This window comes from Anastrepha obliqua, chromosome 1 (genome assembly GCF_027943255.1).
Source record: "Anastrepha obliqua isolate idAnaObli1 chromosome 1, idAnaObli1_1.0, whole genome shotgun sequence".
In the NCBI taxonomy this organism is placed as follows: Eukaryota; Metazoa; Arthropoda; class Insecta; order Diptera; family Tephritidae; genus Anastrepha; species Anastrepha obliqua.
In genome coordinates this window covers 178,378,035-178,598,791 of record NC_072892.1, presented here as the reverse complement: position 1 = coordinate 178,598,791, position 220,757 = coordinate 178,378,035, and the positions used below count along the sequence as shown (strand labels likewise).

At 36.7% G+C, this 220,757-nt stretch overlaps 3 protein-coding genes across 12 annotated transcripts; 2 read left to right on the top strand and 1 right to left on the bottom strand.

Annotated features, from left to right (window-relative positions):
• Positions 1–12,441: 12,441 nt before the first annotated feature.
• On the top strand, positions 12,442–98,644 carry LOC129242101 (shootin-1). 10 transcript variants are annotated; one of them, XM_054878698.1, is made up of 9 exons: positions 12,828–12,994; positions 13,346–13,906; positions 52,061–52,286; positions 54,335–54,521; positions 54,587–54,914; positions 54,979–55,091; positions 55,161–55,350; positions 61,765–62,188; positions 97,864–98,644. In XM_054878698.1, the coding sequence occupies exons 3-9, from the start codon at positions 52,100–52,102 to the stop codon at positions 98,025–98,027; spliced, it is 1,593 nt and encodes a 530-aa protein (XP_054734673.1). In that variant the 5' UTR covers positions 12,828–12,994; positions 13,346–13,906; positions 52,061–52,099; the 3' UTR covers positions 98,028–98,644. The 10 variants fall into 10 exon arrangements, with proteins under 10 accessions (XP_054734642.1, XP_054734673.1, XP_054734692.1 ...); XM_054878717.1 differs by lacking the exon at positions 61,765–62,188 and having other exon boundaries at positions 97,864–97,985; XM_054878712.1 differs by lacking the exons at positions 61,765–62,188; positions 97,864–98,644 and adding an exon at positions 58,919–59,144.
• A 12,949-nt stretch (positions 98,645–111,593) lies between these two features.
• Positions 111,594–208,364, bottom strand: LOC129242093 (dedicator of cytokinesis protein 1). Its single transcript, XM_054878655.1, has 23 exons — positions 207,424–208,364; positions 157,737–157,848; positions 144,981–145,137; positions 144,395–144,664; positions 139,617–140,561; positions 139,395–139,541; positions 139,112–139,310; positions 138,896–139,032; positions 138,661–138,812; positions 136,780–137,000; positions 136,577–136,706; positions 136,346–136,520; positions 129,328–129,441; positions 122,840–123,680; positions 121,720–122,768; positions 120,053–120,326; positions 119,877–119,989; positions 119,668–119,783; positions 119,504–119,590; positions 118,959–119,037; positions 118,704–118,871; positions 116,123–116,279; positions 111,594–112,288 (listed from the first exon to the last, which is right to left on the bottom strand). The coding sequence occupies exons 1-23, from the start codon at positions 207,476–207,478 to the stop codon at positions 111,981–111,983; spliced, it is 6,006 nt and encodes a 2,001-aa protein (XP_054734630.1). The 5' UTR covers positions 207,479–208,364; the 3' UTR covers positions 111,594–111,980.
• A 1,049-nt stretch (positions 208,365–209,413) lies between these two features.
• LOC129242086 (nuclear pore complex protein Nup98-Nup96) lies at positions 209,414–218,277 on the top strand. Its single transcript, XM_054878647.1, has 13 exons — positions 209,414–209,524; positions 209,724–210,032; positions 210,091–212,467; positions 212,530–212,684; positions 212,756–213,204; positions 213,276–213,384; positions 214,771–215,183; positions 215,248–215,512; positions 215,577–216,331; positions 216,411–216,670; positions 216,735–217,144; positions 217,208–217,335; positions 217,403–218,277. Exons 2-13 carry the CDS (start codon positions 209,753–209,755, stop codon positions 217,751–217,753), a joined length of 5,952 nt encoding a protein of 1,983 aa, XP_054734622.1. The 5' UTR covers positions 209,414–209,524; positions 209,724–209,752; the 3' UTR covers positions 217,754–218,277.
• The last annotated feature ends 2,480 nt before the right edge of the window (positions 218,278–220,757 follow it).

The following is a 220,757-nucleotide window of genomic DNA, read 5'->3' as shown; positions in this document are numbered from 1 at the left end:
TTTATGTTCTGCCCATATTATATCGCAAATCCTATCCGGATCCCTCAAATCTTCTACCATAGTCTGAGCTACTCGGATCTTATATTGCATAAAATTTTCTAAATATACCTTCTGGAGTAGTCCTAATTGAGCTTCTGGAATCTTAATACCATTGATTACGTTTGGTCTTAGTTTTTTCTTGAGGACGTCGATAAGCTCTGCTTCGCTAATTCCCTCTGACCCTAGGTAGTGTCGCGAGTAACCGGGATGGGGTTCCTCGAATATCTCCAACCTACCTCCAAATACAAGTTGGTTTCTGAATACGTTTATTGGCGCTTCCACGAACGGTATCAGATCCGAATTATCTTGCTCCGCACTGTGGACGGTGTTGCCTGTTGAATCGTCGTCGCTTATCGATGTAAGGGGATTCGCCTGAGTTTTTAAGCGGGAAAGAGCGTCTGCCACGACGTTTGATTTACCTGGTTTGTAAATTATTTCATAATTATATTCTTCGATCCTAGACTTCCATCGCTTTAGTTTTGCATTGTAGTTCCGGTTGCTGAGGGAAAACGTCAATGGTTGATGGTCGGTGAATATTCGTATCCTCTTAGCGCCATATAGGTAGTTCCGGAGATTGTCCAATGCCCAAACAATGGCGAGCATTTCCTTTTCGTTGGTCGCATATGCTTCTTCCGTAGTACTTAGGCTTCTTGATATAAATGCTATTGGTTTATCCTTGCCATCGTAATCTTGTGACAACACGGCACCAATAGCGAAGTCGGAGGCGTCAGTTGTCAGATTGAAGGGTTTGTCGAAGTTGGGGAAGGTTAGGACTTCCGATGTCGTCAGTATCTCCTTGAGATCAATGAATGCCTTTAGCGCTTCTGTGTCCAAGCTTATGGGTACCTTTTTGGATTGCGTTGCCTTTACCTGTGCGTGCTCTCCTCGTGTGAGGTTGGTAAGCGGTTTTGCAATTTTAGCGTAATCTCGGATGAATTTTCTATAATATGATGTTAAACCTAGGAAACTTTTAAGTTCCTTTAAGCTGGAAGGAGGAAGCATTTTTCTTATTGAATCTACTTTTTTTGGGTCTGGGAGTATTCCCTCGGAGGTCACAATATAACCTAGAAACTCTACGCTTGTTTTAAGGAATTGCGTTTTTTCTAGATTAACTCTGAGACCTGCGTTCAAAAGCCTGTGGAGAATGGTCTCGATGTCCCTTAAATGAGTATCCTGGTCTTTGCTGAAAATTATGATGTCGTCGATGTATACGAAACATGTACGACCTATGAATTCTTTGAGCACGTCGTCTATCATTCGTTGAAAGATAGAGGGTGCATTTTTGAGACCAAAAGGAAGCCGCAAAAATTCGTATTTTCCATTCATTGTGGAAAATGCCGTTTTTGCGATGTCGCTATCCTTCATTGGAATTTGGTGAAATCCCGAAGTGAGGTCAAGTGTTGTGAAATATTTAGCATTACCAAGACTCGCGATGGTGCCATTAATGTCAGGTATAGGATACGTGTCAGGGACAGTTACTGCGTTTAACCGCTTGAAATCTATGACCATTCGATATTTCTTTTCTCCATCAGACTGAGATTTTTTCGGCACAATCCATATGGGCGAATTGTATGGGCTTTTTGAAGGACGAATTATTCCTTCTGAAAGTAAATTCTGGATTTGCTTCTCAACTTCTTCGCGCATGTTTACAGGGTAGGGGTAACTTTTTGTGTAGATAGGGTTTCCGGTATTAGTTCTTATTTCGGCTTGGACATTGGTTTGGATTTCCATACTGCGGTCAACCGGACCAAACAAGGTTTCGTATTTATTTAATATTTGGTAGAGCTTATTTTTAGTAAGGTTAGTGATATTTGGATCCAGCGGGATGTTTGTTTCTATTTTATTAACTTGTTGCGCTATTTTTCGCTTAAGGGGCAATACTACATTTGGTTTCAGCATAAGGACGTTGAGTTCTCTATCTATTACCGCTTTGACTTCAGTCAACGTGTCGTCGCCTATGATCCCGTCGAACGATTTGAGTCCTGGGAGGACGAAAAATGTGGTGGGAGTGTCCTTGCCTACAAACTTAAAAAAATATCCACATACTTTTCTGTCTACTTTTATGTCGCCACCGGCAGAGGTTACTTTGAATGGCTTTTCCACTGGCACGGTGTTGCGTGCTACGCGTTCACTGATGTAATTTTTGTTTGCCCCCGTGTCGACTAGAAACTCTAACATACCCTGATCATGCGTAACATATTCTAAATATGGTACGCCAGACATGAGGCTCCTATGGTAAAATTTACCTGATCCTCCGTGAGTTGTTCTTTGTTTTCTGTATCCGGGATAACTTCTTTATCTACCGGTATCAGATGGAACAGCTTTTGTTGTTTACTAGCTGTTTGGTTCATGTGTCCCGTGGAACCTGCACCCCTATTTGCGCCGTCATATGGGGTAAATCTAGTGTTTCGCGACTGGGAAGATGGCTCGTAATTTGATTTTACTAACGCCGACGGAGTGCTCCGCCAATTTTGCGGTCTTGTTTGCCCTGAATTTGAGTAAGACGGTCTTGGTACTTTCCGGTTGCCGTCTTGCCACGTTCGATTGTTGTTCGGCTGGCGTGGATGTTGCTGGCCAGAATAGCCTTGGCCATTGTAATCCCGCCTGTTACGAGAGAAGGATGGGGTATCAATAATATTCCCGTCACCTCTATTTGCTAGAGATGGACGGTGAAATGTATTTCTGCGGTCCGCATTCCGCAACTTCAGGCAAGCAGAGTATGCCTCTGGTAAGGATTTGACATTTTGAACGAGGAGCAGGGCTGGTAGATCCCCGTTGAGACCTCTAATGAACACATCTAGGGCTCTTCGACGGTGCGCCTCTGTCAGCGCTTCAATTGTCTCCTTATGTGCGTACTTTTCTGGTTCTATCGTGTTTATCATTAGGGATAACTGTTTTTGGATTTGCGAATAGAAGTCGGATAACCTCTGCCGCCCTTGAGACATTAACGTCAGTTGCTGTTCCAACGTTTGTAAGTCTCTAGTGTCTGCGTAGTGCAGCGAAAGGGTTTCTTTAATTTTTGCCCAGTCTGAATCGTGGATGTTGTGCGCAAGTAGCGCAGAATCGGCCGCCCCCCTAATTTTTCCCCTAATATGTCTTAGGATGGCGGTATATATCGGCTTGTGCCGCACAATTTCGTAGTCTTTTATTACTAACTCTACACTATGCACCCAGGAACCATAGTGTTCCCGTGAACCATCGAATACTTGCAGCTCCTTGACACAGTCCGGAAGCTTGGCCACTTGAGTTAGTTCATCTTCCGTTCGAGGCGTAACTAGTGGCTCGACTGGTTGTGGCCTGGTGTCCGTGGACTGTCTCCGTACCTCCAGTACTTCCCTCTCTATTCGTTCCAGGTCCTGTGTAAGGCCTTGCAAGGAGTCATCTCTGTTCGTTGCTTCCACCCTATTGAGACGCTCCTCAAACTTCTTTACCTTACCAAGAATGGCATTCAGAGCGCCATTCATCTCTGTGAGGGACCTCGAAATCTCGTCGGCGTTCATTTTCTTGAAAAATAGAAATATATATAGATAGAATAGATTTGTAAACTTACACAAACCAATATTCCATTGGCTTCTTGAAAAAACGGCGGTACCAAATGTTTCCAAATTCAGAGTTCAGTCAATTTTTTTATTTTTTTTATTTTTTGATTTTTGGTATGCAAAATAAATCAATGCGATTAACTTTTCCTTTTTTTTCGAACTTGATTTCTTTTACACGAAATTTGCTGTTGAATTGGCAAATATGCACAAAAGCACGCACACACACAGCTAAGTATTGCACTTCACAAAGGATGTTTGACTGATTTTACAAGCACCAACTGGCATTCCAACAAAGCTTAATTTTTATCCAAAAAACGAAAATTCTATTCAAATTTCTTGTTTCAATTCGTTTGTGACAAACCACGTAAAATTTAGTTCAATTAGCACTTTATGTTACAGCAACTGCCTATGCCGATTTGTTGTTGACTTCGATTTTGACTCCGTTTTCGACTTTGCCATGGAAAATTTTATTATTATTATCGTTTATTTTTTTAAGTCACTTTACACCGACTGCTCGGGCGCCACTTAAGCCCTGACCGATAGGGGCTTTGAAAAAATTAAAGTTGCGGTGAACCAACTGTTCACCGATAACATAAAAAACGCGATTTTGGGTTTTCACAAATAAATTTTATTCCGCACTAGTTGCGGTTCTGACTCTAACTAAACTTTACAAATTATAATTCTTACCAACTAACTGCTTAACCTAAGCTAATTCGCCAACGTTGCAGTTCCCACCACTTGCTGGTATTTCGCAATCGTTGGGTTGCGCGTGTTGGCCAATATGCTGGCCTTGCAATTCCCAAGCATTGGATATTGCAATTGATCGCTTGCGCGTGTGTCGCGTCAGCGAAAGTTCTTGTGTGAACTTTAATTAGAGCAATGAACTCACGTGTAGTGCAATGTGATCACAGGGTGCGACGTTGGGAAGTGTAGTGGTGTATGGCAACATAACTTGTATGTATTGTTTTAATGTATAAATAAACTGTATGCCAATTTTGAAAAAAATATATCGACTTCTTCATTTTAAATAATTTTAATGAAAATCAGGGAAAATATGAAATAAAAGTCATCGTTCTTTATTACACTAAGTCATTTATAGGACATTAAATTCATTTTGAAAATATTATAAGTCAATTAGAGCTTTAAAAAAGAGGTTGTCTGCAAAGTCGGTTTACTGACGATAGTTTAACGTGATAACGTCATAAGAAAATACTGATTGAATGGTTGCATTTTTCAAAAGAAAATTTTAATTTTATTTGTTTGATAGATATTTTGTATGGATATAGAGAATGAGTTAACATTAACATAACATAATATACTTTAACATAACATAACATAACATAACATAACATAACATAACATAACATAACATAACACAGCATAACACAACACAACACAACACAACATAACATAACATAACATAACATTACATAACATAACATAACATAACATAACATAACATAACATAACATAACATAACATAACATAACATAACATAACATAACATAACATAACATAACATAACATAACATAACATAACATAACATAACATAACATAACATAACATAACATAACATAACATAACATAACATAACATAACATAACATAACATAACATAACATAACATAACATAACATAACATAACATAACATAACATAACATAACATAACATAACATAACATAACATAACATAACATAACATAACATAACATAACATAACATAACATAACATAACATAACATAACATAACATAACATAACATAACATAACATAACATAACATAACATAACATAACATAACATAACATAACATAACACAACATAACATAACATAACATAACATAACATAACATAACATAACATAACATAACATAACAAAACATAACATTACATAACATAACAAATTACCCCGTATTAAAGCACTTATCAACAGCTCTCATTTTATACCCATATTGTACATACACAACCAAAGGTTACCCGGGTCCACGTTTTGACCTATATCTCGAGACCCCAGTCACGGAGCGGCATGAAAAATACTCTGTACTAAAGCATTCACCAACAGCTTTCATTTGATACCCATATTGTACATACACGTCCGAAGGTTACCCGGGTCCACGTTTTGGCATATATTTCGAGACCCTAGTCATCAATAGGTATGAAAATTACCCCGTATTAAAGCACTTATCAACAGCTTTCATTTGATATCCATATTGTACAAACACATTCTAGGGTCCACGTTTTGGTCTCTATCTCGAGACCCTAGTCACGGAGCGGATGGAAATACTCTGAACTAAAGCATTCACCAACAGCTTCCATTTGATACCCATATTGTACATACACATCCGAAGGTTACCCGGGTCAACGTTTTGACCTATATCTCGAGACCCTAGCTACCAATAGGTATTCAAACTATACGGAAATCATCTTCAATACCTACTTAACAATGTGTGTAAGTTTGGTTTAATTCGGTGCAAAGACACGGCGGGTCCACGTTTTGGCATATATTTCCAGACCCTAGTCATCAATAGGTATGAAAATTACCCCGTATTAAAGCACTTATCAACAGCTTTCATTTGATACCCATATTGTACATACACATCCGAAGGTTACCCGGGTCCACGTTTTGACCTATATCTCGAGCCCTATTTCCAAAATAAAATATAATCCATGTTACTCGTGATGTAGCTTTCGAATGGTGAAAGAATTTTTAAAATCGGTCCAGTAGTTTTTGAGCCTATTCATTACAACCAAACAAACAAAGTTTTCCTCTTTATAATATTAGTATAGATATGGTGAATATTACCATACATTTTTTCCTTCAGATATAATAAAAAAATAATAATAATAACATTAAAACAACAGGTATTATTAACAAACTTGGTTTTATTTTAAATTCTTCAAGTAAATCAAATTAATAATAATCAATAAGAAGGCATATGCAAATACAAATACGTGAATTTATATATGTACATATGCGCATATACATACACATATACGCTCACATAAGTAGGGGAGAGCAAGATGTCGAACGTTGCCGTTCGTTTGCTTTGTCGTTCCTTCCGCGCTTTCGCTTGCAGTTCATTCAATGCAATGAGCAAGGTAACTACATATGAGCAAGGTAACACTAATATGAGCAAGGTAACACTAATGAGCAAGGTAACTACATATGAGCAAGGTAACACTAATATGAGCAAGGTAACTACATATGAGCAAGGTAACACTAATATGAGCAAGGTAACTACATATGAGCAAGGTAACACTAATATGAGCAAGGTAACTACATATGAGCAAGGTAACGACACATTTTGGTAACGGCAATGAGCAAGGTAACTACATATGAACAGTAATGAGCAAGGTAACTACATATGAGCAAGGTAACACTAATATGAGCAAGGTAACTACATATGAGCAAGGTAACGACACATTTTGGTAACGGCAATGAGCAAGGTAACTACATATGAACAGTAATGAGCAAGGTAACTACATATGAACAGTAATGAGCAAGGTAACGACACATTTTTTCGTGCGTGCAGCCTGTTAAATCGAATTATAAGACGTTATCACGTCAAAACAACATTTTCGCATGAAATTCATACAAAATTTCATATTGATAATAAAATTCCATTAATCAATACTCAGAAAATTGTAAATTAAAATGTCGCATAACATAAAAATATTTTTTAACTCGTTCAAACGAAATTCATTAAATATCTTGAAACAAGAAATATGTGACTTAGACCACTTTCATAATTATGGGCAGAATTATTTGTTTGCAAGGATTCATTAGAAAATATTTCCACATAGGACGCAGTAAGATTAGTTTTTATTTGAAAAATGTCAACTTGTTCTCAAATATTTGTATTATTTTCCTTAGATGTAATTCGAAAAAAAAACACACACACAAAACAGAAATATTGTCGGAATAAATTTTTTTTATTATAATCTGGTAGATAAATTTCATGGGATTTATTATTTGAATAAAATGTCCGGCATATATCCGCCGTGGCCACGAGGTACATTATTATTGATTGACTGTTTGAGCACTGCGACCTGAAGAGATGTATCTGCAGCCATGTAACCCACTCAAACAGTTTTAGGCTGTTAAAAAATACATAAAACTGATGTAGGCTTAATTTCTATCAGAGGGTTTGGATCTATGGCGCCATTACGAGGCACATAGTGCATTCGTTTGTACAATTTTTGACTACTTTTCCACTAAATCTGGTCGTATGACATCAGTGGGTGCCGAAATATTGCAAAAATCGTATGACAAGTTGCACCGCTTTGTTGGAACCGTCGTCAATGTTAAGGGGTCCCTGCAGTCTATAGCTCGAAAATTTAGGGTATTTTCAGGATTTTTTTTTTCACAATGAAAAAAATTAAAAACGTTATTTAAATTTTCTAGGTTTTTTATTTAACTTCTTCTACACACAAAAATGAAAAAAAATTTTTGAAGTGAAACTTCTTAGGCGTCAATGAACGAGTAAAATTTCAAGATCATGCAATGTTTGGGGCATTTTCGTTCCGCGAGAGAGAAAAAAGATATAACGTAAAGGAAAAGGAGAGAGAGAGCTGTCTATACCGTTTATATAATATATCTTAGATACACCTTAGGATATTTTTCCTTATGGTTGCTAATTCCTAGTGAGAAATAACACTGCCTACTTTTTGGCGCTTTTTTGTTGGTGCAAACTTGTAGGAAATATATTTTTGGTTCCTACTTTTTGGTATTATATTTCCTTGGTGCCTACTGTTTGGGGCGTTTTTTGGTCCAAATTTTTTTTGTGCCTACTTTTTGGCGCTTATTTCCGTTTCCTGGCTAGTGCTTGTGCGTACTATAAAGTGCTATCCATTCCGGCGTCGGATTTATTGGTATTGCCTTGCGGTAATTTGTGCCGTTGCTGCGGTCCTGGAATCGCTGTGTTTGTGCGGATGATAAACGCTCGGAATAGTGCGCGTTGTTGCCACGGTTTGTGTCCGGCGTTTACCTACACCGGCCGACCCTTCTCCGTTTTTTGTAAATTTTCTCTCTTTATATTCTCTGCAAATGTTGTGAATTTATTTAGATATATATTCTTTCTCTCTCGGGACTTTCTCTCTCTCTCATTGTCTGCCTTGAAAGTTTCACTTCTGTTGTGTGTACTACGCTAAACGCACTTTTTTTTTTAATAATGTAAAAAATGGCGCTGAAGTTAACCCTCCCATAAAACTTGGACCTGGACGGTGTTGTCCATTTGGCTCTTCTATTTATTTGAAACACAAAAACCAAAAAAAATATTAATCAGTATAACTGTAAACTAAACAAAATGGGGCGGTTTTGAATTTGACACTCTAAAAATCGGTTTTTTCAGTTTTGTAATAAAAAAAATCGAAATAATTTTACGAGAACGGTACGGGCGATAGCCATTGATATTATGAGCGACATACTGAAATTTCAGGCGATTCGGTTGCATTGTTTTTTTTTTTTTTTTGACAACAAAGTCGTTTCGAGATAAATGATTTTAAAGTTTTGAGTTTCTCTGCAAATGTTGTGAACTTATTTAGATATAAATTCTTTCTCTCTCGGGACTCTCCCTCTTTCTCTCTCTCTCGGGTCTCTCCCTCTTTCTTTGTCTGCCTTAATTGCAGCTTCGCCATTTATGTCTGGCCTTAGTTTTGTTCGTCGAGAGAGGACTTTACTCCTCAATTCCCTATTTAGTCCAAAGTAGCACTTGTTGACAAGAAAGATTCTACGTTATCGGTGTCAATGCTGGTTCCTAAGTATACGAAGTCCTTTACAACCTCGAAATTATAGCTGTCAACAGTGACGTGGTTGCCGATACGCGAGTGCGCCGACTGTTTGTTTGATGACAGGAGGTACTTCGTTTTGTCCTCGTTCACCACCAGACCCATTCGCTTTGCCTCTTTATCCAGTTTGGAGAAGGCAGAACTGACAGCGCTCCAACATCAGGTCACCCCGTTTGCTATCAAACGGCTCGGAGAGGTCCTTCCCAATTCTGACGGCGCTGCTGGTGTTGAGCAACGTCATCTTACATAGCCGTATTAGTTTTGCGGGGATACCAAATTCAGACATCGCGGCATACATTAAACTACTTGTCGCACTGTCGAATGCAGCTTTGAAGTTGACGAAAAGATGGTGTGTGTCGATTCTCCTTTCATGGGTCTTTTCCAAGATTTGGCGTATTGTAAATATTTGGTCGATGGTAGACTTTCCAGGTCTAAAGCCACACTGATAAGGTCCAATCAGTTGGTTGACGGTGGGCTTCAGCCTTTCACACAATACGCTCGCTAGAACCTTATAGGCGATATTTAAAAGACTAATCCCGCGGTAATTGGCACAAATTGCAGGATCGCCCTTCTTATGGATTGGGCAGAGCACACTTAAATTCCAATCGGCAGGCATGCTTTCATCCGACCATATTTTGCATAGGAGCTGATGCATGCACCTTACCAGCTCCTCGCCGCCATGTTTGAATAGCTCAGCCGGCAGTCCGTCGGCGCCAGCGGCTTTGTTGTTCTTTAGCCGTGCTATTGCTATTCTCACCTCGTCATGGTCGGGTAACGGAACGATAATTCCGTCGTCAGCGATTGGGGTATCGGGATCTTCACATTCTCTGTGACATGCGCAGCTGAAAAAATTTAGCACTGAAAAAATTTAGCTCTTTTTATTAGCTCCAATAATTTTTTTTTTGGCTCTTTTAGCCCTTATTTGACAAATTTAGCTCCAACAGCAAATTTTTTCTGGCAACACTGAATTTACTGCAAATTATTTAATTTCTCCAAAAGTTTACTAGTGATTTTTCATATTTAGTTTTTATCCATATTACATTTTAAATTTGGCAGACCGAAGTCAATGTTCAAATTGGAATTCAATAGCAAACAAGGGTGATTGTGCCATCTTCATGCATTTTAGCTCTTGAAGTCATTCAGAACCTCGAAAAATCAAATGGGTGGAGACCAATACCACTCACTTCGGAAATATATAGATTACCTGTGGTAGTACAGAGGTTTCGCTAACAAAATGTCGAACAAATGTAAATAAGCACAGTATAGTTTTATTGTTGTAAATTAAATTTATAAGCCAACAGTAAATTTGTATTCGTTTTTTAATAAAAACATGTAGCCTCGGTTTTGCCAATCTGGGTTTTATGGACTTAAGTGGCCTTGAGATAATTAAAAAGTTCACTCAAACGTGACTACACTGTATTTTATTCGAAGAATATATGAGAATTATTTATTTCCGATTGACTCTGGAAAACTGGCAATGAATAACAAAACAAATTTAAAAAAAAAAAAAAAATTATAAAAATTAAAAAAAAAAATTGCCTTTAATAATTCCACTATACCCTGTGAAAAAACAAATTAGCAAGTAAATATTATATATGTGTTCGCAATTTGCAGGATTATGAATATTCAATACATTGTGCCCCGTTAACACCACCCATTTTGAAATTACTTTCCTTGGTTTTTGTAACTTTTTTACGTGAACTCACCCCATTTCACCACTTGAGAGAACGTAAAAAATACCACAGCACGTATAATAAATTCTATACCTAACGTCAACAGAGAAGGTACTGAATTTATTTTTCGTGCTGTGGTATTTTTTACGTTCTCTCTAGTGGTGAAATGGCGTAAGTTTACAACTTCACCAGTTCATCAAGGATGACGAATATTTTCACCATGTCACCTCACACCCTTTTCAACTCCTAATTTTTCTACCATTCAACGTGTTGAATGTGCATTCATATTCGCAGCGCCATCTGTGAGGCTTTTAGCCCATATAAGAACCATATACAAATTTCTATTTTCTTTTCACCTTAATTTTCTTCCACAAGCGAAGCAAACATCAAGCCCTGTATTTGGAGCCATTGGCAATGAAGAACAGTGTTGCCTGCCCAAACTCAAATTTGTATTCGACAATAGTCAAAATTATTTGTTCATTTAAATGAAATAAAATGTTCGTAAAAATATAAATAGAGCGAAATTGCTTAATGCATTTAAGTTTAAATTTACAGCTCTAAGCCGTCTGCCAATTTACCCATGATTTTGCAACACAGACATTTTATTTTACCGAAGTACTCAGATTTTTGCAAATTGAACCGCAGCTTGTCGTAAACAATTTTTCTTTCAACGGGGTAAAACAACTTGTCACTCATTTTAATTAGCAGAACACAGGTATCAAAGCGTTTCAAGGTTGAAAGGATATGGAAGATGTGACAGATATCATGCCGCTAACCGGCTCGCAACGATTTCGATGGAATCAGCTGTTTTGCTGACGAAATAAGCGAAGTGGCAGTGGTGTGTTTACAACAGGTACGTACTAAGTTTGTGCTGAGAGTATACAAAAAAAATAATGAATGCAGCCATCGCTCATGGCACTTCGTTGTTGTCTGAACAACAACTGATTGTATTCGATTAACCTCACTTAACACGGGCAAATCCGCTAAACCTTAGAGGCCGCTCACAATTTGCTTGGATGGCTGTTAATCTATCTCCCTTAACAGCTATTACATTTTATGCTACATACACCGATTCTTAAATGCTTGAATACTGCTTAATACTTCTTGAATGTTAAAGCTACGTAACCGACATTTTAATAAATATGTATTATTTACTACCTTACTTTAATTAATTAATAATAAAATTAAATAATATATATAAGGAAACTTCCTTTTAATAATATTTGAATGAAAACCCCAATCCCACCAATACACCCTCTTTTTATTCTCAGCTTTCCGCACACAAAATTGACAAAACTTGGCAGCTTTTCTCGCCTCCTCAGTGTTTCTTGTTCTGTTGTTCTGGCAACACTCATCGATGGGATGCACTGCAATTTTTGCATTACACTTTGGTTCTTCTTCCATTCCACGTCGCTTCGTTGCGTGCGCGTTGATGTGATTTTCGTGTTATGTGAAAAAAGTATAAAATAGCTCATATTTTACAAATTTGTTTTGTAAAATCAACACAAAAGTAAGAAAACTTGTGCGAAAATCAAAATATTATTGTGTAGCGTGGAAAATTGCAAAAGTTCGGCTGCAAGTTGAAATTTTTCGTGGTTATTCGATACCGAGTGCTGCTTGGTGCATATCTAAAGAAGCAAAGAAGGAGGAAATGGGGCGCGGGCACTAAAATTTACGAGTATAGGCTGGTAAAAGTTGAAGCGACAGCCGGAGCTAAGTTTCGCTTAAAAAATATTTATTCCAACATGTTTGTTTCGTTTTAAATATCAAATTTGGAAAAAAAAATTATTTTCCTTATTTTTTGGGAAAAACAGTACATCAAAAATCACAAGACAACTTAAAAATTTTGCATTTTCTTGCCGTTTCTTCCTTCTTCCGCTTCGTTTCGTTTAGTTCAGATTAACTTTTTTTGGTTTTACTGTTCTCGATTACATACTCCTGTTTCATATTCCTTTTCGTGGGTGTTTTTCTCTAGTCTTTATTTCCTGCTATATAGTGGATTTTGTGTTTTGAGTTTTCAATTCGCGGCGGGTTGTTTGTCGTTATCGGGCTTAGCCGCTGTCGGTTTCGTTGCCGTTGTCGTTGTCGTCGTCGTTGCTACATTCACCATTGCATCGCCGTCGCCGCAGTTATTTGCAATTTCCAATTACATGGATAAAATTCGCTTTGTTGCGTTTATTTCGTTTAGCTTATTTAAATCGAACAATAGTGTAAAGTGATTGTGGAATATTCGCAGAATTCTGTGAAGATTTCGTGGAATTCCTTGAAGTGAAGTTATGTGAATTTCATATATTCTTTGTTTTTGCAGTAAAAAAAGAATTCAAAACAGAATAGAAAAACACAAAAAGGAACAGAAAAATCGTGTCCGTTACTTTTGCGAAATTGTCGCAAAGGCGACAAGGAAATTTGTCGTCCAAAGAAGTTCATCAATAAAACTTTTTTTGTAACATAAAAAAAGACAAATAACAAAGATCTAAACCAATTTTTTACATTAATACAATTGTAAAAAAAAAACAAAAAGAATTCAAAACTTGCAAAACTAATTAGTTATATTTTGCATTACAAACGCCAACCTTTAATATAAAAAAGGTGCTGAAAATTGAAACAATAGAAGTTCTCTAAAGGATTACCGCATTGCATTACGATTTGTGGCAAAATTGCGCTACCTATCGGCAAGAAGTGAAATTCTACCAGCGTAGACTAAGAAAACAAAGGTAAATTCTACACGCTAGTAACAGTTACAAGTCTTTGTGACCATTAACGCATTAGTCTACCATCGTCGGTCTGGAAAGACATATATGGTTTAAAAATTAAGTTCGATTCGCGCAAAATATTAAGCAGAGAAGACGCAGCAACAACAAAGGAAGCGGTAAGTCTGCATTCATAGTATAAGACATGGCTTTCGATATTGACAACACGTGTTTCAAAAAAATTAAAATTCCCAAATCCAAATGAACGCTATTCACTTTTTTCCTCTACCCATAACCAACCGTCCTGCAAATCTAAATCCAAATCCTTAAAATTCGGCCGCAATGCATACGAACACGTTCACTGACAACTGCATACACACACATATATGAGTATATGCATACATTCATTTGTACACACATAAACTGCGCGTATACGAACAAAGACCACTTGTAAATATATACATACATATGTGTGTGTACTAGGTGCATATGTACATATATATTTAAATTCAATACTGCTGTTGCAAATCTATTGTCTCAAGCTGCTTGTCCACTGTCTCAACGCATACACAATGCGATGGCCACGCTCATGTGGTGCTATGGCAGCGTTCATTTACAAAGCGTGCATTCCCGCACAAATGGCCAGTTGTATGTGCCTGAATGGAAATACCAATACTTCTACATACATATCCATATGCATGTGTACATATTCCTATAATCCTGCCAACCAGGCAATCATCCCCTGCCTTCAGTTATCCTCCCTGAACGTGTATCGGGTTGCGTGCGTGGCTTTGTGCTATTAACGTTGTTATTGATTTTGAGCTTTTCTACATTCTATCCTCTTTGTTTTGCTATTTATCCACGTCACTTTGTTTTGATTTTTAAATTTGCCAAAAACAGAGAGACAACAGAAAACTCATACGTTTTGTTATTTATAATCAGTGTCGATATGTATGCTTCTTTCGTAGTTGATAATAAATGTATGTATGCTAATGTGTTCATATGTAAATTACAAATATCCATACATACAAATTTATAGTAGTTTTAGCAAGGCTCCTGTTTGTTAGTTTTTGTAGTCTGTGTAAAGTAAGTTTGGTTTTATTTTGCAATCTGTAGTGTATTGAGTTAATTGAAAGTAGCTTATTTTGTTAGAAGTAGATGAGTTGAAGAATCTTTGACCTGAGATCTGAATACACTGTATATATCGATATCATCGATGTTCGTAAAAACTACTCCGAAACTATTTATGTGTATCGATTTTTATCGGTTTTATTGGTTGCAAAATACGTTCACATATGGAGTGATTAGCAATAAATCCACAAAAATTAATCTACTCTTCCGTTCACATGGGGCAGATGTAAAACTGACAATCAGCTGTTAAGACTGTTTTGACAGATTTTTTTTCATAGCAATTGGTTTGGTGGGATATTTTAGCGTTTTTGATTTGATTAACTATTATTAACGATAAGAAGAAAAGGCAAAGAGGAATTAATTTCAGTTAGTGGTTTAGTTGCGAAATTAGCTGCTCTTAATAGACAGTTGGAGGAAATCCGTAAGCGATGTCTACTGAGGTCGTAAAAAATGATGGCAGGAATACGCATGAGCTATTGGATATTGTATTTTCTTTCTTTCTTCAACTCCTATTAAAGTAAAGGGGTTAGGTGGGTTTCAGAGGTTGAAAAAAGAAGATTTTTACTATTTTTTTAGTATATAAAATCATATATTTTATTTAAACAATTCACTATATCTAAGATACATATATAAACAGTATTTTGTGAAATTTTCATTTAAAAATTTCGAAAACTCAGCCGTTGGTACCTCATCTTCCTTGACAACTCAAATAAAAAAATGCTCTTGCCGTGGACAGCATAACTTATTATTGGTTTATATAAAATCAAAAAACCAATCGGATTTCGTAAGTCCATGGATAAATCTAGTTGTACTAAGGAACAAAAGAAAATTAAATTTTGAATTTTTGACAGGCTTTGAACCAAAAAAACACATTTTTTAGTGAAATTTTCGACATACAAAAAAAAAATAGTTGCAATTAAAAAAAATCCTTCGTTCAATAACTAGATAATGTTATTTCAAAGATTTGTACAAAATTTGAACTAAATCGCTTCATAACTTTTCGAGATATCGTGTCCACCGACTCTAAAAATGGAGTTTTGAGATAAACACGTATACCTGCGAAGCGCTCAACTGACGTGGCCTAAGGGGCGGAACTTCTGAAGGGTCTATCTCTTAGAATTTTACTCGGATCGACTTAAAATTTTAGGAGAGTATTTTAAACATACTGTACTATTTAATGAGATTTTTTGAAATTTTCAAACCCACCTAACCCCTAAAGGACGTCTAAACTCGATATTAAATATATATATAGATATAATTGGCGCGTACACCCTTTTTGGGTGTTTGGCCGAGCTCCTCCTCCTATTTATGGTGTGCGTCTTGATGTTGTTCCACAAATGGAGTGACCTACAGTTTCAAGCCGACTCTGAACGGCAATATTTTTATGAGGAGCTTTTTCATGGCAGAAATACACTCGGAGGTTTGCCATTGCCTGCCGAGGGGCGACCTCTATTAAACAAATTTTTTTTCTTAATTTTGGTGTTTTTCACCGAGATTCGAACCGACGTTCTCTCTGTGAATTCCGAATGGTAGTCACGCACCAACCCATTCGGCTACGGCGGCCGCCTCGATATTACATTTTATAATAAGCAATAACAGGACAAAGCGGCTATGGTCTTTTTCTGTGATAGGAACACATAATTAATTATATCTGACCAAAGTTTTATTAGTATTGCAGCTGTGTTCGAAATAATAGCAGTACCATGTAAGCTCGATTTCAATCGAAGAAAAAAAAACAGTTAAGGTCATTTTTAGTTTTATTCTTTATTTTATTTAATTTGTTAATAATATTGATGTTTTCTTTAAATTATTGTAATAAAAATGTCTGAAATCAAATGTTTCAGCTGTGATAATTAATAGCAGTATTTAGTATTTACAACTATAGAAAATTAATTCATAACAATGTTACAATTAATGGCTGAGCCGGCCAGTCCATGACCTCTAACTCAACAAACCAATTTTTTGACAAGTTGCTGGTATGCTTAGGGTCGTTGTCTTGGCATTTCTATCTGGTCATTTCAGTGGCATCTTCCATTCTGCGTGTGGTAGCATAGTCGACTGCATTATTTGTACGTACAATTTGGCATCCATGTTCTCTTTGATCCAATCTAGTGGACCTGTGCCCTAGTAAGAGAAGCATATCCACACATTGATTTTGCCACCTCCATGTTTGATCGTTCGAGAAACATATCTGGGATCAAAAGAAGCATTTTCTGGCCTTCCTACATACTCTCGGCGTCTTCTCGAACCAAATAAAACAATATTTGTTTCATCGGACCATAAAATATTGTGCCATTTTTCGACTGGCCAGTGCAGGTGCGACGAACAAAACTAACACTCTACAAGACTCTCATCATGCCCGTCCTAACGTATGGCGCAGAAGCTTGGACGATGACAACATCCGATGAAGCGACGCTTGGAGTGTTCGAGAGAAAGATTCTGCGTAAGATTTTTGGACCTTTGCACGTTGGCAACGGCGAATATCGCAGACGATGGAACGATGAGCTGTATGAGCTTTACGACGACACAGACATAGCGCAGCGAATAAAGATCCAGCGGCTTCGTTGGCTGGGTCATGTCGTCCGAATGGATACAAACGCTCCGGCTTTGAAAGTATTCGATGCGGTACCAGCTAGTGGTAGCAGAGGAAGAGGAAGGCCTCCTCTGCGTTGGAAAGATCAGGTGGAGAAGGACTTGGCTTCACTTGGTGTGTCCAATTGGCGCCGGTTAGCACGAGAAAGAAACGACTGGCGCGCTTTGTTAATCTCGGCCAAAATCGCGTAAGCGGTTATCGCGCCAATTAAGAAGAAGAGAAGTGCAGGTGCTATTCGGCAAATTTAATTCTGGCTTGCACATGCCGGCATTGGAGTAAAGGTACCCTTCTTGGGTTTCTGCCGAAAAGTTTAGCTACGATCAAATTCTTTCTAATTGTTGCCGAGTTAACATTAAGGTTTAACTCATCCTTAACTTTTTTTTCAGGTATAAAAAGGGTTATCTCGAGCTAAAGCCAAAACTTTCCTTAACTCTGCCCGCGAAAGAGCTTCTATTCGACTTCTTGTTTCGGGATTTGGTGTCCATTTTTTGGCAATCGCTATCATTTTGGCTGAATATTCGAGCAAATCCTCGATAAACTTGTAAGGTTTGCCTTCTGCCAATAAATTTTCAATAAGTTCTCGATTTTCTTTCCAATAGTGTTTAGCTCATCCCCCCCTTGCTAGGCTGAAATATGCGAGATGAACTGGGATGATAGTTTCAGAAGATTGGTCAGAAATTTGGTGCTTCATACCACTCATTGGGTTGCCTTTTTTCGTAATCGTGTTATTAGCCGTCTTTGCAAAGTCAGTTTGGTGCTACGGAGCTACGGAACTTAGATCCTGTAAAAATTTTTTTGTGAGCTATGCAAAAATTGGGTTGAGGGAATGTGTTGATGCACGCCCAGCCATTTGAATGAATTAATTTTCTACAATCAAACGGAATTGCAAAAATAAACCAAAAATCATTGAAAATTCTCTATCTATTTTTTGTAGAATTTTAAAAAATACAGGTACATAAGTTATTCGTTGCATAGCCAGTCAGAAGAATGGATTTCAATACAGTAAACGCTTACAAAGTAAAACCGCTTTGTGCTGAATACATTTTCAATTAGAGTTGGGTTTTCTAGTTCATTTCAGAGATTTATTTCTTTTCTGTAACTTTTTTTTAATAACGACCAGGTTATTCGTTTTATTCACTAATTCTTTGTTTTTGTAAACAACTTTGTTCATTGCCATTTTTGAACAACAAAGAGGTGTACAAAATAAAGAAAAAGCCGTGTATAAATTTTATAATAAAAAGTTATTTGAGTGACATAAGGCAATTTGTTATTTTTGAGCGGAAGTTAAGATACATATTTATATTAACATGCGTATGCACATATTCATATATGTAACATTGACGTCTAACATTCCGCAGTGTACCGAAAAAGTTTGAAAAGTCTTTAGAAAGTCTCGAAAGGTCACTAAAAGTCCCAAAAAGTGCCTACAAAATCCAAACAAAATATTCAAATTCATAATATTTTTTCGTTTTAATAAATTAAATAGCAGTTTAGCCAGAAATAATTTAAGCTGTAGTGTCATAGCAACGCTCCTAGCCAATTTTTTGTTCGTTCCCACGGCTTTGTTCTTTCTACATATCCGGTCAATGACTATCCTTCCAGCAGCATTCCCCTTACATGAAAGGGGAATGTCCTTTCTGCTACAACAACAACAACAAAGTATTTGCTCATAGCAATAGCATATACAACAACACCTAAAAGAACGAAATTGAAAGACTTAATTCACTCAGCTGAAAGACCCAGTTAATTAAACAAGTTTAGAATGCGACGGCCCAACTGCAATTGTAATTCTCGAAATGTTTTAAATAAGAACATTTTTTTTATTCAAGTAGGAAAATATAGTCAGGAAAGCTTGATGGTTTGGATGGCCAGTAGGTCAACTGCAGTAAGTTGGAAATATCTCGTTAAATTCGTAATAGAAACAGGCGCCATGCGGTGGACTATTACAAAACGCATAACCTATGTATGAATCAGTCTGGTATCGCTATTGACCGAACCGGTGTATGCGTGACTGCAAGTCAACCAGGTAAACCTAACCTAACTTAAATTGCAGCGTAGAAAATGTTCCTATTTGTTTCCATGACGACCTTTCATGTATTAAGTTTTTGGAGATGTTCTTAATTAGTTTCGGATCATTTGTTTGACAAATTTGCACATTACCATTTTGTGGAAGTTGTATGTGAGGCGTAACAATTTCCACAATTATTTTAAATTTTAAGTACCTACCGCTCTCTACTTTTAAATTACATATCTTGACATATGTTTCAACAACAACAGTTGTGTGCTCAAATACATAATATCCTAGTGCAGGAATATTAGTGTGCACGGGTACATTAGTCTACTATATACATATTTATGAAAGTATCAACCAACTGTTGTGCCTGATTATGTGAGGATGGCATTGGCGTGCATTTTTCCATGCATATGTACGCATGTACGTACACATCTGCTGCATTCCATGCCACAATGACTAGTTTGTTATGCTGAAGCAGGTTGATGACCAACAACACAGCCAGCAGCTGAGCGAGTGGTCTGTTAAAATGTGCTACCTACAAACGTGCGTATATATGTATGTATTGTACATAGAAGATGCTGTAGGTGGCCATAAGACTCCCACTGAAATCAGGTTTTTGAATATTGAAATGAATATATACTACATATATACGAGTATGTATATATGCATACTCGTACATGCAGAGGCGCTCACAATAATAGCAGTGCGACATTTTGCAAAGTTTTGGCTAATATTTGTTTTTTAATTTTGTATATATTTTTTTCTTTTTGCTCTTTTTTTTATTTTTTATATATACATATATTTTAATATATATATATTTTTTTATTATCTATTATAGTTATTTATTTTTTTATTTTTTATTTACATATGGACATTTCCACAGAAATGTCAACCGAAGCCAAAAAATTCAAAGTCTATAAAATTATGTTGTTTTAACATATTTTTATAGGGAATCTATCAAATGTAACTATTGTAAACAAATTTTACATTTGTAGAAACCACATTTTGAAATATTCGAATGCAAAGTCGAACCAGTGCAAATGTTCCATTTTAAACATTTCTGTTGCATGTTTTGTTTTAATTAATGATCTTGATAAGATATATTATGCCGTGACATTTGCTTTTTTAAATCTCGGTTTATATGTAACGAATGTAAGAAAAATGTAAAAGGAACGATGCGATTGCCAATTACGGTAAATTTTTTCTTTGATTTACCGTATAACTCGATGTCGCGTGCGACATTGAAAAAGAACATTTGTTATCAGTGAGTCGAAGGTATTTGTACAATTTGCATCAAATATTAGTAGCAAATAGATATTTTTATTGCCAATTAAATAAACAAAACTTTGCTGGAAAATAATCAGCGCTTTGCTCTTTTTACTTATAAAAAGCGACATCGTAAGTGTAAAATGTACAGATTCACAATAAATTTTCGTTCGAAAATATCTTTATTAGTATATGTAAATACAAAATATAAAATTTTTGAATGTAGAGAGTAGAAAATGGAATGTCATATGCACGTCAAAGCCAAAACGCATCTTACGAATGTAGACAAACCTTGGCGAAAGCTGTTAAAAAAGTGGAGAAAGCGATGCCAAAAGACATGCACAGAAGGCTAAAAGTTCTTGAAGTCCTGGTAAAAAAATATAAGCAGTTTGAAGAAAAGAAAAACGTTAACCAATCCAGCAGAACCGTACGAGAAAGCCTAATTAATGCCATCAATGCTTTTTATCAGAATGATAATATTAGTGTGCAAGCTTCGGGAAAGAAAGATGCCATTATAATTGAAGGCAAATTAGTAGCTAAGCGTTTTATGTTAATGACTAGTAATGCCAGTTCTCACGGAAAGGGAGCCGTTGATGGAGTTGGAGCCGTCATTAAAAGAAAAGTGTGGCAAATAACAAAATCTAAAAACGTTGTTTTACCAGATGCACTATCGTTTTATCAATGTGCACAAAACAACACAAATGGAATTAAAATGTATTTTATGCCATCTGCTCAAATTCAAAATTTGTCTCTTCATATAAGTTGGAAGTTGCTTAAAGGAAAAGATAAGATAAATTATCAATTAAAACTAAACCAATACCTAAATAAGTTTAATGGAGGAGAAATTATGGATCTGAAGAAGCTTGCCGACGTAATAAAAATGTCAGTGCCACAGTCACCTGCCAGAAATATTAAAATCACTTTTAAAAAAGCATGGTTCAATTTCAAATGTTTTAAGGCTAGGGAGCTATCCTTCAAATATCTGAATGATTTTAGAAAATCTAACATTGAAGACGATAAGCAAAAATATCTAAAAGCAAATAAATTTTATAGAAACGCATGTGAAAAAGCAAAGAAAGAATATTACGAAAAAATTGAAAAACGAATCAACAAAACTGCAAATGCAAAAGAATGGTGGAGTTTAGCGAAGGATATAAGAGGAAAGTCATTTCAAGTTGGTACAAATATCACTGCGAACGATTTTAAATACTATTTTCAAAGCCTACTAAACCAACCGGAATTAACAAAAGACATTTATTACGCAGCTGCGCTATGTAAAGATGAATATCTCGATAAAGATATAACATTTATGGAAGTTGAAAAAACCATTGAAAATGCTAAAACCAATAAAGCGCCAGGAGAAGATAGAATACCTTATGAGCTGCTAAAGTTTGCTTCGCCAGAATTTAAGTTAGAGTTAACAAAGGTATACAACATAATTTTTGAGAGCGGAAGAATCGATGAAACTTTTGAAAGAACGATAATTTTCCCAATTTTTAAGAAGGGAGATGTAAATGCAGCCAGTAACTATCGGGGAATATCGTTTATGAATTCTATCGCAAAGGTGTTAATGGGATTGATAAACGCAAGACTTGCTAATTGGGTAGAAAAAAACAACGTGCTCACAGAATTCCAAGCCGGCTTTAGAAGAAACTATTCAACTGTAGATAACATTTATAATCTTGCGTCTATTGTACATCTAAAGTTTCATGAAAATCAAAAAGTTTACGCATATTTTGTTGATTTCAAGGCGGCGTTCGACAGGGTGCCGAGGAGACCGATGATTTATAAACTTCGACAGATGGGAATATCTAGCAAAATAACGAACCTCATAGAAAATATTTACGGCAATACTAGATCGGCGGTTTGGACGGGAAAAGAAGTATCCGACTATTTTGAAACCTGCACTGGTGTGAAACAAGGATGTCTGTTGTCGCCATTATTGTTCATTTTATATCTAAACGATTTGCACGACTATTTAGAAGGTGGTCTATTGGTTGAGGGCATGAATATACGTATTCTCCTTTATGCCGATGATATCGTTCTCCTAGCGGATAACCCTAAAGTCATGCAATCCATGATTAATAACCTGGAGAAATACTGCGCTGAATGGAATATGGAAGTAAACCAAAATAAATCGGAGATGATGGTGTTTAGAAGAGGTGGACGACTTTCCCAGGCTGAAAAATGGTGGTACCAAGGTAAAGAAATTAAATTGGTGGCCGAATATAAATATCTTGGTGTCATTCTCACACCCAAAATGGCATTCGGCAAGCACTTAGAAGCCAGAAATACTTCAGCAAAAGCTAGTATTAATTGCACATGGAACGATTTTTTAGCGAAGCCATTCATTTCATTAAAATCAAAATGGAAGCTGTTCCAAGCGGTATGCAGAGCGATACAAACCTACGCAGCGCAAGTTTGGGGATATGCCTTATTCGATGAGGTAAATAAACTTCAACGCTACTTTATTAAAAGAATCCTCAAACTACCCGAGTTCACTCCAAATTATGCAATAACATTAGAAACTAATATAGAAGATAGCCACATGTATTCTTTAGAATTACACATGAAGTATATCTGGAAAACTATTTACAAATATAATTGCAACAGACTCCCACACAAACTAACGCAAGGCATCTTAAATAAAAATGTATTTTGGCTTAAACATCTGAACGACATGGGAATGGAGTTCGGTCTGAAGTTTGAAGAAAACATCACTTCTATAGACTGGCAAGATCGCTGTGTGCAACTTCTTACCGAAATGAGAGTAAAAGATATCAACATGGCAAGGCAAAAAGCACAGTCAAGCGAGAAGCGAATTTATAAACATTTAGACTACTCAAAAGGGGAATCATATATTAAAGAAGATATGCGGCTAGCTGATATTACGACAATTTTCAAAGCAAGATGTGGTTTACTGAAGCTAAATGCAACTACGTATGGAAATGCTCAGAAAATATGCACCCTCTGCAATTTAAACGAGGAAGAAAATATGCAGCACTTCTTAGGAAGATGTCCGGTACTGAAGGAGATCAGAATAAAATACCTAAACGCAGCTAAGCTAAATGAAGCAGAAGTAATAGATATACTTAATGGCCACAATTGGAAAATACTAACTTGCTTTATATACTCAGCCTTACGCTATAGAAATTTTCTTATTGCAGAGTTCAATTTTTGATTAATTTTTGAGTTGTGACAGACAACATTGTTATTGCCACAAATTTATTATTTCTTTCTTTATGTATTTATATGTATATTTAAACGAATTATTGTAAAAATTATTGTAATGTAAGATGAAATATTTATAAATAAATAAAGAAGAATTACTACTATAAGTTGGACGAAAAATGGAAGGAAGTGAAAAATATTCCAGGTATATCCCAGTTGCATTCGTTTTGTTGCGATGGCCAACAATTAGAAGCAGCTAGGACTGCATATTCCATTAAAAGAACTTTATTTGACATTAGTAATACTATTCTCAGTTAAGTTAGTTTCTGTTCTTTGTTTTTACATAGTATATAAGATTAATATACTTATTTTTGTTTTTCTTTATTGAAGGTATTTTGTTAAGTTTATAATTTTGGTTGTGAAAATAAATATATTGAATATATTAAAAATCATTTATAATCATCTTTTGCATGTCTAATTACATAAAAAGTAAAAAAATAAACATAAAAAGTATGATGGAACAAAATGTCGCATGCGACATGTCGCGTGCGACAGTGACTAAAATTAAATAAAAAATTAACTACTTAATATTTTTGAATAAAATAAAAAGCATTATTAAGATACATCAATGCATAACATTTAAAAATTAGTCGCATTAATATATTTCTTCGGGTTTCGCTGAAAAAAGTGTTTGATTTTTTTGCTTTGAAAGGGACTTCTGTTTTTGTCGCATGCGAATGGCTTGATTTTTTGTAATCATCTTGAAAATGAACAATTTCCCAAAATCAACCTTAGCACCAATCATAGTGCTAATCAAGTGCTATAGCTTTCGCCTTTTGTCAAAATAAAATAATGTTTTGGTATATGTTTTTTTTTCACTTTGAATGCGTACGAATGTCGCATTCGACATTGGAGAAATGCCCATATATTGTTTTTGTGTTTTTTTTTTGTGTAATTTTTTTTTGTTTTTTTCTAAATATTTTTTTTGTTTTAATTTATTTTATTGTTTTTTTTAATTCATTTTACTCCTTTTTTTATATTTTTTTTTTTTTAATTTATTTTACTGTTTTATTTTATTTCTTTATTTATTTATTTATTTTTTGTTTTTTTTTTTTTAATTTTTATTATTATAATTATTTTTTTATTGTTTTTTTTTTTGATTAACTAAATGTTTACTAATATATTTCATGCAAGTGCCACTAATCCCTCCTCATAAATTTATTTACTAGAGCAAGAAGCACCAGTTGCAGCCGGACACGAATTTTGTTTAAATGAAATAAGTGTAATATACAGATGAAACAACTTAATATTAAATTGGAAATCCCTTATTTTCAATGATTGCATTGAATCGCTGTGACAAACGTTTCATAAGCGCTGTTCATTGCTCCTGGAGTATTGCGTTCCAGGCATTTTCTATTTGTGTCCACAAGTCCTTAAAATTTTACTGCTTTAATGAGCTGCGGCTGCCATACCCGAATGGGCTGGCATGAAATCCGAAACATCAAGTGATAGAAAACGGTCTAATGATCGAATAGCGTTCCCTCCTTGGCAGGCAATGTCAAACCTCCAAACACATTTCTGCCATGTAAAAGCTCCTCATAAAAAACAAGAACAATTTTAATAATCTTTTAGTTTGCTAACAAGAAAAACCATAGAGAAATGTTGTCCTGGTATTGAGTTTTAAATTCATTTTGTTTTTTTAACAAATTTTCATGTAAATTTCGAAATTTTGTTTTTTTAATTTTTAGTAAAATTTGATATATGTAGTTGTAGAACTTTGTTTGGTATACATTTATTCAATTTTAAAGTATTACGGTTGAGGCGAGCTTCACAACTGCATATAATATAAAATAAATGAGAAAAAAAAGGAAAAATGAAAAAAAAAATTATTGTCAAACTGGCGACTGTGAGCGCCACTGTACATACATGCATTATTTATGTATTGCACTAAATTTACAAATAGTTGTAGGAAGGTATTATTATGTATAGGCTTACATATGCTTGGCAACAACAACTATCAACCTGTCTTATTGAAAAAACACCTACCACCTTCCTGATGGCAACTTTGTAAGCAAGTTTTTCAATTCTCTGCTGGGAGGTTGGGCGAAAGACACTACCTTGTGCTACATTAGTGTGCTTTCGGTAGAAAATGGAATGCAGTTGGGCTTGTATGCCGCACGCAAATAAAGTGGAAAGCATAAAATCGAGCACATAAAAAATAAGTAGGCCAAACTCTGGAGTTTGTGTGCCGACATTGTTTGCGCAAATTAATATTATGGGCATTCTTCTACACTCCTCATAAATATGATGTACTTTTGTAAACAAAGACAAAGAAAAAGGCGAAAAGTTGTGACTAATGATGAGTGAGTTAGTTAATTGTTTTGGCCATTCAACTCGTGCGTTTTAACATACGGGAATTGTTTTTGTTTTTCTTTATTGAAATTTTTGTAGTGAAACAACATTCGCCTACTACTCAGCTAAGACGAACTTGATTCGTATAACTTTTGGTCATATGACCTTGACTAGCGTTCAATAATGAGCTATAATTTGTTTTAACTCGGCAGTAAATAAACTTCATATTCCTATAATTTCGATGTATTTAGATGAGTAACTGTAAAGACAATATCGTGCCGTTTGTTAGTTAGCCGCCTAACCAGTCAGCAAAAACACCTGTTGTGTGTCATCAACACTCAATAGCAACTGCGTCACCACAAATCGTGTAGTGATAATGAAAATGTTCCCTCTCATTCACTCTGGACAACGATTTGCCATTTTTAGCTGCAACGCCATATCATTAGCTCATTTTAATATTTCCTTTATACACCGTTGATAAGCATTTATGTATGTACGTAAGTAAATATGTATGTACGTATGAAGCAGCAAGTTTGAGAATTTATATGTGATGCAAAAAATTTGGAATTAAATTTAATTAAATCAGCAATAAATTTTCATACATTGGTCGATATGACATCATTTCAGAAGATTTTCACACAATTAATTTCAACAATTACATTTTTTTTCTCCACACATACGTACTTGTACAGTAGACCGTAACATCTTCAAAAAACAAAGCTCGCTCTACACACTCGTACGATGTCGTAGGTAAACGGACTGCTTGATGTCAGTGAACTTTGGAACCGAAAAAATTTTTTCCTGAGACAAAAATTCCTCGTTACTGGCGACTAAAATGACTAAAAATGCAAAAATGAAGCCTCCAAATTCGGCAATAAAATTTTTTTAAATACTTTTACTGGAATAATCGTAGGATGTATGCAAAAGTTTCTCGATTTTTGATGTGTTTTAATTTACTGGTATTAGGGTGGCACGATAGGGTGGTAGAAACCGAGATCTGTTAGCGAAGTACCAAAACGGGGTACTTGCGGCCAATGAAATTTAGATTATAAAAAATTGTCTCCTCGAGATAAAAACGTCGATATATCATACTTTAAAATCCGACTGTAAGTGCCGAAGATATGACTGCAAAGCCAAAACAAGGCCCCAACATTCGAGATTAAAATTTTTTTTTAAATACTTCCACAGGAATAACCGAAATACTTCCGTAGCAAAATTTAATAATTTTGTATACTCTTTAATTTGCTGGGGTGGTATAACTCGAGATATGTTAGGAAAGTACTAGAACGGGGTACTTGAGACTAATGAAATTTGTCTAAATTGACTAAATTCATATCTTTTGGTACAAATTTAGTTGGCTACGCCATAAAAAAATATTTTTGAGTTAAACCATTCTTAAACCCGTTTCGTTTGACATCCATATTCTAAAATTCAATTCAGTTTTGGCAACACCATTCAACGTTTTTATTTATTAATAATTCTTTTTTTTACATCTTTCATCTGATGTAAATCTTGGTATTTAACTCAATTGTGTCAATAGCTTCTACTTTTATATTGAGAATTATGTGGCACCGCTTTCAAAAATTATGTTTTGCTGGAAAGTTTTTTTAAATATCTTTGCTTTGTAATCCATGTGATTACATTTATTTCTCTTTTCTAATAAATTACCCTTTACTGAATTAGAAATAGATACGAACACCCGCTTAAAAATAGTGCATACTTCTACATTCGTCAGCATTTTCGACCAGTTTCTCTGAGCATCCAACTACTTTTTCCAACAACTTTTCTGTTGCTCTGACCGTCTGGATTCTTATTGTAGCAGTTCACTAAGCCCTGCCAGTGCGGTGTAGTCACCGATCATCATCGTCTAACTCATCTAACAGTAGGCCCAGGAAACGTGTTACTTCGACAGGGAGAGCGGTGTTAGGTGAGTGCGTTTAAGAAGGCATGTGGTTAGGTGGATAGTATCGAGCGGGGGACCTTCACATGTCTGACACATATTGAGTATGTCGGCGTCGATTCTGCATATGCAGGAGTTTAATCTACTACAATAGGCAGACCGTAGTTGAGCCATGGTTACGCGGGTCTCATGAGGCAGCTGAAGCTCTTCGTCTGCCATGGGTGGTGGTTGGATTCCGATAACGGCATTTGAGGGTCGGTAATTTAGGAAAGTGGTGAGAGTATCCGGATGTATGTCGTTTAATGTCTGTCTATATACAGTATGGTAGTTGCAGTTGTGTTTCGTCATGAATTTCGTCGGTGTAGTGGAAGTGATTTCTCTTGATTCGCCTGGGAGGTGGCTCTGGCTCTAGCAAACGTCTTTAGGAAATTTTCGATTATGGTGCTTGACTTACCCAATTTTTAAATACAAATAGCATTGAATTTTTCGATAGACTTTACAATTACACCAAAAAGATAAATTTAATTCTCAAACTAATTTTTGTGTTGTGGAAAAACTTTGTTTTTTATACCGGGTTTTGATTTACTGACATTGGTAATTAAAATACTCAAATGTAATTTATTTCAGAAAATAATGAATGAAAATCGTATTGCATGTGACTAACAAAGTACAGTTATTTACAGTCAATTTATAATACACACAATGAGGGGAAAAAATTATAATAAAGGCAGAACCAGTGTGCGGTTCTATTTTATCGCACACAACTGTACATACCTAGCATATACTTCTACTTATTTATGTATGTCTCATAATTTGTGTTTTTCTAAATTACCGAAGATTATTTAGGCTATAGTGGGTGGAATACTAAAAATCATCAACGAATAGCGATTTAAAAAGTGACAACTCAGATCGCTCTTCAATGTCTTGCTTTTTTGCGGAAAACAATTTCAAAGACTTTGGTACAACTAAACAATTTGTTTACTGACGTCAACAGCAACATTTCCAACCACATCTACATATAATACTTTATGATAAACTACTAGAAGATTTACTTATTCTTGGATGTAAAACCATGAATCGTTGAGTACCTGAAGGCAACCATCATCTCGTACATTTTTTGTTATATAATTCCAACCATTTCTTGGAATCGCGAAAATCGAACCATATACTATCGCATACTTATTTAGCTCCCTTAAAAGTTTATCGCGCTATTATTAGGAGCCTTCTATTCGCTACTTCTTTGCTCGCTATCTCTGGGCTTTGCTCACTTGACGATAAATTCGCATGTGAAAGCAACAACAAAGCGATTGTTTGATTCACCACTAGCGAGTATGGTTATACCCATGACGAAAACATTTCAAAGGTGAGCTCTTTAACAGACCGTTGTTCGGCCTTGATTGAATTTTACTGCTGATAACACTTTGTGTTTACGAACAAACTGAGATTGTGTTGGTGATGTACGAAAAAGTCAACCAATGACTGTTCGTTGCCGTCTGAACAACGAGTGATTGGACGAGTGTGTGAAATATGTGTGCAAATTTCAGCTGGCGATAAGATTGTGTTAGTGATATTCGACAAAAAAAAAAAACAACACAGTCTTCGCTCATGTCGCTTTGTTGCTATCCGAACAATGACTGAATGGACGAGTGTGTGAATACATGTGAAATGATCGTGTAGAATTCGGCTGCCGAATCCCCGAGTGACATTGTAACGAAGTTCCCTTCACAATTTTCTGTTTCTCCATAGTTAAATATCAAACCTAGTAATCTAGCATCCTTGAGTTATATCTCATAAAACTGGTATAATTCACTATAATACAAACTTGCTATTTTCCAGTGCTGCCAAGATATGCCAATTTATAGCAGTTGCTTCATCTATTCGTCACTTCCTAACGCTTGGGAATTGAAGAGGCCTATTATTATTGTCAGCCTAGTCAATAACTTCAAAAGCTCTGTTCTCTCAAGCAGCCACTGGAAGGCAATCTTAAGACTGCAACCAAATTTTTTGCACAGCCATTTGCGCGGTTGTGAGACTTGAGTTTGGAGTCACTGGCTTTTCATTCACTCGTTTATGAAGTTGGTTGCTAGGAATTGAATCGTGAGCAAATTTGTCGAAATTCGACTTATCTGTTAACTTTGGTGCAAAAAAATTATTGACTGACATATAACACATGGGCTGAAAAGTCCCGGGCCTAACAAATAAAACACGTTTAAAAAAAAAAATCAAATGTTTCACGTGTTCAAAATTAGCTTTATTCATCAACGTAATTTCCATCAAGAACAACGCAATCATTACACCGCCGCTCTAACATTTCAATACCACTTTTGTAGAACGATTTATCTTTTGCCTCAAAATAGTCCTCAGTTTCAGCGATAACCTCTTCATTCGAGTGAAATTTCTGACCGGAGAGCATTTTCTAGATCTGCGAACAGCCAGTAGTCGCTGGGAGCCAAGTCTGGCGATATTGATTTGATTGATTTGTGACACGGTGCGTTGTCTTGATGAAACAAAACAGTGACAAACGCGGCACCCACTTTGAACACAACATTCTCATAGTCAAATGCTCATTCAATATAAAGGCGACACGTTCTTTTGATATCTTTACGATGTTAACTAACTCACGCAACTTCTTTTTCGATCATTCAAAGCGATTTTGTGGATTTGTTTATGTTTTCTGGTGTTACCGCCTTATTTGGACGTCTACTGCGTTGTGCATCATCGGTGTCTCGACGATGACATTTGAAGTCAGCAAAGCATCGTTTTATGGTTGTTTCTGATGGAGCGGAGTCCCCATAACACTTTTCAAGCCATTGCTTCGCTCGAACGGTATTTTTTCCCAACAAGAAGCTGTGTACAATAAAAACACGAAATACTTTTTGAACCATTGTTTCGAAAATAACAAAAGTAGCGTCACTTTTAGCACAATAACTCACGAAGTAATGAATAGAATACCATGGATTTTTAACAGCTGACTTTTTAAGGTTAGTACTAACCGGAAAAGAGGTGAATGCATGAAAAAGATAGTGCCATCTATATGTCAGGCCCGAGACTTTTCAGCCCATTTGCTATACAGCTATGCCAAAACGTTAGATAAGCAAAATTTTGGCCAAATTCAATGGGTGGTTTTTAATGGATGATGAAAAACAAAATTATTGACAAAAAAAAAACATTTGTAAAGCAACTGAAGGTGTTCACGTCGTAAATTGCGGAGAGCCAAAAATATATTTAGCGGCCTCGCAATGCATTGTAAAAATCGTGTTACGAATTCCCACACAGCTAAAAAATAGTTGGTTGTGGCTTCAAGTCCTCTAAACTTAAGACACCGCCCAAACGACCAAATTGATTTGGGAAGCGATTTGCAGTTGTGACCCCAAAAGCCGCGTTTGTGTGACAGCAGGTATTACGACGTCAGAAATGTATTGCTATTCTAATATTTTTTGCACTTTCTCATAAACGGGGCAAAAGAGGTCCATATATTGAGTTAGATGTTCCACAAAAATGTAAATTTTATTCCATCACATATCTAATACGTTAGGCTCACACAGTTTTTTATGTTTTTACTATAAGAGTGTGCAAGAGGGTGAACACTTTGGCTCGCCTTAAAATAAAATTCTGACGTAAACTTTGAAATCGCCGATACACTTTTTTTCTTTTTTTTTCTTTGTTCTTTGTACCTGAGTCTATCCGTGGTCGGAGCCTTGTTACTTTGGAAATAGTTTGCTTTAGTCCTACAGTGTAGTGTATTCTAATAATTCCTAAATCCTTAATCCTAAACCCTAAACCTTTAATCTTTACATAACCTCAGTATTTTTTATTAAATCCACCTTGTTGTCCTCGTTATTTCATTTCTGCACGTTATACTCAATTTCTTAAAATACTTTTTAATCCTAAAATATTCTAGTTACCGTTAGTATGTATGTATTTCTAATCTAAACATATTTGCCTCGACTTGTTGTTCGTCTGCAGGAAAAAAATGTCTGCATATCTGTTCTGTTCTGTTCTGTTCTTTATTCAACAATACGAAGAAATTAAAAGTACCTAAGTTTAGTAAGAAATTAAATTAAACAGTGCCACGAAGTGGAACTAAAACAAATAAATTACAGAACTGAGATAATCCAACAAAAATATATATGTATATTTTGATCTGTATTATCTGCCGATGCGCACGAATATTATTTTTTAATTTTGTTGTTCATTCGCATGGCATGCGTAGGGTATCTAATACATTTAAATGCATTTTAGAACTCATTTCCTGCATGGTTAAACGTAATAATAGTCGATAAATTGCCGCGATCTTTATGCTTTCGTAGTTAGCACAGACACTGATCCAATTCAAATCCACCAAAACTAGCGATACCACCACCACTACCATCACCACCAACAAAAAAAGCAATAATAACAATAATAAATATTACAACCACTTAACCAGTTTCAATTCATAAGATTTTGCCACTAACATTGAATTGTATTTGTATTTGTTCTCTTTTATTACTGCTTGCCTTGCAATACAATCAATGCCTTCAATCAAATTATTCCGAAATATAATTTATGTCAATGCAACTCATTCAATGCAAACCAAAACCAAAACAAAAAATTGCAAATCCAAAAAAAAAATCAAAACAAAAAAACCCGAACTAAACCAAAAACAATAAAATAATCATAATAATTTTCACAAATCATCAATCAAACCGAAATATAACCAATTACATAAAAAACATTATCAATTCCCCATTGTGCTCGTCCCGTAACAACGGCATCAACTTGCGCCATCATTCCTTCGTTCGTTCGTTCGATCGTTCGCTTCGTCGACACACCATACGATTGCATTTGTTGTGTGCGTATCTGTGTATATGTGCGTAGGTCTTTGAAAGATCCTCCTATGTTCATTCAAACGGGAGGGGGTGGGAAGGGAATACGCCCAAATCAACAGCATCAGCAGCAACAACATCACCACCAGTCGCATCATCAGTCGCACCACCAGACACATCATCCACACGCCCAACCACAGCAACAGCAAACGCAAGTGTCGTCCGTACACCACGGTCATCCAGCGTCCCAGCAAACGCATTCCCACCACCCTCACCAACAGCATCAGCACTCCCATCAACAGCATCAACCACACCAGCAACAGGCACAGCAGCAGCAGCAGCAACAGCAGCAGCAACAACAGCAGCAACAGACTCAGCATCATCATCCGCCACCCCTAGCATATTATTCGTTTCAATTAAGTCAAGCACAGCCTCCGCCCCCCGCCCAACATCCACAAGCGCCCAATAATGCAGCAGTCACGGCATCACAAATGGCCCCTTCTCCCCCCACACAGGCCAATACAGCTGGCGCTACGTCGACTGTGTCCGCAACTCAATCGCACAGTCTGGTGGGGGGCGCTAGTGGAGGTATGTCCGGCGGCGGGAATAGCGCCAGCGCAACAAACATCGCTAGACAACATGCCGCAGCGGCAGCAGTGGCGGCAGCAGCTGCTGCGGCCAATAGCGGCGCCAATATGCAGCACTATACGACTGGAGCGGCGCTCATGCAACCGCCGGCGACGAGCACGGCATTCATGACCACCACCTATCTGCAGCAGTATCATCAGCAGTCGGCTGCAGTAATAGCCGCAGCAGCAGCGGCTGCACAGTATAACAACAATGCCGCAGCAGCTGCAGCGGCCAATAACCAAAGCGGAGCGGGCAGCACACAAACAGCCTCCACACTGTACCAACAACAGCAGCAACACCACGCAGCTCTTCATCATCCGCAGACATCGTTACATACACACTACTATCACACAGGCGCTGGCGCCGCACCAACGCCTCCACCACATTTACATCCCCATCATCATCCACAGCAGCATCAATTGCGCGGTGTTTTAACAGCGCCGCCGCACCAACGTCAGCCACAAACCACATATTTGGTGTCGGCAAATGCGATCTTTGCACTACCACCAGGCCCATTGACAGCAGCGCCGCGTACGTCATTGTTAGCCGCCGGTGCTCATCAGCAGGCAGGTAGTACAGGTGGTGGAATGCCGGTGACACCGCTGCTACAATCGGGTGCGCGCGCTGCCGCTGGCGGTCCAACAGCCTATATAACATCGCCGTTCTGCCAACCACCAATGCCGATGGGCGCACCTGGTCTAACACCACCCCAGCCATTGCTAGCGACTCCCTCTGCTTTGGCACAGCAGGCACTACAAACGTATGGGCATTTAACTGGTGCGGGCGCATCGAATTCATCATCGACGACTTCTTTGACAACACCCGTTGGCGGCGGCGTCGGCGGTGCGAGTGGTGGTAGTACAGGCAACACTGGTGGCACTGAAACAGTCAAGCCGCGTAAACACGCTATACCCATAATACATCCGATAACTCACGAGAACATACTGGACCCTAAACCACAAAAGAAGAGTACTGCAGTGGAGGTAAAGCCTTCGGGCACAGATAATGCGGCAGAAACACAGGAGAACATAGCAAGCGCCAAGGAGCCAACAGACAAATCCATCACAGTGTCCATAACTAAGACACAATCGTTCACATCGACCGTAGCCGTGACCACGAAGGAACAACACAGCAGTGAGAATGTATCCGTCACTGCGGGCGCGGCAAACGTGGCAATACAAAGTTCTTCGTCGAAGGAGAAAATCGATCAGCAAATGCAGACGGATGCGGTGCGGGATCGTAGCACATGCAGGCGTGTGAGCACATACGAGGGGCATACGACTGACTCCCCGCCACCTCTTTCCATCGTCTCTGGTAATGAAGACAATGAGAATTATCTTTATGAAAATTTGCAGGCTACACAAGGCAGTGACCTAAATGTGAATGTACTTTGTAATCGGATGGGCGAGTATTTGAATGAGGAAGAGCAGCAGCTGAGCGTGGGAGACGAGCAATCGGCATTGCATGCTACAACCAGCATACACAGTGCGACCGGCGATGACGGCGACGACAGCAATTACGATGAAGGTAAGAGTGAATGCGTTTGCATAAATTTATTTTCGCACTAAAATGCGTTCAGTGTGAAAAATAGTTAATTGCTATACTAAATATTTTATCACCTACTTTCAGAATCTACATCCCTAATGTTAGATGTTGCTGAAAACGAGCAAGAAAATTTCGAACTGGTAGGGCTATATGGTGTGGCGCAAGGTATGCAACAACATCCTTCTTCCGGCAGCGACGCGGACGACAAGTTCACACAAGATCGACACGAAGAATCTGATATCTCCGCTGTTACCTCAGTGACCACACTGAGTGGCGCCGAGGACGACAACAACAAATCAAGTATAATTCAATCGCTAGATCAGCGGTCCACAGCTACTGAAACTGTTTTTCCGGCGCAGTCAGGGCAGCGCGCGAAGTCCGCACAGATCCAAAGTAAGTATCAAAGTTCATGCCCAAAGGCACGAAAACAACTGTTTTGTGCGGTCCGATACTTTTTCTAACTAATTCATATTTTAACTTACAGACGCAGTGACAACAACCGCAACCGCCAGCACTGATACTTTATGCGCGGAAACATTTACAGCAACAACCGCAGGTGGCCAGACTAGTGCACCTACAACAACGCAAACGTCTGCAGGCGCGACAAAGACACAATTAAAGAGCAGTAAATCGAATACATCAATCAGTTTAGGTGCGACTCCGATAGACAGTGGCGTTGCACCCACAACAATGCAACATAGCGGCAAAACATCTACACAAAAAACTACTCCTAACACTTCGGGTGCCTCATCATCGGCCACATCGACACCCACACATCATACATACACACAGCCACAGCAAACACAGCGGCAGCAGTATCAGCAACAACAACAACCACAACAACAGCAAAGAAAATCTGGCGCTACTGCAGCGGCAATTCCGAGTGTTGCCAGTGCAGTTGGCAGTACAATGGCCGCATCGGGAGGTGGTGGCGTTGTCAGTTGTGGTCTGCCAACCTCGCAAGGCGGTGTAGCTGCAAATTCGAAAAAGGGTCGCAAAGCGTCAAAACGCGCTAAGGAAAGCCAGAAGAAGCTCAGTAAGCATAGCGACGTTAATAGCCAACGCTGCAATGCTGCGACGCTAAGCAGCAGCAACAATAATAACAATAGTATTAGTAATAATAGTGGCAGCATTAACAATAACAACAAAAGTATATTAAACAATGCCAATAATAATCTTAATAATAATTTAGCAACTAAAAATATGACAACTGTAACGGCAACAACAACCAACATCCTGACTGATATCAATAATGCAAATAGTTCTAGCGATAGTGGTAATTTAATAGAAACAATTACAACAGCGAATTTAAGACAACAACAACAACACCAACAGCAACAACCACATCAACAAGCACTGCAACAACGTAGCGGCAGTGTAACGAAAAGTGGGAGTTTGACACGCGGCATGCCAACGAAAACGAATACAAGAAGTAGGTGTTAGTTGTTTCTCTGCATCTTTGCATAGTAATACGCCAGTTGTACAGTAGTAGCCAAATTAAGGTGACGACGACCTTTGTGTGGTTAATTTTTTTTTCAGCTAGTTATAAGGAGTTAAATGAGCCAATTTTTTACCATCACACCACAGCCGCGAGGTGAAATTTGTTTGTTAGAAGGTCCCATGAGTACTTCGTTGGGCACCCGGGTCTGGGTTTTTTCGACTTTTGACGTGAATTCAACATATTTCTATTATAGCTGGCGACTTGAGCCTCCAGGTAGCTTCCTAAAATATAATTTTTTATCGATTTATGAATGTTAAAAGGTTACAAAAGGATCAACGAACAGGACGAAAAAGGCCAGACCGGATGCCCAATCAAAGGTTTAAAAAAAGGTGCTCAACGGAGGGCTAAGACCGCTTAGTTTAAAATTTAACACCAAAAAACGAAAAAAATACAGTGTTTGAAAAGTATCTAATAAGCAACTAAAACTGTAAATGACATTTTCACATTGCCTCATGTTTTTTGACGTAAGTTGCGATAGCACTTTAGGCGAGTCATTTTCATCAATAGTTGAGATTAGTTCTTGAGCTATGGCAAATAAATCCTTCGCTTAAAAACACAACAAACACAAAAAGAAATCAGAAAGCGTGAAACCGTATTATTTGGTGACCAATTCGCATTGTCGTGGCGGAAGTTCATGACATTTTCGCTTTGTTTCCTCAAAACTCGCCATATCGATAGCGGGTTTCTACAATTCCTTTGTGTTGTGTGTGCATTTAGTGCTGCATGACGGAACGCTGTAGTAGTTACCGCTACATTCAAATTCAGAAGGTATTAATAGAACGCCCACTACTATTTTTTTGTCAATAACGCAGTTTATTTTCATATTTAAAATAAAAGTTGCAAATTTCCGGTTTAAGTGCATTGGTTATATTTTCCATCGCTCTGATTTACTATTGCTCAGTTTTGTTGTTGTTGCATCAGCATAAGTATTTCATATAGAATTACGGAGAATGCTGCTGGAGTGACAGTTCTTGGCCGGATATAAATCCGGTCCGTTCTGGCAACGTCGAACCGACTGCTCAGTGTCATCTCGCATGGCATTCGTACTCCTTCTGAGGGCTTAGAGTAGAATACAAATGAAAATGCCATTAAGAAATTCTATAATCTTAATCTTTTATTGTGCCTTGACTTCACTTTAACGGAATTTATCAGAAATTTTGAATTAGAAGTAAAGCATAAACCCCAAAAAACCTGCCTAATACAATCAGATTAACTCTGTAAGAAAGCTTGTATTTTTTTTTTTTTTTTTTTTTTTTTTTTTTTTTTTTGAGTATGTTGGCAATAATTTTCTAGCCTCCACTGTGCAGAAGTATCAATTAGCTTGAGCAGCAAATATAATATTAACTTTTGATAAATTTATTTTTTATTTTTTAACAAATATTTCTTTATAATTTACCATTCAATCTATTGGCTCTATAAACTCTCTACATTAAGTCTCTTATTTTTTGACTTTAAATAAATTTTTTATCTTGAAAACTTTGCAGTTTTGAGCATTAATTATTAATAATATTACTAAAAATATAGTTTTTTTGAGAAGAATATTTTCATATTTAAGAATTACAAATGACGCTGTTACCGCCTAGAGCTAGAAACCGAAATATGCAAATCTACTGCTTAGAAAACGTTTTCGATTTTTGTAGAAAGTACCCAAAGACAAAGGACAACGCCACAACGGTTGTTAAAACGTTTTTTGTTTCTTACTTTATTTTTTGTTTTGTTTTTTAAATTTTTTGTAATTTTTGAGGTAGTTTTTTCGTTATTTTAAAATTTTTGTTATTCTTTTTAATTTTTTTTTTGTCATTTTATTTTAGTTTTTTTGTTATTTTTTATATATTTTTTTTTAATTTTTTTTATTTATTTTTCTTTTACATTTTTTCATTTATTTATTTTTTTTTTTATTTAAGTATTTTTTTATTTATTTATTTTCTTATTTATTTTTTTAAGTACTAATTTTTTTATATAAATTTTTTTCAAGTATTTAGTTTTTTTTATCTTTTTTTTCTTTTCATTTAAAAATATTTTTTTTATTTCTTTATTTTTTTAATATTGTTTTTTTAGTTTTTATTTGTTTTTTAACTTTTTATTTTTTTTTTCTAATTTTTATTTGTTTTTTTAATTTTTTTTTTTTAATTTTTATATAGTTTTTATTTATTTATATGTTCTGTTATTTTTTAACTCCTACCGTACTGACTCGCCGGAATAGAATCGTAGTTGCATAGCTGAACTATTTTTGTACTAATTTCACTATAACATTTTCCTTTTGTTACCGTCTTGCTCAAGGTGATTCCCTGACGGACATTCATCAAACGATCGATCCCGTTTCACCTGTCTTGACACCACCACAACAACAACAACAGCAACAGCAACCATCTAAACACTTAAAGACTCAGGAAATTGTAGCTCAATTCCTGCAGCCATCAGAACAGCAATTGCAATTTCTCAACAGTTCTTCGTCTGCATGTGAAGATGAGGAGGAAATGTGCGCACGCCTACAAATGCAGCTGCAACAAGATACAGCAGCAAACAACATGCAGGATATTAAATTTGGCGACTTTGCGGAAGGGAAAGATTGCGACGGAACTACATCGCCACCACCTATGGGGGCACAACAACAACAATTGGAACAAACTCGACAAGTCAAATCCAGCTCACCTGAAAAGGAAGCGGCGAATCCCAATAAGACAGATTCGTCGAAAGATGCTGTGGATTGCGTGCCAATCGCCAGCACGATAACGCTAACGAAAAACAGCAACGCGGGCAGTGCCCGTGCCGGTCAAAAATCGGCTAATGTGCAGAGCAGCGCCATAGTGCCACCCAAACCGCGCAAATACTCATTGGATGAGTTGAAGTCGCTTTCGAAGTCGAGCGAGGCACGCAAGCCGCCTATGGTATCTTGTCAACGTGGCGATTGCATTTCACAGCTGTTTGTATCGCGACAGCAGCATCATCACCTAACACATCATGCCCACAACATGTCCTCATTAGCGTTACATCAGCATTTGCAACAACAACAATACCAACACATGAACTTCAATGAATCCATGGAATTGGTGAGCGGCAAGCGTGGACGCAGCGGTCAGGCGAAGAAGCATCACGAGCATCAGACTGGTGGTGGTGCTATTAGTGGTGTGTTGAGCGTTGCGGCTACAGGTGTCGGCGGCTCGGTGGGTCCGGGTGGAATGGGCAACGTGGGTGGCATTATGAGCGCACAGCAGCAGCGTAAAGTTGACTTTATACGCGTGCAGTTGTCGCTGAAGGAAGAGATCAAGCTGTCGGAGTGTGAAAATGCTTGGCAACCGGAAACGTTGCGCAGCAAATCCAATAATGTTTCGCCGTCGGGCGCTAACGAGGACATCGACGCGATGCTGAAGAAGGTGCGCGGCGTTCTAAACAAGCTGACGCCCGACAATTTCGATGTGCTACTCAAGTCGATGACGAGCATCACGATGAACACACAGGAGAAAATGCAACAAGTAGGCATATTTTGTTGAACGAGTGGGTATTTTTTCGCAAGCATTTCGAGTAAAGAGATATGAACCAGCGATTGTTGCGATTCCCAGTTTTGCATAGGAGGAACAGTTCATATCTGGTTTATCAAAATGTGCGAATAAATCCTGAAAATCAAATTTCCCTTAATAGCTTCGAATTATTCGCGCTAAAAACTACAGTTAATCAAAGTTATTGAATCAAAATTCTTAGAGCCAATTTACACGATGACTTTTCGCCCTGGGTGGACTCGCGCTCAACGAACGAATGACCAAGGAAAATTGGTGCTCTAACTTCAAAAACACTCAAGGAAAGCCGCAAGCAAAAAGTCATCGTTTAAATGCACGAAGATTTTCGAAAACTTCTTTAAAAGAGAAGTTTAAGAAAACACTTGGTGAAAAGTTATTGTGTAAATTGACGCTTACACTCAGCATTTTATACTTTCTAATTAAAAAATTTCATTTCGAAATTGCGTATGTTCTATAACGATTTTCCCCATTTTATTTAGATATCCTTATTTTTAATCCCTTTTTTTAACCATTTTTTGCTTTCTGGAGCAAACAAATTATGCTTTTACTTACGCGTAACTTTTATAAAATTTGAGTCAAGTAGTTTTTCCTTCGAGCCTACGAAATTATTTATTCAATGCTGAACTTTGAATTGAATGAATTTTGTTTTCGCCTACACGGCGACTCACTTTTATCATTCAATAGAATAATAGTGTCACCCTTACTTTGCCCTTACACATTGCAAATTATTGATGCCATATTTATCAAACCCTCCCTCCCATCACAGGTGATGCTGCTAATTTTTGAAAAAACCGTGAGCGAACCGAATTTCGCCCCTACATATGCCAAATTCTGCAAAGTGCTCTTTCAAGAAATCAAGGCCGAGAGTAAGCAGCTTTTCTCAAGCTCGCTAATCAACCGCATCCAACATGAGTTCGAGACAAATGTGAACGATGCAAATGCAAAAAAATTAAAGTTGCAACCCATGGTCGATAGGTTGGAGAGTTGCATAGACTCGAAAGAACGCCTGGAACTGCAGGCTGAATTGGAAGATCAGGAATATCAGTTCCGACGTCGTGCTTGGGGCACAGTTCGCTTCATTGGCGAAATGTTCAAATTGCAATCGTTGACTAACGATCGAGTGTTCATGTGTATCGAATCTCTGCTGGAGCATGGCTCCGAGGAAAAGCTGGAGTATATGTGTAAGCTGCTGACCACAGTGGGGCACCTTCTGGAATCGCCAGATCACACAAGCAATGTACGAATGGATAAGATCTTTCGCAGAATACAGGATATCATTCATAAATCGCGTAGCAATAAACCAGCTGGCGGCCATTTCAAGATCAGCAGTCGTGTGCGTTTCATGATGCAGGATGTTATGGACTTACGCGCGCGCACCTGGGATCATCCACAGTCGCAACCACAACAACAGCAACAACAACAAATGCTGATGCAACAACAACAACAGCAGCAGCAATCAACGCAACGTCGCTCAGCGATGAGCTCGAAGCAGGACGACAAAATGCAGTCAGGCATGAGCTGCAACATGTACGAGAAGAACAATCGACTGGGCAACTACGGTGGTGGCGGCGGCGGCAATTCGGGCAATCAACGTCACTACTTTCAAAAATCTCAAAAGTCACAGCAATTTATGCAACAACACGAACAAAAACTGAATATCGATTTAAACAAGCTAAAATTCACTAACGATGAGGTAACCCAAAGCACAACCAAACTCGGCAGCTCCACGCTATACCTTTGGCGCACACCAGGAAGGCAGACTGTCGCAAACACAACCGTGGGCGGTAATCCGCCCGCATCACTGTTGACTTTGAACTCCAGTGGCATGAACGCAGCCAACAGCAGCGGCTTTAAGCGCCAGTCCTCTATGCTAAGCTCAGCAACAACAACAGCAATTCCGTCGGCACTGGCCAATAATCCTTTTCAAGTGCTCGATAGACAGGAGAAATCGAACGAGTCATATATGGGTGCGTCAACATCACCGCAAGAGCACAAAGACTCACAGTTCGCATTGGACGATAGCGATTTGCCCAACCTGAGTAAGAAGGAATGTCAAAAATTGCTTAATCAACTGATCGAGGAAGTACTCGACGGCGGCAGCAGCCGCAGCAGCAGCATGAGCAATAGCTGGCAGCATGAAACTGTTAACGAGTGGTGTAGTCTCAATTTGCGTCAACAAAAGTCCTTGCTTAAGTACCTTTTTAACGACTACCTGCACTTGGCCACAGTGAAGCGTGCACAGCGAAAGGCTTGCGCCGCCATATTTGTGCATTTGATGCGCGCCAAAGTTTGTGAGCCGCAAATGTTTGCACAAGTCTACACAGCACTGGCAGACGAACTGCCTGACCTGCAGGTTGACGTGCCCAATCTTTGGACATACATTTTTGAGTTTATTGGACCGCTCTTGCACGAGCAACTGTTGCATTTCAACGACATTTGGCTACCACAATGGGCTGACGACATACACTTTACGAAACGTTTTCTCCAAGCGCTCATCACCTACTTCACCAGCGAATTTGGCGCTACATACACGCGTGAACTGTGGAATAAAGAGTTCAAATTAGAACATGGCCAGCAATTCATGAACGATGCCGCACAATGGCGCGACTTTATCAACTCTAATGAATTTCAGTACATACACGATCGCAATTATAAACCACCGCTCACTGTGCATGCAACGTCGAGTCATCCCGCTGCCATAGCGGAGCAAATGGCACGCATTGAATATTTACTGAATGCTGCAAATGGCTGCGATCTAGCCATAGACTACATAAATACGAATGTGCACATAAACACGCATTTCATACGCAGCCTTACGAAATTTCTCTGCTGTGATTACGCAACTGTGATGCCGACGACAAGCGCGTCCAGTGCGACGCATTCAACGACGACGACTGATAAAAGTAGTAGACAATTAGACGCCGAACTATTTCGCCAGAAATGCATACCGCTACTGAGGCTTAGCCTAGACGGCGTGGAGGCGCATGAGTTGGCTTGTCTTGACGCTATCGTTGACGCCATGCAGCAATTCCATGACATTCCAACCGCCAATCAGCTCATCTGTAGCGTATTCGATTTGATCTACGATAGTGAGGTGATACCGAAAGAGTCCTTCGACAAGTGGTATCGGGCGGAGCAAGCAAATGTCTGTGTAATTGATAATAAAGAAGCAAAAAGCTTTCTGGAGACCAGTAATAGCGCGACGAGTCTAATGAAGGCGTCAGCAAAGAAGTCGTTGGCGTTAGCGCCGATGGCATCCTCTAGCAAAGCTGGCAGTGGCAGTGGGCGTATGAATGAAGAGTTGCACGCTTACATGGAAAAGCTGCTTTAGCGCCGTAGGCGCCAAGGCCGCACCGACAAATATAAGCAAAAACAACAGCAGTAGGGTAGCGGGTGTGGAGTTGGGGGCCATTGTAATGGCAGCGCGGCCAAGCAACAACGCACTTATGCTGTGTTACAATTTCAGTGAGATGAATAAAAGCGAGCAGAGGAGGAAGACGTAAATGGAATTACATACAAATAGTAAACTCAATTAAAGAATATACACAAAACCTGCATAGGAAACGTCGGATTAACTGTTATGCCCATGTTTTGCCGCCGCCTGTTTAGCACCGCCCCACACGACCACCCACACAACAATAATTAAAAAAAATGAGGAATGAAAAAAAGAATTAGTCTGTATATATGAAAAATGCATATTTTTAGCTGAGCGAACGAAAGGCACTAACAAATCAAAGCTAAACAAAACAAAACTAATAGGCAAACTACTAATTAAAAAGAAAAAGAAAAAACAACAAAAAAACACAAACATAACAAAAAGTCAGAAAACAAAAGCGAAACAAATTCAAAACTAACTGCTACATTAGAGTGTGTATGTGTGTATGCGTGTGTACATATTAGTAAGTAATGTAAGGCATTTAGCGAAGAACTTTTGAAAAAAGTTTAGTGGTGAACAACAGCCCACAATAATTTGGTCTCAAAAATCGTCACGTAAAGATTTTAATAGTTTGCTATTTTTTATTGAAAAATCTTGACAAAATTACATTTAATGCGCCAACATTTGTTTTTGGCTCTCTCTCTCTCTCTCTCTCTCTATCTATCTCTCCTATTTAATTTAAAGTGTTTTCCTATTTTCGGAATATCATACAAGTATTAAAAAACAAAAACAAAAACAAAAAATAAATAAAAACAAAAAATCGTTCAAACCTTAACGATGCAAGAGAGAAAAAACTGACGCTAACACTTATACATATATTTTATGTAGTACAATTAGAATATATGATGTAAATTTAAAATTTTAGTTTTAAATCTAAGCACCCACACCTGAATCTCTAACAGGAAAAGAAAGTGAGAAAGAGGTATGCAAAATACCCTCTTTTGCTTTTCACAAGCAGTAAGGCCAAGAAATGCGTACACAAAAACGCACACGGAATGCGTCGTCATTGCGCAGGTACGTCAATGCTGCTGCCTACCTCGCGTGCGCGCTTAACCGCTACTCGTCAAGTGCTCGCATTCTTGCGCGTAATTTCTGTGTGCAACCGGTCCTAATCATTCCTATTACTTATTATTGTTTTGTATATAAATGCTTAAGCAAAGGTCGAAACATCAATCACATTCACATTCACAATCCCACGCACATAACTTATTTATCACACTCATTGCCCTCCATCACCTTGCCATGCCTATTAACCTTTCCATGGGCCTCAACAGCCTACGTACATTTAGCCAAGCCATTCCATTGCCTCTCTGCAGCTAAGCACACATACAAACGCCGCTTTTTGTATACTTCATTTAATGCATTTTGGTCTCTTTGGTACCTTTACCCTTTGGGAATAGTAGTACGATTAATAAAATTTCACCAAATACCTGTTTACGCCACATGTATAAAATTGCACATTGCATTCGAGTAGTGCAGCAAATTTCGTAGTAGTATTAAGTATTGTTTTTTGTTAATTTTTTTTTAAGAAAATTTTTGTGTTAAAAACTTACCATCACATTAACCACATTAAACGGCTGTCTGAATTCTTTTATCGGTATTATAATTATTTCATTTATTCAAAAAAAAAAACAATTTTTTTTAACCAAATCACACACGCACACCACCTTTACTATACACACAACAACAAAATTGGCAATATTTCATGTAATTGTTGAATGAAGAACAGAACTACAACTACACAGAAAGGTTAAAAATCACAAAGCATTATTCAAAAAATTAATATCTCACTATCTCACTACAAGTGGAAGAAATCCATAAACCGCAATTCACGAGAAGCATACAGAAATTCCAAAGAATTGTTGTAACTTTTTTCTAACTGAAAATGTTGTGAAACGTTCGATGATAAAAAAGATTTAAATAAAATCAAATTAACAAAAACAAAAAAAAACAAAATTTAACTAATTGATACTATAGAGGAAATTCCAATGTGAAGAGTAAAGTATTTTAGAACAAAAATAAAAGAATAAAAAATTCCAAAAAGAAAAGAAAGAAAACAAAAATTATTTAAAGCAGAAAAACATGTACCCTGTGCGCTTTAAGCCGCCTTTATTTATTTTCTATGTACAACATAAGCATAAACATACTTATTAAAAGTTAAATTATTCTATATTCTATTCCTTTTTGTATAAAGGTTTTCGTAGCAATTAATAGTAAAGCCTCCATATTCAAGAGTAAGGCTTTCCACTAATTGTAGGACTCTACACGCGATAAACGTCAGACAAGTAACAAAACAAAAAAAGGAAAACTTAAATTTCGCAATTTTTTTCGTATAATTTTTAAGTAGCTCTCAATTTTAGATACCATTCGATCGCAATGAAAAGTAAAATAAAATGAATGCAATAATGCTAAATATTGATTACACACAGCCAGCCAGCAAATGTGTGGAATGAAAAAGAAAAAACTATATAACCATCTTACTGAAAAATCATTAAAAAGAATTCAGCTACATTTTGAGGCTAACGAAGTTATTTGAAATAGTTGAAGCCCCTAAAAATATACAATACATGTTTGTATGTATGGGGCCATCATTGTAAAATGATCTACGGAAACGAGATATTCGCAAAATATAAAGAAGTTAATTCATAAATTTGAAAGTGGCGTTTATTTGAAGTCGAGGTATACAAATTATTAAATAAAAATGAGTAAAAGCATATTTAACAAACAAAAATGAAATTTATGTTTTTCTCTTCTTATTATCTGCAAAAAAAAAACGAATTATTTTTTTTTTATTATAAATTTTGATTTTTGAAAGAGTGAAACAAATATTCTTACTTAGAAATTAGATTAGATTTGATTTATTTGAGGTGTGCACTTCGAGTTCATGGTCTTTTGTGTCCTCACTCATGAGACCCTTGAATTCGGGTAGAAAGAGCGAAATGTGCATTATTAATTTTTACAGCAAGCGCAAATTAGTGGCAACTTAAAATCAGCAATTTATGAACAACACCTTTTTCTTCTATCAAATGTAAATTTATAAGTTCGGTGTGGCCACTCGCAATCTCTGCAAGCCTTTCACCCAAAATAAAGTGACTTCCGCTAGTGAGAAACGAGAAGTTAAAATCTTTGCGCGTTATAGTCGCTCCCATATTCCACTGCTTATTTAAAAAAATCAATTTTTCTAGTTTTAATAGTAGAAAATTCAAAAATTATGTTTTTTTTTTAACGAGACTTGGATTAATGTTCAAATTTGAGGCCTGAAAGCCGTAACATAAATATAATTTTCAAGAGCGCCACTTTTTACTTAAAAATCTGAGTGAAAAGGCTACGTTACTTTAACGTTTTATTTTTGCTTTATTTAATTTTTTTTGTTGTATTCAATTTTTGTTTTTCACTAAAATTTTTTTTTTGTTTTTGTCTTACTGAATTTTTTTTTTTTTTTTGTCTTACTGAATTTTTTTTTTTGTCTTACTTAATTTTGTTTTTTACTTATTTTTCTAAATTCCTAAAATCTTTTTAACTTTTTTTTTGACAAAAGAGTAACATTTCACTTCCTTTAGGAATAACTTAACAAATATACTAAACACCGAAAATTTTGACGCAATACTTTTGCTATATTTGAAAAATAATTGTGAAAAAAAATTGAGCAAATCATTTAACAAATTTTTTTATTAAGGTTTTTTTTTCATTTACATATGTTTTTTACTATGGTCCATAGGCAGTGGGACACATTTTTTTTTTAATTATTATTTGTATTTCTTTATATATTTATTATTATCATTTTTTTCGAGGCCTGAAAACTGTAATATAATTATAATTTTCAAGAATGTTTTTTTTTTACTCAAATATCTGTGTCAGAAAGGCTACCACGTTTTAGCGTTTTGTAGAAATTCCACTTATTTTTTATTTTTTTTTTTTTGTACGAAGTAATTTCCTTCAGGAATTATTTCACAAGTATACTAAACACTGATCGAATCTTTAACTTTTATACCTAGCAGTTTTTTATATAAATGTTTTGAATCTAACAAGATTTTTCTCATTTGTTTATGGGCAGTGTTTTTCCCCCTTTTTTAAATATTACTTTCTGGTTATTTAATTATTATTATTATTATTTTTTTTTTTGGTTATTTAATTATTATAATTATTTTCTTTTACATTATTCTTATATTTTTTTCATAAGCCTTTGACTTTGTGAATATTTTTCCTCTCCAGCAACTGGTATTAGACGTGGCAAATCATACGAATACCTAATTAAAAAACATTTGGGAAGTTCATATTTATGCAAATAATTTGGTCTTAATAAGACAATTGCAAATTACCATGACAACACAACAACTAAATGCGTGTATTTACAGTCATAATTGGCAAAAACCATGATACCAAGTCATTTGCTCTAAATTGTGTATTGTCCTATACATTTATTAAAAGATTCAAAAACCAGCCCGATTTTTTTACGATTCAAAATTGTATGCACTACTGCTAATTCTCAAGATTTTCATTGTGAACAAATTTGAAATCCAGTAGTTTTCAAGTAATTTACCGTTAGTAATAAAGTCCAAATCGAGCGAGAAAGTTTAGTGTAGTGGAATATTTGACTGACTTATCACTTTTATATGGCGAGCAGTTCCCATTTGATTTCATTCCATGACAAAGTTAGTTTTTTAAATTACTTTATATGAAAATTTTTAATAATATTAAAAAACTGTATATTATTTATTAACGTTTGATTATTGCATTTTACTGAAATTTTTAATGAGCGCGTATTTTATATTATAAAAAATTAATAAAAGACACTTTTTCTTAATTGAGTGATAATTTTTTTTTTTTGTACGGATTACTTGATTTATGAAATAATCGTTTTTCTTTATATAATATATATGTATGTATATTTGTTTTTGTAATTTTATTTATTTATTATAAAATGGAAAATGTATTAGGTTTTGAGTACTGCAACTTTTAATGAACGCGTATTTTATAAAAAACTGATAAAAGACAATTTTTTTTTTTCATTGAGTGATGATTTTTTTTTTTGTGCGAAATACTCGATTTATGAAATAGTCGGTTTTCTCCATAAAATTTTTATTTTTCTTTTGTAATTTTATACCGGAAATTTTTAAAAAATTAAAAACAAATTAAAAATGTGTTAGGTTTTGATCATTGCATCTTACAGAAATTTTAAATGTACGCGTTTTTTATGAAAAACGGATAAAAGATTTTTTTTGTTTCTTTTTGATTAAGTGATGATTTTTTTGTTCGAATTACTTGATTTATAATAAATATGTTTTTGTAAGTTTATTCACATTTTTTCAAAAAAAAATTTTAAATGTTAAATGTATTAAGTTTTGATTGTTGCATCTTTATGAATTTTTTAACGAGCTCGTTTTTAACGAAAAACGTAAAAAAGATTGATTGAGTGATGATTTTTTTGTGGAGCGATTACTTGAACTATCTTGAAATTATCGTTTTTATCTATTTTTGTTTTTTTGTAATTTTATACATGTTTTGAAAAACGAAATTGTTTTTTTTTGTTTGAAAATATAAATTCAATTGTTTTTGTTTTGTGAAAAAATTTGTTTTTTTTTGTTTTTTGGAAAATTTAGATTTTTTTTTAATTAAAATTTTTGAAATTTCTTTCCTTTTTGAAAATATTTATTTCACTAAAAATTGAATTAATTTACGAATGTGCATTTTTTGATTCACAAAACGAAATCTTGTTCGCGCTTTTGTATTCATTGTTCCATCCTCTGCCCCATAATATTATGCCAGGTAAAATATGCCAATTTAAATTTAAAAAAAAGATATAATTTGAAATATATGTTAGCTACTTTTCTTCCACACAATATCGCCGATCAATGATTTTTGAGCCCTATTTCTACTAGACTTAGGTTTATTTGGAGGTTTGCACCTCAAAGGCTTTTGTGCCCTCTACAGAGGGCACCCTAATTTCTACTAAACTTCCCAGTGTTTTGTGATTGTTGGAAAACCTTTGTAGTAAAACATTTTTCAAAACCTTTACTGAATTAAATTTTTCAATTTTCATGATTGTTATTTTTATTATTAAGTTTATTTATTTATTAACTTTTTTTTACATCTAAGAACTTATAAAATCCAAAATATTGAATCTAAAAACAACGAAAATTAATTTTTTTTTTTTAATTTCAACATTAAATTTATTTCAAAGACCAGAAAGGACCAAAAAGGAGTCCAAATATTACTTCGTTAGTCTCAAAAACGGCAACCTGTCTCTTTGTTTATTTAATACAGTTTATTATAAATAAATGAAAGTCTTTCGTGTAAAACCAATAAAAGAAAGAGAATAATTAAAAAATTTAAAATAATGCAAGAATTGAAAAATTATAAATTTAATGAATAAAAATGTAAACCTAATCAATTACATATAAATACCAAGTATTCACGGAAACTAAGCAGAATGTGAAGTGGAGTAAGTGTTAGTAAGTCAGCATCATTATCTAGAAAACAGGCTAAACAGACAAAATGAAATAAGTAACAGATACGAAATACATACATACATATAATCTACATATATACGAATGTATGTGGGTACTGTGCGATCCAAAAAAAAATAAAAAAAAGCGCTAACCTACCAATAATAGAAATTATCTAACAAAAAAAAAAAAGAAAAACGAAAACATCATGCATTATATATAATCCATTCATGCATTCGATATGCTCGTATCAAATACACAACTCTAAATAAAATGAAATCAATAAGAGAATTGAAAAAGAAAAAGCAAAACGCAAATAGCAAACTGCAAACTGCAAGACAGCTTGAGATGCTTCGTTTCACCGAAGCTTGTTAGACGGCTTGTCTAAAGAAGCATTATGACTTTAAGTAAAAATAAAACAAATTAAAAAAATGAAGCGTACATACGACTGCATATTTCTTCTATGGATATGTAGGAGTAACCGTGCGCTCATAGTATAATGGATTAAACAAAACGAAAATATGTTGTCTTTTATTTTTGTAAAAATATTCGGCTGGGTGAAATATTCACGGCAAAGTGAAAGGCCTTTGAAAGTGAAGGCGTGGAAAGAAGGTAGATATTTCTATATACTCATAAGTACAAGGATCTTCAAGCTGGAGTTTCTTCTTAAAATTCAAATGAACTAGCCAGGAAAGGTACTACTCGTTAACTGCCTAGTTATAGAAGTACGATTGGGATACCTGTGGCCACGAGCAAACTAATAATCAAATATTGTACAAGATTATATAATAGGCCAATAGGTCATAGAGAGATGAAGCACATGGGTAACAGCTAGGCCGTAAATAAATAAGAAAAAGAGAAAGGAGCTGTTTAGCCTCTCAAGAGAGGATATCTCAAAGATCGTGGTTTGTATAATCGGTCATTGGCTATTTGGGAGGTATTCCTTGAGACTAGGAGTTTTCTCCCATGCATATTGTAGAAGTGGTAGAGATGAGGAAGAGGAAGAAACAATTTATTATAGCACTTCCTCTGCAATTGTCTAGCCATAGCTGAAATCAGAGCAGCTTTTCTAGGTAGATACTTTCTCAGTTCTCTTACGGAACTGTCCGGCGTGGGGATTGGACTTATCCTGCGCTTCATAAGAGCCGCAAACTAGTTTTATGAGGATACATAAAAGAGGTTCCGAATGTCGCACAGTGGTATTACAAGGGATCTGTAAGGTCTAAGTGAGTTGATTGTACAGACCGACTACCACCATAACCTTACCTAAATTCAAATTAGGCATTGCTTATTTATTGTCAAATGTAGGAACTCTTCTACTAGTAATAATACAATAATACCGACCCATTTGGTGAAATTTTCGTTGACATTTATTCATATAACCTCTATCTTTGAGATGACCCTACAGAAAATAATCCAAAGTTGTTGAATCGAGTGTTTTTCGTGACCGAATTTCTGCAGAATAAGGAGAAATTATTCTCCGCGAGAATTTCCTTTGCAATAAATTGATTGTTTCATTGCCTGTATGGCTTGTCTTGCCTTCTTGTTGAAACCACAAACCGTCAAATTGCATACCATCAGCCATAGGGCAAAACACGCTTTGTCAACACATCCGATAACGATTTACGAAGAAAAATAACCACCAAAAAGTAACAAAAGAGGGATGCACATATTGCCGTTGATTTTCCCGTACTCAAACACGGCTATTTTTGTTTGTGCTCATACAAATGGGAATGAGAAGATGATTTCTTCAGTAAAACCAACGTAGTGTATTTTACCTAATATATTTTTTGTTCGCCACAGCTGTCAAAACAAAACACTGCTAAAACTCTAGAAACTCCTGCTTGAAAAACTCTGTACAAATTTAGGTTTGCGGCAAAAATGGCGCGCGCTTTTTATTTTCTTTGAGCTAACGTCAATACAGCCATCATTTCTTAGGTGTTGGGGAAAATTACAAAACAACTAATAAATAATAATTTTTTAATTCAACATCTTTTCTCCATTTTTTTTTTGCTTAACAATCAGCATTTATTTGCCGTTACAATAACGTTACCCGGCTGAAAGATGGAACGACGTGGACGCATTCCTGTTGCACGCTTTCGCACTCAAGAAGGTAAAACCCGCAGTCGCAGTCGTGTGCGAGATCCTGACTATAATGAGCAAGACCCCGAAACTGATCTGTTTACTCTGCTGGAGGATAATATTGCACTGAAGGAGGAGAATAAAGCATTGAAAGTCGAAATTGAAAATGGTGAGTAAAAAATGCGAAGAAGTTAATTTTAAAATCATAAAATATTATATATGTAGGAAAATAAAAATGAGTGTAATATTAGGGCATGTTCAATAAGAAATGCCTTATAAGGTTGGAGATGGGCCAAGTAGTAGTCGAAAAGAACTCAATTTAGAAAATAAAAAAATCAAGCTAATATCTTCAAACCCAGCTGGCGGTTTTCTGGTGCATGTTGGAGCTGACGCTTAGTGTCTACAAATGTTATAAATTTCTCAGACTAGCGACTTAAATGAAGGGCTGAGGGTTTATGCCGACACCACGACTCGAAAACTGATAAGAGGTGTCATTATTTTTCTAATTACACGGGCCAATAAAATTAAGCAAACCTATTTTACCAAAAACCAGAGTATACTTTTCCAAAGGTTTTCGACGTGATGAATGAAAATGCAAATCGTGGGCCATAAATGTTCTGGTGGCTCAGGTTTCCGAGATACCACCTTGCTCAAAAATTTACCAGAATATATTTAAAAAATTCAATGTTTTTTCCTCAAAAGTGATATTATCGGCTTTAAAGGACTCCCCATCACCTACAACGCACTTATGCCAGCGATTGATCCAGCTCTTGAAGCAATTCTGGAACTCTATTTTCGAGCCTGGTCATCAGAGCCATCTTCGATTTTTTCATTACTTCTTTTCGGCTGTTAAAATGCTGAAGAGGTTCCCGTAGTGGTTTTTTGACTCGTTCAAATAGAAAAAATCGCAGCAAACCATGTCTGGTGAATTCGACGGCTGTTGGATGGTATTCGTTTCGTTCTTGGTCAAAATTCACCGATAATGATGGTGCGTTATCAAGGTGCAAAATCTACGAGATGTTTTCCTACAGATCCTCTTTTTTTGGCGAATTTGTGAACTGCTTCACGTAACGTCATTAACTATCTGACCTTCTGGCAAAGATTAAAAAAATCGTGATGTACAATAGAGTTGTAATCCATAAAGACGACGTAGTTCACAATGGTTCATTCGGAGCTCTCCACTCACTCGCCTGATGTCTGGATTGCATGTCGTGCTCATAAACCCACGTTTCGTCTTCAGTAATGATACGTTTGTTAAATGTTGAGTCGCCTGATGAATATTCAGCCTTGGAAATCCTGTCTTTGACGATAACAATGCTGCCCATTTGTTACATGAAATCCATGTGCTTAGGGACCAACTTTGCATCAATACGTCGCAAACTCAAATCATTAACTACAATGTCCTGAACGGATCCATAAGCAGCTTCTGCCAGCTCTCTGATGGCTAATTGATCAACTTTTTTCTTATTGATCCTTTCATCAGTTCTCGTCGACATGGCCTGCCACTACTTTCGTTATTCTCGATAGGCTCACGATCTCTTCTGAAGCGTTCATGCCACTCGCAAGCGGCTGTTTTCGTTAGAGTATCTTTTCCGAAACGCCGAAACAGTCTCCCAACATTTCTAAGGCTTTCCCAACATTGAATCCACTTTTAATGCAAAATTTTATACAAACTCGTTGTTGCAAATTCTAAATTATTTTTAAAATTGTAAATGTAAAACCAAATCGAAAACACGTGGTAGAGGTAGATTAACTCAAGATGGCATAACTTTTACAAATTCCAAACAATTACGATAAAATTTTGGTAGGAATGTTAATCACGGCACTCAAATGAATGACTTAAAGCGTCTCATGGTAGTTGTTTCGGGAACTTTTTGATCAGGTGATATTTTAATCTAAAAGAGCAAAAAACGCGATTTTGGACATTTTTTTCCCCTAAAATATACCAAATATATATATACATAAGTACTGTTATTTTCATTTCGAATACCATTAAATTTGCAGCTATTCCTTTTTTTGGCGGGAAAGAATTTATGGGGAATAATTTACGCTGTTACAACAACAGTGAAATATAATTTGCATAAATTGAATTTAAGTTTTCAAAAATCGGAAAAATTATTGTAAATAAAAAATAGTAATTAATAAGGACGATTAGAACGAGGCGAATTAGAGTGAGACGGGTTGTCATAAAAATATTAATACATATTTCTATTGCAGGCAAAAAAGCGCAAAATGAATTGGAGGAGAAGGAAACCAAAGTGCGTGAGGAATTAGATGCTTTAAAGAAACAACATCTCGTTAACGAGACACAAATCAAGGAGCTTACCGTTAAATTCAATAAATTAGGCAGCGAACGAAATGCTCTGGACAAATTACATAAAATGAAAATCGAGAAAATTACAAGGTGAGCTAACAAATAATTGTGCCACAACCTTTTTCCTAACATATTTTGCCTGCCATTCATTACAGCCTGGAGAATGAGTTACAGTCGCTGCAAGAAAACCAAAAGCTTCTTGCTTCCACAACACCACCACCGTCACCACCAGCAATTCTTAATGTTGCTGTGGCGCCCATTGCCTCGCCGAGTTTGAGCAGCAAACTACTAAAGATTATACCAACGCTGAGCAGTGGTGAAATGGAAAGTATTGTCGATGTGGAACCTACAGCAGCGCTGCCCATCACAAGCGATCTGGTCGAGCGTTTGGTTGACGAATTTCAAACATTGAAAAATTCTATGAATGCCGTGGAACTGCAGCTATATGAAGCGAATGAAAAAATAGCCGAGCTATTGGAGAATGTAGGTTTAGATTTGTAAAATGAAAGTAGAAAATAAAGTTGACTAAAAATTGGAATACTTGCAGCAACACCATTTGGAGGAAGAGAACGAAACGCTACGCACGGAAAATACCAATCTGACCAAAGTCGCCAAATTGTTGACGGAAAATATGAAGGAAAGCGTTGAGACAAGCAAAAAGTAAAGAAGTTTAATATCTTTTTTTCCAGTAATTCAAACTTATTGAAAACTTTTTATGTCAAAACACAGAATGGAAGCTGCGCTGATCAAATTAAAGCAACGCAACGATGAATTGAATGCGAAGACACGCGACATAACCGATGGGCAAACTGAGCCAAGTCCTTCACCAACCACTATCCAGGCCAACGAAGAGTTCGAACAAATAAAAGAGGAAGTCGAAAGTCAAAATCGCGATCATAATGAGCGCATTGTAGAAATGGTGAGTTGACGCTGCAAGATTTGCAAATAAGCTTAAGGATATTCTATTGGTATTCTATTAAAAATTGAATTGAAATTGTGTGCAATGAGTGTACAATTAGCGAAGCGGCACTTACGTTTATCACTTTTATGTGCACTGACTCCAGGTAATAAACGGACCGACTTTAGTTGCTTGAAACGTATAAAACGCATGATTCATTTTTCTAATTTTTCAATTGCACCAACAACAAGAAGCAAAAAAAAACATACGTTTTCAACAAAAAAATGCTGCAAAATAAAACGCAATCATCAGACAAAATACTAGGCAAATGAATAATTGCAATTCTAGAACTTGCCCCATTTTTATGAGATTGGCACGAAAAGGTTAGCAAAATTCATTTGAAATACGACTGGCAATACGTAGGTAAATTGTATTCTGACAAAAAACAAAGAAAAAACTGTTTGCAAAATTTCTAGTTTAGTTACTAAAAGCCCTTACACTGCTAATGACAGTCTACGCAAGTCTTATAAATACATTAGGTAGGCAGGTAGGTAGAAGTGGCAATCGGTCTTTAAACCAACTCCCTTAGATCGTTACCTATCCATTGTGATACCACAGTAGCTGCTTACCTGCTACTCCTCGTTAAACCATGTTGTTTTAAGTGCACACCCATTGATCTAGCTGGCCCTTATATCCTTAAGGTCATCAGTATCATTCAAGAACGGTGAGCTAAAGTATATAAACCTAGGGCAAGCCACGCAGGACAGTGACAAAACAGATGTCTGACATGCTCTTCCTCCTCCTGATTCATGCAGCTTCTGCAATAGTCGAACCGAGGTACGTTCAATCTTTGAGCATGTCGGCTTAGGAGACAGTCGCCTGTGAACAAAGCAGCTAACATAGAGACGTTTTTCCTTTGACCTTTGAGCGCCTTACGTCAGATTCTGGCCAAATTATTTTTTGATAGCAGTATAGTAAGGAGTAAGTAAGCAAGTTGAAGGGACGATCCTACTTATACCACGCAGTTTGTAGGTTGAGAAGGTTATACCTACAATCTCTCCAAGAGGGAGGCGAGTGATAGTGCCCTTTCGCGCTAATTTGTCTGTCTTACAATTCTCTTGTAAGTCACTATTCTCTGGCACCCGTATCAAACGGATGCGGAAATATTCCTCCATGTTTGGTATTTGCGCGCAACAATCTCACCAAGAGATTTCATCTCCGCTTGTCTATCAGCATAAATATAGATTTCTCAAAGATAGTCACATTTTTGCTTAACCACATGAATGGTAAGAATTTCAGCCAGAAATACGCTACAGTGATTACTTTGACTTCAGTAGACGCCAAAGCCAACTTTATCGTCAAGCTTTGAGTCATCAGTAAATAATCATAAGCAATTTTTTCGGACCGGCTATATTGTCAACCCACTCATTTCTGGTTGGAAGTCTATTACTAAATAACAAACTAAAATATGGTTCATCCAAACAGCAGTCAACAAGATTAGTTGGACCCAGGCCGAGTGTTATCGCCGAGTGCCCAACACCTAAATCGCACTATAGATTAGTTACAAGCCGAGTAGTAGCCGAGTATACTGTTTATCCAGCAAGTCTACCTCCCTTAGAAAAAAAGAGTATTCAGAGGGTGTGGTTCTAAGAGCGTTGAACTTTCTAAACTTTTTTCTAATTATATTAAAAGAAGTTCAATATTCATAGACCGAATAATGTGCATATGCGTAGCATTAAGCCCCCACTGAGTTCTCGCAAAAGGGTACTCAAGGAAAGTAAAGGATGAAGAAGGAATCGTAAGGGTTTGGTTATGCATTTTTGTTGTTTGGGTAGGCAATTTACCGACTTTGCAAGTACTAGCGGTTAGTCTATCTGAGTAGTCCTAACAAAATGTTTAGCTGATAAAACGGGAATATCTTAGATAACTGCTTGTTATGTGTATGCCGTCGAGAAATATTAACAGACAAAGAATGTACCCATTAGAAATGTTCACTTCGACAGGGCAATCAGCTTATCTTGTCAACACAACTTGAAACACTTTCATATTTTCCTATGTTTTATTCACCTAAAGCCACACACGGTTGAAAGGGTGCAAAAGGCTGCACCTAATGTGATTTTGCTACTCGGCTCTTAGTGAGTTTGATAGAATCCAAGAGTTCACAATACAGTACCTGTATTTAAGAATACCTTATTAGAGACGTGCCACTCGATAGAGCTCCAAATTTCGGGACTTTTGTCCCGTAAATGTTGAGATGACTGTAGAAGATGTTGGAGGAGAAAGGAGAGTAATTACATTTTAAGCTCTGCATTCGTCATGATTTTTAAGCTTCTTTTTTTAATGGTCGGATTATTCATACAATTGCGAAAAATTAGTGTTGATTGAAAAGTAATTAGCCTTATTTTTTTAAAGCAGTTTTATTTGTATTTTGGCTTATACAACCGATATTCTTCAAAATAGGACCCTTGAGCGTCAATACACCGCTGTTAGCGGTCCTTCCACTGCAGGAAACATTTTTCAAACTCATCCGCCGGAATCGCGTTCAATTCGGCTGTTACAGTTTTTTGGATCGCCTCGATGGAGTTGAAACGCCTTCCCTTCAGCTTTCTTTTCAGGCGCGGGAACAAGAAGAAGTCCGGCGGAGACAGGTCTGTGCTGTAGGGAGGGTGAGGAAGCACCGGAACCCCCATCTTGGCCAATGCAGAGATGCAGAGGAAGGCGGGGTGCGCCGGCGCATTGTCGTGATAAAGGGTCCAATTGTTGATGAGGTCGGGTCTTCGACGTCCTCCCGGCCTTCCTTGAAAGACTTGTGCCACCGTTTAACCTGGACACTGGACAGAGATTGGTCCCCGTAAGCCTCCTTGAGTAGCCCAATGGTTTAGGTACTCGTTTTGTTTAGCTTTACGCAAAATTTGATCGAGTAACGTTGCTCCAACGATCGCTGAATTTTCGCCACTGCAAAATCCTAACACACTTTTAAAACAGCTTTCACGCGCGGAGCGATGTTGACTGCACCGCTGTTGCCAGCGAACAACGATCATTTTCCCCCACCGCGCGGGAAGGCTCATTACTTTTCAATCAAACCCTGTATTTACATTGCAATAATTTTCATGTTGAAAACAAACTATAATGTTTTTTTTGGTTTTTGTTATTGGTCTAAATAAGAAGGTGGATAAGATATTCGTACTAAATTTGAAAAAATCTGCGTGCTTTGATACGTTTTATTACACTTTTCATTCAAGTGAAGTTAGTCCGATTATTTTTTTGAGCCATTGTACCCATCAGCTCCTCGTTGCCTAGCAAACCTAAAGTGCCGTATGGCTATTTGACATTATGAACCTTTTTTTAATTTGGTTCTATTTAAAATTATGTGGCATATAACGACCAGTATTTATCTAGCAAAAACAAATCGATCTTAGCGCATTAAATTTATTTGGACGTGGGCAATGCCTACAACGAATATTATTTATGCTGCCACTATAGTTACAACAATATAAAAAAAATATATATATATTTAATATATATAAAATAAATACACTTAAGTTATATATTTTCTAAAAAGTTAATTATAAATATCTGGTATATTTAGGGCTTAAAACGAGTTTCTGGCTTCTTTAGGCCTTTCCAAAATATGTTCAGAAGCTCTTAGGCAATAATGAATCTGGCACAAATACCAAATATATCACAAAACTACATGCATACATACATACATACCTATACCGGCGTACCAAGTTTGCTTTGGTGGAGGGGAAATTAAAATATCTTCGTCGCTTTGTTGTTGAAAAATGCACTTGCAACAAACGTAACTACTACAGAGTAAGACCAAATGAAGACGTTTACAAAGATATATACCTATATTCGTGACTGTATCTGCTGCATACGTACGAGTACATGAGTTGGGCCTTTTAAAAATTAATATTGCCATGCGGCTGTTTGTTATTTGCTTTCCTGCATGAAGAAATCTGGTTTCTGTTATGTGTGTCTTTTATGCTGTGCTCGATTATTGTCTCAGGGTGATTGTCTTAGGTGGGGGAAACATTGAATGAAGTGTATACCTATGAAACCGAAATTTACTCAGGTCCCGCCATTGATGCGACGAAAGGAATTTCTAAAAAGGAAACTGTCTTGGAAAGGAAAAAAGAAATCATGTCTTCTTCCAAAAACACCCGCAACTTTAAGTGAGATTACGCAAAGTAGTTTTCTTAAAGCAAGGCTGGGAAATTTATTTAAATCCATTCTCTTTGCAGCCGATACTGCATCCCGGAATGACTCGGGATTTTCGCAACCAAAGTCAGGCTTCTTCTTCTTAGTGTTGGCATTGATCCTAACCCTCCAACCTAAGTTTATTTCTGCCGCGGTTGCCAAAGACGGTACCACTAGAAGTCAACTTCGGTTAGATATAATCAGTGCAAAGAGTCAAGCACCACAATTGGAACCTCTACGACTTCACTTCTCTGGTGTAAGCAGGCTCTAGTCCATGGTAAGGTCACTTTCGAAGCCGACGAAGCACAGTAACAGGGTGGAAATCACTTTTGGTGATTGTGGTTCGTCGGACTCAAAGCGAAGCTATTTTAGTCGACAGTTCATATTGCATCCTTCGTCAGCCTACAAGGAGGTTGCACAAATCGCCTTTTGAATATAAGATGAGAAAAATATGTATGTATCTAAGAAAAAAAATATTTTCTAATAGCACAAAAACATGATTCAATTATAGAATCGAATAATGGTACAAAAATATATGTATTCTAATATTTTTTGTTTGTTTTTGGTTTACAAAATTCCGGTTTCATAAGTATTATCTGATAGTTAAAAATGATCTATAAATGTAGGCGGCTTTTGAAATTTTTGTATAATACAGAATTGCAAAAAAGTGTGAGCGAGAAACCGTTGAGTAAAAGTTTGGTTGGGCATGTTCTGATACTAACGCGAAATTAATACACGTTGCTTGTTTGGTGCCGCGCAATATACATATTACTCAAAGAGGACTTGTGATCGAATTCACACTGCGCGAGAAATCAAAGCATGTTTGTCTACTTTCTCGAACGTTGCTATATACATATATCATTTCTGTCAGAGATGTGCACGTTCCATAGCATTATATTAAAAAAAAAAAAATATTTGAATAAAATTTAAAAAAATTTTAAATAAATTAACACAAAAAACTAGCACACTCTAATAATTAAATAAGACAATTGGTCAGCCATGTTGGAGTATGAGGACTTTATTCGATCGCGAAGCTCTTTGAAATTATGGTAAGGGTCGGAATAAAGTGATTCGGAGCACGAACAAATCAAGGTATATCTGCGGACCATTTTAACAGTTTCGAATTAAACCGAAGTTAGTTTAAGCTTACTCTATCGGAAGAGTTATCATTTTTGCAAATGGCGTCGTACGTCAATCATATTTGACACGTGCCTAGGCCAGCTGTGGTATACAAAGAGATAAGAAATGGAGCGCCTAAAGGTCAAAATAAAGATTTTCCGCACTCCAACTAGTTTATTTTATTTAGTAAAAAAATGAATCAAAAACAACATTGGATGATCAATTTTGTGCCACCTTTTGTGAAGTATACGCGTACGAATCTAACTGGAAAATCTCATAAATTCTAAACCATAAATAGTAGCCCCTTGTAGCAAGTATACGATGCCCACTGCGATGAATAAATGTTCTAATAGCGACTACGCCTCGAAAAGCAATAAAAAACCTCCGAGTTTATTTTCTCCTTGAAAATCTTCCCATAAAAAGCCAAAACCCTCCGAGTTTATTTTCTCCTTGAAAATCTTTCCATAAAAAGCCATCTTTCGAATAACATAAAGACTTAGGTACAGCATAAATCTTCTATTGAAGTTTTTTTTTTGAAAAAGGAAAAAAAAAGTAAAAAACAAAAAACAGTAAAGAAATAAAAAAAAAAATAAATAAATACAATAAAAAAATAAAAAAATGCGGCGCCGATTGAAAAGCTTCGCCTGTTATGTTGGAATTTGCCTTAACTTGCTGCTTTTAGTATAGTTGAATGGCGAATTTGTTTCCGCTTGCCATAAAAATACTTTTCAATTAATACAAAAACATTTTCTAATCAAATAAATTAAGGCTATCCGCTGTTTCCATATTGTACGTCTTTTGAATAACATTTCTTAATCCTGTTACATTTGCTGTACTATCAGCATACTGACATCTATCTAACAATTTCCATATTTATTATCGCTTTTGTCTATTATGCTTATTAAATTTATTTATTATCTTCTCAACGCATCTGTTACCCTTATTTGTGCTCGTTTTATATTTTTCCTTGTTTTGTGGTTTTTAGTTTTTTGTTTTGTATAACTCAACTTTCTTTTACATTATATTGGCTGGCGTTTTCCATGCTGCTTATACATAACACATCTTTAACTATATACAATTTTTTTTTCTACTAATTTTCCGCCCCCTTCGTAGAAATCTCTTATGGAAGTGGCCATACAAAAAAATACTAACGATGAACTAAACACTTTTAAACTGAAAGTGGAAATTCTGGAAGAGGAATTACGCAAGGCGATTGCACGTGCCGAGCATGCCGAGATCGAATTACAAAAATACAAAAATAATGCTAACACATCGACAAACTGTTTAACAACATCCGCACAAACTGAACCATTAATAATAACACCGACAGCGACAGCACCGACACCACCACCGCCGCCTCCACCACCGCCACTTCCTCCACCACTACCAACTAAATTAATTTATAAGCAGTCGGACGATGTGCCTGGTGATGCAGCAACATTCAGCGATAGCATCATAGAGCACAATTTGCAAAAGGAAAGTAGAAGCGATAAAATTATCGGAACTGTTAAGCAACAAGTGCAAGGCGCAGCAACAGGTAGGTTTCTCGTGTGCATACCAACGCATGTATGCATGTATGTATATGTCTGTGTATGTCACTATGACCAACATCGTTCCGGCACTAGCAACTCGAAATAACACGTACATGCATTTGCTGGATATTTATGTTTGTGTATTTCACACATACTAGTAAACCTCATATACATATGTATGTGTGTACTATTAAATGCAAACCATGTTATATAGCATTAAACTCATCAACATTCACGCTCATTCTCTTAGCACATGCACCGTTGCTCATCCATACACCCATATCTATTTAAAGCCGTGGTTACCGTTTTATTTATGTAAAGCTGTTATGTTTTTATATGTATCAGTGGCCGATGTCAAACATAAAAGTTTGTGAGTAGGGGGTTACATTTTTTTGTAAAGAGTGGTAACTTACATTCAAAGCTAAATTGTGGAAACTGCAAACAGAAAATGTTAGGTTAACAGAAAATGTTATTTTTTGTTAACACAACATTTTATGTTAACAGAATATGTTATTTTAACAGAAAGTTTTGAGGTAACATAAAATGCTGTGTTAACAGAAAATGTTAAGTTAACATAAAATGTTGCGTTAACAGAAAATATTATGTTAACAGAATATGTTATGTTAACACAAAATTTTGAGTTAACATAAAATGTTGTGTTAACAGAAAATGATGCATTAACAGGAAATGTTATGTTAATAGGAAATGTTGTGTTAACAGAAAATATTATGCTAACATAAAATCTTACGTTAATATAAAAAGTTTTGTTAACAGAAAAAGTTAGGTTAACAGCAAATTTTATGTTAACAGAAAATTTTGTGTTAACAGAAAATGTTATGTTACCAGAAAATGTTGAAAATTTAGCGTTAACCGAAAATATTAAGTTATCATAATATGTTATGTTAACAGATATAGTTATAGTTAACTGAAAATTGTATCTTAACACAAAATTTGCCTCACGGAAAGTGTTGTATTCACAGAAAATGTTCATTACAACAGACAAATATCTGTTGACGGAACGTGCTTACAGTGCTACATTTACGTTAATTGAAAATTTGATGTTAATGGAAAATGTTGTGTTAACAAAAAATAATACATTAACAGAAAATGTAATATTTTTTAATGCTCTGTTAACGGAAAATTAACCCAACAGAACAAAAAATGTTAGGTTAACTAAAAATTTTATATTAACAGAAAATGTTCTAATCTGCTCCTCACATGACTTTCCTGCAAGTGGCCCCCCAATTTCTCTCTTATCTATACGAGATTATTTTTTCCCTATTTTCCACCTGATAACCCAAAATGCATACTTTAATGGAAATAGCTAATTTTTCGTTGCTGTCAACCACAGAGTTTTAAATACCTATTCGATTATTCATTTTATAGTCGAGCTAGCTACTATAGCTACTTAAAGCGATTTTGAAGATTTTACCTCAAAGATGTTAGGAACCCTCAAGTGCATAAAATAGATCAAATGAGAAGTTAAAAAATTGATTATGTGTTTTTATTATATTTGCTCGACACTAAACTATTTTGGGAACAAGTTTTATAATATAGTTATAAGTTTTATCGCTAAAAGTTTGCTACATAACTGTTATTAGATGAACAACATTTTTTTTTTTCGCCGATAAGAGGTAACCTGCTTGATAACCTTTATATAAAAGAAATAATCTCTTCGTAAGCAATAACAGTTATTACGTGAAAAATAAACATTGGAAAATAACTCTTATCGGCAATGGAAAAAAAATTTCTCATCTAATAACTGTTATGAAATGTCTGTTTCATTGAATTTCAGAATTCGCGCAACGCTTTCAATTTGTAAATTTGGGTTAACTGTTATATTTGGTCACTGATTGTGATTACTGTCATATTTGCTTGAATATTTCATCTAAGATAAGTCGTATACCGTGGATCATTGTATGCATTTGTATTGGTAAATGTTCATACTAGCACACGTATCTGTATGTAAATATTTATGTGCATATGTTGTGCATATAAAGGGTTTTCCAATAACAGGTGTTATTGGTGAATAGATTGCGCTATCGAAAGATTATTAACGATTTTTATGGCCGGAATTTAATGGTATTGATCTGGATAACGTTTATTTTCAACAAGACGGCGCTACGAAAGCAAGCAACGAAACCATTGATCTTTTACGGGAAAAGAGAGATAACACCGCGAAACGGTGATCACAATTGACCACCGAGATCTTGTGATTTAACACCTTGTGACTTTTTTCTTTGGGGCCACGTGAAAGAGAAGCTCTACGCCAACAGCCCAGGGTCGATTCAAGACCTCAAAGATGGAATTCGTGAGGCTATAGAGGGCGAAGGGCAGCCACTTTGCAATTCGGTTATGGAAAATCTCATGAAAAGCATATTGTCCTGTAAGCTTGGTCGTGGTGGTTATTTGCCTGATGTTATTTTCACTATTAATGGCATACCTTCCTCTTTATAATGAAATAAATATCCGATCATTTATATTAACAAATAGCATTTTTCTTTGAATATCAAAATAACACCTCTTATTAAAAACCCTTTATATTTATCATCTCCCTTGGCGGAGCTTCATAAGCGTCAGTAGAGTTTATGATTGTGCAATAATGGCGGCCAATGTTTTGTTGTCGCAACTAATTGATTTTTACATTGAAAACTCAACGCAACAAAAACCACTCACACACACAAAAACAAAGACGGGATAGAAACATCAATCGTTGCTTTACACATCACAGTACCACACTTTATATTGGCATAATTAAATTTTTACCCTTACATCATACAATACATGCCCACAAACATTCGCACATGCATGTATACATGAATATGTATATGTATATACATAAATATCATATATACATGGATATGTATGTAAAACCCGAGTGCAATGCATGTCTCTGATTACTCATACGACCCGGCCGTTACCTTTGGTGCTGTTGACTTTCGAGTTTCGTTAGAGCTCGAATCTAATTAGTGAAAGTTACCGGCAGATGTAATCAAAAACAAAACCCGAAAAGCAAAATCAGAATCAATGTTTAACCTTGTGCGTATATCGGAAACAATGCTGATGGTGTGAGCTTATGAGGCTGCTTGGTAGGGATAGACTTCCGGCAGCAAATAGTGTTTTTTGTTAGAACAAAATTTCAGATAACAGTTTTGCATTAGCTAGCACTAGTTTTTTATGACTATTTTGCACATTTGCACATGGGCAGGTAGTTTCAATTCAATTTATAGTTAGCTTTACTTGTCACTTGCTGCTTCTGGCGCAAAAAAAAACTATTCCTCTATGCGAATTGGGTTTCTTAAAATGCGTCACTGTGCCGTATATGTACGTGTTGCGGTTGCATTTTTGTGATTTTTTTCTTTTGTGTATAATGGATGTTTGAAAGTGATTTTTTTATTTTATGTTTTGTCCTACATGTATACATATTTACGTATGTATGATAACCGTAACAGCTTTTATATTTTTTATTAAGGTAAATGCTATTATCCTTTGTTATCGTGTCGCTGAATATGACTACAAAAATATTTTATTAAGTGCTCATTGGTCTTATGGGCGCAAATTTTCAACAAAATAAGTAATAGCTTGCCGTGGTTACGCTTGGGTAAACAACTTAAATAAATCAGGCAGAAACAATTTACCTCTTACAATTTGCTAGAGTGTATACCTTTTTTGTTTTGAGTATTACTCTTAAACTGTTAAGATTACATGCTTTAAACAAGCGACAGTCTCTTTCTACAATTTTTTCTTTAAACGAAGTCTCTTACAACTCCCAAATCTTAAATGGCAACAGTGACGTGAGTGCTGGCACTCGAGTGAGCCAACTATTTGTTTGATTAACCCACAATGATCAACAAAATCGGTATCTTAAATTAGCCAATATCTGTACAGTCGACGGCAAGGCAATTAAAACGTATACTACCGTACATACATACATATGGGAAATATTAGGTGTGCACAGAAAACTAAGAGCAGTCAATCAATACTACATACGATTTTTTTATTATTTGCTTCCTTAAAATATTACACCTGTCCCTAGACAATAAGTAATTTAATTTACAATGAGACGGAATGAGAGTAATATTGAAGGGATGATTCCCTGCCCTCAAGCTCATTTAGAAGAAATTCAATATACATAGTATTTAAAACAAGTGACAAATACGATTAGTTGACAATTAACTATATAGGCAAGGTCTGTTGGTGTTTGACGGTTAAGCCGAAGTTGGGTAGATTTCTATACGATTGAAGACAATAAATAGACTCCAAAGAAGTGACCGATGTTGCCAAAACTAAGACCCAAAAAGGTTTTAGATGGTGAGCGTGGCATGAACGAGCCTATGTTTCAAAAATCGAGTTTAGCTGCATATGCATCATGGCGTGTGCATCAAGAAATGCCAAAAATAATATTTTTGCTAGAATAAATATTTTTGCTTGACCAAATTAGTCCGTCTATATTTCATTCTGCACACAGAGCAATATTCAGTTCACTGCACTAAGAAATTTGTAAACAGGCATAACCCTTCAAAACCAGGTAAAACTGTTTTTAGTCCAAAAAGCGTTCGAAGTATTATCAATATTATATTAATATTAATTAGCAATAACTATTTAGGAAATTAGATAAGATATCGAGTATAAAAGATAGAGAGAGATAAGTTAAAATGGTTGGCCAAAGAGTGGGCACACTTGGTCGAAGAAATCAAATTCGAAGAAAAGAAATAGAACGAAAGGAGGATGAGGGCAAGGTGTGTGGGGTAATTGTGAATTACGAACGATGACTTAGTTACGATTGCGTTAACTGCTTCACGCTGGATGAAGCTCATCAGGTTGCAAATATCGAGCCCTGCTATATCAGCAGACGTAGCAAAGAAATGAGAGCCAATATGCCTGTTGAACCAAGGATTATTTTCCAAGGCAGCACAAAACTTAGGTAGTGGGGGTGCACAAATGTTGGCCAGAGAAGCGACAATTCCTGTTGTTTGCGACGAAATGACGAAAAAATCGTGTAGTCTGAGACGAACTGAGTATAAAACTAAAATCCTTAAGGAAACCAAAATTCTGCAGCTACAGACGAAACGACGCACAGTGCGGCCGATTCCCGAAAATCTGGCCAAAACTCAAAAAATTAAGTAATTGATTCAAAATTTCTTACTCGGGCGTTGTCGGGGTCGCTGATTACGAATTTGATCTTAAAATTTTGAAAATCCACCCCCTTCCACCCCTATTGGCCACCCCCTCACCTGAAATAGCGTATATTCAAGAACATAATCAAGATGCATGTTAATTTATATGTTTTCGGGGTCGCAAGGTAGCAAATGGTAGCAGCTGAATCTTGTTTTATTCAGTAACCATTACTTTTTTGAGTAACCTTTAATAGGTTTTAAAGCAGCATATGACGGCGTTGTATTACTATACAGTTTGAAAACTCAAATTTTATAAAAAAAATTGCAAAAAATGTATCTACGTATTGCTGCAGCTAAAAATTTTGTGTCGAGGTATTGATATGTACTAAAGATTTCTCGCATTTTACTAACCTTCCGAAGATGATTCCATTTGGTTTTGTTCAATTTACTCCATTACAAAATCTTTCAAATGTGTACAACTTTCACTATTCATCGACAGTAATACGATGCTCAAACGAAGGCCACGTTGCGACTGAAAATACAGAGGATACTTAGGGTACAGGACGTTTCTATGAACGGTTTTCACTACTCAAGGCATTACTGTAGCCAACCCAAAGACAAAAAAACTCTATCTAGAAACTTTTTTTTTCGACTTTTGGCCAGCTTTTTGGGAATCGGCCGCACTGTGCGACGACAAAAAATATAAGTTAATTTATTCACTTCAAATTACGATTTACAATTTTGACCAACCATTTATAGAAATGTTCCCCTTTATATACAAAAAATATTTCAATCCAAGCCTGCTTATTTCTATAGAAAGACAGAACCTACTTATTTCTACAGAAAATCAAAGCCTACTTATTTCACAGAAAAGCAAGTGCTGATAAACCTTAAAGTGTATAACTCACATTTGAGTATTTTAATATTTGTTGCGAATGCCATTAGGGTAACCCAACAATGCCTAAATCTTAGCCCCGCGGGAGCCGGTCAGCTAATTAGAAGGTGCTGAGATGATTCTACCACCACAAAGCTAACGCAAAAAGGACTCGAAGTAATGCCGAGTTTCGTAGCATACACACCACGCGGATAGTGGCCTGTAAGGGCACTCACGAAATTTGAGAACTGAGCTAGTGCCAGAAGATGCCTTGAACGCCTCCGATCCACACGTGGCCAAACAGATTTCGCGACTCTACATGTTTGTGTACTTGCCCAGCGTTCGCTGAGTTGACGCGAAGCCCAGCCAGACTTGGAATACACTGCACTGGTCCGGTAACCTAAAGTTGATAGAGGGAGGCAAGCAGATCTTTTGTACTCCAAGAGAATTTCCCTAGCCTCCATGCCAGCCATGGCATCTTCTGACTCCGTTATGAAGGTTAAGAGGCCATATTCCTAATGACCGTAGAATCTACTACAATTTTCTTGAATTTTGTTTTATTAAATTCATGGTGTCACAGGTGAGAGATTCATTCGGTGCAGATGTGAACGAGGTCGATTATAAGAAGTGAGCTAACCTGTAAGAAATCTCTAAGCGACATTAGTCAGCCGTTATACTTTAGTCCTACTAAAGTTATTATCAAAAAAAGTTTTGCTTGGCTGAGAGCTCTCAATACAACCCACTATTGGCCCTACACTCAGTTAGTAAAGACACTCATATTAGCCGCCTAGTCGTGGTCCAGTAATTTTTACTGTTTTAATAAGTCCTACATGAACTTCTGATAATTTGCATCTGTTATTTGTTCTGCAGATTTTGATATTAGAAGATCTTAGAATTGGTTCTTCTTTTTACTTCATAATGCAAGTTCCCTCATATTTTATCCAATTAATTGTAGCTCCGTTGCTTGAGCCTTGTTTGCGTCAGCTGTGTTTATAGAGTTAAACTAAGCCAAGCCCTAAGCACTCGGCAAGTTTGGTAAAATTTATGTCACCGACTTTGGTATTTAATACAATTTATTCAATCAAACATTGGTATTTACATCGCAAATATGCTTTCATCATAGCGTACATGAACACATAATTATTTATGTATATATTTATTATTTGCCAAGGCAGCAGTTTATGCAGACATTTCCGTTTGATTATAAATCACATGAATAACTTATATGTGCTTACACATAAGTACATACATACATTTATAAATATACATATAGATTAACATGACTACCCTCCAGTGAATACCTCAAACTTGGCAAACATTCTCGTTCATGAGCTAGTGATAGATGGAAGTAGTTAGACTAGTTCCAAAGGGGCCGTAATTAAACCAGTTTCAAGCTGACCAATTAGAGGTGTATTCGAAACAAATATTCTGGACTGTATAGTGTCTATTCGCCCCATTTTTAGTGAATTTTGTATTAGAGCCTCCTCAGCTGGGCAACAAGGGCGGATTTTTCCAAAGCTTCCGACAGAGCTTCTCACAAATTTTATCAAATTATTTCGCTCGGGTTTGACTCTGTTTTCCTAGCATGGTTGAAATCCTATTTATGTGGAAGGCGTTGTGTGGTCACAATTGATGGCGTATCCCCTGAAACATTCATTGCCTACTCTGGAGCGCCTCAGCGAAGTGTTTTAGGTCCGCTACTCTTTTTGTTATTCATCAACGACATTAGCAATTGCTTCTCATTTGCTAAATTTCTGTTGGACTTAAAAATGTTTTCATTTATAAATAACACAATTGACGTATGCAGGCTTCAAGCAGATATAGAAAAATTTATTAACTTTCTTTAAATATCAAAAAATGCTGTCATGGCACTTTTTCCAAAATCCCTATTTCCCCTTTTCATACTTCTTATAGCATATCTAATATTGTATTATACTTCAATCTGTGAAATTTGAGGATTTGGGTGTAATTTTTGGCAGTCGTCTTTCATGTAATAGCCACATTAATTTCATCTTATCAAAATCCTATTCTGTCTTTGGCTTTGTACGACGGAATAACTCAAAGTTTACGGACCCTTATACACTGAAATTGCTGTGTACTGTATTCGCGCGCTCTAGATCTGAATACGCCGGAGTTATTTGGCGGTCATGTTCCTAGTTTTTAATCGACAGTATCGAACGCTGGAAAAATGTGTCCCTGAAATTAAAATTAAAATTTTAGTTAAAAAAAAAATTAAATTAAAATCTTCTGATCCTATGCCATCTTACACATCACCTTTGCTATTGATCCACTTGAAGTCTTTAGAAAGTAAAATATCGATTCTTACTCTCTCGTATGTATTTAATGTTATTCAAGGCGACATTGATTGTCCATTTCTGCTTCAATGTATTAATTTTCTTATACCGCCCACAATTTTTCGTAACTTTCTAGATTTCTCAGTTTCTAAGAAAGAATTGTCTGTACTATTGAACTCTAGATTTAGTAGTCAGTCTGAAATTATGTTTTCTTAACTACCTGAAAATAAATAAATCATTTCCGAAAAAAAATGTTCAAAGTTGCCGCTCGCCCAAAATCCACAGACAGTCACCCGTTGTGGATGTATCGGCTTCTCCAAATATGACAATTCTGCAGCTGAGAGGAAAATGAGCTTCATCTGAAAAAAGTATTTTACGGCATCCAAAAGAGGGTTCGAAAAAGTAAAAAGTAAAATAATCTCGGACAAGTAATCAGTCCTCAAAGCCTTAAATAGGTGTACGTCGTTCAACTCAAAAGTCCTTACAAAGTTTAACAATACACTCAAGAAACTGGCGATTCTTAATCAGGTCTCCCTGATTTAGATACCTGGCCATGAGGGCCACGATAGGAACGAGAAGGCAGACTTTTATACCAAAAAAGGGGCGGAAGGGCCAACTCCATTTTTCGGCTTTAACCAAAACAATCTAAAATAGGAAACTAAAAAATCAAGGAATACTGGAACGGCACAAACGGCCTTAATCACTCCAAAAAGTTCCTCAACTTGAATACCAACAGGGTAAAATCTGCTCTAACCTTAAATAAAAAGGGCCTCAAATTACTCTGTGGATCACTAGCACTTACACCTTGCCTGCAATAAAGATTTCAATACAATAGAACAATCTAACACTAGTTTATGCAGGTTGAGTTGTGATAAAGAGGAGTCCATGTAACACCATGGAATACCAATTGTGAAGCATTAGTTCACAGGATACACAGAATCCTGGGCTCGTGCCTACTAGAGGATGAAGAGTTACAAATGCTCCCTCCTAAGGAGCTGGTTCGATTCCTCGCAATACTAAATAATTTAAATGAAGCATTTAGAGGCGCACAATTGATCAATCTGGTCGTTGTGCATAAAGATCTTAGTCCAATATACTAATAGGTCTATTAATTAGTTCGTGCGGTTTTACAACAGATGGCGTAACTTGATTATTATTCCATCGATCCACATTTCCAAACATTCATTGGAGAGCTACTGTCGTAAGGCACAAACGTCAGTATAAGTTTTTTATTTGAAGCGTAAACAACAATATTTTTACCACACTTGAAAATGTCGAATTTCGTGCCAAATAATGTGTTTTTGCGGGGAATTCTTCTTCATTATTTTAATATGAAGAAAAAAGCAGCCGAAAGTCATCGTATCTTGGTGGAAGTTTATGGTGAGCATGCTCTAGCTGAGCGAACGTGCCAGAAGTGGTTTGCACGCTTTAAAAGTGGTGATTTTGGCTTGGAAGACGAAGAACGCGAGGGTGCGCCGCCAAAGTTCATGGATACCGAATTGGAGGAATTGCTCGATCAAGATCCGGCTCAAACGCAAGAAGAGGTTGCAAAAACTTTGGGAGTTGATCAATCAACCATTTCCAAACGTTTAAAAGCCATGGGAATGATCCGAAAGGTAGGCCATTGGGTGCCGTATGAATTGAAGCCAAGAGACGTTGAACGCCGTTTTATGTCATGCGAACAACTGCTTCAACGGCACAAAAGAAAGGGTTTTTTGCATCGAATTGTGACTGGCGATGAAAAGTGGGTCCATTACGACAATCCAAAACGTCGGGCAACGTATGGATACCCTGGCCATGCTTCAACATCGACGTCGGCGCAGAATATTCATGGCCTGAAGGTTATGCTGTGTATCTGGTGGGACCAGCTGGGTGTTGTGTATTATGAGCTACTGAAACCGAATGAAACGATTACGGGGGATGTCTACCGACGACAATTGTTGCGTTTGAGCCGAGCACTGCGAGAAAAACGGCCGCAATACGCCGATAGACACGACAAAGTTATTTTGCAACATGACAATGCTCGGCCACATGTTGCACAAGTGGTCAAAACATACTTAGAAACGCTCAAATGGGATGTCCTACCCCACCCGCCGTATAGTCCAGACCTTGCGCTATCCGATTACTATCTCTTCCGATCGATGCAACATGGCCTGGCTGACCAGCACTTCCGTAATTACGATGAAGTCAAAAAATGGATCGATTCGTGGATTGCGGCAAAACCGACCGAATTTTTCACAAAGGGAATCCGTGAATTGCCAGAAAGATGGGAAAAAGTAGTAGTAAGCGATGGACAATACTTTGAATATTAAATTTGTAACCATTTTACGTCAATAAAGTTTCAAATTTCGAAAAAAAACCGCACGAACTAATTAATAGTCCTATTATTTTTTAACTTTTTTCCATTTTGTATAAGAATGCTTCAAGAGTTAAGAAGGCACGAATTGAGGATTACCTGAATATGAATATTGATAAAGTCAGTCATGTATAATAAAAGGTTTCCCAATAACAGGTGCTATAGGTGAATGGATTGCGCTATCGAAAGATAATTAACGATTTTTTATGGCCGGAATTGGATGGTTTTGATCTGGACAACGTTTATTTTCAACAAAACGGCGCTATGTGCCACACAAGCAACGGAACTATCTTCATTATCTCTCGAAGAGGTGATCAAAATTGGCCACCGAGATCTTGTGACTTCTTTCTTTGGGGCCACGTGAAAGAGAAGGTCTACGCCAACAGCCCAGGGTCGATTCAAGACCTCAAAGATGGAATTCGTGAGGCTATGGAGGACATAGGGCAGCCAGTTTGCAATTCGGTTATGGAAAATTTCATGAAAAGGATATTGTCCTATAAACGTGGTCGTGGTGGTAATTTGCCCGATGTTATTTTCCACTATTAACGGCATACCTTCCTCTTTATAATGAAATAAACATCCGATCATTTATCTTTGAATATCAAAATAAACCTCTTATTAAAAACCCCCCTAGTTTTTCGGTCCATTAGAAATAATTCATTAGCTGAGCAAATGCTGATGCAAAGCTTCACTACTTAGTTTTTTGAATATTACAATGCTGATGTATAGCCTGGCAACAAGCATTTCGTAGAGTACCGCCAGCTGCTAGCTTTGAGAAAAGATAAAAGGTAGTTAGTCTGCAAAGCGGTTGGTATTAAAGCAGTTCAGAACTGTTAGGTGTGACTACAGGGACATTAGAGGCAGATATGTGCGTGTGTGCGCATACAGATGCTGGCAAGTGGACACTATTTGCTTTGCTGGTCAAATATGCTGGTAAGGAATGAAAGTGCGTTAGCGATGTCGGCAGCAAGATCTAGAGATAGGTGCATATACATATTAACATTTGTTATATATACGCACACATTCACATGCACAGGCATATGTAGTAAAGCGACTTGCTACAAAGCATACCAAAGTCCATAAATGAAGCTTTGAATTCAACTGGTTAGTCGGTCGACATGCTGCAGAATTGCCATACATGCACGAGGCATATGGTTACTTGTAAGATGTAATTGTATACGTGCATATTGCATATTTGTGTAAGCAGCGCATACCTTTTGCGAGTATATTTACTTACAAAGAGAAAAAATATCGATCGTAAAGTAAATGATTATGAGGAAAATGTCTGCACATAACATGTCTGTGTGTATGTCTGCGATTGCTTCTAAATATATGAATGAGCGTGCGTCGGTTTGCACCTGCACTACTGACACACAAATAAACGAATTCATGCTTATGACTGTTGGCAGAATCGCTATCCCTTTCACTGATGCTAGCGTTGATGTTGATAGCTATGTTGATACCTATGCTGCTTTTATAATGTCGATAATGCCAATGATGGAAATGATGGTGTACGTGTCGATGTTTGCATTTGAAAAGCAACTACGGCACCGGCAATGACACACAAGGAAATGACGAGTCATTTCTTGGAAGCAACGTACTTAGATGCGTCTACACTGTCAGCTGATAGCGGAAATGCTATGTGCGAAATGATGCATTTGAAGGCTGGTAATGTTCATATCTAGTTAAGGTGCTCGGAGGATCTTGAACATTTTTTTAATTTAATATATATCATATATATAATTGGCTCGTACACCTTTTTTGGGTGTTTGGCCGAGCTCCTCCGCCTATTTGTGGTGTGCGTCTTGATGCTGTTCCATAAATGGAGGGACCAAACCGAGTCCGAACGGCAGATATTTTTTATGAGGAGCTTTTTCATGGCAGAAATACAATCGGAGACTTGCCATTACCTGCCGAGGGGCGACCGCTATTAGAAAAAACTGTTTCTTCATGTTTGGTTTTTTACCGAGACTCGAACCTACGTTCTCTCTGAATTCCGATGGTAGTCACGCACCAACCCCTTGAGCTATGGCGGACTACCAAAAAAAGTATGGCTACATGGATATGTGTCGGCACAAATTTCGGAGCAAGAAACAAGAAGCAGAATATACTTTTTCAAAGGTTTCGGTAGCGCTAGAGTCGAATTGACACTCAGAATAAATAACACTTAAAACTTCGTTGTAAAAACACTGTTAATTTTTGGTGAAACATATCGTTGATTTTCCAATGGCCGAAAAATATACCCGAAACATTGCTCTATTTCCACCGAAACTTTTTTTCAATATACGAATATCACGTCATACCACTTCTATATTAAAAGTGCAAATTCATCCCATATTAAAATAATTAAAAATATAATTATTATTAATTAAATTTTTATTTTTTATTCATCTGAAAAAATACTTTGTTTCATTCGTCTGCCTATTTCATATGCTTGCGCGTAAATTTCAGTTGATTATTCTTATGAGGCTGTTTCATTACCAAAAAGCTTAAGTTTCTTTTTTATTTGTGTAGTCATTAATTCTTTTTGAGTGGCTTCCTTTTTAACTTTTTATTCTGTTCAAAAATGTGAAAAATTTCAAATAAATTCTTCTGAATGGTCAAAATTATGTGCAATATTTATTTCGGAAGAGGCTTTGTCATGATAATTTTTTACTTCGATTTGTTCCTGATGAGAGTGAAACGTTCGTTTTGGCATTCTTCAACGTGATGCAGTTGCTTGATTGCACTTTGAGTTAAAAATAAACTGAAACAGTTAGTATTTTCGTCCAATTTAAACATAATTTTGAAGAAGGTTTTATTGTGTACGTGCAGAAGAAATTTGCACTAAAGTCAGCACTGTTTACTTAGAAAAGCTAAGCCGCTTCACGATCGGCTATCAGCGAATTTTTGGGAATCAGGCCGACAAAAACTGAGTGATGTACGAGAGAATGAAGGCAGCCAGTGCCCATATTTAACGAAATGTTAGATGACAACTGTTTGGAAGCGCGTGAGAATACGTGTGAAATGAGCGGGCCCAATTATGCTGTCAAGTCCTTTATGGCGTGGCAGCAAAAGTTACTCTCACAATTTTGATTCGGATATCCAAATCTTGTAATCTTTCATTATTGATTTCGATTCTCATTTGATGTATTTAAATTACAACAAAAGCAAAAATATCAGTGCGTTCATAGGAATTTGCACTGGTGTATGGTGTATTGACTCGGTGAATATAAATATTTGTCAAAAAAAAACTGCACACGGGCGTCTAGATGGTGCTGGGATTGTGATGTTTTCGAAAAAATGTAATTATAACCCTTTTTCATTTAAATTCGAAAAATACATTTATATACAGGTATACACCTGCGTTCCAAACAATAGGAACGCGACGAATTACTAAGTTTTAGTTTTTTATGTAATTAATATTAAAAACAATGTTAATGAAATTTAAATTAAATTTCAAAAATACATTTATATACAGGTATACACCTGCGTTAGAAATAATAGGAACCCGCCGAATTGCTAAGTTTTAAATTTTTTTCTTGTATTTAATATTTTATATTTTTATCAGAGCACAACAAAAACCATATAACTCACAGCTTCAAACTGTGTATAAAATTCACAAAAGTTTAACAAATCAAAAAAAAAATCATATTTCCAACTTTTTGGGTTAAAGCCCGATCAATATTAGTACAAAAAGTGTAAGTTGAAGTCGCTAAACCACTGCGTTGATTTTTTTGTTTTGTTTTTGTTTTTATTGAACACTATGCAGTTAGAAAAATAAAAATAAATACAAAAAATTAGTTAAAATTTTGTAACTTGTCGTGCTCCTATTGTTTTGAACTTGTTGCTTCATGTAAAGGAATACCTCAGCAGCAAACGGACCCGCCATTGAGATATTTCGAAAAGCTGCCGGCAACTTCTTCAAGGAAAAAAAAATAATTGCGGTCTTTCGAAATAAGTGAAGCCTAGATGCCAGTAGGGAATACTTTGTACCTTTTTTTATGTCGTCAAAGATAGATAGATTTACAATTTTACGCAATAGGAAAACGCTTTAAAACTATTGAAACTTATTATGAAAATTGTCGATTTTTAATAACAAATATTACAAATTTCCTGTTTTTTTTGAAAGAAGTGATGGTCCGCCGGCAGTTGTAGCCGAATGGGTTGGTGCGTGACTACCATTCGGAATTCACAGAGAGAACGTAGGCTCGAATCTCGGTGAAACACCAAAATTAAGAAAAACATTTTTCTAATATCAGTTGCCTCTCGGCTGGCAATGGCAAGCCTCCGAGTGTATTTCTGCCATGAAAAAGCTCCTCATAAAAATATCTGCCGTTCGGAGTCGGCTTGAAACTGTAAGTCCCTCCATTTGTGAAACAGCATCAAGACGCACGCCACAAATAGGAAGAGGAGCTCGGCCAAACACCCAAAAAGGGTGTACGCGCCAATTATATATATATATAATGGTCCAATGAGTCGGCAATTCAAAAGTTGTTAAAAAAATTTCAAGAAATTGGTTTTGTCGAGGATAGAAAAATTGCTGTCAGACCATACCAGGGTTTTTGAAAAGTAAACTCTATGTGAATAAACCAACAAAGTTTCCAGAGCTGAAACACAACATTCATATCGAGATTGCTTAACTCAATGCGATAATGTCGGAGTGAGTCCTTGGAAATTTTAATTCGTGTATTATTGCCTGCAGACGTTCTCATTGTGGGCATTTAAATGATCTAATTTTTCACATACCTATAATTGTTAAGAGTCGTATTTTGAATAAAGTTAGTGATTTCTGGAAAAAAATGAGAAAAGTATTTACATTTTTGCACGTTTTCCTTTGATCGACCCTTTGCAATCTTAAAGCACTAAATCGAGTATTTCGTGCTTAACATTAAAATCAAAAGGAGCAGAATAAAAATAAAGTGAACGATGGCAGAATCATCATTTGTAGTGGATTGGACTGTTTTGGCTTATTACAAATGAAGTTCTAGTAGTTTTACACATACCTTGGCTGCTCAGGTAGATTTCAAGAAAATGAAAAAGGGAAACCGAGTGCAGTACAATGGGCTTAAGGGGGAACGCCACTGTGGGGGGTCAAAAAATAGTCGATTTTTGGGAACTTTTTTTTGTAAGTAGGAATGATTATTCGAGGGTCGGGCAAAAAACAATTTATTATATATGTATTAAACTATGTTGATGTAAATTTTTATTAAAAAATATTGAAAATTGACAAATTTATGTAAATAAATGTAACGAGTTAAAAAAAATGACGTCATCTGGTGGCACCGATACTACAGCAATGAATAATCATCTGAAATCAAAAAACCAAAATACCACCAAATGGTGGTGATTTGAATTTAGATGTGTGGTTTTACCATTTTTTTTGATTTTCAACAGGCCCAAAAATATAGTTATTTTCATAATTTTGAAAATCGGCTACGTACAACGATAGCCAATGCGATAACAAAAAAGAAAATTAAAATCGGTTCATTAGTTTTCGAGAAATCGTTGCCATCGAATCGTAAACGCTACGGGGCCGAACCGACGGGCGCTCACTTAAGTGCACACAGAATCGAGAATAAAGCGAATTTCGCTTTAAAATTTTTTACCACATTTTCTTGAGTAGTTATACTAAAAATTTATGCAAACACAAAAAAATCGAATTTTTTGAATTTTCACTGTGGCGTTCCCCCTTAGGGTAGTAGTAGTCTGGTCAAATACTCATTTTTTATAGATATTTTTAAGGAATAAAAAAAAAAAAATGCGGTCATTTTGATTTTATAGTATGTTATTATTGACATCAAATAGTATACAAAAACAATTTTTTTTGTCATATTTGTTTGTAATAGTGTGGCACCAAAGTAAGCGTCGTAAAAAAAATGGATTTTGGTTCTTCAGGACATCTGATTGATCTAAAATTTTCATCAGTTATTCCACACATCATTTGTTCCGGCAGGTGTGACAATGGGAAAAACTTAAAAAAAATATCTATAAAAAGTTAGTATTTGACCAGACTACTTCCTTAATGTTGGCTGAGTGCAGTACTTGCTAGCTGTGCCAACAAAAACAGAAAGAAACCATGCATTTTATATTTCCTCATATGAAATGTTTATTCACTTACTTCGTTGCAAAATCTGTAAAAATCAGTAAAAATTTCACCTGAACTTAAACGCAATGATACAACTTTGTTCCTCCCTTAGTACTTTAAAAGGTGTAGGAAATTGGATTGGAGACTGCAAACATAAAATTTACATTCACACTCGTTCGGAATTCTTTTATATTGAAGACAATGCTCGACAACGTATCGAAGCAATTTTCAAAAATAACGGAGTTTTTGAGCGACTTGAAACTTACACTTAAAATAGTATATCCAGGAGTTTTCTACAGATTCTAAGGTGAATATTTTGATGACAATTTTTTGAAATTTGTTAATTTTTTGTGAGTTTTGTACTAAGTTTGGAACTTTTATTTATAAGGTTTTCATTATACAATAATTTATATATATGTATACTTTTTATGCTAAATTTTTTGTAATTATTTATATAATCGGTGCTTACAGTCCAATGGGTTATACTTTTGTAAAAAAATTAAGGATAAAATGTAGCAGGAAAAATATTTCGAATATTGTAAAAATATTGATAAAGCGACATAATTATGTGAGCGCAAGTGTATGCATGTATGACTGGTGTATAGTAAAAAAATTTTGAATTTTTTCAAAACCATTTTTTAGTGCAGGCTAATATTCCCTGCTTAAATAATTTACAACAATTTGAATGATGTGGTTTTTCGGCGGTATTTTATTCTCGTTCATTTATATATTTTCAATTATCTTTTCACAGCAACTTTCTATAATTTTATTTATAAATTAAACTAAATTGAGAGTGAGCCTCATCAGCTTATCAAAACCACTCAATTATTTGGCAATTTGCCAGCAATTAATTTTTCATTATCACTTGTTCACTTCATTAAAAAAATTACTTTCATAAAGCGCATAGCTAATAGCTGTCGGCATCACAGCATTGATTGCTTCTCTCACTTCCTCCTTGTCATGTGCGGAAATATAAACGCGCACACATACACACACATAGAAAGTGAATTATATATACACATACATATACGAGAGTATAGCCGTGCCGCAGCCGTCATGGCGACAACGGTAACGAAAGCACATACAACGACAATGGTTGCGCCATTTCCGGCACATAGACTCACTTCACATTGCATATATTTCATGTGTGTTGGTATGTACATTAGGGTGACAGAGTGGAAAAACGACTACTTAGGCGTGCCTTCTAAAAAGTAGAACTGCCTTTCCAAAACGAACTAAGGTTGAAATCGACTATGTAGACCTACTCCAAGAAGTTGTTTTCTTTGCTCAAATAAAATAATCAGAAAATCAGCCATTGAAGTTTCAAGCTTGTTTCGCCGTATTCTGTTATGATTCAGTTTGCTGTCGATAATCGTCAAAGCATTTATTATAGCCTCCTATGTGACAGCATAGAGCGGGATTCATTATCATCTCCAAGATGGCAGTGTTGAATGAATGCAAATATTCGAGTGATATTTATTTAATAAGGAGCGCTTCGGAGAAAATTGGTGCACGTTAATTATCTACCAATAGGCAAGAGTAGAAATTCCGACGACAATCAGTTCTACGTTACCGGAATTACCCTGATTTATATCCGGCCAAGGACTTCTCACTGCAGCACCATTCCCCTTACATATATGGGGCAGGCTTTTGCTGCTAACACAACAACAAGTAACGATTTATTTTCCATTACCATCGCTGGCTCGCTTAAAATATCGGATGTATTGGGGCTGCCACGTAGCTTTTAAGTGCCGAAAATCCCATGACATTTCTTCTGCATCCTGCTTTCCTGCCATCAGAGCCTAATTAACTCAGCTATACTGTCCGAACGAAAATGCTATGTTAACTGTTAACATGTTTACAGGATACCTTTCGGCGCAGCCAGAGACGCAAATATTCTAACAGACGATGTATACTTAAAAATTATCTGTTAACTCTTTTGCATAGAATTTATTTATTTTTTAATTGACGCTTACACCTTCTTTGGGTGTTTGGCCGAGCTCCTTCTCCTATTTGTGGTGTGCAGTTTGATGTTGGTCCACAAATGCAGGGACCTACAGTTTTAAGCCGACTCCGAACAGCAAATGATATTTTATGAGGAGCTTTTTCATGGCAGAAATCCACTCGGAGATTGCATTTCCTCGGCCATTGCCTGCCGAGGGGTGAACACTATTAGAAAAAAAACCTGGTTGGTCCGTGACTACCATTCGGAGGTGCGTACATTCGAATCTCTGTGCACGAAATACCAAAATGATAGATAAAGGTTTCACATTATTTGGGGCAAAAATAAAATTTTGATAAAAAAAAACCAAAAACTTCATCTCCTGACCCCCCTTCACATGAAAATACTGGCAGTTTCGTAGTGAATATATCCCAATGTAAACAAAATTTAGCTGTTTGGCTCAGCGCTATTTGGTGTGTCCAACTGACACCGGTTAGATTTGTCAAACTCAGCCGAAATCGCATAAGTGGTTATCGCGCCAATCAAGAAGAATAAGAAGGGCAGTCTTGTCTGCGGTTAAATTATTTGTAGAAATAGGCTATTAGTAATATCTGCACAAGAGATTTAAATCTGTTGCGACTTTTGGTGCACTACAGTGTATCTTACTAAGGGATTTCAATGCGGTGTGACTTATGCTTTCAAACATATGTTTCTTCCTCTTTCAATATTATGGCTCACTCAAAATTTCAGTTCTATGGGCGGTACCATGAGCTCTTGCCTACACTCACCTTTATATACCCTATCATTGAACCTGGTACTCGTCACATAACAATTCTGTAGATCGATTGCCACTCTACAACGGGGCTATTGGATAACTGGGAAGTCAAGATTGAATCCTGAGAGCCTCATTTTCACGTGTATTTTATATTGGAACAGGAAACAGGTATTACGGGACCACTTACAATTAGTCCAGATAGTTAATTAGTCCATGGACGCCCATGTAGTTCTACCGTTTCTCTTCACTCGGTTACCCTAATTTTCATACATACATACATATTTACACCCACATTCCCACACCACTTATACATAGTTGTATTTGTAAACGTTTTTTCATTTAGCTCATTTCGTTTAGTACCATTTGAATTTGATTTTCAATTATGGTTTCGTTTTGTATGTTGCTGCGATTCTTTGGTTTTTGGCGGGCTTCTGCCGTTACCGTTAAATGAGCGCTAGCAGTGAATTTATGTTGAAGTACGAGTGAATGCGGTAGAATGGGCAGAATGGCTGAGGATATGCTCATACTCCCAGTAACCGATGTGCGCAAATAAACAACTGGGAATTAATAAACACAAAACAAAAAATAGCTTAGCACATTGCTTTACACATTCGAGATTTGCCAGTTGATTTATACTGGACGCTGTGATATTTAGTTGACCGTTGTGGTGACCGCTTGGGAGGGAGTCCGCTAAAACAACGCATTCATGTTAGTTTCAATCACATACTACCGGTCAGTGCTGAACCGGCTACAACTTCAAGAAGTATAGAGAGCACATAATTTACGCACTATGGCGTATGAGTAACATTGCTAGTTATCACTGTCACTCAGTAGGTGTTACGTATACGCCGCGGCACTATTTCGTTATCATTTGGCAAGTTACGCACACTTTACACATACACATATATATTTGTATTTGGAATTTAAAACTTTCTCACTTTTGCACGCTTTCTTTAGGACTATTTTTTTAAAAGTTTTCGATAATGTACCACGACGAGAACCGCATACAGATTAAATAGATTTTTCGTAAGCGTTGTTGCATGCCCGTTGAACGCGCGCGAACAAATGAGCCGAAAATGTAAAATGTTGCCGCAACGATATGCTATTGCCTGCTACTTTTACTTCACGGTTATTGTTGTCGTTGCTGCTGTTTGGATTCTCCGTTGTTGCCGAGCTGGTGGCTGGCTGGCTGACTGGCTGGCAGAGTGGCTGTTGCTTCGTTACTTGACAATGCCAAACAAAATGTACTATATTCGTAGAACCTAGCAGCAGCAGCAATAACAGCAATAATAAAAATATCGACAACAATACCAACAATAAGAACAACAAACGTGTAGGTAAACATGCATGTACACATGTCAACGTAACGAAGTGAATCAACAGTACTTGTTACTTGCATGCGTATGTATGTGCGTATGTAAATATGTACAAGCAACAAACGCAACATGCAGGTTACTAGCAACAACGCCTACGAAGACTAAACAACACATGTACTTATATGTATGTATATTTCATAGCCGACATTGATGCCTGACGCGTGCCTCATTCGACTTCACTTCACTTCAGTCCACTCGACTCGCCCTCACTCGCCTTGCTGCTTTTCGTCTTTCATCTTCTACCTGCCACTCGCCAGCAGAACGTTTGTTTTTGTTTGTTGCTTTTGTGTACCCACACACTTCGGCTGCACATGGCAACTAACCTCCACTCTACTCTGTCTACCAAGGCAACTTCCTGTTGATTGCCACTCATCCACTTCGATGGCACAATTCCTGATTGTTCGTTTGCCTAGTCCGAAAACTGCTTGGCCATAACCAAGTTCTTTGGCCGGTGCACAGCTTGCTGCTTGCTGTCTACTGCTTCTTCTTTGTTGCCTGTTGATGTTGTTATTGTAGTTCGCAATAGCCAACGTCCATTGTTTGTTGCTGTTTTGTCGCCTCTATCGCTGGCAAAAGCAGCAGTAGCGTTAGTTTGAGTGACTGTTGTGGGCTTTGGGGAATGGGGAAATGACAGTGTTCGGTTACTTTGCCGCCACGGAAGCTGGCTTGATTGTGTTTATAAGTAAGTCGCTGGCTTATTTCACAACCAGCAGCCACTCACACTTGAGGCATCGTGCTTCTTTTTCTTCTGTCGTTTTTCATCTGTTTTTCGCCTCTTCCTCTGCTGGCTCTCTGTTGTTGATGCAGGCAATCAAGGACGTACCGCCCGTGTGTATATGTGCATAAATGTGTGTGCTGTCTGAACGAAAGTGTGACAATATCATATAGTCTATATCATGGCTAATAGAATACAGTCCTGCTGTTGTTGTTGTATTCACCCATTTACACTGTTGTCACGGTTAGTTGTAGCCGCGCGCCATCGTGTAATTCGAACCACCAGCTCCATAGCGCGGATGGTTGTGGTAGCAAGTAACGCAACTTACTTAGATTATGTAAGCAAGCCATGTTGGGTATTCGCTGAGTGCTGGAGATAGCATTTTTATGTATATACAATACTTACAAATTTATGCGAACGAGTCGGCAGTGGACTGTGATGGATGCGCTGATTTATTCTTTAGATTTAGAAAAATGTAAGAGTTTTGATAACACCCGTTATCTATGTAGTATGTTATGTATTAAATAATTTCAAGTAGGAGAATATCGTCAATGCAATTTATGAATTATGAACGAATTCCATTTATCGATTTCAAAAGAGGTGATCAATATTTAATTACACTGATGTCGGGTATCTGGTATTTAAGTCATTGAAGATTGCATCTTTGTGTTTTATTTTCACGGAAATCAATACAAGGGCAAAAGTAAGAGTTTCCGAAAAATCAATGCAAAAGTCGCCTCCTCAAAACTCTTTCAGGCAATTAAACGACTTACTACTTTCGTCAACTCGTGCAATTGTCAATTCTTTCTTAGAACGAAGTTAGCTGAAAATGTAGGATGAACAGAAAGTGAAGTGTTAACAGAAGATTTTGTTTTAACAGAAAATGTTATATTAGCTGAAAATGCTATGTTGAATAGAAAAGTGCTGTTAACTGAAAATGTGGTGTTAACAGTAAATTTAATGGCAACAGAAGGAAATGTTATGTTAACAGAAAATGCTATTTTGTTCGAAAATGTTATGATGACAGAAAATGTTGTAAGAAGAAAATATTATGTTAGCTGAAAATTTTACCTTAAACGGAAAACTGTTAACAATGAAGTTATGTTACAGAATATTTTGTTTTAACAGAAAGCGCTATATTAAATGGAAAAGTGGTGTTACCGGTAAAAGTAGTGTTGACAGGCAATTTAATGTTAACAGAACATGATATACTATATCATTAGGAAATGTTATGTTAACAGAAAGTGGCATGTCGTTAGGAAATCTTATGACAGAAAATTTTAAGTTAAATGGAGAAGTGTTAACAGTTAAGTTATGTTAACTGATAATGTGATATTAACACAACATTTTATTTTAACAGAAAATGTTGTAAGCAAAAAATGTTATGTTAAGAAAACAGTGGAATTGTAAAAAAGTGTTAACAGGAAAATTGATACTGACAAAAAATGTTATGTTAGCTGAAAATTTCAGAAAACTTAAATTGACAGAAAATGTATGTTAAAAATGTAAATTTTCTGTTAACATAACATTTTCTGTTCCGAAAATTTCAGAAAAATTTGAATTTTTGCTAACATTTTCTGTTAGCATAACATTTTCAGCTAACAGAAATTGAAAAATGGATCTGACAGAAAATGTAAATTTTCACAGAAAATGTGATATTAACAGAAAATTTACATTTTTAACATACATTTTCAGTCAACTTAAATTTTCAGAAATTTTTAGTTAACATACAATTTCCGTTAGGATCAATTTTTCTGTTAACACCTTTACCGTCAATTCCACTGTTTTTTAGCATAACATTTTTTGCTTACAACATTTTCTGTTAAAATAAAATGTGGTATTAACATCACATTATCAGTTAACATAACTTAACTGTTAACACTTTTCCATTTAACTTAATATTTTCTATCATAACATTTCCTAACATTTCTGAACTAATGTTGTGGTAACAGAAAATAATATTAATAGTAATATTATATATATTATATTAGATACAGTTGCCAGCTCTGCATTGTGTTGTCACTATACTCCACACCACTGCTTCAAAAAAACCAGGTGGTTTCGACAAATTGGGACTGCCACTGCTTCGCTGGGATATGATCGATCTATAACTACAGCCAGCCTACAACTGTTGATGTAATAGAGAAGATTGATGGAATTTAGGTTGGCGCATTTCCCCAGGCTGTCGAAGTAAGGAGCACCCAGTGACCTTAATCGTCAAGCTTCCAAACCTGGACATTTACAGAGAAAGTGCTCAACAGTCTTCTTGTCTGAAAGGTCTCCACGGCTTCTGCAATGGGGGTTAAATGGTAAACCTAGCTTTTCCGCGTATGTGCGGATCATCCAATGACGGTAAACACAGCTATGAGTTTGGAAATTGAATGGTGTGGAGTCCCCAAGACTTTCTAAGTCCTCTGTCTATTGTACTGGGACCAAAGGGTTTTCGAAATACCACATGAAGAAATGGAACTCCATCTTTTCTGTCCCTTCCTGATTAATAAGTTGTGCAATTGCCCTTTAACAGCAGTCAGTGCGATGTCGATGACCGGGTAGGAGGACTTTAAGATCAATTCAGTCCCCTTCCTGGCAAGCTTATCAGCAATTTCATTTCCCTCTATGTTCCTGTTTCCTCCACAGCTCCTTCTTAGGAAGTTTTGGATCTGCACCATGGTGTCAAAGCCTTGATCGCGGCCTGACTATGGGAAAAATGTTAATGCCTTTCGCTCCCACGTTCCCTAAACATTTTCAATACCGCAGGATGGCAAAGACTTCTGCCTGAAAAGCACTCGTAGTATTCGGTAGTTTTAAGGAAATAAATAAATTGGAAGAGAGGAAACCAGCTCTGACTCCCGATTCCATCTTCTAGCCATCAGTGGAGCCAGCTGCTTAAGAGCATGGCTTCTGTTTTGGGAATAGCTAGCCCTAACCTATACTCCAATATGTACACACCCCGATGTGTATTGCGAAGTGCCGCTGATTTTAGCGTACCACACTTTTACCGATGTGTTGATAACTTCATCCAAATTATTTTAGTATTTAGTTATTACCTAAATATTCATTTCACACTAGTGTTAGTAGGAGTCACTTACATATATTTCGAGTACAATGACATTACTTTTCCGAAGACCATAACACTAAGGTTGCTAATAGTAATGATCATTGTGACGATATTTGCAGTGCAGACATTGGCGGTGTGAAGCTATTTCCGTTGTCATGGTAAGTTGAACGGGTGGGCAAGGAATATTTTTCTCGTTTTTATTTTCATATTTCTTTTTTAGATATTTATTAAGTTTGTGATTCATCCATTTTCCCCGCCCACAAGCGTAGTTGTATTTTAACGTTTTACTTAGCGGGCTTCGTGTGCTTCTCAAAACAACAAACATGCTTTTGCTGCACATACCAACCTGCCTGCCAACTACGATAACAGAAGCAAACACAAAAAAAAAAACAAAATTTAATTGAGTGAGAGCGAATATCAAGCTAATGTTCGTGTATGTACGTTCTATTTCGTTAACGCTCTCGCGCTCTGAAACCATAACATTTTTACACATTCTTCCAGTTTCTTCAGCATTGTTGTTTTTTTTGCCAACGTCTGATGCCAACCCAGTTGATTTTGGTTATTTGATACCTTCTTTATTAAATTCTCTCAACCGCACTTGCTGAAGAGCTGAAGTGATGTGAAAGTATGGGAAAGTTGTGTGGTAAAATCCTTGAAAGTGGCAAATAAGTAAAGCTTACGGTCCGCTCTCGGATATGTTTTTTTTCGCGCTTGTCTTGCTTACGGATTATTGTATTGTCGCCTCAAATATCACCGAAGTAATATATTATTTTTGTTTCTTACTGTCTCATTTAAATTTGGTATTTCGCTTCGTTTGAGTTTATGCACGCGTACCATATTAAAGTGGCTGAAAATATTGAACGCACTACGAGTACATACATATGTACATATACACATATATTACATAAGCATATTGTCGAGGATTGATTGCTTTGTCATGCATTTTCAACTTGCTCATTCCACAGTTTTGCCGTCAAAATAATACGTTTTCTTCTCAGTTATTGAGTATTATTATTGTTTATTGCCTTTCGCATGTCATTTTCTCTCGGTATCCTCCCTCTTTTCCCCGTTACACACATGGCATATGCATATACTTGTTCGAGTCAGCCACACATGCTTATGTTAAGAGCCTCACAACCGTTCAGCGTGCTCGTATACCTGCACTTCCGTTCAACAAGTCGTATACGTAACATATTCGGTGTTGTCGTGACAGCTTCACCAACACCAGAGTGCTGCTGCTGTTGCTGTTTGCTATGCCGCACTATTGGCTGTGGTGTTCTACGGCTTTATTGTTATTGCTGTTATTTTTGTTGTTTTGCTTCCGTTGTCTTCTTACCCAACAGCAGACAGTTGCATGCTTGTCCTTCGCCATAAGTCCACGAGATTTATTTTAATTTTCTGAGATTTTTTCTGCTCACATTTCGCATTTGTTTGCTGCTATTTTCATTTTTACTGTAATTTTCTTTCATGTTCATCTTACTTATTTTCGCATATACTTTACATACACATTTTCAGTACTTTAAGCACTTCTTAAATTCGCAGTCTTCCAGAAAAATTGGGTTAGTGGTTGCGTTTCGATTTTAAATTAGGTGATGCTTTAGTGAGATATTTTATTATTTGTATGTATGTTTAAGTCTGCATATGATTACTGTTTGGATAAAAAAAAAAATAGCAATACCAGTTTCATAGGCTTAACCGTCTATTGGGTTTTACTGCCTAATGGGTAGAAAAATACAACTGGATGGAACTGTGTTTAGTCGAATGATATATCGTAATTTCTTTTATTATAAAAAAATTCGGAAAAAAATCATTTAAGGGTCACATTTATAAACAATATTTAGTATAAGTATTCACCAAATTTTCATCAAAATTTCAAACTTTTTACTCAGAAACTTTATATAAAATCGGGGTATACAGTTTAATAGCTCATTGAATTTCAATTTAATTAAGTGCAATTTTCAAGTGACTGTAAGACCGCGTTGAATTTTGGCAATTTTTTTTTTTTTCTGACGGAGTTGGGTATTTTTTCCATATAAACACAATGAAAGAAAATGTACAAGATTTATAAAACTCGAATAAATTTTCATCAGCATTACACAATTTTTAATCAGAATATTACAAAAAAAAATTAAGTACGCAATTTCGGAGTCCATTACATTTTAATACAACAAAGTGCAAGTTTGAAGTCGTTCCACAATTTTCTTAATTTTTGATAACTTTTTCTCCTGACAATGTTTCGCATTTTCTGGGTTATTCGTTATATATATTATCAAAAGTCAACTCTTGTTTTTAGCTACTTCAAATTTTGATTTTATTAATGGTCTATCGATAAGTTCGTGCGGTTTTACAACAGATGGCGTAACTTGATTATTATTCCATCGATCCACATTTCCAAACATTCATTGGAGAGCTACTGTCGTAAGGCACAAACGTCAGTATAAGTTTTTTATTTGAAGCGTAAACAACAATATTTTTACCACACTTGAAAATGTCGAATTTCGTGCCAAATAATGTGTTTTTGCGGGGAATTCTTCTTCATTATTTTAATATGAAGAAAAAAGCAGCTGAAAGTCATCGTATCTTGGTGGAAGTTTATGGTGAGCATGCTCTAGCTGAGCGAACGTGCCAGAAGTGGTTTGCACGCTTTAAAAGTGGTGATTTTGGCTTGGAAGACGAAGAACGCGAGGGTGCGCCGCCAAAGTTCATGGATACCGAATTGGAGGAATTGCTCGATCAAGATCCGGCTCAAACGCAAGAAGAGGTTGCAAAAACTTTGGGAGTTGATCAATCAACCATTTCCAAACGTTTAAAAGCCATGGGAATGATCCGAAAGGTAGGCCATTGGGTGCCGTATGAATTGAAGCCAAGAGACGTTGAACGCCGTTTTATGGCATGCGAACAACTGCTTCAACGGCACAAAAGAAAGGGTTTTTTGCATCGAATTGTGACTGGCGATGAAAAGTGGGTCCATTACGACAATCCAAAACGTCGGGCAACGTATGGATACCCTGGCCATGCTTCAACATCGACGTCGGCGCAGAATATTCATGGCCTGAAGGTTATGCTGTGTATCTGGTGGGACCAGCTGGGTGTTGTGTATTATGAGCTACTGAAACCGAATGAAACGATTACGGGGGATGTCTACCGACGACAATTGATGCGTTTGAGCCGAGCACTGCGAGAAAAACGGCCGCAATACGCCGATAGACACGACAAAGTTATTTTGCAACATGACAATGCTCGGCCACATGTTGCACAAGTGGTCAAAACATACTTAGAAACGCTCAAATGGGATGTCCTACCCCACCCGCCGTATAGTCCAGACCTTGCGCCATCCGATTACTATCTCTTCCGATCGATGCAACATGGCCTGGCTGACCAGCACTTCCGTAATTACGATGAAGTCAAGGAAATGGATCGATTCGTGGATTGCGGCAAAACCGACCGAATTTTTCACAAAGGGAATCCGTGAATTGCCAGAAAGATGGGAAAAAGTAGTAGTAAGCGATGGACAATACTTTGAATATTAAATTTGTAACCATTTTACGTCAATAAACTTTCAAATTTCGAAAAAAAAAACCGCACGAACTTAAACATAGTCCTATTATATTAAAATTTAATAAGTTCTCATTCAAATTGTTTAAAAAAATTTCAACACGTGTTTTTTTCTAATTTTACCACTCACCTTGTAATGATATTAACTTCAACAAATCAGCTTCACCCGCAATCAATAAGTATCGTATGTAGTATTCGCATGAAAACTACAATAATCGAATGTCTTTACGATGCATCACAGAGTATTGGATCCACAAACGCTCTTTGCGGCACTCCGTCCAAAGCTTTGTGCCTTTTAAATTCTGTAAATCAAAACTCTGTCTCACAAATAGCTGCTTATGATTATTCGAATGAGTATTTGCAAAAATCTTTTTGAAGCTGAAACGTATGATTAAGTACAATAGTATTCCTGAGCGAACTTCACGCTTCCATCGCTTTCACTTCTTTTTATTGAACGCCTTCTTTGCCAGCTGTTTTACTTACTTTGGCGTTTCTAGTGTTAATCTGCGCTTCCTAAAATCTAGTCGCATCTCTAATATGCAGTTTACCCTCGTATTGAGCAACAGTAATAATAATAAGGCTCTACAACGGCATTCCACTTTGTTTTTCTTTTTCCAAAATATTAATATAAGTATTGGGAAGGAGGACCAAGAAGACACTTTTTCCATAGATTCCGTCTAAATTTGTTCAGTAGAGTAAAATTTTAGCACTTCTCGAAATGAAATGGTAAACAAAATCATGAGATTCTTACATCTGAGCTATCGAATATGTTCAACAATTTTATGAGTATTACTTCGAGAATAGTTTTCTGGAATATATTAACCCTCTATCCCCTTCACATATGGGTACTTTTGTCTATTTCGTGAGGAAAAAGTAATACAGAACAAATTCATGATGTCTTCAAATATAGTAGAAAAATAAGTATCAACAATTTCAGGGCATATATACACGTATGTATACTTGAACGAACTTAACGGGTAATTAGAAATAAAATTTTTTTATAACATATCGAACTCAAAAATTGGTAGGAATTAAAGTTGTAACAGAGGATGTATTTGCTTCTTTTGGCTCTTGGAAATTTTATTCCGCCTACGTTAGCAATAGAAGAGTGAATATCCTTTTCTTTGTAGGGTTCATCGACTTGTGTTCACAATAACAGCAGCGCGACATATTGCAAAGTTTGGACTACTTATTTAATTTTTTTCATTTCTGTATAAAAATATAGTTCATACTACAATCAAATCTATGTAGGTTAGGTTAGATTGACCTGGCTGGCTGAAAGCCATCACATAGACCTATTGATCCTTAGTGTTACCAGATGGAGCTAGGGCCTTACGTTTCTTTGTAGTAGACATTTTGTAATACGACTGCGTCTTTTGCGAATCTAAGTAAACTCTGAAGCTCTATTCCCGAGAGGCATTCTAACTTCTCATATTGTAAAGCTCCTAAGCATTTTAATCTGGTTCTAGCTAATGCAGGGCAGGAACATAGAAGTTGTTCTAGGGTTTCCCTCTCTTCTAGTTAATTGCAAAATCTGCAGCTATCGTTGTTTATAATTCCTATCTTGTATGCGTGTGCCCCTAGCAAATTGTGGCCTGTCAGCATACCTACGATAATTCTGCTTTCTTTTCTAGACAGAGCTAGTGTGAATCGGACGTATTTATCTGCATTCTGTGCACACATAATTTTCGCGGTTTTGCAAGTGGCTAGATTATTCCACCTCCTGTCTATCCGTATTTTCATGTCCGCAGCGATGTCATTGTATACCTTATTTAAGGGTTTCAATATGTCGTTTTCTTGTTCGAATTGGAAATCTCATCTACAATTTCGTTTCCTGCAATGCCCTTATGTCTCTCAAAGTTGAAAACTGTTTTACACAGTTTAAAAAAAATCCAGAAAATAGCATCAAAATATCAAACTTTTTATTCAGAATATTTAGAAAAATTCCGATTTGTAGCCATTCAGCTTTAGTATAAAATTGTGCTAATTTAAAGTAGTTGTTGACGGTGTTATGCATTTTCTTCCTGATAATGAATGCTCGAAATTCTTTGTATGCGGAGAAGATGCATAAGACCGCCACCATAAAACACCCAGCGGTTTTCAAGCCACTTTAAACTTGCACTTACACTTTTTCTAAAACAATTTAAATTCGAATAATAGTTTGTTGAATTTTTGTCAAAATTTGTACAAAATTTAACATTTTGGGTTATATAATTTTTGTTGTATAAAATGGCTCAAAATTAATGACCATATCGAAAACTTATAATTTTTGCTAATAGCGTCGCACGTCAATCAAATTTGTTACTTGTGAACTAGACAGCTGCAGTATAGAATAAGGCAAGCACTGGAGCGGGTAAAGATCAAATTAAAGATTTCCATCACTCAAAATCAATGTTTCTTATTTAGTAAAAAAATTTATCAAAAACAAAATTGGATGATTAAATTTGCGCCACATTACAGTGTGAACAATAAAAAAAAAAATAAAGCCAAAAAATAAAAACAAAAAACATATATTAAAAAAACTGAAAATTAAAAATAAAAAATAAGAATAGAAAAATATAATAAATAAAAAAATAGAAAACAAATTAAATTTAATTAAATAGAAAAACATTTTGTAAAAAAAGAAAGTAAATAGTTAAAATTTTGCAATATGTCGCACTGCTATTATTGTAAACACATATTTACAATATAAATTTAGAAAATAACGTCGACTGATTTCTGAAAATACGCCCACTATTTGATAATGCCCAAATTCTTAAATTTTTCGTGGTATAAATATATAATTTTACACAAAGGGAATGAACTCTGCTAGACAAATAGACTCGAAAGTTATTAACCCTTAAATTAATTATCGATATATTTATGCGGGCATATGTGCCGAAATTTCGTAGAAAAAACTTTATTCCAAATTTTGTGACGTTATTCAGGTTTTTTATGTACTTTTTGTTTTTTGCTTTGCCTGAATGGGCCAAAAATACCTATGTGTAAAGTAGATAGTGGGTTACTATGTTATAAAAAAGAGATTGAGTAGTTCTTGTTACTCATGTGTGATTGAAGTCCACGGAAAAGGTGATAATCACAAGGTGCAATATCCGGAGAGTATGGTGGATGCGGCATTAGCTCCCATCCGAGCTCGTTCAGCTTGCCTAATGTTTGCCTTGCGGTATGAGGTCTTGCGCTGTGGTGGCGAAACAAAACTTTGCGTCGATTCACTAAAGACGGTCGGTTTTTTTAAGTGCCGCATTTAGGTTTAATAGCTGATGGGAATAATAATCAGCAGTTATCGTCTGGTTTGGTTCCAGAAGTTCATAATAAACAATACCGGCCATATTCCACCAAATAGACAGGATAATCTTCTGGGGTGAAGGCCATCTCTAGGCGTCGGTTCTGGTGTTTTATCTTTATCTAACCATTGGCGTTTGCGAACAGGATTATTGTAAAGTACCCATTTTTCATCACCAGTAACGATACGGTTAAACACATTTTCATTTTCAAGTCGTTGCAGCAGCTGAGAACACACATTCACTCTCTGCTGAAGTTTGGCGACGGAAAGTCTATGCAGAACCCATTTTCCCAGCTTTGAAACCTTTCCCAACTAAACCAGGTGCCTGTGAACTGTTCCATGCGATGAATTTAACCACTGAGCTATCATATCGACTGTCAAATTTGGCTCAGCTTCCACGAGTTCGAGCAAGGCGTCGGAGTTAAAGACTTCAGGACGGCAGGCGCGCGGGGCATGCTCTACGTCGCAGTTACCACTTCGGAATTTTGAAAACCACTTTTACGCAGTCCTTACACTCACGGTATCCTCCCCGTGAACAGTGTTTATTTCTGCAGCAGCAGCTGTTGCATTTTTACCACTTTTATAAAAAAATACAAAATACGCCTCTTATACGCGTTCGAAGATTCCATTTTATTTTTTAACAACACGTGCTTCTATCCGCGATTAAAATCACTTGTTGAATGCACAATATATCAAAGAAAATATAAATAGTTCCGTTATATTCCGCGAATATTTTTTGTATGCAAAAATCGTACAAAAGTGAAATTATGGGTAAAATATGCACGAAGCTATGGACTGGCGTGATAAATAGTGGGTTAATCTGTTATAAAAAAGTTATTAGCATTGTTCGCGCCCCTCTTTATAATTCATCGTCGCCGCCCCTGTACTTCCAATTGTCATTACAGCTATCAAATTTACCCCGTCGCATCCGTTTGAAACTACAGATGTTGACTACTGTGGTCCCTTATTCTTCTTCTTAATTGGCGCGATAACCGCTTACGCGATTTTGGCCGAGATTAACAAAGCGCGCCAGTCGTTTCTTTCTCGTGCTAACCGGCGCCAATTGGACACACCAAGTGAAGCCAAGTCCTTCTCCACCTGATCTTTCCAACGCAGAGGAGGCCTTCCTCTTCCTCTGCTACCACCAGCTGGTACCGCATCGAATACTTTCAAAGCCGGAGCGTTTGTATCCATTCGGACGACATGACCCAGCCAACGAAGCCTCTGGATCTTTATTCGCTGCGCTATGTCTGTGTCGTCGTAAAGCTCATACAGCTCATCGTTCCATCGTCTGCGATATTCGCCGTTGCCAACGTGCAAAGGTCCAAAAATCTTACGCAGAATCTTTCTCTCGAACACTCCAAGCGTCGCTTCATCGGATGTTGTCATCGTCCAAGCTTCTGTGCCATACGTTAGGACGGGCATGATGAGAGTCTTGTAGAGTGTTAGTTTCGTTCGTCGAGAGAGGACTTTACTGCTCAATTGCCTACTTAGTCCAAAGTAGCACTTGTTGGCAAGAGAGATTCTACGTTGGATTTCAAGGCTGACATTGTTATCGGTGTGAATGCTGGTTCCTAAATACACGAAGTCTTTTACAACCTCAAAATTATAACTGTCAACAGTGACGTGGGTGCCGATACGCGAGTGCGCCGACTGTTTGTTTGAAGACAGGAGGTACTTCGTTTTGTCCTCGTTCACCACCAAACCCATTCGCTTTGCCTCTTTATCCAGTTTGGAGAAGGCAGAACTAACAGCGCGGTTGTTAAGGCCGATGATGTCAATAACATCGGCATACGCCAGCAATTGTACGCTCTTATAAAAGATTGTGCCTGAGCGATTAAGTTCTGCGGCTCGTACGATGCTCTCCAACATCAGGTTAAAGAAGTCACACGACAGCGAGTCACCCTGTCTAAAACCTCGTTTGGTATCAAACGACTCGGAGAGGTCCTTCCCAATTCTGACGGCGCTGCTGGTGTTGAGCAACGTCATCTTACATAGCCGTATTAGTTTTGTGGGGATACCAAATTCAGACATAGCGGCATACAGGTAACTCCTTTCCGTACTGTCGAATGCAGCTTTGAAGTCGACGAAAAGATGGTGTGTGTCGATTCTCCTTTCATGGGTCTTTTCCAAGATTTGGCGTATTGTGAATATTTGGTCGATGGTAGACTTTCCAGGTCTGAAGCCACACTGATAAGGTCCAATCAGTTGGTTGACGGTGGGCTTCAGCCTTTCACACAATACGCTCGCTAGAACCTTATAGGCGATATTTAGAAGACTAATCCCGCGGTAATTGGCACAAATTGCAGGATCGCCCTTCTTATGGATTGGGCAGAGCACACTTAAATTCCAATCGGCAGGCATGCTTTCATCCGACCATATTCTGCATAGGAGCTGATGCATGCACCTTACCAGCTCCTCGCCGCCATGTTTGAATAGCTCAGCCAGCAGTCCGTCGGCGCCCGCGGCTTTGTTGTTCTTTAGCCGTGCTATTGCTATTCTCACCTCGTCATGGTCGGGTAACGGAACGACAATTCCGTCGTCAACGATTGGGGTATCGGGATCTTCACATTCTCTATGACATGCGCAGCTGTCACCGTTTAACAGGTTCGAGAAGTGTTCCCTCCATAATTTAAGATTGCTCTGTACGTCAGTCACAAGATCGCCGTCTTTGTTCTTACAGGACAACGCCCCGGTCTTAAAACCTTCTGTAAGCCGCCGAACTTTTTGGTAAAATTTTCGGGCGTTGTTCCTATTGGCCAGCATCTCAAGCTCCTCGCACTCACGTATTTCGGCCTCTCGTTTCTTCTGTCGGATAATACGTCTCTCTTCCTTCTTCAGCTCTCTGTAGCGATCCCACATGGCTCGCGGTGCGCCCGATCGCAGCGTGGCTCTATAGGCGGCATCTTTAGTGGGCCCTTATTAGTAACTCAAAAAATTAGAGGTCTGCTTTACTACAAAAGCTGTGCACTTAGAGATTGATCCTGACCTGTCGACCGTTGCATTCATCGCGACACTCGAGCGCTTCATAGCCAGACGTGGAAAGTGTCGCGTTATTGTCTCAGATAACGACAATTGGAAGTACAGGGACGGCGACGATGAATTAAAAAGAGGGGCGTGAAAAAGCATAAAATTGCTGAACAGATTTCATACCTAAATTTTAAAGATCTATGATTTTGTGTGCTCTTTCATCTCAAGTAGATTGATCCACCTTAAAAAAATTGTGGCATCAACCCGGCGCTGGACAGAAATGCAGGTATTAACCCTTCGCTCCCTTTTAGTGAAATTACATACCATTTTTCTCCCTTGGAAAACAAAAAACCAAAAATCATTTCATTGCGTATGCTTAGAATTATTACATACCCATTTCTATAAAATTACTTGTGTTACATATATCATATGCAAGTGGCGCAAAATGAATCACCCTATCGGAAGTTCTATGCTTTTTGCAAATGGTGTCGTACGTGAATCATATTTGAAACTTATTAGCTATTTTTCATAGCAACGCCTTGTGTTGAAAGTTACAGATTTTACTGCTTTTCGTGCTATTTTAATTTCTATTAAATAAAACTTCATATCTGTCATAATTTAATATCCGCTGCTTCCACTCTTCAGCTTCACATTCTCAATAATCAGTCGCTACACATGCTCATTGCGTAGCTTCCATAGAACGCGATGCATTTTGTGGATTTTAGCTGAACTTTACACAAAGAGCAAACATTCAAGCGTTTGAACGTCGTGCAAAAAAAAAACTCTTTGATGTCTACTTATTTAAAAAAAAAAATTCTTTGATATCCACTTATTTTTAAAGAAAAAAATGCTACTAACGAATCCGTATGCTTTAAATCGGTATTGCGTTTAACAAGTAGAATATGCAGCCATGAATATGAATTTTTATTTAGTAAAAAAAGGAAATTCAAAACCAAAATCGGATGATTAACTTTCCGCCACTTTGTATGTACATAGGCTTACTAGGCTGCATAGTCTGCTCAATTGAAGGGCGCTATATGCAGGTACATATGTAAATAATATTTTGCTACTCGTAGAATTGTGATCATGCCATCAAAGATATTTCATTATGTGATTAATTTCCTTTTTTTGTGTAAATAACCTAAATACTAAATATTACTTAATAGTCGCGTTCACATGTATTTATATATAATATAAGTATATAATATTTGCATCTGCTGTATATAGGAATTGTGCACCTTTGAAATTTATGTTTTCCCATTTAATAAATTCTTTTCAAAATTTCTCTCTACACCCAGGTCTTGACGCTCTAGTGAAGGAATTCAAATCCGGACGTGTCACCTTGCGTCGCAATCGCCGCAAAACGCGTACAAATGAAGCACTTCAGGAAATGTTCCAAGTCTTAGAGATAAGCCAGAAACAGAATCGTAATTCGAAAATCTGCATTAATATGCAATTTTGATGGGCTGCCAAGCGAATGCGACTCTGCATCGCATTTACGTATATTTGTATTTGTAGTAGTATTAGACACTTACATATATTTTTTATCTATTGACCATTTTTGCAACAACAATTTTCACACACATTTTATAAGCTTATAGATATGTATGTATGCACTTTTTGATAAGACTACGATTTCTAGATATAAATTTTTTGGATTTGTGCCTTTTGCTCATTTTATTTGCGCCTTTTTATATTTATCGTATACGAATACAACGAACGAATAAGCCATCGAAACTTACAATATATAAACTGAAATTCTCATTAAGTGAGAACACAGAATTTTAAAAATATTAATTCAACATTTTTTTAGGTTTATATTTCACGGCCTGTGAAAAAATTTATTATTTTCTAAGTACCAATGTATTTTAATTTTCCCTCTTTTTTGGCAAAATGTCTAGCGTTTTTTGTGCCTTTTGTTATTTCAAGATCAAATTTTATTGACACTCTGCTTGCTTGGGCAGTTTTTTACATTCTAATTTGTAATCTTACTTCTTGTTGAAAAATCAAAATTCTTAATGTCACTTCTTTTGAAATCTGTTGTGATGCTATGCTATTGTAATACCTAATAAATATTCACCTCGATTGAAAAAATATGTTTAAATCGTTTTGCTTGGATTATAACTTTAACTTGTTGGACTTGTGTATATCTAACGAAATTTTTTGATTACTTAAAAACATGACTTTGAGCACTCCCCGTGCATGTATTGGGAATGCTTATGCTGGCATTTCTATACAGTAACGTTTGGCAAGTCATCATGAATCGTTTGACGCCAGAACAGCGCTTCTAAAATGTGGAAATTTACTTTGAAAAACCAAAAAAATTGTTCGCATTAATATATATGTACACATCTAATGCGCATATACGCGTATGCATTGAATTTAACCTGAATCGTATTAAATTTGGACATAGATGCCATAGTGGTAGAAATTAAATTCCGTTGAATGGGTGATGGCAGGTGAAGTCCAAAATAAGCAAGGCTGGCGTCATAAAAATGTTTTTAAAGCCGCCATATTTTTAATGAGTTAGCGCGTTCGAAGTTATTAGGTGCGCAACTAAGTTCTCGCAGTTTTTTTGATGAAAATACATATACATGTATAATATAATAGAACTTTATTCTGAAAAAAGTGGTTGCAAGTGAATCATTGATAGTATTGCCCATCACTGGCTACTACTTTTTCCCATACTCTGGTACCGTCGCGGTAAAACTGTTAAGCTTTTGAGGCTATCCACGGATCAAGCCATTTTTTGATGTCTTCATATGAATGGAACTGCTGGTCAGCTAGACCATGTGCCACCGATCGGGACAGGTGATAATCGCAATATCGGATGGCGCAATATCTGGAGAATATGACGGGTGGGGTAGGATTTCCCATTTCAGTGTTTCCAGGTAGGTTTCAACGGGTTTGGCAACGTGAGACCGAGCGTTGTCATGCTATAGAATCACTTTTTCATGCCTCTCCGCGTATTGCGACCGCTTCTCGCGCAGTGCTCGGCTCATTGGCATCATTTGAAGTCGATACCGATCCCCAGTGATGGTTTCGCTTGGTTTTAACAGTTCATAATAAATGGCACCAACTTGGTCCCACCAAAAGCATAACATAACCTTCGCAGCGTGAATATTCGGCCGAGGCGACGCTGTAATGAATCCATTTTCATCACCCGTCACGATGCGATGAAGAAAACCCTTCCTTTTTTGCCACAACATATTTAGTCTTATCAGTGGTTATCTTAAAATCAGTGATTGGTCTGACACCAACGAAGCATTATAAACGGCGGCTATGCTGGCAATTTTCTTATGCTATAGTGGGCATACTTGGAAATATGTATGAGTAAAATTATTGAAAAAAAAAATTGTAGTTCTAAATGCAGTGCCTTTTGTGCGCAATTATTGCGCTCTACACAAACACACACATTAAGGATGATAGCAGTAAAAACGAGATGCGATTGCTGTAGAAACCATGATACTCGAATCCAGACGAACACTGACGACATTTTCAAATTTTTTAGATCAAGAAGAATGGAACGCATGAAACGTGCATGTTCCAAAAGCCGCAAACAACTGATTAATTAAGATTGCACGCGACGAAATTCCTGTGGGAAGACGACATCCGGGAAGAGCGCCGAAAAGATGAGCGCAAAGCTGGATATCAACTCCAATAGAAAATTAATATCAATTATCTATTTAAATATATAATTCAGTACTTCAGTATAGTGCATTATCTATATGGTAAATTATAAATATTTTTTAACTGAGAATAGTGGATATGGTTTTTGGCGTCAATTTAATTTATTTTGAAGTAAACTAGGAATCAGTGCTTGAAGTGGTATGAAGTACTTCAATTTTCCCATTTTTTTATTGCAGTTTGTTACAGAATCAACGACCTCTGATGTATAGTTAATAGGCCCGTCACAATGGGTCCGTTCCCTCCGTTACGGCAACGAATTTTGACGTGCCATAGGCCATGCCGGAATGCAAAAAACTTGGCAACTTTCCACTTTTACCGTACGCCAAGTGCGGCGAAAACGACAACTGTTTAACGAAGAACAATTTTGTATTGTGTTAATTTTGTGGTTTTTATTATATCGAATTAAATGCAGAAAAAAAAAATGGATTGAAAGAGTAGAGAAAAGGCTAGGTTTAACCAAGTTGTCCTGCAAAATGAATGTGCTCCTGATCCCGAAACTATGATCGCACCTATCGTCTACGACTACCATAAATTCTATGAGAGGATTAGGGGTAGTCAGAGGCCAGAAAAAATTATGACTTTCAATAATTTTTTGTTTGCTAGTCAATTGCTTTATTTTAGAAAAATAAAAACACAACAAAAACTTTAGCAAAAAAAAATAATAATTGTAAAAGTTATCGCTGTTTGTGTGGAGCCCGTTTCTGCAGAAGTCCCTTGCGGTGATCATCACAAGCCCTTGGAGATTCATCTAAAATCAATCGGACAAGAGAAATTACTTTTATTAATAGAAAATCTTGTGCCTGGGTGGCCGCCGTAGCCGAATGGGCTGGTGTGTGGCTACCATTCGGAATTCACAAAGAGAACGTAGGTTCGAATCTCGCTGAAACACCAAATTAAGAAAAACAATTTTTTAATAGCGGTCGCCCCTCGGCAGGCAATGGCGAACCTCCGAGTGTATTTCTGCCATGAAAAAGCTCCTCATAAAAAATATCTGTCGTTCGGAGTCGGCTTGAAACTGTAGGTCCCTCCATTTGTGGAACAACATCAAAACGCCCACCACAAATAGCAGGAGGGGCTCGGCCAAACACCCAAAAAGGGTGTATGCGCCAATTATATATATATATATATATATCATCTTGTATCTGATCGAAGCTTTTTTCTAATTAACAATATGGCGGCCTCAGGAAATATTTTCCAGGTTTTCGAGAAAAAAATCGACAATTAATTGTTAAAAAAAATCGAAATTTTTGAAAAAAGAAATCCTTCGATCAGGCACGATTTTTTTATGTTTTTCAAAAGCAGTGTACATTTTATTGAAATCTACCAAGCGGGTTTTAGGTTACAGTGATCAATCAATCAAAAATCAATGAATCAAAAAAAATCGAAATTTTTGAAAAAAAAAATCCCTCGATCAAGCACGAGTTTTTTATGTTTTTCAAAAGCAGTGTACATTTTATTGAAATCTACCAAGCGGGTTTTCAGTTACAGTGATCACCAGTTCAAAAAACATAGTTTTGAGAAAACCGCATTTAATGTTTTTGTGGCTTATCCGGAGCTCCCGAGCACCCTTTGTTAATTGTTAAACAACTCGAAAAGTATTTGTCGGATTCACTTCAAATTCTCACACAATATTTTTAAGATATTATACTTTAAGAAAATGTTAAAAAAAATCAAATATTTTGAAAATTCTGACTACGCCTAACCCCTTAACTTTCTTTCGTCTCAATAAGCATTAATTTTATAATATATTTTATAACCAACGAAAACCAGTTTATACACCACGAAATATGGTATTTTGCTTATATGCGGCAATACTTTCATTGTGGCACCATGGTACGTTTTACACGTCACGTCAGTCAAATGCGTTGCCTCGACGGACAGAAAGGACCCATTGTGACAGCCGTATAAGGCTCTGATTACGCCTGAAAGCATGTTTAAAAAATGAATATATAAATGTTTACTAAACTAACAAACAATTAAACTAGCCAAGTAAACTAAAATGAAAATAAATATTTTCTCTGCTGTTAGTTGTCACTTTTTGTGTTGGTTAGCAGCTAACCGGCATCTCTTCTTCGGACAAACTTTATTAGTTCTCCGCTAACTATACATTGAAAACTCGTCTACCATTTATGTTTTGATTAACCTCTTTTGGCACTAGGAAACTAAAATCTGTATAGCTGCGAATAATTTTCTTATATTTTTGCTATCCTCTCTAACTTTGTTTTTATCTTTCTGCCATTTCTTTTCCACTACTTCGGTGAAGCTCGCATAGAATGCTCTTTTTCGTTCGTCACTAAATGTCTACCGATCCTTTGACCATCAGTTCTCAATCACTTCATGAAGCACTCGGTTTAAGTACTTGAATTTGAAAGAGTTGTTTGCCCTTTCTAAAAGGATCATTAGGCTAAGATTTTTAGGTTTTAGGTGATTTAGATTTATATATACGTACACTACTGAAATAATGGTTATCAATTTTTGGAAGTCGGGATTAGTTTCTGCATCCCGGCGCTTTAATATATATAATAAACAAGGTGGAGAAATTACAAAAAATGTGGCCATCCACATCAAATCGTTGAGGCTCTCAGCGATTTTGAGGGTATCAACTAATTTGCTGACTAAACAGGGGATGTAACAGCGGTTTGTTTACGGAAAAGATCGGCCAATCGGTCTGAAAAACGACTGGCTGGAAATCTTATTGTATACAACTAACCTCACTTTTCACATTTCATTTGAATCTCTATCTGTCATATCCCCTATGACGTGAAAGCCAAAGTTACTCCCTTATTTTGATTTGTATGGGCAAGCATTACCATCCGCGTAAAATAAGTATAAGTAAAAATACATTTACTTAAAATATTTTAAAAATACAAAGAAAATCTCATTGAGCAATAAGGCACATTTGCATTCAAGAAGAAAATGTGCACCCACAACGAGCCACTATTTAGTTTTTAGGTAGTTAAGAGTATTGTTGAGTCTCATAAATATCAATTGTTTCTGTCACACTAAAGTTAACGCAACCAACTGGTCCTTGTTTACATTTGAGGTTACGTGACAACAGTTGACTGCCAGAGCTGCAAAATTTACCGGAATCCCCTATTGAGCCAATATGATTGTGGAGTTTTATTCAAATTTTATTTGCTTACAAAAATAGTCGCCTTCTTCATATCTCTTGCGTATTATATTTCCTCTTTAGATTAACCTAATCTAACTTTTCAAATATGCTTACCAAATCTGAGCACTCTGCTACTAGTTTTCTCACACATATCATCTGCAATTACGTCACTGGGAATTTACTCTCAAAATTCCATTTTCATCTGGATAATCTTGCATAAATTATTTTTCACAAAGAAATTGATCTCCAGTTTTAACGTTTCTGGCTTGCCGTTTTAGAATTTGTTGCTTCCAAATAATCGGAGTACTTATTTTGGTTTAACATAGAAAATATTTTATTATGCTAAAAATAAGTGAAAAGGTAATTTTCTGCACAAACATTCTAAAGGGTGGTGAAGTTTCAAGCGCCGGTGTTGATTTTGAACAAAATACAATTTTTTTAAGAAATTATTGTTATTTCTCTTTATTATGATAATATTGGTATGGCTCAATTACGTATAGAACAAGATATCGGCCAAATGGCCATCGCGGCCTCGGCGGCACACCTCCATCCAATGGTCCAAATTTTCGATGACGATGAGGCATAATTGAGGTTCTATGCCGTTAATAAGCTGAATCACCTCATCCTTTAGCTCTTGAATTGTTGCCGGCTTATCGACGTACATCTTTTCTTTCAAATAATCCCAAAGAAAGAAGTCCAACGGTGTCAAATCACATGATCTTGGCGGCCAATTGACATCGCCGCGACGTGAGATTATTCGGCCATCAAATTTTTCGCGCAAAAAAGCCATTGTTTCGTTAGCTGTGTGACAAGTGGCACCGTCCTGTTGAAACCACATATTGTCCACATCCATATCTTCCAATTTGGTAACTTCGCAGTAACTGCCTGACCGGCCTCATTTTGGAAAAAATACGTCCCAATGATGCCGCCGGCCCGTAAACCGCACCAAACAGTCACTCTTTGTGGGTGCATTGGTTTTTCGGCAATCACTCTTGGATTATCATTCGCCCAAATGCGGCAATTCTGCTTATTAACGAATCCACTGAGGTGAAAATGTGCCTCATCACTGAAGATGATTTTCTTCGAAAATTGGATGCTCGTTTCCGCATTGCTCGATTTTCTATCTTCCCATAGTTCAAATTGAGTTAGTCTGAAATTAAAAAATTTTAAATGAAATGCAGAAAAAAACTTTACATTTAGGTGTGGTTCACATTCAACATCGGCAACAGAACTTAATAAATGATTTCTCTTGCGGATGTATAAGTTAAAGCTCTGGCTGCGCCTAAAAATATGTTTCAAAAATGTTTATATTTATGTTTGCATAAGACAAAAAAGAAAATTGAAACTTGCTAAGAAAATTGAAATAAAAATAATTTATATTTATTATTTTCTCTGTTATTATGCAGCTGCACTTTTTGTTTTGTTTAGTAGCTAAACAGCAACTCGTCGACAGGCAAACTTTATGATCCCGTTATCTCACTAAGAAATAAAAACTGTATAGCTGCGAATATTTTTCTCATATTGTTACTACCCTACCTAACTTTGTTTTGGTCCCTCTGCTCTTCCTTTTCAACTACTTCGGTTAAGCTCGCATATACTGTTTTTTCGTTCAACACTGCCTTCACAGTGATTCTTTAATCGTCACTTCTCCATCACTTTGTGAAGCATTCAGTTTAAGTATTTCAATTTGAAAGCGTTAGTTGTACGCTGTTTAAAAGGGTCGTTAGATTTAAGCACTTTTCCTTAACATAAAAGTTATTTTTTGGAAGTCGGGAGAAGCATAGCTAAATCCTGACCTTTTAGTATACTGTTACAAAAAAATGATGCATCTTGAAACCAGGTGGCGAGTACACGTGGGAGAAACAACCGATAGGGTTGACTATCAATATTTACCGATAGTATTCGCATCCTCCATCGACAGCTCGATACTATCGACCAAATTTAAATCAACATATTAAGGCATTTAATGCATACTACTCATTTCTGCTTTGAGATGTACTGTATTTAAAAATCAGTATTTTTTGTAAAAAATCGACTTGTCGACTATTGTTGCCTTAAATTTGGTGTGTCTACGACTGGTAACTACCCCGGCATTGCTAAACATTCTGTCAACTTCTTGAGAAGGTAGAGAAGACACGGCATTAAAAGACCAAAGTGAAAGCTTTCTTGGAAAGTAGAGAAAGGCTTGTAGAGGCACGTAGGGAAAGGCTTCCTCTCACTCGGAGCGTCTACGAGAAATGTGTTTGCTCAGCTGAATGAGAGCCATGGTAGGAGCGGTCTATGTTTGCTCTCTGTTGTCTCAATGGCTTTACAATTTGGTTAATTGGTTAAAGTCTGCCACGAAAATATTCAGTCCGTGCACTGAAATTGGGAACACAAAAACTAAACGTAAATGCTTCAACAATACTCTTCACTTACTCTCCCCACAAAGCGTGCGCCATTCACAAGTGTCAGTGTTCAATGTCACATCTCCACACTTCATTTCGAGCGTACAGGTTTATCCACGATCAGGATCTAATTGTGTCAAAGGATTAATACTGGTTGCTCAATAAATTTTTCGGTGGTTCGATAAGAAATGGCGTTGCTGCCACTCGTACTAGCCAATCTGTGCTATATTGTGACACTCTTCATGTGAATCTTCAGTCTTCATTTCAATCTGTCAATTCATTCTTTGCTTACAAACCATTTTGTATCGACGTGCAACAGTATTTTCTACAATGGAAAAAATCAAGTATCGCGCAGTGATATAATTTTTATTTTTGGAAGGTTTAACCCTCCAATCGGCACCCGGAGCCCGTCTGGCCAGACTTTTTCGACTTTGGACGTAAATTTAACACATTTTTATTATAGCTAACGACTTGAGCTTCCAACTCTTCTCTCTTACAACACAACTGTACAAAACAAGTCTTTTTATGTACAATAAAATACTGCTCGTGCAAGAACTGAAACGGGTTGACCATCGTTTGCGTTGCATTTTTGCCGATTGGCAAAAGTAGTCAAGTCAAGTAGTTATTGGAAAAAGTAGTCAAAAATCGGACTGAACGGATGGACCATGTAACTCGTAGCTGCGGAAGACATATGTCGGATATTATATTCATCATTGAAAACGCCTTTGAGGAAAAAAAGGTGTGCTCTGCTGCCTTTCTGGATGTGTCTAAAGCCTTTGACGAAGTTTGCCACGGTGGGCTCCTCCACAAAATAAGTGCGCTTATACCAACACAATATTTTAAATATTATAAAATCGTACCTATCGAATCGTATTTTCCGAATAAAATACGAAGGCACATATTCTGCACTTAAGGAAATAAAAGCTGGTGCCTCACAGGACAGCGTGCTGGAGCCCATTTTCTATATCCTTTTCACATGTGATTTGCCTAATGGCACAAATTGCTCCACAGCAACCTTTGCTGGCGACACAGCCATCTTCTCTGTAGGAGAAACTCAAATTGACTCAATCGAAAAACTTCAAATTTATTTAAATAAAATCTCCGAGTGGACCACTAAATAGCGTATAAAACTAAATGAAACAAAATCGGTTCATTTAGACTTCACACAGAGGAGACTCAATACCTTAGGTATGACACTAGATACCAAGCTTAGATGGAATGCTCACGTTAAAGAGCTAGCTATGGGACTGCTCAAGCTCAACAAATGCAAAATCCATACAAAGGTTCCAAAATAAGGTACTACGATGCGCTGTTAATGCACATTAGTACATCCGCAACACCGATATCGAAAGCGACCTTGGCATCGAATCAGTTGCCACTTCGATCAACATAAAGCTAATGGCCCCTATTATGAGTTAGATTCGATCTTCGATATTCGTTGGTTGTCGAAGATCGAAAATCGAATGTCAATTTGGTATTATGAGCGGTGCAGCCCTGTCGAAATTTTCGTTGAATACCGAATTTAGAGTCGAATGCAATTTTGCTTTCGATTGTGTAGCGTATTGTGGGAAAATTGGTTAAAATGTAAGTTGTTTGCGATTATTTATTGTTTTATAGTAACCAAATAATAAGCATACACTAATTTTGTTAATTTTATGCAGTCGTGAGAACCAAACAGCAATTAGAAAGGCTGGTTCCATTAATGGAAGAGAATCCACAATTCGAAAAAGGGATTTGCACAAAAGTTCAAGCAGCAAAAAAATGGGAGAAGTTTACAACGGAGCTGAATTGCTTGGGAGCACCAGTTAGAACTGCAGCAAAATGGATTAAGGTTAATGTTATTGTTTTTTTTTTGTGATGTTTGTAGAAATACATTTTTATTGTCCCTTGGCAGGTATGGGCTGACGAATGACGAATATTTAAATAAAGAAAATTTATAACAAAAATAAAATAGAAACTATGGCTTAAAGGTTTTTATTTAACACTTTTAGTTTTTTCTATAATATTCTAAGAATTTCATTTCTTATGTTTTCTGCTTCTCCGTTATTTGACTCCACTTCAATATCTCCAGCATCATCGTTGAGGGTCTCATCGGATAACTTTTCATCCGGAAGTTGAACATTGTAAAGCAGGCAAATGTTGTGCAAAGCTACACACACATTAATAATTTGTGTTTTTTTTTTTTTTTGGAGAATAGTGGAAAGCTCTTGCCTGCAACAAACATCTAAATCGGTTTTTCAAGAGTCCAATTTTTCTCTCAATGATACTTCTCGCTTTAGCATGTTGTTTGTTGTATGTACTTTGTGGAGACCCTTCCTCAGAGTTTCTGAACGGCATCATTAAATATGGTTTTAGAGCGTATTCTCCAGCATCACCTGAGACAAATTATTACAAACGGAATTTCAATTGGTGTTTATTACATACCGAGGAGCCAAGTATAGCGACGGCCATTGAGATGTTGCTCTTCTAAATGCGCTTTCAATGGTGACATCTTGAAAGCCATAGAATCATGAGTAGCTCCTGGGTTTTTCACATTTACATACGTTATTTTCATTGTATAATCACAAACCTAAAATTTACATTGTTCGCATTTAGAATTTATGACTCATATTCACATAAATGCAAATGTTTACACACAATCCTAGCATTAATACTGTAGAATCCCTTCCTGTTGTAATACAAATGCTGAACTTCTTTCCTGGGACCGACAATTTTAATATGCGTGCCATCAACACAGCCAATTATTCCTGGAATCCGGTATTTGCTATAAAAATATGCTTTAGTTTGTTGCAGATCAGCCTCTGTACTACTAAATTGTATCCATCTTTGGCAAATATAATTTTCCAGGACATCTATTACTTCCCGTTGTACTCATTTTCACAAAAAATTTGACGTGATAACGTCTTATAATTCGACTTAGCCGGCTGCACGCACGTAAAAATGTGTCGTTATCTTGCTCAATCGTCGTTATCTTGCTCATACGTCGTTACCTTGCTTGAACTGCAAGCGAAAGCGCGGAACGAGCGACAAAGAGCACAATCGGCCCCCGTATTCGGTAACGTTCGACATCTGGCTCTCTCCTACTTGAGTTAGCATATATATACGCATATGTAGGTATATAAATTCACATATTTGTATTTGCATATGCCTTCTTGCTGTGTGCATGGTAATGAACCATTTCTCTGTTGAGAATAGGACGATGATAGGAAAAGTAGGAAATGAAAGAGGGTGTTTCGAGTGTAATGTGTCTTGAAAAAGGCAAATCGATGATGTTGCCTCTTAGTGTGGTTGACTTGTTAACGTCTGATGCACAATCGAAATTGAACATATCTTTCATGAATTTGATAAATGTTTCGTAATTCTTCACGTTTGTGTAAATGTAACTTGACCTATTCCATTGCAATTCCATTTACCTCCTCCTCTGTATCCATACAAAATATCTATCAAACAAATAAAATTAAAATTTTGTTTTAAAAATTGTAATCATTACATCAGTATTTTCTTATGACGTTGTCACGTTAAACTATCGTCAGTAAACCGACTTTACAGACCACCTCTTTTTTACTTTAAAAAATGTTGTTAACAAAGAATTTCAATACAATCGCTTTTTCTTCTATTTTGATTTGCTGTATCAGCTTATCTATTGTAAATGCGTCGAGCGATCGAAATTCACAATATTCTTATTCTTCAGCGAATGAGCACAATAATACCAAATCAAAATTCGTTCGATCAGCACTTTCGACTACATTCGAAGATCGAATGTTGCTCATAATAAGAACCTGAATTCGAATTCGCTTGAGATGTCATAAAAAATAATTAAAATTCGCTGTGAATGTTTTTGTCGAAAGAATTAGTTCCCTAGGCACAGCTCATTAAAAATCGTAAAAAAACACCTGATAGAAAACGGATATTACAGCACGTGCGTTTGTCCAGTGAGTGGAGTGGAGTGAGAGTTCGTTCATTAACGGGTCGTTTCGGTCGTGGAACGCGTGACACTACCCACCTTTTCCCATGCGCAACCGGCCACTTACCTTGCGCCTTACATATTTTCGTTAAAAATAATTTTCAATTGCGTGCTGTTTTTTTTATTGCATTTGTATTGCGTTTTATTTGAACTTAATAAATCTTTGGTGAACATATAAATTAAAAAAATGTACATTAAACAAAGATTAAGGCTTATGGAAATTTCCAATAAGTATACTTCAGTTGCCGTTATAAAAAATTGACAGTTAAACGAAACTAAATGGTAACTCTTCATCTCAATACATTTGAGTGGAGTGCGAATGATTACATATGTATAAAATATTTAATAGCGAATAATTAAGACAAATTAAAAATACATAGATACATATATGCAAGTGTGTGTGTACGTAGATAAGGCAACGAATGAACGAATCATTTGCAGTTCGGGGCAAAATAAAAATTATCATTTACTTAAACAAAAAAAAAAATTTAACAACGCCACCAGCGCTTGAGGCTTGAGGCAGCTTGATGTTGACATTTCTTTATAAAAATTGTAAATTTTATGCTATCATATATGTATTTATATGTGTGTGTGTGTGTGTAAAACAACACAATGTCATAAAAACGTACAAAGTTTGAATCGTATAAATATAATTCTTATGTAATAAAAGCTTACTTCCACTAGTTGGTACATATTTTGCTATGTATGTATTTGTATAAAAACGAAAAATGTCATAAAACAAAGCAATAAGCTTTAAGCATTAATTGAAAATTTGTAGGTTTGCAATTGTGCGTGCACTTTCACTTTCTAGTACGAGTAGTGACGTTCGTTTTCGTTGCATTTTTGGTTGTAAAATGCTTTAATTTTTATAAAATTTAAAAATAGGTGTAAATATATGCGCTCGTATAAATAGTGTAACTGTTGATTTTTAATGCAAAATTCTAATAAATCTGTGGCACTTCTCTCATAAGAAATAACAAATCAATCTGTGTTTTTACATACAAAAGTGCAGGTATTTTCGTTTTTTTACATTTACTTGGCGTGTTAACAAGTTTATTTTACTGTATTTATCTTTCTTTATTAAAAATTGAACTCTTTTTCAACTCCGCTTTTCTTCCTTTTTCATTTAAAAATTACAGTTAACTATTTTTTTCGTTCCACACGAATACTGAATTTATATATTGCGATAATTTCAGATTAAGTGGCTTCCTTTTTTATTTTATTATTATTATTATTTTTTTTTTTTTTGAAACCATGAATTGACTCGTGGAGGTCGTGGTCGTCTTACTATAAATATAGTAAATATTATTTAGTTACTATACATGTAAATACATATGCACGCCTGCACATACATACATATCTTCGTATACGGCAAAATGAATATCAATTCAGTTGTGTGACACTCAGTTCGCAATGAAGTGCCTGATTTGGCGTGAAATTAAGCTAATTAAAACAATAACTTAAACGTATGACATATATGTATATGTATATGTGTATGTATACCACATACACAGTACTGCACATGTATGCGTGCACTTAAGTTAGGAAGACAAATAGTTATTCTTAAATAAATAATTAGTTGCAACCGTTGTATGTGCGTAAGCGAGTTTACTTTATTAAAAGTTACAGTTCAGCTGACTTCTTACAACGAATACACGTCTAACAACAAATACATCAATAGAAATTTATCCTTACACTTAACGTCTAACACCTAATATCAACTATTGCATTAAACTACATACATAAATATTGCTGCTAACATCGTTACATGCTTTCGTTTCGTTAAAAAAAGACACTAAGAAAAACACAAAAAAAAAATGCACATGGCCAAGGCTTGCCAATACTCGTACACCTTTTACTTTTGGTGCTCCTTATTTTTATTATTAGTTTTTTTTTGTTTTTTGAACATGATTTCAGGCAGCTAAAAAGTGTTGCTCCTTTCCATTTTTCTTGATTGTTGTTTTTTTTTTTTTTGTTTGCTAATTATATTTTTTGGCACTTGTTTGTTCGTATTGCTGTGGTTACACACCAATTCCTTCAGTTCTGCGGTTCTGACGTTGACTTTTTGTGCACTTCTGTAGATTTGCGCTCTTCATCCAATTAACACCATTTACTTAGCTTAATGACCACACAATCACACATCCACTCCGCACACTTCAATATCAATTTTCAATATGGCTTCACTTTCACAGCGTTAATTACTTCTTTTCTACTCTTTCTTCATACTTCTCTGCTTAACTGTTTTCACTTATTTCCCTCCGTTTATGGAATGTGTTTGCTATTGCGTGAGGGTTTGGGTGGCGGCGTGGGTGGTCGTTTTTCGGTTAACATGAAATTTCTGGCCTCAACATATTCGTACGAGTTATTTGTAATACTGGTGTGTTGAGTGTGTTGTATGGTAGTTGTTGTTGTTGTTGTAGTAACTGTGCTGGGACTAACTGGAGTGAAAGCGAAATTATTTGGATTCCAGTCAATGTTGTACGTGAAACTGCTAAAATCGGTTGAGTCTCGTGTTTTGGCTGGTAGTGGCGGTGGTATAAGATCCTCCTCGGAGGTGGAATCTGTTGTATCTGAAAATGTAAAATTGTATGTATTTATTATTACTTTAAGGGGTTAGGGGTAGTCAGAATTTGCAAAAAATTGGATTTTTTTGTCTGCATTTTCTTAATGCCTTAAACGTCTTATCTTAAAAATATTGTGTGAAACTTTGAAGTGAATCGGACAAATATTTTTCGAGTAATTCAACAATTAACAAAGGGCGCTCGGGCGCTCCGGATAAGCCACAAAAACTTTAAATGCGTTTTTCTCATAACTATGTTTTCGAACTGGTGTTCACTGTAACTTAAAAACCACTACATACCTATGTAGATTTCAATAAAATCTATAGTGCTTTTGAAAAACATAAAAAACTCGTGCGTGATCGAAGAATTTTTTCAAAACTTTCGATTTTTTTTTTGCAGGTTTTTTCTCGAAAATCTGAAAAATATGTACATACATTGTTAATTTTGAAAAAAAGGATACTAAAACTAATTTCTTTTCTCCGATTGATTTTAGATGAATCTCCAAGGACTTGTGATAATCCCCACAAGAGACTTCTGGAGGAACGGGCTCCACACAAACAGCGACTGAAAATCATCATTTTTTCGGGCCTCTGATTACCCCTAACCTCTTAATATAACTATGTGCTTAAATAATGCTGTTAATAGAAAATACTGTTATGCGTATTTTCGGCACTCCCCGCTAGCGAGACAAAAACGACCCTTCTATTGAGTAGATAGAGGGTTAAAATGCTGTACAAAAATTATACTTATTTTTTTTCCATAGAACTTCTGAACATTATACATCTAAACTGTAAGGATCGCATAGTTTCCCATACCTACTTACCATAAGAATGTGCAAAAAGGTGAAAACTTTAACCCCTCCTTAAATAAAATTTGACCGACACACGTACATATATTTTTTGCTCTTTTTTAACATAATCCGTTGGCCGAAAGGAAGTAGGGCTTTGTTTTAGAAGATGACGACCAAAAGTGGCTAATTACGTTTGTATTACCCGTTTCAAGCTATTGATGAATTTCACCAGCTGTGTGATATTCAAACAAGCAATATTTGCTGGTGTAGCAAAAAAGTGACAGCTCAGATGTCTAAATCTTTGCCCGACGGGAGCAGGGCAGCTGAGAAGGTGCTGAGATGATTCCACCTCATCACCCCAGACAGCTTCTGCAAAAAGGACTTGAACCAATTAAAAGTCTCGCCAATTGGCACGGTAAGGATGCTTACGAAATTCGAGAGCAGAGGCTTTGTTAACGTTAGAAGTTCCCTAGAGTGCTCTCGATCTACCCGTGGTCAAAACTAACTCGCGACATTGCACGTTTGCGCACTAGCCAGGCGCTCGCTAAGTTGACGGGAGGCTCGCTTTGCGATGAAACTGCCTCCAGGGTCCCCTGTCTAACCAGCACACCAGCCCAGCAGTTTCCTTCTATGCCGCTGTGACCGAGAACCCAAATGAGTCTAATATCGAAGTATTTGGATGCAATCGAGCGAGAAGTCAGGGCCTTCCACGACTAATTTCGAATGCACATAAAACAAGCCCATTGCCCCAATTGCCACATTTATGTCATTTACAGTAATTACAGAAGTAAGCAACTTATGCACTGCTTCCCTAATTGCGGCTACCTCCGCTTGGAAAACACCACAGTTGTTAGGAAACCTAAATTTGAACTTGATGGAGACCTTCTCGCAGAATACACCCTCACCAACTCTTCGGCCTAATTTCGAGCCATCTGTAAACATGTTTGCCATGCACTGTCTCCAAATGTTGCACCACGCCCACTCCTTCCTTGAGGAAATATGAGTGGAACAAGGACCGCTCCACAGTGCGGCCGATTCCCAAAAAGCTGGCCAAGAGTCGAAAAAAAAAGTTTGTAGATAGAGTTTTTTTGTCTTTGGGTTGGCTACAGTAATGCCTTGAGTAGTGAAAACCGTTCATAGAAACGTCCTGTACCCTAAGTATCTTCTGTATTTTCAGTCGCAAAGTGGCCTTCGTTTGAGCATCGTATTACTGTCGATGAATAGTGAAAGTTGTACACATTTGAAAGATTTTGTAATGGAGTAAATTGAACAAAACCAAATGGAATCATCTTCGGAAGGTTAGTAAAATGCGAGAAATCTTTAATACATATCAATACCTCGACACAAAATTTTTAGCTGCAGCAATACGTAGATACATTTTTTGCAATTTTTTTTATAAAATTTGAGTTTTCAAACTGTATAGTTATACAACGCCGTCATATGCTGCTTTGAAACCTATTAAAGGTTACTCAAAAAAGTAGTGGTTACTGAATAAAACAAGATTCAGCTGCTACCACTTGCTACCTTGGCTTTTATGCTATTTTTTGTGCACAAGAAATAAATACGAAGAGAGAATGAGAGAAAACAGTGAAAGCCTTTACTTTCAAGAGGGGATCTGCTTGTATAAGTAACGTAGGTTTCTATACAAATTTTAAGATTAAATTCGTAATCAGCGATCCCGAAAACATATAAATTTACATGCATCTTGATTATGTTCTAAAATATACTCTATTTCACGTGAGGGGGTGGCCAATAGGGGTGGAAGGGGGTGGATTTTCAAAATTTTAAGATCAAATTCGTAATCAGCGACCCCGACAACCCCCGAGTAAGAAATTTTGAATCAATTACTTAATTTTTTGAGTTTTGGCCAGCTTTTCGGGAATCGGCCGCACTGTGCGCTCGGACCCAGCGAAGGTGTTCAATGACTCATCACCATGGGGAGGAACTCAAATATAGCATCAAAAACACGGGTATACGAGTGGTATAAGGCTTTTGCAGAGGGCCAAGAAGTCGTGGAAGATTAGCCCCGATCTGGTCGCCCGTCAACGTCTTCAACGGATGAAAACGTCGACAAAGTCAAGGAAATGGTGCTGGAAAACCATCATTTAAGTTTAAAGGAGCGACCTCGTGATCAATTCGCAACATTTTACACTATCAATTGGGCGTGTCTGCTCGACTCGTTCCAAGAGAGTTGAATTTCTTTCAAAAAAATTCTTCGGAAAAAGGTGGCTGAAGACATGCTTGAGTAAGTGAATTTGCACACAACGTTTATCCAGCGCATCATAACAGATGATGAGACGTGAGTATATGAGTTTCACATGCAAACCAGTCAATAGGTGGCTGAATGGAGCTATCCACATGAGCCGAAACCCAAAAAACCACGTCAAAGTCGGTCAAAAGTGGAAGTGATGCTACTCGTTTTCTTTGCTTATCATGGTGTTGTGCACTCGGAATTCCTTCCAAATGATTCTACGGTAAATAAGGAATATTAATTGGAAGTTATGCTGCATTTGAGAGAGAATTTGCGTAGGAAGCGGTCCAATTTGTGGAAAGAAAACTCATGGATCTCGCCGCTTTGAGTCGATTGAGGCCATTAAAAACAATTCGCTGAAGGAGCTGAAGAAGATCTCTTCCGGCGCGTTTAAAAGTTGTTTTGATGACTGGACTAATCGTTGGCGTATGTGTATTGCTTCGAATGGAGCCTTTTTTGAAGACAACAAAATTAATTTTGTTGATTAAACAATTATTTTGCGTTTTACTGAACAATTCCCGGTACCTTTTTGACAGAATGTATATATAATATTTAACAGTAGCGCTCAAAGAGTGAAAATATTAAAGAAAACCAAAGGAAATTAAGTGCAAAAATCTCTTACACTCTGATTTATTAAATTAAAAAAAAATTATTTATTGTCACATTTTAAGCTTGAGTCTATTGCCCAAAATTCAATTGATTTTATTCTATTCCATTTAAAATTTATGTAAATATTTTTTTTCTTCAGAACACATCCCCTGTCACTTTGCTGTCATACCATAATTCTAAAATTCATACTCACCAACAGAGTTCCGATTGCTGCTATCCGCACCTGACAATGAATGCGCGTCAGTACCGGAGAATCCTTTCATACCGGTAGTGGGTGTGGCAATGCTGGCAGGGCGTGACAAGCGACGTTCCTTTTCCTTCTCAGAGCGCAAAGGACGCTTTGTGGTTAACTTGAAACATAAAAAAGTAAGTAAATAAGATGTTAGAGATATGAAATCGCAATGAAAATATAATATTTTTAATACATCTTGTTCGGGAGCTTATCGCATAGTGCTAAGTAAAAGCAATAGCACGCCTAACAATAATCATCCTAAGCTCAGATAAATGTTATTCAGAGCAGCCTGAAAATATGAAGCGTTTGCTGAAGGTGGTGGAATAAGTTGTTCCTGCTTATCAAACCGGAAAAGTCAAAATGAAGACATAATTTTCCTTGAATATGATTAGTTCCACAGCTTTAAATATCAAATAAGTAATTATGCGGTAATACTTTTGAGGTTATTTTTACTCAGTAATATTTTTACTGACAGTTAAAAAAAATTACGATTTTTAGCGATGTACTGGTATCGATATATCAGCTAACTCAAGCGAGAGAAGTTTCAAAGTTAATTTAGATCTAAATTGCAGTGACTTGAAGATAATCAAAGTCAAGAATGTCCAAACGGACAGGCAAAGTGTTCAGCATTCAACAAAACTTGCTACATGCATTAAGAGAAACATACGAGTGTCGATTGAAAAATATGTGCAAAGTCACAGAGATGGCACTACTACTACTGGCGCATATCGAGGTTATGTTTAGTTAGTAGCATTTCTTGGAAGAACACACGCCAAGTTTCAGCCTGATCGGTATATTTCTTTGTGTTTAGCATTCGTTTGGTTGAGGAAGTCGAGTAATCTTCTTTTTTCATCACAACAACGCAGAGCAGCTCATGCCTCAGCATTTGTGGTCGCAAAATTAATGGAAATAGGGTTCTAAATCGTTTCACATCCCCACTATTCTCTAGGCTTGGCTCTCTCGGATCCCTCAGACTACTATTTGTTTCACAATTCGAAGAAATGGCTGACGGGAAACAGATTTCATTCAAACGAGGCGGTGATTGCAGAAACGAATGGCTGCTTTTCAGATTTGGACAAATCCTATTAGAAAGTGGGTAAAGATCAACAAATTAAAACAGCGTTGGATGAAGTGTATACGCCTAAAAAGAGACTATGTCGACAAATAAGAAAAAGTTGTACCCCAAACAATAAAGTAGTTTTTTATTTTTGCACAGACTTTTCAAACGACCTTCGTAATTATTTCAACTTAGTATACAGGGTTGTCAATATTCGATGGACCCATCTGGCAACCCTGTATCTTTTGACAGAGACGTCAGATCGCTTAATGACATACCGCGTTGGAAGCGTCAGTCCAAGCTGATTTTTACCATGGAACAGTACACGCTATGCGAGCTCTCCCAAATTGTTGAAATTTACATTCAACAAAAGAAGTCAATTGTAAAAACTCAACGTGCGTATAAAAAATTAAATAATGTTAAAAGTGCGCCTTCTAAGAACACCATTAAACGTTTGTACGAAAGGTTTTCGACTGGTGATGCTCTTTCTAATCCAAAGAGGCCAAATCAAAACCGACCAAGGCGATCGGATGAGAATATTGCTCTTGTACGGGCCAGTGTTGAGACGTCGCCAAGGACATCCCAAAATCGCCGTTCTCAGCAGTTGGGCATTGCTCCAACCACTTTACAACGAATTATCCGCATTGATTTGTATTCATTCCCGTATAAGATTCTATTGACGCAAAGATTGTTGCCTGTGGACAAGCCTCGTCGATTGGAATGGGCCCAAAAAACACATGGGTCCGTCGAATATGGGCAACCCTGTAGTGAAAATTATAGCAAATTGACATAGTGAAACGATTTTTAGGTCTGTGCTACTTAGTAGATCGTTATTCGACTCTCAGCGGTGAAATGCGAAAAAACTGGACCAATGACAAATCGTTGCTATCTGAACAACTACTGATTGCCCCGAGTGTGTGAATTCATGTGAAATAATCGTACAAAATTCAGCTGCCGTATCTCCGAAGTGACGTGGCAGCCAAAGGTCCCCTCACACTTTTCTTTTTCACCATAGCTAAATAGCAAACCTGGTATTCTATTAACCTTGACAAATTGATTCTAACACAACCATGTTAGTGAAAGGAGTTTGGCGACCACCTTAGCCGAATGGGTTGGTGCGCAACTACCAGGCGGGAGTGGGTAAGTTCGAATGTCCGTATATGAATATCAAATAATAGAAAACGTTTTTTCTAATACGGGTCGCACCTCAGTAGGCAATGGCAAACCTCAGAGTGTATTTCTGCCACGAAAAGCTCCTCATAAAACCTTTTTTCCATTCGGAGTCAGTTTAAAACTGTAGGTCCCTCCATTTGTGGAACAGCATCATGACGCACACCACAAATAGGAGGAGGAGCTGGGCCAAACACCTAACAGAAGTGTACGCGCCCATTATTTATCTTTTTTTCTGTTTGGCTTAAAAATATTCCATATAAAACGATTACAATATTATTCGATTTTCAACGATGCGATTTTTCGATAACTTACCTCTTGTGTCAACACTTTCGGATCCGGTGTCTTAGCTGTTAAGGAAGAATTGGAGGCGCTGGTTATTGATGTGATTGACTCCCGTTCAGGCGTTGCCGTTATTGTGGTTAGCGGTGGTGTGTACCACTGGCTATTGGCAACCGGTAGACTTAGCGTTTCACGATCCAACTAAGATACGAAAAATAAAATAAAAATTAAATAAAAACGAACTTCAAGCAATATAAACCACCAAGCGAGGCAACAAAATTCACAAACCTTTTTCATTGAGCGCCGTTTTGAGGGCGTTTTCTCTTTAGACTTGCTTTTTGTGCTGGGCGAATGGCCGAGGTTAGGTCTGTTGATGTTGTTGTGGTTGTTGTTGTCGAGGTACGAAATAGAAATAGAAACGAAAAGCGAACATTGCAAAAATAAGCGAAAACAAATAGAATAAAGAAAATAAAAAAAAGATGCTTAAAGTGCAAACTAAATTGGAATAAAACCAAATCAACAACAGAAGAGAGTAACGAACGCACAAATTTAAAATGGAAAAGGTTAAAATTTCGTATGCAAATTAAAATATACAAATTAGCTTAATTCAATCAGATTTTCAAACTAAAATCAAAATGCAGAGCATGAAAAATAATTGGGAAGGGAAATTTAATTGATTAGTAAACAGTTCATTCTTGAGAGAAAATTTGTAGTTATATTTTGTAATAAAATGTGTTGCGTGCTTGGTTGGATTAAATGTGCTGTGTGTTATTCAACGTTTTACTATTTTTTTGTCAGTTATTACAAGTCAATTATTTTCATTTCAATGTTACCTTGGATTGAAATTGAAACTTGCGAATGTTGATTTTATCGAACTGGTTTGTGGACGTGTCGAGGAAGTAGACTTCGACAGGCCGCTACTGCGTTTGGGAATATAACAAATACAGCGTGAATGCATGAATGGCAATGTACTGCTAAAGCAACTGCGTATACTTACTCTGAAGAGCCCATGCTCGTTTCCGATAAGCGATTATTGCCCTCGAACATGCCAGGCATGAATGAACCATTACGACGCATAATCACCGATTCGCGATCCAGCTTCAAGTCACAGGTCTGCAAGGAAAAGTTTGTTGAGTCATTTAGTATACACACACATACATACATAAGTAAATATTCAGTTTGAGGGCTGCTCGCATTCTCATTTACCTTCTTTCCATATTTGCATTCCACATTCGCCTGCATATCGGCAAAGCATTGCTCCATCCGTTCGTGGAAGAGTTTCAAGCTCTCTGGCGCCTTGTGCTTGTGCAGTGTGATAGCTACAGCGAAGTGAGTGAACAATTAAATTTAAAAACTTCTGTTTTGGAACTCAGGAAATATACCTATTTCGAGCAGTGGTATCTGCGAAGCGATTAGATCTTTTAATTCTTCCACTAGATGCTTCTCCTCCGGGTGCTCTTCGAAATAGTCGGATGTCAAGAAGGCATCTTCATATTTGTTGAAACCGCCCATCACTGCTGGATCGACAATGCCATTGATTTTCATGCTCAACGGATTTATGGCCAATGTTTCATCATTTCTGTGCTCAATAATCAGGTCGCGTATATCCTTATTGGTTTTCTTCATAGTTTCAATAGCCAAAGCAATTGGTGATATCTGATGGTTTAAGGTAGAAATAAAGAGGTTAGTGGTTTGCATTAAGTTCAGTTGGTATCAAAAGATGGTGGAATGTCATTCATGGCGAAAAGAATTCAGAAGGAGTGATCGTTAAGAGACCGTTAACCGGCGCTCAGCGAATTCGAAGGAACCAGCTGATTGCAGCTCATGAGAGCGATTTGTTTACAAAAAAACTGAGATTGTATTTGTGATATCCAAGAAAAAAAAAATCAACACAGTTTTCGGTCATATTTGACGAGTGTGTGAATATCATGGTGAAAAGATTTCTTGAGTTGTGCTCCTTAGCAGACCGTTAATCAGCTCTGAGCATATTTGACAGAATCAGCTGATAGGCTGACGTCACTTAGAATGTGTTTACAAAAAACTGAGATTCTATTGGTAGTATACGAAAAAAAATTATTCAATGACACTTTGTTGCCGTCTGAAAAACGAATCTCACAAGTGACGTGGCAGCCGAAGTTTTCCTCACAATTTTATTTTTCAACATAGTTAAAGAGCAAACCTTGTGCATCTATCATCTTGGACGTGTCAAATGAGCGGGTAAAATTCGACTGCCGAGTATCTGGTGGCGTGACAGCCGAAATTGCACGCACATTTTTTTTCACTAAATCAGATTGGACAAACCTGGTAATCTATTATCCTTGAATGTCACGTGTTCTTATAAAAGTGTAAAATAAGCATATTTGCGGAATGCGGAACTGCTAAAGTGACAGTTCTTGGCCGGATATAATCGGATTATTCTAGGATCGAAGGTGTCCTTGCTAATCTGTTTCTCGGAGCTTCAGACAATTCACTTAGGCGTATAGTTGTATACTTTTAGACGTTACATTTAGAAAGTCAGTTTTTCAGACCAAACCAAAGGCGCTGGTCCAATCTTGCAAATTTAAACACAGATATGAATCGATATGAAAAAAATAGGCACTGCAACAAAAGTTGGAACCTAAATCTTCTTCGCACGGGCCTGATAGGAAGCGATTTTTTTTATCTAATAGCGGTCGCCACGCGGTAGACAAGGCAAACCTCCAAACAAAGGGTATTTCTGCCATGCAAAAGCTCCTCATAAAATACCAACTGTCATTTGGAGTTGGCCTAAAACTGTTACTCCATTTGTGAAAAAACCATCAAGACACAAACTACAAATAGGAGGAGGAGGTCGGCCAAACACACAATAAAGGGTGTAAGAGTCAGTTACTTATATATGTATATAAATATATACAGCAAAGAGTGAATTACAACTACAAAACCAACACCCCTAAACTTTTTTGAGAAAACCTGCTGACAGCTATTAACCAGATATGAAACAGATTCGAACGAACTTCAACCGAAGCATTTGCATTTGCATTCGCACTTTCTCAGAATCTGGTGCACTTACTTTGAATTTCTTTGTGTCCGCAACAGGGAACCAACGCAGTATACCCGGAAGTGGAAAACTTGTCGTCATCACCGTTCTTTCGAGCCAGAGACTGCGCACATCGTCCGCTCCACAGCCATTGCTCTCGCGATAAGGTCGTGAAAATTGAAACTTCTGCACATTATTCGATGTGAAGTAGTTGACGATTTTGCTCGACACCATTTTTCCCTCGAATTTGATGAAATTCTCATTCATTATAGGCTCAACTTTGTTCACTTGTATAAATTGACCATCCGCCTGTGTGATATCCTCGCCGGGTGCCTCCAGCGTCTGCATGAGTTCAGCCTGTGGATGTTGCACCAAAATACGCGAACAAAAGTCACTCAAACGTTCATACTCCTCACCACGGAATATGAATGCTTTATTCTGTAGGAAACGCGGGAAGCCCAAACCATAGAAGCAGACACGGAAATACTCCGACGTATGGCGCAACTCGTTCAGTATTTTCTCAAAGAACTGAGCCATCTTTGCCAGCAATTTTGCCAATTTCAAATAATCGTAGATCTCATTCTCATATTCCTGAGCCAACACTTTGCACATATCGATGGCACACTCGTACATGTGCCCCCTGTCGAAGTAGTCGATGATTTCGTAATAGAGCGCCTCTTTGAGTTCGCGATGCGTGCGACACGCCATATGGCGATGCGAACGCAAAAGTGGCGACAATTCTGTGTCGTTCCACTGCAACAACTCGGTGTGCAATTTCAATGTGAAGGCAGCCTCAGTGTAGTTATTGAATTCCATATGCAGGTCGCACAGCTTGTAGACGTAGCGTATGTACATCTCCTTGCGATTGACCTGCGAGTAGAATTGCAGTAGTGAGAAAGTGCAAGCCATGCGATTCTCCTTGCTCTCATCCTGTATGATGCAGCGATACTCGAGCAAGCGCTCCATTAGCTTGGTCACCATGTTCACGAATTTGGTGCCCTCTATATTGAGTATATTGTGTGCCTGGCACTTTTCCATCATTATGCTCTGGAAGAGGTCCTTGTAGTCGGCGTCGCCTTTGCCTGGGAATCAAATAAGTGATAAATTAGAAATATATGCAAAACTCGCCTGCTATGAATAGCTTTGCACTTACCTGCGCCAATCAGTATATCCAACTTTTCGATCATTTCCGTTTCGAATTCGTTGAAGTTCGCCTTGTAATGCGAATTGTTGCGTTTCGTATCGCCATAGCTGTTGGGCAGCATTTTCGAACTGTAGTACTCGCACTGCATCATATCGAAGAAGATTGGAATGGTTGCTTTGCGCAATTCCACCTCAGGTATCATACTCATCTCGAGTATCGGCTCAACCAGTTGTGGCACGAATTTCGGTTTGTGTTCACCCAACTGGAACCACATCTTGCGTATCTCCTGCGCCGTATCCTTGCGTATGTCACGATAACGGGCGAATATGATTTGTCGTTTGTTGTCATTGAAGTCGTTCAACTGTAGCGGCGATTGTATGAGGAATGCAATGGAGCATTGGAAGAAATTCGACCACACTTGCTTTTCGAAGGGATCGAAAAAGTGATCGATGATGACAACGGAAATATGCTGCAATGAGCGCAATATCACCATATTCTGGTGCATTATCATGTCCATCCAATCACGTGAGAATACCGGTTTCTGATGCGGTGAGACGAGCTCCTCGAACACTAGCAATATTTCAATTATGAAATCTTGCAACTCAAAACGATTGTTCAGATGCCTCACAAAGATCTCATAGTGTGCGCCATCCATGCGCTGCAGTATGCCCAACATGATGGCCACCAAATTGCCAACTAGCTGGTTTTCGCGATCGAGTGCGTGAGAGGTCTTGATGATGGTGCGCAGAAGGATGAGCATTACATCGCGCACGTCGTTGTGTGTCTTGCCGATGTCTTTGCGAAACAACAAACGTAGAATGTTGTTCATAATGATGATGCACTCGTTGACCTGTTGTGAAATAGAAAAGTGGATGGAGCAAGATTAGCGTGGTGCAATCAATAATTAATGTGCAGAAATTTTGTTCGCCGGATAGCATCGCAAATGAAGCTTAATGGCGATCTAAAGTAATCAACTATGACCCGATTATTTTATTTGTTGCCTGAAGTTCCCTCTTCTTGGCTAAAAGTTATTTATCACAAAATAGTGCGAAATTTCCCAAAAGATGTGTAGACATATTTTTATTTTCATGTTTACTTGTGGTGTTAGTTAGCCAAAACGCCCCAAAAATACTTTTCCTGAAGATATTTGTTGCCGTTTTGATTTCTACTTGATAAAATTTGAGAGAGGCTAAAAATCTCCAGAATTGTGATCCTAACACACAAAATCCAAAGATTGAAAATATCCCCAAACTCAAAATACTCAAATTTAAATCATCAAGGTTTATGTGTATAAAAGTAAGTCAAAAAGTAATAGGTGTCTTCACACCAAGCTCGGTACTCGGTAGCTAGGTGTTCGGTAATTCTTCCCCGTGCATTTTGTTTGTGTAAAATTACTTTATTTTTGGTTTACCGATTACCGAACTATCTAGGTGGCAAGCTTGGTAATTTTTTTGGTAGTTGGTAAACTGCAATAAACGTAAAATGAACCATTTACCTATATTACGGCTTTGTTATAACTTAATTGTTATTAAAATAAAATTTAAATACAAATTTTTTGAGGTTTTTAATTATACAACTTCCAAGGAGAGAATTTTAAAAAATTTTACTTTTTTTTGTTTTTTTGGCAGATCACATCCATTATATCCAGTGTTTTTTTTAGCAGCATGACACTTATCGCTATCGAGAACTATGATTTGGCAAGTCTTCATGAAACGTTTAACGCCAGAACAACGCCTTCCCTTTCCAATTAGGCAGGATTGGATCGAGGGAAAATCTGAATCACCGAAGCTTGCACCTCTGTCTTCAGTGACGGTTCCAAGATGGAATCGGGAGTCGGAGCAGATGTTTTCTCTGAATCAGCCAATTTATCTATCTCCTTTTAACTGCCGAATACTGCTAGTGTTTTTCAAGCAGTAGTCTTCGCGATCCTGTAGGCATGCAAAATGCTTAGGGAACGCGAGAGCGACGGAGATTTTAACGCTTTTTCCCGATAGTCAAGCCGCAATCAAGGCTCTGAGGACGCCATGGTGCAAATCCAAACTAGTCAATTCCTGTAAGGAGGAGATCAAATCTCTTGGGTGTGCAGGTCATATTTCTCTGATTCGGGTTCCAGGACATAGGAACGTAAAGATAAATGAAATTGCTGATGAGCTTGTCAGAAAGGTGACTGAATTGGTCTCAGAGACCTTCTAACCGGTCATTGGCATCCTCCTGACTGTTGTTAAAGGAGAATTGCACAACTTATTTCTCAGGAAAGCGCAGAAAAGATGGAGCTCCATTTCTTCATATGCTATTTCGAAAACCCATTGGCCTCAGTACAATATACGGAGGATTCAAAAAGTCCTTTGGACTCTTCGTCATTCAATTTCCAAACACGTAACTGTGTCTACCGGTCACTAGACGATCGGCACACACGCGGAACAGCTAGGGTTACCATTAAAGCCCCATTGCAAAAGCTGTGGGAACCTTTCAGAGAAAAAGACTGTTGAGCACTTTCTCTGTCCAGGTTTGGAAGCTCGACGAATAAGGTCACTGGTGCTCCTCTCTTCGACAACCTGGGGCAGTGCGCCAACCTAAATCCTAGCAATCTTCTCCATTATATCAAAAGTTCTGGCTGGCTATAGATATCTGCCTGTTGGAGGCCTCATAACGGTATCAAAACGGCGCTTCAGTGCTACTTGAGGAGTGCCAGACTGGCGCTTCAACCATTTCACCTACCACAACGCCTCCAAATTGTGGAAATTTACTTAAGAAAAAATATGTTCGCGAAGTTCATAGAGCACTTCGTCCATTTTACGTGCGCTTTAAACTCTGGCGGCATCATCGGTTCTTATTTCTTTCGAAATGAGGAACGAGCTGGCGTTACGCTGAAGCGATCAAGTGGTATCGAGCCATTCTAACTGGCTTTTGTTTCCAAAAATTAATCAGCTAAACATCGACGACATTTGGTTCCAACAAGGCGGCGCCACTTGCCATACAGCGAGCTTAACACTCGATTTATTGGACTGATCGAATGGATCATGTAACTCGTAGCCGCAGCGAACATAGCAAGAATATTCAAAAAATAAATACCATTAAATATTTTATAAAAAATACGGCTCGCAGCACAGGCGACGGAGACCTCCGACTGGCCTATGCAACTTAAGCGAAGAAATTTATGAACTGCTTAAAGCTATTTCAGAAAGTTATACGTTAATTGAACACTTTTAACGGTGTTCGCGCAATTCATAGAGCAAAGTCTCGAAGAAGACGCCGAAATGTAGATTCTTCGTAAATATCAACCTGATGGCCTTTATCCATCAAGTAGGGGAAAATTTTACGCAAGGATCTTAACTTACGTGCTTCTAAAATATAGCTCGTGCAAGAATCGTTTGCGTCGCATTTTTGCTGACTGGGCTCCTTCAGATTTATTGGAATATCTCATCAAAAGTTAGACTGATCGAATGGACCATCGAACTTGTAGCCGCCGGGAGCACATGCCGGATATTATATTCAAAAAATAAATGCCATGCAATTATCTGCCAGATAATAGTCAAGTAAAATTCATTCCAACAATATTTCTGTTTTGTATTACCTTTTCAAGTTCTGGAGCTCACCAAAAACACCTGATATCACAAAAATATTTTTTTCGAGTCCGAATTCGCAAAATATATACAATGGTTTAATTTTAGCAATACTTAAATTTTATAACATTTCTACTTATAAATTAAATTACCCCACCGGGCATCGAAAATTGCTGCAAAATCCATTTATTTAGGAAAGTTAAAAAAAGACTGCTTAGAATCAAACTGTTCCATGTGGTTCCTACACGCCAGTTAAAAGTAGGATATCCAAAATATTTCTAAACTAAAGCTTAGAAATTAAAACATCATTCAAGGAAGTAGTCTGGTGAAATATTCATTTTTTATAGATATTTTTCAGGAATTTTTTTTAAGCAAATAAAATGGGATCGTTTTGATTTTATAGTATGTTATTATTGACATCAAATAGTATACAAAAACAACTTTTTTTTGACATATTTTTTTGTATTAGTGTGGCACCAAAGTAAGCGTCTGAAAAAAGGTATGTGTCAAAAGTCCGCCATTTTGTTATTTTTCAAAAAAAATTTCCCATTGTAGCAACTGCCAGAATGACAAGCCTACAGAATAATAATCTGTTTAACTTTTTCGTTTCAGATGTCCTGAAAAGCCAAAATTCTGTTGACAAGCCACCTATCTTTTTTTAAGACACTTACTTTGGTGCCACACTACTAAAAAGAATATGAAAAGAAAAAAAATTGTTTTTGTATACTATTCGATGCCAATAATAACATACTATAAAATCAAAACGATCGCATTTTATTTTCTTTAAAAAAAATTCCCAAAAAATATCTATCAAAAATTAGTATTTAACCAGACTATAGTACTACCTCAAATACAAAATTTTCAAATCGTGAGAGGCAACCAATTAAAGTGTAAAGTAACAAGGTACTGAGACTAAAACGAATATTTTTAATATTTTTAATTAAAATACAATAATTTAATTTCGAGGATGAACGACAGGACCGAGTTGGTTACAGTTCTCAGCAAATAAATATCACTATTATTAATATTAATCAAAAGAATTTAACATGTAATTCAAGACAGCTGAAAACTACTTTTTGATGCCGAAAATGGAAGCCTGTGATCTCCACAATATTTGGTTCCAACAAAACGACGCTACTTGCCACACAGCCCGTGAAACAATGGATTTACTGCGTCGCCGTTGCGGTGAGCAATTTACGACTTTTATTTGTGGGTTATGGAAAGTCTCAATACTTTGTGGATAAACCAGATTCGATTGAGGCATTGGAAGCCAATATTACTAAAGTTATTCACGAGATACCGATCGAAGTCCTCCAGCGAGTCATTCAAAATTGGAGCTTACGGATGGCCGAATTACGGCGCAGTTGGGATTATCTTTAAAAAATAACTTTCATGAATGGTTCTACATAAAAGTAATCACGATTGCTCAATCAATTTGAATTTCGTTGTTTTATTTTAATTTCAAATCGGATACCTCTAAACTGATCACTCTTTATTACACTCTTTACTATTATTACCTTTTTTTTTTTTGTAAATTTAATTTTAAAATTTTTTTAATTTCCTTTTTTTATTTTTTATTTTTTCTTTTATTTAGCTTTTATTTAGTAGCTTAATTACAAGTGTTTTTTTTTTGTTTTAACTTTTATTTTTTATTTTTTCTTATTTATTTATTATTTTTTTATTGTTTTTATATTATTTTTTATTTATTTTTTTCATTTTTTTTTAGTTTTTTCTTTCTGTTACTTGTTTTTTATACTTTATTTTATTTATATAATTATTATTTTTTATTTCCTTTTATTTTAACGTCCTTTTTTTTAAATTTCAAATTATTTTGTTATCTCGCTCAAAAAATTGAGACCACAGTAGCATAATCACTCTTTATTACATAGTGTATTTTGTTTTTATTTTTTTATTATTTTTTTATTATTATCATTTTTTTTAATTTTTATATATTTTTCTTAATTTTTATAATTTTTTTTTTAATTTTTTTCGTTTAGTTTTTTTATTTTTTTTTTCTTTATTTCTATTTGTGTTTTTCTAATTTAAACCGTTTTTAGAATTTATTTAAATTTATTTTATTATCTTTCCGGGAAAAAATGAACCACTACAGTGACTTAAGCCCCCATAATAAAAACTTCTGTTGGCTTCGGTACATCATACAGATTTATAAGGTGATTTTGCTCCAAAGCAAGATACTCAACTCAGGCGTTTTTTGCTCGTAGCCACACAATTATACTTACATCTAACTAAATTTAATAAAAGATAAGACGAGCGCTAATGAAAAGCAAAGCTGACAAAACAAATGTGAGGAAATATCGCACGAGTCTTATAAATATGTATAGTATACCATATAAGTATGTATGTATCTGTAGCTAATTGCACAAATAACTCATTACAAAATTAAATACTAAGAATGCGCTAAATATTGAAAAAGCGTTGGTATTGATTACTTTTTATTTACGCAAAAAGCAAACAGTTAAAAAAAGTGTAATTTAAAACAGAAAAAAAAGCTTAAATATTCTGCCCACGTCCCACATTTTACAAATACAAAATACTGTACTTTTATCTGTATGTGTGTTTGTGGTTGTGTTGTGAAGAGAAATGGAAGAACGCACTTACACATGTACATATAAATTTAAAGGTAACTGATGAGAAGTACTTACTGGAGTGATATTTTATGTATTACAAAAACAAAAAATAAAACCATAATGAACAAAGCCAAGGAGTCCACAGCGCACGCCGCCAAACCAAAATAAGTGAATCCACCCACCCGTTGCGCCTGTCGTGTGGTGCTGTGTGGCTGGCTTAAACTCCTATTGTGCGTAGGTATATAAATTTGTTTTTCTTTGGCTCTTAAGCGTATTTATGTGTTGGAGTTATTATAGTTGTTGTTTTTTTTTTTTTTTGTTTTTTCTTTTAATTTATTGTTTTTACCTTTTGTTTGGCAGTTGTTTCACGTGTGTGCAGATGTGATTTTAACTGTCCGAGGACTTTTGCTGCCTTCGAGAGATTCTTTTCTTGTTGCCATATATCAGATTTCGAGTCACCCTAGACAATTTGATACACAAAACAGTTTGCAGAAAGCGAATACACAAAAGTGTTTCAAATAGATTAACGAACGAGCACGTAAAGGTAAAACAAATACATATTTATGTGAAAAAAGGAGAAGAAATAGTAAGATGTGGTTGTGTGCATGTATGTATGTATGTATGTAAGTCAGTAGTTGGTAGAAGTGCACAATGTGCTGGTGTACAGGTGTGGCCATTAGTTACACACACCAATGCAGTTCTATTCGGTTGCAAAAGAAAAATTTTCAAGTTAAAGACAAAAATTGTGAAACCAAAACACAAAAAAAAAAAAAAAAATAAAAATAAGTAAGTATGCACCCAAAATTAAAATTAATTATGTATAGGTATGCGGTGAATCTTGTGAGCATTCAAATGAAAAGGTGAAAAAAACCGTTATATGTATTTTATTGCCGCTACATATGTATTTAGTTACATTATTGTGTAAAAATAAAACTAAAATTGTGTCTAGTTGCTAGAAAATCAACAACAAAATAAAAAAAAATCACATAAAATGTAGAATAAGGCAACTACACCCAAGTGGAATGAATTATTTTGATGTGTAATTGAGGATGCATATGAAAAGTGGTGAATTCGTTGATGATTTGGTGATTATGGGTGGTGACAATAGTGCAAATTTAGTTCACAGCATACACATATATGTACGTGTATGTATGTATGTATGTATTTATATATTACTGTAGAGTACACTGTACTGCGTGCACAAAGCTACACCAAACCACTCAGTTAACAATGAGAGACACACAAACAAAAAACATAAATATAGTACTTATACACCCCACAGACGTATGAGTTTAACACAAAATGAAAATTTTCAATTACACTGTGCAACCAAAAATTGTTATATATCTGGCATGAAAACTATCTAAAGCTGCGACTAGTGGTGCCGTACCGAGGCCATAGCAATCAGCTATTCTGATCAAACATATGAGCATCCCTTTTTTTCAATTTCAAACGTTTATTAACAAAAAGTGGTTACAAATTTAATCTTCAAAATAATAGCCATCTCTCAGGCAATTTGTGGATGCCGCGCCAAAAAAATTGGCCGTCTTTGGCCGCAAACCAATCATCGAGACATTTTTTGGCTTCTTCGTGAGAATTGAAGCGCTGCTCGGAAAGTGCGTGGCCCATCGATCCAAACAAAAGATAATCGGAAGGCACCAAGTCTGGTGAGTCAGTCGCATGCACCAGCGGTTCCCAATCGTAGGTCTCCACCAATTCCCGGGTCGCCCTTATTCAATATGGCGGTGCATTGTCATCAAGAAAAATTACTTTGTGACGCCGATCGGCACATTCTGGGCGTTTTCGGTGTATAGCGCTGCTCAAATTGGCCAATTGTCGTTGGTAGCGTGCACCGTCAACTGTTTCGCCTGGTTTTAATAGCTCGTACCAAATCATACCACGCTGATCCCAGAAAACACACAGCATTGCCTTGCGGCCGAAGCGATTTGGTTTGGCCGTTGTTTTTGCCTTGTGGTCGGGCGGACCATACGATCGTTTACACTTGGGATTGGAGAAATACACCCATTTTTCATCACCCGTAACGATTCGATGCAAAAAAGACTTTCTTTTGAACCGGGAGAGCAGCATTTCACAAGTGGTTTCACGATGTCCGCAAATCGTAGTTTGAAGGCACGAAATTCGAAATTTTTAAGAGCGACGAAGATGCATTGTTGTATGAAACGTAACAAAGAATGAACTGAATATTGTTGACAGACGAAAAGAAAAAGACATTTGGGAAGGTTTACAAATTTTCCTAGCGACATCTATGAACTAATAGCTGAAAGTCTCATTTCATAGGTATATACCTGGTATTATAGGTGCCGCATGTATCTATTGAATTTTGGTTTTTCCCCTAACCGTAAGCAGCTGACATTTGTTTTGATATTTGCGAAAAAAATTTGAATATTAGAAATGAACGACCAAAAGTAAGTTGACTTAGTGGAAAATTATCCGTGTTTTTATGACAAACTGCAAACGTTCTCATTAATTCTACTTCAGTATCAGCTGTTTATGGTTACGGCATGACGAATCGACAAATGTTGTAATATTGCGGCTATGGTTATGGTTACGGCAATGGCGTTATGGCTACGGCACCACTAATTGCAGCTTAAAATCTAATTCATGCGAGTCCCAAAGTTTCCCAAAGAGTTTTACAAGTTTAGCTCGAAAGACGGAGATATGAATTCGTGGGCAAACGATTTGCACAGTACTTATACTCGTACAAGTACAAGGTGGCGCAAAATGAATCATCCTATCGGGAAAAGCATACTTTTTGAAATTTTCGCATTAGCCGCAATATACAAGCAATGCAGCGCGTAAAGGCCAAAATAAAGATTTCAATTACTTCAAAAATATTTTTTTTTTATTTGGCAAAAAAAGTTATTCAAAAATAAAATTGATGATAAGTTTTGCGCCACCTTGTATATGCGAGCATTCACGAGCAGGTGATATGCCATTTTAATGGCACTTTAACAAAGAGTCTTTTAAAAGTGACGCCTGGACGTCAGTAGTAAATAATTCCTAGACGGTACCTTTTTTATGCCATCTTTGACATTCCTCAAGTAAAGATTTAGACATTTAGTAGACCATTTTGCACGATAGGAAAACGTGTTAAGTTAGGCTAACCTAGGTTGCTTGTCTAAGACAAAACACTCGGTGGCCCATTGTGATACCTGCATTTGAATTCCATCCTCGAACTAAATTGCTTAAAACACTTAAGACCTTTTTAGTCCCTCTAGTGAGACATTTTGCAAATTTTCCAGGTCCTCAAAGAAAGAACCGCCAAGATATTTGGCACGACTTCTTTGAAGCGCAAGACATTCACAGAGGAGGTGTTGTACAGACTCAATTTCTTCTTCATCTTCGCATTCATTATACTGGCTAAAATGCCAATAGTGTAGTTCTTTATAACATCTATAAGAACATTTTGTCCTTTTAAGATTCAGTATTGGTTTCCGCGATTACGCTCAAGTAATTAAAGTGTACAAGTAGAGAGACTAGTCGCAGACAGACGGGTACCCGTCACATCGTATTGGGTACCCGGACATAAGGGCATTGCAGGAAACGAAATTGTAGATGAGATTGCCAAAAGCGCTGTTTACATACAATTCGAACAAGAAAACGACATACTGAAACCTTTAAATACGATATACCAAGGCATCGCTGCGGACATGAAAACACGGATAGACAGGAGGTGGCATAATCTAGCCACTTATAAAACCGCGAAAATGATGTGTACACAAAATGCTGACAAATGCGCCAAATCGTACTAGCCCTGTCTAGAAAGGAAAGCAGAATTATCAGCCACAATTTGTTAGCGGCACACGCATACAAGATGGGAATTGCAAAAAATCATATACAATATGAGAGGATAGAATGTCTCTCGGGGTTAGAGCTTCAGAGCTTACTTAGATTCGCAAAAACAACACAGGCTTATCACAAGAAGCCTACTACAAGGAAACGTACGGGTCAAGCTCCATGTGATGGCTTTCAGCCAGCCAGGTCAACCTGACCTAACATAACCTATGATATTATGAAAATGATCGATCTTTAAGAATATAAAATAATAATAATAAGAATTTTTTTTTTTCAACCGCTTCGCATTTCAAATGAAAATAATTTTGTTATAAAATAACCACCGTGAATCTGTTGAAGGTGGCAGCAGTGGAAACAGAGATGAGCTTTTTTTTCGCCGTGTACATTTGGATGTCAGCAGGAAATTAAATTACGGAAGATATTATTTACATTCAAATTTATAATTTCAAAATTAAAATTTTGCAATGAATTTAAATTCAAAAGTCTTTTTTAACTAAATAAAATAATAAGAAAGTGCACGATTTGTTTTAACTTTGTTTTCGACTTTAATGTGAAATTCTAATATACAAAATGTCAAGGCGAATCTATTAAGGGTGATATCGGCGGTAAATCAGCTGATTTTTTTTCGTTTCTTTCGCCGTGTCCATGTGGCTGTCACCACAGAATGAAACAAGCGAATTTATTCTTTGTTTTCTACTTTGCCAATCTAAGCTTTGACAATCAAATAAACAAAACTTTGTTGTTGGTCTAGTGTCATCACCTTTAATGAAGGCGCCTTGACAAAATGTTGTTGTTGTATTAGTGGCATGACCTTGCATGAATTTGCCAATTTTTAAACACAAAATAAATACGTTGTACGTTATAAAAGCTAAGGCTTTATATAACACAAGAAAAATTTTTCATAAAATCAAAAACGGATTTCACTTCTGCTTGACCAAGTAATGCCGTCATCTTCCGTCTTATCAGATTCAAAGTAATATTCATCAGAACTGTTACTATCTAACGTTTCATTTCTGGATCGCTTAGCCATCGTGCGCAGGATAAAATATAAAATATATAAAAAGCCTGCTGGTTCATCTGGCAGTGAAATTCGTTCTGACTCTACCGTCATCTCACATCGTAAGTTTACATTATAAGGCAGATAAGACTTCTTCGCTAATGGACTCTCATGTCTTTGACTGAAAACGTGACTCTTTTACTATATCTACGGGTTTAACCAAAAGTGGTTTAAAAATCTCAGAGCTCTCTCCCAGGATAAACTGAGATTGCTCACCGGCATTCTCACAGGCCATTGCAGACTGCTTAGTCATCTACACATGATCGGGATATGGCCCACTGCCTCCTGTCATTTCTGCGACCAATCCCCGGAGACTCCGATACCTCTTCTACTTGAATGTAGCGCTATAGCGTGTCCAACTGCAGCCAGAAGAAAGACACATACGCTCAGACCAACCCAGCTCTATCTTACGTTTAATAAGGGAACTGGGTTTGAATGCGCTACTGTGATGAGTAGAGGGCACAAAAGACCATTAGGTCGAAGTGCAAACCTCCAATAAATCTATGTGTCTATCTGTGACTGAGAGGTTAGGTTAGGTTAGCCTGGTTGGCAATAAGCCACGCATAGACCTTTTGGTCCCTAGCGATACCAGATGGAGACCGACCTCTACGAATACCGAGAGTAGACATCATGTAGGATGTCAGCGCTTTTGGCGAATCTAAACAGAGCTGAGAGATCCGCTTTTGAGACGTCCTCCAGACCCTCAAACTGTGGAGCTCCCAGGCATTTTAAACGCGTTTTTAATAATGCCGGACAAACGCACAGAAGGTGTTCTAAAGTTTCCTCAACATCCTCTCTGCATTTCTTGCATTTGTCCGTGTTAGCAATCCCTATCTTGTACGCATGTGCAGCCAATAGATTGTGACCTGTTAGCATACCTATGATAGTTCTGCAGTCCTTTCGCGAGAGCGTAAGTACGAATTGAGTCAGTTTTTTGTCGTTAGTTCTACACATGACTTTTACTGTTTCGCATGTGGTCAGAATAGTCCACTTAGCTTCCACTCGCCTTTTCATGTGGTCGTCCATTTCATTGTATACTGTGTTTAGTGGTTTTCGTATGTCGTTCTCTTGCTCAAACCTTTTGCTATCTGATGTACTATTTCGTTCCCCATAATGCCTTTGTGGCCAGGTACCCAGTAGATATGCAGCCTACTGTTTGCGGCTAGCCTTTCTATGGCCTACCTGTTCCGTCGAACATTTTTGGACTTAATACAATAGGAGCTTATTGCTGCTTGACTGTCCACGTATATATTAATTGTTGAGTTCTTTCTTGTTCTAGTGTAGGCTAGCTCCTTATCCCTAGTTTTGAGCAGTAAATACTCGCCCCCACTCCGTCTAAAGTTTTAGAGCCGTCTGTATAGATGTGAAAAGTTCTATGGCCAGGTTTCTATGACTGAGAAGTGGTAGACAACTTTTCCGACGTAGTCATATGCACAACACTCTTTATAAACACAAAATGCTACAGAATTTGTAAGTAAACAAAGCCAAAACCTTGGCAATTTCAATTGCATGTAGAAACAAAAAAAAAACCCAATTTTATACAACCCTGGCCTATGGTGCATCAACTTAAGTAAACATTTTAGTGAAGTGTAGTTACAATATATAAAACATGTATGTATATAGCACAGCTGTGAAACAACCACTAGACATTTATGCGTTTCAAAAAACTCTATATATTTATATGTATTAAACAAATTATTTATAAAAACCCAAAAAATCGAAAATATAAGAAAACAAGATTTAAAAAATTAGTGCACTCTAAAATCATGCCAATCAAAAATGCATAAACTTGATATCGAAAAAACTGTTGCACAAAACAGGCACAGACACGGGCATAACACAAACAAAAAACATGCTAAACTTATTATACATTTCAATATACAAATTTCGACCACTATAGACTAAGAGCTATAAATACGAGTATAAAATATACAAATGCTTTGCTGGGCCTTGCCTTAAATGGCTGACATTTTTAAATAATTCAAAGTTTTTTTCACTTGCAAATCTACAACATTGCAGCGTCAAGTAAAAGTTGAACAAAAATACATTGAAGTGTATGTGGAACTGTTATTATTATGTACATATTTATGTAGTTTGTCGCTTCTTTGTAATGAACAAAATCAGTAATGCTTGAAGAGGTTTAGTCACAAATTAAGAGTTGTGGAAAATTAACTTGCAGAATTAATTTAATAATTTCAAAAATGAATTTTAATAATTATGAAAATTAATAATTCAGCAACAAAGGCCAAAATGCTGTAAATTGTTGGCTTAGATGAAACACACACACATGTACGCAAAGGTTAAAGTTGACGAGCAAAATGAAATGTGTAAAAAAGAACACTTGAGCGTGTCAATGTTATAATTTGCGTATGCGACTAGTAAATAATATTAATAAATTATTATAAAATATATTAAACACAAATGCAAAGAAAGTAACGTAACGCAAGTGATAATGAGGGAGCAAAAACGAATTATGTATGCATGTAAATACCTCTTCTTTGCTCTCAAGCCGATCCTTAATGTGATTGCAGAAGACGGGCAGCAGCACGGCACGGCAATCAGGCGATAGGAACAATTTGGAGTCCACAAAGTCCTTTATGCAACCCATTTTCGATTGTGTTAGGCGGCGTGGTGGAAATTGACGCAAGATATTCACAATCACATTGCTAAGTAAATGATATTAAAAAGCATAACATTTCGGCTCATCAAACTGCACACTAACCTTAGGCGCACTTCGTCGAAAACCGTCATTAAATCCGTGGCAATGATGTGCAAATTTTTTAGCAGCGCACCCTCAGATTTCAACAAATCGGTAGGGCAGGCAATCATTTTTATGAACATCTCCAGCAACTCTGTTGATTTACGAAGATAAAAAGTTTGGTTACTTGTTTGCTACATGAAATGAAATGAAAAAATAGCACTCACCTTGCAATTTATTAGCAAAATCATCGTAATCCGAGTTACCGTTGATTGCTGAGAAAAGCATGCGTGAGCGTATCACGAATTTCATTACGTAATGCAGATATCTGGTGGTCTTGTAAAGGCGCTTCACCTCCACGCGCTCCTCAATCTCAATGCCATCGGCGGACTTTTCTATCGGCTCGACAGCCTCTCTGATATTCCGTTGCAGTACATCAATTAATTTGCTGTAAGAGGTAAAGAAATTACAAAAAAATGTGATTGCCCAAAATTTAAGATATTAAAAACAATACTATGGTGCGGCAAAAGCGTTTCAAAGGGCGTTTTTTAAGAGCTTCAGAACTTTAAATGATAATACTAAAGATAAAAATTGTTGGACTGCATTTTTTTATTATAGTCTGGTTGTTGTTGTTGTTGTAGCAGGATAAACATTCCTCGTGCATATACGAGGAATGCTGCTGAAGTGACGGTCCTTGGCCGGATATAAATCCGGGTCGTTCTGGTTACGTAGAACCGACTGTCGGGGGATTGTTTAGGTTATGGTGGTAGTCGGTACGACCAACTCACTGAGACCTAGCAGGTCCGTGGTGATACCGCTGCGCGACACGGGAACCTCATTTATTTTTCTGTGTGGAACCATTTTGTGGCTCTTATGAAGCCACGCCCCACAGTTCCGTAAGAAAACTCAAAAAAATATTTACCGATATTTTAGCTAATGCTGGACAATTGCAAAGGAAGTGCTCAACTGTTTCTTCCCCTTCCTCATCTCTACCACTTCTACAATATTCATGGGAGAAAACTCATAGTCTCAAGGAATGCCTGCCAAATAGTCCGTGAAAGCCACGACCTTCGAGATATTTCCTCTTAAAGACTAAGTAGTTCCCTTGTCTTTTTGTTATTCATTTGCGCCCACAGTAGCCTAGCTCTTACGCATGTATCGTCATCTCTCCATGACCTATTGGCCTCTAAGAAAAAGTTATTCTTAATTATTGATTTGCCACTGACCATAGCTATCTCAATGGTACTTCTATCACTGATCAATACTTCACTCTATGAACTTCGCGAACAAATTTATTTATTAATTTTTTGCAAAGTAAATTTACACAATTCGGAAGCGTTGTTCTGGAGTTAAACGATTCTGATGGCTTGTCAAATCTAATGGCATAGACAGACGGTGGCGTTAATCGGGATTAACGACTTACTTCGGAATTATCTCAGGAATTAAATGCAACTAATTGATTGATTCAGCAGATTAGGGGAATTTTCGATGGAAAAATTACCGGAAAATGGCAGTTAATAAATATTTATTGTAAATGAAAAATAATGAAACTTTTAAAGAGAAGAACAATACAATTCTGGAATAATATGATGAGCACAACTAGAGGAAGTATTTTATATCATTTCCGTTTTAATTTTAAGTTTAAGACTGCGTTTTTCCAATTCTAGATGGCAAGCAGAAAAAACGTTCTACCTGCACTGAGAGGGAAGAGTAGATGCTCTATAATCAAATTTCATTAATTATTTTGATATTTCGGAGCAGTTTGAGAAAAAGTAATCTATGATTTTTATAATAAATACATTTTTTTAGTATTAGGGCAGCTAATATCCGTATTTGTCACCTGCGATCCATTTTTTACTGACAAAACTATGCAATAAACAAAATAGCTGTTCACTAATCCGTATAACAACTACCTATCACACAAAAATTTTAATGAGAATTAACTGCGCCGGTAATCCCGATTAACGCCGCCGTCTGCCTAGGCTATTACTGAACAAAAATGTCAACACAGTTTGACTTTCTCAACTGTCAAACCACAGTTCTCGATATCGATAGTTTTCATGCAACTAAAAAACATCCTTTAGAAAGAAAAAAAAAAATTTACTAACTCATAGGCCAGCGTCGCTGAGAAGCTCTCATTTATGTACACATCCAAAACGGTGAGAAAATGTTGATATTTCAGATCGGACACTGTCTCAATTAGGTGTATGATACTCATGAAAACCAGCTGATCGTAACGTGCAGGATCGTCATTTTCAACCTATGGGAATAAGCGGAGATTAAATTTAGCATACACACAAATATTGAAATAAAGCACGAGAGCGTAATTTGAATAAATATTACCAAAATGTTGAATAAGGCATCGAGTATGTCCTGCAAGAATTTTACCACCTCCTCGCCAGGCACGTTTGACAAAGCGTTCAAGGACTCCTCCAGTGTTTCCTTGTGAGCAGACCAATTGAGCAAACCAAGTAGGCTCACTGAAATTGAGAATTTACGTATTACATATTATATAATTGAACCAAACGAAATTTAGATGCAAGGGACCCATTTACTCACCACTTTGCGTCAATTTCGTGCTGCATAAGTTCACGCAAATAGTCACCTGATCCTTGGGCAACAGCGACAAACCGCCCAACGAAGGTTTGGTGCCTTGTAATTCACCATTCGTTGCTGGTAAGCCCATATAAATATTTGCATTGCTCTTGTCATACTTTTTGTGGTCGATTTTGTACACAGCCAGGTTGTGCTGTCCTTGCTAAAAACACGAAAAACAAAAACAAAAGCAAAACATAAATTAATGCACACACGGACATGCTTTGCGCAATGCGTTATGACTTGCCAGTATCGTTGTGCCGTTATCCTGCATTAATTTCACATAGGACAGCCCAAAGGGTTTCTCGGATTTGTCCTTTTGCTCGTTGGAGCTTCGATGTTTGAAAAGAAATTTCAAATGACACTGTTTGAATTCGTCGATCGGCACATGTATCTGTGTGAATCAAAAGTAGAGAATTTACATAAAAAAAAAAAACAAAAAAAAACTCTAAGCAAATTCGCATTGTACCTTAAAGGTCTCCAGCCACTTGGGCTTGTCATCGTGATAGTACACCACCGACTTGTATTCGTCAATGGGTGGATGTCCTGCGCCGATGCTCATCACGCCGGGCACCACCTGTCCCTGATCATTGCACACATACACCGTCACCTCGACATTCTTCTCCGAGGTCTTGGCAATGCGCGCAAACTCACCACCGCACACCGTCAGATACAGATCGTTGCGCACATCACCCGGCAATATAACCTCGGGAAACCCCATTTTGCGCGCCAGCGGCACATTTGTGTGCAGTAGTCGTGGAAAATCTTCTTTGATTTGTTTGATGTCACCTTGTAACACTTCAATGGTAACCGCCATTTTTGAATCGATCTTACCAATATCTTTATTGGCGATCAGCTTGCGCAGCGTGCCATCGAGCGTATCCTTCTCGCACAGCATAAATGGTAGATCCAAATTTCCGCGGAAATCCTCTGGTTTATGCAAAATCGGTGTGAGATCTTTGCATGCGACACCGAATGGACGCCGCATTATATATTCGGCGCTGTTGAATGAACCACTCGAGCTGATCGAGAGTTGTGAGTGTTTCTTGCTTGAGGGTGTCAACATGGCGGTTGTTATACTGGCGCGTTTCGAATCATTCTCCTTCATTTCCATGGCACCTATGCGTATCGCATAGCAGACAAGATACATTTTCGATATGCTCAGATCATTTTTGCTGAGATCGGTGAAGAGCACACGATTATTGTCGAATTGATCGATATCGCGTGCGATGCCAGTGCGCGACCATTTCACCACGTAATTCTCGCTTATCGGCTTATGTGATTCGCCATCGAATAGTGTGAAAAGCAGGTCCGAGTCTTCTTGGAACTTGCAGACGAATGCGTTCACATGCAGCAGGATATTGTGCGAATACTTGTTGAGGGGGCGTGGGCAACGTTGGATAGTTTGTGGGCGCTGTAGGAGAAAGAAAAGCAAACAAATGGATGTTAGAAGAAAAATGGTATTCTTTTTTGGAGAGAAGCTTTTAAGTGCCAGGTTTTTTTAGAAATAATACAAAGGAAATAAATAAAAAATATTCACAATAAAATTTCACATTTAAGTCACATCAAGAATTAATATTATTTCCTAAAAAAAAATATTTTTACATGTTGGAAGTCTGATGACCTACAGCGAGTGGTAGAGGACATAAGCATTTCTCTAAACGAACTGTACACTGCGATTGACTTGAGCGTAAACGCGGAAACTAACAGAAGGGGTCTCTGACTACTAACTGCAGGGTCTCCAAAGTGCTCTGCCCAAAACTGAATCTTAAAAGGACCAAATCCTTGCTTAGATTGAACAGATCAACTACCAGCGTCCTCAAAATATTGAGACCCTGCAATATTGCCACTCTAACCAGTAGAATGGGTGAACCTCACAATGACTTCTGCAGGAGTTGTGGAGATAAAGAAGAAATTGAGTCGGTACAACACCTCCTCGGTGAATGTCGTGCATTTCAAAGAAGCCGTGCCAAATATCTTGGTGATTATTCCTTTGAAGATCTGGGAAATTTGCAAAATGTCTCATTGGAGGGAGTAGTTACCCTCTTAAAAAGATCCGAATGTTTTAAGCAACATTATTAGGGGATGGAAATCAAATGCAGGTATCACAATGGGCCTTAAGTGCACCGAGTGTCTTGTCTTAGACAAGCAACCTGGCCAATTTATAACCACAGCCCTATTTATTTAACCTTAGTTGAATTAAAGTCGAAAAAAACAAACAACAAATGATTCATCTTAATTGATTTCAAAGCATGCCTGCCTATTGAACTTCAGACCACTTGATCTTGTGGCACACAAAATCAATTGACTTTAAAACTAGCAAACAATGATTGATGATCACCGGCATTTGAGTGGCGAAAGTTTTTTTAGCAATAACAAGGGAATGCGTTAATGGAAAATTTGAGATGTTATCTAATGAGAAATTCTGCTAGTGTGCCCAGAGAATGTTACAATAACGAATTTAAAAACTATTTCTATATTAGCTATACAAAAGGCGGCTCTGGTCGCTTGACGAAAAATTTGCACGTGAATGCAACAACAAAGTTATTGAGCAAGATTCGCTGCTAGTAACTGGTATAACTCACTATTTTTTGATGCCGCAAAATCACTCTTTTGATATAGGACAAGTTTCATTAGACCGCGTTCATACAGCGCAAATTTCGTTGCTTCCGCTTTGCGAATTCTTTTTGGTGTTGCCCGTCGTATTCATACGCAGCAGCTCCTTTGCTTGCAATTGTTTAGTCTTTAGTCTACAATCAACCACAACATTGAGAAGAACGGGAACACGAAGGGTATTGACAGGGCGCGAGCATCACAAGTAACGAGTTGAAGCAAGAGCTGCTTCTCCGTAAGAACGCGGTTTTACTAATACTCATTGAGTGCTTCCGAACATGTGAAACTTTTGGCAGCTCTTCAGCAGCTCCAGTTGCTTCATCTATTCGCCACTCGCTAACACCTATCAAATCTAAAGCGCTTAGAAAAAAATACAGAATTTTGAAACCTATTTTAGCACGAGCTAAGAAATACGAAAACGAGCCGGGAATAGTCCTCAGATTCCTTTGATTTATCGAAAACCAGCATATTTATATGCCCCTAATATATATAAGAATTTTATATAAGAATCAAACAGTCGTAATGGCGAAAACTACAATATGCAAACTATAGTATCCAGTTAGAGTTCGTAAGTCCTCTCTGTCAAGGTTTAGGAGCCTACTTGAAGAAGCTTCCAAAGAAGGAAGGATGGATTGTCTACCATGGATGTTCTATCCCGTGGTGTACCAATTTCGTGTTTCCTCAGTCCTTAATAACTTCTTATATGTGGACTTTGGTAAGCCTTAAAAAGGGATCTGATCCATGGAATTTTGATGCAGTGCCGCATTTCGTTAGACAGACAGCCTGTTCGGGGCCGTCATAACTCTCACGTCTTATTACTCAGTCCAGAAAGACGGTTTCTTTTTTTACCATCGGATATTGATAAAAGAGAAGCATTCCTTAAAGAGTTTAGATGCTATTATGTGACCCTGTAATGCATATAAGGCTGCTTGACTATCTCACAAAATACAGATGTGCTTTGAAGTTGTAGCTCTTCACAGGTGGTCTATGCCATGGATCTCCGCTTGAAAGACTACAGTGAGATTACTGTGCTTGTATTCAAATTAAATGATTACTTCTCTAATCTTTCTCGCAATTACACTACAAGGAAGCCCATGCTCTCCCCCATTAAATCCTATTCAGTTCATGTACGAAGAAAGTCGAATTTAAACTTGATTGCGGGTCGATGACGCAGTAAATTTTAACAGCGGATTAGCACAAATTACTTAGGGCAGCCTTCAAAAGGTCTGGACGAAATCAACGAAATTCTTAAATCCTTAGACGGTAGCAGCTGGATAAAGGCAAAAAACAAAGTTGCTGGCGACATACAAGGCCAGTGGACAGCCAATAATAATCTATGATGTGCTCATTCGCTGAACTGTGACTAGTACTACGCAGATATTTACATCAGCGGTCTTAAGAACCGCGATGTAAGTTCTGCCTTTTCAAACTGGATAAAGAAGCACAGCGAATGGGTCTAGCGGTGAACGAGGACAAAACGAAGGTGCATCAAACAAACAGTCGACGCACTCACGTATCGACACCCATGTCACTGTTGACAGTTATGATTTCGAGGTGGTAAGAGACTTCGTTTTTTAGGAGCTGAGGCAACGGAGTACACCTCTTTCGCCGAACAAAACTAACACTCTACAAGGCTCTCATCATGCCCGTCCTAACATATGGCGCAGAAGCTTGGACGATGACAATATCCGATCGGGCGTCCCTTGAGTGTTTCAAAGAAAGATTCTGCGGAAGATTTTTGGATCTTTGCACGTGCGTGACGGTGAGTATCGTAGGTGATGGAAGAATGAGCTGTATGAGCCATACGACAACATACAAAAACAGCGCAGCAAATAAGATCCAGCGGCTACGTTGGTTGGGTCATGTCGTCTGAATGGAAACAAATGCTCCGGCTCTGAAAGTATTCGATGCGGTACCAGCTCATGGTACCAGAGGAAAATGAAGGCCTCCTGGAGGTAGAGAAAGACTTGGCGGGAAAGAAACGACTTGCGCGCCTTGTTAAACTCGGCCAAAATCGCGTAACCAACTATCGTTCCAATCAAGAAGAAAAAAAAGACAAGAACTGCGCAGTGGAAAATTTGCATAACTCATAAACAGCGGCCGTCATAGCACAAGTTCGGATCTCCGGGCATGATTCATCAAATGATAGAAAAAGGTGTTTCTAAGAGCGGTCGCACCTCGGCAGATAAGTACAAACCTCCGAGTGTATTTCTGCCATGAAAACTCCTCATCAAAAATATCTGCCGTTCGGATGTGGCTTAAAACTGTAGGTTCCCGCCATTTGTGGAACAACATCAAGACGCACACCACAAATAGGAAAAGAAGCTCGGTCGAAACCCCAATAAAGGTGGCGGGGGGCATGCTTTGCCCAGCTTTTGTAAAAGCTAAAATACTAAGTTGGGCGCTCAATACACAGGATGTTAAACCCCTGGGTACAGAACTTGAAAATATGAGAATTTAGAACAAAAAATCACCTTAAATAACAAATTGCATAAAAATGTTATGCAAATACTTAATTGAGCTTACATACGTATGTATGTAAGTAATGTGAATATGTAAATGGAGGTATGCAGTAAATTTTTTATATTTAACTGCAGTTTATTAGCTAAGTAAATATGTTAATGCAAAACCTACATTCGCTTTAATAATGCGGTTCACCGCATTCATATGATGCTCGTACAATTCCGTGGTGCATATCGTATTTGTATCCAGTATGTCGCCGTTCTCGTCACGCACCACCATATCCAAGCCCAGCAGACTGTTTCCTGTGTCGATTTGCGATGTGGCCATCAGCTTCACTTTTCGCATCTCGTCAACGGGCAAATTTCCCGATATGAGCATCGCGCGATTATTATTTAACTCGATCATTTTTGCGCGTATAGAACTGAAGTCGCGATGAGTGACCTGCAAAAACCGAAGAAAAAACAGCAAAAAAAAAATACATTAAAACAAACATAAAATCAAAAGATTACTACAATCATAATGCGATGGGTTAGTACACATAGAATAGCAGCGAGGGGCTGCTACTTAAATTGTCACAATTCATTGCAATGCATGAATAAATGAACGAGTCGAGTGCTGGATAAAGTTTTTGCGAATACAAAATTCGATCAGCGCGCAGCTGAATGTTCATCGATGATGACGTTATTGTTAGCGACATTCTTCAAGCTGGGGTCAATTCAATTTATATTTTCGCTCTCGATAAAATTGTTGCACTCACCAAAAAATACTGCTTCAATATGGAACCCCATTCCAATAAAACTTTGGTAATTTCCTCAACGATCTCAGTACGTCTGATGCAGTATTCGCCATTGATGATTGTGTAATCGCACAGATGTATGTAGGATTTCGGAAATATGCCGCGTTGATCTTTATGTCTGCAATAAGCGTAAAAGCAATTAAAACAAAACAAAAAATTATAAGAAAAAGTAAAACAAAAAATAAATAAAAATATATGGGAAAATTAAAAACTATTTGCCTTCATAAAAATGGAGGGAATTAATAAAGCGCGCAACCAACATGTGGAAGCAAGATTTGCCCAAAGTAAGTAGACATGCACGCATACATGCAAACACATGCATGTGTGTGACATTGTTGTGGCGCAATTGTTGATGGATTGCTGAGCAAAAAAGAGCAAAAGACTAAAAACAAAACAAGAATCAACTATAAATTATTAACCACAACAACAAATACGCCACGTTAATCCGACAAATATGGGCATACATTCTATTTTCTATTGAGTGACATCTTCCAGTCGATGAGGAACGTCGCTAACCAAAGTGGAGAGCAAGAAATGTTGTAGGAAATTATTGTCTGCGGGGAAGGATGAGCGTAGCAACAGATAACAAATTCTATATCGTTAAAATAAATATATGTATGTATGTATGTATGTATGCATTTGTTAGCTTGTTGAACCCGCTAAGGAGAGATCCGCAAGTAACCAGTTCAACGCATGCGCAACACAACAAAATCGCACAAACACACAAACGCGGTCTTTTTTCTAATGAATGCCTGGCCTTTATGAAAAAAGTTACATTTTTTAACTAATATTTATGTACATACAAACATACATACGTGTGCATATTTCGATATTTTTGTGTTTATCTATACAAACAAACCTACGCATCGAGCACTCCGAAATTTCTCACATTTTGCCACAATTCGGCAACCTCGCTTTAAATCCATAGCTATTGCGAAATTTGGCAGTAAATAGTACTTTCTCAAAATAGAATAGTAAAAGCAAATGAAAAACAAACACACATAAATAAATAAAAAATAAAAAAAAACGGCTCATTATTTCTAAGCCTTAAGCGCTAAGGTTACGGTCATTAACCGCAAAATTGTTTTGGGCTTGAAAACAAAGTTGACCAAAACAAAGTTGTTGGCAATTCGTTTAAAAAAATATTTGGTGTTAGGTGGCGTTTGTATTTTATACATTTGTAGATGGAGAAAAAAGTGTAACCTTGCCCAGTCGCGTGGCTTAAATATGTTAATTATGTTTATAAGCCAATTATTAGGTCACGCAAAAGGTCCTGAGTATTTCAAAAATCCAATTAATACAGAATTACCCGATTTAGATAAAATATGCGCCACATGGTGAACAGATTTCATAGCTCTTTAACAGACAGAATTCGACAGAATCAGCTGATGGGCTGGCGTCACTTGAGGTGTTCGCACAAAAAAACTGAGACTGTGTTGATGCTATACGAAATACATCAACCAATGGCACTTCGTTGCCGTCTGAACAACGAATGATTGGACGAGTGTGTGAATATGTGTGAAAAGAATCCCCAAGTGACGTGACAGCTAAAGTTCCCCTCACTATTTCCGTTTTCACCATAGCTAAATAGCAAACCTCTGGTAATCTTTCATCCTTGTATGCGCCATTTTGTTGATTTGATAATTTTTATCTATTTTGAAAGCGAATTCATATTTTCACGATGTTAGAAGTCCGCGTTCTTATTGAGCAACTGATTTTTACAAGACTCTGCCACTTTGACGTCGATGGCACGTTCCGCAGCGGAAGGCCTTCTGTATTCGATGAAGAAGGTCTGAAATCACTTTTGAAGGAGAACGGTCGCCAAACCAGTCGTGAATTGGCGGAAAAAATGAAGTGCTATCATAAACCGTTTCTCAATCACCTTCATTCAAAGGGATTTACCAAAAAATTGGGAGCTTGGATGCCTCACGAGCAACACGCTGTCATAAACAGCGCTTTTTGTACCGAATCGTCACGGGAGGTGAGAAATGGTGCCTATACATCAATATGAAGCAAAGAAAAGAGTGGATGGCTCCAGGAGATACCCCAAAGCCGAGAGTCAAGGCGGATCTCCATTCAAAGAAAGTCATGGTAATATGTGTTTGGTGGGTAGGTAGGACATGGTGCACTGGTAAATGCTCGAAAAGAACGCCACGGTCAACAAGAAGCTCTACATTGCCCAACTACACCGCGTGAATGAGGCTATTCGACTGAAAAGAGCTGATCGATATGGTCAAACCATACTCCTTCATGACAACGCCAGGCTCCATGTTGCACAAGTGGTCAAAGCCGCACTCCAAGAGCTCGAATGGGAGGTTCTTCAGCATCCGCCGTATTCTCTGGAACTTGCACTGGCCGATTAGAATATTTTCCGCTGCCCGTCAAACCATATGAAAGGAGTTACCTTCGACAACAAGGTACTTAAAAACTGTTTCAACAACTTCTTTGACATCAAACCAGGCAATTTTTGGTGGAACAGCATCAAGAGATTGGTCGAGAGGTGGGAAATGGTTGTAAACAGCAACAGCGAATATATTATTGATTAGGTAGGTAGGTAGGTTGGGTGGTTGTCGTAACGACACACTTAGACCTTTCGCAGGGCCATTGTGATACCACTGGAGCTTATCCTTACAATACCTGTTGCTTTTCAAACCATCCGGTAGCTTTAATAAACGAGCAGAGCTTCGTTTTAGATGCGCTATGTCCGCTACATCAGCTAAAAATGCCGTATCAAGAGAGCGGAGCCTCTTTATAGCTTAGCTTTCACACTCACATAAAAGGTGTCTAACTGTTTCCTCTTTTTCTGTATTAAGACAGCTTCTACAGAAATCGAAGTACGGGAGTCCTAATCTTCTAGCGTGGCTGACTATCAGACAATGTCCAGTTAATACCCCTATTATTTTTCTTCTGCTTCTCTGCTAAATCTTAACAAGATTTTCGATCGACCGCTGTTCCATTTCGGCCATGTCTGTCTGCTTAGTTCGCATGTTGTGAGGTTTTTCCAACTTGTATTAACCTTTTTGATGGTTTCCCTATCTATAAGTAATTTACAAGTGGCTATAGGCATGGGTATCAGCGTCTTATCCGGTTAGATATCGAGCGTTGTACCGGTTCGAGCAAGTTCATCCGCCTTGCAGTTTCCTGCTATACCACAAAGTTTTATATAAACCTTCACATAAGTACATATACTCTGTCAGCCATAGCGCCATATGTCAATAGTGCCAAGTATCTAGGCATGACTTTGGATGCAAAGAAAGAGCACATCCAAATCAAAGCTGTGGAACTCAATTTGAAAATGCTAAAGCTTCAATGGTTCATTGGCAGAAATTCTAAGCTTAAACTTTAAAATTTTTTGCCGATACTTTACGAGATATCGACCGCTACAGCCATATACCGATAAAATGAAGAATTTTTCCCCCTCGCAAGCCTCGTAAGATGCACTTGATTCAATTTGGCCTTTAGGAAGCTCAGAGGTTCTACACTCTAAAGGCTAAAGGCTCTACACGAAAAATAGCAAAGAATTTGGAATCAAAATTGCATACATTTTATTTAACGCATTTCATTTAAAAATATTCATTTTATACAAAATTGTTACTGAACTTTTAGGACTACCCAATATTCTATTTCACGAAAAATAAATTCGTAGCACCAGCTCCAAGCACAACGAATACGAACTTTTACTAAATAATCGTATATGCTTATATTTTTTTATAAAGATGTCCAATCAATTTCTATAATTTACCAATTCATTCCATTTATTTGTCTGACCCATTCGACACGATGCATGATTTTGTGTTTTATTTATGAGCATTCTTTACTGCCATTTATTTTTCACTTTTATTGAATCATATTGTTGCCGTTTCCGACCCCAGATAGTACTTACATCCACATACAAACACTTGCCGTGAAGGAAAGTGTTTACGTGTGTGCGCTCATAGGTCTTTCAAGGGACGCTGCGGTGCTTAAGCGACGCTACATAAGCTAGCATGGGTCAGCTAAAGTATGAAAGAGGTCAGTGATATGCGCTCATGTGGAAGCGGAGAATGTTTGAAGATTGTAATGGAAAAAAATAATGGAAGAAGAAGACACACTATAAGCAGTAAATGTAAGTAAACAATAGGAAGCGAAAGATTGAAATGTTGTGAAGACCAAACGCTGACGGATGAGTCGGAAAGCGTAGTGACGCTGCAGACAAGATGGAGTATGCAAGTATGTGCGTGATAAGAAGACGCACCACACAAACGCACGCAGTTTCAAGTTTAGTAACGGTTTTCAACGCTTGTGCTTACTGAATGGCAGGCACAGTAGAATTTATCAAGTCTTGAACTGCTGGCGGCAAGCGGTGGGGAAACGGCATTTATATTTAGCCACTGCTTTTGCATAGATAAAATATGGAGAAATGATAAACCCAGCAAAGAAGGAAACCGTAGATAAACGCCATGGTCAACAGTTCTTGGTGTGAAAATATTGTTTATTTAAATGTACAATTTGATAAAGAAAAATAATATGAGAAAAAGAAAAAAGAGAATAAAGAAAACAATAAGAACAGAACAACGCACTGTAGCGTGTTGGGAAATAGTCGATTGATAGAACGCAGACACAAGTAAATACGGCTATCCGCCAGCGGACAGGATGAATGCACACAAATGTTTGCAAACGTCAATGATAAGTGATCGACCAATGTATGTATGTATGTATGAACAGAGCTTCCTCAACAAAGATATTCATTTAGGTGTCACACACAAATGTTCACCGTACAGTACATGGCGCCGCCCATAGGGACTTATGCTGCAACAGATGTTTAATGCAGAGGACACACGCTCCAACCGTTGTGCCAACACGTTGTACAATGAGTTGGACGGCTGTTTAGTATGCACGTTCCTACATGATAAATAAACAGCATCTTGTCCAACTTTCTTATTCTCATTTTCGTGGCGTTTAACATTTTGCAAGGTGTCAGGTGAAATTTGCTCAATAATAATAATTGATGGAATTTTATTTTATTTATTTATTTTATTTATTTATTTTATTTATTTATTTTATTTATTTATTTTATTTTATTTTTTGTCATAAAAAAAATAATTTTTTTTTTTTAATTTTTTTAACCTTTTTTTATTTTTTTAAGGGGGTATTCTCGTGTAGAATTTTGAAAAAATCGAATTTTTTTGTTTTGCATATTTTCAAAGCTGAGACATTTGAGAATATGCCATGAAGAGATTTTTTTTAAATTCCTATTATTTCATGTTATCCAGCCTTTTTGCTGACCTGCCATCGGTTCCGATCAGTCTTGTCTGAAAAGTTTGAAAGCATTTTTCTCAAAACTACATTTTTCAAAACGTTTGACATGATATCTCAAGTTCTATTGAACCGATTCACTTGAAATTTGGTGTGAATCTGCGCAATATATCTCTATCGTACAAACTATTATTTTTAACAAAATAAAAAAAATTTACAATTCTACTACTTCTACTACTAAATTCAGAAATGTCCAAAAAAGTAGGAAAAAAATTTACTATTTTTCGGACAACCGTAATTTAGCAAACAAAAATTTTCCCCCCACTTTTTCTTAGTTGGTACGATGTGGCATTCATCTAAATTAATAATTTGTTTAATTTTTTTGTTCAGATCATTAGAAAGCTTGCAATCACGACAAGCGCGCCATTCTTTTTGAACCCCCACTTCAAGAGCTTATAAACTTTTCATTTATATTTTTTTGATTTTTTTTGTGTAATGTTAAAAGATTAACAAATGTCTGGTAAACAAATGGGCAGTAAAAATATGTTTCGTTTTTTTATTAATAACACCTTATTTATAGCCCTCTTAATTTTTTTTGTTTTTTTTTTTATTTTTAATTCTTTTAATTGGTTTTTTTTTTATATTTTTATCCTTTAAAATTTTGTATATACTTTTATTATTTTTATTTTTTATTTCTTATATATTTTTTTAAATTTAAATTTTTTTTAATTAATTTAATTTATTGTAATTTAATTAAACATTTTTGTTTTTAATTTTTTTTACTTAAAAAGAAAAATGTAAACAAAGTTGGTTGTATAATCTGCGTAAACACGTTTCAACTCATGGTACAATCGCTAATTTTTGTTTTTTCACTTTTTAACTTTTTTTGTTTGCTTTTATTTTTTTTATATTTTTAATTTTTTTATTTTTTACATTTTAAATTTTTTTTTATATTTTTAATTTGTTTTTATATTTTAATTTTTTATATTTTTAATTTTTTTTCATATTTTAAATTTTTTTTTAAATTTACTTAATTTTTTTGTAATTTAATTTTTTTTTATTATAGTTAAACTTTTTTTTTAATCTAAATTTTTTTTAAATTTAATTTTAATCGGTTGTTCAACCATAAATGGTATAAAAGCACAATGTAATGATACAACCATTTCCTCCAACATGTCCATGTTGATACAACGGTTGGAGCGTGTATACTCTGCATAAGAATTCAAAATACTGCGTCGAATGTGCAACTGGTGCAAGGAGTTGTTCAAGGAATTTTTTTCGCTCTCCCAACATTTGTAAGCAACTGCGGACAGGGGTTTGGCGAATGCTTCGGCATGTTTTGTTTTTTTATTTCTTGGCACAATCGACGATAAGAGTGGCAAGGAGTATTCACTTAATATGGCAACAGCAACTGCAAATATAAGATTGGAAACATGTGTTTGCACACGTTGTTGGGCATGCCCGAGCATTGGAGTAGTGCAACTGATATATAGTACATACGTACATATGCACATATACACATACATCATGCATTTGAAGTATTTGTGTTGATTTACGACCCCATTGTAGGCACAAATAACTCTGTGAGAACGGAAACGACTATTTGGCAATTTGTAATAAAAATTATTTAGAACAAAACATTTCAATGTGCAATACAAATGTACAGATAAGCGTGAAGAAACCTAAATTTCAGCAATGCAAAGAAAATTTACAATTTGTTGATTTGTAAATATAAAATTAAAATGAATGGCTTGAATGTGGAACAAATTGATGTAGAAACTGGTATGTTTTGAGTGCATTGACTTCAATGAGTATTCAAAAAATATTGATGGCATAATTTTATATTTTTTATAATCATTTTTTTTTGTGTTTTTTGAGCTTTGAATTAAGAAGTAAGACATTTTTTCAGAGTTAAACTGGCCAAAAAACTCAACGCTGGCCCAGCGCAGGCTGCCTTTGCTTGCTGTATTTGCTTTGCTTGGCTTTGAAAACTTGTATGGCCAAATGGGCGCTTTGAACGCTGTCACACCAATTACCTTATTCGTAAAGGGAAAAAGGAAATAGCGATCTTAGCCATATTGAATAATAAAGGTTGATCAGAGGTACTTTTCTCAATAGGGGGTGTTCGACAGATCAAGCGTGACTATTGTCAAACTAAATACACAATTTTTTTCAATATTCATTGACATTTCATCATACGTTTACAAATAGTACAATAGTATTACGAAAATTGACGCTCTGTGAAGAGTATTCATCCCGCGCTCAGGCCATCTTATGGCGATCAGTGATGATGCCCATTTTTAGCTTAATTGTTATGTCAATAAGCAAATCTGCCGTATTTGGGCAACCCGAAGCCATTCAAGCCATTACATCTATTGAAAACAAATGTTTGGTGTGGCCTAAAGGCTGGAGGAATCATAGGCCCATATTTCTTCAAAGGCGAGGCTGGCGCCAAAGTAACAGTGAATGACAAACGCTGCCGCGCTAAACAACTTTTTGATGCCGTAAATTGAAGTACGTGATCTCCACAACATTTGGTTCCAACAAGGCGACGCTATTTACAGCCCATGAAACAATGCATCTACTGCGTTGTCGTTTCGGTAAGCAATTTATCTTTCGTCTCGGATCAGTGGATTGGACACCAAAATAGTGTAATATCACACCTTTGGACTTTTATTTGTGAGGGTATGGAAAGTCTCAATGCTTTGTGGATAAACCAGTTTCGGTTGAGGCATTGGAAGCCAACATTACTAAAGTCAGTCACGAAGTCCTCCAGCGATTCGTTCAAAATTGATGTTTATAGGAGGCGGAATTACGGCGCAGTTGTGGCCAACATTTGAAAGGGATTATCTTTAAAAAATAAATGTCATGAATGGTTCTACACAAAAAGTTTCGTTGTTTTATTTCACTTTCAAATCCGATACCTCTAAATTGATCACCCTTTAATTTCATCTTTTACATCTCTTCATATCTCAATGCACCCAATTGGGGGTCTAGGTATGCTGATAATGCTGATATGCTATTGGCAGCTAGGACAACCTAATCAAATGCGATTCTTATATAATTTGAGTTAACCTGAGATCTGTAGCGCGTTCTTATCTTCCCTCTGTGTATAATATTACATAAAACTGGGGCCTTAAAGTTAATTTGTCTAAGCCAAAATGTATGGTGTTTAGAGAGTGCTCCAGAATTCCTGCTTCAGAAAGTTGAAAGTTTGGCGATGATATACAGTGGCCGACAGAAGTCTACATACACCCCTCCCTTTCGTTGTTTACAAAGTACAAACACTTTGCTTACAAATGTGTTTATGCAATTTCATTCGAAATCTTTTTCTAATCGACTTCACTAAAACAAATCCATTATTCAACATAAAACAACACAGTTATGCTAAAAAAACGCAAACACAGCGTTGACAAAAGTGTACACACAGAACCGGTTTCCTAGCTTGTACTCGATATCCTATGTTGTGATAACGGTAAAATACCGTTTGTCTATTTCTTTCCTTTTCTTATGATTTTTGCTTTGCTAATATTGATTTTAGTTGCAATTTAAATACTTAAGCACCTACCAAGGCTCCTCGAAAAGAAATACCAGTTGACGTTAGAAATTTAGTTATTCAGCACAGGAAAGAAAAAACATCAAATGGCGAAATTTCAAATATCTTAAACTTAAGTCGTGCAACAGTCCAGACCATTATAAAAAAATAGTGGTTCCACCGAAAATAAGCCGCGCAATGGCCGCCTGAGCAAACTATCTCGCAGAGACGTCAGCTTGATTCTTTAAAGAAGTGGACAAAAATCCAAAAGTTTCTGCTCCGAAATGTGCCGAGGATATAGCAAGCTCATTCAACAAGTGTGTTCATCCAAAAACAATTTAAAGAGCTCTGAACAAAAACGGCTTTCATAGTAGAACACCACGAAAAAAGCCGCTTATTTCTAAAAAACACCCGTAAACTTCGCCAAAACATATAAGGCATAGCGGATGGATGGCAAAAAGTTTTGTTTGCAGATGACTCGAAGTTTAATATATTTGGTAGCGATGGAAGAGCAAAAGTGTGGAGGAAAAAAATACTGCACTGAGTCCGAAAAATTTGGTATCAACAGTGAAGTATGGTGGCGGCAATGTAATAGTTTGGGGAGCTGTTGCTGCATCTGGAGTTGGAAGATTAATATTTATTGACGGTGATATGGATCGTTATAAATACAAATCACTATTGGAAGTCAATCTGAAATCTTTGGTGGATGATTTGGAATTTGTCCAGGTTGGGTCTTTCAACAGGATAACGATCCAAAGCACACAGCACACATTGTGAAGGATTGGCTGCTTTACCATGCTCCAAGGCAATTAAATACACCACGCAAAGCCCAGATTTGAATATTATTGAACATGTCTGGGGAATTTTAGCTCGAGAAATTAGAAAAAATCCGATTTCAAGCGCTTCAGTACTCAAAGAACGACTAATAGAAGCTTTGAACAATATAAAAGTTTTTCACACTGGAGTAAGAAGTTTGTGTACTGTATGTAGACTTTTGTCAACGTTGGTTTTAGGTTTTTTTGCCATAGCTTTGCTATATTATGGTAATGTATGGATTTTTTTAAGTTTATGATGATTAGAAAAAGCTTTAAAATAAAAAGTGAAGTTTTTGAACTTTCAACCCAGTGGAAATGTGGGGTGTAGGTAGACTTTTGTCGGTCACTGTAAATATCTTGGCATATTGATTAACTGCCACACAAAGCATTTGGATTTAAAGCTTACCGGCTCTATCAATGCCTCATTGCTAAAACATACAAATAACCCTCGGATTTCCATTTATAAGAAACTAAAAATCTTTGATGCGTGCTCAAGACCGATTATGTTTATGAACCGGTAGAGAGACTTTTGCGTTTATTTATTAAAAACTGATATTTCTCTGCTTTTCTCTGCCAAATGACAGACTTCCACATAAATGTCTTCTTCTGCTTCCTTGAAGGAACCAAATGCCAAAGAATTCTCGGTAGAACTTAGCGAAAAAATCTATATCTCTCGGTTTGTATTCTTGCCTGCATAAGCTATAAGTTAGATCTTTCGCGCCAGGGGAGGGCTTCTTAATCTAACTTCAAGGCCATAGGTGAAAAGACATTGGGCCGCTTAAATAAAGGGTTTTCCAATAACAGGTGTTATCTATCGCTATCGAGAGATGATTAACGATTTTTTATGGCCGGAATTGGATGGTATTGATCTGGACAACGTTTATTTTCAACAAGACGGCGCTACGTGCCACACAAGCAACGAAACCATTGATATTTTACGGTAAAGGTGCCGGACCGTATTATCTCTCGAACAGGTAATCACAATTGGCCAACGAGATCTTGTGATTTAACACCGAGGCTATCGAGGACATAGGGCAGCCACTTTGGAATTCGGTTATAGAAAATTTCATGAGAAGGATATTGTCCTGTAAGCGTGGCCGTGGTGGTCATTTGTCTGATGTTATTTTCCACTATTAACGGCATACCTTCCTATTTGTAATGAAATAAACATCCGATCATTTATATTAAATAAAATATAGCATAAAAAAACTAAAAAACACGCTTTTATTGCTAATCGAACTAAAAAGTAGAAAATAAATTTTAATGACAAAGGGACCTATAATGAAGTAATAGCAAATCGAAGGATCAGTCATAGTCAACTACCTCAGAACAGAATTATAACAAAAATTAAGATACAAATAGAGTAATTCAAATTAGAGTTAAAAGCGTGGGATGCTTGATATAGTAAATATTACAATCATTCTACTGGCAACTACCTATGTACAGAGGGTTATGAAAGTGAAGCAAAATGCATCCCACGCTTTTAACTCTAATTTGAATTACTCTATTTGTATCTTAATTTTTGTTATAATTCTGTTCTGAGGTAGTTGACTATGACTGATCCTTCGATTTGCTATTACTTCATTATAGGTCCCTTTGTCATTAAAATTTATTTTCTACTTTTTAGTTCGATTAGCAATAAAAGCGTGTTTTTTAGTTTTTTTAAGCTATATTTTATTTTCTACTTTTTAGATCGATTAGCAATAAAAGCGTGTTTTTTAGTTTTTTTTTAACTATTATTTATTTTTAGTATATGTATGTAGGTGTTTACGAGTAATATACTATTACACAACCGCACACTAAATACTAACCTCAATGGTGGTGTGGAAACTAAAAATTCCCAATTTTTGATTAAAAAAATATCCAATTCATGTTTCTACCGGTATGGCAATATTGGCAAATGTTATAAAAAATGCACATTTTTCAGCGCTCTCACGAGAAAAAGAGTTTCCCATCTAGTCATCTATGTTGTGTGTTCCGAGTCGATCAGATTTTTAGAAGCCAGTGAAAATTAAGCTCAAAGATTCCGTTACAGTCATTCATACATACAACCCGAGCTAATAAAAGTATGTTAAAAAAATTAAATATTAATCCTGGCAATCCTAATAAGGATAATGGAAAATTTATCTCACATGTCTCACACTGCACTCGTTCTTCGTGACTATTTCGCCAAAAATTCCACGCATATCGTTCCGCAACCACCGTATTCGCCTGATTTGGCTCCGTGTGACTTCTGGCTATTCCCAAAACTCAAGAGACCACTACCGGAAATGGACTATTTGGCATGTTTCGGGAATTGGAAAACTCGTTGGCATAAGTGTATTTAATCGAGAGGGCATTATTTTGAAGGAGATGAAATTGATTTACAAGAATAAATGACGATTTTTCATTTTACAACCAAATTCACCTTACTTTTTGCCCACAGGTAAAAAAAGAAAATATTAATCCTGGCAATCCCAATAAGGATAATGGAAAATTTTTATCAAATTATTGCCTTGTCATCGGTCCTTGATAGGTGTGCAAAATTTCAAGTCGATCAGATGTTTAGAAGCCAGTGAAAATTAAGCTCAAAGATTCCGTTACATACATACATACATACATACATACATACATACATACATACATACATACATACATACATACATACATACATACAATCCGTCCTAATAAAAGTGTGTTAAAAAATAGCATTTTTCTTTGAATATCAAAATAACACCTCTTATTGGAAAACGGTTTATAAAGATGATTTTGAACTGTAGTGATTATAAAGCTCTGTACAAATTCTTATCTCGCTGCCTCAAATATAGGGAGCTTATTTTTTATGAATTTTCGTAATCTGATTGTTAGTTGTTGAGTAGTCATTGATTACTTGATATTTTCATTTTAGGTTTGTTTTGAATAATTAATGTTGAGACACAAAAAAGAAAGAAAAAAATGCCTATGTGCCAAAATTATCTTTTTACTTATTATACCCTCGACTGACAACTTATGTATGTTATAGTCGTGCGTTCTGTTATTTATTATTAAGCCATTGTAATTATTTGAATTTAATATGAAATAAAGAGCATTTCCCTACTACTACACAAAGCACATTTCGTATCACATTTCGTATTCCATTCAACACCAACTTACCTCTGCTTATAGCCATAATACCAATGTGTTGTCTCCTTGAGTATTACAACTAAATCACCTACATCCAGACTCAAACGATGCGGCTTATCTTCCTGATCGAAATTGCACTTCGCTGAAAATAAACGAAAAAAAACACAATGAAAATACGGAAATTAGTTTTATTACATCACTATCAAAATTTTTACACAAATGTGTTAATTTTAACTGATTTGCAAGCGATTGTGAAAATTCGTACACCACAAATACAGCCTCTCGTTAGAACTTGCGGGGTAATTGCAAGTGGAAAATACTCAACTCACTTCATTGAATTTGTGCTTTAATAACTACTTTCAACAAAAAGAAGTCGATTTAAGAAATTAGCCTTGTCAACCGAGCGTAAAATAATCAACCACTGTCGAGCGAAAAAAAGAAAATACAAAAACAAAGCAGCAACCTGAGCGTTTTGCTGACACGTCGCTACTAAATAATTGCGAAGAAATGTTTCAGCTGCGAAACAGATTTCATATTTGCACATACTCTAGGTATGTATGTATGTATGTATGCATATGTACGTGTATGTTTGTCGATTAAAAAAACTATCAGCTAAGTAAATAATTAGGTATATAGTATACAATAGGGTGGTCCAAGATCCTATGGTAAAAACTCAAGTTGGATGTAAAAGCCAAGGGACCCCCCAATTCTTTTCTATTTGATATAAGAAGTAAAGAGCTAAATTTTCAAGGTCATAAGTCACTTGGAAGGCAGTGCTCAACGCTGTTTGTTGTAGGAAGTTGGTTCTTCTTTGTTAAAGGTTCTAAGTCCTTAACACCAATTAAGTAAACACTGCCCGCCTGACGCGTCTTAAGAGCAGTCATTTTGATTGAAATATAGTTCAAACCTGAAACAAAAAAAGGCGTTAATTACCCGAAAGTATGAGTTTTTTATAGAAATTTATGAAAACTAAACGTTGTTGAGCACTGCCTTCTATATGTTCTAGGGTGCTAAGATTTTGCATAGATTATTATTTTATTAGATGTAACAAAATGAGAGGGTCCCTAGGTCTCTAAAAAAAACTTGAGTTTTTTGGACCACCCTAGTATACAAGCACATATATACTGCACTGATCTACTGCAGAGATATTACGCGCAGTGGCAGCTTAGGTGTAGAAAAAAGCTCAACGCACTCATACGGCGAGGGCTTGAGCATCAAACCAAAATGTATTGAGAGCCATGTGGGCGATTTCGGTTTGAAACGCCAGCGAACATGCGAATCAGTGGGAAATTCAAGCATTTACCTTCGCTTACCTAACCTGCGGGTACGCTTTGTATTGTAATTTTCAAAATTCGTTATGCGCGATTGCTGTACCTACCACGTAATGGGGTGAAACTAATAGATTTACTGATAAAAACTATATTTTGCAAAATACGCAAAAAAAAACGAAATAAGCGAAATAAATTTTGACACATGTCATGTAAAGTGTGTGTGTTTGCTAATTTTGAAATTGGAATATATGAATTGCACGTACGAATATTTGCTCAAAGTTTGCCATTTCCTGTGTCCACACGGCGTGGGGTGTTGCGCTACGTATCAATGAACTTGCAAGGTGATGGGTGAATGAGTGCTAAGTATGAACAACAGTAAAATACTGTAACTGGGACGATAACCACATGAATGAATTAAAAAAAATTCAATTAAGGCTATCATACTGGTGTAATCATGTTTGTATGTACTTTCATACCCAATTAATGGGTTATTTATGAATATGAATGGGCGCTTCGAAATTGGGTGATGCATAAAGAAGGCCGGATATTCAGATATGTATTTTTTTAATGTTTATTGCATGCATATTTATTGTAATTAGTAAATTATATCAATCACTTTTTTCTCCTCTAGCTTGAATACGAGGAGTGAAAAGCTTTCGCCCTGATTTTATTTTTAATATTACACTCAACGTCAAAAGAAAGCGTACACCAATAATGAAAAGGTTTGTTGTTGTTGTTGTTGTTGTTGTTGTAGCATAAACATTCCCCATACTTGCATACGGTGAATGCTGCTGGAGTGACAGTCCTTGGCCGGATATAAATCCGGGTCGTTTTGGTAACGTAGAACCGACTGTCGTGGAAACGTCGCCGAGGCGATCTGCCACCTCTCAGTTGAAAAGGTTGGTCACATCCCTCAATTGTGGCAAAATATACTTTGTACATAAGCAAACTATTAAGGAAGTAATTTCCAAATACAAAAAAAATCAAATCGCCTTGGCAATCGAATATTCTCGGTACTTTTTGATCATAGGAGAGAGTGGTAAAACCCTCGATTGATAGTGTACGCTGTGATATATATCTTTCAGGAAGACTCTACTCCTACTGCCGATACAAGATTGAATAGCTGAAAATGTCCATGACGACGTAACATCGAACTTATGACGGTCTAACTCCTCAGATCTTAATCTCCTGGATTAGTACGTATGGGACGTAGTTGAACGTGAAGCATAAGCATCTTCATTACTGAATTACTTATGTAAAGGGTGCAATTAGTAACGTTATGGTCAACATGAATAATAAGAAGCATTTGATTCGGGCATGCGATCTTTTCTGGACCCGAATCGGGGAAGTTATTGCAGGTAATGGACATTTTATTGAATGATTTTATAGATATAAGTTTCATTAAATATTATTCAAACTAAAAGCTCATTAGCATGGTGAAACGATTTTTAGAGGTGTGCTCTTTAGCAGACCGTTATTCGACTCTGAGCGAATTTAACAGAATCAGCTAATGGGCAGACGTCACTCAGAATGTGTTTACAAAAAACTTAGATTATGTTGGTAATATACGAAAAAGAGTCAGCCAATGACTATTCGTTGCCGTCTGAACAACGACTGATTGGACGAGTGTGTGAATACATGTGAAATGATCGTGCAGAATCTCCCTTGTGAAGTGGCATCCAAAGTTCCCATGACAATTTTCTTTTTCATTTTATTCACCATAGTTAAAGAGCAAACCTTGTAAATCTATTATCCTTTGCTCATTAGGTTTTACTCTCAAGTTGCCCCCAAATAACGTACGCACCCTGTACATACATACATATGTACTCGCGCATTTCTGGTCTGAAATTGAATTTCAGTGGAAAACCAAAATTATATCTGCATGCACAGTTTCCATATAAACAGTTTCGGTGAAACATAAATACAAATGTATGTGAGTGCAAAAGAATGCCTTTGCCTTTGCCTTGTGCCTTTATTTATTAATGTTCTTGTTTTTCTTTTACTAATTTCTTAATTGTATCAATTTACTAATAATTGGCTGAGTTATTGTTTTAAAAATAGCATCAAAAATCAATTTTTAAACATTTTTATGAACTGGAGTGCATTCCTATATACAAAAATGAAAGTAAATAACAAAATGTATTATGTTGCTGGAATTCATATTACATCTTACATTCTTACGATTTTTTTAATTTTTCTTTTCGATAAACATGGACATAGCATAGATGATTTTAGTATTTCTGAAAATGCACGTAGTGAAAATAATTCTTACGTTAAGATAAATAAATATGAAAAATTTCAGGAATGGCAAATGCAAAAATTATTATTTTGTTTGTAAATTGATCTTTTAATATTTGTTTTTATAAGTCTTATAAATGTATTTTGTTATAAATTTATTGAACAAAACATGTACATATTTAGATTAGGATCCTTCGAAAAAAATAGGTTTCCATCGAAATTATTAAATTTTTCACCTTAATCTTAAAGTAATCTATCATCTGAGATGATATTTTGGGAAAAATATTTGTAAAAACTAATTTTATTAAAAAAAAACTCGATTTTTTAAGGTATTTTCAACTTGGTCGAGCTCACGTAAATCTTAACATATTTCCGAAATATTTTGTTGAAAGTTAAAAAAAAATACATTTCATGAAAATACATTTCAATGAAGCATTCGATTTCACTCGCTACTTTCAGTTATTGGGATCGCAATAGAGCAAGTTTTTTTCTTATTACAAGGTCCGGCACTCGAAGTGTAACCAATTAAAAATGCCATAAGTTTGGAAGTAATTTTCCAAATTTTCCATTTTTATTCAATTCAAAGTAAAAATATGTGAAATTAATACAAAATTAAGAATCAATTTACTTTTGCTCGATATGACCAGACTAGGTATAAGACGGTCCAGAAACGAATCGCAAACTGCCCGAATGTGACTTGCAGGTATTTTGGCCCACTCGCGAACAATGGCTTTTTTCACCGCCTCGAGACTGGTGAATTTTTTAGTTCGGACCTTGCTCTCCAAAATGGCCCAAAGAGGATAATTCATCGGATTTGCATCTGGTGGGTTTGAGAGCCATTGTGTGGACGCTATGAAGTTCAAAACGTTATTTTTTAGACATTGTTGGTTCACTGGAGCTTTGTGAGACGGTGCCGAGTCCTGTTGAAACGTCCATGGTCTGCCACTGAAATGTTTGTCTTCCCACGACTTTGAGATCATTTTTCAGTATGCGGCGGATGCTACGGTCAGATATTTTTAGTTCTTTCGCCAATTGATTGGCACTTCGTCGGGGATTTCGCTCAAGTCGCTTCTTAAATTTTTGAACTATTTAACGCGACGCTGCAGTCTTTTGGTGACCATCTCCATGACTTTTCGCGATGCTACCAGTATCATTGCATCGAGTAATGGTACGATAAATAAAAAATTTATTTACTTTAAGGTGCTCGAGCTCACGAACAATCGCTGGTTGTGATTTTCCAGCCAAATATAATGCAATCAAACTATTACCCTTGAAATCCATTACTGATTTTATTTTTTCACGTTAACTCTGGGCAAAATGCTTCCGCGCGCTTGTAAACAATACTCCGGACTGACATGCCCGTGCATCAGCTGCGCGAGCGGTCTGAAGTTGGTTAACCTTCGAGTGCCGGACCCTCTATTTAAAGATTGGGTGGGCTCATAAGCTAAAGGCTTGCCCATTCTAACTCCATTCTAACTCGGTAAAATGGACAACGAACAATCCAGAGGTTCCCAAAAACTCTGAACCTAAGCCAAGTAGTGAGTCGCTTTAATAAAGCGAATAAGGCGAATTTTGAGTTGAACACCATGAGGATCACAGCCGAAGCATATGTCCCTTACCCAACCGATAGATGGATGGATGTGTAATGGAACGCATTCTCATCATCTTATTCTAGCCAAAATTCACATAAAATTTAGTCTTTTGCTGCAATTTTATTGAGGCACTCGTTTAGGGGATGAATCCCTTTTGCTTAATCTAAGCAGAAGTTTAGTCCTGCCGCAAAACGAGACATTAAGAAACATTTTAGGCTGTCGGCAGATATTGAGACTATGCAGTTAGTTGACGTACACAAAAGTCAGCTGATTACAGCCACGCGCATGACTCACAGCACACAACAGTCGGTTGCCGACCAATACATTTTTCTACCAAACAAAATTTATCAAATGCGGTAGCCTTTTCATTGCCCTTGGCATCTGCAGCAGAGCGAAGGTGGTTACAACTTTGATAAGTTCGAAAACTTAATCGAAATTCATTCATTCTTTTGCGCTAACAACTGCTGAGACGTGGGCTGGTGCATTGTCGTTATGGAAAAGGAAAATCACTGGACTTCCTCCATTCAAATCAATGTCAAACACGAAGAAACAAACTGATCTGGCTGCAACTTGGTGTAGTTCTTCCAAGCGATACTACTAACTAAACATAACCTCGGTGCGCGACAGTAGTGCCATTTCTCTGACTTTGCGCAGACATTTTAAACGACCCTCGTGTTATGCAACAACCAGCAAGTTCGTTTGCAATACAAAGCACTAGAAAATATGGACTTGCTTTAGTGGCGCAGGGGTTTCGGGGTTTCGCTAGTGGTATCTAGGTAGTCTAATTAACATTTACTGCGACGTTTCCGCAGCTTTAGAACTTGTTTTCAATAAATTGTTAAATTCTTCACCATAAACTGGAGTGTAACAAATTTTGGCCAATTTGATTTTAGATTTTATGACTTTTTAATATTTACTGAGACTAGTGCCTGTATATTTGTATGTGATGTGTACGTGCATATGTATATATGAGCGCCGGTGTGCTATTGTCTTGTCAGTGCACATTTGACATGCTTCACTGCCGATCGCAATTGCTCTGCCGGCGACGTCGCTACTAGCACGACTGGCACTTACCGCTCACTGTTCCTGCCACTGTGGCAATTACCACACCCCACGAGTGTGTGAGTGAGTGAGTGAGTGTCCATTGCCACGAGTATGTCATTTAGTGTTGATTGGCAATTTAATGCCGGTATTTTTACTTGGTTTTGCACTCCACCAAACTCTTTTGCACTGAGCGGAAAATAGTGCATATTTCGCTGCACTTGTTGCATTTGTGTGCATAGCTGTTTTGTTGTTGTCAATGTTGCAGTGGAGGTCGCTTCAGAGTTGTACGATATTTTATGAATGCCACATACAGCCATATACACATACAATCATATATTTACATATTCAAATAAACTTGACGTCAACTGTTGCTTTTGTAGATTTTTGGTCATTGGACGCTGGAGTATTCTATTAGTTAGTAGAAGCTCGTACTCAGCTCAGCGTGTGGTTGCAGGGTTGCAGGCATGCGTTCGCTTTGGTCCATAATTGAATGCAAAGGTACATGCGTACATACTAGGGATGGCACGTTTTTCAAAACCCGAAAATCCCGGAATTTGCTTATATAGGGTTATTCAATAGGTGCGCTTCAACTTTTTTCCGATAGGGAGGGCGAACGACGCAATATTTTTTATTTTTCGCTTGTCATTTGTAAACTTCATTAGTATGCATTTAATTTAATTCAATTAATAGTCTAAAAAATACAGAATTTCTTACAGACTATGAAAAAAGATTAATGCTAAATCATTAATCAAAGTAAAATTAAACTTATAATTAACTAGCTTCAATTGTAATGAGTAAAAGAAAAATATAAACTTTCTTATAACTTAAAGAGGAGTATTATTCATTTTAGTAAGACAAGAAAATACAAAGTTTCTTACAGACTACATAGAACTAAGAGTATTTATATTATATATAAATAGAAATAATTAACAAAATCAAAGCTTAGAAAACTAAATTAACAAAATATACTTGGTAATTATTTAGAATTCTTACAAAGGAAAAAATTGTTTAATTGGGATTTAAATACATGTTTCGCCCTGGAAAAGTCTAGATCCAAAAGGGAGGCGAGATAGTTAATGTCAGACAGCGTTCTAACAAGAGGCGCTTTGGAACTATATAATGTCCTCCTAACGCCAACATGAAAAATTTTGACACGGCGAAAGTTCCTGCAGGGAACATTAAAATGTATTCTTTCTAGAAGAAACGGGCAGTCAATTAGTCCATTAACGAGATCGAAGATAAAAGAAACTGCCTGGAATCTACCTCTGTCACTTAATGGACAGAGACTAATCAAACGACAGCGTGAGACGTAAGACGGTTTGGGGTCTGAGAAATTGAGTGAATGTAGCGCGAAACGCACAAAAATTTTTTGAACCCTCTCCACTCGATTTATATGAACTGCATGATAAGGTCTCCAAATAAAAGAGGCATAATCTAATTTGGACCGCACAAACGCAGAGTATAAAATCTTAAGAGTATATGGATCAGTGAAGTGCGATGAGTGACGTCTAACAAATGCGAGCATAGCAAGAGAATTGGAAACGGCATAATTTAGGTGCGTGATAAAATTAAGCTTTGAATCAAAGAACACCCCTAAGTCTTTTATCACATCAGACGAAGCAAGATATGTATGATTGATATGATAAGAGGTGCTGAGGGGGTTTTGAAGCTTAGAAAATGTGATTTTATGACATTTTTCAATGTTAAGAAATAGACAATTAATAAGGCACCAGGAAAATAAATTATTCAACTCAGACTGTAGGGCGGCTGAATCACTAGAATTTCTTATTTCAGCGTACACTTTTAGATCATCAGCATAGAGAAGAAAATTAGCGAAGGAAAAACATGAATGAATATCATTAATAAACAAAATAAATAACAAAGGTCCTAATATACTACCCTGAGGTACCCCAGAGGTGGCAGTGTAGTGTTTCGAAGAAATGCGTATGCGTATATTTTCATTATGGAACGCTACACACTTGAGCAACGATTGCAAATCGTGCAAATTTTTTATGAAAATAATCGTTCTGTTTCTGCATTACGGCCATTTTACGGTCCATTTAACAAGCCGTCCCGTTTTGGGGTTATGTGAAGTCATTGGTCTACAGTAACAAGCCGGCGACGATTTGTGAGCTCAGAGCCAATATTGAACGCGAAATTGCTGGAATTTCGGCCGATTTATGCAAAAGAGTGGTCAAAAATTGGGTTCAACGATTGGACTTCGTAAAACGTGCACGCGGTGGTCATGCAAAAGAAATCGAATTTCATACATAAATGTATATGTTCAAACTCGATAATAAAAAAAAAATTAGTTAAAAAAGTCAAACCGTTTGTGTTTTATTCAAAAAAGTTCAAAAGTTGAAGCGCTCTTACTGAAAAACCCTTTATTAAACGATAATTGAGAGAAGTAACTACTTTTTAAAGAAATTAAATGCAAAAGTATATGCGTACATACTAGGGACGCCAAACCCGTGATCCCGGTATCTTTAAAAACTAGGAAATCGTGAAATTAGCTGGTATTAATAGCGGGATCTCGGAAAATTTTAAATTTCAAATTTAAAAAATAACAACTTTGGTTCGTAATTGAATACAAAGGCATATACGCACATACTAGGGATGACAATTCCGGGATCCCGTTATTTTTAAAAACCCGGAAATCTCGAAATTAGCTTGTATTAATTGCGTGATCCCAAAAAAATTTTAATTTTGAATTGAAAGAAGTAACAGCTTAGCGCGCAGACTAGGGATGACAGTACCGGGATCCCGAAATTAATTTTTAAATTTTAAACTTCGAATTGAAAGAAGTAACAGCTTAGCGCGGATCCCGGAGTTTTTGAAAATCCCAGAAAATTTACCGAAAATTTTTAATTTTTTTAAAGTCGCTGAAAGATCACCTTGATTTTTGTAAATTAATTTTTTTTTGCATACATTTTTGCGGATTTTCTTCAATATAAAGCAAGTATTCGGAAGTCTTTTATATGGAAGAAAATTCTACTAAAATTTATTGGGCTATAAAAGTGTGTAGAAAAGATGCTTATTAAAATATTGAAAAATTAGGAATTGGTTAAATTTTTATGGATTTTGTAGGTACAAAGCTTAGGAGTTGGATTTATCAGACATTTTTATGCAATATATTTTTATAGAAACTATATTTTTAGAAAATTATCGGAAAAAATTTAACTTGAAAAACATTGCGAATATTGTAAAAAACTGAAGTGACTTAATTATATGAACGCAAGTGTTTGTGATTTTTAAAATCCGTTAATCCTACTTTTTTAATGATTTTATTTATTAAATATTGAAATGCGTTTAATTACTGAATTTTTACTCACATTAAACAGTTATGTTCCAAGGTGAATCCCGGTACGTATCACGGGATCCCTAAATCAAAATGTCCCAATCATATTGGCATCCCTAACACAAATACACATATACATTTCTACATAAATGCAGAGGCATAAGTGTATATTCGTTAATAACTTTTTGTTTGCTCCACGCAAGCGGCTGGTCACTTTACTTGTTGATTAGCGTCCGCCTGCCACCAGCCTTCGGCCACCGGCTATTGTCTACGATTTCTTGTTTTGCATGTGGATTTGAATATTTTCCCTTGGAATTTGTCTGCGAATGTGATTTGCAGAAGAAGACAGACGCATAGCGGCAAGTTAATAAATAAATGGGAAAGTAAATTTAATTTGTTAATGGAATGCCGTGAAAGAAGAAAAAATATCTATTGAATCCACTGAAGTGGGTTAAAAACGGTTTTGGCTGGTTTTAAACGGTTCACTAACAGTCGTTTACTGGGGCGGTAGCGATGATAACGGAATACTGTTGGGCTTTCAGCTAGTAATAAAACTATAAACAATAAAAAATGCTTACTCCATTAAATGGGAAATGTTGTGGGTTGTATGTAGGTTGTTGTTGCGCACACAAATAACTGGAAAAATTTATTGTTGATATATTTTAGAATTTTTTATTGAGTACATTTTCCAGCGTCATACACAACTTTTCCTCCGCATTCCGTGTTTTTATTAGCATTCAGATTCCGTGGGGGAAAAAATACGTGAGAACGAAAGTACTGTTTCCCGAGCTATGGTGTAAGACGCATGGGGAAATGCTTGTAACATACGGGAAAGCGGGTTTGTATAAAATAATCTCATAGATAGAAATATAACTGCATATAAAAAAAAAAAAATTATATTAAAATATATATTTAAAATACTTTATTTATGTGAGAAAAACTTAAATATATAAGTAGGTACATATCCAAACTGCCTTGGACAATACGTGTACCAAACTTCAATGAAATATATTAAATTTTGCACGATGTACAGACACTCTAAAATCGACCCCTCTTATAATACTGAGCATTTTGGTATTATACAGTTCACTGATTAGAGGCCATAATTTGTATAGAAGAAAATGGCTATTAAAGCAACTATATTTGATTTAGTAACACAAGGGTTTCTGATAATTCGAGTGAAAATGTACTTTGTTCGAAAATAAACAAGCATCAAAATATTAATCCATCTAACATATTTCACAGCAGTAAAACTTCAGCAGTTGTAATATTCTGCTTGATTTATTGATTCACTTGAATAGAGGCACCCAGTTAGCCTACATTATTTGCAAATTAAAGCTGTGAAAAGGGTTTGTTTTTTAAGCATTTATGGTGTTTGGTCGAAGACTTCTTAATTCTAAGAAAATGGGAAAGCGGAAAGGATTAACAGATCGCACAAAGGGACAAATCGATATCTTGACCCCAGAGGGGCTTTCAAATCGACAAATTGCCAAAAAGATTGGTTCAAGTCCAAATTTTGCGGCTCTTTGCATGAAACAAGGTGCCGCCTATGGTAAGAACTACAAAAGCAGAACTGCGAATGCCGTGACACAGAAGGAAACCCGCAAAATCTTTAGGATTGCATCAAATTCCGCCTTTTCGACAGCAAAAATCAAAGAAATGGCAAATTTTGCAGCCAGCAATTCCACCGTTCGAAAAGCGCCACATCTGAAGAATAAAAAATTGCAAAAATTAGCAAAAACGCCGTATCGATTTTGCAAGGGGCACAAGAGAGTTCTATTACAAATAACGATCGCGGTGAAGGGAAGAAAGTAGTATTTAGTGACGAAAGGAAGCTCAATTTGAAGGGACTGGATGGACATCATTACTATTTCCATGACTTAAGAAAGGAGGAATGGTACTCGAATTGACGTAAATGTTGTATCTTCTTTTCTTCTTATATACAAAAATTAATGTTTGTCTGTATGTCATTGATGAACTCAAAAACTACTGGACCGATTATTATAAAAATTGGTATATATATATGTATTTTTCCACGGAGAAGGTTTGTAGAATATGCTCATAGATGTACATTTTTGTTTGACAATAGCTAACAAGGCACTGGTGCAACTGGGAATGCCTGCTTCAAACCGACCTGCAAACAACCCTTTCGATCGTGATTTGCAACGAGAAACACACTATGATTCCGACGAACTGAGGACATTCGTTAAAACAAATCTTCCGCAGTTGATTCCATAACAACGCATTGCGTTTAACAGAATTATGCGTGCAATCATAGAACAAAGTGATGGACTGTTTTTCATAGATGCGCTCGGTGGTACAGGCAAGACTTTTCTTCTTTCACTAATTTTGGCAACCATACGATCACAAAATAATATTGCACTGGCTATTGCATCATCCGGAATTGCGGCAACTCTTTTGGATGGTGGCCGAACAGCGCATTCAGCACTGAAACTGCCGTTGAATTTGCAAAACACTGAAGCACTGACATGCAACATCAGCAAAAACTCTGGAATGGGGAAAGGAAACTCTGAAAAGGATGCATCGGCTGGAAATTTTGCAAAACAATTATTGGATATTGGAAATGGGCGAATGGGAATTGATAAATCTGCAAGATGTATCATCCTGCCAGCAAACTTCTGTAAGATCACAGAAAGCATCGACGAATTGGTGCAAAAAGTTTTCCCAAATATTGCACAAACCTACAAAAACCATCAGAGGCTCAGTACGCCTGCTATATTAGCAGCCAAAAACATCGATGTCAATACCATCAATTTCACCATTCAGCATCGAATACCCAGTGAAACGACAACATATAAGTCCATCGATACTGTGGAGAATCAAGACGAGGTTGTCAACTATCCAACTGAATCGGGGATCGGGTACTTTTTCCCCCGGGCCCAGAGTTCTCAGAGGGGCCCGGACTCGAGATTATACGTATTTATATGAATTAGACATTATTGGAAAGGGCCCGCATTTGCAATTTTCCCCCGGGGCCCGGATATGCTCTCTACGGCCCTGGGGTTACTCCTCGCTGACTGCAAGAACGAAAAGACTGCAGTATGACAAACAAGCTCGAAGGATGGATGGCTCCGGACTGTGTACGAATAGGGAGAACCATATACCAACCACGGGTAACGTGTTGGTGCAAGCCAATATTTTTTAATACATATATAAATTCGAAATCCTAACATAGACTGGCCAATGACAACGCTGTCTGTATTTAACAGACGTTTTTCGTTCACTTTGCCCAAAACTAATTGCCAAAAACTCGCTGGGTCGCGGGTGTGAAACAATTATCAAAAACAGAGATTGTAGCACAAAATATTCGTCAATGAGATTTTGGTGCAGACAAAGCTATACACAAATGCAAGTATTACTTAGACCATATTTCCAATTATTTCCAGATGGTGCCATTTCTGTACTCAACTCATTTTAGAGATTATATTTTTTGAACACACAATTTGATAATTTTTGTTCTAATTTAATTCTAACTTATGTTTATATTAGTACTAGTTTTGAAAATGTGGAATAAACATTTGGTAGAACTCAAGCACTTATTGTTTTTAATGAATTTACGATTCGGTAGCTTGAAAAACCACAGATAATACGAGGTTTACCCTTTATATTTTGTGTCCAATAGTGAAAAACTGAGAAATAATAATGAAAATGGCTTTCTTGTTTTTCAAAGTATTCTCCTACAAATTCAGCACACCTCTGCATTCACTTGAACAAATTTTTATGGCACTTTTGCCACTCAGAAGTGAATACTTCTAAAATGAGTTTAACGGCTTCAGCAGCTTCTTCAGGCGTTGAAAAACATTGACCTCCCATTTTATTTTCGATATTCGGGAACAGAATCAGAATCATTTTTATTTTAAGTACAATATATGAATATCCAAAACTAGCAGGAAAAAAGAACAGCACTAGCTCAAGGCCATCAGCTGGTTCTACAATAAACTAGGATTAATTACAATATTTGCTAATCTTATATTTAAAATAAGGAATATATGTATGTATGTGTAATACAAGTATACAAAATCTGCTTCAGACTTTAATGTTTGGGAACAAAAAGAAACCATTAGGTCAAAATCACGGCTGTAAGGCTGGTGATCCATCAATTCGTTCTTTTGAGTACTCAAAAACTCTCTGGCGTGAACCAATACGTCAGAGCTCGTTTTGTCTTGGAGAACGATGATTCGTATTTAGCAATTGGTTTTCCTTAAATCTCTGAAAACCTGTGGCAAATAACTGGTCGTGTGTCACTCAGCATTGACTGTTTTAAGTTTCTCTAGTGGTGCAATTGTGGCATGAGCAGCTTTTCAGAAAAACAAAGCGACCCTTTGCTTTGAGTTGCTTCTTCCGCGAACCATTTGTGTTGGATTAAGCCGACTTAAAGCATCTAGACTTGCTATTTCGTTTCTAGCTGAGTTTATGCTAAATAGTACCAAACTTTTCGATAAAAATATCGATTTCCAGCTCATCACACTTAGTGGGGCAAAGGCGCCAAATATAAAGGCAACCCTCGTACAACTGCATATAATGGACTTCGACCACTTTAAAACATCATGAAATACTTATTATTAAACTATTTTCTTTTTTACTTGCTGCTATATTTATAGAAAATCCAGCTATAATATTAATTTCAAATGCATAACTTGCTTGCGCTGTATATATTGGAATTTTGGTGCATGCACATGTTTACATGTATTACAAAAACACAAAACACAAGAACAATGCTCATTGGGTAGGCGCTACTCCCAACAGCGGGTGGCAAACACCCTACAACAATCAAAGTACCCACAGCTGAGATAAAAACACGAAAAAAAGAAACAAACACTCAATCAATTTCTCAGAAGCGCCAACGCTGTGATATGACTCACCCACAACAGCGTGAATCGGCTACGCCAAAGCCCTCGATCGAACCGGTATATTTGTATAGCTAAGTGAGTAAGCGAGCAATCAGGCGGAAAACGAAAGAGTATTTAAATTGGAATAGAAATTAGCAGCCTGTAAAATACATATTAGAGATGCCTGGCTTTCAGGTGAATGTATGCAAATTAGCGTGGTGTTTACAAAAACAAAAACAGTGCTGATAAATTACCGTGTAAATGGACGGAGTGCCGATTTCTTTCGCACATGCTTTACGAAACCAATAAAACAAAATCGAAACTAATTTAAATAAGTAATCGAAAACTAGCAAAGAAGTAAACAGATGGGAGATAGAACGTTTACGAAGGGAACTTAAACATTTCACATGCACAGGCTGCCTGTTTGACGCGACTGGCGCTCGTTGCCGTACAACGGCCGGAAGTCATAAGTAATGACGTTGAAAGCATTGATCGACAGCAGACAAACAGCAGCAACCACACTCATTACATGTCTGCACATACGTACATACATTTAGTACATATAATATGTCGTAGAGGTGGTAGAGTAGGTAGGTAGGCAGGAAAGTGCGGATAGGATGGGAAATTATGTAGTTATGGTGATGGTCATGGCTCAATGGCACAACGTCATTTATGAGTTTGTAAGTATGGGGAAGCATAAAATTCAATGCCACCAAAATGTTGTAGACAAAAGTGAGCAATGTCAGTGGCGTCGGAAATGCAACAGTCACAAAACGAATGGCGGAAGAAGCGAAAAATATGAAAGATATAAAGGAAACGTGCATTGTGAGCAATTATGCAGAAATAGCAAACAAATCGTTAAACAAAAGGGACATGCCATGCTCTACAAAAGTACACACATTTTATTTGTGTAACAGCAAACTCATTTACAGACTGGCCAGTTAAAATAACAAATAATAAAACAGCAACACAATGTACAGCAAGGTGAAGTCTGCACCCACATAAAATATTGTCTGTGAGCACAAAAAGTTATTTTTTTGTAACTTTTGTAAGAAATATAGAAAATTTAAAAAAATGAAACCGAAATACAATGAGTAAGTCGCGGAAGAAATTGCAGCTTCCTGTCTTTGTGTGCGTGTGTGGTCTCCAAACAAAAACTTACAAAAACATGAGTGTATAAATAAAAAGTGACATGAATTTTATACCTCACTGATAGACTCAAGTGCTGACAAATGCAAATACAGCAGCTTATATCACCCAACACGCTGGAGTCACACACCGCTGACACAAACAATTAAACATGTTTGTATGTATATGCATGTGTGTACACATGTTTGCCGAGGTGATGACGCTGCATACTTTCACAATGTCTTTTGCCTTGGACGAAGCATTTGCACTAAGCGCCTGACAGTGAATCAAATTGGCGATTCGCATAGAAAGTTAATTTAAATGAATGAGTAAAGAGACTCAACAAATGCAAATAAGATAAGATATATAAAGATATAAAAAATTAAACTTAATAAAAAGAAATGTTACTAAGCAGCATAACAATCATAACATAACACAATACAAAATATAACATAGGAAAGCGTAACATAATCTGGCATAACATAGCAAACATAACAATACATAGCAAACATAATAAAACATAACACAATAAAAATGACATAACATAAGAAAAATAATGTTATAAAAAAACTTAATCAAAAAAGTTTACTAAACAGCATAAAAATATAACAACACAATACAAAACATAGCATAATATAACATAGGTAAATAAAAATAACATAGCACAACATAGCAAACATAATATAATAAAAATAGCATAACATAATAAAAATATCATAACAGAAGAAAACTAATGTTACAAAAAAAACTGAATAGAGATACTTTACTAAACAGTATAACAAACATAACGGAACTTAACATAACACAATTACAAAACATAGCATAGGAAAGGGTAACATAATCTCAAAAAACATAACAAACATAACATAATAAAAATAAAATAACATAAGAAAAAAAACATAACATAATAAAACATAACTTATGAAAAATGTATAACATTATTTTAAAACTTGATAAAAAGAAATGTTACTAGACTGCATAACAAATATAAAATAAAATAACTTAATATAACTTAGCAGAACATAATACAAAATGTAGCATAATACAGCATAGGAAAGCGTAATATAATCTCAGAAAACATAGCAAACATAACATAATAAAAATAGCATAACATAAAAAAATAGCATAACAGAAGAAAAATAATATTATAAAAAGACTTAAGGGGGTATTCTAGTCTAGAGGCCCGAACTTCGAGCATTTTTTGACGGTGAATAAAAAAAAAGCTATTGATATTTTTACTATCCAATTTTTTATCATTTATTTATTTATTTATTAAGAGCACACAAAATGAATTAAAAAAAAAATAATAAAAAAATTTCATGGAATTATGCGACCTTGAAGGGGAAAACAAAAGGCAGTGTCCTCGTCGTCACGATTTCTACCCTTGTGGTCATTTGAAAAAAAAGATGACAAATAATTACAATAATATGAATGTCATTATCGTATGACGCAGAAAAAAGGGAAACAATTTTTTTTCATAAAATGGCGGATACTCAAAAATTGAGGTCGATTTTTCCCTAATTTTTAAGCTTTATCTAATTGTTTACACATATTAAAAAATTGAAATTTCCAGTTTTTCGTGCGTCATCTGATAGAGATATATTTAAAGAATATCCATGATAACCTTCAAGCAAATCGATTGATTAGAACTTGAGATATCGTGCCGACCGTATTGAAAGAAGTAGTTTCGAGAAAAACACGTTTAAAGTTCGCCGTCCGCTCAAACCAGTCTAGCTGTCGCGTCACTAAAATAGTTGTAACTTCGAAAATAATTCGAATTTTTAAAAATACTTTTAGGGAGATATTTTTGAATACTTAAATTATCGAATTTTGAAAAAAAAAATTTCGATCTTTCCAAATTTTTAGACTAGAATACCCCCCTTAAGGAGACTAAAAAATTGAAAGTTGGACTAAAAACTCGAAATTTTTATTGTGGCATATTCTAAGTACATCATCTTAAAAATATAAATTCAAAAAATCAAAAAGATCGGAGCACTAGAACGAAAATTACAGACCGTGGAAGCGCGCAAATTATCCATAAATGAAGTGCACGCAAAACTTTAGACGCGATTATCTCGAAGTCGTGTTTTTAGAAAATTACCGTCGCGGTGATCATTTTTGATCAAAAACTATTTGACGGAATTGCATAAACTGTTTTTTTTTTAATTATTCGAAGTTACAACTTCGTGAATCTGAACGGTTCACTTTTTATAAATATTTGCATAGTTCACTGGAATTAATTTTATTTTTAATTTTTCAGCCCCTCAAAAAGTCGTGTTTTTGGTGCAAAGCGGTTTTCATATCGAGAAAAATTTTTTTTGGGTAAATAAACCGTTCAGATTAACTAGAAAACATTTTTCTACAATAATCATTTAATTTTTTTGATTTCAGTTAAGCTGCTCATGCGCTACCGTGCTCACCGTAAGCCTCTTCTAAAAAACGGCGTTTCGGGGGAGCGATATCTACAATAAATAATAACATTTTTTAAAATAAAATCACCAAAATGTATTCTTCGAGAGTTACCCTTCAGTAAGATATATGCCTGATTTAAAAAAAATGTTGACAATCGTCCATTTTTTTGGGCTCACAAGGTATATAACCCCCCCCACAATACAAAACATAGCATAGTTATACTCTTTTTCTTATGTCATAAACATAGTATAACCTAACATAACTCAACATAGCAAACATAATAAAACTTACCAGTAATAACATAACATAAATAAAATATATATTCTTAATTGCAGTAAGTGTGTCATAATCCGAAAAACCCAAATGTCGAAAAAAACGGTTGCAAAGTTTCCAAATTTACTTTTAATTGATAGAACCATAAATTTTTCACACCGCATAATAAGAGCTGATAAGATTTACTTAAGAGATCGTAATTCGAAAAAGAGGTTTACACTTGGTCATAATATTTTACTTGCATACTATGTACATGGCTACATCGAAATGTGCGTATGTTTATTCATGCTGTTTAGAGATGGAAAATACATCTCTGTCATTTGTATATGGCTGGGCGGGCAATAGGAAAAGTCACACCTTCCCAGGGGTAGCGTATTTTAATCTCACGCACGGCTGTTTAAAATCATATCCCACTACGACCAATAACTCAGTTGCGCATCCAGCCAAAGATGGCGTAAAGCTGTCAAAAGAAGAGCTTTATTGGGAAAATTAGGATTGGTGACATGTAGATAATGAAATTGAGCTCTAAAAGTATGTAAAGTTCGTCACCAGCAGTACACTGTGCGTATGCGTGACCACTTTATGGAAAGAAAAAACAAACACAGTCCTCAGGTATCGCCTAGATACGAAAAAGCATACAAAATGCGCGTGCCAGTGGATGTACGTAAGTAAATACCAAAACTTGCATATGCACACTGAGACGTACATATATATGTAAAAACACACATACCTATGTATGTGCACAGGTAAATGCAACTCCAGTGTATGGAAGTTAGCAATGAGCGTAAAACAATGAGGAGCTAATAAAAATAAATAAACAAAAAACTACTGACACACAAAAAAACATTTCTTACATATAAACAAAGAAATGCGCCAAAAGCGAAAAATAAAAAGAAAGCAAACAAAAAAAACAAAAAACAAACTAAGATAAAAATGCATACAACAAACACTTTACAAATAAGATTCATATGATTCGTCATCAGCAGTTGCGAACAGCCGCCGTTGGACTGCCAGCTAGCGGCGTTACACGAGCATGAAAGCCAATATGTTTACATCATTTGAGTGAGTGAGTCTCAAGGCATTCCAAAGTCAAGTCAGCTAGAGTTACGATGTGCGCCCGGTCGCATGAAGTAAAAATAAACTTTGCTTAATTTTTTTATTGATGCTTTTTCTATTGGGTTGGAGCGTATTTACTATGATATTTGCTTTTTGTTTTTTGCTGCCAGGTGTACATTTATTTATTTTTATTTACTTTGTTTCGTGTAAAAATGAAGAAAAACAAAAACAACAACTCTATGCAAATTTGTCAAACCAATTTGAATAATTTTATGCTGCGTCAATTTTAATTGTCGCTTACTGTAATTTTTTAGAGCAGCCTAGGTTTTTATGTTAATCTTTCATATTTTTATTTTTTTATTGAAGCCAGTTTGATTAGTCATCAACACACAACATATTTATTCGAGAAAACTGTTTACCCTACATACACACATAAATTATTTGAGGATGACTGGCTAACGAATAAAAGTAAAATAAAGTAGAAATAAAATTTAAAATGTGTATACGAAATAAAATCATTTTTTATTAAATAAAATTAGATTGCAAAATTTTAAGAGTTAAAAATATATAAAAAATATATGGAAGAAAATATATTAAAATACAATTAAATAAAATAAATTTTTAAGAAATGTAATTAAATTAAATTGGAACATTTTAAAAATTAATAAAATATATAAAAAAAAAATATATATATATAGAAGAAAATATATTAAATACAATTAAATAAACTAAAATTGAAATAATAAAAAGGAAAATAAATCTAGTGAGGAAGGCTGAATTCAATCCGGGCCGAAATTTTTATACTCGCTCACATTTTAATAAAATTTAATTTAGGCTGTTTGTCCTCCAACTTGCCATTTGGATAGCTTCTTTGCTGAAGTTTCCGCATTCATACGCTCGACGTGGCCCAACCAGCGCAAGCACTGAATATTGATGCGCTTAGCTATCATGATTCAATTATTAAAGGTTTGCTCACTAAAGACATTCAATTTTTGACACTCCCTTACAAAAGGTTGCATTTAAGAAGGTGAATAAAGTGGAAAATATTAAATCCTTTTTGGTAAAAATGGTAGCAAAAAAGTATTTTCTTACTTAAATGGAAAGAAGCTGCGAACGGGTTAAAAAACAAATTTTAATTAATATTTCAAAGTAAAGAATGGTACAAATAACTAGAAGTTATTAGCGGAAATTGCCAAGCCCAATATTAAAACAAGAAATTATTTCACTTAATCTAAGAATTTATTTTGTGAATTAATTTTTAAATTTAAAACCGATCGCGAAGTTTCGCCAATATGAAACTTTTTTGTTAAAAATAAATAAATAATTCTGTTAGGTATTTGGCCGAGATCCTCCTCCTATTTGTAGCGCGCGTCTTGATGTTATTCCACAAATGAAAGGACCTACAGCTTTATGTGGAGCTTTTTCATGCTGGTACTGTGCTTTACTATGCCTCCTCTGGACACTTCATCCATCCATGGGAAGGTGGGCTCATTGGAAACAAGTTCCGTCAATCCCAAATTCTTTATAATGAGGTCTGAAATGTTATCGATCGTGTCGAGACTATCGAATTATTCTCCCTGCAACACTTTGGGAAATGCTAGCTCTTTGCTAAACATGAATTCCGTCTAAATCACATCATAACAAAGAAAGCTTTGTAAATTCGCCACTCATCGATCTCAGATTGCCTCAATTACTCTATCATGACCTGACTTAAGTGGCATGTATTTCATGTCATACTACCATAGTCCTGAACATACCGATGAAAACTCTTAAGCGAGTTGTTGCTCGTAAGCAGACCATTTTGAAAATAAAATGTTTTTTCTAAAAATTTTACTTTTCCTCCACTTTTACTCAAAATTTCTAGAGCTAGCAGTGTCTTGATAAGGGAGCCGATTTGTCAAGAGAGAACGAGAAAGCTGCTTACTGAGCAAACCTCATTGAATCATTGAATCATGCTTAGCTATGTATGTCCACATCGTCGTAGGGCTCATACAACTCGTGGTTCATTGGACGGCACGAAGTGGACCGAAGATTTTCCGAAATATGTTTCTCTCGAATACTCCAAGTGCGACTGTATCAACCTGCGGCACAACCGATGCTTCAGCGACATAGAGTAGCAGGGGTAAGATGAGCGTCTTATAGATTGTCAGTTTTGTCGAATGAGAGAGGTCTGCTAAACATTTGCTTACTGAGACTTATAGTAAAGACTATTAGCAAGCGTGATTCGTCGGCTTATCTCTAGGCTGACATTGTTTGTTGTTGTGATGGCGGAGCCAAGATATATAAATTCCTTTACAATTTCAAAAGTATAGTTGGCGGCCGCCATAGCCGAATTGGTTGGTGCGTGACTACCATTCGGAATTCACAGAGAGAACGTAGGTAAAACACCAAAATTAAGAAAAAAAAAAATTTTTCTAATAGCAGTCGCCCCTCGGCAGGCAATGGCAAGCCTCTGAGTGTATTTCTGCCACGAAAAAGCTCCTCATAAAAATATCTGCCGTTCGGAGTCGGCTTGAAACTGTAGGTCCCTCCATCTCCATCAGAATCTGGTCGATGGTGGTCCAAAATCAAACTGATAAGGTCCAATCAGTGAGCTGGCATATGGTTTTAGCCTTTCACTAAGACTGATCCCCCTGTAGTTTGCGCATATAGTAGGGTCGCCTTTCTTCCATACAGGACAAACGACACTCAGATTTCAATCATTGGGCATGCTTTCTTCTAGCCATATTTTACTCATAAGCTGATCAGCTCATTGCCTCCGGCCTTGGAACAGTTCTGCTAGCAATCCATCTGCTGCAACTGCATCGTTGTTCTTTAGTCGCTGGATAGCGACACTGACCCCGTCGTCTTCAATTGGTGGTACCAGGTTCATTTCCCTAGCGGCGGCATTGATAGCATCATCACCAACCAGCAATTTAGAGAAATGTTCCCTCTCCATAATCTCAGTGTCAGCTTCGTCAGTCAACCTAAGCTTAAGCAGTCGGCAAAGAAACGATGCGGAATAATTGATTAAACACATGACTAGTGGGTTATTGCGCCAATCAAGAAGAAGATTAATTAGTTTCCCCTTACATTTGATTAAATAAGCGTGTTATCGAAAGGAAGCATGCCTTCCAATCCAAAACTCCGTCGATGAGTGATATGGCATTACACGCGCATACATACGTATTACATTTACATTTGGAAGTATTTCGCAGAAATCATAAACGTGATAAAAATAAGTTCGCAACACTCACAAACATTTCATTGGTATTGAGGTTTGCGAGAATTTGAATGGGGTAGGATTTCGGTTCATGAACAAAATATTTAATAAAGCAAGAGGCGATTAGCTGGGTCTCTGAGGGATATTCTAATGAGAAATCACCGCCGATAGGATTTATGCAATAGAAATGTTAGGTTGAGGAAAAGAAAATCGACTTTTTTTTCGGTAGTTGGCTATAGTGATCGACATCTCGTAAAGTATCGATCAAATAATTTACAGTTTATGCTGGTTGTCTAAATAACATTTCATCACACTAAAAAAATTAGTTTGCTTTTTTTTGTTTGTTCTATTGTGAATTACAGGGTGTTAACAATGAAAGTCAACAAAGAGAAAATTGGGTCCATTTTAGTTTTTCTTTGATAAAAGCGAAAATGCAAGCCAGGCCGCTGAAATTGTGAGTGCCTCACCAAAAAAGTTGCTATTTCTGCACCGGAGTCATACAATTTGTTATATTTTAAAACTTCCGCCAAAATATTGCGGAAAACTATAACGATTTAGGTGAACTGAACTGATTGAAAGTAGCTCTAACATAATTAACACTGAAACCAAAAACAGTCATTATATTCCCATTTTTACCAAACCGCGACATTTAGTGAGCAAAATATAAAAAATTTAAAGAAAAGTTTTAAATACGAAAAAATATATGTATTTCATTCTAATATTGCAGGTGCATGAGATGTACATCTGTTGACATAAAAACAGTAATATTATTTGTTTTGTTTTTTATTCAGGTTTAGCTATTACTTGAATCATCACAATTCTTACATATGGAGATTTTTTTCAAAGTATAGGTTTTTTTAATAAGAGGTGTTATTTTGATATTCAAAGAAAAATGTTATTTTTTAATATAATATAAATGATCGGATGTTTATTTCATTATAAAGAGGAAGGTATGCCGTTAATAGTGGAAAATAATAATATATATCATCAGGCAAATGACTACCACAACTAGGCTTACATGACAATATCCTTTTCATGAAATTTTCCATAACCGAATTGCAAAGTGGTTGCCCTATGTCCTTGATGGCCTCACGAATTCCATCTTTGAGGTTTTGAATCGACCCTGGGCTGTTGGCGTAGACCTTCTCTTTCACGTGACCCCAAAGAAAAAGGTCACAAGGTGTTAAATCACAAGATCTCGGTGGCCAATTGTGATCACTTCGTCGAGAGATAACACGGCCAGGAAACTTTTCATGTAAAAGATCAATGGTTTCGTTGCTTGTGTGGCACGTAGCGCCGTCTTGTTGAAAATAAACGTTGTCTAGATCAATACCATCCAATTGCGGCCATATCTCTCGATAGCGCAATCGATTCACCTGTAACACGTGTTATTGGAAAACCCTATACATTTACCACATACAGCCTTTTTACATTTAACATTTTATATTCAAAATGTGATTCTCATTACAAAAACCTACTTGGCAAGTTTTTCTTAGATTAGATCTTTCAGAGCTGTTCAAGATGTTATTCAGATTTTCCTGTTCAAATGGATTTTTAAACTTTGCGAAAAGTTCTTCTGCTAATTGAAACCACACAGTTTTTCGCTAAATATTTCGCCAGTTGTTTTGTTACATAAAACTCATGCATTTATTGCCGCTAAGTCGAGAATGCTAAAAAATATTTGAAGAGGCGTTCTGCGAGACCCTGATTTCACGCCATATTTTCTAGCTATTTGATCTGTCCCGTCTACACTACATTTAGCCTTTATATTAAATAAATTTCAGATACCTATTTTCTGATTTCAGAGGCAAATCGTGGTAAATTATCTGTACTTTGTTAAGCTAGTTTAGGCAATTCTCTTTTATTCCCATGAATTATTCCAAATAAAGAAGTCCGTTTTTTTTTAATATTTTGATGCCAGTGATTTGCTGGTAAAAAAGTTATCAATTGTTACATTTCTTCCCGCACCAGTAAAGGGATCAATTGATTTTAGGACAACAAACTTATTCAAAGGAATTGGTGGCTGACTTGTTACTTCCTTTCCCATATAAGGGAATCCATTTATAATAAATTTACTTGCTAGATTAGATGTCAACCATAATTTTATTCCAAACTTGTCGGGTTTGTTTGGAATGTACAGGGTGAATCGGCATCTCGCTTTGGTAGGGAATAATTGCTCATCGATCGTGATGTTTTGCCCTAGTGCGTAGCAATTTTCAATTAATGAATTCCAAACATTTGATATCGGACCAAATTTATCCGCTTGCAATCGTAAACTTCGTCCATTTCTTTTATCGAAATTTGTAAAATGTCCATAAACTCTTTTCTTTACGGCGGCCGCCGTAGCCGAATGGGTTGGTGTGTGACTACCATTCGGAATTCAGAGAGAGAACGTCGGTTCGAATCTCGGTGAAACACCAAAATTAAGAAAAACATTTTTCTAATAGCGGTCGCCCCTTGGCAGGCAATGGCAAACCTCCGAGTGCATTTCTGCCATGAAAAAAGCTCCTCATAAAAATATTTGCCGTTCGGAGTCGGCTTGAAACTGTAGGTCCCTCCATTTGTGGAACAACATCAAGACGCACACCACAAATAGGAGGAGGAGCTCGGCCAAACACCCAAAAAGGGTGCACGCGCCAATTATATATATATACAGGGCCCGCCATCTATCGTTACGGATTTGAACTAGGTATTATTTGAAGAATGGCAACACTTAGCAGTCATCTGATTTGACAGAAAATTAGTTTTATTCTTCCGCTGAACGAAAATGGTTGTGTATACGCTCAAAGGACCGACCACCCAATGCGTTTTCGCTTGCTTCATGGGCTTGGGATCGACTTGAAGAAGATGAAGACTTTTACCGAAAAATCATCTTTTCTGATGAAGCTCATTTCTATCTCGGCGGGTATGTTAACAAGCAAAATTGCCGCATTTGGGGCTCAGAAAACCGGCACGCACTCGAAGAAAAGCCGATGCATTCACACCGAGTCACTGTTTGGTGCAGATTTTGGTCGAGAGGCATCATTGGTCCATTTTTCTTCGAAAATGAGCGAGGAGTGGCCGTAACCGTCAATGGAGCGCGTTACCGGGCCATGTTGAACGAATTTTTGTTCCGAGAAATTGAAGAGGAGGATATTGGTGGCAGTTGGTTCCAACAAGATGGCGCTACTTGCCACACAGCGAATGCTACGATGAATCTTTTGCGCAGTCTTCGAAGATCGCATTATCAGCCGAAATTCTGATATCGTTTGGCCGCCTCGGAGCTGCGGTTTGACGCCGTTGGATTATTATCTTTGGGGTGCCGTCAAAGAACAGTGTTATGCCAACAAACCAGCAACAATTGATGCACTGAAGACCAACATACGCGATGTCATAGCTGAAATACAGCCGCATACAATCGAAAACGTGTTGAAAAATTGGACCGATCGTATGGGATGGTGCATGGCTAGCCGAGGCAGCCATATGAATGAAGTTGTGTTCCATCATTAACCGGAAGGATTGTACTTCAAAGTAAAAAAAAAACAGTTTGGAAAAATATTGAGTAGTTTCTTTTTTATAGCATTTTTAATTCCGTAAAGTTATATGGCGGACCCTTTATATATACAGGGTTGGCCATATTAAACTGACCCATGTGATTATTAAAAAAATATGGAAAAAGAAACATTTTTTTGTGTTTCATTGTGAAAAACATTTAATTTAGTTCAAGGAGATTCGTTTACATCACTTTTTGAATATGATATCGCGCAAGTGGTCGCCCTTAGCACGTATTTGGATATGTACAGGGTTGGCCATCTTAAACTGACCCATGTGATTATTAAAAAAATATGGAAAAAGAAACATTTTTTTGTGTTTCATTGTGAAAAACATTTAATTTAGTTCAAGGAGATTCGTTTACATCACTTTTTGAATATAATATCGCGCAAGTGGTCGCCCTTAGCTCGTATAGCGTAATGTGCCCGTTTTTCGGCGTTTTCCATAGTTTTGGCCAGCGTCTCGGCCGATATGGCGGCTATTTCCCGTCGGATATTGGCCTTAAGTGCGCCTAGTGTCTTTGGCTTGTTGACGTAAACCTTAGATTTCAAATTACAGTAAAAAGTTATAGGGTTACTCAATGGGTCAGTTTAATATGGCCAACCCTGTATATATAAACTCTTTTCTGTGTGCATTTCAAATCTATACAACAATATCAATAAGAAACAAAAAAACCAGCACAAAATGCAAAATTCTGAAAATTTGGTAAGAAACTGTAATTACATTTTCCGGGAATTTTAATTCGCAGGTTTTCAGTAGGCAGCTTGAAGAAGGTTTCATATTGAAGTCGTGAAAAATAACAGCCGGACTTTGACCCGTCGGTATTTGTAGGTATATCACATACGTACAGGGTGGGCCATATAGCGTTTGCTTTTTGAACCACCTATTGTTTTGAGAATGGTAACACAAATGACATGTCAAATGTGTTCATAATTTACTTAAAGGTTTGACATTTACGAAATGGGACGCTATACGCTTGAACAAAATTTGGAAATATTGAAAACCTATTTCCAAAGTGGTGAGTCTTCTTCTTCTCTTCTGATTTTCACATCGGTGGCTACGTCAATAAGCAAAATTGTCGGATTTGGGGCTAGAAAATCTACACGTTACTGTAGAGAAGCAAATTCATCCACAACGGGTCACTGTTTGGTGCGGTTTTTGGTCTGGCGGCATCAATTGCCTACTGTAAAGCCAGTCGTGGCAGTCATTTGAACGATATTATTTTTCATTCATAAATGACAATGTTCAATCTTCAAGATAAAAAAAAAGTTTGAAAAAATATGGATTCGTTTTTCTTATAGCCGATTCAAAATATATATAAAAAAAAAATTAAAAAAAATTAAAAATTAATTTTAATAATAAATTATAAAAAAATTAATTTTTGGAACTCTATACCTTCAAAAACGGTCTAAGTCTAGCTCTATTCAGGCGGTAGTCTTCCAAAAAAAAGTAGATTTTATAGCTCTGATGGAAAAATAGCACACTTTTTTTTGCACGAAATGCACTTCCTTTGATGCACCGAAATATGCATACAGATTTCTCACAAAATGTGTTGCTATAATACCTTTAAGGTGACAACTGGCAGTGAGTAATTAACGGTGGAGCCAACTACCGTTTTAAGGCGTTCACTTGCAGAGCATACCAATAGGGCTGAAAACAGAGAGGCCAGTAGCGTAAATGGAAATTGGTGGGCTTATCACCTCGCACATAAAATTAGTATTCAAAATGTGGAGTATGAAGCTAATGGTAAAATGTCAAACAGATATCAAATAACAGTATCACCTTTCCAACTTACCTCTAACAGTTTACTTCCTAACACATTTTGCTACAAACTCGCGCTTCAAGAATTTGTATGCGATTGCAGGAAGTATGCACGCATACATAAATTTATTTTAATCTCTAAAGGAAATTGCATTAAAAATTTATAAAAATACAAGCCTTTAGTGCAGCAAATAGCCTATGTAGTCGTATGTGAAGATATAAATTTACGCAGTCAGTGATATCAAAATTCATATTTATATATGTCGCGTACGATTATTGTGGCACATCGTATTTGATATTGTATTTTTAATTTTATTTTATTATTCATTTTGGTTTTAGCTTTTACGACACAATTCCTTAAACTGCGCTTCCTTTGTTGATAGTCGTAAATAAAATAAAAAAGTTTATCTAAAAATATTTCGTAAAGTCTCGAAGGCAATGCAAGAGCCTAATAAAACTAACACTTACACTTAAAGGCATTAAAGTGTAAAAATTGTAATTGAATATTTTTATGACGCATTTTGTGTTAAAGCTCCAGATAGAAAAAAAACCCCAAATCACTTGCTCTGCCCCTCCTCCTCCCAATGATCACTTTTTGTGTCACAACTCCGGCCGTCTGTTTGTGGGTCGGTCAGTTGATGGTGCATGACGCTCGTAATTGGTTGACGCCAATCGCATTGCATTTGCTAAGCTTTAAATCTTTTACTATAAAGAAATTTCATGTTTTGATTATTTAACGATTTGACTGTGCCGACATTGCAAAACGAAATGCAGCATTGGTAGTGATAGTGGCGGTGGCGGAGGTGATGGTGTGTGCGTATGGCGGCGCTTTAGTGTTTGAACAAGCAAATGTGCCATTTGAAAGCGATAAAGCAGCAGGGCGGCGGCGACACGATAAGTGCGCGCTTTCCAACGCTACAGCGTTTACGAGCGTGTGGCTGGCAGACGACATCCGCGCATATTTCCACACACTCCGGAAGGAGGGTGGTAGCCGGCGTAAGGCGTTGGCATAATGCTGTCATTAATTGAGGGCAAAACAAAGCGCACTGTATATTAGAATATTCAACTGCAAGCGCACACATACATACACATACATACATAACAAATAAAAATAACAAAAAAAAAATACTAATAATAAAATAATAAAAATTTCTTAGGCCAAAAATGAAAAAAAAGAAAAACGAGATAAATATTTTTGTTTTCCAATTCTGAACTTTTTTATTAATATTGGAGGTTTTCAGGATCGCTTTAAAAAATAGTGTTTTGGGCTTATGGCTATCACGGAAAATTTGTCAACTGGGATAACACCTAATTTAAACATGGATCAAAACGTCAAGATTGGAAAGTCTCGAAGGGGTAGTCGTGTAACGAGAAATCCCCCTGCCTCGGCAGCCTGCACATCGGATTTGGAGATGCAAAATGCATTTAACAGTAACACGAGTTTACTTATGTATAGCAGACGCCTGAGACGATGATAATGATGATAAAAAATTGGTTAATCTTTTTTTCATATTTTTGGACATTTATGAAGGGAACTTAAAAAGGGAGAAAATGACACCTATCGCAGCCAAATGGGGTGGTGTGTGACGATCATTCATCATTGTAGAAAAAGTTTTTTTCTAATAGCGGTCACACCCAGACAGGCAATGGCAAACCTCCAACGAGTGTATTTCTGACATGAAAAAGTTCTCGATAAAAAACGGAGTCGGCTTAAACTGTGGGTCCCTCCTCCCGAACTCCTTGCCCAATTTGTGATGTGTGTGTTGATATTTTTCCACAAGGTGGCGCAAAACTAATGTGAATAACTAAATTTACGAAATTAAAAAAAAAATAATTTGGGGGATGGAAATCTGTATTATGACCTTTACGAGCTCTATTACTCGTTTATATGTATACAGCAGCTGTCTCGTTTACAACAGTCAAATATGATTGATGCATCTTCTGATAGGACCACCCTGCATATACATATACTATATTTTATACCAAATTTGCGGAAAAGTGCATTTTTCCCATGGGAGTTCAATGGTAATTTTTAGCGGCGTGGGTAAATATTAAAAAAAAAACTTTTAAATATGCAACACCCGAAATATTATAGGCACCACATATTAACAAATGTTGACTATTTACTTGCTTATTTTTTAATTTGAATCTTTTTTTTTATAAAAGAGTTACTGATTCTATTACAAAAACCATAATATACCAAATTTCAAACTCTGTACAAGATTTATAGAAATTTGGCAAATTTTCATTAAAATTTCAAAATTAGTAGTCAAAATTTAAAAACAAAAATTTGGGTACGCAGTTTTAGAGTCCATTAAATTTTAGTGTAACAAAGTCTAAGTTTTAATCAAAATTTTTCGTTGATTTTTTATAATTTTTCTCATGACGATGTTTCGTATGTTGGATTTCCACTACATAGTAAAAAAAAAATGCCGTGCATTCTTTACAAATTTAGGTAACATCATAGAAAAAAAAAGAAAACTTTGGGTCATCCTAGGGTACATATACAGTTAGTGCCACTGTAAACGATGCAGCTGTTTTTTTGTCACTACCAAAGTTTTTTGAATTTTTTTCTAAATATGGTTCATATTCTAACAAAAAAGGTATTAATTAATGTCCCAAACTCTTTTGAACCTACCCCCCATTTCGAATTTTGTTTTTAATAAAACTTAAATCTTTAGAACTTTTAAAATTTTATAAAATTACGCTGGGAATATGAACCATATTTTTTCGTAAGTACATGAACTACATTTATATACCTAATAAATTAACAAAAAAATTTAACATCGCAAAAAAATAGCTGTACGATTTTCAATAACTCCCACTGTATATATAAAGGCACATATGATATATCATACATACAGCCATGGTCATATAAATAGAACATTTAGACTTTGAAAGCAAAGAGATGAATATGTTTTTAAATAATTATTTTTTGTTGGGAAAAAAGCAACACAAAAAATAAAAAATTTATTTACTTCCACTTTAAAACAAAAAAATGGTCAAAAAGAATTTCAGTTCTGATTTAATTCACGAGAACGTTGATAACTCACGAAACCTCCTGGACACATAAATAGCACATCCTAAAAAATTCCAAATAAAAGCAAAAATAGTAAAGAAATCAGATAGTTGAGTAAAAATATTGTTTTACCAGATTAGTATTTTGTACTATATCTCCCGTTTTTGATTACTTCTTCAAGCCGTCGCTCCATGCTTTCTACAAGCTGATGGTATCTTTCCTTTGGAATCGAGTACCAAGCCTCCTCAACTGCGGCCCACAAATCATCAAAATTTTTAAAATTTTTGTTAGCGATTTTGACCTTAACGTCATTCCACAAATTTTCTATTGGATTGAGATCAGGGCTCTGCGCCGGCCAATCCAGTACATTAATTTTTTCTCTTCTGAACCATTGCTTCACTGTTTTTGCAGTATGCTTTGGATCATTGTCCTGCATAAATGTTCAATTTAATGGCATAAACTCAAACACAAATGGCTCCATTTTATTCTGGAGTATATCCAGATACTGAAATCTATCCATTTTACCACCCACGCGGACAATCGGCCCAACACCATGCCAGGAAAAGGCTCCCCATACCATGATGCTTCCGCCGCCGTGTTTAATCGTCTTTTTTGTGAACCTAGGATTTAGCGCTTGATTTTTTGGACGACGTACAATTGTTTTCCCCATCTGGTCCCATCCCGTTTATTACGGTTACGTCGGTCCAAAGTACGTTTTTCCAAAACTGAGTAGATTTGTCTTTGTGGGCTTTTCTTTGCAAAAGTCGGTGTTTGATATGTCTTTTTGAGAGGAGTGGTTTTTTCTGCTTATGCGGCCAAACAGCTGGGCTTCGTTAAGTCGCCTTCCTACAAGCTTTCTGGACACCTGTAGACCAGATTCTCGGTTTATTTCAGGCACTATTTGCCGTGCCGACTTAAAAGTTTTCTTTCCGTTTTTTTGCTTATATAGGATGAATCTTTCTTAACCAAATTAAGAGCATTATAAATTAATTTCCGAAAGCATATCATCATTTCAGCTATTCTGCATAGCTTTTTCCGTTTTGACTCATACGATATATAAGAGCTCTTTTCTCCGGCGTGCAATGTTTTCCACGTCCCATTTTTAGTAATTACTTTAAAATTTTATTTAATAAACAAAAAATTATAATAAAAATTGCTGAAACAACATTAAAGTTTTACTCTCCGCTGGACAGTTTAAAATGTGCTATTTTTGTATCCACCTCAAAACAGCAATAAGCATTCAATAAATAACATAACTTTTCAGATGTAGAATAAAACACGTATCGTACTGTGTTTGAAAGTTATTTTTTATTCAAAATAGTCTCCATTTAACTCGATACAACATTCAGAACGATCAACCAATTTCTGCATGGACTTTTTTATGTCATCTAAGGGAATGTTGCAGTTTTCAATTTAGGGAACAGAAAATAGTCGCATGGTGGTAGAGCAGGAGAATACGGAGGGTGGTCGATGACACAAATATATTTTTGCATAAAAAATTCACGAACATTTTTGGTTTTGTGAGGTGGTGCATTATCATGCAATAAAAACAGCTGTTTCCCCTCTGGATATTCAGGTCTTACACGAACAATTCTTGACCACAAACGATGTAAAACTTGTAAATAGTATTCTCCTTCTGCAACAAAGTCCTTGTGTACAATACCCTTGGAATCGTAGAACGTGATCAACATTTTTTTGATTCTGACTTCTGAAAACGTAATTTCTTTGCTTTTGGCTCCCCTTTCGTCTTCCATTCTGCAGATTGACGCTTAGTTTCAGGGTCATATTTGAAGCACCATGTTTCGTCACCAGTTATGATCGAATCAAGAAAATCTGGATCGTTTTCAGCTGTTGAAATTATGTCTTTACAATGCTCTACACGAGCGATTTTTTGTTCCTCATTTAATTGGTGTGGAAAAAAGCGTGCACAAACCTTTCTTTTACCCAAATCGTCAGTTAAAATTTTCCAAATAGTACCAGTAGATGAATTAAATTCTTCAGCCAACATTCTTACAGTGAAATTTCCGTCAACAGCAATGTTTTCGCGGACTTTTTTCACCAATTCAGCACGATTACTTGCTTCTGGATGACCAGGTCTTTCATCATCATTCAAATCTTCACGACCATTTTTAAATCGTTTAAACCAATTATATACATTTGAACGAGCTAAACAATCATCACCATAAACTTTTTGCATCAATTCGTACGTCTCACTAAATGTTTTTCCAAGTTTAACACAGAATTTAATATTTGCTCTTTGCTCCATTGTATTTTTACGACACAAGCATGAAACATACTGTCAATAAAAGACGCGAAACTTTTTAACCTGTCAAACGATTTACATGAAGTTGGCTGCGGTTGAAAGCTGACGCTTGTACCTTTTCAATATGATCAAAGTTTAATAGATAGCTCTACGTGTTCCATGATTTAAATAAAAAGTTCTGTTATTTATTGAACATACTGTGTATAAGGTTCACATTTGTACTATTTATCTGTCCATGGCTGTACATGGATGTACATACACATATGCATACAATTAAGTAGCAGTAAATCCTCGCACTAGTAGACGAAGCGAAATTGTCTAATTGGGTGGCACTCGTTTGTCCCCCAGCGGCGACGGCGTGTAATTAAGCTGTAAATTACTGTTATTGCTTCATATCTACACAAGTGCACAAATGTGCGAGCAGTATTTACATACACACTTATATGTATGTATGTATGTATGTGCGTCATTTGTTGATCCACTGTTAAGGCCACTATTGGCATTGGCAGTTGAAAATCAAGCAGAGCAACTTGCACACACAGCCGCCACGCCCATGTCTTCAATCATGATTGATCAATCTAATCTATGCTTCAGCACCACACACATACATATATTTATGTACACATATGCACATACATTTATGTACGAGTACGTACGCAAGTGCATAGTGACATGAAAGCAATGCGTTTCAAAATGCAGCAATCTCGTAGCATTGATGCCGATTGCTTTCGTTGACAGAATTTCAATTCGATGGCAAACAATTGTTGTGACACAGAGGGTGGATGTCATGTTGAAATTACTATATAGCTTTTCAATAGCGGTGGAGTGAGTAAGTAATCATTGGCGAAAAGCAATCAGAAAAAATAAAATTTATGCGAGTAGTCATAAATTTAATAAAAAAATTTTAGGTATCCACACATACATATGTATTAATGTAAGTATATGAATGTATGTATGGATGAATGCGTAATATTTGTATGCATGTATGTGTAATATACATATGTATGCATGCATGCAATCATGTTTGCTGATTTCATTAGTCTCCCTCTCCCAACTCAACTCGGCTTTTTATGGAGATAAAATATAGGGTGTTACAATAAGAACGCTCTTTACATGAAATTAAGCCTATTAAACCGGTGATATTGACAAAACAGGTGCATTTTAGTGACTCACTTTTGGATGGCATCTTCGAAGAGACAAGGGTCGATGACACCTTCAGACCAAAATCCACATCACACAGCGACTTGAGTGAGTGACTCTCTGAGTGTAAAGGCACCTAATGAATGTCCGGTGAATTTTCGTCGCTTTAAATCCGAATAACTCACATTGTTTATGAAGCGACTTAATCAGAAATGAGTCTCATACCGGAAGATGGTGTTCTTCCCGAAGTCAGCTCAAGCAGCGTTTTGCGAACAGAGCACTGATTATGGCAATAAATTTTAACAATTTCAACGCGTGATTGAATCGTGCAGTTTTCCATGGATAAATGCAGAGATTAACTCTCCTCACCTTTTTTTAACTTCGGCTGGGCACCCGAGTCTGGTCCTTGCAAACATTGAAAATCGTATGAATAATCGAGCCGTTATTTCTCAATTCACTACTCGTTTGGCTATGGAATCACTTTTCAACAAACCAATTACTATCCCTGGGAGATTTGTAGTCAACCAACCAACCGGAGCCGATACACTCACAGCGAAGAGATATTTTCGTCTTTATCTACAAGTAGGCAAAAGGCTTCGTCGAAGAACTAGTTTCTTTTGTATTGTATGCAAGAATCCAGTATGTCAAGAGCACTCAAAAATCTCGTATACATGTTTTGGTTGCCTTCCACCGAATTCATAATTAAATATCATTTTATATTTTACCATAAATTCCATTGTAATCAACCTTCTTCGAAATTAGTCAAAATAAAGAACAAATCAAAAAACTTTTTTTTTCACAAACCAATATATTTTCAGCGATTATTTTTACTTCTAGGGGGCTCAATGCATGCCAAAACCAATGAAAAAGGTAAGAAATTAGAAATATTTACCTGGAATACTTAAAAATGAATTATAAATGTGGCGCACATATTCCCATACATCGATAGAAAATTAAATTTTAGGAAGCTACTTTTAAGCTCAAGGTAATACAGGATCCGGCACTCGAAATGTAACCAACTTCAGATCGCTCACGCATCGCACGGGTATCAGCTGTCTGTTAGTTGGCTAAATGACCGTCCAGAGTATTATTTACAAGCGCGCGGAAGCATTTTTCCGAGAGTGAACGCGAAAAAAGAAAATCACAACCAGCGATTGTTCGTGAGCTTGAGAACCTTAAAGTAAATAAAGTTTTTATTTATCGCACCATTACTCGTTACAATGATGCTGGTAGCATCGCGAAACGTCATGGAGGTGGTCATCAAAAAACTGCAACGTCACGTGAAGTGGTTTAAAAAGTGAAGAAGCGACTTGAGAGAAATCCCCGACGAAGTGCCAATCAAATGGCGAAAGAACTGAAAATATTTGACCGTAGCATCCGCCGCATGCTGAAGCCTTACAAGATCCAAAAGGCGAATCACCTCACACCAAAGCAGCAACAAGTCAGACATGAGAGAGCGAAGGAGTTGCTTCGCTTGGGCGAAAGTAGTAAATTTTTGAAATTTCTGAACATTGTGTTTTCTGACGAGAAAATTTTTCAAGTTGAGCAATTCTCAAACTCCCAAAACGATAGGGTTTATTTGACCGACCGTTCATACAAGAATTTGAGTCGTCGATTGGCCATCAGGAAAGTATTCTGGAGGTTGCTTTGAAGCCGTGGGCAGGCCAACATTTCAGTGGCGAATCATGGACATTTCAACAGGACTCGGCACCGTCTCACAAAGCTCGAGTGAACCGAGAATGGCTAAAAAACAACGTTCCGAACTTCATAACGTCCACACAATGGCTCTCAAACTCACCAGACGCGAATGGATGGATTATTCTCTTTGGGCCATTTTGGAGAGCAAAGTCCGGACTAAAAGATTCACCAGTCTCGAGGCGCTGAAAAAAGCCATTGTCTGCGAGTGGGCCAAAATACCTACAAGTCACATTCGGACAGCTTGCGACTCGTTTCTGGATCTTCTCAAGGCCATAGTCAAGGCAAAAGGTGTTCATATCGAGCAAAAGTAAATTGATTCTTAGTTTTGTATTATTTTCACACATTTTTTTAATATGAATTGAATAAAAGAAATTTTCTAAACTAAATTGATGGCCCTTTTCATTGGTTACACTTCGAGTGCCGGACCCTGTATGTTAAATTCACGCCCAAAGTCGAAAAAGGTCTGGCTAGACCTGGGTGCCCAACGGAGGGTTAAAAAGTATTAGCTTAGGGTGAGAAAAAAATTATCATTAGATGACCGCCTTACATTGTCGTAGTTCGAGCGCTCCTATTGAAAACCCCTTTATTACGAGACTGCAGTAAATAATAGTAAAGTCCCAGTAATAAATTTACGGATAGGTACCTACGTTATTGGCCAAAACTAAAGCACCCCTTACAGGATTTCTAATCAATAAAAACCACGTAAAATATTACATATTTGCTTACTATTTTTTTCTTATTAATTCGGCATTAAGAAAACATAACCAAAATTATTCAATACTTTAAATAAAAAAAACTAAAATTGAAAATATCCGAAAATATCCGGACCAGTATTGTATCAAAATAGTCCCGGTACAAGTCGATTAACTGCAGGGCATGTCTGCCTGCACATGCATTGCTTGTGCATATTTACTTTGTTGCTGCACAACGCTTTTAGGGTGAAAAAATGCCAGTATGCGGCAGTTTCTTCGTTTCGTCATTTGGTCGTTCTGTCACTTCTGTCACCGAATTGTTGCTTAATTGTGTTAATGGACCGTCAATTACATATGTGATGAGAGGATGCCAGAAGTACGTCTCGGCATACGAATATATGCCCTTCCACTAGAAGCAAATGCAACAAAGCATCAAAGTACGGCCAGAAGTACCACAAGTGGTGGCATATTTCACTTCTTTTGTGCAGTTATAAGAAAAATATGTATGTGTGCAGTTTACAGTAGCCACTTGATTGCATAAATATTCACTTAAACAAGCATTTGAAATATTCAACAATTAAAAAACTAAAATCAAACAATCGAAATTCGAATAAGGGAGCAAATGACACGCTCGCACTTAGTTTCCAAAGAATCGGAATGTCTAACTTTGCTCGAAAGAAGTGGCATTAGATACAGTTTTAAGGGGTAATAAATTGCATTAAATGCCAATGATTTTGAAAGCAGGGTAGAACACAATTTTTAAAACAATGCCAACGCTTATTAAATATTTAAAATGAATATTTAATTTTTGCATTAGTCCACATAATCGAGGAGCGATTGTAAGAAAGTTAGCGCATTGATGTTGTACTCATTTTTGCAATTTTTGTAAATGTTTACTTCAACTCAGTCATTGTCGATTCGAGCATACATATGTAGGTATGTATATATTTGCACACTTCGCACACATTTTTATTTTTTTGTAGATTTACATTGAGGGTGGAGTTAGCACACAGAAAATTCGTAGCGATGAAGCGGGCAATGCAAAGTGCAATGCTCATGTGAAGGCTTTGATAAAGTAAAAATAAAAAATAAAAATATATAAAAAATAAAAGAAATAAAATAAAGAAATAAAATAAAAAAATAATAAAAAAATTTAAAAAAAATAAAAAAATAATTAAATAAAAATAAAAAAAAATTAAATGAAATAAATAAATAACTTACAATAAAAAAATTAAAAAAACAAAAATAAGTAGAAAATTAAGGGGGGCAGCTCCTCCAGCATTTTCAAATGTTCCATGTTTCTTTTCAGGCTTAATAGAAAGTCTCAAAAGTTTCTATAGTCAGTAAAATGATGAGCGTCGAACAAAAGATGAGTAAGAATATAACTCAAAAAATAATCAAGATATATATACACCCTTTTTGGGTGTTTGGCCGAGCTCCTCCTCCTATTTGTGGTGTGCGTCTTGATGTTGTTCCACAAATGGAGGGACCTACAGTTTCAAGCCGACTCCGAACGGCAGATATTTTTATGAGGAGCTTTTTCATGGCAGAAATACACTCGGAGGTTTGCCATTGTCTGCCGAGGGGCGACCGCTATTAGAAAAATGTTTTTCTTAATTTTGGTTTCACCGAGATTCGAACCAACGATCTCTCTGTGAATTCCGAATGGTAATCACGCACCAACCCATTCGGCTATGGCGGCCGCCTGAAAGTAATCAAGATATCGAGTTAAAATTTTACAGGAATATTCTTTAACATAGTGGCCTTTGCATGTACCTCAAATTTTATATTAATAATCACCAAAAATATTATTTTGATCAATTTATTCAATTCAAATTTTCATTTTTTTCGTTCAAAATAGGTTGATTTCAGTTGATTACAAGAGCAGTTGCATGAATAAGCATGAATTTTAATATGTATATTAATTTAACATAATAAATACTCTCAAAAAATGATTGAAAAACTCGTTGTCTGAGCTGCTCCCCTTAAAAAGGAAAGGAGCTGCCCCCCCTTAAAAAGGAATTAAAATGGAATAAAACGAAGTAAAATAAAAAAACCTAATTACAATAAATAAAACAAGAAATAAAATAAAACGAATTGAAAAATTTTAATTAAATAAGATACACATTAAAAAAGAAGTAAAAAAAATAAATAAAAAAAAATTCCAATAAAATAAAAATAAAATTAAAACAAAATTCTGAAAACTAAAAATAAAACAAAATTCTAATTAAAATGAAATAAAACACAGTAAAAGGAAAAAACTCGAAATAAATAAAATAAATATTTTAATTGAATAAAATCAAGTAAAATAATATTTAAAAAACAAAATAAGGAGGAATTAAAATAAAATGAAACAAAAGAAAAAGAAATTAAAATGAAATAAAGCAAAGTAAAATAAAATAAAATTCTAATTAGATTAAATAAAAATTAAAATAAAATAAAACGAAAAAAAATTAAACCAAGTAAAAAAAATTAATAATTAAGATAAAGTGGAATAAAAAAATAATGAAGCAAAAAGTAAATAAAATTCAAATTAATAAAAAAAAGTCAATTTCAGATAAAATTAAATTAAAAATGTAAAAGAAAATGCTGCTTATCTGCGAGTTACATTTGACTACCAAAACATGATAATGAAGAAATCATAAGAGAAGTTTGACGTGGGAATAAAAAAAATTACGATGGTCAAATACGAATAAAACTTCATCAACTACAAAATAAACTAGGGAAAAATGGGATAAAGACGGTGATTAAAATCAACTAATTTCAGTTGTGGCTAAATTTTACAAATCATTTGATTATTTTCATATCTTGAAGCCTGTACGGTGCATATGGCCTCACTTCAAAAACAACCTCATTTCCGATAACATTCTAAGCATTAGTAGCACCCGAGACATTCCTTGCCATGGAACAACGCACCATCAAGGAGGAGCATAGAACCGAAGAATTAAGGTTACGAAGTCCGTTTCCACGACAGTCGGTTCTACGTTACCGAAACGACCCGGATTTATATCCGGCCAAGGACTGTCACTCCAGCAGCATTCCCCGTATGTAAATATGGGGAATGTTTATGCTGCTACAACAACAACAACAACTAAACGAAGTCCTCACTGTGCAGCCAACTGCACTGGCTTGGGATATTGTCCACTGGTTTCTGTCGTTTCTGTGTGACCCAGCCCCGGAAACTCGACACACTTATTCTTTTTAGGTTCATTGAGGAAGCTAGGATTGGACGAAGTACTTTGATAGTAGAGGACACAAAAAGCTGTGAAGTGGAATACTTTACCACATTTTCATTCTTTCATTCAGCACTGAAGTTTATTGTACTTTATCGCAACCCTGAAAGAAATGGAGGTTTCTAATGAATTTGAGTATCTCGTCAGGATTTTTTTTTTTTGGAACTTCCAAATGGATTTAGAATCTCACCACCAGATATGCGAGTCTTCGTCATGCGAGAGCTGCACATTTGCAAAGGATATACTTTGGTGCTTCATCACCAGCGCACAAAAACTACTAATCCTAGTTTCCTGAAATAATAACGAAGACTACAATGACCAACTCGTATCCAGTAAGAGTTCGTAAATCCTCTTTATCTAAGTTTAGAAGCCTATTTGATGCTCTTCTGGAGGGCGTGATAAACTGTGTAGTCTGCCTTTGTCCTAGACTCACAAACCAGTGTCGTGTGAATTCCCTGTCCACCCAGTCTTTGAAAATTGTCCTAGACTCACAAAGCAGTGTCGTGTGAATTCCCTGCCTACCCAGTCTTTGAAAAATTACATTATGTGAGCTTTTGTGAGCCCTGCTTTTACTATTATGCAATATTCGGCCTCTTCTTTTCGCCAAGCGTTGACAAGTGGCGAATAGTTGAAGCAACTGGTATAAATAAAAATATCTTGGCAAGAGTGGAATAGAGCTGAGCTAAATTACTTTTGTTTGTAAAATACTGAATTATACCAGTTTTATGAGGTATAACCAAACTCGCTGGCGGCGAATCTTGCTCGATAACTTTATTGTTGCTTTCACTTGGAAATTTTTCGTCAAGTTAGCCGAGCAGAGAAGTAAAGAATAGAAGATCTTTATCGTTAGAAAAAAATTATGAAGTTTACGTTTCCAACAAATTCTGCTTCGTCTGCACTTTTTTAACTGCTAAACAAAATACTTCTGTTCCAGGCGCAGAGAAACATTCCTTAGTAGACACAATTAGTAAGCGCTAAGAAAGACAACAACAAATTGCATACAAATTTCGCGGGGAAAATATTGCTTTTGAGAAAGAATGGATAAAGACGGCTAATAAAAATTGTATTCTGTGAAAAATCCCTATTCAATGTTTTTATATACATACAAGAATTGGATGTTGAATTCATAGCAGTGTAACTAATCCAAACATTATATTTACCATTTCTGCCGTGAGCAAACAAATAAATCATTCAACTCACAAAAGTAAAAGAAAAACATAAAAAAGCATTTCTATGTAAACTCATTAAAGGTGAATTCAGGCATGTCGGCAAACTAATGTTATAGTAAATATTAACACAAAATATAAAACTGCCATGCAGGAGGTGCACCCCAGAGCACAAAGAAGGGTAAAAGCAAATAAGACAAAGCACTCAGTTGGCTGATGCGCCAGGGCACGTGTTGCGCCTGCAAACATCAACAGTCAGTCAGTTGACTACCGTGGCGAGCAGCCTGCCAACCAGCCAGACCAAACTTCAGCACCACCCAGCCATCATTGCCACAAACGGCGTGTATCATTGCAGGTGAAGTGGAGCCAATGCACAAGCAAGTGGGGCTCAAGCAGCCGGCAAAGTCAACAACAAAACGAACGAAAGTAGAAAAAAAAGATTTTCGATTGTAGGAAGAGTTTGTCTGTAGTGAAGGCGCTGCATAGGGAGCTTATTTTTAAACACCCTTCACAGACATTCACTAACTAGGTTGCTTGCTTGGTTGATACAAAATGCAGGAAACTTTGGAAAAGAAAGAAAAAATAAAACACAAATTGTAATATTTATATAAAAGAAAAGCTGATTGCGGTGTCTTCGGTTGGAGCGCATTAGGGCGAACTAAGGACGAGGTAAGGGGAGGAGTGGTAAACGAAGTAAACACAGATATTTACTCTACATTCATACGATTTCGAGTGTTTTATTGCCGACGATTGCTGTGCGGTTTTGGTATGAGACGATGGTTGGTTGCATTTGTGGACCACATTCAGCGCGTGCGATAAATAAACAAGTCATACGTGCATACTTACATCTGTATTTGGGGTAAAGATTATGAAAATGAAAACGGAAATAAGGATACATAAACATTTATTTGTATAACTGGGAAATTATGTGCCAAAATTGCATGGAATCTAATTAAATCAATAGAAATGAAATACCGTTTCAAGTCTTCAAAGTGAAAGTACATACATAAATATTAGCAATGTGAATTAAAAGTGAATTAAAATATGCTTTTAAGAAACAAACGCACAAAATATTTTTCCAATTCGCATAAAAAATATAAACAAAATGAGTTAATAATATCGGAATTTTGCGGAATATGAATAATTTAATTAATCAAAAAACAATAATAACCCTCATATGGCTAAATGAGAGAATGAAATGTTGAAGTGTTGTGGAGGCGCATACATACATACATGCATACATACAAATGAACACTTCGACTTATCGCTCACACTCGTACGGTGATTTAATGCATGCACCGTTTCGCCACCCGACAAGTCCCTCGGCTAGCTGTCGCAAGGCGTAATAAAAAGTATGAATCTAATAAAAGCGAATAATTACTTGAAGAGTACTCGAATATCGCGCTTAAAAAATAGTAAGCGAAAAATTGAGCGATAGCAAAAAGAAGAATTCCTAGCTGAAATGAGAATTTCTCGTAACTATGTATATAATATAAGCAATAAAAACAAGATGGAAAACGAAAACAAAAAAAGCAACAAAAAAGGAAAACATAAGCAAAAAAACGACAAAAAACTTCAATAAAAGTAAAAACAAAAAGCATAATTGTAAGCAGAGAAGTAGAGAGTAGGCAGAGAAAAATAGTTAAAAACGGCTTGAGATAAAAGAAAACACAACAATTAAAACCTAAGTAATAAAGTGACGATAACCGAGATACCGTGTCGCCGTAGTATGAATGCTTATACATTTATGCGCGGACAGCTCAACCAAAGGTATTAGCCCCAACAGCTGCAGTGCATATGTATGTGTGTATGTTGATATGCTTGTGCTTGACGACGCATAAGGTGAGAATCGCCCCATACCAAATCGCAAGTTTTAAGTCGCAAAACTTAGTATGTAACTACTTTTGGCCAAATTTTGTTTTCTTTCCTATATTTCATATATTTTCGTTACACTACAAAGAGTATTGTTGCTGACGGTGTGAGTGTAGTGAGCGCTTGTTGTTTGGCGCATCGCGTGAGAGGGCGCAGTGTGCGGAATTGGGTTGTCCAATGAAAGCTACGAAGTGGAACCGACTGTTTTTTATTCGATTAATTTTAACTAGTCTTATTATTAATATTTTTTTTTTAATAATAATCAATTTTCTTATACAATTCACACATAAAAACGTACATGCAAACATACATATATGTGTGTAAACATGTGTGAGTAAATGTTGTGTTTCATATTGGCGGTTTAATTTGTCATGCCATATAAGATAGATGAGGAGATTATGATATTTCGTACAGCCTTCATGGAAAATCCAATGTTTCGACAGCAGAATACTATTTTCTTTGGCACTTTTTATGTTACAGGCTACGCATTCTATTTGTAAGAAATGTAAGATTAAAATTGAAATATGCACAAAATAAAAGTTTTTGGAAAAAGAGAATTTGTGTATCTATAGATTGATTTATGACACCAATTTGCTATGCACGCGGGTGGCAGGGCTATCCCAGAAGATATTTCTTTGTGCTGAAAAACGGAATCAGCCCCTAATTTTAAGGGACTATCGGGTACAGCGCAGAGCAGAAGTAAATCGCTAGACGTCGATAGGCGGTGTAAATACCGACCGACACTAAATTGTGCAACTCTAATCGGCCGCTGCGAATTAGCAGAATGCAATGAACGCAACTACAGATCTGTCAAACTACTGCAATTAGGACAACCGAAAGTAAATTATAAATCTTGCATTTAAGTAGTGATCTTTAAAGGGGATTAATTACAAATAAAATGAAGAGCAAGACAAAACTATGAAAGCAGCACATATTGACAAGTTTTGACAATTTATTTATTTTTTCGATTTCAATTATTTTTTTAGTTAATTCTGTTATACAAATTATTTCCTCATATTAACTTTTCAATCAGCAAATTTTGGGTACGCAGTTTTATAGCCCATTACATTTAAAATTTGAAGCCGACGGAAATTTTCATTGATTTTTGACCATTTTCCCCCCTACGATTAAATAGGATATAAAACTCTGCACATCCAAACATTTAATAAAATAAAAATTCTGAATAAAAAGTGTGAAATTTTGATAGAAATTGGATAGTTGTTTAAAAGGCACAGAAAAATGTTTCCCCACACTCAAAGGCACTCTGGATCTCCATACGGCGCAGTATCCGTAAACCTTCCCGCCCTGTACGCATGTTGGTTTTGAATGGAAAGGTGTTATACGCAGAGGTTTTGATCTCATTTTATAAGCAAATATATTTTCTATTGCTTTTAATACAAAAGAGGTGAGACTAATTTGTCTGAAGGACTTAGCCACTGAATAGTACTTTCTTCATACTTTTGGTATGAAAACCACTTACGCTCTTCTCCACACTGTTGGTATGTATGGCTGTGCGAAACTATCTCGCATTATTCCAACTAGATGTGGTGTGATTAACTCCCCGCCTAGCAATAGAACTACCGGGCGGATTCCATCAGCCCCCGGCATCTTGTATGGATTAAAAGAGCTAAGGGCTCATGTTGTAGTCCTTGGCCGGATATAAATCCGGTTCGTTCCGGTAACGTAGAGCCGACTGTCGTGGAAACGCTCAAATTATGGAGTGCTGAGTAAACAATTGTTTAGCCAGTTTCCAGTCCGAGTCTAGTCCGTCTGTCATTTAGAGGTGGCATAAAATTATGCCTTTGTCCATTATGTTGGACCACATCAAAACCTTCTTTTATTTTGTACGTATTAGGGATGCTAGTTCCGGGATTCCGATATTTTTCAAGTCTTGGTAATCCCGGAATTAGCGTGTATTAAGCGATTAGCGATGCCGAAAAATTTGAAATATCGAATGGAAAGAATTAAAACTCTTTATTACAAAATTTTATTACAATAAAAGCCTTAGAAGCTTGTTTAATTCACTTATAAAATATGGTGTAAATTGATTTGAATGGAAAACGGCATCATTAATATTTACAAATAAATCAACTCAGTCGAACTGACTAAGATTTGTTGTGTAAAAAAAAAATAAAAAAATCAAGCCCGTCTTTAAATATTTTGTGGTTCTTACGTACAGTAGATGCGAAGGCGCTCAAAAATCGCTTTGATTTTCAATAATATATGTATATGTATATATTTTTTTGAACATTATTGGGGATTTTCTTCGGGTTGGTGTCGAAATTCTGTCTGTACAAAATTCTAAAAACAAAATTCTGCTTTTTAAAATTCTGCTTTTTTAAAATTCTGCTTTTTTAAAATTCTGCTTTCTAAAATTCTGCTTTCAAAATTCTGTATTACAAAATTCTGTATTAAAATACAATGTTAACAATGTTAGAGAGGTAATGTAATTATTTAATTTATCATTATTATTATTTTTTATTATTATTCGACATATTAAATAAAAAATAATAATAATAATTTTTTCTTCAGTTTCGATAGAATCCACAGTATTTTTGCGTAGAACTTCTTTTCGCGTGGGCGGCCTTCGGCCACGCTTTAAAAAAATAACCCTCATCAGTCCAACTCCGGCTACGCAATCCACCGTATTTTTGCGTAGAACTCTTCTAAAAAACGAACCGCTGCGAAGGATTATTAAGAAAAGAAATGAATTAAGTCACACTAAATGTAATTGGCTAAACTAAAATATTGTTATCGCTTAAACATACCATATACATATGTATATTTATGGAATAAATGTTTATTTTGTTACTTCTTGTATGATGAAAATCACAAAACTTGAATAAAGCAGAATTTTTCGCATTAAACATGCAGAATTTTGAAAAAGCAGAATTTTAGAAAGCAGAATTTTAAAAAGCAGAATTTTAGAAAGCAGAATTTTAAAAAAGCAGAATTTTAAAAACCAGAATTTTTTTGCAATTTACAGAATTTTGTCATCCAGAATTTTGGAAAACAGAATAATGACACGCTCCCTTTTCTTCCATATAAAGCACATGTTCGGAAGTTTTTTATGTGAAAGAATATTCTACTTAAATTGCAACTAAAATTTATTGAGCTTAAGTGCATACCCAGAAATTATTCTTATTAAAATATTTAAATTTAAGAAATTTGTTAATTTCTTATGAATTTTTTACAAAACTTCAGAGTTTGATTTATAAGTTATTCGTATGGAATATCCCTACTAATATTATAAATGTGAATGTAAGTTTGTTTGTTACGCTTTCACGCCAAAACTACTTAACCGATTATTACGAAACTTTGTACACATGTTTTTGGAGGAGATAGAAGTAATATAGGGTACCTATTGTTGGATAGGGTTTGAGATATATGTAGGTCAAAACGTGGACCCAGGTAACCTTCGGATGTGTATGTACAATATGGGTATCAAATGGAAGCTGTTGGAGAATCCTTTAGTTCAGAGTATTCTTCATGCCGCTCCGTGACTAGGGTCTCCAGATAGAGACCAAAACGTGGACCCTAGAATGTGTTTGTACAATATGGATATCACATTGAAGCTGTTGGTGAATGCTTTAGTACAGAGTATTTTTCATGCCGCTCCCTGACTGGGGTCTCGAGATATAGGTCAAAACGTGGACCCCGGTAACCTTTGGTTGTGTATGTACAATATGGTTATCAAATGAAAGCTGTTGATAAGTGCCTTAATACGGGGTAATTTTCATACCTATTGATGACTGGGGTCTCGAAATATATGCCACAACGTGAACCCGCCGTGCCTTCGAATCGAATTAAACCAAACTTACACACATTGTTAAGTAGGTATTGAAGATGGTTTCCGTATAGTTTGGATACCAATTGGTAGATAGGGTCTCGAGATATAGGTCAAAACGTGGACCCGGGTAACTTTCGGATGTGTATGTACAATATGGGTATCAAATGAAAGCTGTTGATAAGTGCTTTAATACGGGGTAATTTTCATACCTATTGATGACTAGGGTCTCGAAATATATGCCAAAACGTGGACCCTCTGTGTCTTTGCACCGAATTAAACCAAAGTTACACACATTGTTAAGTAAGTATTGAAAATGGGTTTCGTAAAGTTTGGTTGTAATTCGGAACACTGGCAACGGGTACAGCGTTCTTTTGAACCAGCCATAATGTCGTTTACTTTTTTAACGCTTGGGGCGGAACTGAACTGTCAAATTGACAGTGTGAGTTACAATGTGTCAATATTTCTTTTTGATTTGGATGCCATCAGAAGACGTAAGTGCAAAGTGTAAAAATTCTTTGTGAATTTTTTTGGATTGGATTTTGGAACAGTGAAAATTTCTTACGAAATTTGAGAATTTAATGTGAAGTTCGAATGTTCAAATGAAATTATGTGTTCGTGGCAAAGCGCTTGAATAAAGAATAAAGAAATAAATAATATGAAAACCATATCTTTTCTGTTCTAAACCATATCTATTCTATTTTAGTGTGCCCAGCGAAGCGGGCCGGGTGTACTAGTATTTTTATAAAAATTTTAATTTTATAAAAAAATAATTAGAAAAAATTTCAATTGAAAATATTGCGAATATGGAAAAAACCTGAAGTGGCTTAATTATATGAGTGCAAGTGTTTGTGATTTTTAAAATCAGTTTATCCTAAACTTTAAATGGCTTTATTTATTAAATTTTAAAATGCTTTATTAAATCAAACTAAGCAAATTTCCTTCGATCGAAAAATTCATAATTTATCAGACGCGCTGATAAAGAAGTTCAAGTATTTTGTAATGGTGAGGATCGTGCGTCTTAAGATTACTTTTCAACGGTTCAGCTGACAAGTGTTGAAGTCAAAAGAATTTTTTTATCAGCAGAGAACAAGATTAGAACACCCTACTTTAAATGCTTTGCTATTCTTACGTACACATTTTAAATGCTATAAAACTAATATATAGAATAGAATAGAATAAATATAGTTAGAGGTGTTTTTTTTTGTATTATATATTTTGTAAATTTTTATTTATAATTCCTTCTTTTTATCTTAATTATTTCTGTCAAAAGTGCTTTGTCTTGCATTCTTATTTGTAATGTATGCGTACCTGAATCGCATGTCTTTTTAAATACAAATTAAAAATTATATTACTTTAAGATTTTTCTTTATTATCTTAAATTTAAAGCTTATCTCAATTTTTAAATGGTCTTACTTCATGGTAGATAAGTTGAAATGATTTCAGTTAGTGAATTTTTAATCATATTAAAAAAGTTATGTCTCAAGGTGCATCTCGTGTTTACTTTAAAAATATACAGAAATATCGGTATTAAATTTTACGCGAATGTGGTATTCGCATCCCTAGTAGATATCTATATATATGTTATTTATTGATTCTCTCTATTCGTGGCAACTCGCCAAATGCGCTTGACACTTCAACCCGTCAAATGTCAATCAAACAAAAAAGCTACAAAATTCTACATTCTAAATTAATTTCTCTCAATTCTAGAAATTATCAGATTACAACAGGTCAGAATGAACATTTCATAGCGACAACAGTTTATTGCGACACTGACGATTCATTGCAAATCGCTCCTACAACGATTCAGCCTCAGATAACTAATGATCGAATCGAGTTTCATGGTCACTGCCACCAGTCACCAGCCACCGCTCTCCATTTTGCGACTACTGTTCACACCACATCACATCACATGCATGTACACATTATACATACATACATATGTATGTATGCAAGAAAGTATGTATGAAGACGCTTCTAATTCAAGTGCAGGCCGGTTTTGTGTTTCATTTGATGAGATTGCAGGCAAACATGCATATGTACAGATGTATGCATGTACATACACATGTGTATAAGTGTGTGTTATGTATGATGTTGCCGTCATCCAAATAATAAATTCACATTTACTGTCTAAAATTCAACATGTAACCCTTTGCTGCAACCGTACAATTGACCGACTATCAACGCCTTGAATTCTTCTTATCCATTTTTCAAGTACGCGAACGTTGAAACTCTAAACGTGCTCCACTTTTTCCAAGTGTAACTAGTCATATTCAGTATGGCATATTCCATACTCGAAATACGAAAACTAAATTTTAGGCGGCCTGAGCAAGACGTTCATTGAAAATGTGAAAAATTTAACACACGAATATGGAAAGGGCGCGCTATGCACCGAGTTTGTTTTGTTTGCGTGTTTCAACAAGTACGTTCATGTGGATGATACGTGTAACAAGTTGCTTAGCAGGAGGTCAATTGCCGATGCCTTCCTTTAGCCATCTAATTGCTCTGTGCACTCAAATTGCTGTGAAGAACTATTTGGTGTCGGGCAAAACATTGGAAATGAACTAATGACTTGAATGAGGTATCCATAAGAAACTTGAATTTGGACGGCTGGACAGTAAGAAAACAAAAGAAAGGTAGAAAAAAAATAAGAAAAAGTTGAAGATAAATCCACGTGCATACATGCATAGGTATGTGAAACCTCAAAATAGTTGAAAGACAACAACAGTTGACAAACACTCTTCAGGTACTCAAATGAAGAATAGATGTTGTGGGAATGCATGGATGTAAGAGAGCGAAAGGTGGTATACAATAAATTTATTTAGAATACATTTTTTTAATTCATTTGAGGCATGGAAATTAAATACAAACAGCATTGATAATTGTCTAAGTGGACAGAACATGTTCTACGAATTTGAATAAAATACCTATCCTAAAAAACTTTTTTTTTTCAAAATTTTACAATTCTGCGTGCCACAATACTACGAGTAAATTTTTATTTTATATTTTAATTAATTCAATGACAACGGCGTAGTTTATAAGCCGCCCAGTTCATGACTATTATGAAGTCAAATCTTGGTTGTAGCTACATAAATCTTTACCCATTCGATCCCACGTACCCGTTTGTTGTGAAAACTACGTTGTTTACTTAACCGAATTTTCAATATAAAATTTTTGCAAAATCTGCTTACCAATTCCGAAGGCATGCTTGCTATTTGCCTCCTTCCACACTGTCGTCACGGTCATCTTGTTTTGTTTTTACTTTGACTTGCCAGTTTAATAAAACACTTTGTTGTTGTGCTTCCGTTGCTGTTTTGCTATGCACTTCTCTTCTAAGATAACTTTTACTATCACTATCACTGCCAGTCGCTTTCTTCAAATTTAAGCTTTCGTTATGGGAAAATGGCAAATGGCATTTGGTATTAAATTGTTATATTTGCTTGAGTTTGAAGTCGGTGTTAGCAAAATTAAAGAATTATTTACTTAAACGAGCAAAATGCACAATGAGCAGCTATGAACAATTCCATGTAATTGTAGGAATATAACCATTTCTCCACTGTTTTGGATGCTTACATCATTTTTTTTATTTCACCACATAAAATTATTTAAAACATATTAAACAAATTTTTGTATGCCAATAAAACTCGATTAACAACATTGCGACATTTCAAAAATTTAATTGCAAAAAGTAATTGTGCAATTGGTTTCGGTGTCGTTCATTCGATTTCATTTGAAATTTCATTTTTTTATTAAATTGGGAGTTGGCTACGGCTCAATGGCTTAACAACACTTCACTCTACTCCACACCACCACGCCTTATCGACATGACATCGTTCCAATAGCGAAAACGCTCACACAGCTCAGCGCACATTCGATCTTCTTAAATTTCTTTCTTAGTTATATTCATTCGTATTTCGCATGATTCCAACAAAACTTAATTAAACTCATATTTTTCCCTGCGCTCCGCATCTATACCCGCATTTATTGCAAGCATCTACCATTTCAACACAACGTAAATAACGAGGATTTTTAATTGTTGGATTATTTGCCGCCGTTAATCACATCACTCACACAATTTTGTTCCACACTTGTCCAATAACATTTTCCGTCTGTTGCTTCAACTCCGCCGTTGCCTTTGGCACAGTTGCATTTGGATTGATTTCGATAAATATCTTGCCTTTTGCTTTGCTCCACAGTTTCCTTCGTTTGGTACTGGCGTGGGAGCAGGCAAGCAGGTGAGTAGGAAGTTTAGATGTGCAATGTGTGAAAGAGATCGCAACAAGAAAAATTAATGAAAAATATTGCGCAATAAAATAGATCAAATATGTAAACCTAAAGAAAGGTTTACGGTGAGCTAACTACTAAGAAACTTGTAAGGGGAACTTTGGAAAACAATATGCATAACAAAGAGGGTAAACTGTGCTTACTTGAAACAAAACAAAACACAAACGTGGTTGGCATATTGTGAAAATTTGTGTGTATTAAATTAAATTCTGTAATTGAAAAAAAAACATGATTCAGCATCATTCGCGAATCGTTTACAAGCAAGAGCTTAATCTGCAAGAGCTAAATGTGAGTATGTCATTACTGGCCGTAATGTTGCCGGTACGGTTGTTATACTATCGCAATTTAAAACCATGCGAAATGAATAGGCGCCTACACCCTTTTTTGGGTATTTGGCGGAGCTCCTCCTCCTATTTGTGACGTGCGTCTTGATGTTGTTACACAAATGGACCTACAATTTCAAGCCGACTCCGAATGGCATATCTATTTTTTACTATTTTTTATGAAGAACTTTTCCTTGACAGAATTACACTCGGAGATTTACCATTGCCTGCCAAGGTGTGACCGCTATTCGAAAAAACTTAGTCTATCATTCTGGTGGTTCAGCGAGATTCGAACCTATGTTCACTCTGAATTCCGCATGGTAGTCGTCTACGGCGAAAATGAAGTTCTTTCATAATTTAAACAGGTAGAATCAGTAGAGCAAATACATTAATAGCAAATCATATTGCCAATAATTTAAACGAAATTTAATCATATACAGGCTAAATAGAATAAAATGAAAATTGCAACCCTGCTGTTGAAACTTAGTGCAACCTTTAATTTGCAAATTCTGCGCGATTAATATTTGGTTATCGATATTTTTGCGGCACACATAGCTGTGTGTGATATGTCAAATTTACAGAATTTCTGCAGGCAATTGTAGCGCCATTTTTTGCTTACAAACGGTTTTTGTGTTTTGCGATTTCATATTTGGAGTTTTTCTGTAATAAAAATTAAGATATTTGTGTAAGCGAACTAAATTGTTTTCCTATATATCCATAAAAGAAAAATTCTGCCCACTCTCTAGAGCGACAAAATTTTGCTTGCATTTTCACATGCATCGCGTGGATGGCATGTTGATCTATGGCATGTTGCACGCATTGTGAAATTAGCGTCTGTGACTCACAAAATTCACCTTTGTTTGATTGTAATTCAATAATTTTAGGTGTACTGCACAGTTAGATAAAATTGAAAATGTTTGGTGGAACTAAACCGACGTTCGGCACCACTACGGCGGGCACTGGTTTTGGTGGTTTCAGCAGCACAACCACCTCTTCACCTTTTGGACAATCTGCGTTTGGAAAGCCAGCCCCATCGGCCTTTGGAGCTGCTCCAACTTTTGGCACACAACAACAAACACCTTCATTATTTGGTGCAAATACAGCTCAAACACAGTCAACGGGCTTATTTGGCGCAGCAAACACTACTGCTTCAGCTTTCGGTGCCACTACAACTGCACAGCCTGGATTTGGAGGTTAGCTTAGTTTATAGATAATAATATTTAGTGTATTTTTTTAATGCTGTTGTTTCAGGTTTTCAGCAAACAACACAAGGGGCTTCGATGTTTGGCTCTGCTCAACCTGCAGCCAATACAAGTTCCCTCTTTGGCCAATCCACCCCATCAGCATTTGGGTCCGCTGTTAAGCCTGGCACGTTGGGTGGCTTTGGTCAGACGGCTACACAACCAACAACTTCTTTGTTCGGCCAACAAGCAGCGGCCACAAGCACACCTGGCTTTGGTACTTTTGGACAGGCGCAGCCAACTACCAGCAATGTGTTTGGTAGTGGTACTACCATGATGATGGGCGCTAATGCGGGCACATCCATAGCAAAATATCAACCCACCATTGGCACAGATACGCTCATGAAAGGCGGTCAACCAAATACAGTGAACACCAAGCAGCATTGCATTACGGCCATGAAAGAGTACGAAGGCAAATCGTTGGAAGAGTTGCGTTTAGAAGATTATATGGCAAATCGCAAAGGTCCCCAAGCAGGCACGTCAGGTGCCAGTTCTGGCTTCTTTGGATCAACCACACAACCAACATCCACAGGTACAGGACTCTTCGGTGCAACAGCTCAACCAACCACTGGACTTTTTGGCCAAACAGCCACAACAACAACAGAAAATAAAGGTTTATTTGGCGCTAGTGCTTTCGGTCAGACTAATTCTGCATTCGGCGCAACCACGCAACAGAACAGCTTCTTGGGTAAACCTTTTGGTGCACCAGCTGCCACTGGTTTTGGGGCGGCAACAACAGACTCTTCCAATTTATTTGGTGCTAAGCCAGCTTTCGGCCAAACCCAACCCAGCTTGTTTGGACAAACCTCAACTGCAACCACCGCACCAGCGTTTGGACAAACTTCTACCGGTTTCGGTGGCTTTGGTACGGCAGCACCTGCTCAACAAACTTCGCTTTTTGGTGCACCAGCTGCTGATGCGAATAAACCTGCTTTTGGTCTAGGCACATCAACGGCCACCAATACTGGCTTTGGCGGTTTCGGTGCTGCAGCAACTAGCACTGCCGGCACTGGACTATTTGGTACCAAACCTGCTGCCACCGCCTTCGGTGCAGCGCCCCCCTTTGGTGCCACATCTCAAGCTAATACAGGTTTTACAAATTTTTCGCTCGGAAACCCAACCGGTGGACTATTCAATTCAACATTAAATAAACCTGCTACTTCGGGATTTGGTGCATTTGGCACACAGACATCTACAGCTCCACTGAATTTCAACTCTGGTTCTACTGCGCCTTCGCTGTTTGGCAATGCTTCGACTAAACCCGGAGGACTCTTTGGAACTTCACTCGGCCAAGGAACTACCAACCCAACTGGCGCTCTCTTTGGCGGTGGTGGGGCCAATGCGTTCGGTACTGGTACTACTCTTGGTGGTGCTTTCGGTTCGAGTACACTTGGAGGAGGCAATATGACACTTGGTGGTCTTGGTGGAGGTCAGCAGCAACAAGTAGCGCCGATTCATCAACAAATACTATCGAAAGTAACCTCACCGTACGGCGATAATCCTATATTCAAAGACCTGAAGCGTAGCGATGAAACAGATGCCACACGTGCAACAAATCCCGCAGCACAAAAAGCAATACTCGAATCAACTCTCACCCAATTTAAGGTATCCACCAGATCCAGCCCGAGCGTAGTGCGTGTGAAGCCAATCACAAGTGCATTGACTAAGAAATCACTTTTCGAAGGTCTTGAAGAATTCGATTCAAGTGTGGAGACTTTTAGTCTAAAACCAAATGCGAAGCGACTGATAATCAAACCCAAACCGGCTAATGCGGTTGTGGGCAGCAATGCAAACATCAGTCCTACTAGACAAACGGGATTGCAGGATTCCCTATCCAGCGGCGTGCAGCGCCAAGTGGGCGGTATGACACAATCTCCTACATCATCTGCGCTACGCAATGAATCATTCTCAGGCCAGATAATGCTGGATCCACCAACATCCCAAGGGGGCAAATCTGCTGCATATCCAGCTCTTCCGACAGCAGTACAGGATGGGCGAGAGAGTGACATTGGACGTCGAGAATCCTGGCTACATCCCAATAATGTAGAGAAGATGCGTCAACAAAACTTAAATAACAGCATCGATGGCGCCATGCCTCTTAACAGTACACTCTCCGAACTCGTACCACGCAAGCCCCTGGAGACTTATCGCTCAACAAGCACTGGTGCCACGGGCACACCAACCGGTCGTTCGCCTGCCCCCACATCGCTGGAGAATCCGTTTGACGAGCAAACAAGTCGCGACGTGTCACGTCGTGAACTGCCCGAAAGCCACGAGGAAAGCTTGTTCTCCAATCGTTCATACGGTGTTGACGAACGTTCAATAGTCGAAGAAACATCTGGAGTCCACGAAGAGCATCCCACCGGTATAACATTAAGACGAATTGGGTAAGCTGGTGGAGCATTTCGTTAAGGAAATATTGGTATTCAATTTATAATTTTCACTTAAGGTACTACACAATTCCCTCATTGGACGATTTGAAGTCGTATCTTGCCGAGGATGGTTCGTGTGTTGTGCCTAACTTTACCGTAGGACGTGAGGGCTATGGCAATGTTTATTTCGGAAAGGAAATGGATGTAGCTGGCTTAAACTTGGATGAAATAGGTAACGCCTCAAAGCGATTTTTCGTCTTTTAGAGGTAACGGTAATATTCACGCTATTGTTTTTTGTTGCAGTACACTTCCGTAATAAGGAAATTATCATCTATCCGGATGATGACAACAAACCACCCGTCGGGAGTGGTTTAAACCGCGAAGCTCAGGTAACATTGGATCAAGTTTGGCCACATGACAAAACCAGGCATGAACCAATTAAGGATCCGGTGCGGCTTGCCGACATGGATTGGGAAGGAAAACTGCGGCGAGTTTGCGACAAAAATGACACGCGTTTTATTGAATATCGTCCGGAGATGGGCAGTTGGGTATTCCGCGTGAAGCACTTCTCCAAATATGGACTGAATGACAGCGATGAAGAAGATGAGGCTGTGCCTACTGACCCGAAAAAAGCAAAAATGGGTGCGCCGGGCGCACCAGGTGGCACAGCAGTACCGGCTGGGCAAGGCGCAAAAGCCAAGACAACTACAACGGATAAAATAACAATGGCTTCGCTGAAGAATGCTCAGAAGGTGAGCATAGATTACAGAATAAATAAAATACAGACATTTTTAACATTTCTCTTTTCTTGATCAACTTAAAGATCTCTGAGGATGCTGCTCGTGCGCTTGACCCTAAAAGTCTCACAGCCGGTGCTACGAATTTCTATCCCATGGATGAGTCTGCCGAATTTATGTTGATCGATAAGACACGTAAGCTAGTCAGAATTTTTGGAAATACATTTTTTTATTAAACTCTTTTTTTTTTAAACAGTGTTTTTATTAAACCCTGTTTTTATTAAACTTTTTTTAATAAACGGTGTTTTTATAATACTCTTTGTTTGTTTGGTGGTTTTTATTATACTTTGGTTTTTATTTAACTTTTTTTTATTATACTTTTCTTTTCATTAAACTTTTCTTTATAGTAAACTTTTATTTTGTATTAAACTTTTTTCAATTAAACTTTTATTTTTTATTATACGTTTTTTATACAATAATTTTTTTTAAACTTTTTTATACAATTTCTTTATCAAACTGTTTTTTTATTTAACTTTTTTATTACAATTTCTTTATTAAACTGTTTTTTATTAAATTTTGTATTACATTGTTTTTATAAGATTTTTTTTTTATTTAACTGTTTTTTTAAAAAACTTTTTTTTAATAAACATATATTTTTTTAACTTTTTTATATAACGTTTGTTAAACAACTTTTTTTTACTTGTTTTATTAATTTTTTTTATAAAAACTTTTATTTTTTATTAAACTTGGTTGTTTATTAAACTTTTATTTTTTATTATACCTTTTTTATTAATTTTTTCTTATTAAACTTTTTTATTACAATTTCTTGTTTTATAAATTTTTTTTTATTAAACTTTTACTTTTTATTAAACTTTTTTCATTTAACTTTATTTCTTATTTATTTCGCTTCTCGGCCTTATGGCTAAGATCAAAGTGATCGCATAAGATCGCTGTAACCTTAGCTAAGAAGCAGCAAACCTTAGCTAAGAAGCAGCATAATCTTTTATTTATATTTAATTTTTTTTTATTAAACTTTTACTTTTTATTAAACTTTTTTCATTTAACTTTATTTCTTATTTAACTTTTTTTTTTAATAAACATATTTTTTTTAATTTTTTTATTTAACGTTTGTTAAAAGTTAGTTTTTTTATTAAATTTTTTTATAAATTCTTTTTTTTATTAATATATATTATACTTTTTAACTTTTTTATTTAACTTTTATTTTTTATTAAACTTGGTTTTTTTATTCATCTTTGACTTTTTATTAAACTTTTTTTATTAAACTGTTTTTTTATTAAACTTTTTTTAATACACTTATTTTTTTTTTAACTTTTTTATTAAACTTGTATATCTTTGTTTTTGATTAAACTTTTTTTTAACGTTTATTAAACTTTTTTTTATTAAAAATTTTTTATTAAAATTTGTTTTATTTTTTTATTAAACTTTTTCTAATTAAACTTTATTTTATTTAACTTTTTTTTATTAAACTTTTATTTGTTAGTTAACTTTTTTTATTAAACTTTTTTTAATAAACTTTTTCTTTATTAAATTTTTTCTAATGAACTTTTTTTTTCATTCCAGAATTCTTGCAAGCAAACGGCAATGATTTTTCCCTATACGAGCAACAACAAATTCCGCGCGTGACTAGTCCGACCGCTTTTTTAGCGCGTGAGGCAGGCACTGACGCTCACAAGTTGCAGTTGATGAAAGCTTCCTTTTTTGGAGATGATGATTTTGATAACAAATCAGTAGGCGCTCGTGATGAGGTGGAAAACAGCTGTGATTATAATCGCAATCAAAGTCGTCGTGCGGGTTTGTTCGGGAAAAAAATGCAAGACTTGCACGCTTCTACGCAGTCGTTGTGGAAGGAAGTTGGCCATGGTGGTGCACTTTCAGAGGCATCGAGTCAGTTGGATTTTGTTGTGCAGCCCTCACCTTTGCCGCCCTCTTCTTCGGCTTCTGTCATGAGCCTTATGCGCGAAATTGACACTGAGGTGATTAATAAATTTTTAGCTAAAAATAATATTTGAGTTCACTTACATCGCATTGAATTTGAAGGCATCAACTCCGGGACTCGGTAGTGACTCGGCAGTGGTGGCACCACTCGTTAGAATACCAGAATTTTCCATAAAGCCAAAAATGGCCAGCATAAAAGTTATGGCCCATCAAGTGCCCATTGCAAACTCGCTGGCCTTCAAATTAAAGGGCAAATGGGCTGCAGATATGGGATTGTATAATTTTCGTCGTTTCAAAACTGGTTTCGGGCCGCAAAATACTCTAATCGTGCCGTCCACACGCAAGAATCTGGATCATGAAGTGAAAAGTAAAATACCCTGTAGTTTTCAATGCAGATTCAAAAGTTATTAATGCTGTGTCTTTTTTTTTAGATGAGCACCTTTACGATGTATCGCCGTACATATTTAAAGGCCGAGGCGCCGATGATTACACTAAAACTATATTACAGCACGTGAAAATATCTTCCGTAATGCATTACGAGCATTTCAAGGAGAGTATTGTAAAACACTTGGAGCTGCAATTGCGAAACTCGTTGCAAGAAGACGTTGAGGGCAGTGAATGCCCTTGGATAAAATCGGATAATGGCACTGATTTGATTGGAAAGCATCTGGACGAAGCCATTAAACAAATTAATCTCGGACCTCTGGAGGAGTATGCGGTTTCGGTGTGGTCTCTTTGTCTGGCCTTGTGGGGCGATCATGAAGAACTTGAAGGCCGTGAGCCCACTTCACACTTTGCTGTGATGTGTCGCCGTAATTTGCTCTCCGAGTGGTTGGAGAATACGTTGACCGATAAAGATTTGCTAACAAAGAACGTGTCCAAGCACACTTATCTGGACCATTTGCTAGAGTTGGTGATGTGCCACAAAGTGAATGAAGCATGCGATTTGGCTTTTCGTTATGACGACGCAAATTTGGCATTATTGCTGTCACAGCTCTCATCGGGGCCCACAGTGCGCCAGCTGTTAGAAGATCAATTGGCCGCTTGGCACAAAGATGAAGCTGATAAATTCATACAATTGGAGCGTTTGAAGCTGTACATGTTGGTAGCCGGTGTTGCGCTAATGGACTCAGGCCACGGGCCCATTAATACCTTGGATGGCATTGAGTGGACAAAAGTGTTGGCCGTAAGTGGATAGGCTGGATTTGTTTCTTGAAATATCAACTATTATATTTAACTCTGTCTTTTTGCCACTTAATTCGCAGATTCAATTGTGGTACCTCTCGTCGCCTACCGCCTCTATAACCGATGCGCTATTGGCTTATGAAAAATCATTTAAGTCGGAGGAATTCTATTCCTTGCCACCCACACCCTGTTATATAGACAAAACCAGTCTGAATGAAAAGTATGCGCTCTACGACTTGCGCTATCATTTGCTGCAGTTGTTCTCGAAACGCAGTCACCCATTGGAGAGTTTGTTGAATCCGGCCACTCATACGGCTGATCCGATGGACTACCGCTTGAGGTAAAGAAGCATACATTTTTATTTTTTTTTTATTAATTTCTAATTGAATGCTTTCCCTTTGCAGTTGGTTACTTTTGCAAACATTGGAGGCCATCGGTTACCGCCACTGCTCAGAGTTAAGCGAAAGTCAATTGCATGTCGGTTTTGCTAGTCAATTGGAGAATTACGATCTGTGGGAATGGGCCATATTCGTTTTGCTGCACATAAAAGACCGCAATCAGAGAGAATTAGCTGTGCAAAATGTGCTTTATCGCTATGTGAGCGTTTCAAAAAGTGTTGCTTTATCGGAAAAGGAGAAGTTTGTAATAAACAACTTGGGTGTACCGGAAAAATGGATTGATTATGCCAAAGGCGTGAAGGCGGGCGCCACTGGCAATCATCACATGCAAGCAAAATATCTGCTAAAAGCGAAACAATGGGCCTTGGCGCACGAAGTCATTTTCCAATATATTGCACCTGATGCGATTATCAATGGTGCGTACGGGAAATTTCATTATAGATCACAGCACAAAAATTTACATACTTTTTTTCGCACAGATAATCTGGACTATTTGCACAATCTGTTGAGCCAATTTGAAGGCGCCGAGGCAAACAAAACCATAAAAGTACCAAATTGGTCTAATCAGGGACAAATATTTTTAGACTTTATCGACATCAACGAAAAGGTAATTCAAAAGCATTTCTTTAGCCTACTTAGTGCGCTATTTAATTCATTTCTCCCTTTAACTGCAGTTCAAGAGTCTAAAAACGCTCAAGACGGAGGCGGATATAGAGGCGCGTTGGGAGAATTTGAAACCGCAATTGGCTGACCTATGTTCACGCATAAATCTGTTGCCCTGCCCCACGGCCAAGCACCGTCTGTGTCAAAGTGAAATAGCACAGAATTTGGCCTGCTTAGTGCGCGGCGTATTGCTCGTTTGTCCGGTGTTGAATCCGTGTTTGATTATAAAAATTGCATTGGAACGCCTGCCATTGCCTCAGGAATTTGCACAACAAGAGCTGCGTGCACTGCTCGATACGCTCGTCGATGACTTGGCGAAAGTGAATGCAAGCGAAAATAATGAAATAATGATGGTCAAATGACATTGAGCGTGCATTGCATTGAAGTAAAAAAGTTATTGTTAATTTTAGACAAAAGTAAGCTTCGGTTGAAGGTAGTTTTACATTGTAAATTTGAAATAGCAACGCACTTGGTTGACTTTCGAAACGTATTATTGTCTGGCATGAAAGCGTTTTACTTCTACATAAGCAGATATGTCGCATAGTGCTGTAGTGCTGTGGTGACACTTAGTGACCCAGTTATGTGGCGTAGTGTGTTAGCCCTTTAGCACTTGCAATGATGCTTGCTTTGATACGTTTCTGAAGTCGCCCCATACGTACGTATAAAGCGAAGATAGTGTCGAACCTGTGGTCTTACATCTGTCGTCACTAACGTTAACGTTTAATGTAAGAATTAAATTCTTTTTAATGTTTTTTTTTTATAAAAAATGCTTAAATCCACAAACATCTGTTATAATCCACCTCTATTCGTACAATTTGTTTAATTTGAGTATAGTTTAGTGTAAACCTACAATTAAATTCTAATAAAAATCATCAACTACCATTTATTTATTTCACTTTTATTTAACGCGGAGTTGATAAATTGATGAACTAAGGAGGTTTAGGTTCAAGCGGATAGCTCATCACTTATACAATTTAATCGAATATTTCTGGGATACGGTACACTATGTGTGTCGCCGAGAGGACCTTGTGAAACTTACAGAACAATTGCTACTAGGCAGGTTCGTAATTTCGACGTTGGGCCCCTCGACGATACGCAGATCCGTGAAGAGGGGCACCCCTCAGGGCGGAGTACTTTCTCCTCTGCTGTGGATTCTAGCAATGAATCAATTGTTGAAGAGTCTAGAGGAAAGGAGGATACACGTTTTGGCCTACGCAGACGATTTTGCAATATTAATAAGAGGGAAATTCCATTGATACCATTATGAGACCTCCATCAGGCGGATATCTACAGCCAGCCAAAGCTGTTGATGCAGTGGAGAAGGTTGATGGGATTTAGGTGGCGCACTGCACCAGACCGTCGAAGAAAGGAGGATCCAGTAGCCTTAAGCGTCTAGCTGCCAAACCTGGACATTTACAGAATAAATCTTCTTCTTTAAAAAGCTCCCACAGCTTCTGCAATGGTGGTTACCGATCGTCCAATGACCGGTAAACACAGCTACGAGTTTGGAAATTGAATGGCGGGAGTCCCAGGACCCGAAATATCGCATGAAGAAATGGAGCACCCTCTGATCTGTGCATTTATCGGAAATAAGCTGTGCAGTTCCCTTTCAACAACAGTCAGGAGGATGCCGATGTCCGGGTAGGAGGCCTCTGAGGACAATTCAGTCCCCTTCCTGGCAAGCTCATCAGCAATTTCATTTCCCTCTATGTTTCTTCGCGCCGGGAACCCAGATCAGAGAAATGTTGTCTGCACAAGCAGGAGATTTGAACTCCTCTTTGCAGAAGTTGACTAAATAGGATCTGCACCATGGTGTCGACAGAGCCTTGAGCCCGTCTTGACTATCGGAAAAAATTTTAATATCTCCCTCGCTCCCACTTTCCCCAAACATTTTGCATGCAGCATTTGGCAATTTTAAGGAAATAGTTAAATTAGCCCATTTAGAAAAACCTCTCCTCCTCAGATACTCCCGATTCCATCTTGAACCCGTCAGTGCAGACAGAAGTCTAGTTTCGTTGCAGATTTTCCCCTCGTTCCAATCCTGCTTACTTGGAAAGATTGCACTGGCACGACCATCAAACTCCAGTTTGCGGATAGGTTCGGAGAAATACGGTGCTAACGGCCCAAAAATACTACTATGTCCCTTGAGAGTTTGCCTCCATAAGCCAACCTCCCTTAACCTGATTACACTTTGAGCAGCGATGGAAATAACGTAAAAGTCGATGGGAAGTAAATGCAAAACGACATTCAGGGCAGCACTTGGCCAAGTTCCACAACCCCAGTTTAGTGGTAGTATAGCCCTTCCTAAGAGCTTCCCACTAAAACAGGTTTCCATACGTTAACATTAGCAGAACCACTGCGTTGTACATACATCTGTGGCTTAAGTTCCATTTTTTGCCGAACATAGATTTGCAGTCGTAGAAAGCTATAATTGCCTTCTTTACCCGATTTTCAACGCGTAGCCTGCAATGAAGTTTGGAGTCAAGCGTCACTCCAAGATACCTAACTTCAGATGAGAGCGGGAGAACGTGATTGTTTAATTTGGGAAGTCGGAAGGGTGGAGGTTTATATTTTCTGGTAAATAGCATCAGCTCCGCTTTATCAGAGTAGACTCTGAGGCCGCAACTGGACTGAGTACAGCTAGTGACCTTTCCCAAATCTCAGTCATGACTGAGGGAACCATTAGGACCATGTCATCGGCGGGTGCTACTACCTTTACCCCACCCCCATTTAAACGAGTTAGAACTTCGTCAATAGCTAATAGCCAAAGGAGAGGCGAGAGAACACCACCCGGCGGTGTACCCCTATGCACGAATATGGTGATTTTGGCCCCTCCCGCCACAGCATTAATTTCCCAACAGCCTAGCAGGGATGAGCTCTAGATACACATAGTCTGGCTAGTCTATTTAGTGAAGTGAAAATTGACTCAGCCATAATATTGTCTATGGCCATAAAGGCCGCCAAAATAAATTGTTTCCTTCTAGAAATTTCGACACAGTCCCAACTACCTCATGTAAGGCCGTTTAGGAAGATTCCCCTTTCAGGTAGACATGCTGAGCTGGAGTTAATTTGGTTTGAGAGTGCCCTCGTATGTGATAGTCGATCAGTCTCTCGAACACCTTCAGAATAGAGGAGGTAAGACTTATAGGCCTGAAGTCCTTTGCCAAGACACGGCTCCTCCTTCCTGCCTTGAGAATGAAGACCACCTTGGTTTTTTGCCAGCTAGCAGGAACATGGTTTAATCGCAAAAAGATCTTAGGACAGGAGCCGCCAAGGTTTTAGTTGGAGTTTCCTTTGAAGCATCACTGGCATGATACCTACAATACCTGAAGATTTAAACGGGGAGAAGATTTCGATTGCTGAGTT

Excerpts from the sequence above, each read along its gene's own strand:
- LOC129242086 (XM_054878647.1), top strand. The coding sequence starts at position 209,753 with ATGTTTGGTGGAACTAAACCGACGTTCGGCACCACTACGGCGGGCACT. Across the intron at positions 212,468-212,529 it reads ATAACATTAAGACGAATTGG|GTACTACACAATTCCCTCAT; the intron begins GTAAGCTGGTGG and ends TTTTCACTTAAG. Across the intron at positions 216,332-216,410 it reads AGTGGACAAAAGTGTTGGCC|ATTCAATTGTGGTACCTCTC; the intron begins GTAAGTGGATAG and ends CTTAATTCGCAG.
- LOC129242093 (XM_054878655.1), bottom strand. The coding sequence starts at position 207,478 with ATGACCGTGACGACAGTGTGGAAGGAGGCAAATAGCAAGCATGCCTTC. Across the intron at positions 136,707-136,779 it reads TTTTGCTAATAAATTGCAAG|AGTTGCTGGAGATGTTCATA; the intron begins GTGAGTGCTATT and ends GTAAATCAACAG. Across the intron at positions 119,591-119,667 it reads ACGAGCATGGGCTCTTCAGA|TAGCGGCCTGTCGAAGTCTA; the intron begins GTAAGTATACGC and ends TCCCAAACGCAG.
- LOC129242101 (XM_054878667.1), top strand. The coding sequence starts at position 33,034 with ATGTTCATTCAAACGGGAGGGGGTGGGAAGGGAATACGCCCAAATCAA. Across the intron at positions 35,120-35,221 it reads CGACAGCAATTACGATGAAG|AATCTACATCCCTAATGTTA; the intron begins GTAAGAGTGAAT and ends ACCTACTTTCAG. Across the intron at positions 35,531-35,621 it reads GAAGTCCGCACAGATCCAAA|ACGCAGTGACAACAACCGCA; the intron begins GTAAGTATCAAA and ends TTTAACTTACAG.